General features: G+C 46.8%; 1 protein-coding gene and 1 long non-coding RNA gene across 3 annotated transcripts; one reads left to right on the forward strand and one right to left on the reverse strand.

Annotated features, from left to right (window-relative positions):
• Window positions 1-64,227: 64,227 nt before the first annotated feature.
• Window positions 64,228-68,246, forward strand: LOC142582165 (uncharacterized). Of its 2 annotated transcripts, none has more exons than XR_012828379.1 (2): window positions 64,228-65,014; window positions 65,126-68,246. It is a non-coding gene; the product is annotated as an uncharacterized LOC142582165 (long non-coding RNA). The 2 variants fall into 2 exon arrangements; XR_012828380.1 differs by having other exon boundaries at window positions 64,228-64,900.
• A 40,054-nt stretch (window positions 68,247-108,300) lies between these two features.
• LOC142582166 (TBC1 domain family member 5-like) lies at window positions 108,301-242,534 on the reverse strand. Its single transcript, XM_075691560.1, has 18 exons — window positions 242,063-242,534; window positions 238,395-238,491; window positions 236,725-236,833; window positions 221,315-221,404; window positions 219,767-219,909; window positions 215,755-215,857; window positions 206,401-206,489; window positions 205,586-205,606; window positions 205,443-205,493; window positions 172,419-172,485; window positions 167,379-167,545; window positions 167,155-167,297; window positions 144,723-144,829; window positions 127,386-127,495; window positions 120,687-120,784; window positions 119,358-119,620; window positions 110,845-111,021; window positions 108,301-110,432 (listed from the first exon to the last, which is right to left on the reverse strand). Exons 1-18 carry the CDS (start codon window positions 242,079-242,081, stop codon window positions 110,121-110,123), a joined length of 2,166 nt encoding a protein of 721 aa, XP_075547675.1. The 5' UTR covers window positions 242,082-242,534; the 3' UTR covers window positions 108,301-110,120.
• Window positions 242,535-288,358: the final 45,824 nt, after the last annotated feature.

Here is a 288,358-nt window from a genome sequence, read left to right on the forward strand (position 1 = left end):
AAGAACTTCAAGCCTGTGCCAGTGAAAGCCGCAAGGATAAAGGCGAAGGCCGTTTCTATGTGCAAGGAGATGGAACTGCACAAACTGGCTACTTCAGTCAACAAAAGCAAAGGTGATGGCTTGATCGTGTTTTTTACGGCCAAGACGCACAAAGACGATACCCCTTTCCGGTCTATCGTGAGTGAAAGAGGAACTTGGCAGAACGAAGTAAGCAAGTTTTTGCAGAAATGTTTATCGCACCTGAAAGTGCACGACCCGTTTGAAACAAGGAACTCGGAAGCTGTTACTAGCTTTATAGAGTCGAATGACGATATTGGCCATGCTTTTTCCATTGACATAGAAGATTTGTTTTATTCTATCCCTCACGCTGCATTGTTTCAGGCTGTTCAGAAATGTATTGAAGTTAATGGCGAAGTGTCTTTTCAGAATTCTACCGGGTAGACTGTTAATAGGTTTTTAGCGTTGCTTGAGTTTTACCTCAAATCTACCTTCATCCAGTTTAAAGAAGACTATTACGTGCAGAAACAAGGTATATGTATAGGATCTTGCGTAGCTCCTATCTTGTGCAATATTTACTTATCGGAATTTGACAGAGCGGTAAACGAAGGGATCGATCGTGACCTGGTTGTTACCGTGTTCCGTTATGTTGACGATTTTCTTGTTCTTTTAAAAAAGCAAGCCAGTTACACATATGACGACGCCATCGCAGGTGTACTACACATTTTTCAGCGCCTTGGCAAAGGTCTAACATTCACCCATGAACTAACAAAGGATAATAATATTCAGTTTTTAGACAACGCTATAAGCTTCTGTGACGACCATGTGTGCTGGAAATATAACCCAAGATCCCAAAAGAAACTGGTGCCCTACGATTCGGCTCATTCGAAAACGGTAAAGCGGGCAATAGCCACCCAGTGCATCATATCAGCCATAAGAAAGTCCTGCACGCACAAAATACAGGAAAGCTTTGACAAGCAGATTGTAAGGCTGGAAGAAGCCGGTTTCCCGCAGTCAGTCATTTCAGCAGTAGTGGAGGCAGTGCTTAAGAAGATAAAGACGCAAGGCAATGTTGCTGAAGACGCAAGGGAGCGCAAAAATAAGAAACGGACAGTTGTGCCTTATGTTCACAAAACTTCCCACAACTTAAAGAAGGTTGCGAAACGGTATGGAGTTGAGATAGCGCTCTCGGCTCCCGGCAAGCTCGCTGGGCTATGCTCGCGCATAGGAAGAAGTAAAAATAACTTCCAAGGGTGCGGAACAAAGCACTCCATTTCCCACGTAGATTGCAGTGTTGGAGTAGTATATCAGATACCTCTATCATGCGGCAAAGTTTACATAGGTCAAACAGGAAGGTGCGTGAATGTGCGCTTGCGTGAGCATGAATTGTCTATTAGGAATAAAGCGAATGGGCACCTGCCTGTCCACTGCCTGGCATGCACGTGCAAGCCGATCATGAAGGAAGCAAAGATTTTGTGCCGCTGCCGAGATAGCCGAGCCAGAGAGCTACTCGAGGCGTACCATATTAGAAAGATGGGACAAGAATGTGTCAGTGACACCTCAGTTTATTTACATAACAGTGAGATGAGGTTTATTGACGAGCATAGGTAGGTCGCGTTTCGCTTATACAAGGTTTTACTTTTCTTTTACCTTGCCTTTTTTTGCGCACGCGCAGTGGTGTATGTCAGGTGTGTACTTATATGTGTACGTTGTGGAATAAACTTTAGTTGCAAGTCTGCGCCCGTCCTTGTCCCTCGCTGTCTTTGTGGTTCGTTTGTTCGCGCAGTTAAACAATGCTCGCTAACTCCCCTGAGCTGACCCCCGCCGCGTGGCTGCCGGTTGTCCGCAGTTCCCTGAAGCAAGTTCATGGTTGGTTAGCGCTGTCCTCGCTGGTTGTCTGAAGGGCGCCACCACCCCGGATCGATCGACGCACCTGCAGCGGGCTGAAATAGCTTTGAGAGAAGTACCCCTGCAGGCCAATCCTAACAGCTCCTCCATGGCCCGGAAAATCTCGCCTGGCCAGTGCTGGCAACCGCTGGGCAGGAAGAGAATGGCTGGTGAGCAAGGCGATGGCGTTGCTCTCTGCAACCCCTTCGCACTTGGAATGCCTTCAACCATCTCACAACAACTGGCACAGAAGAGTCGATCCCGGCAACACAATACCATTCAGCGTGGAAACGCCCGGAATCAGCTGTTAACCCACCAGGCTTCACATCAAAATTTCAATGCAAGCCACTCCTCTGGGAGCCCCAAATTTTGCCCAAAATTTTGTGCCACCAAAGCGAGCGTTCACGTTCCCCCTGAGTTCAACCAAACCTGACCGTCGCGCTGCACAAGAGTAAATGTTTACGCAGAACTAAACCGAAGGCTCTCAACCACCAATACCCGGACATAATTTAAGCAGCCTACTTTCGCGAACAGCCTGTTCTTACCCTATAGCAGTGGCGTACATATCTCACATACTGTTGCCACTGAACAGTCTGGCCAGCTCGACAGGCACGTAATCACAATCGCGCTAGCTTTGTGGTCCTTATTCCGAACACGTGCTTGCGTCACACGCAAACGTTCCATTACGCTTACTCACGTTTCTTTCTCTAGTACATACAGGACACGTACCTTAAACGAACTAAACTTGCGTAACTGACGCACACCGCAGAACCCTTAAAAAATGCGTCTGCTAATAACTCGTTCCATGCACGCTTACTAGAGAAGTCAGAATACGGCTGCCCTCAACACAAACGAGCAACCCAGTCATAAATCAGCTTCCTTCCGTCCACACAGGGCACGCGCTAATGGACCTAAGAGCTCTTCTCAGTGCAGATGATGCACTAACTGAAAATCTACGCGCTTAACATTAGAAAATAAAAAAAACACAAAAATGAAGGTTAACTAATCAACACGCGCGTTACCATAGGCCTCTCACCGATAACATTGACACTCAAGTCACTCACACACACACACAAAAAAGAGCCTATCTACTCATTAATGAACGCCTCGCGAAACTACAGGTTTACTTAAAACGCGTCTTTTAAATCTCGGAGCTCCTCAAACAAAACATAAAGAAAGCTCATACCTTACTTACTGAAAGAAACTTTAGTCTTAAATCGCAAAAATTTCCAAGTGGTCAAAAATAAAACAAAAGAACACGCTTTCCTTCTACGGGAGCTCTCTTGGCCTCCCGTTTCAAATGTTTACAACTGACTCATACTTTGAGCCGTACCCGAGATAGTCGCGGTTAGAAAGCTGTTCTGGCTACCCCGAAAGAACAAGAACGTCGACACATTAGCAGCTCCTTCAACACGTTACAGTTTCTGGCAAATTTGCGTCCTGGGGCCACGCTTTCATTACTAACTCTACTGACCGCGTCGCGACTCCCTACCACTTCGTCTCGTCCTGCCACCTTGCGCTCCTTCCCCCTACACGCTGAACTTCGAAAAAAACGACGGACCGACGAGGAACATAACTGCCCCGTGTCCTTTTTCCGCGTCCGTGCAGAACATACTTCTCGGTCTCTTTTTTACCGGTGGCTCGAACGTGTTTGATGCGCCAACGTCGTCAACGACGACCGCACCTTTCTTCTCCTCGCGCCTTGGGTTTTCGCGCCTCTCGCCCCTTTTGGCTGCGCTACCTTATCTACGGCTTCCCGATTTTTACCGCGCTTCTTTCTGCGGCGCTTTCTCTTTGAATTCCCTCACATGTCGCCTTTTCGCGCCTCGTGCTGGCCGGTACACATCTCGTCGACCCGGATCGGTCTCTTACCCGCACAGTCCGAATGATCTTTAACTAAATCATCCTTCTCTTGGCTACCTAGACCGGCGGAGAGCTGCACAGATTCCTGAACAATGCAGTTGTCTTCCCTTGAGCTATGGAGCTCGCAATCCTGAGAACTACCCTCAACTGCATCGTCCAGCTCGCACTTCACTTCGGCACGCAGATCTGACTCGACATGGGTGCTCGCGTCTGTCGGGTCAGCAGTACCCTGTACCTCGCTAACGACATCGCTAACATTACCTGCGACGCACACGCGCGGTGACTGTGCCAATTCATTCACAGCTGGCTTAGCTGTCTCTACAGTGCTCTGTTGGCACAGCACCTCGTCGCTCTCATTACGGCCTTTAACGGCCTCTGTTGCCACTAAGGCATCATTAGCTGCTAGCACTTCAAGTTCACTTATGAACGTGCTGCTAATCTCGCAGGTACTACTACTTCTGTCGGCTTTCGACGAAAATCTGCTATCTATTTGCTCCCACTTTCGCTGCGTCCAGCCTACAGATTTCTCAAGCCGCTGTTGACTTCCTGCGTTTAACTGCTGCAAATCTTGTATCTCTTTGTTCACTGCTGACATTTCTTTTTCAAGCTCTTGCCGTTTTTGCTCACGCTCTTGGCGCTTTCGCTCGCGCTCTTGGCATTCTTGCCTAATTGATTCCTGTTCCTGTGTTTTGTTTAGAATTCGTTTACCAATTTGTTCTATGAATTTCAAATCATTGTTACTTTCGAGAATGGTTTTACGAATCTCTGCTTCCGCCAAGTCCTCCTCTACGTCTAGCTCGACCTCTTCACACAACCACAACAGGTCAGCTCTCGTCAAACACAATAGGACCATGGTCGCTACTTTAAGCTTTGGCTCTGCTGCCACACAATACTTGCTGCGATACCCACGCAAATCAAAATACAAGTAAAAGATCCCCAGCGAGTCAAATCAACAAACACAGAGAAATTGAAGCCTGGTAAATTTTACAGCCAAAACCAAACGCTTATCCACTGAAGCAGCACCATATCACCAGTCCTTCTCCGCCGTACCCAGTCAGTTGCAAGAGGTGGTCAATCCCAAGCCGCCTCCAACTTGATCGGGATACCGGTCGGTCACCAAGTGTCAAAGTCCGTGAGCTGCCGTTGCTGTCTCCGAGGCGTAGGGAGCTCTACGAGCCATAGGCCGATCTAGGAGCCGTAGGCCGATCGAGGAGCCGTAGGCCGATCGAGGATCCGTAGGCCGATCGAAGAGGCGTAGGCCGATCGAGGAGCCGTAGGCCGATCTAGGATCCGTAGGCCGATCTAGAAGCCGTAGGCCGAGCTAGGAGCCGTAGGCCGAGCTAGGAGCCGTAGGCCGAGCTAGGATCCGTAGGCCAATCGACTAAATACACTATACTAATGGGCGACTTTAATGCCAAGGTAGGCAAGAAGCAGGCTGGAGACAAGGCAGTGGGTGAATATGGCATAGGCACTAGGAATAGCAGGGGAGAGTTATTAGTAGAGTTTGCGGAACAGAATAATATGAGGATAATGAATACCTTCTTCCGCAAGCGGGATAGCCGAAAGTGGACGTGGAGTAGCCCGAACGGCGAGACTAGAAATGAAATAGACTTCATACTCTGCGCTAACCCTGGCATCATACAAGATGTGGACGTGCTCGGCAAGGTGCGCTGCAGTGACCACAGGATGGTAAGAACTCGTATTAGCCTAGACCTGAGGAGAGAACGGAAGAAACTGGTACATAAGAAGCCGATCAATGAGTTAGCGGTAAGAAGGAAAATAGAGGAATTCCAGATCAAGCTACAGAACAAGTATTCAGCTTTAACTCAGGAAGAGTACCTTGGTGTTGAAGCAATAAACGACAATCTTGTGGGCATCATTAAGGAGTGTGCAATGGAAGTCGGTGGTAACTCCGTTAGGCAGGATACCAGCAAACTATCGCAGGAGACGAAAGATCTGATCAAGAAACGCCAATGTATGAAAGCATCTAACCCTACAGCTAGAATAGAACTTGCAGAACTTTCGAAGTTAATCAACAAGCGTAAGACAGCTGACATAAGGAAGTATAATATGGATAGAATTGAACATGCTCTCAGGAACGGAGGAAGCCTAAAGACAGTGAAGAAGAAACTAGGAATTGGCAAGAATGAGATGTATGCGCTAAGAGACAAAGCCGGCAATATCATTACTAATATGGATGAGATAGTTCAAGTGGCTGAGGAGTTCTATAGAGATTTATACAGTACCAGTGGCATCCACGACGATAATGGAAGAGAAAATAGTCTAGAGGAATTCGAAATACCGAAGGTAACGCCGGAAGAAGTAAAGAAAGCCTTAGGAGATATGCAAAGGGGGAAGGCAGCTGGGGAGGATCAGGTAACAGCAGATTTGTTGAAGGATGGTGGACAGATTGTTCTAGAGAAACTGGCCACCCTGTATACGCAATGCCTCATGACCTCGAGCGTACCGGAATCTTGGAAGAACGCTAACATAATCCTAATCCATAAGAAAGGGGACGCCAAAGACTTGAAAAATTATAGACCGATCAGCTTACTGTCCGTTGCCTACAAAGTATTTACTAAGGTAATTGCAAATAGAATCAGGAACACCTTAGACTTCTGTCAACCAAAGGACCAGGCAGGATTCCGTAAAGGCTACTCAACAATAGACCATATTCACACTATCAATCAAGTGATAGAGAAATGTGCAGAATATAACCAACCCTTATATATAGCTTTCACTGATTACGAGAAAGCGTTTGATTCAGTCGAAACCTCAGCAGTCATGGAGGCATTACGGAATCAGGGTGTAGATGAGCCATATGTAAAAATACTGGAAGATATCTATAGCGGCTCCACAGCCACCGTAGTCCTCCATAAAGCAAGCAACAAAATCCCAATAAAGAAAGGCGTCAGGCAGGGAGATATGATATCTCCAATGCTATTCACAGCGTGTTTACAGGAGGTATTCAGAGACCTGGATTGGGAAGAATTGGGGATAAAAGTTAATGGAGAATACCTTAGTAACTTGCGATTCGCTGATGATATTGCCTTGCTTAGTAACTCAGGGGACCAATTGCAATGCATGCTCACTGACCTGGAGAGGCAAAGCAGAAGAGTGGGTCTAAAAATTAATATGCAGAAAACTAAAGTAATGCTTAACAGTCTCGGGAGAGAACAGCAATTTACAATAGGCAGCGAGACACTGGAAGTCGTAAGGGAATACATCTACTTAGGGCAGGTAGTGACGGCGGATCCGGATCATGAGACGGAAATAATCAGAAGAATAAGAATGGGCTGGGGTGCGTTTGGCAGGCATTCCGAAATCATGAACAGCAGGTTGCCATTATCCCTCAAGAGAAAAGTATATAATAGCTGTGTCTTACCAGTACTCACCTACGGGGCAGAAACCTGGAGGCTTACTAAAAGGGTTCTACTCAAATTGAGGACGACACAACGAGCTATGGAAAGAAGAATGATAGGTGTAACGTTAAGGGATAAGAAAAGAGCAGATTGGGTGAGGGAACAAACGCGAGTTAATGACATCTTAGTTGAAATCAAGAAAAAGAAATGAACATGGGCAGGACATGTAATGAGGAGGGAAGATTGGTCATTAAGGTTTACGGACTGGATCCCAAGGGAAGGGAAGCGTAGCAGGGGGCGGCAGAAAGTTAGGTGGGCGGATGAGATTAAGAAGTTTGCAGGGACGGCATGGCCACAATTAGTACATGACCGGGGTTGTTGGAGAAGTATGGGAGAGGCCTTTGCCCTGCAGTGGGCGTAACCAGGCTGATGATGATGATGATGATGATGAGGCCGATCTAGGAGCCGTAGGCCGATCGAGGAGCCGTAGCCGATCGAGGAGCCGTAGCCGATCGAGGAGCCGTAGCCGATCGAGGAGCCGTAGGCCGATCTCACCGCTGCCATTCAGTTGTTAGATTCGTCGGACGATCCCTCCGCTGTTACCAGCTATAAGGGTTGTAGGTCGTAGAGAGGAACTTGGGAGGAACTAGGCGAACAGGGTTTATTTACGGTATTTAAATTTGAACATGGGATACTCCCCAAATGGAGCCCGCAAGGCGAAGCATACAGCCAACGAGCACACAGCTCACGAGTACATTGACGAGCACAGAGTACGACGACGAGCACGAGCACTAGCAGCCGACAACAGCCGCTTATAACCACTACGTTCGACGTCATCGTAGAAAGTCCTCGTGGCAGCCTTTGAGAGAAGGGGGTAGGGGGTTTACACACTCACATTCCGCACTCACAGGTTTCAGTTCCCCCTCCGAAGGCAGACGACCTTTGCAGGGCGGCCGTCGTGTTGTCCATTGTCCCGCGTCGCCGTAGCCAGGTGGTCACGCCCGACCCCAGCCGACGCCTCTAAATTCCAGAGCGGACCCCGCACAGTGGCCTCCGCCGCGGTCCATTGTCTGGTCTCTCGCAAAGCGCATCGGGAGGTTCCGCCAATTACCTCCCCTCGAGAACTCCCCTGAGCTGACCCCCCCGCGTGGCTGCCGGTTGTCCGCGGTTCCCTGAATTAAGCTCATAGTTAGTTAGCGCTGTCCTCGCTGGTTCTCTGATGGGCGCCACCACCCCGGATCTATCGACGCACCTGCAGCGGGCTGAAATAGCTTTGAGAGAAGTACCCCTGCAGGCCAATCCTAACAGCGGCCGCGGCGCACATGGACGCAGATGGTAGTGCTGTGTGTGCGCGGCGCTCAAACAGCTGGTAATGCTGTGAGCGCGTTGGATTCCTACCTGCTAGACTGACGGCGTCCTGCTGAGATACATTACCGCAGAGAAGGATACACATGAGTCCTTCAAAGCGGTGATTCCACACACGCTGAGAGGAGCACTCTTACGCTACTTTCACGATACGTGCCTGGCCGGGCATGCGAGCGGCACTAAGACTTATCTGAAGTTGTGCCACTTTGCTACCTGGCCTGGAATGAAGCGGGATGTGATGCGCTACGCCCACTCTTGCAACGTGCGCCAACGCGTGAATCCGCGTGGTGGACGACCACCCGGGCTCATGCAGCCGATCAATAGCCGAACACCATGGCAAATTGCGGCATGTGACATCATGGGACCTTACCCCCGGACACCGAGCGGGAACCGATTCCTTCTCGTAGTCACAGACCATTTCAGCAAGTGGGTGGAACTGTTCCCCCTACGGAAGCTGACGCCACGCGTAATCATGGGAAAGCTAATCGAGGTGATTACACGATTTGGCTATCCTGATAACGGACAATGCGTCATACTTCACTGCCAAACTCTTCGTGGACTCTTGTGCAGCTCTCGGCATTAAGCACAGGAGAACAACCACGTACCATGCCCAGGCGAATCCCACTGAGCGTGTGAACAGCAACATCAAGCACATGCTCGTTGCATTTGCGGAGGCGCACAATGAGTGGGACGCTTGTCTTCCTGAAATTGGATTTGCGATCAGGTCGACAGTGAATCGATCGACTGGGTATACACCCGCCACCCTCAACCTTGGGAGGGAGCTGTTGAATCCGGTAGAACATACTCTACAGGAACGAAGCAGCACGGAACTGGTTGTTTCGTCGGCACGCGCCATTATGCGACTGGGCTGTGCACGAAGGTAACGGAGGCTTTAAGAAAAGCGCGACGGAACCTAAGCACTGTGCGTGCCGAGCAAAAAGCTCAGTACGACCGCTCTCATCGGGAAGTTCACTACAAAGTGGGCAACCTGGTGTTGAGACGGAATCACGTCCTGGGCGACGCCAGTAAGAAATTCTCAGCTTCTCTGGCGCCGAAATGGAGAGGACCGTACCGGGTGCGAGAGACTGTCTCTTCGCTCGTGTACAGGCTGGCGGACTTGAAGTTAAGACCGATCAGCCGACCGATGCATGTCTGATCTCAAACCCTACTACGACAGAGGGAACGAGTGGCCCGAGGAGAACGCTCTCCCGTGTCCTCAGGCAGTGGCATCGGGTGGCACAGCTCGACGTTCGAGCCCAGTGCGATGTTACAACTTGCTATCTCGGCAAAACTAACTCTGTCCAGTTCGCGGAGAGTCAGATTGAGATTAGGGACTTGACCTCACTGTTATTTTGTGGCCCAGTTTAGGCGACTATAGCAAAGCGTAGGACGAGCCCACACCTGCTGTATCTGCCAATAACCGGAAATGAGGCACGCATATGGGTTCCGCGAAGAGGGGACGCGGGCAACACTCACGCGTGAAGAGAAAGTGGATTAGTAGCTGCACCGTAGAAAAGGCACTAGATTAACTGCACCCCTGCTCGGAAAAAAAGGGTGGAAGGCCCGATCTGAAGGGGAGCGTTCGGGGAGACGAGCGTGAAGATGAAAGTAGTGGGGTGCTTGAGGTCACCACCACCACTAATGCCCATGCGCTCCCCAAATGTCCCGTCGACCGTCTCGGTCACGGAAATTGAGCGACGCGACGCTGCCCAGCCGATTTGATGTTTGGCATCCGCGTGCGCCTGCTAAGTATTCCCGTGAAAATGGCAGTAGCTTTACCACTTAGCCGGCTACGGCCGAGGAATGCTTTTGTGTGCGATTGCCATCGGGTCCCAATTATGGTGTTTGTATTTCAGGCGAACCGGCACACAGCTGCACGGGAGACAGATTTCTCAGTACTGGCAGGGTAGCCCGCTGTCCGGCGGATATGCAGTTAATAATCCGCGATTTCACGGAACATTCTCGGCAGCTTGCATGGCGGCCGTTTGCATGTGAAAAGAGGGAAGACATCAGGGGCCGATACTCGCAGCCCAACGTAGGGGAGAGGGAGGTGGCACGTGAGTTTGAGAAATCCTATCCCCTGGCATGTTCTAAAGAGTGCCACTGTTTCCACCAATGCTGTGTGCGGCACGAAGGTGGTTGTGCTATTGGTTACAATGATGTGAACTCGCATATGTGATTGGCTGATTTGCGAATCCTTTGTACAACTGAGGGCTTAAAAAGTCATGTTTGGTTGTGTGGGAGAGAGCGGAGCTTCGGGCTTGGACTCGGACAGACGCCTCGGCGTTTGAATAAAACATCACTTCGTCGGACAACGGCTCTTTCCTTCGCGCTGCCACCGTGCACTCGAATCATCGAGGGGCGCCGACTTCGGACCTTCAACACCTTCCCTCCTTGACTACCGTTGAAGCTACGAGAGGACAAAGGGAAAGGAAATTAACTCGGAGGCTATTTTATTGTACGCGATATCGGACGGAACGCTCCTCCGATGTCTAGCATGCAGGCTTCCAGAGCAAGCACGCGCTTTCTCTTCGGAAGAAGCGAGAAGGGCTAACCGAATTGTCGCAGCAGCAGACTGCTGTTACGGTTGGCATCTAGCACGCCAAGCAAAAAGGATTTTCGCCCACCATGCCTCGTCGAAACGAAGCGTGACTTCCTAATTCGCCATGGTCATCTCGAGTGTCTGCCGGTCTGGCGGAAGCCCGGCAGTGTTTACCGGCCTCTTGTGTGTGTGTGTGTGTGTGCGACTTTAGAGCGACCCTTTCTTCGAACTGTCGAACTCTACAGGAGAACTTCCACGAACCAGCAACGCGCAAAAGAGAAGGACAAGAGTCTACAATTCCCAGAGGCTTCGTATAAGCAGAGGCAGGGCCCTCTTTCCGCGAATCAGACTCTGCCTGTCACGTGACGTCGACGGAAGCAAGATCCCTCCCACGATTGTAGAGATTTAAAGGGCTCCTAAATGTACCTTTTTTGACATTTCATTCTCTTCTCTTCATCTTTCACCAACCTTTGAATAAACCGTGCAAGTTTCGCACTACAAATCGTCTCGTCCTTGCTTGGTCGCCATGGGCTGCCGGATGCCTGCAGCCCGCCGACAACGCCACGCTAACCAATAGTAACGTCGGTCGAGCTTCGATAGGCAGGCGTCGCTACAACTCGGCAGCAGTACGATACGCTACCCTGGAGCGCGCAACGAACTGGCTGGCAGCGGTGGGATACGCAACCCTGGAGACCCCAACTTGGACGACAACTACGAGATCGCAGCTTCTTCGTCCTGGTGACAACGTTCGGAAGGAAGGTGTCTGGATTCATGACTGCATATGGTGAGCGCATGGATTTTCTTCACTAAGATATCACTTGGCTTTACGTATTTTTTGGAAAGTACAGCGCAGTGATTGTTTAATCGTCGACGGAAGTTTTTAGTACGTCAAGGTTGTCATACAGTGAAGAGTTAGCAGCACTAAGGGCAGCCATGAACTTGAAAGCACCAAAGAAGCCGGAACTGTTGAGCTTGGCCAAAGAGTCGGGACTCCAAATTGCCGAATCAAAGAGAAAGCCGGATATCATTGAGGCGATCGAAGCGATCGGGGCAGACGACGATGAACTGAAGGAATGCCTAGATAGCATTGCAGAGAAAGAGGAAGAGCGTAAGCGCCTGAGGAAAAAGCAGAGCGCGAGCGGGCAGCACGTGAGGCCAAAGAAGAGCGCGACCGTGTTGCACGCGACGCACTCGAAATGAAGCCCCTAGAGATTGAGCTTCCGAAAGCCCAAAATAGTGGAATGCCTAGCATAGAGGCACGTGAAAGCGAGCGCAGAATGACATACTTGATGGCACCCTACGCAGTAGGAGTGGACATAGGTGTTTTTTAATGCAAAATTCGCGAGAAACATGTGGCCGCAACGCTTACTTACGTTACCGCCATGTGAGGTAGCTGATATCATTGCCCGCATGGGGAAAGAAGAAGCAGAGGACTTCGATGAAGTCAAAGCAAATCTGCTTGAAAAGTATGTATAGATTATCAGCTGAAGCATTCAGGCGAAAGTTCAGGGAAATCGAGAAGACCAAAAGTGAGTCATATTCAGATTTTGCATACACCTTGGAGGTAAACCTGAAGGAATGGCTCAGAGAAGAGGGTGCATTCGGCGTCGCCGAAAAGACAATGCGGTGCGTTGCTTTAGAGCAGTTCTACCGCATCTAGCACGCCGTGCAAAAAGGATTTTCGCCCACCATGCCTCGTCGCAACGAAGCGTGACTTCCTAATTCGCCATGGTCATCTCGAGTGTCTGCCGGTCTGGCGGAAGCCCCGCAGTGTTTGCAGGCCTCTTTTGTGTGTGTGTGCGACATTAGAGGGACCCTTACCTCGAACTGTCACTCTACAGGAGAACTTCACGAACCAGCAACGCGCAAAAGAGAAGGACAAGCGCCTACAATTCCCAGAAACTTGGTATAACCAGAGGCAGGGGCCTCTTTCCGCGAATCATGATGATGATGATGTATGGGGTTTTATGGCGCAAGGGCCAGGTATGGCCAAAGAGCGCCATGTCTGTGGTAATGGGTTTGCAGTGTACTTATGATTACTATGAAGTTGGTGTGACGTGGCTGTAAAGGGGCCTTAACATATACGCTCTAAAATGCGTAAAATCTGTATAATAAAATTATGGCGATGACGTATGACTTTTACTATGAACATTTAGATGCATTTAAAAGAATGATACGATAGGTAAAATATATCAGATTATAAGAAATGCCAGAGCACTACTGCCTCCTTAGAGCCCTTGAAACACAAGGGCCTGGAGGCATGTGCTATGCAAAACAATTATCGCAGTGGCATCCTCTGGAGAGAGGAGGCGCTACGAATGCATGGGGCTAATAACATGTAAGACTACATCTCTGATGAAACCTAATACTGTGTCTGTATTAAAAAGCGGTTCTGGACCAAGAAGTATTGCAGGATGAAGAGGAATGTGCTGTCGGTATGCTAATGAAAAATGTCTCTTTCTCTCAGATTCGGCTTCCCGACACTCCAGGAGGACGTGGAGTACGATAAGCCTCTCCCCGCATCTACCACAGGTTGGAGGCTCACTTCCGGTGAGTAGAAAATTATGGGTGCCAAGCGTGTGTCCTATTCTGAGACGACAGAATAGGACATCTGTACGGCGTGATTTTTGTATTCGAGGGCCAGAATCCTAACTGTGGTTTTATCAGGTGGAGCTTATTATCCGTTTCCGCGTCCTACATGTGTTGCCAGTGATCTCGCAGCCTCCTTCGCAAGTAAGGCCTCAGAACTGTGACAGGCACCTGAGCGGTAGGGTTAACAGCTTGCGATGCGATTGACGTGGCCATCTCGTCCTCCAGAACGTTACCCTCAATGCTCCTATGGCCAGGCACCCAGCATATAATGATAGGCTGGTTAGATCTGTACGCTATACACAAGACGGAATATAGTTCATTAAGTACAGGATTTTTGTGTGTATAGAGTGACATCAGGGCCTTCACGACACTTAGGGAGTCTGTATATATCGCGGACTTTTGGAGTTTTGATTTTCTTATATGCTTCACAGCAGACAGTAATGCGTAGGCCTCGGCCGTAAATATACTTGTTTCCGGATGTAGTACATCGGATTCTGAGAAGGATGGGCCGACGGCAGCATACGACACCCCGGCATTAGACTTCGAAGCGTCCGTGTAGAACTCTGCGCAGGAGTGCTTGTGCTGGAGTTCTAGGAAATGAGTTCGTATTTCGATCTCTGGTGCGTGTTTTGTTACTTCTAAAAAGGATATATCACATTCTATGACCTGCCACTCCAAAGGCAGTAACAACTTGGTTGGATGCATTAGGCGAAGCTCGAGGAGTGGGACACGCATTTCATCACTAAGCTCCCTCACTCGAAGCGAGAAAGGCTTTCTTACAGAGGGCGATTATGGAAAAGTGTAGTGCAGGTCATATCGTTAACAGTGTTAAAACAAGGATGTTGATGATTCGATTGTATTTTTAGGAAATATGTAAGGCTGATGTAAGTTCTCTGTAGATGGAGGGACCATTCATTTGATTCCGCGTATAAGCTTTCAATTGGGCTTGTTCTGAAAGCACCAGTGGCTAACCGGATACCTAGATGGTGAACGGGATCTAGTATCTTTAGCGCGCTTGGGGCGGCAGAGTTATATACTACAGCACCACAATCCAATCGAGACCGAATTAGGCTCTTGTATAGGTTCATTAAACACTTCCTGTCACTACCCCATGTAGTCTGGGATAGAAATTTCATTAAGTTCATTGTTTTTAGACATTTTTCTTTCAGATATTTAATGTGTGAAATGAAAGTGAGTCTGTAGTCAAGTATAATACCCAGGAATTTGTGCTCTTTGTTGACAGGTATTTGGTGTCCACACAGTTCTAAGGAAGGATCCGGAAACAGGCCTCTCTTTCTTGTAAAAAGAACACAAGAGCTTTTGTGGGGGTTGATTTTAAATCCGTTTTTGTCTGCCCATTTGGAAATCTTGTTCAAGCCCTGCTGCACCTGTCTCTCGCATACTGAGAGGTTACAGGATTTGAAGCCGATTTGAATGTCGTCAACGTAGACAGAATAAAGAATGGCAGGTGGTAGCGAAGCACGAAGCGTGTTCATCTTCACGATGAAGAGCGTACAACTCAGCACGCCTCCCTGTGGTACATCTGTTTCTTGTGTGAAAGGTCGCGACAATACGTTGCCGATTTTCACTCGGAAGATGCGATTCAAAAAATAGCTTTCAATTATTTTCAGCATATTGCCACAGAAACCCATTCCCGACAAGTCTCGCAAGATGCCGTAGCGCCATGTTGTGTCATATGCCTTCTCCATGTCAACGAATATTAACATGAAAAACTGCTTATGTACAAATGCGTCCCGAATATATCCTTCAATGCGTAATAGGTGATCTGTTGTCGACCGGCCTTCTCTGAAGCCACACTGATAGGGATCAAGTATATTGTTGAGCTCAAGGAAATGTATGAGTCTGCGATTAATCATTTTTTCAAAAACCTTACACAGACAGCTTGTAAGAGCTATCGGGCGATAGCTGGCCGCCATGGATGAGTCTTTCCCCTGCTTCAAAACAGGGACCACAATTGCTTCTTTCCATGCAGTTGGAAAGTATCCCGCAGCCCAAATAGTGTTGAAAATTGTGAGTAGTGTAACTTGGGTGTCATTGTGTAGGTTTTTGATCATTTCATACATCATTCTGTCAGAACCCGGTGCGGAGCTCTTGCATGATCTCAAGGCAGCTCTGAACTCGGCAATACTAAAAGGACAGTTGTATGGTTCATTCTTTCGACATTTTCTTATGAGTGGCTTACATTCTTATATTTGTTTGTATTTGAGAAACGATTCTGAATAATTTGTTGGACTTGACACGCTCTCAAAGTGCTCCCCAAGTGAGTCTGCCTGATCTTGCAGTGTATCGCCCTGTGTATTTGCCAGAGGGAGTGAGTACGTTGGTCGACCTCTAATTATATTTACCCTGTTCCAAACATTGGCCTCATCTGTAAACGAGTTAATACTTGATAAAAAGTTCTGCCAACTTTCTCTTCTGGCCTGCCTGCGGGTTCTCCTGCCTTTGGATTTTACTTTAAGAAAGTTGATAAGATTCTCTGCAGTGGGGGAAGCGCGTAGCAACCCCCACGCTTTGTTCTGTTTCTTACGAGCAATCCTACATTCGTCGTTCCACCACGGGACACGTCGTCTGCATGCCAAACCACTTCCTACAGATATGCATTTAGATGCGGCATCTATTATGAACGCTGTAAAATACTCCACAGCGTCATCAATTTCTAGAGAAGACATATCAGCCCATGAGATGCTAGATAGAGTTCGAAATTTCTCCCAGTCGGCTGTATCTATCTTCCACCTAGAAGCTTGTGGGGGAAATTCATTTTCTTTAGATGTTCTTAGCAGTACGGGGAAGTGATCGCTGCCGTAAGGATTGCTCGTAACTTCCCATTTGAGTTCGGGCAGTATAGACGCGGAAACTATACTAAGATCTATTGACGAAAAGGATCTGTTTGCAAGAGAGTAATATGTGGGTTCTTTTTTATTTAGAAGGCAGGCTCCAGAAGAAAAAAAGGAACTGTTCAACGATACGACCTCGCGCATCGATACGAGAGTCTCCCCACAAGGTGCTGTGTGCATTGAAATCTCCAAGAACAACATAGGGTTCTGGTAATTGATCCACATAGGATTGAAATTCATGTTTCGTTAATTTGTAATGTGGGGGTATGTAAAGAGAGCTAACGGTGATGAGTTTGTTTAGGAGAACAGCTCGAACCGCCACTGGTTCGAGAGGCGTTTGTAGCTGTAAAAGTTGACACGCAATGCTCTTATGGATAACAATGGCGACACCGCCCGATGATGCCACAGCATCATCGCGATCTTTGCAATAAGTTATGTAAGGTCGGAGAAAGTTTGTGTGTTTGGATTTTAAGTGTGTTTTCTGTAAACACAGCACTTTTGGATTGTGTTTTTGGATGAGTTCCTGCACATCATCAAGGTTTCTAAGACCTCTGATGTTCCATTGAATTATTTGTGTATCCATATTGGAAGTGAATAGGTGCTGTGTGTACGGAAACGGATGTTATGCCTTAGATTACAGAGCTCTTTCGAGGCCCTGTAATCGGGGTTTTGCCCTTTCTGGAGCGTTCGAGGGAGCCTCGCCGCTCCTTAGGCGCTTGGCTCGCCGTGAGGACAGGTGTAGTGTCCATTGCCTCTTGTGAGGCGCCGGACACATGCTCTTGCGAGCGAGAAGTTTTCTGTGAGGGTCCTGCCTCGGAAGGCAAGACCCCTGCGCCCACCAGCCCGGACGTGGATGGGGCTCCCTGAGGGATTTGGCTGCGCCGGCTGTTGCCAGCGCTGAAAGGGGCAGGGGAGGTTGGGGCAGCCTCGGCTGCGCCCACCTTCGGGGTCGACAGTGGCGTAGCAACCGGGGGGGCCGTGGGCCCCGGGTACAAGGGGCTAGTAGGGGGGGGGGTGTAATATACGTCTGAAGGCACCCCTCTTTCCGCCGGCTACACCCCGGGGGGGGGGGGGGGGTGACAGAAGACCTATGGGCCCCGGGTGCCAGACAACCTAGCTACGCCACTGGGGGTCGATGACCCCGTCTACTGTGTTGGCGTAGCAGCGTTAGCTGCAGCCGCCGAGGGGGCGGATGGCGTCACTGCCGCCTCACTGGGTGTGGGTCGGACAGCCGCCGGAGACCGTTGTGGCGCTGCCCCCTGACGCGCCACATCGGCAAAGGTGTGCTTTGGCAGGAAGCATACCCGCCTGCGTGCTTCTTTGAAACTTATGTTTGTCTTTTACTTTAATCGTAACTATTTCCTTTTCTTTCTGCCAAGATGGTGTTGCGTACTCCAGGGTAGCGTACCGTACTGCTGCCGAGAAGTAGCGGCGCCTGCCTAACGAAGCTCGACCGACATTACTTATTGGGTAGCGTGGCGTTGTCGGCGGGCTGCAGGCATCCGGTAGATCATGGCGACCAAGCAGGGGCGAGACGATTTGCTAGTGCGAAACTTGCACGGTTTATTCAAAGGTAGTTGAAAGAAAATAAGAAAAGCACGAAGTATGAAGTCTCAAGTAAGAAGTATATCAAAGTACATTTCGCAGCCCCCTTAAATAGCTCTCTACAAGTGTGGGCGGGATCTTGCTTCCATCGATGACACGTGACAGGCACGGAGAGAGGGCCCCTCCTCCTGCAATACCAAGCACGGGGAGGAGAGTTCGATCCTCTCATCGACGAATCCGGGGAGAAGGTCGGGTGAATGACCCCCTCCGGTGCACGTGGGCTCCGGTTCAGAGAAGGTCGGGTGAATGACCCCTCCGGTGCACGTGGGCTCCGGTTCAGGCGGGTAGGGTGAATGACCTGTCGCCACGTGGTGTCAGACGCCAACCCCTAACAGCATCTCCGGCGGGGGAGGAAGATCCCGAAGTGTAGGGGCCAGCAGCCGCTGTACGAGGGATCGGCGTTTCGGTATCAGGATTCCCCGTGGAGGTCACGAACCCTTCGTTCGTAGCAGGTAGATTCCGGGGAGTGGTCTTCCGTCCTTGGTGGCGCTCTTGACTTTTCTCCTTGGTCCGGTCCGGTGAAATTGGTCTTTGCCAGCAGGTCTCGCAACTTTTCGTCTCCTGCGAGGGCAAGCAATCACCACAGAACAGTGCCGGACCCACAACCACAAAGCAGCGAGCACACGGCCACTCTCCCCCAAGACACACCCGTCTTTTAACAAAAAAAGAAAACCCGCTACACCTTTCCCATTTCCTACGCGCGTCCTTCCCCCCCTTAACACTAAAAACAGCCATTTCTTGAAAGCGTTAAGACGTGGTTATTAAAATCAGCTAACAATCGGCTTCACTTCGGAAAAACATATGAATACACGAAAAATATGCCACGGAAACCGGGATGAGCATGAGGCTTTCCATACTCTAGGGGCAACGATTTAAACCGACGGCATTGCCGTTAAGCTTACCCTTCTTGTAGCGAGTATCGAAGGTGTACTGTTGAAGAGCCAAGCTCAAGCGCAAAAGACGACCGTTTTTCGTAGACATGGACTGCAGCCATGTGAGGGGACAGTGGTCAGTCTCTATGGTGAATTTTGAGCCAGGGATATAGCAAGCTAGCTTCTGTACCGCCCAAACTACGCAGGCGCATTCCTTTTCTGATGCACTGTATGCTCCCTCACGAATTGAAAGCTTTCTACTGGCGTACAGTACAGGGTGTTCGTTCTCGTCATCTTTCTTTTGACAAAGCACCACCCCCATACCCCTGTCACTGGCATCACACTGAAGAATGAATGGCTTAGAGTAGTCGGGCGCGTTCAACACTGGCTGACTCGTTAGTGCGTTCTTCAGCATACTAAAAGCCTTTTCTTTCGCGTCATCCCACTTTACCGTTTGTGGTTCTGTTTTTCTGAGAGCATCCGTTAAAGGACTCGCAATCTCGGAATACCGCGGAATATATCTTTGGTAATAACCCGCCAAGCCAAGGAATGATCTGATGTCCCGCTTGGTGCGTGGTTGCGGGAAGTAGTCTATCGCGGTCAGTTTAACCTCGGAAGGCCGACGATGGCCTTGCCCTATTACATGACCTAGATAAGCTACCTCCGCGCGCCCTAATTGGCACTTGGGAGCCTTAACAGTTAAGTTGGCCTCTCGTAGACGACACAACACGGTTCGCAGGTGTTGCATATGGTCCGCCCATGATGAAGAAAAGATAGTTATGTCATCGAGATAGGGGAGTGCAAAGTCCTCCATTCCTCGTAGCACCTGGTCCATAAGGCTAGAGAAGCAATATGGCGCATTCTTTAATCCAAAACTCAGGACTTTCGGACGAAAGGTTCCCATCGGGGAAATAAACGCTGCAAGCCTGCTTGCCCTCTCGGTCAACGGAACCTGCCAATACCCTCTGACTAAATCGAGCGTAGAAATGAAATTAGCACTGCTCACTTTCTCAAGCCTTTCCTCGATATGCGGTATTGGATAAGTCTGGTCCTTCGTGATTAAATTGAGCCTGCGGTAGTCGATACATGGCCGCGGCTCTTTCCCTGGGACCTCAACTTAGATAAGAGGCGAGGTATAATCACTCTATCCTGGCTCGATTACACCTAGCTCTAACATCTTGTTTATCTCAGCGGTCATGACTTCGCGTTGACGACGCGAAACGCGATAAGCTTTCGAACGAACAGGGTCCGACGAGGTTAACTCGATATCGTGAACGATCGCAGTCGTCCTGCCCGGTGTGTCTGAAAATACGTCTTTAAATTCAAACGAGTTCCCTCAGTTCGGCCCTCTGATTGGGGTTCAACGCCGCCTGTTCCACTAACTTATCAATGGTCTCGTGAATGTCTTTTGTCTCCGTCACGGCTGCTAACTCTGGAAAGTCGACAGGCATTTCCTCAGATTGGTTATTCCAAGAGGGTTTCACTATCATTCGCTTTTCCCCAACTTCAAAGCGTCGCGTGCGAGCCGTCCTGTCATAGTAATGCTCAGCATTGTTTTGTGCTTTACGCATTTCCTGCTCGGCAATCATTGTGGCAGGGCTTACGTTCAATAACTTGCTGCATTCTGCTTCTCGCGACATTTCAGGCTCCGCTGCTTTCCTGGTTTTTTCATTAGCTGGCGTACTTTCCGCCTCATCCCCTATAGGGCTATCCTGTTCAGTACTAGTTGACCAATCAGCTGTCAAACCGGTTTCTTTCACCACTGGACTTTCATCCACTGCTTTAGCCGCGAGCTCCTTTGCCTTGGAACGAGTTAGGGCTTGCACTGTTCCCTCACTAAACCCGATTCCCTTGCGTCGTAGCAAATCCTCTGATTTGTTAGAAAACAAATACGGGTACTGCGGCGGAAGATGTGCCGAGACGGCGGCTTCAGTGTCCAGTACTCCGAAAGGGCCTTCAATACGAATTTTGGCCACCGGGAGACAAACACTGGAGGCCTCTACGGCTTGCCTTATCGAAGCACATTCCCCCGTGAACTGGCCTGCATCTACGTACGACGGATGCACTACGTCCATTGTGGCTGCCGAGTCGCGAAGCACTCTACATGGTTTGCCGTTTACCACGAGGTCTCGAATGTACGGTTCGAGCAAGTTCAGATTCTCTGCGTTACTACTTAGTGACATCAACACTAGTTTGGGATTTCTGCATCCCACGGAGATATGCCCCGTTTGCCGGCAGTTGTAGCAAACTACTGGTTTCTTGGCCTCGAAAGCCTTTTTCTTTTGCTTTTCTGCCCTCTGTTCGGGTGACTCCTTTTCTCCTTCGCTGTCCTCGTCACTACTTTTCCCTGAATCTGATCTTTCCTTTGTTTTATACCGACTCGACTTTGACCATCGTTTTGGCTTGTCGGGTCTGCATTTATTCACCTCCTCCTTAGGAGCTTCGCTGCCTTCGTCCGCACGGCGAGTTACGTACTCCTCAGCGAGATCGGCCGCTCTCGAAACACTGTCTACGCCTGGCCTATCCTGAATCCGATACTTGATGTTTACTGGCAGCCGGCGGTAGAACTGTTCTAAGGCAACGCACTGCATTGTCTTTTCGGCATCGCCGAGTGCACCCTCTTCTCTGAGCCATTCCTTCAGGTTTACCTCCAAGGTGTATGCAAAATCTGAATATGACTCACTTTTGGTCTTCTCGACTTCCCTGAACTTTCGCCTGAATGCTTCAGCTGATAATCTATACTTTCTAAGTAGGGTCGCTTTGACTTCATGGAAGTCCTCTGGTTCTTCTTTCCCCATGCGGGCGATAATATCAGCTACCTCAGGTGGCAGTAACGTAAGCAAGCGTTGCGGCCACGTGTTTCTCGCGAATTTTGCCTTCTCACACGTGCGCTCAAACTGCAGCAGAAAAAGACCTATGTCCCCTCCTACTGCGTAGGGTGCCATCAAGTCTGTTATTCTGCGCTCGCTTTCACGTGCCTCTGTGCTAGGTCTTTCGCTATTTTGTGCTTTCAGAAGCTCAATCTCTAGGCGCTTCATTTCGAGGTCGCGCTCTTCCTTGGCCTCACGTGCAGCCCGCTCGCGCTCCTCTTTTTCCTCTCTTTCTTTAATGCCCTCTAGGCATTCCGTCAGTTCCCCGTCGTCTGCCCCGGTCGCTTCGATTGCCTCAATGATCTCCGGCTTTCTCTTTGATTCGGCGATTTGGAGGCCCAACTCTTTGGCCAAGCTCAACAATTCCGGCTTCTTTAGTACCTTCAAGTTCATGGCTGCCCTTAGTGCTGCTAAACCTTCACTCAATACAACCTTGACGTACTCAAACTTCCGTCAACGGTTTAAAGAAAATCACTGCTATGTACTTTCCAAAAAATACGTAAAAGCCAAGTGACATCTCAGTGAAGAAAAGCCGTGCACTCATCATATGCTGTCATGATCCAGACACCTTCCTTCCGAACGTTGTTGCCAGGACGAAGAGGCTACGATCTCGTAGTTGTCCAAGTTGGGGTCTCAGGATTCCGTATCCCACCGCTGCTACCAGTTTGTTGCGTACTCCAGGGTAGCGTACCGTACTGCTGCCGAGAAGTAGCGGCGCCTGCCTAACGAAGCTCGACCAACATTACTTATTGGGTAGCGTGGCGTTGTCGGCGGGCTGCAGGCATCCGGTAGATCATGGCGACCAAGCAGGGGCGAGACGATTTGCTAGTGCGAAACTTGCACGGTTTATTCAAAGGTAGTTGAAAGAAAATAAGAAAAGCATGAAGTATGAAGTCTCAAGTAAGAAGTATATCAAAGTACATTTCGGAGCCCCTTAAATAGCTCTCTACAAGTGTGGGCGGGATCTTGCTTCCATCGATGACACATGACAGGCACGGAGAGAGGGCCCCTCCTCCTGCAATACCAAGCACGGGAAGGAGAGGTCGATCCTCTCATCGACGAATCCGGGGAGAAGGTCGGGTGAATGACCCCTCCGGTGCACGTGGGCTCCGGTTCAGGAGGGGTAGGGTGAATGACCTGTCGCCACGTGGTGTCAGACGCCAACCCTAACAATGGGCACGACCGCGAGTATGCAGCGTGCTCGCCTTTCCAGTTTACGCAGTGGAGAGAGTTTTCACAAGATTCAGAAGTGTGCTCACTAGCACTGCATTTAGCGCAGGTTTGGCGGCCTCGGCAGCTCTGTGAGCTGTGACCGAAACGCTGGCATTTGAAGCAACGCAGATGATTAGGGATGTATGGCCGAACACGCAGCTTGATATACCCAGCCTCGATGGACTGGGGCAGGACACTTGTGCCAAAAGTAAGTATCAGATGTTTGGTCTGTATTTCCTTGTTGACACGCCTCATAATTCGCTTAACGTTGATGACGTTCTGCTCACTGAAGCCCTCCAAGAGCTCAGCCTCAGTCAGCTCCAAGAGACCATCATCGGAGACAACGCCACGGGTGGTATTCATAGTACGATGCGGAGTTACTGTCACTTTGGCGTCGCCAAATGGTACTAGGTTGGGTAGGTTTTCATATTGCTTCAGGTTGCGGAGCTCCAAAAAGAGATCACCGCTTGCCATTCTGGATGCTTTGTAACCTGTACCAAGAACTTGGGTCAGAGATTTGGACACGAGAAATGGTGAGATTGTTCGTACGGGTTTGTTTGGTGTTTTGTAGTGGACTACGTGGAAGCGAGGAAAAGTTTCTTTTTGACGAGCGAAAAATTCTAAAACATCATCGGTGCGCCCCCTCTTCAGGGAGCGATCAGGTAGTGGGGGAAAGGAGGTAGCCAAAGGAGATTATAATTTCGGCGGTAACGCCAGCCACCCACCGTGGAGTCCTACAAGGGGACGCTGCAGTTCCTGTGAAACACGGCCTGCAAACGCCAGCTGTACATTACCACTATAACCAAATATGAAATAACCTAGGTTGGTTATTCACACAAGGTTAACCCTTGCTGCCTGGAAAAATTGGAAGTAAAAGGAAACCAGAAGACAGGAAAGGTGGAAAGTAAGGGAAAGACGAAGGTAGTAGGGAGAGAGAGATAGGAAAATGCAACTACCGATTTCCCCCGGGTGGGTCAGTCCGGGGGTGCCGTTTACGTGAAGCAGAGGCAAAAGAGGTGTGATGCCTCCGCCGGGGGGCCTTAAAGGTCCAAACACCCGGCATCGGCTCAACCCCCAGGATCCCCCTTTCCCCGGACACGGCTAAGCCGCTACGGCTTCACGCGGGAGTGTCCAACCCTCGTGTGCTCGGGTACGTGGTGTCGCAACACACCAAACGCCTGCTGACGCAGACGCCCCTGCGGGGACCGCGAATCAGACTGTGCCTGTCACGTGACATCGACGGAAACAAGATCCCTCCCACGATTGTAGAGAGCCTATTTAAAGGGCTCCGAAATGTACCTTTGACACTTCATTCTCTTCATCTTTCACCAACCTTTGAACAAACCGTGCAAGTTTCGCACTAGAAATCGTCTCGTCCTTGCTTGGTCGCCATGGGCTACCGGATGCCTGCAGCCCGCCGACAACGCCACGCTAACCAATAGTAACGTCGGTCGAGCTTCGGTAGGCAGGCGTCGCTACAACTCGGCAGCAGTACGATACGCTACCCTGGAGTACGCAACACCACCCGTCGGCAGCCGTGCAACAACCAAGAAGAAAAGATCGTCTCCGCTGTGGGTACGAACGAGCAGGCCATAAGCAGTCAGCAATGCAGTTCACGCAACAGGCGGCGAGAAAAGAGGACGCTCCAGCAGCCAACAACGAGGTGGGAAGCGCAGCGAGCGACTTCCACTCCGAAATGGTCGCAGCGGCGCAGAATTCGCCGAACCGCGCCGCACAACCCCGCGACCGAGTTGCCAGCCCCGAAACCAAGCACCCAGCCTCAAGGCCGAGCGCGAGACTCAGCCCGCAACAACGGAGTGGACCCCTCCGGCGCACCGAGGTGCAAGCCATCGCCAGGGGTGGGTCGGCGGGCCTTTGCTGATCCTGCGCGCCGAAATCCGCGAGAGCAGCGGAGGCGCAACGACAGAGAGAGCTGTGTCAGGTTGAACAGGAAGAAACGCGTTCGACCATACCAGAGAGCAACGACCTCCGGGAACCAGAGAGCAACGACCTCCGAGCAGCTCCCGCTGCTCTTCGAGCCTGGTCGCGACGCCAAAGCCAAGGCACCCTGTTCCCTACTTTCCCTTTCTAGGAACCGGGAAGACTCCCTCTCCGCCGCTCGGGGACAAGCGCTATTCTCCTGATGCATTTTTGTCTTTCGGCTGAGGTGCTTACGACTGGCTGCATCACAATTCAGCCGCTGAGACCGCCGCATGCCGTCCGCCTGTTGCGCTCGGCCTTCGTGAGCGACTTACCGCCCTAGGGCCCTAGCGCGGATCCACTCTGGGTGAGCTGAACTCTTGTCAGCCGTTTTTGTGGTTTCCAACATTGTGCGGTTTATTTCGCCTCAGACGTGCGGAACGCTCCGCCGCTCTGGTTTTGTTTTGTATTGGTGTTTGCTGTCGTTGTCCAGTTGCTACTTTTATTTTAAGGTGAATAAACACCTTAAGTCGAGACTCACCCTGTCTCCCTGGCCTGAACCCGCCGTGGTCGCAACTCACTGCGAACTGCGAGTTAGGGGTCACAGCTATGAATGTTAAGGTTGCTGCGAAAGTGCTAGAGAGCGACTGCCACTCCGCCGGCGCTGTGCGATCCAGAGAAGGGTCAGGTGCGCACGCGCGAACTTGACTAATACCCCTATAAGCTGCAACAATCTACAAGACGACGTATCAACAAGTTCATGTAGCTACCCTCACCGCACGTGTAGTATTCGAAATTAATGCAAAAGAGAGGTGAGGCGTGCAAACAGGACACAAGAGTAGAGAAGTGGACAACACGAACGCCGACTATGAAGGGAGCACTGAGGCGAAAAAAGGAAAAAAGACACAAAACTCATCTGAGCAAGCTCAGGAATGGTATCACCACGTGTCAGTCGGGTACATGTGCCGGTCTATGTGAGAGATAACTGTTAAGGCACTTAATCTCTTCTTTATGTAAAGTAATCGAAGGCTGACTCACGCATGCACTTCCACCATTATAGATATTTCATGCCTCTACCATAAGACGCGTATCTTTATTCTTAGGTCTGTACAATATCGCGCATTCATCTAGCTCTGGCGTGCAGTTACAATCTTGGCAATGTATGGAAAGATTAGAAGGCGATCCACCGGTTAACGACCTTTCATGCTCCATTAGCCTCTGATTGTTACAACGTCCCATTTGCCCTACGTAGAACTGGCCACAGCTAAGGGGAATATTATAAACCACACCCACACGACAGTCAGTAAAACTGTTCTTATTGTGCTTCACTGGACAAATATCTTCTTTTCTTGCCTTTTACCTGCTCCTTTTTCCTCTGTACGGCAGCGCATATCGCGTGGATCGCCTTCTAATCTTTCCGTACATTGCCAAGATTGTAACTGCATGGCACGCCAGAGCTAGATGAATGCGCGATATTGTCCTGAGATAAGAATGAAGATACGCGTCTTATGGTAGAGGCATGACATATCTATAATGGTGGAAGTGCATGCGTGAGTCAGCCTTCGATTACTTTACATAGGGAAGAGATTAAGTGCCTTAACAGATCTCTCACGTAGACCTGCACATGTACCCGACTGACACGTGGTGATACCATTCCTGAGCTTGCTCAGATGAGTTTTGTGTCTTTTTTCGCCTCAGTGCTCCCTTCAGTTGATAGTCGGCGTTCGTGCTGTCCACTTCTCTACTCTTGTGTCCTGTCTACACGCCTCACCTCTTTTTTGCATTATGAATCCTTACCAACTAGCTCAGCTTTCTGTCGTTCTAAGCTTCATTCGAAATTCGGTTGCCACGAAGTCGTCGTGTCAGCCGAACGAGATCCTCGCGCTACCCGTGCTCGGCGTCAGCTTCTGGAGAAACTATGTGTGTATATTGCTCGTGATTGCGAATATGCGGTGCCTGCTCCTAGCCATATTCGTGCACCAAACGCAACAAGCACCAGCCCGAAAGCCCGCGTCTGCCCCTGAACGAAGCCGCAAATGACCCGTGTGATTACTGAACGTGGAATGGAAATTGTGCTGTGAAATTCAACCTTAGGGCTAGCCTGGTTCGTCCATCGCGGTGCGTGTGCTGTGAATATATATATGGGAGTCATCTAAATATTTCTGAAGGCGCAAAAGCCGACGCCTCAATTTTTTTGAGCAGTCACCGTCACTTTTGTAGAAACCTGTACGTTGTACCACATCATTCTAAAAGACACGCTTCTCGTACACTTTGTTGTCCTGTGTCTCACGTTGGTAGTATACTCTGAACTTTCAACAAGAAGACGATTATATCAATACGCGCTATCCATAATGCAGAAACGTAGGCCCACGGCAGGCGCACTTGCCGTAGGGTTTTGAATCTTTCTGCTCAGCCTCGCACGCTGCTCACGGTTAGCCTGTTTTGTGGAAATAAACATATTATTAATGTTATTATATATGGTAGTTCCTTCACTGTAATTTATAGCAATCGTCCAGATTTCTTAAGCTAGTCATGCATTTAACCTGTATTAGATTGTTACATCTTTGTTACATTGATTGTTACATTGATTGTTACATTGATTGTTACATTGATTGTTACATTGATTGTTATATTGTTAGGTTGTTACAGATGTTACATTGTAACATGCTTATGGGTGCCATTTCAAACTAGATTGCTCAGCCAGAGAAAGTACGAGTGAAAGCCTCAACGTTTATTCCTATCTGGTATTCCTAAACAGATTATATTTGCAGAATTTTATGGCTGATTGCATTGCCTGCAATTCAGTGCTCAAAGCTGGAAAAACTGATTCCTTTTCTTGCCGTCGAAAGGCTGCTTCAGTAACGATAGCAAGCTATAGTTATTCATTTCGAAAGTGTTAAGCAATGACTATACCTCTAAGCTTATCAATGCGATTTTGTTCCATAACCACAATTAAGTTTTCTTTCTCCCTTTCATTAAAACCATGGAATGAAACTGTTCACTTTCAAAAGTATCACGATGCAAACATTCTGGAGCTTTTCCTGGGCATTTGTTTGCATCCTATAGTGTGCATGTTTGTATCAAGTTCTAGTGTTGCAATCGCAGTGATGTACGCATTTTTTAAAATATATTGCAACAAATTAATTTATTGAACTTTGTTTTGAAATCTACAAGATGTGGCCATGCAGTAACGACCACATTAATAAGCAAAAAAAGCTGCAGATTCAGTGCACGTGTTGGAATCCATGCAAAGTGAAGTTTTTGTCAAGAGGTCAATTAAACGCTGTTAAAGTAACTGCAATATATACAATTGATCTTACCTTCAACAATCCAACATGTCATCTTTTGCAAGGTTTGTTTATGCACCGCATAGGTCACAAGCTCAATGTCATGTGATGTTTATGCGTTACACTGTTCACAAACTATACCAAAATGCAAACGGCATTAACGGCAGTTAATGTACATGCACACCGCGAGGCATCAACACAGTGACGTTTGTTGAGGAGGGGATGGTGAGAGGTGTATGCAGACGAACGAATGACATGTACTTATGCACTTATTTATATACCTCGCAGGCTGCACGGTTGGAGTATTAGGTGAGCGGCAATAAAAAAGTAGTTACAAAAGAAAGACCTGAGCACCTACATTCATGCAAAAACTAACAAAGCATTTTTCTGAATAATAAAAAAAAAATGTACAGGATAGGCTATTTATGTGTGTACTAGATGGAATTATGTACCTAATTTTCACGTTTGTTGTACTTAAAACTTGTGCTCTGTTATCCTTAAACTGATGTATAATAAATATATGCACGCCCACCCTTCATGTAATGCCCGTATCGGGCTTTTAAGATAATAAAAGGAAATGAAAGGGCACAACAGTAAGAAAAAAACACCAAAAAAGAAACGCACCAACTAGCCCAACGTGTTTTACTAGCACAACGTAATACAATACTTAACAATAAGAGAAAAAATTACCACCTATGCGCCCTGTACAGATGGTAAACCAGCGGAGCTGAAATGTGCGGCCCCGGTGTTTATCACTGGGTTAATTCCGACGGTTTATTAAAGTATTTCTGAATTATTGGTTATGTCTGTTTCTTAATGAGGTTACGCACACGTTTGGCTTGGGTTTACCACGGTGTTTATTTGAAATGCCACACATCGCGCTTCGCACATCACCATCATGGAGGGCGCAATGAGTGGTTCATTGTGTTAATCCAGCGGGTCCATCCAAGTATTTTTGAATTATGTTATGCATTTGTGTTTCATAATGCGTTAAACATAATATTCACGACTCGATTATGCACTGTAATTACATAGTGACACGCTGGGACTGCAAATTTGATTTAATTAAATGCAGGGACATATTTTTGAACCTATTGCGAAGTCGGTGAGAGACTGCAGCACGCGCGCTCTGCTGCGAGAGAGAAAAGACCTCACTATTGGTGTAGTCAATGGCCCGTCACACCTTTGCTGAAAGATAATTATGTCATCATGATATTGTCTTAACACGGTCCCGCTGAGTGTCCCTTCCCTGCAATAATACGTAGATAAATGTCTACGTTTGAAATGCGTAAGCATTTCTATGCCTACCCAACCAGAAATATGTCCGTCCGTCACGTAAGATAAATGCAATCGCCCAAACCACCCTAAACAATGGCTCATACTCCCGCAGTAGAGTTTCTGTGGTCGGACCACGAGCGTATCGCCTAGGCATATGCAGTTTCGCTGTAAAAAGAATGAACACCCTTCTGCTAGAGACCAAGGCAATCATAAGGCGCACTAACAAATGAAAGTTTATTGAACATGCCGAGTAAATGCTGGTTGACAAGGAATAAATTGAAGTTGCACAAAAAGGAGAAGCAAGAACTGATATGTGTCCATACAGATCCCAACAGAAAGTGTAACAGAAGCCAGGCTGCTCTTTATTTTTTTTAGACTGCAACAAGTCACTTTAATGGCGCTTATGATGCTTCTGTGTACCTTATACAATTTATTATTTGGGCAATGTTGCAAAGCATACAGTGTGAAGCAGTAAGAACAGGGTACACTAACTTCTAATTAAAAGGTTTATTGTGAAAATGCAGTGATTAATAAAGGTTACCATAAAGTAGTACAGCAAGAAAGCCTGATAAACACTAGTACTTGATGAAACCATACATGATCAAAAACAGGAAATAGAGAAAATACGAATAAATATACAAGTCCAGGGAAAAAAACATTGTGATCACCAAGTGCACATACGGCACTTGGTGATGCACTACCACTAGTGCACTGCCTTCCAGAAAACTTGTTTCTTCCAATGGCATGGAACTGGAAGAGTGCTTGCATAAGCAAGCTGTCAGTGTGTTTATCGGAATAAGAAAGTGTTTCTTGAAAGGTGCTGGCATGCACGATTGGAGATTGCAATGACTTTTTTCCTGCACTTGGAATTTTTCTGTATTTTCCTTCTGTAGCCTTTTTATTTGTTTGGTTGCATCAAGCACCAATTCTTATCTAGCCTTCAAAGCTGTCTTTTTTCTGGTGAACTGTATAAATCGCCGCATTTTTACAACGAACCTTAGTTGCAAGTTAGCCATCATCCGTCCCTATCGTCATCCTTTGATACTGCTTCATGCTATGCACCCTTGAAACATATATGTGTGTATGTGTGTGCATGCACGCACGTAGATTTGGATGTGAAATCGGTGCCTTGGGTGGGGTATGATTCTTGTCCTGTGCAGCCTCATGAATTCATTAACTATAGTGCAACAGCAATATAATGGGCAAGAACGAAGTGAGCACACAGAGCGCTTCGTTCTTGTCCGTTGTATATCTGTTGAGTTTTAGTTAACAATGAATACACACTAACTCGTCCAGTTTTCATTTCTTATGTAGGGATCGTAAGCCTGCTTGTGTCCTGGAATGTCTGCATGGCTATGTATCCTGTAATTTAATTTTTGGCCATGTGCTTGCAAGTCGTATGTCAATCTCCTTATTTTCCTGATAATTTGTGTGAAGTGCAGGCCCAGACAATTTCTGGTGAATCTATGCAGGCGTGCAGGATGTTGTAGTCTGCAAATCTGCGCTTCAAGTTCTGCTTTGATTGCTTTCAGTTCAGCTTTTCTAGGTGTAGGATGACCTGGAATGGTAGTCACTTGTATAGGGTTTAATTTTATGTAGTGTCATACTACTGTTACACTGCTATTGCCACATGAGTGGACTATATGTGCCTGGTGTTTGCTTGCACCTTCACGATTAGCAACCTCCTCTGTGTGTTTGGCAGTTGCATATAGCCTCCTGGCCTAATTGTTCGCCCCCATATTACATATGGTATGGGCCTGCTGTGTTTCAAGTTCAGGTGCTCCTAAGGTTGTGTTTCTGAAGGGCGGGGTAGTGATCTTTGCATCTCATCTACCAGCTGGCATAGTATCTTGGGACCAGGTTCTGCGCTCTTGAGGCAAAGAATTTCTGCTGCAAGCTGCAACTCTACTCTGTCTTGTGGGGTTCTCACCCGTGCTCTTGGGACAAAGGAGCGACAACACAGTAGCGCAAACAACCACAAGAGCATTTATTGCACCTTTAATAGATCAACGCCTGCTAGCCGAGTTGCTATCCACTAAACATGCCGATGGGCGAGCGATAAATCTAGGAAGTCCGACTCACCGCGACTGGATAACGAGCGAATATGTTCGCCCCATGCTGGACTCCAACGCCTGGTCGTTCGCGCGTACGGTAACGCGAACGGTGGCACGTTCCAACGAAGCCTCGTGAGACGTTCTCACAAAAGCATGGATCGGCGCACGCGCTGGACCCGAGCCAAAGAGAAGACCTTCTTTCCGCGCCCAAGTAACCCCGCCGTTAGGCGGCGTTAGCAGTGCAAAACTCGCGCCATCTCTCGTACTGCGCTTCAACAAGACCGACCGCCGCGGGCATCAGGCCACGCGGCGAAGTCGCATTAAAGGAGACGGGAGCTATGCGGGAAAACAACATATCAGGGGACGCGTGAGAGTCGCGCATCCCCACATCCCCCCAATTAAATCACTACATATACCGGGGAAACATGTCACAAAGGTCTAACACCAACGCGCGCTTCGCGAACAAGGTAGTACATGCAACAGTGGCCGCGCCGAGGAAATGTCCACACGCTGTCCATAACATATATACGAGCCGACATTGTCCTTGGGGTACACCGCAGGCGTCCACTGGTCACAGCAGCAGCTCTGACTGACTGACTGACTGAAAAACTTTATTGGTCGAAGTATTTACAGGGAGTGGAACAGTCCTCAAGGGGCCGTTCCTTATAAAGACTAGGTGGGCTCCTCATTACAGGAGCCCATTGGCTGTTACACTGATGGATCAACTACATCAACCAGTTCCGGCGGCGCTCTAGTTATACCAGCAATGAGAATAACCAAGCGGTTCAAGACTTCCCATGTCACTACGTCCACAGCTGCAGAGCTCGCGGCTCTCCGCGACGCGCTTCAAGTGATAAACGCTGAAAGTCCTAGAAAATGGGCCGTCTTCTGCGATTCAAGGCCGGCCTTGCAATGTGTGCAGTCGTTTCTCCGACATGGAACTCACGACCAGCTCACGTGCGAAATCGCGGAACTTGTTCATCACTTAATAGCAAAAGGACATGATATCTCTTTTCAGTGGATACCAGGCCATTGCGGTATCCTTGGAAATGATGACGCCGATAAGGCAGCTCGGACGTCAAACCAAGAAGACCGCTGCGTCCCCATTCCTCTCTCAAGGACCGACGCCGCGAGGCAACTTGGCATTCTAGCACGCACGATCTCCTTGGCAGAGTGGAACACCGCACATACAAGGCGCACAAGACTGCACAGACTAAACCCGTCACTTCAACTCAAACCTCCAGCGGGTCTACACCGACGTGAAGCGTCTCTTCTGTGTCGGTTATGGCTTGGAGTTGCCTTCACGAATGCCTACTCAGCACTAATTGGAATGGCTAATACTCCTGCATGTGATGTTTGCGGATGCGAGGAGAACATTGACCACATATTGTGCCATTGTCCTCAATTTCAAGCACAAAGACAGTATTTGTCCGACACATTGAGGAAACTAGACGATCGTCCTCTGAGTGAACAGACAATATTAGAGCACCGTCCCGACCGATCATCGGCTCAGAAGGCAGTGAAGGCACTTTTGTGTTTTCTCAGAACTTCTGGTTTGCTCGAGCGACTCTAACTGAAGTGCTGTCCGTACGCGTATCTACGCCTTCTCTCTCCCTTCTTTCTCTTCCCCTTCTCCCATCCCCCAGTGTAGGGTAGCCAACCAGACTATTGACTGGTTAACATCCCTGCCTTTCCTGAATTCTCCTCTCTCTCTCTCTCCCCATTGGCTGTAGCTGCGGCTCGGGCACGGCCGACCAGGGCCTTCTGGCTTGCCAGGTCGGAGCAGCAGAGCAGGGCCGCCTCCCAGTCCTCCCGGGTAGGGTTGGGTATAGGGGGAAGGTGCGGGGTTGATTGGCATGCCCACACCATGTGGAAAATGTCCGAAGATTTTTTCCTCACAGTGCGGGCACTTCCCTGTGCACGCAGGGTCGAAATGTTTTTGGACTGCCAGGCACAGCAGTGTTTTAGTATAGAGGCGAAGGAGTAAACGCTCCTCCACCTTCGTGAGGCCCTTACAGGGCTTAGGAAAGATTGCATGGCCGTATTGGTAGTATTTCCTTAAAGGTAAATGCCGGATTGGGGTCGGAGCCCGTAGCGAGGGGAGGCGAGTGCAATGCCCGGAGAGTGAGCGCGCGGGCAGCGGCGTCAGCCGCTTCGTTGCCCTCGAGACCCTCGTGCGCGGGAGTCCATACTATCGTGCGGGACGCGGGGACCCCGATATAATTGCTGCCTTGAAGTAAGCGGTACGCCAAATAGGGAATAAAGCCCCTTTCGATGTTTCTGCAGGCCCCTCGCGAGTTGCTAATAATGACCCGCGAGTCCTGATCTGCGGCGGCGATCGCGATGGCCACCTCTTCCGCATGTGTTATGTCTTGTGCTTTGAACGTAAGGCCGTTCACCGCAGTGTTTTGGTGGACGACTGCGGCCCTGTACCAACCCCCATGGTGCGGGCTGGAGGCGTCCACGTAGAATACTCCGTGCTTGTTCCCATAATGACGTGCCAATGCTTCCGCCCGCGCGAGGCGCCGGCCACGATGGTCGTCTCGTGTCATGCTGGCCGGAAGAGGGCGCACGTGCAGGGTGTATCTCCAGATTTCCGGGATGCGCACGCGCTCTTCTCTGCAGACTCGACGGCACGATTCCAGGCCAGGACTCCGGAAACGGCGACGCAGTACTCGGTACGAGCAAGCGTAGCTCGCGCCACGCGCCCTGCTGGCGAGAGCCGGAGAAGCTGCTGGTGACCGCCGGCACTTTTATCCGCCGCCGAAGTCGCTGCGCCGAACTGGCCACAGCATCACCATTGGCCGGGGGAGCTCGATCGTAGTCCGGGGCAGCAGCGCAGACGATGTGCAGGTGACAGCAAACCAGGGGTGATTACAATCCCGCTGCGTGCACTCAACGCACTCGGCAAATACTAAAGTAGTGCAAGGGAGAGGAATTCTGCATGCGCATCACCCACGTGGTACGATGTTCAACTCGGCTAGCAAAAGATTGGGCGGCTATTCAAAGGCTAAGTTCACGTGAACGAACCGCGCTTCTTGAGTCGAACGAGTAATTTCAATTCGTGCGAGGCTAAATAGTATGAGGGAAGCAAAGTGCAACGCTTCAACGCCACAGTCCACCAGGTTGTGTCCCTCCACGTGCGACAGGAAGCTTCATAAAGCCTTAGGCCTAAAGCATCGCTATCCTGACAACAACCGGTATCCAAAAAAAAAAAAACAACACCCAAAATGAGCGCAATACAGGCAGCCGCGAGGAGACGTCAGCTGTGTTAGGTGGTCCTACCCCGCTCGGTGCACACAGCATCCGAGTTGACTGCGCCCACAGTCCCAGACGGTGTGGGAGCGCCCGGTGCCAAGCCGCAATACCAGTCAGCCCGTAGCGGCACCCGTGGCCCGCGGCCACCCGGCTCCCAGAGCCGCGACTTCATCAGAGTCAGAGGCAGAAGCTATTTACATAAGAAATTCGGACCAACCACGAGGCTTCCGTACTCACTCGCTTCAGTCTTGCCAATGCTCCGCAGGCGCTAAGCCTCGATCTCCCAGGATGTAGACCACGTGGCTGTCATACCGACAAATGTCATTAAAAAAACAATTGCGAAAAGGCTTAGCATATGGACAACACACTACAGAAACCGTCGCCTCGCTTAAGAAAGCACGCCACCAACGCTAGCGATCAAACTCCACGCTAGCCCTACGCTTCGGTTCAAACAAAGGTCTCGAACGAAGCAAAACAAAAATATCGTCCAATGCCCCAAGAGGTCAAGACAACAATTTTGTTGTCTACAGATTTGTGTTTCTTTTTCTTGCCTGTTATGTAGGTAAAACTTGGAATAAGTTTCTCATGGCAAGAAAACGCAGTTTGTGGTCCTCCACTGAATAAACCGCATATTGTGTACAGTTGAAATGCAGAACTTTTTTTAAAATCCCAGGGTGATATGTTCTTGCAAGTAGCATGGTATTTCATTACCTTAAAGGTAGTAATCACAGCGGATATCGTAATACGGGTTTACACCTTCATATATGTGGTCACAAACTTATTAGAAGATGTTACTATAAACTTTTAAGGCATAAATGTTTCTACACACGCGATCGCTGTGAACGTGCAAGAACCGTTTGTACTTAAAAGATTCAAAGATTCACAGGAAGGGATGCAACTGGCTGACTTCAGTGCACGGTTTTGATTCACTTTTCTTTAATGTGTCGTCTTCTACTGCTTAATCTCCACAAGAACAGATTGTTTGCCTGCTTTTCGCATTGTTGCGCGAGTTTTGCATGGCGGTGCAGGAAGGTACGTTGTCACTGTGCCACTATAGGAGGCGAATAATTTACATAATTTACTAACTGTATAGTTTACCGTTAAAAGCAAATGTTCATAAAGGTGCAGTAAGGATACAAAGTCTGCAACATATTCAATGTTTATTGGTTTCTGTGCAAGAAAAAAATTATCCAGAGAAGACATGTTATTTAGCGTGCTTGATATATTCGAAAACAAATTAACGACGCTTTTTATTCAAGCCACGGAGTTAATGCTATCGTAGAAAATTCATTACGATTCTTCATGAAGACAACAAAGCTGGCTTTTTTCTTGTTGGCATCAGGAGTGCTCACGTCTGGTCACTTCAGCCTACACGTTTGCTCTGTCAAATTTAATAATTGAGATAAGATAACCTTTCCAGATGCATCGAGAAATTCACGCTTGAAAACTGTCAAGAAAATGCAAATGAATGGTACCGCGTTCAGCACAACGTTGAAACTTCGGGTACTTGGCCGTCTTGTCATTTGACCTTGCCGATGTTCAAATTATAAAAGCTGCTCCGTGCACGCGATTTTTGTACGCTACTCAAAAGAAATTGTGACGACGCCAAAAGGCCATGTCGTCTCGTGGGAATCGAACACCTCGCAGTATTGACAACTCGCAAAGGTGTACGAAAGAAACGTGAAAATGCACTTCATTTGCTGCGTAGCGTGTCAACGAACGCATAGAAATGGAAGAATGGAATCTGCGGTAAAAGTTTTTTATTCTCCCTTTGCGTACGTACCGAATTCGCCAACCCACATCGCGCAATACTCTTGTTGAGCGTGACGCCATTTCTCAAAGCAAACCATCAAAGTAGTTCCCCGCGCAATTTCGACAGAAAATCGCAGCGATCACTGCGACGGTGCGACCAACCGGTTGGTCGCAACCGAAAATCGGGGGTCGGCACTGCGACTGCGATGTTCATCGCAAACGACGGAAATCGCACTTCCGGTGCGACGAAAATCGCATCATATGAAACAGGCTTCAGACATGCGACGCAGCTGGCGAAGCGAGCGGAGGCGAGCGCAACGACGAGGAACGTGGTGTGACGTCATACCAAACGGCGGCGGCGGCGGAACACCTGTGGCTCGGTGCTACTAGTGGCACATGCGCAGTAGTGACTACGGAGCGAGAGAGAGAGAAAAAATTGGCAGCGGCTTAGCTCGGCTATGCCAGGATATACGTAGTGAAAGCGTCCAAATAGCACCTGCATTAAAACAGCCAATGGCAGTCATGCGCGTGCTATTAAATGATGCGTGTGCTATTATATGCTATTATAGTCATGTGCGTGCTATTAAACCACTCGGCTACGGCTTCCGCCGATTCTGCAATGACAGGCTTGGGTTCATCAGGATGCCACGTGAATTTACACGATTGCGTTTCGAAAATCGCTGTTGGGAAGAGTGTTGCGCTATGTATAGAAAGTCGTAACAGATATCAATCGAAAGCTGAGTCTGCGGACTACGTACGCCTGTAGTGGCTATACGACAGAAGCCGTAGTTTCATCACAGCGACCGTTTTGGTCTAGAAAATAAAGTTTTCGTCGTTTCCATAAACTTCCGTTGCTGAATCTTTAACAGCTCTGGGAACAAAATTCTAGCTTTCCACAGCATGCTTAATGTATTTGTCTGATGTGGCTTGACTTCTAGAATCTGTCTGACACATGCCTTTTTCAATAACCGACTTGTACTTCGAATTATTCACGAAAAACCGGCTCGTTCCATTGAAAACGCGCGAGCTTTGCGCCGCGTCCGCTTGGTGGCGCTAGTTGATACGTGTTCAGAAAAGCTGGATATGATTGGTGCAAATATTTGCTTATTTATTTCATATCAATCAATAATTGCGATACGGTTGCTACGATTCCATGGTTAAGGGCAACGCGAACTTAAGACGGACACATTTATTTTTATTTATTTATTCGGTATACCTACATCGGAAGTTAAAGAACGGCAGTTAAAGATATCGGCCTGTAATTGCCTACGTGTGTACGATCACCTTCTTTAAATATCGGAGTCACGTTGGCTGTCTTCCAATCTTCGGGCAGTTTTTGATTATCTAGTGACTTGTTGAATAATATTACTAAGAAAGGTGCTATCTGTCTCGAACTGTCGGTCGGAAATGTCGGAAATGTTGGTCAAGCTACGTGTCAAAACATGAACATGAACAGAACGTGAACGCTCACAGGAAAAAGGGACTGGTTCCAATATGGCCATCCATTGCAAAGAGTGCGGGTGCAAGCCTCGCCTAAGAGAGATTATTCTTCTGGACAGAAATTAAGGCAGCGTTGCCCGTGAGCTGAAGGAAGCCTTCCACATTAAAAGGAAGGGCTTGGAATGCGTCAGCGAACCGTCAAGAATACTGTATGAAAGCAAAATGTCCTTTTTAGAAGCCCTTAGAACTTCGGCATGTTGGTGCGCCGCCTGCGCTTGCCGAAAAATCTTAATCGTTTAGTTTCTAATGGGGTACTCGTCTTACGGCGGTGTTTAGTGTATCGTGTAACCATTATCTTTTATGGTCCTTTGGTCCTATAGACGACGTGTCACTGTCGCGAACGTCATCTTTTATTCGAGTTTCGTGATCTTTTATAATTGTTTTATCGCCTTTTAGCCGGTTACCATGTGATTTTCGACAACGTGTGAGTTGCGCTGCAAGATTTGCGTAATATTGTGTGTTTCTGTCAAAGCATCAGTAAGCGCTCGTCCGCGTCTCTTCTTGTGTCGTCTGTTTGGCGCTTTAGTACTTCAGTATCAAAACGACTTCAGTTTCGAAGCACGAGAAAACATGCCCCTAAGCACTGCCACATGTACACGGAGTGCAAGGCTTGCTTTAGAAGATCCTCATAGCTGTGGCTGCGTTTACCATGACCAGACTGAGCTCTGTGTCAATGTACATCCGAGTTCAAAAATTTAAATGCTGCTAATTTTTGTTTTCTTCGTACACTATGCATAAAAGCTGAAATATAGTAGTACTGCCTACGTGCGCCTGTTTGACCAGCGTCATGCATTAATATGATTTCACGCTGCACGGCTGTGCTAGAATGGTAGTCGTTTTTTTACGATTCCATGGTCTCTGAACTTTGGCACTCGAATCTACGTCTATAAGAACCTTAACTTAAGGAGATCCAATCAATGTCCCTGTCAAGTTCGCGTTGCTGGTAACCATGAGACTTGGTGCGCTTCGAACGCAGAAAAAAAATATTTTCAGCTGGAACCAGCGGTGTATATCGTTGAAGTAAAACTCTTGCTTGGGCTAGTTGGTTCATGCTTGAATAAGTAAAGACCAAGGCGCAATAAACCTGGACTGTCGCTTGTGTTCTCTAGTCCTGGTCTATTGCGCCTTGCTCTTTACTCATTCAAGTATCTCGTTGCTCGTGAACACAGAGTTGGTACTGGAATGGGATCGACCCCACCTCGTCGTTAGCGCGTCAAGAACATCGGTTCGCAAGTTCGTGTACTACGAGGCCAGATCTCCAGGGCACAGTGATAACCCGACTCTATTCAGGGCCGTGGATCCACACACAGTGACGCTGGCCATACGTCGGCTAAGTCAGCCCAGCTTCTCAACATGTAAAGTCACAAAAGCGCGCGGCAAACTTACCGCGGTTTATTTTTCAGGGGCTTTTGATACGATGGAGCCTTCCTTTGGAGCAGATGCGAGGTGTAGCTTCGCTACGGCTGCCACCGTAAACAAGCATTGACAACTTATTTATTTATTCTTTTTAATAAGATTTGTGTCACTGGATGCGCTAGCAACTACTTGGTCGCTGGCTTCCCCACACGAAATAGATCATTCAAATAGAGGTCAATGATTGAACGATAACAGCATGACGTGATATTTTAACATTCCTGCTTTGTTTTCCTGCTAGCGCAACAATGTGTTTATTAGATCGAGCATCTACTGCACGCTAAAGGACCACAGGTGGCCGAGATCAATCCGCAGTCCCGCACGAAGGCGTGCCTCATATTTTCATATGATTTCTGCAAGTAAAACCCCAGAATTTAAATTCAGACGCATGGAAAATGCGAAATACAGAAAACGCAGCATCAAACTGAAACTGTCTGTAGATGATATGATTAGACCCCGAGTACCGGAATCTTGGAAGAACGCCAACAATCTTAATCCATAAGAAAGTGGACGCCAAGGACTTGAAAAATTATAGACCGATCAGGTTACTGTAGGTTTCCTATAAAGTATTTACTAAGGTAATCGCAAATAGAATCAGGAACACCTTAGACTTCTGTCAACCAAAGGACCCGGCAGGATTTCGTAAAGGCTACTCAACAGACCATATTCACACTATCAATCAGGTGATAGAGAAATGTGCGGAATATAGCCAACCCTTATATATAGCTTTCATTGATTACGAGAAAGCGTTTGATTCAGTCGAAACCTCGGCAGTCATGCAGGCGTGACAGAATCAGGGTGTAGACGAGCCGTATGTAAAAATACTGAAACATATCTATAGCGGCTCCACAGCCACCGTAGTCCTCCATAAAAAAAGCAACAAAATCCCAACTGATGGTCATTAAGGGTTACGGACTGGATTCCAAGAGAAGGGAAGCGTAGCAGGGGGCGGCAGAAACTTAGGTGGACGGATGAGATTGAGGAGTTTGCAGGGACAACATGGCCACAATTAGCACATGATCGGGGTACTTGGAGAAGTATGGGAGAGGCCTTTGCCCTGCAGTGGGCGTAGTCAGGCTGATGATGATGATGACTAGGGGACAAACAACAAAAGTTGAATAAAAAAAAGGTAAGTCGAAGTGAGACAAAACAGTCACATCAAGTATACAAGAGCATCGCCAGGTTAAGTCAAGCCGGTTCTTAACATGAAAATACCCACACGTGATTATCAAATTAAAAAATAAATAAAAAGCAAGCAAAGTTTCAATCAACACATAGTACAATATCACTATAATTTAAAAGAGTTGTTAAGTTTTTCAGAGCTTATCGCTGTACTGACGGGTTATTTATTTCACGTACTTTCAAGGCCCGAAGGCGTTACAGAAAGGAGTGGAGTCAAAACAAGTAATGCAGTATAAATACAAACAAAAAGTATTAACAAAAATATTAAAAGGCATTCTGAACAGCAGTCTTGAAGTTGGTAGAGTCGGTGATGAGTGCGATTGATGCGGGAAGGCGATTCCAGTCCGTGCTTGTCCTAGGGACGCACGTACCCAAGGGGAGGCCCGCTCCCTATTACGTCACCACATATTCCTAAAGCGCCGCCAAATCAATGTTGAGACTTGACAGCTATTCGGCGGTCAACATTTTGCTGCCTTTTTCACTCCTTTTGGATGGCGGTAGTTATCGGCATCTCTTGGGGTTTGAAGGCCAGTTTTCTCATAGGTTCGGTGCCCGCGCGATTAACTCTATATGCGCTCAGTTGTCACCGTCCATTCAACGGTCACGCGCATCGTTGTTGCTTCGTTAGTTCAACCTTCTTCGTTTAGACTGGTCCAGGGACAAGGAAAGAGATACAGTTCGTGGTCAGCTGGTCTGTATGCAGGTGGAACGAGCTGCGGCCAGAGAAAATGCCAATCCGCCTCTTTCATGTTCCTGTGCTGCCGTCTGACGCAGGCCGCTGGAAACGTTTTGGAAGGGTGCCGGGGATTTCGCCGATTGCTTTGTGCACCTGCGCCCATGTTGAGTGTGCGTCGGTTGCGCGTTTCATGGGTCCCGATTAATTATTAATGGTTTCCCCGGGGCAGCATGTTGTTCATACATCGACTGTGCTGGGTGAATAGGACCAATTGCGCTGTTGTGGTAACAGCGTGGCCAATAAAGGCACGCTGAGCTCCGTCTGCCGACGCGGCTGCCTTGTTGTCGCTGATGTATCTGCTTGCACATCGCTTTTTGTATTCCTTTTAGACATTCACTGACCATTTTGCATATTCAAGAAGCCTTCGAGCGCAGCCTTCCACGCCGGATTTGCCAAAGCGCTGCATTTGTTTACTACTACATCTGCAGCTTCAGATCGCTGTTAGCTTCGGATATTGTAGAAACGGCCCATCGCCGATGTGAAATGAAAACGTAGTGAAACATACATATCTGCACGTATGAGCCGCGTTGTTCCTCCCTGAGACGACTCAACATGAGCGGCCGAGCCACTTAACTACAACTGTGATGCTGACACATACACATTATAGGCTGTTACTACTGAGTCTAGCTTTTCTTTAACTTCACCATACTTACAGTTTGCTCGTGCCATAAAGTATTATTAGAGTAAACAGTGCGCGGCATAAGCCCCCACTTATAGGCCGTGTAGTTCTCTCGCGAAAACGCGGATGCCATCGCTGACACCGTTGGTTACTGAGCGAGTTTATGCTGCTGTACCGAATGCACTGTCTCTTCTTTCCCGTTTGACGCACAGGTAAACAATGCTTCTGTGCAATTAAGAAATGTGTCAGCATGCCAACACACACAGACCCACCATATACGGGAATGCGACCGGCGGCGTTTGGGAACGGTGACCAAAGTACAAGATGTTGGCACACTGCAGCGCTGTTTCGCCGCTTGCCGCTTATTGTGTACGTGCCGTGCGAAGTGAAGACTAGTTATCAAATCGCTATAGGGCCAGAACTGAACTATAAGACCGGTTTCCTTCGTCCTGACGGCTTAATTTTTAAGTTCAGGTCTATCGGTAGCGGGTGTACGAACTCGACGAGGTCAGGCGTAACCAAACCTTCGCTAAACAGGATCTATATTGCCTCAAACTTCAAGTGCACGGCTTGAGAGGACTGAAGCTTGTGCATTTCAACTTCGAAGGCATGTCGACGCATTCTGAGCGCGAATAATTTATTTACAAGTGAATGAGCTACAGCTATCGCGTTGTCGGTTCGACGGCTGATCGCGTAGGGTTCGGTCGAGCGATTACGGTCGGCACGCCGATTTTGTCTGTGCCGTTGTCGACAAGAAAGCCCGTCGCGCTGTGACAACTCGCACCCCTCGGTTGCGTCATTGTCAGCCTATTATGATAAAATAGTCTCAGTAGCACAGTGCTGAATAGTCGGCCAATCGTCGGCGTCAGCGTCTTGTCGGTCTCGTATCGACTCAGTGTTACCACGCCTTAAATGAGTATGTGAAGTCAGGCACGCGCTGCCACCATCAGCAAGAGTGGGCCGACGCTGCAAGAAGACTGCGTCAGCAACGTGTTTTTTAAGTGTCGTCCAAGTGTAACGTAGGGGTTTGTCGATAAATTTGACAGCCGTCAATGCAAGGCGGCAACTACGTGGTTTACGGCGCAGTCCGGACGAAGCCCTGGCCCTTTTCTGTTTTAAAGTGGAGTTGCATTTGCGAGCTACCAGTAGAGCTTCGACGCGGTACACGGCACAAGTGCTTGCTGCAGTGAGCGACCGTGCGTTTTATTTTTTTTTATTTTTTTTTTTTTACTTGAGGGACTTTCCCCCGATATCTGGCCGCGCGGCCGCGCGCGCGTCCCTTCCAAAACGTTTCGCGACTAATCCGCTAGGGCAGGGCGCATGCGCCGTCGCGCCGTGAAAAAGGCGGATTGCGTTTAACTTTTCTTTTTGTTTCATTATTTCCTCGAGTGACGGCTCGCTGTGACGCTGACAGATCCTCGGAACCACATACCCGTGATATGGGTTAGATAAGGTGGAAAATAAAATGCGAGACAGCGTCCATCATCAAACCCTGCAATAACCGTTAAACTCGTAGACAATATGGCTGTCACCCGTTAACTGGTCTGGTTTTTTCTTAAAAGCGATCCACTAAGGGAGAGAGCTAAGGCAACAGCCAAACAGGAAGGAAAAGCGAAAATTAACAAATTTAACCGTTATTTATGAAAATGTTTATGGATCAACATCTTTTTATTTAAGAAGGAAGTAGAGAAAACGAAGCCGGAAGTGGAGGACAATTCCGTGTGTTCTGAATTACGCTTCTACAGTCATCATTCGAGCCGCCTAACGTAGCCACTTCTCTGCTGTGCTTATATAGGTGTTTTTCTAACCTTTCGCGGTGGGCACAATACGCGACTGGCGGCCACGCATCGTTACGTAACTTTTCAAATAACAATACGAGTCGGTTGTGGCACTTAACTGGTTAGAGCAGTAAACGAGGGATCCAAAAGAACTCGTTCCGCAAATATATATTTCTGTATAATTCTTCCAGAGATAATTAAAAAAACGCTACTATAGTCGGATACAACTTAAGTCTGCAGTGAAGCCCCACCCACGCCCTCATAATTAACCGCCAGCCACTGTTCCTCCGCGAGGCTGCAAATATTTCTTACTTCAAACTTTTTCTGTTACCCAAGTAAGGCGGTAACTGCAAAAATATAATTATTAGGGCGTAATTTTATACCTTTTCCCTCGCCTATTATAGCGGAATGGCGAATGCTTAATTCTTTATTGAACTGAAATAACATGCTTGCTTCGCTACAACTATTTGTTGTGAAATTTCACTTCAGTTGGCAGTGAAGTTTCACGAGTAAAACGGACTCAGCAGTGAAATGAACTGCCCCGCACACTTTTGAAGAGTGAAATGCTCAAACTCCGTACATTTTGCCCATGTCTGTTGCACACCTCATTGCTTCCACCGATGAAAAGACTCTTCGAGAACAGCAGACGCTCCGGAGGTATAAAGTACGACGCCATATTGAAATGGCCGCATGGCGACGATTTTTGTTCGCTTCTGTGATTGGCTGGCGGAGTAACAACTCCGCGCGGTCCGTGTGCCTTTGTTGCCAACTGCTGTTTTTTTTTAATTTCTATTCTACTAAAGTAATCTTTATTTTACACTTCCCTTCTTTACTTGTTCTTGGCAGTGTTCTGCCTGCGAGAGTTCGTTAGACGTGGTTCTTTGTTTGCCAAGTAAAGGAGAGGTGTATCGCACAGGCGTACCTGTAAAATACGCCTTATTTCATTTCTGTTTTGTGGTTTTGCGCGTTATTATGGCGAATGGTGGGCGTTTTTCACATTCGTACTAATAAAGGTACCCCCTCATTTGCATAGAATAGTTGCCCTGGGTTCCTACAGATCCCAATGCCGGCACTTTACCGCTACGCCACGCCAGCAGACGGGAATAGAGGCATAATTTGCCATGTCAAAACCGATAAGCAGTTCTAGTTTCGCAGAGCTACGCCTCACACAGACGTGGTTGATGCGCCATCGCCCAGCAACTAAAACTCACGCCTCTACCAGAAAGAAAAAGTTGCTGTCCGTATTCCGCAGTATGCTTGGAAGTGGCACAACATCGATTTTTACTTGCGATTGCTATTTTAACTTAGAAAAAAGTCCTAAATGAACCGCCGACCCGCGACGGTGTACGGGCTGTTACTGCCGATTTCGACCGTTTCTTGTTCTTCACGCAAAAGATATGCAACGTTTCCTTAGTTCAGTGATGCATTTCAGTCAACACGCCTGTCTAGTCATATATCTTCGTCAGAGAAGCGCAGGCTAGTGCTGGGAGCCTTCTGCGATAGCACATATACCTGTGTTTATGACGCGTCACATCGGCGGTCATCGCTTCTTGTACTGGCACTGTAGATATGAAAAAAATTGTTTATTTAAGAACACCGATGCGAAAGCTGAAATATAGAGTGATTTACCCTTGTTAGATTTCTTGATTCCTGAGCGTAGACGCGCCGATAGCGTGAGGACGGACTCGGCGGATACGCTAGGTCTAAGCTTCGGTGGGGACCGATCTGGGCGCGGGTAGCTGGCGAAAGCTAAGATGTGTGTATTTGAGCCTCAGAACTTTTTTTAGTAGAATAAGGAAAGTGGAAGCGCACGAATCACCTCAGCTTTGTTATCGCTGCGATAATATCAGTCAGCGAAAGGCTTCGAACTAGGGGTCCGTTCGCGCGCGTCTGAACGACGCATATCATGCCCACTCCACAACACTGCGACAACGGCGACAACTCCCAAGTACTATGTTACGTGCGAACTACTAAAAAACGCGGCGTCCTCTGCGTTTATGTAATTTCATTCAATAATTTAGCTATCCGCCCAGTCAAAAGGGAAAATGAAGAAAACGAAAGTGATATTCAGTTTCAAATGTCCATGAATAAACAGGGTAGCTAACGCCCCTTTATTCTAAGCTGCGACACGAAATAGGGTTTTATGACCCCAAGATATAGCGTTGTATAGGACAAGAGACTAGTATCAAGCGATGAAATTGTATAAAGCATTTAATATTCAGCAGCGCTCGTCCTTGCGTACTGGAACCAGCGCGGCACAAACATAACCAGCGCAGTTTCCAGTGCGAACCAGCGAACTGCAGCGAGAACCAGCGCCTGTACAGCAGAAACCAGTGCGCCCCAGCATCATGTCAGTGGAACCAGCGTCTCTTCCAGTGTGACCCAGTTCTTATCCAGCGTTATCGCTGGTGTCCCAGTGAGTGCCAGCGTACGAAGTGCGACCCAGCGCCGAAAAACGCGCTGGTTTCACACTGGAAGACGCTGGTTTCCGCAATAGGGTATCGCAGTGGAGTTCAAAATTAAACAAGTACGTAAGCCTTCAACTTACGTGGTGTGAAGAAAGTAAAACTTGTAAAATGTCCATGTACTACAATATACGCGAGCACATTTCACTAACATATAACAAGAAATGCAGACCCAGAATCTAAGCTATATCTGACCAATATCGCAGCTTTTGCTGAAATAGTCGTCAAGCGCAATGTGCAAAAGACATCAGCAAATTTTGGCAAAATCAAGCGAGTGACAGGCACAGTACGGAAGTTATCGCTGACCAGAGTATAAACGCAAAACGCAGCGCACGGTTGTAGAACGCAAACGACTCACCCTCCCGGTGTTACCTGCACTTCTGACGCATATCAAATAAATAAACGAAATAATTGAATAAATAGTCCTTTTCACAGACATCTATAGCCGTCACTTAAGAAAGAGAAAATAAATAGTTAAAGAAGGCGGGAAGGTTGCAGAAGAGGAACGCTGCTCGAAACAGTTGCTCCGAAATATTCTTTGGCAGCAGATCACAATATGGCACCCTCCCACCCCAAGAAAGAGGAAAAAAATAGCGGCGAGGCGGACGATTCCGGTAGTACTGTCGTCGCTTCCCCTATATCACGCTCGAGCTCGCGAGCGTACTGGGCACGGCGTCGAGCTTTAGTTTATCGAATCAACAAGCCCTCACTATTTGTTTGCCGAGGTCGCGCATAATTACGAAAACCGCTACAATACCCGCTTCTTGTCTACATAAGGCACGAATTGGCGCGAATTCGTAGATGAAAAAAATCGCAATACCTTTTCCTTATTTTTTTTTTGTTTAAGCGCTCATGCGCTTTATATTCAAAGATGCAATGAATAGAGCGATGTGTACCTATTAGTTTCATATGTACTCACATTTAGAAGCCCTGCTGTGCCGTGTCAAGGTTTGTAGAGGCGAACCGTTTTCCTTCTTTCCCCGGGCAGGCGTCTCAACTGTCCGCACGGCGTGCCCTCAACGTTTCGTCGATGAACACCACAAGAAACACAGCATTGGACACATCGATATGTACGCTTCCGAAGAACAGGAAGCAGCTCGTCTTGTCGAAATGTCCAACCGGTCCACTTCCACACAACACGACGCAACATTGCGTTTCCCCCCAAGAGACCACAGTCACACAAGGACGGGGTGAGGGGCACAACCATCAAGCCCACCGTCTACGCCGCTGCTACTGCGAGCACTAGGTGAACGCCAGGTCATCGGCCTGGCTCTTCAGTGCCGCGTGCAGGTGTTGTCTTATTGGTTTCGTTGAGTCACGTGATCTGCCGGTTCGCTAGCCGGACGAAGACATGATAGAGGAAGGCGCTGCTTGCGACAGTTAAGGTACTGCCGGCCAAAAAAGTAAACGGACCACGGCTCAAGTGGCCGGATCGGCTGCGGGGCCACACCGGGGCGCTGCTATCGCGCTCCACGTAAGGTCCCTCTATTATTGAGGGACTTAAGCTCCACGCGCTGACGGCGAGAGTGCCCCGAGTGACGCCAGACTTCGCCCTCACTCTCACGCGGGGTCTCGTCACGCTTGATAAATTTCTAGTGCACCGTTTGGTTGCTGTGCTGCTGACGCTCTCGACGAAGGGGACCGTGCGTCGCCGGTAGTCCAGCACATGGCGCTGTCGTGGAGTAGCGGGCGGCCGCAGCGCATCAAAGCGCGGGACTCAGAAGGAACGAAGACCCGTTCTGATCGTTGTTTTGCTTATGTTGACCTTGTGTTTCATATTAGTGCATGTCGCCGGCATCCACTGCTGCTCCATTTTAGGCTGCATAACACAAGTAGCTGCAACGGCGGTGGCAGTGATGCGAAGAGTGAGGGCGAAGTCTAGCGTCACTCGGGGCACTCTCGTCGTCAGCGCGCGGAGCGCGATAGCAGCGCCCTGGTGTGGGACCGCAGCCGCTCCGGCCACTTGAGCCGTGGTCCGTTTACTTTTTTGGCCGAAAGTACGTCCTCACTTGCGGAAATAAGCGCGCGCAAGGCGGCGTGCTTAAAAAGGCGAGAGTTGTCGCCCTCTCTCGAGATGCCACGGGAGCCCGCGAGAATTCCCCGCGCGTTTCAGTCGTTCCTCGTCTTCGCCCCCCGGCTGCTGGGACAAGGCGCGCGCACCGGTCGGGCTCGCCGGCAAGAGAATCGACCTCACCGCACACGTGATGACTTCGGCGCCTGCGATTGGCTCGCTCGGGTTTGCGCGAACGCGGCGCCGCGAAAAAAATGGGTTCGGGACCCATCCTCGCACTGCTGGCGCCTTTCGCGGCACGCGTTTTTAAACGCGCCGCTTATTTCCACAAGTGAGGACGTACCTTTAAGCGACAATATTACGCATGTTCAGCTGGCGCGTGTCCGCGCCAGCTGTGTCGGTTTTGGCGGAAAAAGGCACACTCCGCGCGTTTTCGATCGTTCAGGCGAGAAAAAAGGTGATTTTGGCGCGAAGAGGCAGAAGTAGTAGATATTTGATGGTGACAGTGGCGCTGTTTGATTGGTGAATATTTCCACTACATCGGTGCTTTCTTTTTTTTTTAGAGCGCAGCTCTTTGGCGTCCGTTCCTGGGTTTCGCGTCGTCGTCGGCCTCGTAACCAGCTCCGCCCCCCTTTCATCCCCCCAGCGCTAGCAGCGACCGACTGATACCGCTGGATGCCGCTGACGCCGCTAGAGAGTCAAGATAACGTGACTGCATAGAACACCGTCGCCGCCATGCAGAAAGAGGAGGAAAGGGTCCCCCCCCCTGTTCTTGTGTGGCGGATAGGGTGCTCTTCAGTTGCCGACGCGCCGGTTATTTCACGTAGGCCCCGGCACGTCGACGAATACGTGACCACCTTCCCACGGCTAGACCTGGTTCTTAGCGCTGCGGAAGCGAGGGTATCATATTGTTTGTGTCGGCATCGGCGGCGTTGTCCCTGAAACCAACTCCGCAGCTGGGGTTGACTCACTATCGGCGTCAGCGGCATCAGTTAGTCGCTGCTATCTCTTCCCTCCTCCCTTTATCGTGTTGTCCGCTTGCTGCGCGCGCTTCTGCCCCCATCGTTTGCCGCTGGGTGTACACGCCGCCCCCCTCCCCCCTCTTCCTGCGAGTCTCCGGTTGTCAAAGCGCCGGCTCGAACTTAATTCCTTTCTTCGCTCCTCCTCCAATGCAACCCCTGTGCGGTGGCAATCAGAGAGCCAGATCGGTGGCGGCGGATCTGTATATGTGCACCGCCCGAGCCGAAATTGCCGCTGCCGTTCGCCCTGTGCGGTGGCAATCAGAGAGCCAGATCGGTGGCGGCTTGACATAAAGACAAACAGCAATTTCCTAACACTTATGCGGGAGAACATCCCGTTCCTCTCGCTCGTAACGCGTCCCACGGCTGTGACAACCTCGCGAGGCACTTGTATAGATCTCGTCTTTGAGAATCAAGCATTGGTGTACCAAGTCGAACATATATCAGTCTATTTCTCCGACCACAAAGCTTCCTTCATGACTGTCAAGAGCTGTTAGTGGAGTCTTTGTTAAAGGAATACGTGTGAAAAATAAAAAAAAAATTCTGTGATAGCGCATACATGTGTTGCTCGATTTCTTTGCCTCAATCTATCGAAAAGGTGAAACAGCTTATTTGCTGCGCTCAAATTTCGCATTAGGAAGTAACTTAATCGTCGGTAATTTTTTTTTTTACAGCTAGGCTGTATACACGGTGTTGCAGCTAACTTTAGCCAGAGCTTAAAGATATGCCGATGAACTCTAAGACGACGCGACCAAATGCACGTTGCCGACTATTGTGTCGAGTAAGTCACACTATTTTTTTTATTCTACATAGTTGCATTATTACTCAAGATTAATTAACCAACTTCGGGAGCAACAAAGTTAAGCAAAAATTTCTAATTATAAAGTTGTAGAGCACTTTGCAAAACGTCTGATTAAACAGTTTCCAACTTCCTATCAGGCACCCGTAACATGTCCGCTTGAGCGCCTAACTTTATGCGCACCTTGATTTAAGCTCTCCAAAACGCTCCGCGTGCAAAAAAGAAAAAACAGCATTTAGCCGAGTTTGCTGCCGCTGCGCCTGCTTATCGCTTTCATGAACCGCCACGTGAGAAGCTCATAGGTGAAGTATATCGCACAGCCAAAGTCTTCGTCGCTGTCCTGTCGTCTTTTAAGCAGCAACACACCCCGCTGGATGCTACGTTCGTTTGTACGAGAAATGTTTGAGAGCGCCGCAATCACGACGCGCATGCGGGCAAGTTACGTGTTTTTTATTATTATTATTTCGCGGCTATCTGAAGTAAGAGCAGAAACACGAATGCCTAATAGATAGAAAGTTACAAACTGCTTAATCGGACGTTTTGCAAAGCGCTCTACAACTTTCCAACTGTAATTGCTTGCCTAATTTCGTTGCTTCAGAAGTTAGGCAATTAATCTCGAGTAATTATGCAATTAAGCAGAATACAAAAAATATTCATCATCATCATCAGCCTGGTTACGCCCTCTGCAGGGCAAAGGCCTCTCCCATAGTTCTCCAACAACCCCGGTCATGTACTGATTGTGGCCATGTCGTCCTTGCAAACTTTTTAATCTCATCCGCCCATCTAACTTTCTGCCGCCCCCTGCTACGCTTCTCTTTCCTTGAAATCCAGTCCGTTACCCTTAATGACCATCGGTTATCTTCCCTGCTCATTGCATGTCCTGCCCATGCCCCATTTCTTTCTCTTGATTTCAACTAAGACGTCATTACATCGCGCTTGTTCCCTCACCCAATCTGCTCTTTTCTTATGCCTTAACGTTACACACATCATTCTTCTTTCCGTAGCTCGTTGCGTCGTCCTCAATTTAAGTTGAACCCTTTTCGTAAGCCTCCAGGTTTCTGCCCCGTAGGTGAGTACTGGTAAGACACAGCTATTATACACTTTTCTCTTGAGGGATAATGGCAACCTGCTGTTCATGATCTGAGAATGCCTGCCAAACGCACCCCAGCCCATTCTTATTCTTCTGATTATTTCCGTCTCATGATCCGGATCAGCCGTCACTACCTGCCCTAAGTAGATGTATTCCCTTACCACTTCCAGTGTCTCGCTACCTATTGTAAATTGCTGTTCTCTTCCGAGACTGTTAACCATTACTTTAGTTTTCTGCAGATTGATTTCTAGACCCACTCTTCTGCTTTGCCTCTCCAGGTCAGTGAGCATTAATTGCAGTTGGTCCCCTGAGTTACTAAGCAAGGCAATATCGTCAGCGAATCGCAAGTTACTGAGGTATTCTCCATTAACTCTTATCCCCAATTCTTCCCAGTCCAGGTCTCTGAATACCTCCTGTAAACACGCTGTGAATAGCATTGGAGAGATCGTATCTCCCTGCCTGACGCCTTTCTTTATTGGGATCTTGTTGCTTACTTTATGGAGGACTGCAGTGGCTGTGGAGCCGCTAAAAATATTAGAGGACGCTTAAGCTACACAGTGAAACGCCATAGCATTCAAAGATCCCTGACTGCTTCTCACGCTTCCCGGCAACTGGAGCGCATGTAACCGTAATGTTTACCGAGAAACGCTGACCGCGAATGCGGGCTGGGCCAGAACCACCTAGACGAGGAGAAGGCCTCCGCACTCGCCCGCACCTATCCTCTCAAGGCACATCACTCTGCCCTAGCCGTTTCACATTGCGCGTGGTGTCGCCCTTGAGCACCAGATGGCGCTAGGTGCTGCGCGGCGCACATAACTTGCGCCGTCGAGACACAGCAGCGGAACGTCGCTGCACGTAGTTCCCCTAACTCAAAGCTTTACTTCTTTTTTCCTTAGCACCCGACTCCGCTTGTTTTCGCAGAGCACATTTTCCCACTGTGTTCCTTGCTCAGGCTCCCCGTCCACCATATATGCGGCTGCTGCAAACTCTTTGGTAAGCCTCCGCTAGGTATTAAGAACGGCCAGCTGAAGTGCAAGTTTTACCAGCCAGTTGCGACAGCAGCGGCAACTTTTCTTGGAACGCCACCATTACGCTCTAGCCTCGTCGCCGTTGTGACTGAATGCGATCGGCGGACCAACTATTGTTACTGAGCCCGCCACCGCCACCCTGGTCTGCCGCGAGCGGGGGAGTGCTCGCGGGAACAAAGTTTGAGGCTCCTTCCCACGCGCCGTTCAAGAGGCAAGACAGTGTGCACCCGACCGCGCTGCGGGGATCAGCTCGGGGAATAAAAGGCACCTTTCCTGACACAAGCCCCGAGTTCTACGAAGTCCGTCTGACGTCGGCTCCGGACCGTGAACCTGTGCGGAAGTGTGTGTGTGTAAGCCGTCCCGCAGAGAGGCGGCTTGTTTACGATGACTGGTTGGTCGTTTCCCTCACCTGGGTATCGGGGGAGGACCGTGTGTTTATAAACCGCTGCTGTGCGGCTGCTCAGTGTACTTTCTCAAGCAGTCATGTTAGACTGATGTACTTTCTCTCGCAGTCATGCTAGACTGATGAACTGCAACATCCTTATGTGGATACTGTAAATAAACCCATATTCCTCGTTCTCGACGAGAAGCAGTCCTTCCCTTCAACAACGTCCTCAGCGTGGATAAGTTGGACGACGGCATGGGCCAGCTACCTTCTGATTCATGCCCGAATCCAATCTTGACAACTGGTTACGAGCGATGGGTTTGAGCCCCCAATCCTAACAACTGGCTGGCAGCGGTGGGATGGACTTTTCGACGTGGTGCTGCGACTGCGGTGAGTGCTTGGTTCTTGCATTGACTCTCTAGGCTTCATTTTGTGGTTGTTCTGTTTAGAACAGTAGGGAAGCTAGATTGTTGAGTGTTAGCGAGGTTGTGTTTTCCTAGCTAGATTTAGAGAGCAGGATCAAGGCAGTAAAGCAGCAATCATGGAGTTAAGGAGACTGCTGAGAGACGAATAGTTGGTTGTTGGTGAGGAACTGGGCCTAGATGTGCGCAAGGAAATGCTAAAATCGGAATTATTGGAGCTAATTTCCGAACAGGCCAGTGAGGAAGAAATTGAAATGGGACTGGAACTTCTAAAGAAGAGAGAGAAACGGGAAAGAGAAAGAACGGGACAGAGAAAAACGAGAGAGAGGAACGCGATAAAGATCAGGAGTTAAGAAAAATGCAACTTGAACTTGAAAGCAAAAGTTTGGAGTTGTCTCAAGGAAGTGAAGGGGCTCTGGGACAATCAAGTGAGGCAGAATCATACCTCATAGACAGGCTGTTAAAGCCATTTGAGGTCGGGACCGACATAGGCTAGCTCCTAAGCAATTTTGAAAGGACTTGCGAGAAGATGAACTTCGGTCAGAGTACATGGCCACAGCGGTTGCTGTCTATGTTGACGTGTAAGGCGGCGGAAGTAATCGCCAGACTGAGTGCACAGGATGCATATGATTATGCAAAAGTTAAGGCTAGTCTCCTGAAGAAATACCGCCTTTCAGCCGAAACTTTTCGGCAAAGGTTTAGGAGCACAGGCATGAAAGATAGCGAGGGGTATCCGGAGTTTGCATACGGCTTAAAGGCCAACCTAGTCGAGTGGCTGAAAAGCGCGGAAGCGTACGACAGCAGAGACATGATCATTGAATGCATGTGTCTAGAGCAGTTTTACAAAAGCATCACCCAAGCTGTGAAACTGTGAGTGCAAGATAGAGGGAATGTAAACACTGTGGAAAGGGCGACTGAATTAGCCCAAGAGTACGGAACGCGTAGATAGTTGAACGCCGAGGACGGAAATTGGGACGGTCAAACTGGACCACGGAAACCATTTCCGTTCAAAAAAGGTTCGCAGACTAGACGACCGGAGCCTGTAGACGTGGAGGAAAAGCCCGCAGAAAAGAGCGAGGAGAAAGCTAACGGTGAAACTGTACTAAAAGAGCAGAAAAGAAAATTCGAATCTTTTAGACCGATCCGCTGCTATAAGTGCCACAAACTGGGACATATCGCTGTGAACTGCGGAAAGCCTAGCGTAGTTTTCTCCTACGTGGATGAAAAAGACGAGAATATGGAACTTTTAAGCCCCTATCTTCACGACCTGAAAGTTAATGGTAAACCATGAAGAATGCTAAGAGACAGTGCCGCCACGATGGACATTGTCCATCCGTCTTACGTGACGGTAGATGACTTCACCGGAGAAGTAGCATGGATCAAACAGGTTGTAGAAGAACACAGCGTGTGTCTGCCCATGGCCATAGTCAAAATCAGTCGACCATTCGGGGAGCTAGTAACGGAGGCTGCAGTTTCCAAATTTTCGTCACTTCACTACCCTTACATTTTTTCGAATCGTTCAAATCGGTTACTGCGTGAAAAAGGGCTTAAACTGGGAGAGGGCATAGAAAAGGCATTGACCCGATGCCAAGCTCGTAAAATCGCGTCGCTTTCGGCTGAAAATGCACAAGCTGCTCCAGCGGAAGCAGAAAAAGGGATAACTTCAATACCCGAATCCGAGCTAGGCCCGAGGGACAAAAAAACAGTTGAGAGCTTGCCAGCTGACCAGCTCAATGAGAGCGTAACACTAGAGTGTCAAAGTTCAAGCCTGCAGGAAGAGCAAGCTGACGCAATCGCAAGCGAGACAGGGTCATTATTATCACCGGCCTCAAAGAACTTTGATGAGCTTTCACGTGTGGACAGAGAGTCACTGATGGCCGAGCAAAAGAATGATGACAGCTTAGCTAAATTACATCACATAGCTAAAGAAGGCATTGCTAGGCGCAACGTGACGATACATGAGAGAGGAGGATTGTTGTATCGGCACTACAGAGATCGAAAGGGTAGGATTCTCGATCAGTTAGTCGTACCTACTAAGTTCAGGGAGGACCTTTTGAGTCTCTGTCATGGAAATGGGTGGTCCGGCCACCTAGACATAAACAAATCAAAGATTGCTTATTGAATACTACTGGCCTGGCTGTCTCAAAGACGTAGAAAACATTGTAAAATCATGTGTACGCCTGCCAGCGCTCGGCTAAACCAGGAGAGACATGGAAAGCTCCACTAAAGGTAGTGCCCTTAACAACAGGACCTTTCAGACGACTTGTGATAGACACGGTAGGGCCTCTACCAAAAACAATATCGGGTTACAGGTACTTGCTTACCATGCTGTGTCCGGCTACAAAGTTTCCAGAAGGAATCCCTCTGAAAGAGCTCAGCTCCACAGAAGTAGTAGACGCGCTTTTGACAGAGTTTCCACGAGTTGGGTTTCCAGCCGAAATTCAGGCGGATGAAGGGTCAGTATTCACCAGCGCACTGACTTCCACATTCTTGCAAAAGTGCAGGGTAAAGTTAATACACAGTTCCGTCTATCACCCTCAGTCAAACAGTATAAAGAGGTGGCATTCAGTGCTTAAGCGAGTTTTGCGTGTGCTCTGTTACGAGCACAAGGAGGACTGGGAGAACAGCCTGCCGGCAACTTTGTTTGCTTTGCGAACGGTTCCACATGAAGCGACAGGGTTCTCACCAACAGAACTAGTGTATGGGAGGACACTCCGTTCTCCACTAAGAATGTTAAGAGAGATGTGGGAGCAAAGAGGAGAGAGTCCAACAGAAGTTGAATACGTGCTAAATCTGCTGGAACGTCTAAGCGCAACCCAAGAACTAGTCGAAAAGAACATGGGATTAGCGGAAAAGAACGCCAAATTCTATTACGACAAGGATGCGAGGCTTCGTACGTTTAACGCCGGAGACCAGGTAATGATCATCAAACCTTCAAGAAAGAACAAGCTTGAAGTTCACTGGGACGGGTCCGTTAAAGTGTTGCACAAACTTTCAAATACTATGTTCTGAAAATGCCCGGTCACAGGAAGGAGGTGAGGATATATCACTGCAATTTGATGAAGCCGTATGTAGAACGGAGCGGAGTCAACTATACCATCAAAGAGCAAGATGGCACTAGTACCAAGTTTAAGGAGTATAGGGCGACCTCCAATTCTGAAATCGGCCTAGAAGAAGTAGTAAAACATTCGGTAAGCTCGCACGCTCTTAGACCCGAGCAGCTAGATGAGCTAAAAGGGGTGTTAGGGGAATATCTCGACAGATTCAGCGATCGGCCAGGTAGAACCGAACTAATAACGCATGAAATAGAGCTGACATCAACCGAACCCGTAACATCTAAGCCTTTCAGGGTGTCTCCAAGACAGAGGGAGATTATGGAGGCAGAGATACAGCGCATGCTAGAGTTGGGAGTTATTGAGCCCACTGAGAGTGACTACACGTCACCGCTAATACTGGTAGAAACCCCTAACAAGGACCCTCGTCCGTGTGTTGACTACAGGAAGTTAAATGCCATCACTAGGGATCAGCTGTACCCGATACCCAACATTGAGGAACGAATTGAAAGAGTTAGCGCTGCTAAATACATTTCAACTATACATCTCGTAAGGGGGTACTGGCAAGTTCCCCCTTCAGAAAGTGCCAGCCGCTATGCCGCATTCATCTCACCTATAGGCACTTTTCGCCCTCTCGCACTCAGCTTCGGGCTGAAGAACGTACGCGCCGTTTAGCTTCTCTAAGTTAATGAATATTGTCCCAAAGGACTTGCAGGAGTTCGCCTTGCCATATCTTGATGATGTAGCATTTTTTTCGGACAGCAGGGAACAACACGTATCGCACCTCAAACAGCTGTTCTCATGGTTGAGGGAAGCCGGCTTAACTGTGAAAGCGGAAAAGTGTAGATTTGGGTGTTCGCAAAGTTACTTATCTGGGCCATGTTGTCGGTCAGGGCACGGGACGGCCGGCCGAGCTGAAAATAGCTACGATTGGACAATTTTCTCAGCCGCGCACGAAAACAGACCTTCGTTCATTTTTGGGACTTGTGGGGTACTATCAACGGTACGTTCCGAATCAACGGTACGTTCCTCCGAAAGGGAGCACCGAGTAGCGTACACTGGGATAAGGACAAAGAGAACGCTTTCCAAAGTTTGAAAACGCCATTGGTTTCTCGTCCTGTGCTTCGCGCGCCAGACTACACAAAGTAATTCATAGTTCAATGCGACGCAAGCGACAGAGGTATGGGCGTGGTACTTAGTCAGGTCGGCGACGATAACGAGAAGCATCTTATCCTCTATGCCAGCCGTAAACTAAATTTGAGAGAGGAAGCCTACAGCGTTTCAGAGAAGGAATGCGATTGTTTAGTTTGGGCCGCCCAGAAGATGTCGTGTTACTTGTACGATGCGAGGCTCATTTTCGAGACCGACCACTGTCCTCTGACGTGGCTCAATCAAATGTCACAAAAAAATTGGCCGCTTGCTCCAAGAGTACAACTTCTCCGTTAGATATAAGGGAAAGTTGCATAGCAATACTGATGGTTTGAGCAGGCTAATTTGAATTCTGCGTTTAAGGGTCCCGCCTAAATTTTAGGGTGATTATTGTTAATTTTGTTAAGCCACGAAGATCCCCTCTCATTTAGCAGGATTCCCTCCATGGTTGCTGAATTTATCAGCACGAAATTGCTTCAAAAATTGGCATAGCGAAATGCAGCATTTTTTGTTTCTGCACTTATGTTTTCTTTGAAGCCTATCGGGTCTAAAGTGAGATCCAAGGTACGTCATCCCGGCGCAGAGCCGTGTTGTGGGGTTCGTTTTGCAGTTGCCTGTCCTTGTTGGACGTTTTGGGGCGGTGACTTCGTTACACAAGTGGTCGCTGCAAGCCAAGGCATCACGCCCTGGCCACCAGCCGTTCTCTCACTGCCCAGTGGTTGTCAGCGCTGGACAGTCGAGATTTTCCGGGCCATGGAGGCGCTGTTAAGAACGCCAGCTGAAGTGCAAGTTTTGCCAGCCAGTTGCGACAGCGGCGGCAACTTTTCTTGGAACGCCACCGTTACGCTCTAGCCTCGTCGCAGTTGTGACTGAATGCGATCGGCGGACCAAAAAATTGGAGGACGCTTAAGCTTCGCCTTCAAGAGTGGAACGCGACAGCGTTCCCGTCGACCCGCCAAGGGGTGTAAGACAATTGGCTACGGCGCAGCGACTACGCGCCCCGCATCGGACGCGGTGAGCGTCGAGCAATGCAGCGTTCGGCGCGACAACGAAATGTGCGCCTGAGCAAGCGACGCACGCCTGAGCCTTAGAAACAGCTCGTTTCTAAGGCAACACCGCGTTCACTAGAGGCGCTTTTGTACCGCTTTGAAGCATCGAACTCGTGGCTCAGTGGTAACGTCTCCGTCTCACACTCCGGAGACCCTGGTTCGATTCCCACCCAGCCCATCTTGGAAGTTGCTTTTTATTTATGAAGTGCCTGCCGTGATTTATCGCTCACGGCCAACGCCGCGGACGCCGACACCGACGCCGACGACACCGGCTTTTCTGCGACACGAGCTCCTTAACGCTATCGCGTTAATATTGTTACTGAGCCCGCCACCGCCGCCCTCGTCTGCCGCGAGCGGGGGAGTGCTCGCGGGAACGTAGTTCGAGGCTCCTTCCCACGCGCCGTTCAAGAGGCAAGACAATGGGCACCCGGCCGCGCTGCTTGGGTGACCTCGGGGAATAAAAGGCACCTTTCCTGACAGAAGCCCCTAGTTCTACGAAGTCCGTCTGACGTCGGCTCCGGACCGTGAACCTGTGCGGAAGTGTGTGTGTGTAAGCCGTCCCGCAGAGAGGCGGCTTATTTACGATGACTGGTCGGCCGTTGCCCTCGCCTGGGTATCGGGGGAGGACCGTGTGTTTATAAACAGCTGTTGTGCGGCTGCTCAGTGTACTTTCTCAAGCAGTCATGTTAGACTAATGTACTTTCTCTCGCAGTCATGCTAGACTGATGAACTGCAACATCCTTATGTAGATACTGTAAATAAACCCATATTCCTCGTTCTCGATGAGAAGCAGTCCTTCCCTTCAACAACGTCCTCAGCGTGGATAAGTTGGACGACGGCATGGGCCAGCTACTTTCTAATTCATGCCCGACTCCAATCTTGACAACTGGTTACGAGCGATGGGATTGAGCCCCCAATCCTAACAACGGTTCGCCCCGACGTCGACGTAGTTTCAACTCCACTCCAAGAATTAGTGGATATCCTCACCCCAGGTTTTTCCCCGCATTGCCAAATGTGTGACCTGTCCATTCACAGACCAAACTGGAAGCTCATCACGGCCAGTTTCCTCGACGCTAGGCGAGCTACGTTCATGTACCGCCTGGCACGAGGGTGCCTGCCGTTGGGCTACAGGCCCTTCACAGTCGTCCCGGCTAGTGGCGTGTGCCCGTTTTGTGGCGCTCGTGAGGACTCAGTTCATACCTTTACGCAATGTTTGCTTCCTGCAGCTCTTCTCCGAAGGATTGCTAGTCTTTTTAATCTCCCAGCCATTCCTCATCAGACAGTTCGATTTTTGCACCCTTTGCCTAATCAGGCGGTCAACCAGTTGGTGCTTCTCCTCGCCGAGTGCTCCTACCAAGTTTGGTTGGCACGCCGCGATGCAGTTTTCGGGGGTCGGGCACCGGGCCTTCACTAAGTGCTTGCGAAAGCGCGGAAGGACGTCTGGTTCCATCTCACCCGGGAGCGGCACCACTTGGGCGAGAAGTTTCTCGAAGTGTGGGCTCGTCCTGCCGTGATTTTTGATGAGTCAGATGGAAAGCTATGCATTAAGTTATGATGCATGCTCCTAAGGTCGCTCGACTCGGCCGTTTGTGCCAGTCGATTTACGGGGTTTTGTTTGGCTCACTGGAACCCAGAGCTGGAAGCGGTGGTGGCGCACACTCTGGTGGTCGCGCTGCTCCGCGGACGGCTTTGGTGCTTTCCATGGTTGTATGCCTTGGCCTCTTTTGCGTCAAGGCAATACGAGGGTCAGACAGGCTTGTGTCCTGTAAGACCGACATGGCTGTTTGTGTGTTGAGTGCAGTAACTCAGTGTTGCTGCACCACAACAATCTCCTTGTCCGGGAAGGACCGTTGGCCCGAACCAAAGCCACCCGCCCAGTCAACCCGGGTTGAGGTGGGGAACTGGGGTCAATGTATCGAATGATGCTGGGTTGATGAGTACACGAAAGCTCATGGACGCGGCGCCTTCAAAGGTGCCAAGTCCTCTTCCCATCTGACAACGGTTCCTCTGTGTACACGTGCGATCTGTTTGATATCATGGGCCTATGTTGTGTGCCAAACTGTAGTGGAAACTACGACAACGAGCCAAAGGTCAGGCTGTTTGGGTTCCCAAGTGATCCCGAACGAAGAAAAAAATGGCAGCGGGCAGTGCGACGGGACACTGTCGACGTTGGAAAACTGCTGAAGTGTTGCCTAGCTTTTCAATTCGTGCAGTGATGTATATAAACAATGTAGAATGAAAGTGTATTAGTGGAAACTACGATATTTACGTTTTCAAGTGACCATTTATTTACACGAGTAAACCACGTGGGCTTGCGTGCGTTTGCGATGGTGTGTGTTATTGGGGTCGTCTGACGATCCCACCGCTGTCAACTAGATGTAGGAGTCATCGGACGATCTCGCCACTGCCACCATTTGAAGGAGTTGACGGTCGTAGATGAACACGGTGAACAGGATTTATTTACATTATTTACATCTTAGACAAGACATACATCGACAGTCTAGCGTGACTCCCATATGGAGCCCGCATCACTAACATACAGCAAACAGCTTACGAGCACACAGCTCACCAGTACATCTCGAGCACGACAACGAGCACTCAGCTCATTACGACGAGCACGACAACGAGCACGCAACGAGCACACCCAGCAGCCGACAATCGCTGCTTATAAGCTCTCTGCTCGACGTCATAGTTCGACGTCATTCAAGATGACCCGCCCTTTTGGAGGATGAGGGCTGTCATTGTGATGACCCACTTATGGGCAAAGGTTCGTGTTCTCAATGGTTCGGTTGGTTCTCTTAGGCGGAGCCTCCGAGAACCCAATTGAGGACAAAGCCGTTGGTTTGGACGCACACACAAAGACTTTTAATCAAACAAAAAAAGCAAAAAGTCAATAGAAAGAAACAGAAAGCATGCATAAAATAAACACTCAGGAAAACATTGCGGTAAGGAACACACTTAGGGCTTTAACGAGGGTGCTAGTCCGGGCGTGCCACGAGGGCGGGGACGCGTCGCAGTCTCGACACGGCAACGCGGCGACAAGCTGGCAGAAGGGGTGGCGCCGGTCTCACCAAAGGTTGCGGCGTAGGCTGACTGACCGGGCGCCGGGAGCGCGCCAGCTCTGGCGAGGCGAGGTAACGCTGACGGCTTTGTGGCAGGAGTGGACGGTGGCGGCGTTCTGGCCGGGCAGAGAGCTCGGGCCCGTAGCCCGACTGCTCCCCTCTCGCCCACGGGCACAGAAGCTCGAACGCCGGCCTCGGGCAGCAGGCGGCACGGCAGACGGGGTGGCGTTCTGGCCGGGCAGCTGGCGTAGAACTCGGGCCCTTAGCCCGACTGTTCTCGTCCTGCCCACTGGCGCAGAAGCTCACCGGCCTTGAGGAGCTGGCGGCACGCTCAGTTAGACGGGCGACGCACAGGAACAGGTTGGCAGGAGGCCCCGGTCGGGTGAAGTCCTGGTGGGCTCGGGTCCGGAACCAGACGGCCCGTCTTCAACGCCCGCTCCGGTGGTTGACCTCCTCCTGCCGTCGTTTGGTCTCCCCGGCGTCTCCCTGCGTGTCCTCTTGCGTGTCGCCCCCGTTCTGCCAGCGCACCACGCTTTTTGTCGTGGTCTGGCCGATTTGGCATTTACTGATTGGCTGCCCGACGCCCCGTGGTCTTTTCTCATTGGTAGCTTTTTTCCTTTTGTTGTCTTTCCTGCGCCGCGCGTTCACGTGCCGGGCGCTCTTCGGCGTCGTCGTTTTTCCTCCTTCCAGCTCGGCGCGCGTGCACTCCGCGTCGTCTGCTCTCGACCGTCCCGAGCCCCGCACCACGTCGCGCACCACACATCACATATAAGCCCCTTTTTTAACAAGTTTTTCTGAAGAAAAACTGCCGCTCAGTGCGCGACATAGTTCACAACAGTACAGTGATTGTCCGTTCACAAGAACGCACTGTAATGTTTCAATGCACAATTTACACAGTTGCACAATTCACCGAGCGTACAGATCAAAGACCTATAATGGAAAAGACACTAACTCACAAACACCACAACAACTCCCAAGTCCGAAGTCAAAAGTCCGTGAAGAGCCATAAGCGAAGCATCGGCTCCTTCAGGTGACCCTTTCCCACATGAGGCGGACTAGACGTATATCTTTTTGGTCAGAGTGCACTGGCCGGTCCGTGACCATATCGCTCCAGGCATTAATGTCTGTGCATGGCTTCGATCGAGTCACTGCCTGTGTTCTAATGTAGTGAACCTTGTAATGCGTGGTTGCCGCATCAATGCCAGAGGTCGAACCACACATGAGTTCATGAAAGCCCAACAAATGTTCTGAATCCTTAAAGCCATACGTTGGTTGGGTACACATGCCTGAGCCCTCCCAAATGCGCATAGGGTCACAAGCAGTTGCCCTTGCGGAATTAAAGGAAAGCAGCAAGAACAACTCCATACTTTTTGTTGAAACCGAACCTGGTTCCTCAGGATCCCTGATATCTTCAGGTCCATCTTGACCCTGGCGCAAACACTCCGACGTACTATATTTATTTAGCCTGTTTGAAGTGTTCAGTTCTAACTTCATTCTCAACCATGCTTATGCATGGTAGCTTTGAACCTTGCACAAACCAGTCATCGCCTACGCCAGGCCCACGCAGCACTGGTTTATATACGGAAGCAATCTGCTTCTTGTCTTGTGACCCAACAGTATCTTTGCCTACAATGGCGTGGTCAGAAGTCGTCTCTCCTTGAGAGACTGTCTCTCCTTGAGACCGTTTTCTCTCGCCAAGGCCTGAGGCCATGTCGGAGGGTACCCTAGGGTCGCTGCTGCACTGCTGTGCTGCATCCTCAACCGCGGATCTTGGCCCCTCGGAGCAAGCATCCGCGAGTGCCTTGATGCGAACGCGTACCCTGCGAAGTTCCTCCTCCAGGCGTGCCCTCTCAGCCGCCTGTTCTGCCACTCGGCTTTCGCACTCCCTCTGAGCTTTCTCGCATATTAACAGCCACCTGTCTTGCACCCACCTGTGCCAGTCTTCCCCCTGCAAACCCAATCGCTGGGCTACGGTGGCTAAGTCAGAAAGACTGATTTCCGGCTGTTTCTTGCCTACATATGAGCCTTCTGCCTCCGCGACTTTAAGCCGTAATTGTAAATTTTTTTCCTCAAGCGCAAGTTCCTGCTGTTTAGCCTCGTGCTCCGCCGCCCGCTCTTCTCGCGCACGCGCTTCCTGCTCATTCAGCCATGCCCTCAACTCCGCACCTTCTAGGCCCATGCGTTCGGCTAACGCTAACAAGTCTCTTGTGTTAGCCATAGTTCCTAACCTCTAGAAGGATCCAAACGAACGGCTTTGTCCTGTCGCGCGGACGCCAATTTGTGATGACCCACTTATGGGCAAAGGTTCGTGTTCTCAATGGTTCGGTTGGTTCTCTTAGGCGGAGCCTCCGAGAACCCAATTGAGGACAAAGCCGTTGGTTTGGACGCACACACAAAGACTTTTAATCAAACAAAAAAAGCAAAAAGTCAATAGAAAGAAACAGAAAGCATGCATAAAATAAACACTCAGGAAAACATTGCGGTAAGGAACACACTTAGGGCTTTAACGAGGGTGCTAGTCCGGGCGTGCCACGAGGGCGGGGACGCGTCGCAGTCTCGACACGGCAACGCGGCGACAAGCTGGCAGAAGGGGTGGCGCCGGTCTCACCAAAGGTTGCGGCGTAGGCTGACTGACCGGGCGCCGGGAGCGCGCCAGCTCTGGCGAGGCGAGGTAACGCTGACGGCTTTGTGGCAGGAGTGGACGGCGGCGGCGTTCTGGCCGGGCAGAGAGCTCGGGCCCGTAGCCCGACTGCTCCCCTCTCGCCCACGGGCACGGAAGCTCGAACGCCGGCCTCGGGCAGCAGGCGGCACGGCAGACGGGGTGGCGTTCTGGCCGGGCAGCTGGCGTAGAACTCGGGCCCGTAGCCCGACTGTTCTCGTCCTGCCCACTGGCGCAGAAGCTCACCGGCCTTGAGCTGGCGGCACGCTCAGTTAGACGGGCGACGCACAGGAACAGGTTGGCAGGAGGCCCCGGTCGGGTGAAGTCCTGGTGGGCTCGGGTCCGGAACCCGACGGCCCGTCTTCAACGCCCGCTCCGGTGGTTGACCTCCTCCTGCCGTAGTTTCCTGGGACTCTCCTGGCGTCTCCCCGGCGTCTCCCTGCGTGTCCTCTTGCGTGTCGCCCCCGTTCTGCCAGCGCACCACGCTTTTTGTCGTGGTCTGGCCGATTTGGCATTTACTGATTGGCTGCCCGACGCCCCGTGGTCTTTTCTCATTGGTTGCTTTTTTCCTTTTGTTGTCTTTCCTGCGCCGCGCGTTCACGTGCCGGGCGCTCTTCGGCGTCGTCGTTTTTCCTCCTTCCAGCTCGGCGCGCGTGCACTCCGCGTCGTCTGCTCTCGACCGTCCCGAGCCCCGCACCACGTCGCGCACCACACATCACAGTCATACACGTGCCGCACACACACACAGGTGTAAAGGTCCGGAGCCGACGTCAGAGGGTGGCGGTTTGAGCACAAAGCCTGCTTCGTCGAAATCCTTCACTCGCAACGGCGACGAGTCTAGAGGTTGGCGGTTTCAGCACAAAGCCTGCTTCGTCGAACGCCTTCACTCGCAACGGCGACGAGGCTAAAGGTTGGCGGCGGCGTTCCAAGATGAGGTTACCACCGCTGGCGTAACTGGCTGGCAAACTTGCACTACAGCTGGCCGTTCTTAACAGTGTATATTCATTTGTTAAATGGCTCATGGGTCAGTAAAATGCGCTTTTCACAGATCTCGCGCTTAGATTTGTAAGCGTATGTCACAGTTTTGCAGGCGTCAAGGTGTGTTCATAATATGATGGCGCTGGTTGTTTCGCAGGTTTGTCAACGGCATTTCAAGCCCGAGCGCCTACGTACAACATCAAAAAACACGGACTGCGACGGATGGACCATCGAGGTTCAAATGAAGCTCACCCGGCTTACGCCTGATGCCAATCCAACGATCTTTCCCGACTGCCCGCAATATATTTCGCATTCTCGCCAGTCGAGAGAAGACCCTGATGCAAAGCGAACACGTGTGGAGAACGAACAGCTTCAAAGGGTCTTAAAGCAGTCAGCTTTAGCGCACGAGAACGAGGAACGAGAAAAACAAGTTAACAGCCTCCAATACATCAGTTCACGCCTGCACAAGCTAGAATAGAAAAGGTTTTGGACAGCGGTACCTTGCGACAGCTGCATTATCTTTGCTCATATCAAAGTGACAACAGATGCTCCTGAGCCTTTGGTGTTAGTGACTGTGTCGTCGGATATGTCTGTGCCTGTGTTTTGGAGAGGTGCTCGTCTTACATCTGACAAGTGTTTTGAGATCCCGGATCATATCCACGATTTCCGTGCGCTTGTTCATCTCTTGGCTAATGTCGAGGACCACTGCACTAAAGGAGAACCACAAGTGGACAAAGGAGAGGCGGAGAACCACAAGTGGACAAAGGAGAGGCTGCACTGAAATTGGTGATCTCACTTCTTGATGACATTTCAAGTGGAGACCTTCTGGAGGACGAAAAGGTGGGCGCTGTGATGTTCCTCAAAGAGCAGTGTTATCTTCTCAAGAAGAGGAATAATGCTGTTCGGTACTCTGCGAAACTTTTGGTGTTGTGTAGCATTTTGTACACTATTTCACCGCATGGCTACAAGTTTTTGAGGAGCAGTGGAAAGCTAGTGTTGCTTCATAATGAAACAATCAAGCGTGTCTGTGGTGCACATGATGTTAGTCTTTTAAAGGAGCAAAATGAAGAGGGCTTCCTAAGATATATGAAAAGGACGGCAAGTCTGCTGAAAGCTCATGAAAGAAATGCAACATTAATGGTAGATGAAATACACTTGCAGCAGTTCTTTGAATGCAAGGGTGGCAGCATAACGGGCTGCTGCTAACTGCTCTGAACCTGCTAAGACAGCGCATATATTTATGGTGCAGTCTCTCTTGTCACTGTTCAAAGGTGTTGTGCACGTCTCTCCAGTGTAAAAAATTACTGTGGAGGAACTGCATGAAACTAAAAAAAGTAGTCTTGAGACTTAAGCGAACATTCATATCGTTGCAGTCATCACAGACAATTCGATTAATCGGAAAGTAATGGCTATGTTCAGTGAGGCCCAGAAGCTCGAAATTGTGTACTCCCATCCAGCTAATCCGCAACAGTCACTCTTTCATATTGTTGACTGCATTTTTTTAATGTATCAGAAACAATTGACTAAACCAAAAAAGAAATCCTGACAAATGTCTATATAACCCACATTTTCCCTGTGGAACCACAGAAAGTAAGAAAATGGAGGGTGTTTCATTCACACCACTCAGAAAGCTTCATGAGGCTGAACAAACGAATACTGTGAAAGTGGCTTTTGGGCTAGTGTATAAAGCATTAAATCCCGCAAATATTGAGAGGCAGAACGAGAAACTTGCTCTGCAAATTTTTAACTCTTTTGTTTCATCTGCTTTGAGGATAAGAGGCGAAACCGTGCATCTGACGCTTGCAGATGGTACTGCAGATTTCATTCACCTAATTGTGCAATGGTGGAGCATCGTCAACGTCAAGACTCCCCATAAGGGACACAGAGTGAGAGATGTGCGGCAAGAGCCAGTACGTGAAATCAATGGTGAGCAGCTGCAGTTCCTCGACGCATTTGTCACCTGGCTCGACGACTGGAAAAGTAGGTGCGTTGACAAAGGAGACCCACTCAGCTGTCCGGCTTTCCGCATACGCCTTGATCGAGGTGTCAATATATTGTTTGGAGGAGCTCAGTTTTACGTATGTTCCCCTTGGAAAACTTCAAACCGATCCCCTCGAAGCTCGGTTTGGAAAGTACCGGAAGCTGTGTGGATCCCATTACAATGTGTCGATCACACAGGTATTTGAAGCTGAGGCAAAGGTCCGCCTCCAGAACACACTGACCTTGCCAGGTATGCCAGCATCCACTGAAACTTGCAAAGAGACGTGTGCTGAAATGCTGATTGACAAATATAACATAAAGCTAAGAAGCTGTGACCTAAAGAAGCCCCGAGAAGATATGCCGGCATTGGTGTACATCGCTGGCTACTGTGCCTATGCTGCTTTGAAGCACCAGCCTTGCAATGACTGCTGTGATTTACTCACAATTACTGACAGAGAGCTTGAACACAGTGAGCATGTGCTAATAATATGAGCAGAGGCGGCTTGAAATTTCTACAGCCATGTGTCGTTCATGTGGTGCTGTGCACCAAGATTGTGCTAGAACATATTACAGGCAAAGAATATGAGAATGTTTCATGCAGAGAGTAATCAGAGAGCTGCACTTCTAAGTGTGATGAAGTATTTGCTCTGTGAAAGTGAAGACTTTGACACTTGTGCAACTGGTCACAGTCGAGAGTCAATGTTAAAGAACATCCTTAATCCAGCAGTAAACACTCTGCTGAAGAATTACGCAGCCTTCAAAAATGACAAGATAAACAAAGAAAAGGATGATGGGGAAAGAGAAAGGTGATTACCTGCAAGTAAAAATTATGTGTACTGTTTTCGTGAATGTGTATGCTACAATACATACAATATATGAACTGCGTGTTATGTTGTCTTGACTTCTCTGGAAATTTTAAATATTATTCAGCATTGTGAAGTTCAGCAGATTTTTCTTATTAAGCTAGTGAGGTTCATGTATGTCATATTTTATTGGTGTGAGTGTTGTGTGTTCGAATGTCATTCTGTGATAGTGGAACTCAATGCCAAATAAAATGTGTGATATGAATTGTACAGCTGCCTGTGAGACTGAACAAAGAAAGATGTTTTCCGTCGCATTGTCTTTCTAGACCCAAATTCTGTAGTGCATTTTGTTTTATGGGGGCCATTGTGAGCTTTGTTCCAAATGGCGAAGTTGACGTGGAAAGGACTTGTCTTAGTTCCTTAAATCACGCCAGTGCTAAATTTATACTGGATGCAAATAAATTCCGGAGGTATACCCTCGAACATGCTGCAGTATTGTGCTTTTTTATTTCTTTCGATGGCACCTCAAGCGGAGGCGGACGGGCTGAGTGTGGCGACGTCACAGGAGGAGTGCCGAGGCCTTCGCCTAGTCTAGGTGGTGTTGGCTGGGCGGGCTTTGTTGTAGAAATGTGGCCTCTTGCGTGGGCCGTGATGCAACGGAGGCAAGCACCAGCTGGAAGTACTACTGCAAGGAACCGTGCACGCCCCTCTGTGGCCCCTAAGACATCCATCACGCTGGCGCGCACAAATGGCGGACGCCGCAATCGGTCTGTGAAAGCCGCGACCGGTCGAGTTTTCGCGTAACATAATTATGTTGTCTCATACAGTCAAATTACAATCCGAGAGCTATCATGTATGTAAGTTGTGTGAAAGTCATAGCTTACGATTTTTTCACGTATTTTAGCTTGAAAAATTCGATTAGTTCAGTAAGTTCCTGGCGTCACATGGCGGACCTGGGTATGAGTGGTTTGAAAATATGTTTACCGAAACGGCACTGGACGATTCTGCGAAATGGGCTGCTTAACGTTATCGCGTTAAAATATAGTGTACTACGAGAATAGTCGGCAAGATGCATTTGGTCGCGTCGTCTTAGAGTGCATCACCATATTTTAAACCTCAGGCTAAAGTTAGGGCTAGAATAGCAGCTTGGGCTTATTGGTTTTCCTTCCTGGTGTTAACAGCGCAAAACGTAGATGAGACGAGAAGACGACACCACAAGCGCTGACTTTCAACAACGTTTATTTGAAGGAAATACGGCTTCTTATACCATTACCCACACATGTCGTCTTCATGTGATTGCACGTCATGTGAAACACGCACTTTTTTTTTGCACTCAAGATAGTGGTCGTGCAAAAAGGTGAGGCGTGCAGAGAGGACACAAGAGAAGAGAAGTGGACAACACGAACGCCGACTATCAACTGAAGGGAGCACTGAGGCGAAAAGAAGAAAGAAGACACAAAACTCATCTGCGCAAGCTCCGGAAAACTAGTGAAGCTAAGCAGTTCTGTAGGTAACTAGCGATACAAGCCTACAGAAAATCAAGATTATGTCTTGACAGGAGGTCAACCGCACGTTGCTTAACTGCCGAGGGCTTGAGTTGTACTGGCTGTAAATTCTTTTCTATGGCTGAAATTGCATTTTCTGAAAACATGTCATCTGGCATAATTACGAAATAACCTTCCTTGTCAGATATTACTGGTCTAAGTTTATGCTCCACGAGGTAATTAACTAACGGTTGGACAGCGTCAGACGTCTTAAAATGAGAATTTGATTGATTAATGCTTGCAATGCAATCTGAAATACAGCCTAAGCATTGTTCTTTCGGGACAAACCTGGTTACGCAGCACGATATACTTAAAATGTCAACGGGTTTTATGTTAGGCTTAAAACAGTGCTTGGGACCTAATGCAAGGGGTTTTCTATGGGTATCACTTACGATGGCGTCTCCAAGATCCAGTATGTTATTTGACGGTTAATTATTAGAATGGTGTTTCCTCTTACTTTGTTGAAGTGTCAGGAAGTTTCATCCTCCACAGGAAGCCCGCGTGTTGCTCGGCTAACCTGTTCCAAAGAAATCGAATTCCAGGGGAATGGACGTGATTACAGAACGCAGTAATAGCAAAAAAAGAGTAGGGGCTATTCTGTACATTCATTCAGTATTGCACAGGCTTAAAAAAGTTGCAAATAGATATGATGTTAGTGTTGCTTTCACTGCTCTCAATAAGCTAGGTAAGATATGCACTGCCGTGCAGAGGAAAAAGGAGCAGGTAAAAGGCAAAAAAAGAACAGATATTTGTCCTGTGAAGCACATTAAGAACAACAGTTTTACTGAGTTGTATGGCTGTGGTTTATAAAGTTCCCTTTAGCTGCGGCCAGTTCTACGTAGGACAAATGGGGCGGTGTATCAATCAGAGGCTAATGAAAGATAAAAGGTTATTAACCAGTGGATTGCCTTCTAGTCTTTCCCTACATTGCCAAGATTGTAACTGCACGCCAGAGTTAGACAAATGCGCGATATTGTACAGGCACAAGAATGAAGATACGCGTCTTATGGTAGAGGCATGGCATATGTATAATGGTGGAAGTGCGTGCATGAGTCAGCCTTCGATTACATAAGGAAGAGATTAAGTGCCTTAACGGCTATCTCTCGCCTAGACCGGCACATGTACCCGACTGACACGTGGTGATACCATTCCAGAGCTTGCGCAGATGAGTTTTGTGTCTTCTTTCTTCTTTTAGCCTCAGTGCTCCCTTCAATTGATAGTCGGCGTTCGTGTCGTCCACTTCTCTTGTGTCCTGTCTGCACGCCTCACCTTTTGGCATAATGAATCCTTAAAACTAGCTCAGCTTTCTGTCGTTATAATAGTGGTTGTACGCGCGAAAGCTCAAGTTCTTTTTTTGTCAGTAACAAGGACGCTGCTGAAAGTCGGCGCTTGTGGTGTCTTGTCGTCTCGTATACGTTTTGCGCTGTTAACACCAGGTAAAGTTAGCAGGGGCAGTCTGTATAACTACATTCAGGCGATGGTCGATGTCCGTCTGTCTACGCGTCCCGTCGACACAAAAAAATGTTTGTCTCCAGTTTCTCGCAAATGCTCTGTAGCTCCTCATTTAATGTAGGTATCTTGGAAAAAAAAATCATAGTGAAATTGGCTGCTAAGACGACTTTATGATTAAGCTGAGTTTCAATTACTTATCATAATTAGTTAGTACACAGTGACGTTGTAAAGGTAACAGATTCCAGTCTGCTGTCAATATATGGTCGTCTACGGACGGAGTATAGTTACAGAATACGACTGTGACTCATTGTTTTCTCAAAACTATCCCGAAACAAATTAGACGACAATTAGCCGCTAAGACGACTCTAACATTACGCAGAGTTTCATCTAATTTGCATAATTACATAGTTCATAGTGAAGTTGTAAATATTGTGGAATTCCCGTCTACCATGCAATGGCACTTGTACACGTCACTGCTTCATAAAAGAATAAATCACTCCACAGTCAAAAGGTGTATTCGTTGATAGTGCCCTTCAATAATAATAATAATAATATGTAATACCTATATAAGAATATCTGGATCCGGACAGGCCACCAATGGAAACTGACCCTGTCAACCTTTAATTGCCGAACTCTATGGCGTGAGGGTAGCGTAGCAGGACTCTTTGAGGAACCATCTGACATTGTTTGGGATATCATAGGGCTTAGTGAGATTAGAACTGGTGAGGCTTATACATTGCTGAATAACGGCCATGTCCTCTGCTATAAGGGGTAGGATTCCGAATCCATAAGGATATAGCGGGCAACATTGACGAATTCTACAGCATTAATGAGAGGGTAGCTGTAGTCGTAATCAAATTTAATATGAGGTATAGATTAAAGGTAGTACAAGCCTATGCTTCAACATCCAGTCACGATGATGAGGAAGTAGATCAGTTTTATGAAGATGTTGAATTAGCAATGAGAAAAATGCAAACTCGGTATAGAGTAGTAATGGGTGACTTCAATGCAAAAGTGGGGAAAAAGTAGGCGGGTGAACAGGCAATTGGCAACTACGGCATCGATTCTAGAAATGCTAGAGGAGAGATGCTGGTAGAATTCGCAGACATGAATAAACTGAGAATAATGAACACTGTTTTCAGGAAATGTAGCAACTTATTAAAGTGGACCTGGAAAAGCCCTAATGGTGAAACAAGAAATGAAATTGATTTCATAATTTCTGCCGATCCCAGCATAGTGCAGGATGTAGAAGTGATAAGTAGGGTGAAGTGCAGTGTTCGTAGGTTAGTGAGGGCTAGGATTCACCTCAATTTGAACAGAGAAAGAGTACAGTTGGTCAAGAAGAAACAAGTCAACTTAGAGGCAGTAAGTGTAAAAACAGACGAATTTAGGCTGGACTTGCAAACAGATATGCAGCCTTAGAACAGAGAGATGAAGATGACATAGTGATAACGAATGAAACCCTACCTACGCTGGCTTTAGAGGCAGCAATTGATGTAGGAGGTGAGGCACCAAGGCAACCAGTAGGCAAGCTCTCCCAAGTAACAAACGACCTAATAAAGAAATGACAAAGAATGAAAGTGTTGAACTAAAGAGATCAGATAGAATTCGCAGAGCGGTCAAAACTAATCAACAAGGCGAAAATAAGTGATATTCGAAACTATGTGAGAAAGACTGAAGAAGTCGTAAAAAATGGACACAGCCTGAAATCAGTGAGAAAGAAACTTGGCATAGGACAAACCAAGATGTATGCACTGAAAGATAAGCATGGTAATATCATCAGCAATCTCGAAGATATAGTAAAAGAAGAGGAAGAATTCTATACTGGCCTGTACGGTACACAGAGGAGCCACGATACCTCCATCCGAAGCAGTAATGAACACGTTGCAGAGACTCCTCCTATAACTAGCAATAGATATAACTAGAACTAACTAACAATATAGATTGATATAACAGATGAGCCTTGCCAGACATGAAATGGGGAAAGTCAGTAGGAGATGAAATAACAGTAGATTTAATCAAAGACAGAGGAGACACAATGCTTGGAAAACTGGCAGCTCTCTATACGAAGTGTCTATCAACTGCAAAGGTCCCAGAAAAGTGGGAGAATGCAAACATTATACTAATCCACAAAAAGGGAGACGTTAAAGAATTGAAAAATTACAGGCATTAGCTTACTCCCAGTATTATAAAAAATATTTACGAATATAATCTACAATAGAATAAGGGCAACACTGGACTTCAGTTGACCAAGGGAATAGGATGGCTTCAGGAAGGGATACTCTACAGTGGATCACATCCATGTCATTAATCAGGTTATCAAGAAATCCGCAGAGTACAATAAGCCTCTCTATATGGCTTTAATAGATTACGAAAAGGCATTTGATACAGTAGAGATACCAGCAGTCATAGTGGCACTACATAATCAAAGAGTGCAGAACGCTTACATAAATACCTTGGAAAATATCTACAGAGGTTCTACAGCTACCTTAATTCTATACAATTCTATAAATTCTATAGTTCTATACAATTCTATAAAGAAAGGGGTCAGACAGGGAGACACAATCTCTCCAATGCTATTCACTACGTGCTTGGAAGAAGTGTTCCAGCTATTAAACCGGAAAGGCTTAGGAGCAAGGATCGACGGCGAATATCTCGACAACCTTCGGTTTGCCAATGACATTGTTCTATTCGGCAACAATACGGATGAATTACAGCAAATGTTTGAGGACCAGAAGGAGTGTAAGAGTCGGGTTGAAGATTAATATGCAGAAGACAAAGATTATGACGAATAGCCAGGCAAGGGAACGAGAGTTCAAGATCGCCAGTCAGCCTCTAGAGTCTGTGGAGGAGTATGTTTACCTAGGTCAATTAATCACAGGCAACCTCAGTTATGATAAGGAAATTCATAGAAGAATAAAAAATGGTTTGGATCACATATGGCAGACATTGTCAGCTCCTGAGTGGAAGCTTACCATTATCATTGAAAAGGAAGGTGTACAATCAGTGCATTTTACCAGTGCTGACATATGGGGCAGAGACTTGGAAAGTGACAAAGAAGCTTGAGAACAAGTTAAGGACCGTGCAAAGAGCGATGAAAGGAAGATTGCTAGGGATAACGTTAAGAGACAGAGAGAGAGTGGTTTGGATCAGAGAGCAAACGGGTATAGACGATATTCTAATTGACATCAAAAGAAAAAAATGGAGCTGGGCAGGTCATGTAATGTGCTGGCTAGATAACTGTTGGACCATTAAGGTTACAGAATGGGTACCAAGAGAAGGGAAACGCAGTTGAGGACAGCAGAAGACTAGGTGGAGCGATGAAATTAGGAAATTCACGGCCGCTAGTCAGAATCGGTTGGCGCAGGACAGGGGTAATTGGCGATCGCAGGGAGAAGTCTTCGTCCTGCAGTGGACATAAAACAAGCTTATGATGATGATGATGAATACCTACCTACATATACATATATATGTATATGCGTCGATTGAAAACACACCACAGCTTCGCCGCTCGTACTTCATGACAGAGTGGAAGGGCTGTATTTCTTTAAATGAAAATAAACGAAACAGATGTAGTCACATTGCAATGATGACACCTACTCGTTTTCATTTCAAAAGGCCCGTTCAATTACCTGCACTGCGTCGGCGTAGACGCTGTGTTCCTTCTAGAAAGCGTGACACTAAGGAAAGCTCCCGTGTTTCACAATCGGGAGAATACGCACTAGGAAACAACTCTTAATTGCTCTATTGTGTGTTGTCATATCTTTGAACTGGCAACGCTCATAGTGTGCGTGATGGAGTGGCCGCTGCCTTTGGTTTTTTCCCATTGTATTACTTTTGTTTGTTTTGTGTATATTTGTGTGCATGCGCGCGTACGTATTCGACAAGCAGTACACTCACGTGAAGTTTTCTACTAATTGCGCAACAACTTTTCGACTGCTGATGATCGACGAGCAACAAGCATAGCCTCTGTTATTGGTAGTTGAAGCAGCAATATTACTTATTCTAGATTTGGAGGTGACAACTAACAATACCTTGATTTGGGTGAGTTGGTTCATCTTGACAGTTTTCATAAAAAAGTGCTGAAGACGAAGTTGAAGGAACACATACGACAGGACTGGCACCAGTCCTGTCGTTTGTGTTCCTTCGGGTTCGTCTTTAGAGCTTTTTTATGAAAACTGACTGAAGTAGTGACGGCCGCTGCTCTTGCGATTTCAGCTTGTGTGCTTCGCGTTGCCCTGATAAGCTTTTTAGCGGCGGTTGTGACCTTGCTTTTGAATTCCTTCTTCATTTCTGTTGTCCCAGGTTGTTTATGCAATATTGTATCTGTACATGTGTGTTTGCACACGAGATTAGGTGCTCTGCAATCTGTTAAACTGATTTTCTACTGCTCTCTTAAATAATTACCCATAATATTTTGAATATATCTGAGTGCTGTATGAACGGTTGACAAGGTTGTTAAGACCTCTGTCAGGCTTTTTCCCTCGGATGCCCAACCTTCTATCAATTTGTCATGGAAATAACAAAATGAAATGAAATTTGCAGCGAGACTTGAGAAAATCTATTGCCCTTAATGGTGTACTGGGCGTCCGTATCCTGTGACACTTGCGATTTAGCATTTAGTTGATTTTCATGGTACAATGTAGGCATTTAACACGTCAGTGGAGAAAGGCTGCGATTATCAGCAATTCCTTTGGTATGCTTGCTGGCTTGAAATAAGAATACAGCCTATGATGTAAGGGAAAGTGATTACACGTAGGACTCGGCATTCTGCTGCAGCTAGCTCGTATGTACGGCAAGTCAGAAAGCGAAATGCAAATCTTAATATTCTATGAGGCTCTCATGAGCTTCATAATGCGACGAAGTTGCACGACGGTTTTAAAGGCAAAGTGCAACGAAATTTTCGACCGCGTAAAAAGCCCAGTTTCAGATAATTTAGACATGCAGTAGGCTCTGCGCATAATTTTACGCTTGAAATACAGATCAGTGCGTCACAAAGAGAGAGCAAAAATCGAAGTTTCTCATAGTGAAACCGGAAAAAAAAAAACACTGGTATTATCGCCCAGCAGAAGTGGCGTACAGTGAAGAATGTGGAGAACGTGCTGTCTGCTTTCCTTGCTTGTATTCTGTTCCGGTGTATCAGCGAACAAGTCCCGCATGCCTGCTAGCCACAGAGAATGTGAAGTATTTTCCGAGTCCAGCCGGTTTTCTCTATCTGGTTGTCGACGTTCAACAGCAGGGCCTCGATGTGTTCTGCTTCCGCTCGAAGAAGAGCGCATTGAGGCGGACGCGATGCACGCTTGGTGCAGTTACACTACATCACCGAAAATTGGGTGCTCTCCAGTCTAAGTGTGGCTGGCGCGGGAATATAACATGTCCTATCGCACGCCGGAGCAGCTGGGAACAGGGTGCACATCGGCTTTCTTGTAACAGCTCAAATAATGAGCGCAGCCGGGAGAACGCACGCTGAGAGAGACGCCCGTCAACTAGCGAATGATGTGCAAGCAATGTGCCTGGCTGCCTAGGCGCAACCAAGAGATCAACAGTCGCATACGTAACAATATTCACTATATCCGCATGGCTACCGCTCTGCCGCCAGGCGCATGTGTCGTCTGCATAGGCGCTATTTGATAGCTGCTAGTAACATAATTAGGCAGTTACCAGCCCTGCGGCTTCGCCAAGATTACTTTGAGAGTACACGCTAGGCATTTACAGTCAATTTAGCCCAAGTGAAATTTCGTTACAGTTGACCTTTAAAGGGCCACTCACCAGGTGTGGCCATTATGAGATGACAAGCACAGAGCACCCACTGCATGATAACAATCGTGTCTGCGAAGTATTACATCGCTAAGCGCCGCGGAAAGATCTGAAATTTCAAACCGAACGCTGTTTTTCTTTCTCCTTGCGGCCGTAGCGCACCAAGCTGGAGGGTGACGTACTCGCATCCCTGCGTCTACCCACTCGAGTCCGCAGTGTGACATTGCTCGTGGTGACACGCGACTTCGAGAATTACTCAAGGTATCATCTGTTATTTGTGTGATTTGTTGCTTGAATTGACAAACTGAAGTTTACAGAAATAATAAAACACACAAACGGAATATCTGCTTGTTTGTTGCTTTACTTTGCACCGAAGCACGAGAGATGTACTTCTGCTTCGTCTGCTTGTTCCCACGGTCGTGCAGTCACGAGCACAGGTACCGAAACTACGCCATTTGCTACTGTGTTGCAGCGCGTGATCATGCTCTGCGTTCTGCCTCAGTATTTGTGTAGCACTGAATTATACCACTAGTCATGTGTCCTTGTACACAGCGCGCACAGCGTGCGCTGTGCGAACGAAACAACAGCTCGCGCGCGACGCTGTCAGCGAAAGTGCGAAGCGCCTAAAAAAAAAGTGAGGATAGAAAATAAATGAAGGCGGGGGCCCGTGATGTATGTGTCACGCGATTCTCGAGGTCCGGTATGGGAGAATGCAGGGAAGGAATTTTGCTTGCGGAGGCTAGACTGGGCGAGTGGAGAGAGTGTCTTGCTTGGCAGTGGAGCTTGCCTTTTGAAATCATGAGTTCGTGGCACTGAAATATTTCTATCTCAGCTATTAATGAGCGGATTTGAAAAATTTTTGTGGCAGAACGCTCTCTAGAGGACATGTAACAACTTGCCGTGTATCACTAAAATTTCCTCTGGGGCTTAGTGAGGGGCCCTTTAAGTGCTTCCAAGATGGCGGCATTTTGTCATGTCCGTCATGATTTCGGAGGCTGTGTTTTTAAATAAACCTACTGTGGTGTCAACGTTTGTCTTCTGGTAAGTGCAATGCAGCTTTAATATCTGAAATCCACCAAGTGGAAAAGTGTGGTTCATTTTGCTTTCTTTTATACTCAGAGCAACATTGGCAGCAGTGATCAAAAAAGTAAACTAAAAAAACATAGCCGCCCCTTCCAGTCTGTAAAGATGGTTAAACAGCGAAGCTGTGTTAGTTAAACCAAGTGTGACACCATGCAAGTCAAACTCTGCAAGCATTTCATATCATAAATCTTTTGTTTCACCGCTTTTTCACCCCATTTTAACTTTTGCATGCTTCGCGTGACGAGCATGCTTTAGGAGTGCTTTTTTTTCATTTCTCCCAGTGTTTTTATTTTTCTTTTTCTTGCGAGTGAGGTTTGTGTCTGTGTTTAGCATCGGTTTTTTTTCGCGTGCTAGTTACTCTGCCCCATGGCTTTGCCATAGTTGTAGCTCGGATGGAATGTGAGGAACCACTAATCCAAACCTCCATAAATTGGGCGCAAAGTCAATCACTGGAAAAGCAGGCGCTGCAACAGTTTTGATGATTGCTTGGATTGGTTTGACTATTGACGTCTTTGTGTTTCTTAATGAGGTTATACATTCGTTTGGCTGCAACGGAGAGAATGATGTCAGCGACTGTATGCCCACAGTCCAACGTTGTCGCCTGCGTTGGATGCCTCGAGTTTGCTCGGGGGCGTGGTTAACAGTATCCGCCCGGCATTGCTGCTTGCGATTCTTCAAAATTAGATCTGTCCTTTACGCAAGCCAGTTAATGGCTCATACCCCCTGTGGTATCCGTAACTTCTGGTTTCAGTTTTGGGTCTTTACATCAGGGTGCCACTCAGCGCCAAACGCTGTAAGTTGCCTCCTCAGAAATAAACATTCTTTCTTTGTCTGGTCCCCGACGGAAGCAGTCCGGCTCTTTCGTGCGGCGCTGCGTGCCCCGGCCGTTTAGGCCTCATGCCGTAACCCTTTCGTCCGGCTGCCCCGTCAAAGCTACAACAAACTGGTGACGAGGTAAACCATTACTCTGCTTCCTACGTGCCCTTGCCGTACTTCTGCTCCTCCTCCTGCTTCCGGCATGCAAGACGCCGCAACTACGTCTCCTCCGCCTTTGTTTTCGGTGCCCAGCATGGCGTTCGTACCCCCCATGCCGCCTTTCCTGGTGCTACCCGGTACTCCTGCAGTACTGTGGCTCACATGGAAACGGTACTTTTGCACGTTTCTCGAGGCAACCGGAGGCGAGGCACCACAAGACGAGAAGAAGAAAGCCATCTTACTGAGCAACTTAGGCTTCGAGGGACAGCATCTCTACTACGACCTCGCGTCGCAGACAGACCAGACGGCTACTACGTTCGAAGACGTTCTCCGCATCTTCGACCAGCACTACGAAGAATGCACCAATCCCCTGGTGCACCGCATTATCTTCCGGGACAGGAAGCAACTACCTGGAGAAACCTTTCAGGACTTCGTCACCGCGCTACAAAGGCTAGCGCCTGCTTGTGCGTTCGGCGTTTGGCATGACGAGTCCCTTCGCGACCAAATCCTCCAAGGCGTCGCATCAACAATACGAGAAAGGTTACTCTACAAAGGAGCGTCCCTCAGGCTCAAGAAGGCCCAGGAAATCGGACGAACCTTACAGCAAGTTCACAAAGAACTTCAAGTCTTTAACAGCTCGTCTGTTCAGCGCGTCTCGACGCAACGCCAAGATGGCGTCGACAGCCATCACCTTCCTCGCCCGGGCGTGCAAGATGGCGGTTCCCGCCACCCTTCTCCCTCGACCCGGCGGCTTCAAAATGGCGCTCGGTGGCATGGCGGAAAGTCGCAACCTGGGGAGGCCGGCCAACATGGCGCGCGGCCCGAACTCCGCGAAGCCAGCCGAGACATTGCAGGCCATTGCTACCGATGTGGTTCACCTCACCACATCGCATCTGATCCAGGCTGTCCAGCCAAGCACGTTTCCTGCCGTGCGTGCGGAAAAGTAGGGCATTTCGCTTCGGTTTGCCGTTCGAGGAACCGAAAGCATCAACAGTCCCCTGCTCGTACGCAGCTTGATTTCGCTACATGCCAACAGGCGTCAGGACTTCCAGCTGACGCAAGCGTTCAGTTTCCGTCTCTCCCGCACAACGCTCCCTCGGAGTTCACCCAGCCGTACTCAGGACAATCGGGACTTGTAAAGGACTTCATCCACGACGTTCATTTTCGAGCTTCAATGCAACCAGTCTCGGCGAAACTGCGTCCTCAACCTCGGGTTCTCCGTGAGCAAGCCTGCACTGCAAACGGTATTTTGCCCCTGGAAAACAAAGTTCAGTCAGTTGTTGAGGCACCGCAGCCAACTGACAAGAAGTCGCTGCATTCATTTCTTGGTGTCACGCGATACTACGCTAAACTGATCCCGCAGTACGCTGAATTGGTAGAGCCGCTTAAGAAACCGTTTGTCTGGGATCCGTTTGTCTTAGGAAAACCGTTTGTCTGGGATCAGGATACCGAGTATAGCTTCCAGACTATTTAGGAGGTAATTGCATACGAATTCGGCTCTTACGCCAAAAGTGTTAAGACGTACGTGGACCGTCGTTGTGCATCAAGATGCCCTCAATTTCGTCCAGGAGATCTTGTCCGAGTAAGCAACTCAAGAAAGTCCGATCCTAAATACTCTGGACCATTTAAGATTTACCGTAGGGTAGGTCGCAATACTTTCACACTTGAAAATGGCAAACGATGGAATGCATCCAAACTTGTGAAATGCCCTGCACTACAGGATTTTCTTGGAAAATTAACTGAAAAGAGTCACTCCAGTGACTACCCTTCCCTTGATGATTGTCTCCCACCTTTTCTTCCAGTTATTACTGGTATAGGGGATACATTACGTTTCTTGTAGCGTAATCGTGCAGTAGGCACATCATTACTACGGTGCTGACCGCCATACGAATTTGTCTTTCATGCCAAAAAAGTTTTTAACATTAAAAGTCCTTAGCATTCTTACGGGGGGACTATGGAGTGTAAAGTGCTTTTACGCACAATGCCCAATCCACGACAGCCACAGAGACTGTCTCGAGTCAGGCTCAGGGCGAATGAGCCGCCCATCAGCGCTGTCCCAGGGGGCACACAGATGTTTGTTACTGTCTACTTTTGTACTTTGTGAATTTTTTTGTGTTATTGTGTGTGTGCAAGGCTGCATCTCATCATCTTCCCAAGACGGGTACTGGAACTGCAGAACTGGAATGCAATAACTCATATTCAGTGTTCATGTGCGTTTTTTTTTTTTTTAATGGGGAAGCCAGAGATATCATATTCTATTGTGTACAGATGTCATCACTAATCATGTGTGTTACAGTGCTAACATGTGTTCTATGACTCGTGACTTTCTTTGCGAGGAGAGCGAGTAGAGCATTTTTCCTTTCAAGGGAGAGGTGATGTGGTATCCGTAACTTCTGGTTTCGGTTTTGGGTCTTTACATCAGGGCGCCACTCAGCGCCAAACGCTGTAAGTTGCCTCCTCAGAAATAAACATTCTTTCTTTGTCTGGTCCCCGACGGAAGCAGTCCGGCCATAGAGAAAGAAAAAAAAGTGTCCGGCTCTTTCTTGCAGCGCTGCGCGCCCCGGCCGTTTAGGCCTCATGCCGTAACCCTTTCGTCCGGCCGCCCCGTCGAAGCTACAACCACCCCATAAGTGCGGCCTCCCCATTACGACGACAGAAAAGTGAAATTCTATGCTGGAATGATGAGCGGCAATGGAGCCAGCTGTGGAAGACAACGAACGTGGGAGCAGGGGCACATGCGTGTATGGGCGGCAGCAAGCCAGCTGTAGAAGACGACGACGACGATCGAGCCATGGCTGAAAATGATAGTCTTAGCGATGATAGGTTTGGAAAGGACGTGTTGCAACTATTACAGATGCCCGACGGCGTCGGAGTAACTGAGCGCCTGTTAGAGATCGGGCAATAGTGTGCACGTGGACGCCACTTCAAAAACTTACTCAAAGTTACCAACATTGCCAGCCTTCATGACCTATTTCTACTGCAAAAATTTACGATAAGATGCTTAAATGCACGTATGAAATAAATATGAACATCAACGCTGCGCATACTGGGGAGGCACTGGTAGGACATGAATGCGACTGTTCCTGCTACTTATCTTTTATGGTACACTATAATCATGAGTAATTGCGCCTCTGAAGTCAAATCAAATCAAATCTGTATTTCCATCATGTACATTACAGATGGAGGACAACGGAAAAAAGCTGCCAGTAGGTGGCTTGACGAATCCGCAGCCCCATGTAATGAGTGGCATTTGGGCATCAGCAATGAAAAACAGTCAATAAACAAGTGTAAAACATAATGATTCGAAAAAGAAAATGAAATAAATAAATAAATGCCACGATAAGTAAATCAGTCTTCTTCTGCAAACATGCATTTAAGTTGAATGAGAATAATATAGTGAAACTCACGTATTAGCCTTGATGGAAAATTTCAGGCTAGTTTCGGCATCAGCCTCACTACGAGTATTAAACCGAAGGAGTATTTCCATCTGTAAGAAACATTAACTAGCTGTATACAAGAAATGCCAGCGTTTAGCAGTGGAAAAAATAAATCAATCAAAATTAGTAGATTGATAATTTCATTTTATTTCCTTAAAGGCCCCATCGAAGGGGTATTACATAAGGGGTGGGTATAGATATGAAAAATTGAAGGCCATATTTTTATTGCAGGGTAAGGGAATTTGTTATGGTGTTTAAAAATGTGCTAGGACAGGTTATGACTGATTTCGTTAGAAAGGCCGTTCCAGTCTGTTGCTGCACGAAAAAAGAATGAAGATTAAAAAGTGACAGTGCGCGTACACGGGCGCGCGACTTGTTGCGGGTGACCGGTGCAACTGGAGATGTGTGCCGGGGGGAGAATGTATGGCGCCTTGCCAAGTGAGCTGTAAAAGAACTTGTGAAAAAGACAAATACTAGCAATGCGGCAACGAGATGCAAGAAACGATGAGCTGGATTCTGTTTTAAATGCCAATATACTGACGTCGTAGGAGTACTTAGAATGACTAAATCTTGCAGCTCAATTTTGAAGCGATTCCAGTTGATTGATCAAATATATTTGATGAGGGTTCCAAATGGAGGATGCATATTCTAATTTTGCCCTGACGAGAGACTGATAGGCTAGTAATTTTACATTTTTTGGGGCGTGGTGCAAATGGCGTTTTAAAAACCCAAGTGTTTTGTTAGCAGATGAAATGATGTTCATAATGTGTGTTTCCCAGGTAAAATCACTACAAAGGGTTACTCCGAGATATTTGTAGGAACTAATTCAAGGTTGACGTCAGCAATTTGGTACGAGAAAACAAGTGGATTTCTGCAGTGGTGGAAGGAGAAAGTCTTACATTTGTTAGGGTTTAGTTCCATTAGCCAAAGGTTACACCATTGCTGTACACTTCGCAGGTCGTTTTGAAGGGAAGTGTTATCAGAAATGCTTTTAGTTTTACGATAAATTACACAATCGTCTGCAAACATACGGATGTTAGAAGATACATGCATTGGTAGGTCATTAATGTAAATTAGAAATAGTAGTGGACCAAGGACAGACCCTAGGGGTACGCCTGAGGTTACAGGGGTACAGTTACATGCTTGATTGTTGACAAAGACTGATTGTGAACGATTACTTAAGAATTCTTTAATCCATGCCAAGATATCGGTATTAAGATGTAACACGGCAAGTTTTAGTAGTAGACGCTCACGAGGAACTTTGTCAAAAGCTTTGGCGAAATCTAGGAAGATGGCGTCATTCTGGACGTTAGAGTCGAGGTTTACATGCAGGTCGTGAACAAACATAGCTAGCTGCATTTTGCAGGAAAAACCTTTCCTGAAGCCATGCTGCACAGGATAAAAAAAGATGGTTGGCATCAAGGAAGTCCATATGTGTGTAGATGATATGTTCAAGGATTTTGCAGGGTACACTGGTTAATGAGATGGGGCGATAATTTAATGGGGAGTGTTTGTTGCCCGATTTGTGAACTGGAACGACCTTTCCGTGTTTCCAATCTGGAGGCAGCATGCTTGTTGAAACTAACTGTGAAAATAGAAGACAGAGATATGCTGCACAAATATGTTTAGTGTTTTTTAGAAGTTTAGACGTAATGTCGTCCACACCAGCTGCCGATGAAAGTTTGATATTGTCTATGAGGGATGAAATGCCGGAAGGAAAATATGTAATTGATGACATGGTACATTGAAAGTTCGCACGGGTAATAGAAAATGACAATTCAGTTTCTTGAGTGAAAACTGATGCAAAGATGGTGTTGAACAGGTCAGCACATTCAGCGTCAGTTAGGGAATCACCTGATTCATTCGATAGGGTAATAGTTTGTGTCCTGTGGGCTTAAGACTTGCCGGAATTTTTTTTGGTCATTCTTAACCATGTTCAGCAAATCAGAATAAAAGAATGAGCGTTTGGCATGATGTATGGCTTCCAGATAGGCAGTTTCAGCAGCTTTGTACTTATTCCATGCATCAGGGGTGTTACGGGACTTAGCTGAGCGGAAGAGACGTTTTTTCTTGTTTTCTAATCGCTTCAGTGCTTTATTGAACCAGGGTTGTGCTGAATTGAAAGGACTGTTAATTTGGGGGATGTATTTGCCAACTAGATTGTTTATTTTCTCTTTGAAAATGAGCCAATTTTCACCCATGGTATGACAAGGAAGGGCACTTGCAAAACTGGAGTAAAATTGCATTAGTTCATGATTAATTGCTTCATAATTGCCCTTTTCATACGAACGAATTGTCTTTTTAACAGTCGGAGACAAAATGGGTTTAATTACGAAGTCGACATGAATTACTTTGTGGTCACTGATTTCGGGAAGATATGCGATGGATGACACGCCCTCGGGATTACTTGTTAAGACAAGGTCTTGGATATTTTGGCAGTTATTGGTGACACGGGTTGGTTCTGTGAGCCCTTGGGATAAGTTAAAGTTGAGGCATACCTCAAGGAACTTGTTCGATTCCCTTGATGTAGCCATTGGTGCAGGCTGGCTTGACCAACCAATATTAGAAAAATTAGTCTCCAAAAAAATTACATGCATGTTGGGGTGTTTGGTCGCTATTTCACTTAAAATGTTATTCAGTTTGAAAGAGAAGTCTTTCTTCACGCAGGAAAATCCTAAGATTGAAATTTCTTTATATATATATATATAGAAGTAAAACTGGTATCGACAAAACACTGTTCATCAAGGAGCCGCATTACGTTTCATCTAGGAGAGACCACGCTAACAAAAATTAGAGCTTATCAGTGCCATACCAATGTGTTTAAGTATTCATTTTTTCCTAACACGATTAACGATTGGAATGAGCTCCCTAATGATGCGATGGCAGCTTCTAGTTTTGAAAATGCTATTGAGAGCCATATTCTTTGATTGTTCTATTATTCATCTCTGCACATAAGCAACTTTTTTTGTTAGTTAGTTACTTTGTTTTGTACCTTGTTAGTTTGTCTTCCGCTTTTGCAAATTTCAGTGCTTAAACGATGTTGTATTTACTGATGTATTCTTTTGATGTTGCTGAATATGTTTCCATTGTGACCACCTGTATTTTAACCCCCCTACGATAATGCCGTACAGGTGATGTAGGTATACCGAATAAATAAATAAATAAGTCTGGAGTACTATGAGGGGGCCTATAGCAAACGCCAAATAATATTGAATGGGGTGCGGCATGGCATTTAAGCCATAGGATTTCAAGATCGGACATAATGTTAACAGATGTACATGATATATTTTGGTTTACGGCGACAAGTACCCCTCCTCCCCTCGTGCCCCCTGATCGTTTCGAAACAGTTGAAAATTTGGTACGTCAGCGAGCACCTCGCTGTCCGTTACGTCTCCTGTAAGCCATGTTTCCGTTAATATTAGAAGGTTACTGCAAGATGATGAGACCAGGTTAGAAATAATGTCACATTTTGGGATAGCGGAAAGGAACAAGTCTGATCGCCGGGCGGGCCGAGAGTGGCAAGGCACATGTTGATGACTGGGCAATTGCTACAATATTTCCTTAACAGATTCTGTGGAATGGTTAAACACATACCGTTTGGTACCAATGTGTAACGTTTTGAACCACAGAGAATAGGACGTGGATTTCGATTTGGCGTAAGTGATAAGGTTTTTGCAACCAATTCTGATGGGCTGAGGGAAAGCTTCTTTGCCGCTGAAATTGCTTCCCTTAAATTTAGAGCCATTAGAAAGTAGAGACTCTTTAGTTTTGAATTGATTAAATTTTACGATAAGTGGCCGAGCACGGCCTTCTGTATGGAATCCAAGGCGATGCGCACGGTCAATATGGTTGGGATCAATGACAAATTTCAAGTGTTCGTTACAGTGGCGGATGACGACTTTTTCAGATTCTGCAAATGTTTCTTTCGGGTTAGGATCATAGATGTTATAAAATATTCTATTATTACGGCGTGACCTGTTCTCGTTATCATCCATCTGTGTAGCAAGGCGTATGACCCGGACTGCCATTTGCGGTGGTATCTATTCTATGGTATCTAGGTCAGTTCGTAGGGTTAAAATCGCTTTGTAATGCCTTTCTAAAACGGTCATGCGTTTACTTAGGTCAGATAGGGTTTTGTTTGTTGCAAGAAGCTTGCTTTTTAGGTCTAGTACTTCGATAATAAGTTTTGACTGTCCAGAAGTTAGCTTTCCTAATTCGGACATTACGTCCTCAATACCGGGAGGGCCAGGGTTAGTTTTTATATCACCCGACAAAAGCAACAAAGACCACATGACATGAACACATTCGATAACAATTGTAGCGGAGCACCATGGGCTCAGTAGCTGTATTAGAAAGTAGTTGCTGGATGTTTTTCCGAAAGAATGATACGTTCTACTGACCTCCATGGCGAAATGCAACGAATTAGTGGTCTGCACTGAAGCACAGCCACCGAGCCCACAGAGCGCGGGGGACGACAGGGACAGCTTTATAGCTGATGCGGGGGACGATGTTGCTCACGATGGCACTTTCCATGGTGAATGAGGATGCAAAGAAGGTAGCGGCGGCACTGTTGGACATAATGAATCAGTCATGGTGGGAGCAGGCAAGGGGCCCGCGCCAGGCGTGCTGGGCTGGATTTCTGGGATGGCTGTGGCTTGGGGAAGGCCAGAATGGTGCACCTGCATGGCAAAATGCAACGGATTAGTTGTTTGCGCTGAACCACAGCCACCGAGCCCACCTGTGGTTTAACACTGATGGCAAAGAATAACATAGGCGTTCCATGCCAGAGGTCAAGCGGGGTTCAACAATGTTCCAATATCCTCCATGTCTGGTAGCATAATAGTGCTCATTTTTTTCTAATTGTGCCAGTGCGTTCTATGCCAGAGGTCAAGCGGGGTTCAACAACGTTCCAATATCCTCCATGCCTGGTAGCATAATAGTGCTCATTTTTTTCTAATTGTGCCAGCTTACCTAGGTTAGGTCTGCTATATCTCACTTCATATTTAAATATAATACTCAAACGATAGTGGTATAATTTATCAGCTGTGATAACATGCGCTTTATGGAAAAAACCTGCAGTTGCTGCATTAAAATCAGCACTGTACACATGGCGTAGGTATCGTTTCTGCATAACGCAAATATTTTGCAGGTTTGAGAATGTAGTTGTACCCCAGACAAGTTGGCAGTACTTAACATGTGAATAGAAAAGAGGAATATAAATAAGTACTTTAAGTTTTGCAGAAAGAATGTATCTGAGACGACCAATTATTCCAGTTATTCGAGTAAGATTTGTTTTAGTAAGTTCACATGGGATTCCCAGAACATGTGTGCAGTAGATGTCACACCGAGGCATTTAAAATGGTCAACAATATTTACAGGGTGAGAGTTTAAAATAATATCGGCATGAGGAAGGAATGGCTTATTTTTGGCCCAAAAGATAACTGCTTTTGTTTTAATTTTCATAAATCTTGATAATAGAGTTATATAAGGACCAACGTTGTAGCTAAACTGTAGTATCATTACAATTAGAGATAAGGTGGTCGATGTCACCACCAGAAAAATATGGTAGTGTCATCTGCATATATAATAAATTTGGCATTCTGATTAATATTAACAATGTCATTTATATATAGGTTAAATAGCAAGGGCCCCAATACGCTGCCTTGTGGGACACGACAAAGCAGTGGAAGAACTTGTGACAGTGAGTTATTGATTTGTACAACTTGTCGCCGATGAGATAAATATGACCGCAATAAATGTAACCCACACCCACGTATACCATAAATATACAACTTATCCAGCAAAACTTCATGATTCATCAAGTCTTGGAGAGGTCAGCAAATAAGCCAATCACTATTTTCTTGCTTTCAAATTGTGTTAAAATATATTCCTTTTGGTGAAGCAAAGCTAATTCTGTTGACATGTTCTTCCAGAACCCAAATTGGTGAGGTGTTAAAACGTTAGAGCTTTCAACGAAGTTCAAATCCCTACAGTGAATTATTTTCTCGAGAGCATTTGAAAAAATTGGCAAGATAGGTACTGGTTGGTAATTACTCAAGCAATTTTGCTTCCCCTTTTTAAAGAGCACTACTACTTTGGCAATTCATTATTTAAAAACTTTTTGTGCGCAAACAGACAGGGACAAAGAAGAGGAGCAACACAAGGACAAGCGCTTTTTAACAACTGGTTTTATTTTCGAAGAACTTCCTGGTTAAATACCCACAGGTCTGCGCGATCTAGTCAAACAGAGCACACCTATAGCGCATGTAACTCCCGAGATAAAATGCCGTGGACCAAAGCCAACCGGTGTTGCACTTGGAGACGATCCCACCACTGTCAACCAGTTGTTGGATCTCTTTGGACGAAGGTTCATCCCACCGCTGCCACCAGTTGTTGCATTTGGAGAAGATCCCACCGCTGCCACCAGTTGTTGGATCTGGAGGACAATCCCAACTGCTGTCCCCCAGATTTTTGGACCTTGCCGTTGGGTGCGGGAGTTGGCCGAGGTTGAGGAGGACTTTGAGATGAAAAACTGGAGGTTTATTTACATTATTTACAGTGAGAGTACAAAGAAATTAACAGTCATAAAGTCATTACGGGCCGGGAGCAACTCGGACACTGCGGCCCGTGGCAAGAAGCTCGAAACAGATGAATGAAGGAATGCTTCTCTTGCTGCTCCCGGTCTCTGGCTTTTAACCCTTTCGGTGTCTCGAAGTCACGTCCCGTTCGGCCAATCAACGAGCCCGCTCAGGTGGCATCATTTTCGGCCAATGGTAGGTGCCCGTGCGATTGTGTCACACCCGGCGCAGAGTGTCGCTCCTTGGGCTCCAATTGTCCGAGGGCTTACTTCTCTGCGGTATTGCCTTCCTGACTTGCAAGCACGGGCGCCGTCACAATAGGCGGATGGGGGCGACGTTTCAGTGCTGCAAAGCAGCTTTGCTCGGTACCCACATTGCCTGGAACCGTGCCAGGCTCCCACTACACTTTCGGGAAGAGTCAAGCAGTGAATAGCTCCAGATGCGGCGCACGAGGTGGGGGACGCCAACTTGTTTGCACGCGCCGCGCCTCAGGAACGTGCTAGATGTGCTTCTGCGCTCCTTAATTAGCTGTGACGCGATTTGATGTGGTCTGGTAAACTCAAAGACGACTCAGGAAAAGGTCCCGTATCTAACACTGGTCAACATAAAAACATCAAGGCGCATGTAACAAGCACTTACAATGAAAATATGTTATAGATGTGATGACAACAGCGAATTTTCTTTATCCAGCAATGAAACAGAAGGATGGCTGATGCATTTTTCCTTTTGTTTTTCAATCCAGTGTGCTTCCACAATTTCTCTTGTGGTTTGATTCCTATGCCTTAACAAAATTACGGTGCTACTAAGACAGGGTGAGCAATCGTGTTCTTGACAATGCATAGCCAAATGCGTACGAAGGCGACCTTTCAGACTATATAAGTGTTCCAGTAGTCTCGTGTTGATGCATCTCAAAGTCTGCCCTACGTATACATGACCACACGTCACAGGAATCTGATAAACGTTTTTCACGCAATCAACAAATTGGTTCTTACACGGATGCCTAACACTACATTCATTCTTTGCATCATCCTTTCTTTCGAACTTATTTTTAACCTTAGAACACACACTACCTATTTTGTTTGTTTTTTTGCCGAAAACACCACTTTTACTTCGTAACTCCCAGCCACCTTTTTAAGTCTATGTGAAAGGCCGTGAACATATGGAATTACTGTAACCTTGGAAGCCAAATCCTTCTGCCTTTGATTCTTTGTGCATTGTTCTTTATCCTGTTTAAGTTTTTTCATTAGTCTATCGCATGACGCCAACATCACAGCAAGCGGGTACCCAGGCTTTCTCAACCTATCAACTTGCTCAAGAAATGCAAAGTTTACAGTGTGGTGGCATGACTTCATCAACGCTGACCGGAAACATGAAATGACTATCCCATTCTTCACAAGCCTGGAATGGTTTGAAGCATAGTTCATTAGCGGTTTTCCAGCTCGGGGCGAGAATGACCAACACACATGTTCCGGTAGAAATTTTAACTTGACATCAAGAAACTGTAGCTTATTATCTACCGGTACTTTTGAAGTAAATGTCAAGCACTTGCCCAGAGAATTAAAGGCTTCTACTACCCTATTCCTGAAAGCACCCTTGTCTACGTGACAGCCTAAAATCAAGTAGTCATCGACATATCTGTATACCTTATATAGACCTTCCAAATCTTTTGCCAGTTCTCTGTCTATGCTTCCCAAAATAATGCTACTAAGGATGGGAGCTACCTTTGACCCGATGCACACACCCCTTGCCTGTAGATACGTTTCACCAGAAAATCCTACATGTGTATTCACTAAGTAAAAATGCAGAATTTCAAGAAAGGATTCAATAGCCATTCCGCACGTGTTGCGGAATGACACCTTGTTATTCTCGTTTGTTATGCAATCTTTTACACTGCAAATTAGGAGCCCATGCGGTAAGGAATAGTAGAGATCTTGAACATCTATGCTGAATCCCCAGCTGCAACTTGTACTATCCTATGCTAGAAAATTCACTAGGCCTTCAGAGTTTTTCAACAAGTACGGATCCTGTACTTCTAAGGAATTCAACATTTTCTGCAGGAACCCCGCGACTAGAACCTGCCAACACTCTCCCTCAGACCCAATTGGCCTAAAAGGAATTCCTTGCTTGTGCGTCTTTGCCGTAAGAAATATCTCCAATTTCATTCCTTTTGAGTTCTTTACATGTGACGCAAGCTTTTCTTGGTCACATTTTTTCAATAGCTCCACCGCCTTCTTTTTTACGCTTTCTACATTTATATCACATTTCCTAAAGCACTTATTCACCACTAGGAAAGCCTTTTCTAAATAACAATCATTCGGTACAACAACCAGAAAGCCTTCCTTGTCTGCTTGAACCACACGAAGATCGTTCTCAACCAAATAGTTAGCAGTCCTATCAACATTAGGCCTGGATCTATCGCTTACCGAAGCTTTGGCCACCACGTCCACACATTCCACCCCACATCATTCTTTTTCTTTCTCTGGTACACTCCTGGCAATGTCCCTTGTAAGTGCTAACCTGTCGACGATGCCGATCCTTGGCTCCATGCAGAATTCTGGCCCCAACTTGAGTACCTCTTGATGCCGTTCTTCCACCATTGCGCCCCCTAGTAATAGACGGCGTCCATCTGGCACTTCTCTTTTCTTCTTCTTCGGCAATTTTCGACGAACATCGTTCCATATTCGCAACTTTCACGTACGGTGGCGCCGTCGTGCGGCGGCGGCGGGAAACACTCGAAAGATTATGCTCGCCGCTGGCTGCCGCCCGTTCGCGTAGCGTATTGGTATTGTCTACGGTTTTCCTTCACTTTTGGTGGATGTTTTAACGCGTTCAAAGCTCCCGTGGGATCCTGAAGGACACTTAACATGCTCAGAATGAGCAAAAATAGAAGTAACCGTATTTGCTGCGTGCCGCAATGGCTGCTGAGCGGTAGTTATGCGGTAGGTGATGTGAGCCTTCACTCATTCCCACCGGCTGCGTCCATATGAAAGAAAGTGATTATTGAGCTGCGGGTCGGCAAAGCTGTCACAGAAGCGATGAAGGTTTGCAGTGCGCACTTCATGCCGGAGGACATTTTTTGGAATACGACAGATGAGTGACGATTCCGAGCTCTTGAAATCGCGAATAGACGCATCTCCGTGAAGACGCAGGCGTAGCACTATCGTGCGGGGAAAGAAATAATGCGCAATCTTAACTTAAATGTGTTGTAGGGTGATCGATGCTTGCGATCTTGCCACTCATGCCTTTGCGGCTACGTTGGAGCGCAAACATTCTCCGTGAAGCCTTGTACCTGCTTCGAAATTTCTTGTTCTCGTTCATCCATTCGTGCTCTCCAACGCGGACTTGACATTCCACCATTTTCGAACAGAGAGATGAGTTTGTCATTTGTGCATCGAAGCAATGTGATGAAGGCGTAGAGGGACCTGGAATTCGTACCTCGTCTGCCACTTCGATGCGCGGCTGCAAGTGTGCACAGGCGCGCATGACTGCACTCGTAAGGTAACAACTCCTAGTGCAACGAACGTTAAACTACGGTGCAGTGTTCGCGTAGCGAACCCTCAGCTGATCTGCGTGTATATTATTTTATAAAGATAACTGGAAGAATGAAGCGAGCATTGCCGCGAACCGGTAAATATCGGCTATGTATCGCTTGATCTGTCTATAGGCAAGACGCGGCAGGACTCACCCAGGCTGTAAAACTACCGCAAGACTGTAGCTGGCACAGCACGCATAAAGCGCAATAACTAAATTACAAGGGTGAACGGTTATATTAGCTCACAAAAACGGTCAGATATGGTTTTCTGTTTACTTCTCGCGTTCAACATCCAGCTTTGTGAACGCAGGCAGGGATAACTAGACAAGAAATTTCCGCACACAAAACGCTGCTTTAGGGCTGCTTTTCACGCCGTCGATGTAAAGCACTTCGGTCGCGCAACACCAGGAAGGTCCTTTTTTCTCGACACGGCGGCTTATTCAAGCGGTCTAAGTAAAAACTTGCAGAGAGCACGGCACCGTATAAAAATTCATGGTACCCGTTCAAAGTGGTCGAATTAATAGAATAGCAAAGAGAAAGCACGGTCACTTCTCTTTATAACACCGTCGCGGTAGAACTGAAACCACAGCTCGTGTGGTTTGCTTCGAAGCCACGAAGTTTGCATGCAAAGGCCTTCGACAGTCAGGGACGTCGACGTGCACACTTTTATGCCGCAGCACACAAGATGACCAGCGTTTAGGACTTCCTCGCCTTCAACAGGCTTCGAATCCTGCGTTCTGCTCGCCCAAAGTGAGCCATTACATAGGATAACAACAGCGGGCGTGTAAATTGAACAGATATTTCAACATGACGACGCGAAACAAGATGTCACTGAGCAAGACGACCGCAGCAGTGCACCGACTGCTCTAGTTTTTAAAGGGACTCTGAAACGCTTTTGACGATTTTCTACAAACGTACTGAGTCGTTAGAGTACGTCCTTCTGATCATTAATTGACACATCTAAGTGCTCTGCGTAAAGCGTGTAATTTATTATAAGGTTTTAAAAATGCACATCGCTGCCGATCGCAGCGCACTGCTCGGCGGAATTTTAAGCCGCCCCTACCCATATGACCAAAATCACCCATATGACGTCAGTGGGGTGAGCTATCCGATTGGCTGACCGGGGCGCGTGATCGATAATTTTTCCAACTTTATGGTAAACAAATGATCTTCGTAATAGTTGGAATGTTAGTTAATTTGTTTTTATGAAAAGAAAGTAACATAAAGAGAATGCACAAGAACAATTTTTCAGTACATTAAGCACTTCCGGCACACAGCAAGTGTCGTCTGCTTGTGTTACGTTACAGTATTCTAGCCACTGTAACAACGTACTCCATTTTGACGAGAGCTCCGCGGTCACAGTTGGTCTCAGTCTTTTCGCGAGCACTATGATTCGACTTTGTTGCCTTGTGGACTGAAAACGTAGCGACTGGCAATATGTCAAGCTGCGACATCGTGTCCCTCTGCAAGGCAGCGTACGAGTATGGTGTTCTAGAAGGGGGTAGTGGGCTCAGGAGCTGGAGCGCCCTATGCATTGCAGCGAGGCGGCGAGTGTGGACGGGACGCGGATTTCGGTGGCGGCGCTGTAGTCGCGTGGGCTGGCTCCCTCCGCTGCTTCGCCATACAATAATGTGCTTCGCGCGCTTCTTCGTGCGGGTTTGATTCGCGACGTTGACTGTTTTTTGGTGTTTCAACCTACCATTCGAGTCCGTTTCGCGCGCAGTCGGCCGAACACGTGAGAAGTAGGAAGGTCGAAACGTCAACGGCAACGACACTGCTTCGCTGCCGGCTGTGAAACAGGATATAAGTGGAAAAAAAGGAAAGCAGCCGTTGTTCACCGCATCGAAAGATGAATAAACACGGCGAATTTGGGAACGCAACTTGCACCGCCAAGACAAAAAAACTCGACGAAACATGTGCGGTTTGTGTGCGAAACACGCTAAAAGAATAGGTGGATTTTTAAGCGATCCAACTGCAGATGGCCTAAGGGTGACGATATCCAGCACATTATCACTGCTGGATTATCGTGTCAGCCAGGGATTTAGGTATGTTATGACATCCAGGTTAAGCCAGGATTCGCTGGAAAACTTTTTCGGTATAGTCAGGCAATCATGGGGGTCTAATGTCCACCCAACGCCAACGCAGTTTCTAATTGTCGTTAATTGCCTATCCTTTTATAACTTTGCGAAAATAGTACGCTCAGGCAATGCTGACCTTAATGGAGCTAGTGGAGAAATGAGTTCTCTCCTGAGTGCGCAAGATGCTCCAGCTCAATAAGCCAGGGCTGCTGCAATCGACCATCTCATTGAGGAAGGAAACCTTCAGCCGAGCGCATGCTTCGTAGTATTCCTGCTGAGCACAGAGAGTTGGTGGAGCAGAAGAGCGACGACCGTCTAATACATTACATGGCAGGGTATGTTGCTCGAAAGTTTCTGAAGTGTTATTACTGCATGTCTTGCAAGGCCTTTCTTTTGGAAACCCCCAATACGGAAAGCAGAAACTCTGAGTTCGCTGTGACATGCGACAAGGGCCGGAGGGTTGTTATTTCCTTCGCTGGAGCTTTTCAGGGCAGTGAAGAAGTTGGAGGACATCTTCACTGTGTTCTTCAGCCGAGAGAAACTCTGCAGTGACAGCAATAGTGGATGTAATGTTGCTAGTGAAGAACTTCGGCTGTGCCTTAGGCTGCAGCCAGCACTAGGATGCGCTCACAACAGAGTTGACCTAGTTATATGTGCTGACCAGGCTGCACTTCTATGTAAAAGGGATCAACCAATCGCGACAGGAACGGCGTAAAAAGAAATTGCAAGCGAAGATAAGCCGTTCCTCATAGTGCCTCTCTCGTAGCAGCCATGCACTTTGAGAAAGGAGTAGCTGCCCATCTTTTGTACCAATAAAGAGTTGTTTGTGGCCACCACGAGTTCTCTTTATTTTGCTGTGTTACGAAATTTCGCTATCCCTGGTAACCACTACGAGTCCGCATAATAGTGGCATCACCATAGGATTAACTCCCTAGCTTTCAGTGGATATATGCTTTCGTAAACAAAATCGCAGTTAAAGGAATAAAACCTCATCATATCTGACCTTTGTTCCGAATGTGTTAGCACACGCGCCGCGATTGCTTGGCTCACTTGAACTTGTGAATGCGATTGGGTCCTGACCTGTATAAAAATTGTTAATGGCAAATGAATTAAGTAATTTACCGATTCACATATTTACCTCTTCTACGGTGTTCGCGAGCTTTTAGTTTAGAAATCAGTCGCATCGTTGTGCGGCCGTTAGTCTGCACTCGTTGGGTCGGCGTTATTTTCACGCAAGCTTGAAAAACGTCCGTCTTTCCACCTTTCTCTGCGCCTTGGCTTAATTTCAGAGGAAGTTTTCAGAAAACATGCTACGGAGCTGCGCGCTTTCTTTTTTCGGCGTGATACCAAGCGCACACGGCTTTCTCTACCTGGAAAATGCTCAGAGCTTCGCGTTCCGTACAGCCCATGCTCTAGTGGCGCCATCCGGCGGCGTCGACGTGAGATGCCACACCCGCGGGCTCTTCCTGACCCCACTACCCCCTTCTAGTTCACTATAGTGACGTCGCATCGTGACGCAGGACCAGTGAAGGCGGACGTAGCCCCGCTCGCTCGGCGAACGAGTTGAGGAGGAAAAGCGTGGATGGGGAGGAGGGTAACTTCTAATCGCTTGTAGCTCCATTAATACGTAACGCTTCACTCAAATTGTGGCGCGAATGTTCTACTTAAGCTGTACCCTACGCGTCTACAAAATTTGTCCGAACCGTTTCATCATCATCATCATCATCATCATCATCAGCCTAGTTACGAACACTGCAGGGCAAAGGCCTCTCCCATACTTCTCCAACTACCCCGGTCATGTACTAATTGTGGCCATGTTGTCCCTGCAAACGTCTTAATGTCATCCGCCCACCTAACTTTCTGCCGCCCCCTGCTACGCATCCCTTCCCTTGGAATCCAGTCCGTAACCCTTAGTGACCATCGGTTATCTTCCCTCCTCATTACATGTCCGGCCCATGCCCATTTCTTTTTCTTGATTTCAACTAAGATGTCGTTTACCCGCGTTTGTTGCCTCACCCAATCTGCTCTTTTCTTATCCCTTAACGTCACACCCATCATTCTTCTTTCCATAGCTCGTTGCGTCGTCCTCAATTTCAGCAGAACCCTTTTCGTAAGCCTCCAGGTTTCTGCCCCATATGTGAGTACTGGCAGAGTCCTTCCATGTTTTTCTGGTCACGAAACTCCGCCGTCACGCTATGGGAGAGGTTCATATGCTGCCCAAAGGTGCCGCGACGCGGCGCCACTGTGCCACAGAGGGCATCGTTCGCGTACCGAAATGCGTGCGCAGTGCGAGGCGAGCTGACTTTTCGGGTACGTTCTGTGCATGTGCTGTGCTATTTTTCGAGTGTTGGGCTGTTTGGTTGAAGTGGTGGGGTGGGACAACGATGCCGAACACGTGTTGCGTGCCTGGGTGCCGTTCCGGCTACAAGGGCACGACCGAAAAGGTGTCGTTGTTCTGTTTACCTAATAACAAGGAGCAGCGCGAGAAATGGAAGCGGGCCATACCGCGGCAGGAAAGTGACGGTTTTAATTTTGAATCGAAGTATACACGTGTGTGCGCGAAACACTTTGACGCCTCGGACATCGTCACTGCGTACAATTTCAACATCAACGGCGACGACGTGTCCCTGGAGCGTGAGAAGCCGACGCTGAACACATTTGCTTTATGCTTTGTTGCAACCTCAATTTGTGTTATACCAGGATAGAGTAGTTCACAGCAATAGCGCCCTTACCCCGACCATCTATGAAAGGTATAGCATTAGAATTCCTTTAAATGCAAGTGTTAAAACAGAATAATATGCATTGTTTTATTTTCCATTGTCCTTGAGTCTTGGCTAATGATGGGCTACAATTCTTCAATTGCACGTACTTTTAAGTCTATAAGCTGCTATGAGTAAGAAGGTTATTAGCACACTGTTAGCTACATTTGTATTGTGATTTGCTGAGCAAGTTTTGTCTGCATGTTTAAGTAACAGCTGAAGAAGTAGAAAGGTGGTATCTCTAACAAGGCATTTAAAAAAAATTGCTGTATTTGTGATGTGGCTACTTGTGTTCGTTTGAGAGTTCTTTAGCCGTGTGTTATGAAATGCTTATGCTTTACACTTTCTTGTTTATAGAAACAATCGACTATGCATTCTGTACTTATTGCCATTCGTTTGCTGGTGTTTGTTTCCTGCCTCCCAATGCATACCTCTCACGTTTGATCTTATTTCTTTATGCGTATTATATCAGTGTCATGCTTTTAACAAACTTCTTGCATTGTGAATGGTGGACCATTTGTGACCGGACGCCTCCGTGCTATCTGTATTTCGCTCCGCTTATTTTACATGATAAATAAATGATCGTGCTTGTATTTTGTTTTTGCACCAACACGTTTTATTTATTTTCTTAATCGAATTATAAAGTTTTTTTTTTTTCATTTTTCGACCATGATAAGAATATCAGGACCGGTGATTGCAACATTTTAACATATTGTAAATAGTTGCGAATTAAGAACCAAAATACCTAGTCTCGTCGTTTCTGCGTCGAAACCACGAGCAGTGAAGTGCTGGGCTTACTGACGCTTCTAAACGACTGCTTGCTAAGGCAATTGCCTAATTACAGCTAGTTTCAACTGTGCAGGTCCTAACACTTCAGGTTCGCCTTAATCCGTTGTTAAAAGCCGCACCGAAGGCATTTAGCAGGATGCGTTGTTGGGCAAGTTGGTTCATTGTAATAGGAAACATTGGTTGCGCTTTCTAGACAATCACATGTAAGAAGACAGGACAGGTCTGTCTGTCTGTCCTGTCTTCTTACATGTGATTGTCTAGGAAGACATTTAGTAGCGAAGTTCGTCTTGCATTAATTCTACCTAAATCTTATTCAGAAATGACATCGCTTTGCAAGAAATCTTAAGCGCATGGAGCAGCTCAGTTCCCTTTTCTTTGTCATTAAGTATTCTACGGTAGCAGCCCTTTGCAATAGCAATTTCATTCTTTTGATCTCGTTATAAGATACTGCCCACAGAGTCCTTCTATGCCACAGTTTAACAGAAACTGAACAGCTGTGCTCGGCGAACAATCTGGCGCTATGCGCAACGGAGAATTGGCGCTTACTCCTCTGGTGATAAATGGGACCGCTGGCATTTTGTTGCGAATGCGCGGTGTTTAATTTAAGGCAAATATTAAAAAGCGGAGCCCACCGAAGCGTTGAGGCGAACGGCGATGACGAAGAAATCCGGACCGGGACCGCCCGGCCGTGTACAGCGGACGCACTTCGACGGGGGCGAAATGCAAAACACCCGCTTATTTAAATTTAGGTGCATTTTAAAGGATCCCAGGTGGTCAAAACTAATCCCGAGTCCCCCACTACGGCGTGCCTCATAATCGTATCGCGGCTCTGGCTCTTAAAATTCCAGATCTTTCTTCTTTTTGGTCTGAGACCGCCGCAAGCTCCATGTTATGAGCGGCTTTTTTTTTCGTCCCGTGCGCTCATGTCATCGCAGAAGACACGCTCAGGCAGTAATTTAATTATATTCAATGTTAAAAATAGTTACGTGAAACTAAAGCGATCGTTGAGGAAGTTGAGAAAGCTAGAATACCGAGGCTGCCCCACACACAACCACAGCGGTAGCGGCGTTCGCATGCCCTCTCATGCACGGTTGCGCCTCTAGCGGCGGGCGGTGGCGCTATATGAAACTGAGGCGGCAGTTTCGTGACCAGAAAAAACATGGAAGGACTCTGGTACTGGTAACACACAGCTATTATACACTTTCCTTTTGAGGGATAGTGGCAACCTGCTGTTCATGATTTGAGAATGCCTGCCAAACGCACCCCAGCCCATTCTTATTCTTCTGGTTATTTCAGTCTCATGATCCGGATCCGTGGTCACTACCTGCCCTAAGTAGATGTATTCCCTTACCCCTTCCAGTGCTTCGCTACCTATCGTAAACTGCTGTTCTCTTCCGAGCCTGTTAAACAATACTTTAGTTTTCTGCAGATTAATTTTCAGACCCACCCTTCTGCTTTGCCTCTCCAGGTCAGTGAGCATGCATTGCAATTGGTCTCCTGAGTTACTAAGCAAGGCAATATCATCAGCGAATCGCAAGTTGCTAAGGTATTCTCCATCAACTTTTATCCCTAATTCTTCCCACTCCAGGCCTCTGAATACCTCCTGTAAACATGCTGTGAATAGCATTGGAGATATTGTATCTCCCTGTCTGACGCCTTTCTTTATAGGGATTTTGTTGCTTTCTTTGTGGAGGACTACGGTGGCTGTGGAGCCGCTATAGATATCTTCCAGTATCTTTACATATGGCTCATCTACACCCTGATTCCGTAATGCCTCCATGACTGCTGAGGTTTCGACTGAATCAAACGCTTTCTCGTAATCAATGAAAGCTATATATAAGGGTTGGTTATATTCTGCACATTTCTCTATCACTTGATTGATAGTGTGAATATGGTCTATTGTTGAGTAGCCTTTACGGAATCCTGCTTGGTCCTTTGGTTGACAGAAGTCTAAGGTGTTCCTGATTCTATTTGCGATTACCTTAGTAAATACTTTGTAGGCAACGGACAGTAAGCTGATCGGTCTATAATTTTTCAAGTCTTTGGCGTCCCCTTTCTTATGGATTAGGATTATGTTAGCGTTCTTCCAAGATTCCGGTACGCTCGAGGTTATAAGGCATTGCGTATACAGGGTGGCCAGTTTCTCTAGAACAATCTGACCACCATCCTTCAACAAATCTGCTGTTACCTGATCCTCCCCAGCTGCCTTCCCCCTTTGCATAGCTCCTAAGGCTTTCTTTACTTCTTCTGGCGTTACCTGTGGGATTTCGAATTCCTCTAGGCTATTCTCTCTTCCACTATCGTCGTGGGTGCCACTGGTACTGTATAAATCTCTATTTACCCGACCCGAACCGTTTCAGGGGTCCTTTAATCTCTCGGACAGCCATGTTGGATTTAAGGTGGCGCCCCCTATAGGCCGTGAAAGTTGCGAATAGCCTCAGTCACATTGTTTGCCTGTCTGCATCAGTCCCGCAAAGCGTTCACATTTGAAAAGACCGTCGGAAGCAGACGAACAGTCCACCTTTAGACATTCTTTGAAATGTCTAACCTGTCTCCGGCTCTCTGATCTCAAGATCTTGATTATTCTTCTCCCGTGTCCTGCAGGCGGGGCAACCATCCGGTCACAAGCAACACCTCATGAGGGCATTCTCCAAATTTCAGGAACCAGCTTAACACCCGTGCTCTGCACTCACAGACCGCAATAATAGGTACCAGAACTGTTGGGTTGTTTAAGCCATAGTTTGGACAAGTAGAAAGAGGGCCGGAAGAACTAGAAATGAACTGAAGCATAACTGCGAGTCGGCCTAGTTGGAACAGATTCATTATTTAAAATTTTTGTGCGCAAACAGACAGGGACAAAGAAGAGGAGCAACACAAGGACGAGCACTTCCAACAATTGGTTTTATTTTCGAAGAACTTCCTGCTTAAATACCCACAGATCTGCGTGAAATTGTGGAAGCGCACTGGATTGAAAAACAAAAGGAAAAATGCATCAGCCATCCTTCTGTTTCATTGCTGGATAAAGAAAATTCGCTGTTGTCATCACATCTATAACGTATTTTCATCGTAAGTGCTTGTTACATGCGCCTTGATGTTTTTATGTTGACCGGGTGGCCTTGGTCCACGGCATTTTATCTCAAGAGTTATATGCACTATAGGCGTGCTCTGTTTGACAAGATAGTGCAGATCTGTGGGTATTTAAGCAGGAAGTTCTTCGAAAATAAAACCAGTTGTTAGAAAGCACTCATCCTTGTATTGCTCCTCTTCTTTGTCCCTGTCTGTTTGTGCACAAAAGTTTTTAAATGATGAATCTGTTCCAACTAGGCCGACTTGTAGTTATACTTTGGCAATTTGCATTTTTATTGAAAATTTTGATGTAGTCAGACAGATATTAAATATATTCGCAAGAACTGGGGCAATTATGTCTGCAACATATTTCACAGGTTTTATTTGAATTTCACCAATATCTCTACTGCTGCTGTTTAAATTTGTGATTATTGAAATCACTTCATGTACTGTGACTGGCTGCAGAAATAGAAGATTTATCATTCCTCATGTTCACATATTGCATCTGGGGAACTATCCGATGTACTCACGTTTGTAAAGAAAGCATTGAAAGCAACAGCCAGATCCGTCCCATGCAAATCATTTACCCTTAATGGTAAGTTTGGATATGCAGCTAAGACGACTACCGCGACGTAGTAGTGCATTTAATTTGTCCCAAAGCGGTTCGCTCGGCGCATTCTTGACATCCATGAAAGAGGAGAAGTACTCTTTACGTGCAATGTGCAGTCCTTGGTTAGCTCGTTTCGATATTGTTTGAAAATGGTCAAGTCATCAGGATTACGAGTGTTGAGAAATTGTTTGTAGAGCCTATCTTTTGTCCTCATTTGTTGATAGAGTTCGCGTGTTACTCATGGTTTCTGAATTTTTCTATTTCTTTGGCATCTTTTAACAGGAAAGTAAACTTGGTAAAAATCTTTAAAGATATCTAAAAATGCATTGTAGGCATTGTCTGCATCGTCTGAATTGAGAACCGTGCACCAGTCTACTTGAAGCAGCTAATTTCTAAACGCGTTAAAAGCTGTGTCAGTTATTGGCTGGTGAAAGCTTTAAGCAGGCGAATGTTTAGAAATGCCGGCAGTTCTGAAAAAAAAAAACAACAAGAAAACGGGAAGATGGTCACTAATAGAGCATGATAAGGTACCATCTTTTATCTCTAACAACAAAAAATTTGTTATAAACATATCTAATACTGACTGGCATTCATTTGTTATTCTTGTTGGTTCATTAATACCATTATCAAACCCATTTGACAGTAGAATGTGTTTAAAATTTGTACTAACAGGAGGATTCTCATATCAATGTTGTAATCACCTGTGGCAACCAACGTGCACCTGCTCTTTACAACAAACGAAAGAAATCTTTCATAAAATTCAAGAAATGTTTGGATATGGCCACTCGGCAGTAGATAACAGACAGAATATAATACTTTATCTACACATAAAGATAACACTTCGTAATTGGGCGTCACAATACTGAAAGCATCTACTAGTTCGCAGTTCATTTGTTCTAAAGTTAGAAGTGCAACACCACCTCCAAGTCCACAAGGTCGATTGAGATAATGTGTATTATAACCACCCATTCTGAAGACGTCACTCTCATTTTTGCTCCATGTTTCACTGAGCATGATAACTGAGAAATTGAAAGAAAATTTAATAAAGCATTCTTTTAGAAGAAATGCTTTATTCCAAACAGATATGGCGTTTAGATGCACAAATTTCAGTGTATGAGATCTAATTTTAGATACTATGCTTTTCAAGTCATCTGGCGAGTAGAGATCGTGGTCATTGATCCCTGCATTTATTTGGTCAAGAATAGTGCTGGCTGGGCATATCATCTGGGCTGAAGGTAGTCAAGGTGGTCACGGCATCGAACGCGAATTGCATTGGCCCCATCAGACATTCGCAATAGAACCTTTCCATGCACATACCAAACATATTTAAACCCAGCTTCTTTGCCCCAGTTTTTTGTTGCTTCTAGCAGGTCTCTGCTGTGGCGGGTCAAGTTTTCCTGAATGAAGATGAGCGGATGGCTATCTTTTAGTTTGCTCCTCTTGTTCAACCACGATTCCCTGATCGCCTGCCTTGTGAAATGCACGATTATTCCAGGTATTTTATCTTTCTGTGCGGGCACAGCCTGTGTACCGAGGCAATGTTGTGCTCAATCAAACGAGGCGTTTCCAGCTGGTCTGCAACTTCATTTAAAACTTTGTGCAAGTTTTCACCTTGCACGAAAACCCCATGAATTTCAAAATTCGGCTGCCTATTTCGAAATTCCAGCTCGTTCACTTCTCGCTGAAGCTGAGCCTGAACTGATCAGTTCCCATCTTCCTTTTTCTCTAGATCCTGCAGCTGCTTTCCAAGTACTTTAATTTCATTTCCTTGCACACGGATTGTATTTCTCAGTTCTTCAAAAATGACAGACATGTGTGTCACAGACTGTTCCATAGCTTCCACTCGAGCTATGAGGGGAGGTAGGCTTTCTAGCTTTAGATTAATAGATTCAAGGATAGCTTTTATTTCCATGTCTGTCTTGTTTGCCCCAGCGCAGCTAACACTTGATACCAAGCTACGGAAATTTTGGCATTGCCATGTTTCCTTTGCAGCGTCGGACATCCCTTTGTATGACCTCTCTGCTATTCCTGCATACTTTCCAAAATGATATTCGTGCACGCACTCGAAACAAGTTACATGCCCTTCATTTTCATGAAATGCCTCATCACAAGTGGAGCAGACATGAGACATTCTTTTCGCCACAGCAAAAAAAAAAAAAAAAAAAAAAAGAACTACCACAAACCCAGCAATAAGGTAAGATATGCAAGTCTTTGGCAGCGACAGCAGCACAAGCACCATTACACTAGAGAATAGAGGAACAAACTAACCTGCACAATTGTAATAGCAAGGTAAGCGATGCTCACTGGATGATGCCGCCGCTGCCAAATGACCGCCTCTCCAGGTACTCTTCGATTTATCTGCAGTCGATTCCTTAGTCAGGTGTGCAGACACAGTCAGTGCTAGGTGATTCCGTGTGCAGCTAGGCAGCAGTTCAACACAGCCCTCGGAAGTCCTGTGCAGCACGACGGTTCCAGCAGTAGGAAAAGCCAGCAGTCCGATGGCTCCTTCACCGTGCAGCGTTTGACGATCTGGGATAGAGTGCAAGTCGCTGTATGTGCACGATTGTAATAGCAACGTAAGCAATGCTTGCTGAATGCTGCCGCTGCTGCCAAATGACCACCCCTCCAGCTGCTCGTGATTTATCCGCAGTCGATTCCTTAGTCAGGTGCGCAGACGCAGTCGGTGCTAGGTGATTCTGTGCGCAGCTGATTGCGGAGGTGATTGCGCACGCAGCCAGGCACCAGTTTGACACAGCCCTCGGAGCGCTGTGCAGCACGACGGTTCCAGCGCTAAGAAAGGCCAGCAACCCGCAACATCCGATGGCTCCTTCACAGGGCAGCGCTTGACGATCCGGGATAGAGTGCAAGTCACTGTACTTATCTGCACAATTGTAATAGCAAGGTAAGCGATGCTTGCTGGATGCTGCCGCTGCTGCCAAATGACCACCCCTCCAGGTGCTCGTGATTTATCCGCAGTCGATTCCTTAGTCAGGTGCGCAGACGCAGCCGATGCTAGGTGATTCTGTGCGCAGCTGATTGCGGAGGTGATTGTGCCCGCAGCTAGGCACCAGTTCGACACAGCCCTCGGAGTGCTGTGCAGCACGATGGTTCCAGCGGTAAGAAAGGCCAGCAACCCGCAACGGCAGATGGCTCCTTTACCGGGCAGCGCTTGACGATCCGGGATAGAGTGCAAGTCGCTTATCTGCACAATTGTAATAGCAAGGTAAGCGATGCTCGCTGGATGCTGCTGCCACTGCCAACATCTCCGCTTGCAAATTCAGATATCTCCTAACAATAACCAGCAACAACAAATTCACCACGTACCGCACAAAAGGTTCACAGAAGGCGGATAATCGTCATGTTATTCCAAGCTCCTTTGTCCGCTTGACGCAATTCACAATATACCGCTCGGCCTCCCGCGCTGCAATCATCTTGTCAATCCTCGAACGGCTGAGGAGCAATGACTACGCCGTGATAAGAAAAAAATATTTTCCAGTGAAAAACATCGTCTTACTAGGGTTTCGAGAAGACGATAGATATAGTATTTTTGAAAACATTTTCTATGCGATTTTAAGAATAAGATATAATTTGACTGGTCCGAGGCGCCTTTGGGATGTCGAAAAAGGTCAGAAATCCATTTTATTCAACGTTGCCCTGCAATCGATGTTTATAGCACTTTGTGTGCTACCTGGGAATGAGTCCCAGAAACCAGAGGCCAAAACAAGCAAGAAAGCCGTGGGTTGATGCAGGACTATTGAAAATGATCGAGATTTGAAAATAAAATGTACCTCACTACTGTTCAATCTAGAAATTTAGAGGCACTTTCTGAATTTAAAAAGCACAGAAGTAAATTGACCACTGAGTTAAGGTACGCGAGGTAAAGGTATTATGAACAACTGCTTGCGAAGATAAAAAATCATTCTGGGAGGGTGTGCAAAGAAGTAAAATACCTAATGTCAGAGAAAAACACAGGCTTCCCCGCTATGCATACAAATTAGTGCAGGCATCTTGTCAGACTGAGAAGCAGCTACTAAGATGAACGAGTATTTTGTGACCACTGCAGAAGAGAAAAATGATAACAATACAATGCCTTGTTCTACAATAAATTAATTGAGACTTACAAACTACGTAGTTTTAACCTGTGACATTGGAGGAAGTCACGTAATTAATCTATCACATCAAGAATAGTGTAGCGGCTGGCTTCGACGAGGTTAACACCTTTAAAATATGTAGGTGATATTATAGGCCCAATCATGGCTTACATAATTAGTGTTTGAAACAGGCGCTTTTCCAGACCGCTTAAAAATATTGAATATATGTCCTGTTCTCAAAGGAGGTGATAAACGTCAACTAACTAACTACAGACCAATTTCCTTTCTTCCAGTTTTATCTAAAGTATTGAGAATGTAATAAATGCTCGGTTGTACAGGCTCTTTGCCAAGTACAATGTGATCAATGAGTACAATGTTTCCAGAAAAATAAATCTTGTGGAGCAGCCCATTTGACTATTATAAATGAATTAAGAACATTGAACATAGGCTCTACACATTCAGTTTGTTTATAGATTTTAGGAAGGCATTTGATTCAGTATGTCATGAAGTCCTCATGCACAAACTTAGCAAGTACAGTGTGCGTGGAGTGGTTCTTAAGATAATGAAAGACTAACAAACTACCATCAATACATTAGCATAAGTAACCGTGCATTAAATTGGCTTATGCAACTATAACCAGAGGAGTAGTGCAGGAGTAAATACTTGGGCCTCTGTTGTTCCTAATTCATATAAACAATCTTTGTGACATCGAACGTTCTCCCAAGCTAATAATGTATGCAGTTGACACTCAAAATTTTTTAGCGGTACATCCATTCAAGAACTTCAGCACCAGGTCAATAATTACCTAAATAGGCTGGCGGGTTGGCATAGTTCAATAAACTGCAACTAAATGTTAGTGAAACGAAATACATAATATTTGCTCCAATCAATAAGCCATGTAAACACAAAAATAATATTTTGTTCAAGGGCACAGAGTTAGAGCAAGCACAGAGTCAGAAGTTTTTAGGAGTTTGGTTTACTGAAGGCTTGACGTGGAATACACACGTAGAAAAGCTAACAGTAGAAGTTAGTAGAATTGTTGGATGCTTATACAAACTCAGCAAAGTCCTACCAAAATGGTAACAAAATGCATTATACATATTATGCGCTGTTCTATTCTGGAGCAGCATACTGTACTCTGGTATGGGGTACGACCACATGACCTAATTATAATAACTACAAAAAAGAGTTCTACGAGCATTCAAACAATATCATGGCCTTATCAGGGACTTAAAAACAGAACTACTTTCCAAAAAATATTCAATGCTAAAAGTAACACAACTACACTGTTTCAAGCTTCTGCAATAGGTTATGCAAGGCAGGCCTGGATGTTTTCAGACTACATCAGCACATACGAAGTACAACATACATCAGCAACACAAGAAAGCACCCAACACTGAGGACAAATTATGGTAAACACATAGAATACCAAGTACCTGCATTGCTAAATTGCTTACACGGTCTCAGATTCTGATCATATACATTCTAGTAGTACGGTCAAGTCCATCCTGACATTTTATTATACTATTGAGTTTGCATAACTTTGCCACACTTTGTCATTTTGCATTGTGTGATACAAATGTATTTGCTTTATTTCACCTTAAGGCAAGTCTGTGTTACCTTAGTTGTGTGAATGTTGACAATGTACATACCATGACTTATGCCACAGTTGTGGTTTTTTTCCTCATTCTTCTTCTGCTGTGAAAGCTTTTTTCTTGTAATGACTAGAGGTGCAATATTATATTGTGTCATATTCATTGGCCTGTGTGCCGAACTGAAATAGGAGCAAGAATTTTTTGTCAGGCTATGTAGCCTCTGCTCCCACTCCTCTAAGCATGCAGGAGAAATAAACTTCAAAGTTCAAAAGATGCCCCTGATGTCTACCATGCCTGGAAATAGCAGGACATAAAACTGTACTTGAACAAAGTTGATTTAATAAAATTATGGGGTTTAATGTGCCAAAACCACTTTCTGATTATGAGGCACGCCGTAGTGGAGGACTCCGGAAATTTCGACCACCTGGGGTTCTTTAACGTGCACCTAAATCTAAGTACACGGGTGTTTTTGCATTTTGCCCCCATCAAAATGCGGCCGCCGTGGCCGGGATTCGATCCCGCGACCTCCTGCTCAGCAACTCAACACCATAGCCACTGAGCAACCACGGCGGGTAAAGTTGATTTATTGTGAGTGATCTTTCATGCACAGTACTTGGGTAGTATCGAAGCTTTGTTACAGTGGTGGTAAATGTTCCATCACCAAGGACAAAGATGGAACATAGGCAAGAGGGCGCTTGCCTTTATCCTTGTAGTACCCTTGGTCACTGGCTGCTGCGGGCCTATTCGACGTGTTTAAGTTAACAGTCCAACATCCATAAGCCATGTAGAAGATAGCACTGGATGGTAGGCTTCTATAGTGCATTTCATGTTCTACAACTCTGGAAAGTACAGAACACAGTTCCTATTGATGTCTAGAGTATTGCAAAAAAGAAAGTTCTGGAGAATTCCCAATAGTTAGCATGATGACTGGTCTGTTAACACATGTGGCTTCATAACTTTTGACAAAGGATGCACTGCCATCAACACATTCTACAGGAGACAGCAGCTGCAAAGCTGTTTTCACACAACCTGGACATTTATTCTGCATTGCGGTGGCCACAAGACGAAGTGCAGAGAATAAATTCTGGTTTCACCTCAAGACGGGGAGAAGATTCAGCACTCTTTTGTGGCGCTTGTTATCACAGGCTTCTGTGGGCCGTGGTGTGGATGCATTAATTCTTGCAGATGTGCACACACTATAAGTAGGTGGCAAGCCCAAAGGGCTGAAGGGACATTTCTTTATTATTTGAAGTTGTATTTTACATCACCCAACATATTCATTAATTAGCACTCAATGCCATAAGTTTGCTGACTCTTTGATAGTAATACATGTGAAGCTAAAGTGCCATTGCAGGAACAGCTAGCGTAAAGCAGACCTTGCGGAAACTGTTTGCTATGTGCAGCTCAAAGCTTGAGTAAGTGGAATAGTTCACAGTATTCTCTTGCATGAACAGAAGGCTAATGCATGTGGATAACTACTCAATAAAACAAACCAGAAGAAATGCAAGTGCTCCTTGCCGTCAACCACATGAGGCAAGTAACAGGAGCACATACAGTTGTCCAAGTTTTCTTAGGACAACTCCACATAACAAAGACCGACTGTGCAACACTAAAGGTAAAGTTATGTCACAGCTGTGCCTCTGGCTATTAAATAAGCTTCTTAAGTTGTCTTTTTAGGTTCAAGCCTACACTATGCTCTTAACTCATTAGCACATGTACCAATATGAAAGGGAACACCAGATTTACATATAATGCCTGTAGTTTTCCTCATTCTTGCACTGAATCAGAAAAATGCCATCAGGTATACTTGTTATCATGAGAACTATATTGTAGGCAGCAGAAGGGCAAACATAGATGACAGCTGAAATTGTTATTAGACGACAAATTGAGTGTTCCCTTTCCCATTTGTCCACAGGGGCAGCTTTCAGCAACTAGCAAGTAGTCAAAAAACAGCTATCCGTGTTGTTTTACAACTATGAAAGTTGGAAGCAATGTACTGAAACAGCTTTTTGTTCTTTTCCTCTTCTTCAGTATGTTTTGTTGCAAGACATTGATTCACAAGTCCAACCTACAGACCTCCCGAAGGACTGAGCCCAGCAAGAGCAGGTTGTCCTCTACCTCTACCTTCTACCCTCTACCTTCACTGAGAATAATTTGCTTGCTACTATGTTCCCAGTCTAGTTATCCACGGTGTAAGCACTAGTGACACAATTCAATTACGACAGCTTTTCTTTACAGCAGCACCACTTGTCTGCTTAGCCACATTCAACAAGTAGAGGTTTTGCACATAACAGGCACAGTAAGGTTGGACAATCCTGAATTGGTGTACATGCCTACTTATGCACTCTACCTACAGTCTCTATACATAAAGCATTAAAAACAATGTCCAGATTGTAACTTCAATGATCACAACCCAAGTGTACAGGGAGAGCAAGGTTGAACAAAAACAAGCACTCCAGAAGGGCCAGTCAGCATTCACACAGAGTGAACCTCTCTTTGTCAAGGCATGCTTTAGATGTTATGTGCTAGTTCAATGGGCCTGATGTGATGACAGCATGTGACATTTGCTTTATGCAACATAAGCCTACAAAGGAAAAGAAAGGACGACAAAAATAATAAGACAAAAATAAAGGAAAAGCAGAGCTGGTGTCACATCTTTATAAGTATTACAGCGTTTTTCTTTCAGATTGCTACCATCCAACCAATGTCCCACTGCTATGACCATATTAGCCCCAAGACACTAATAAGGTAAGGATGAAAAGGCTACCTAGAGAAGGATGCATCCATTTATGAAGATGTCAGCCTACCTTTCTAAGCCACTGTACACTTACAGTTCTCAGCCATACATCTCAAGTCTGAGCACAACAGAAGCGCTGAGAGAAGCAGATCCCCCAACCTATCAAGGCAAAAGCAGCACAGCAAATCATCACAGTTGCATGCTCTATGCTACTTTCTGTCTTCATTCGACGTCATGTACAAGTCCACAATGGTACATTGTCTGGCACAGACCACTCAAAACAAAATCAGCTCAGTGATGAGGCTGCCATCCCATCCCCGAGTGCAGTTGCAGGCTTCTGATTGTGCACAAGGGCCTTGAAGAGCTTCCTTTTGGCCTCCAGGGCATGATGGCTGTCACCTTCCCTTGCTTTCTCCTGGCTGTCCCAAGAGATGAGTGAGTCTCCATCAGTGTCCAGTAGGCTGGGCTGCTGCTGCTGTTCTAGCTGTTCGTCACTTGACAACAAAGTCCAACCTTCAGTCACGTATTCCCCCTGAGCATCATCGTCCTCCTTTCCTACATCGATGCACTCGACTGCACCTTTGAGGGTGTCCCGCACCTGGAAGGAAAGCAACACCCAGCACAGGTCAAAGTCTAGCATGCAGTACCCTTTTTCCCTGTCCATGTGCAGCCACTGCATTCTCATTCGGCAGCTATGGTGTTGGGCTGCTAAGCACAAGGTTGTGGGATCGAATCCCAGCCACGGCGGCCACATTTCGACAGGGGTGAAATGCGAAAACAGTCGTGTACTTAGATTTAAATGCACATTAAAGAATCCCAGGTGGTTGAAATCATTGCAGACCCCCACTATGGCATGCCTCATAACCATATCGCGGTTTTGGCATGTAAAACATCATTTATATTAATTTTTTTTTTAGCTGGTGCATGGGCGTGTCAAATTGCTGAATTGAAGAGTGGCATTTCATGGACAACGCCGTGACAACATGAAGGGTCACAAATGTATTTCCCACCCTTTTTAGACGAGCGATGGCCAGCATGACTTCATCTTCTCTTTGCAGTTGTTGTGACAGCATCGACTCCTGAAGCAGCGCCAGGTGATCACTCATCTGGTGACAGCATGACTCCATCACCTGCTGCATGTCGAAAACCTGCTTGCGCAATTCCTGGATTTCCTCAGTTGGCGTTTTCTGCAAGTTCAGGGAAGAACATAGTAAGGTTGTGTATGTAGTGACAGAGCAATGCAAAAAGCGGCGCAAAGGAAGTCAAGCTTCTTTCTACGGGGAACAAGCATTCGCGCTTTACGGTGATGCTTGCGTGTACTGCAGACGGCAGAAAGCTGCCCCCATACATAATATTCAAGAGGAAGACGCTGCCAAAAGAGGCTTTCCCGCGGGATATTGTCGTTCGCGTGAATGACAAGGGCTATATGGATGAGGCCCTCATGCTCAATTGGATTAAGACCGTCCGGAATCAGCGACCCGGCGCACTTCTGCGGTGTCCGAGCATGCTCGTCTTGGATGCCTTTCGCGGGCAGTTGAGCGCAGGTGGGAAGCAGGCACTCCGCGACGGGAGGACGGAACTCGCCGTCATTCCGGGAGGCATAACGTCAACACTTCAGCCACTGGACGTCGTGCTCAACAAACCCTTTCAAGACCATGTCCGTGAACAATATAATCAGTGGATGGCCGGCGACAACCCAACGACCCCAACTGGCCAGCTGCGCAGGCCACCTCTCGCCACTGTGGCCAAGCCCGTGATATTCCCATAGGGCCAATGAGGCCGATTTTAGCAGGCGACGCTAGCGCCGCCTGGATTCTAACAATAGTTGCACTGATACCAGAAAAATGTTTACTTACTAATAATAGATAATGTTTTGAATATTATTCCCTTACAATCTAAATTTAAAAATGATGGGCAACGTCTGAATAATTTTTAGTTGCTTAGAAAGTTACATGCGTATCGAAAGCGCAATTACGCTTGTAAGGAATACCGCACAGCAGACAACCGACACCAGCGTCGTCTGATTCTGCTATTGCTTTTGTGCTACCCGCTTGCTTTGGCCATGGTATATCCCACTATATATATATATATATATATATATATATTCTTATTTACCTTTGATATATATCCAATTATATATGAAGTTGAAGTTTATTTTCACCACCAACAGTACAGTGTGTTTTTACACAGAACAGTTGTGGCGTGGAAAGTGGGAAAAAAGCTGCGCTAATGCAGCTTGACTAGCCCTACCTCCTATCCTAAATATAGCCCTAAATATATTCTTATTTACCTTTGAAGGTTGGCACGGCTTCATAGGCAGAGAGAAATCACAACGCTAATTAATCACCCTACTTGCTCCCAATAAACAGCTTTATTATAACATCATCGATGCTTACATGAAATAAAAAGCACATGAATGGCGTTTTAAAGATATACTGGTGCGTAACATGCATAGCTGTTTATGTGCAAAAAGATACTACGTACAGTCTCGCCACAGATTTCTGGTGAACGCAAGCTGTCCGCCGCACCGTTTGGTCCGCCGCTGATTGAAGACACACATCCGACCACATAATGCCGCCGCACACTGGTATGTTGCTAAAGTCCCTCCACTTTTGCAGCTGAAGATGTCATGTCACTTCGTTCACGATATTCATAAACTGCAACTTGCCAGTGCTTCCTGTTTGAGCAGAAACACGTAGCTTTCACAAGGGCGAATTCTGTCGCGACTGTTCAACTTCTGGTCCAAAATGCCTGCTCTCACGCAGTTAACCATTCGAGAAGTCACGTTATAAAAATTTTCGGCGTTTAAGCTGAATTTGCTTCAAAAAATTTATAATTTCAGATAGAAATGTTTTCCTGTACGTGCGGGTTTGATGCGTTGCAAATAAAGTTTACATAATAAAGGCTTAGCTGGCGTTTCGATTACCGCTGCCGGCGGTGCGCTGTCGTCGTTTTGATGGTGGCGCCACCCCAAGGCTTGGACGCTGTTAAGAACGGCCCAGCTGAGCTGCAAGTGTTGCCAGCCAGTTGCGACAACAAGCGTCAACGCCTTCTGGAGCGCCACCGCAAACCTCTAGCCACGGCGTCACTAAGTCGTCATTGTGACTGAATGCGTTCGGCGGGCCAACTATTGTTACCGAACCCACCAATGCCGCCCTGTTCTGCTATGAGTGGGGGAGTTGCCGCGGGAACATCGACGAAGGCCCCTCCCCACGCGCCGACCAAGACGCAGGACAATGGCTACCCGGGCGTGCTACCCAGGTCAGCTCCGAGTTCTACGAAGCCCCTGTGACGTCGGCTCCGGACCGTGCACTTGTGTGTGTGTGTGCGTGTGTGTGTAAGCAGTCCCGGGGGGAGGCGGCGTGTTTACAATGACTGGACGAACGTTTCCGTCCCCTTGGAATCAAGGGGGGACCGAGTGCTTATAAGCCGCTGTTGTGCGGATGCTCGACCCACTTTTCTTAAGCAGTCATGTTGGACTGAGACGCTCTCTCAAGCAGTCGTGTTAGACTGACGTTCTTTCCCTCGCAGTCATGCTAGACTGATGAATGCATGTAAATATTAAAAATAAACCCCTATTCCTCATTCTGGACGAGAAGCAGTCCTTCCCTTCATCAACGTCCTCAGCGTGGATAAGTTGGACGATGGCATGGGCCAGCTACCTTCTAATTCATGCCGGACTTCAATCTTGACAATGGATCACGAGCGATGGGATTGAGCCCCCAATCCTGACAACGCAAAACACGCCACATGCCACAGGCTTGCTGTGGCCACATGGGTGTCGCAGGCCTGGCGCTCGCTGCCTGACGATATGGTGGTGCGGGCATTCAAGAAGTGTTGCATTAGCAACTCCTTGGACGGCACCGAGGATGACATGTTGTGGGATGCAGCCAGTGAAAAGCAGTCGTCTTCGGACGAGAGTTCAGACAGCTCAAACGAATGAGCAGGTGACGAGTCTGGCGGCACCGCTAAATAAAACGAAGTTTCGTGCCTTATAATTTTTATGTTGAGTTCTTTGCTTCAATGTAAGGGGGTCGACCTATATTCCACCTCGACCTATATTCCGCATTATACGGTAGTTAAAAAGTATGATAGCTCAGTAAATGATTTCGTATTACAAGAACTAGGAGACCGGCAAAAAGACCCAACAGCGAGGGAATCGCCATTGCTCATTTTAACCCTGCACCATATGGATTCAGAATGATTTAAAGAAGTAGGGAGTTCAGTACTCTGAAGACAGTCACTAATGAGAAGAAAAACGCCACCACCATGAGTGTTTCTGTCACACCGGTAAACATCATAACCACACGGAAATACCTCGTTATTTCCGATGGATTCATGAAGCCAGGATTCAATTCTGATCACTATGTGCGGTTGGACAGTGGAAAGTAAAGCTGCAAACTCATCTACCTTATTTTTCAAGCTTCGGCAGTTAACTAACAAAAGATTAAGTGTAAGGTATGTGGGGTCTCTCGCACCCGTGCTCTTGGGACAAAGGAACGACAACACAGTAGTGCAAACAATCACAAGGGCATTTATTGCACCTTTCATAGATCAGTGCCTGCTAGCCGAGTTGCTATCCACAAAACATGTCGATGGGCGCGCGACAAATCTAGAAGTCTGACTCACCGCGACCGGAAGCGAGCGAATATGTTCGCCCCATGCTGGACCCCAACGCCTGGTCCTTCGCGTGTATGGTCACGCGAATCGTGGCGCGTTCGAAGGCGGCCACGCGAGGCGGTCTCGCAGAAGCATCCGTCGGCGGCGGGCGGGATGTCCACGCCGTTCGCCGACGCGCCGGGGAAGAGGGTCGCTCCACGCGCGGCACGGCACGTCCGTACTGCTTGCTGTCTCGAACCCCCAAGAGCAAGCGCCTTCCCTTCAGCGCCCAGGTAACCTCGCCTGTCGGCGGCGTTAGCAGCGCAACACTCGCGCCATCTCTCGCACTGCGCTTCAATCACATCGGTCGGCGCAGGCGTCACGCAGGCCACGCGGCGAAGCGGGGGTACAGGAGACGCGCTATGCGGGAAAAACATCAGGGGACGCGCGAGAGTCGCGCATCCCCACAGGTAACAAGAAGTGTTATTTTTCGTGCCAGTACGCAAGGTTTTAGGTTCTGCACAATGCTTGACCTTTAGCTATCTTATTATTTCGGTTACCAGCTTTTTTCCGCTATCATAGCCAAAGATTTTGTTGCCCATGTGCAGTTTATCGAAACGTAGCTTAAATGAGAGGTTTGTGGCTAAAGCATATTCAACCAGTTTTGATCATGCATATCTGATAGCAGGACTGAAATCCTCTCGAATTGCGTATTCCTTATCTTTCAGCTTGGATCCGCACAACAAAAGTTGTTCCTTAACTTTAAATCTACAGAAATTGACAATAATTGGCGGATTCGTTCCCTCAAGAGACGTTCCCAGCCTATGAGCATTGTTCAATATCTTCTGTTGTGATAGTCTGTTTGAGCTCCAAAAAAACGCGATGTTCCAAAAAATGCGATGGATTTTTTCTTAGTCTCTCTCCAACTTTCATTTTCGCAATCAGATAGGCCAAAAACTATTAAGTTATTTCTGCGCAACCTGTTGTTTGTATCCTCAAGGGACGTTTTAATTTCGACCATTTTTCGCAGATTTTCTGAGGACTCTTCTTTGGCTGAAAGTAGGTCACATTGAATAACAGCGACTGTGTTCTGTAGATCTTGTAGCAAAAGAGCGAAAACAGACTGTTCTGTCTTGACATCTTCAAGCTCGGAGAAAAAACGAGTCTGCCCTTGCTCAAACCTGCGGACAACAGCATAAATGCCTTCAATACTAGCACTTCCTTCAGTATTACCAGCATCTGGATCAGGGCCAGGGTTTAATTCGACATCCCCGAAGAGAAGTAAACATAATCCAGAGAAAGCACAGTAGGCAAAAGCACGTAAACTGATACATTTTCTCACGTACTCCAATAGATCGACTGTCAGGGCACAACACCGCAATCACACATTGGTCAGAAGACCGGTAACAAGATGCAGGGGTTCGGTAACTAACCTGTGCAAAAAGACTAGGTAAGCTCATGTTGACAGCAATGTAGCGCCCCGGCAGCAGTCCATCGAAGCACAGCTTAAGTAGTGCCTCTGCCCCCCTTGTATCAGGTGACATAGGCGGTTGCCAGGCCAGATGAATGAATATATCTAAAGTAGGCGGCTGTTCGTTGATATCCGGGAAAGGCGATGATTGTGCGGCAAAGCATGCGTCCGTTTGCCGCGTAGAAACTGAAGGCGGTGGCAGATTCCCAGCCAAATCGAAGAAACCGCCGCCGGGCCACGGAATCAGTAGAGCTCCGAAAAGCGCCTGTGCAAAAAGACAAGGTAAGCTCATGTTGACAGTGATGTCACGCCCCAGCAGCAGTCCGTCGAAGCGCAGCTTAAGTAGTGCCTCCACCTCCCTTGTATCAGTTGACATAGACGGTTGCCAGGCCAGATGAATGATTGCACCCAAACTAGGCGGCTGTTCGTTGATATCCGAGAAAGGCGATGATTGTCTGGCGAAGCACGCGTCCGTTTGCCACATAGAAACTGAACGCGGTGGCAGGTTCCCAGCCACATCGAAGAAACTGTCGCCGGGCCATGGAATCAGTAGGGCTTCGAAAAGCACCTGTGCAAAAAGATGAGGTAAGCTCATGTCGGCAGTGATGTCGCGCCCCCCTGAGTTTTCAGCTTTTCAGGTTTTCCCTGAGTGCCTTTGCGAAATTCCTTGAGTGACCCAGAACTTTTTTTTATGTCAAGATGGCCTGACATGTCGCCAGATGCTGTCACTCTCTATCAAGCATGTTACAAAAATAAAAAATGACTTAATCCAGTTTGAATAGTACGGAGTAGCGTTTTATTCGCGAAGACTGTAGAAGCTTGGGCAAGTTGGTGTGACATTCTTTTTCAACAGTGCAAAGGACAAAGATGAGATGAGTGCACATACACAGCACCGACCTACAACTAGTTTTATTGAGGTGATTTTCACTGCTTAAATATGGTGGCAATCAATCTCAAATGAAAAACAAACACAAAATTGGCAAGAATGTCAGTACCTGAGCACAGGGCTACAGTGACACACGAACAGCTCTGCACGTGTTTCCTATTGATCTTTAAGAATGCGCAGTTCTTTTTCTTACAGAGCTATTGAGGCAGGGCTTATGCATTTATCTTTCAATTTGTGGATTTCATGGGCTTCAATAATCTCGCTAGTGATTTTTGTGAGATTATCTGACAACATGCTGCAATGACTGAAAATGGGATAACACGGCACTTTCTTATTCTTTTTTCTTTTTTGTGTGCAGTCTTCGCAATGAATGCTCAGATGACCGGATGCAGTGTTGTTCACATTGTTGTTATGTTCCCGTAGCTGGTCGTTAAGGCATCGACCAGTTTGCCCCGTGTAGTGCTTGCCACAAGATACGGGAAACCTGTACACAACATTGCTGCTACACGGTACAAAACGTTTTTGGTACTTCTTGGCACAACCCTCCTTCCTTGCGTTGCTGGAGTTTACAATGTGGCAGACTTTTGAGAGTTTATCGGGTGCGGGAAAAACAACATTCACACTGGCACGAGAACCCACTTTTTTGAGGTTAGGTGAAATGCGATGCAGGTAAAGGACAACCGCAGCCTTTCTTTTTTTTTTTCCTTGTGCCTTTCAGTGGCTTCGCTGCAGCCTAAATTTATGATATCTCTTAACAGGTTCTCTGATACAGCAATGAGAAGATCGGTTGGGCAGCCTGCTGCCTGGAAGTGCACCACCTGGTTTTGATAACTGTATTACATCAAATGATGGCACGATTTTACTAGGGCATTTTGAAAACATGACTTTGCAATGCCACGCTTGACAAGCATGGAATGTGCAGAAGTGAAAGGCATGGGGGGATTCTGGCATCTTGGCTCGTGTCACCAGCACACACGGCTATTGCTGAGGTGCATGGAAAGGTCTAAATAAACGCAAATTTCCTTCAGAAGGCATATCATGCATCAAGACAAGTGGGTCAAGACAGGTGTAGAAAACTGACAAAACTTTCGAGACCGAGGCCTCTGCGTCTATAACCGCACGTCATAAAAACTAAAAAATCTTGTGTCCCGTGACAATTGACCCTTCCCACACTTGTTATGCTTCACCGCAATACTTTCGCGTATGCTTCACAGCGTGATACTGCTGTATTGAGGCGAAGCTGACTTTCGAAAACCGGCATTATGCAAAGCATTATGCTTTCCGAGCTTCGAAGTCAATCGCAAGGACCACAAAGGTGGAGTCAGTGCTGTTGCTGACAGCGGCGAATTCTTTCAATGAAAAACACGGCACCCAACGGAAAGAAGCTTAATAGCGAACGTCGAAGCAGCTAGGCCTAGCGTTGCCGCAGTGGTGGCTACGGCTGCCAGCGGATCTGCTTTGCGAGAGCGCTGGTTCGAGGCGGCGAGGTAATCAAAACGGCAGCGGTGGTGGCTTTGATTAATGCCGTTTCGGACCCGCGGTCACGGCAAAAAGTCCGGAAAATCGGACGGCGAAGGGTTCTTGCGTCCGAAATTTCAGATACATTTTCGGAGACGTTCTTATACATTGACTCTATGGGGTACGTGGTGGTGCCGCGAAGCCGTTCAAATTATCGGGCGTCCGGAAAGTCAGCCGTTGATAGTACACTGGCAACTCCTCCAGCCAACAATAGAGCGTCAAAGACGATTCATGGCGATTCCTCTCTGTTACTCGAGCCAGCATTACCGTGAGTTTCGTTCCCTTTCACTAAAGTTACAGCTAAATTTCCCTAATAGAAGCACAAATTCCGAGCTTTCTCTGAATATTTCTAGACTACTTAAGATCCCTGAGAATTCCCGGGTTTCCCGGTTGGTAGACACCCTGAAAGTAGAGTCGTCACTAATTCTAAGACCTCTTGTGATGACATGTTATAAGTGTCGCCGTGCAATATGCACTGAAAACCGTCATTCTTTATTAGCATGCCTTGATTCCAGTGCTGTCTTGTCTTGGCTGATGACAATTGCACCCAGTATGCACCACGTAGGTTGCATGTCACCATAAAAATAGCCTGCCCACCACCACCACTGGCCCCAAATGTGTTGTGCGCTACACCTAGCCTCAACTCTACACTGGCCTGTCCACTACCACTGTTGGCTTCAAACGTGTTGTGCCTCTAGGGGGAGTATTTCTTCACACTTCATGGAGCTTAGTAGAGTTCCCTGGGACCAACATGCTTGAGAGCCCCTGCTGTAATCATTATTCATCTACTAGGCAGTTTAATGGATTTGACATCACTGCAAAGATCAAGCACGCAAGACACTGCCTGGTCACCTCTAAAAATTTGTCTTCTGACGCAAGAGAAGTCCGTGAACATGCAAAATTCTATCAAAATTTTAAAGTATATTCAAGAAACAGTTTTTAAAAGCCGACCCTACTGCTAAGCTACAAGAAATGTTGTACAGTTCAAGTACAGCTCTTCTAGGAAATACCACCAATTAATATACAGCAAAACAAAGAATGTGACTCACTTGATTATCTGCTACAGAATTGTGCCTCTGCCACGGTGGCACCTCACTCCCTTCTATGCTGCCATGGCGCATGGCAACAGTGGAATTTAGCTGGACCATCTCCTTTTCATGCTGGTCACCCTCGCTGCCACTGCTGGCTAACAGGCTTAGGCTCTGGGTGATGGGGTTCTTCTTGATGCCCCGGAATGACCACACCTGGTTGTGCTTAGGTTGGGATCGCAGTGGTGCCGCACGCCCCTTGCTTCTTGAAGCCGCACTCTCTTCTGCAATGATTTGCCGACTAAATGGCTTGGCTGCTTATCAATACGCTGCCTGCTGTTTGCCTGTGCAAGCAGGCCAAGTTTGTCTAGGAGCTTAACACCGAGCTGGGCAAATGGGTTTTGCATGCTGTTTTCCTCTAAACAGAGTAATTTGTCTTCTGAGTGGGATACCATGAGCAATAGAGATTCGAGCACACTCTGTCAAATGAACCAATCTAGCAGCACTGTAGAGCAGGGTGTCAGAATGAAATGTTTTTCGTTTTGGTTTTGTCCCACTGAAAAAAGTTCTGTTCCAGAACAAATAAAAAGATGATCCATAATGGTTCACAATGGTTTATGTTTGCATGCAAAAATTTCCAAAGCAAAGTAACGATAAAAACATAGTGTTTATTGTTTTCATTAATTTAACGTCAAGGCAATGAGCATAACCCCAGAAGCAGCACGTCATCAAGTGTACTCATCAATATGCCAGACCTCTGTTCCGATAAAACTAAAACGAACGATAAAACTTTGGTAACAAAGCGTTGTACCCGTGGAAAACGAAACGACAAGCTCTTCAGCATGCAAGTACTGGATTTTGCTACGATGCCGATCTGCTAGTGCACCGAGTGGCAAGCTTAGATTAATGGAGCGCTTGACTGGCTATCACTCGCACTATCCCTACCTGAGATACGCACTAATGCTGACATTGCCTGACGTCGGTTGTTTCGGATTGCCGATTTTTCCATTGAACCAAAAACCGATAAAAAATATTTTGGTTTCACTCCAAAGCAAAATAATAAATAATGTTTTGGTTACCTTGTCGTTCCAGTTAAAGATGTCATTTTGTTTCCGTTCTGACACACTGCTGTAGAGCATGATCTATTGCCAAGTTAACGGCACCATACAGCAACTGCATATTTCATCAGAAACACTGAAGTGCCTGAGCATGATCCTCAAAGTGAACCTAATGGCGTACAGTGCACTGCACATTTCACCTCAGAATTTCGAAACCGCTTGAAATAGCAATGAAAAACAGATTGCCATTGCAGTGATGCAAGTTTCAAGTTCTCTTTCATGTCATTCTCACCATCAGAAACTTCAGAGCCGGACTCCAAGGTCGTTGGTTCACTGCTGGCTCTTGAGCTCGATGCCTGAATCCCCAAGGTATTGGGCCGACCTACAGGCCTGAAAGAAAGACAAGCAGGATGCACACAATGTCAGTATGATCTATTGCCAAGCTAATGGCAACATAAGGCACCATCAGACGCCATCAATGACACCGTAAGAGTGGCAGTTTGGCATGATACGACAGCAACTACTTTCAATTGACAGCATCCTGGAGCATTGGAAATGAGAAACTGTAGAAAAAAATATATATAATTTTATATCTTGAGTAGAATCAAGCCACGATTAAACTGTGCATTTTATTTGGTGTCTTGTTCCATCCAGCGTTTGGCTTGTTTTCTAGTGGAGCGTAATTGACTCAGATATGTAATATGAAAGACATGATACGCCAATGCATCATAACTTGTGAACCCCTACATTACCATTCGCATGATTAATGCCCCCAAAATAAACATGGGCCGTAACAAGCCTACTATAGTACATTCCAGCACGTCCAGCAACCTAGACAAATGGTGTGTGAGGCTCTGGTGGTGTTTACCATACTAGTATGGCCTACTAACTATACACTGCTGCATTAAGTCAGCTCAACAGGCTGCTATTGCTCAAAATCAAGGTGGACAAGGAGGCACTGAACAAGTGTCCTAGCAAATGTTTTCTCTCCGAAATGTGCACATGAGGTCTGACAGATTTCTGGATGCCATTGGAGACCCTACCTTTCAAATTTCATTCTAGTGGGCATGAATGCATTCCTCCACACTGTAGCTCATTACATGATATTGAACTTGCCTGCTAGCAGATGGGTACAAGATGCCACATGAGGTTTAGAGATAGCAGTCCTAAAGGGGGTCTTACATAATGTCACTCATTGTTATCTTTCTACTTGAGAAGAGTGGTGCCGCAAATCGTTTATTTTTTTACTTTTGGAAGCTTACCACCCAGAAATATGGCACAAGAATGTGTTCCACAAATATGCAATGAAACATGACTTGTGAGGCCTAATGCAGCAGCATAACATAGAATTGAGCAAGCTGGAGCAAATGCCAAAATCTTAGAACGCCTGGAAAAGCTTTCATCAGCTTCCTAATGTTATAAGGACCCCATCGACACCACCTCCGAGGAAATCTGACCACCAAGAACCCTGGGAAGATTCTTGAAAGTTTCGTCACCACGGGTGAGCCGCTAACCCTTTCGCATTTCGCAATCGCGCCCCCCATTTCCTTTTTTCATAAAATCTACTACCACAACGCATCTCTTCGCCCTCTTTGGATCCAACCTGCGCCTTATTATTCGGCTCGTCGTGATCCCGTACATAAAGTTAATGTACCCCGTCATAACACCGTCGCGTGCTCACAATCATTCCTTCCTAGGACTGCAGTCGACTGGAATAATCTGCCTACATCATTAGTAAGCATGAGTGACCCCACTCTTTTTAAGAATGCACTAATCAACATAAAATAATGTATGGTGGCAAATGGCATAATTATGTACTTATTCCTGAACATTGTCTGCTTGCTAAAGTGTATTCTTTCTGTATTTTTCATGTTATGTAAGTCTGTTATTTGTTATGAATGCATTACTACTTTTTTCATATTGCTTTTGTTCCCTGGAAATTCCTTGAACTAATCCTGCATTTTTTACTCTTCGAATGTATTCTCGCCCCTCCCCTCTGCAATGTACAATTATGTACCTTGAGGGTATCACAAATAAATAAATAAATAAATAAATAAATAAATAAATAAATAAATAAATAAATAAACAAACAAACCCTACCCAGCAGCAGCAGCCGTTCGCCTCGCCGACGGGGATTCCCGCGATGGCACTTGGCTTAACCAGGGTGAACGAAGCGACTACAATCGTTGACCCCCTCTATACAACTTCCAGAGTATCCGAAGAACGCATGGGGACCGGACTACCGAACCAGTGAGTGAAGAAACTCTGTACCATAACACCGTGAGAGAAGATATTAACTGGCAATCAGTACAGACACAAAAGCAATGCAAGCTAGAAGCCTTGGAGAGGTGACACGATAGTGTAAAGCCCCAAAACCCCGCAACCACCACTAAGACATCATCAACAACGCGGAGAGTAGCTAGACCTCCACTGCTTCCGAAAAATTACTACAAAATAATCATTCGTCCAAATCAAGGACTACCATTAAGAAACGTGCTCACTCATACACTCACACGAGCGATCATCGACGCGTGCCAGAGGGAGTTCACGGATGACCAAATTCCTTCTGAGAATCAACCCGGGATCCAACATAGCCATCCTATCGACCCAGTATGAAGCGGTCGCCAAAAAAGCACGACACATCCACACCTTAACACTTAGCGGCAGAAGTCACGCAGTGCATGCATACACCGCCCAAGGAGAAGGCACCATCAGGGGAGTGGTACATGGAATATGGATTTAGATTTAGATTTGGCAACAACCCTGACAGTACTCTCTGGTGAGAAAATCCCACATCTTATCATCACGATATGCCCTGTCAAGAAGGAGAGATCAAAACAAGTCTTATGCAACATATAAAGTCCCCCCGCGACAGAAAGGCTAATTTCGCGTCATTATTCGGGAATCTACAGGGAATGCTGGAACACTATGATCGCCTAATTATAACTGGGGATTTCAATCGTGGGGCTACTCAAAAGCAGACAAGGGCACCAAGCTCTTAGAAGCCATAGAGCGCCACGAATACATACTAATTACTGTACCAGGTACGCCTACTCAAATGGGAAACAGCGTCAGCAGGGACACAACCCCTTATCTCACCATCACCAACGATACCGTGGGAACAAGCTGGAGGGCTCTAGACGACTAGCTGGGTAGTGCTCACTGCATTATCGAAATCACCAGTGCCTCGGCCAAACTACGCCGACCCCTAGGGAAGGCCAAAATTACAAATTGGCCTAAGTTTAGGGAGAGGCAACAGTCCGACTTTGATACAAGTCCGCCCTTCCCGGAACATCAAGGCCACTTAACCACGATCAAGGAGTGGACCCAACGCATCAAAGAACTATATGACGCCAACACTAAAGTGTACCAAACTGATACCGACACGCCGGCAATCGACAACCATCTAATACACTTATGGGAAGCATGCAGAGGCCTCACAAAAAGATGGCGCAAACAGAAGTTAAATTGCAAACTTAGATTTCGAATTTCAAACGTCACTAAACAGGCCAGCAATTATGCCCTGACGGTACAGAGGGTCAATTGGCGTACATTCTGTGATTTGCTTAAAGGCACGCTAAGCCCCAAAAAGACGTGGAACATACCCCGCAGCATCATCAATCCTTCAAGTACCAAAACAGAAACAAACACAACCCTACAAAAACTCGTAGGTGAATATCTGCGAATCCAGGATGAACTCATACAGGAACAACACGGGAATCCCGACCGGGCATCCAGCACCATACCCTCAATATACGGGACCTCTGAACGAGAGACTTGATACATCCATCACGTACGCGGAGGTGTAAGTGGCAGCACAGCGCTTCAAGAAAAACATGGCACAGGGCCCCGACAAATTCACCAACGCCATCTTGAGAAACCTAAGCGATGAAACCCTCCGAGCCTTTACACAGCAGCTGAATGAAGAAATATGGACACCGGGCGGAACATTACCCGAGGAATGGACTACCGCTCAAAAGAAGTCGTAGCCATAGTCCTTATACCCAAACTGGGAAAACTGCGCAGGCTCGATCAATTACGACCAATCTCGCTCACGTCTTGCCTGGGCAAACTCGCTGCCATAGGATGCGGAGAGCGAGTATATCAGTATACTGTGGCTTTTCTCAGTCACCACAAAGCTCGCATCGGCATAGCAGGCATACAATCAGACATATATAGTTTACCGCAGAAGGGTACTCCGCAAGGATCAATATCTCCTTTCCTCTTCAACATCGGACTTAGAAAACTTGCATTACAACTAGAAAATATCCCAAAACTCGGATCTGCCTTCTATGCTGACGATATCACCCTATGGGTGACCAAGGGTTCATGCGGCGACAGAGAAAACACATTACTCACAGCTATCAGACACATCGAGTAATACCTAACCACAGCAGGAATGAGATGTGCCCCACACAAGTTGAAGTACCTTCAAGTCCGGCCCAAGCAAGCTAAGAAACATCGAGCCCCGCTAATACATCTCGAGATTGCCGAGAAACGTATAAAGCGTGTCCCGATAACACGTTTACTACTTATGCAAGTCCAGGAGAACTACGGCATAAAGGTAGCCTCGGAGAAATGAAATCACATTATAAGAAGCATCGCACCACTCATCACCCCAGTAGCGCGCAGCAAGGATGGTTTCACAGAGGACGAAACCTTAAGACTGGTACAAGCCCTCGTCATCAGCCGTGTCACGTACACACTCCTGTGTCAAGCGCAAAAGCGAGACCGAGCGCATGGACACTCTTATAAGACCGGCGTACAAAATGGCCTTACAGCTACTGTTAAGCACAAGTACAAAGCAATTACTAGCGCTAGGGGTATACAACACCTTTGAGGAGCTAGCAAGTGCCATGCTCATAGCGCAGAGGGAGCGCCTCAACAAGACACAACAGGGAAGGCACCTTCTTCAGCGGCTAGGGTACCCACTGACACCCCAATACTGCAAAGAAGAAACACTACTCCTGCCTAACCACATTAGAGAGAACATTGTAGTAGACCCTATCCCCAAGAACATGCACCCCACCCACAATCAAGAGAGGAGAGCAGCGGGTGCCTGCATGTTGCACAAACGCTGTTTCAGAGACCCAGATACATACTACACGGACGCTAGCCCGTATCCCTCGTCGCCACGTTGTGGGCCTAAATACACAATCACCGTCGTCAATCAGGGGAACCTGGTAGCCTCTGCCTCCATCTGCGCCATACGCAGCGCAGCAGCAAAAGCAGCAGCGATTGCTCTCGCACTTCGCGATGCCGAGAGCAAGCGAAGGTCCGCCCACATCCTTACAGACTCACAAGCGGCATGTAGTTTATGCATGAATGGAACACTCCCTACACAAGCCATTCGAATCCTGGGCCACTCACTAGAACGGACCCACGGTATCGTCTGGCGCCCCGGGCACGAAGGCCTGCGGGGCAACGAAGAGGCGTATTGCGCAGCTCGAGGTCTCACTAGCCAAATGGCAGACCACACCGTTCTTCAGCCCCCGACAGACCGACGAGCAACTCACAAGTTATTAACCACAAGTCAACAAATACTGCAAGACCAACGTCTCGAAAAAAGACAATACACTCCCCCACACAAAGCTCTCAATAAACTCCAGGCAAGGGACTGGCGCTGCCTGCAAACGAACACATACCCACACTTGTCTCGTCTACATGCAATCTCCCCAGACAGATATACGTCCCGGACAGGTCCCTGGTGTAGCAACCACACAGCAACACTCACACACATAACACACGAATGCACCAACCGTCCGGGCGTCCCAATTTCGTCAAGAGTCACAGCACACACATTCATTACGTGGTCTTGGGAGGCAAGACTCTCTGAACTGGACCTGGGAAGCCAACTGGCGACCCTCGACCAGGCTTGACGAGCCGCGATCGCCAGTGGAGTCCTGTCAGAGGGAACCACCCAGGAATAAACCGCACAACGATTTCTGTAATAATAAAGTTCCATCCTCCTCCTCCTCCTCTGCATCATGATGTCATGACACATGCATCTTCTGGGAAAAGAAACTGAAAATGTGTGCAGAAAAGTTGCTCAAGTAAATTATTTAGGCCACTCTGAGGCTTGATAGTACTTTTAAAGCGAAGCTGTATACATCTACCGTCCAAGGAAATTTTCGTGTCGCCGTAAGCAAAAAACTCCCCATACATGGGCCGATCCCGGAGATAGTGCAATGCCGGGTCGACTTGCGGCGGAGGTGAAGCAGGCGTTAAGCCCTCCCCCCCGATCCCGAAGATTGTGCTATACCAGCCGAACCCGCGGCGGAGGTGAAGCAGGCGTTAAGCACTCCCCATACGTGGGCCAATCCTGAAGATGGTGCAATGCCGGGTCGACCCGCGGTGGAGGTGAAGCAGGCGTTAAGCACTCCCCATACGTGGGCCGATCCCGAAGATGTGCAATGCCGGGCCGACCCACGGTGGAAGTGCAGTTTGCCATTAAGGGGCCCAAATACACAGCTTCGTTGGTCATCATTCTTCACAGAGTGGAAGGGCACTAAGATTTTTTTTTTCTAGTCTTCAGAGGTCCAGGATTCCAAGTTAATGTGAAAATGAATACCCTAGTGGAAAATATTATGTCAGTACTCAATCAATTATGTTTTGTGTACCAGCAAGTTTTACAGTGATTTGTCATGCTCTGTATATTACGACTGTGCAGGCCATAGGATTAGTGAAACTTGACATAGATGAATGAAAGACTGAAAATCTCAACTACAATGCATGCAGAGTGGGTGCGATTGCCACTTTTTTGGCAGCATGCAATTGCAATTACTTTCGAATGACAGCATTTCAGCAACCCTCGGCACCAGAATGAAAAACTGTAAACAAAAGAATCCTGTTATACACTAAAGTCTGCAGCAGAATCAAGTTGTGATGAAGTAAATTTGGCAGTTATCAGAACCTTTGTTGAAACGAAGTATATAAGCTCACAATGCTTAAAAGTTCAGATTACACATAAAGTTGCAGCTGCTTATCTCACCTGCCAATAGACCTTGGGGCATCAACTGCCAGCAGGCTTTTCCCAGATATTTTTGTGACCAAGCTGGGACTGTACACCTCAAATTCTTGTTCACCTGGCTTCAAATATTTCTGAAAGGCATGAGATAGGTTTTGAGGCTTGCATGAGACATTCCAACAATGTACTTGGAAGCAGTCATTCAAAGGACAGTGCCATTCCTCCTGCATGTATGAATTCAGCAGCAAGCACACCTTACATGCTCACTCACATTTAGGTCATTCCAAACCAAATGTCCCAGGCATTGGGCTCGACCCTCTCCAATTTGATTGCACCCACCATGGTGGCATAGTGGCCTTGCCATTGTGCTGCTAAGCCCGAAAGCGTGGGATGAACTCCCAGCTGCCGTGGCCGCATTTCAATGGGGGCGAAATGTAAAAACAAAAGTGCATGGGTGCACATTGAAAAACCACAGGTGGTTAAAAATAATCCGTAGTCACCCACTAGTGTATGCCTTATAATCATATGACGAGCAAAACCAGAACAAGGTGAAATTAGGGGCCAACATTTCGAAAAGTGGACTTGTCTTATTCAAGGTCTTGAAGAGGACAAGTCCACTTGTCAAAATGTTGGCTCCTGCTTTCACCTTGTTCTCGTTTTGCTCATCGTCTTGAATGTTTATCTCCCGCCTTCTTCGTGTTTTCCTTGGATTATAATTATATGGTGGTTTCGACAAGTAAAACCAAAGAACTTATTATTCATTATCCAAATTTATTCAAAAAAATTGTGGTCAATCATTTTAGTGCAATATATGACCTCATAGACTATTTTTGCAAAAAAAATTTCTGTCTCTTAGAGCAATCTGAATAATGCCATTAAAAAAATTAAATTATGGGGTTTTACGTGCCAAAACCACTTTCTGATTATGAGGCACGCCGTAGTGGAGGACTCCGGAAATTTTGACCACCTGGGGTTCTTTAACGTGCACCTAAATCTAAGTACACGGGTGTTTTCGCATTTCGCCCCCATCGAAATGCGGCCGCCGTGGCCGGGATTCGATCCTGCGACCTCGTGCTCAGCAGCCTAACACCATAGCCACTGAGCAACCACGGCGGGTGAATAATGCCATGGTGGGCGAAACCTAGGTTGTGAAGAAAGTAACAGTTTCGCCCGAAAGGCGAAGCATCAATTATGGTAGCAAATTAGTGCACAGCTACACAAAGTAAGGGTAGCAGTTTTATCCGCCGTATAAACTTGTAAACATAGGCATACTAACTATATTAACAAGCATCGTGTCGTGCTTGCGCAAGCAAAGATGAACACATCTCACTCCATGGCCGTGGAAACTCGCTATCAAAACACTGGGGCGAGGAAGCGTGGTAGCTGCAGTGAGGGAATTCACCTTCGTGCTGCATCTAACATCAACACGAACTAAGCAGTGGAAACGCAGCGCAAGGCGAACTGCGTTGCCATTGCAGATGGCTTTCAAGATACAGCGGCCCAAGCGGGTGCGCGCGGCCACCCAGGCCGCCCGGAGTAGAATGTGTCCCCCTCCCTACCCTCCCCACAGACCCTCGCGCAACGAAATAATGCGAACTTCCTCCCCAGTTCCCTCCCTTGCGTGCCCGAGATTGAGCCGCGATCACCAACTCACCCATTCTACTCGCCCTTGGACTTCATACGGAACCTCATGGCGACGGCAGAAATGCGCCTGGAGGGTCTCTATATCCCAAGAAAAACACCCGCGGAAATACAATACTACCCAGAGCACCTTAAAGAGCTGCTGGTGGCCAGAATAGGAATTGCACTCTCTTATTCCTTTTCTTCTCTAGGGATATAGAGGTATGCAGCGACTGTGCAGGTTGCAAAATTGTATGCTGCTTTGTGTTTTCACGTTTTGACACGCATTCGCCGATTTTCTGTGGAGCCGCCTGTCCTGCCGTTAGTGCATCAGAGCTGACTGCTTCTTTCTTCGGCAGAGGTGAACTTAGGTAGTGCGCTGAATTCGTGGGTCATCTTTAGGATCTCTTGACAGCATGTAACATAAGCATTGCGAATTGAGAGTACACTGTTGTCTTGTCATATTTTACAGGGAGTGCCTGTCCTCTTACTGACAAGAGGCAAGTGTGTACAACTAAAAGTGGAAGCGATAACTACCTAAAAAGAAGGTGCTGCCTGACGATTACTGAGCTGACTGTGTTGCATGCAATGTGGATGGCGAGAGAGCACATGGGGGTTTACTCTGACTGCATAGGTTTAAAGAAGGTTGTAGTTTGCAACGGAGGCAAGGAGACGACAGTATTGCTTCTTCTAGTGTGGCCGACATGATGGAAGACAGATGTTGTAGTGGACATGCGAATGCTTCTGCATCTGAAGCTTGTACCATGGAAGGTTAGTATAAAGAAGGTTAAAGGACCTACCATATTTACCCGCATAATGATCGCACCCCTGAATTTCGTCGTCAAAATTCGATATTTTTTTATTTCCCGTGTAATGATCGCACCCCGAACTTGCCGCAGCAATATGTCGTGTGCCAAGTCTAGCTAATAATGATCGTGCTTACCATCTGTCGAATGCTACGCGAACGACTCTTTAAGACAAACCAGGCAGTCTGCATGCACCAAACATTCTTAAGCAGATGCCCCATTTCATTCCTTTCGTCACTTTCCACACTTCCATGACAAAAAAAAGCTACAACCAAACTTGCCTTTATTATGTGTAGGCCTTATAATGGTCGTGGTCAACAACAACAAAAGGCGCCTTTCGATTCTTCTCGTCTGCACTCGTGGGCACGAAACAAATCGCGAGTGGAAACGATAGTAGCCATGCTTACACTGATACGTTAGAAGTGTACCCTATTCATACGCCGTTGCTTGTAATGCAGCTAAGATATTCGCCCACCCTTAGCTGAAACATACTGTATTAGGATAGTAGTGAAGACAAATGCCGCAGTTTCCGCAGCATGCCCGCCATGTGTTTCTATGTCACTGGCAGCTAAGCGCGCCCATCTGTTTCCATCCCCTCAAAGTGGACATGGCTACGTTATTGCCGTAAACTTGCCGATATTAACAATATTATTCATTACTGATACGGAAAAAACTGTTTCAATGCACGTAATGTACTCATGAGAAGAAAAAAAATCGCTCGGCGCGTTCAGCTTGCTCCGCCGGCTGCCATCTTTGTTTTGGTGTCCCGCACTACATACAACGGCAGCTGCCTATTTGTTAACCTGTAGTCATCTCGCAGCAAACGCAGAATGAAAAAAAAAAAAAAACCTTTCTTTTTTTTTCGCTGGAAATTTAACCTGCGTAAAGATCACACCCCTGGATTTGCGTCAATTTTTTTTTTTTTACAAAGAAGTGCAATCATTATGCGAGTAAATACGGTATACTTCTTAGTTTACAAATTAACTATTGAGTTATATCATATGCCTTCGTCTTCACGGGATGCACTTGCTTTTTTGACGATTAAGAACTATCAAGCAAAATGAAGTTGTCTTTGATTACGGTTGTCCTCAAGTTTATAATATTGTCACAAAGACAACTAAGACGGGCTCGCCGAAACAGAACAGTCTTTTTTAATGATGGCCGACTATGCCAAAAACATGGCGCACAACTGCGCCCTTTGTCGTCTTCTCTCTGGTGATTGGTGCCTGCAGTGGGCAGCTGACTTCTGGCGATCGGGATTCGTAGTGAGTAGCTTACTTCGCGTCATTACTCCCCACGAGAAAAGAGACCGCCCCATTCGCTGGTTCAAGGGAGTAAAGGGTGACAGAGGGTGTGAGAATTATCAGATGGTCACTTCTTTGCGGGCACAGTATGGTTTGATCCATACTACGTGGACAATCTCGGCTCGTGGCCATCGTTGGCTCAAGCTTATAGTAGTACTCTGAGGGACGACCTCGTAGTTCACATCGCTGAGTCGCCTGACGATCTTGTGCAGGCCAAAGTATCTGCGCAGTAATTTTTCCAACAGTCCCTGACGACGGATGGGTGTATGCACCCAAATGTAGTCGCCGGGTTCGTACTGGATGTTCCTTCGGCCACTGTTGTAATGGCGGGAGTCAGTACTCTGCCGGAGATGGATACCGTTGCGAGCAAGCTGTCGAGCTTCTTCTGCCTGCTGGATGATGTCTTCAGCATTGTTGCTTCTTGTTTCGTTGTCTACCGGGAGCATGGCATCTAAAGGTGTTGTTATGCAGCGCACATAAACCTGTTTAAATGGTGTGAATCGGGTGGTTTCCTGAACAGCCGTATTGCATGCGAATGTCATGTATGGTATGGTAGAATTTGGTCTCATAACTTGTTCTCTATGTCAACGTACATTGAGATCATACTGGCGATAGTTTTAACGAGGGGCTCCATAAGGCTATTTGTGGGTGATAGGCCATAGTTTTCCGATGATTGGTGTGGGTCAGTGTGACGTTCTCCTGGATTAAGTCAGCAGTAAATGCAGTCCCTCGATCGGTTACTGAGACGTAAGGGGCTCCGTGGCAAAATATAATGTCAAGGATAAAGAACATGGTGACTGCTGCGCAGGTTCCGCGGGGTACAGCTTCTGTTTCTGTGTGCCGCATTAGGTAGTCCATTGTGAGAACTATCCATTTGTTGCCTGCCGACGAAGTAGAGAATGGACCGAGAAGATCCATTTTAGCCTGTTGAAACTGTGCTGGAGGAGGGTCCAGGGGTTGCAGAAGACCAGCAGGTTCCAAAGGTGGAACCTTGTGCCGCTGACAATCAGGGCAGCATCTCACGTAGCACTGAACAGACGAGAACAGCGGTGGCCAGCAATACTTCTGGCGTATGTGCACAGGCGTCCTGGCGAAGCCTAAGTGTCCGGCACATGGGTCGTCATGACACACTTGCAACATTTCTTCATGCAGTGAAACTTGGACGACGAGAAGGAACGTTTCTTGGTTGTTTTTGAACTTCTTTTTCTAGAGGATGTTGCTGCGGAGACAGCAAGAAGTCAGTCCTCATGACATCAGTCGTGGGACAACAACGTGGGCTCCCTGGAGGTATGGGATGAGGGGACACAATGTACTGTCTGCATGTTGGAGGCCGGCCATCTCAACAGTGTCTACTACACCAAGAAAAGGGAAGTCTTGCTCTAACTCACATGGCTTCAAAGATATAGGTGCATGTGAGAAGCAGTCGGCGTCGTGGTGCTTCTGTCCGTACTGATAAACCACTGTGACATCTTACTCCTGAAAGCTGAGGCTCCAACGAGTGAGGCTGCCTGAAGGGTCCCTAAGATTTGCAAGCCAGCACAGTGAGTGGTGGTCACTTACTACTCAAAAAGTTCGGCCGTACAGGTAGGGTCGGAACTTGCCGATGGCCCAAGCAACGGCGAGACACCCCTTTTCAGTCGTGGAATAGTTGACCTCCGTCATTGCCATACAGCGGCTTGCGTAGGCTACTACTCGTTCAGCACCATCTTGCACTGGACGAGTACGGCACCAAGCCCCATGTTGCTGGCGTCTGGGTGGATTTCTGTGTCAGCCTTGTCATCGAAATGCGCGAGTATGGGGGCTGTTTGCAGTCGCTTCCGCAATTCTGTAAAAGCTACTTGTTGCCCGTCCGTCCACTCGAAGGGTGCATCTTGGCGTGTTTATTTCATTAACGGTTCAGTGATCCATGAAAATCCTTCGACACAATTACGGTAGTGAGCACAGTGACCTAAGAAGCATTAAACTGCCTTCTTGTCAGTTGGACACAGGAACTTTGACGGCAGCTAGCTTCTTGGGGTCTGGCTGAACACAGCGGGGGCTGAATGAATGAATGTGTGGTTTTTACTACATGTCAGAGAAACTTGAGCGCCTGAAAGCCAAAATGACATCTCCCATGCTTGATAGTCAGTTAGTTAACTGCTCGGCTAGTTGGTGATCTTGCATAATAAAAAGATTTTGCACCAAAAACAGCACACACAAGACGACAACACCACAGGCGCTTGGTGTCGTCGTCTTTCTTGTGTGTGTTGTTTTTGGCGCAAAATCTTTTTAGTTTGATAGTCAGATTTGCTTAGCTGATTGCGATGAGTATGTGCTTGAGTCATTCTATATGTTCATAAACATTCTTGAAAACATCATGTCATCGAAGTAGATTACGCATGTCTGCCATTTTAGTCTAGAGAGAACAGTGTCCATCATCCGCTGAATTGTGGCAGGTGAGGAACACAGGCCGAATGGGAGGACCTTAAATTCAAACAATCCATCAAACATCACGAATGCTGTTTTATTTTTCGATCATTCTCATCTACTTCGATCTGCCAGTACCCTGACGTAAGATCCAAAGAGGTGAAAAATTGGTGTGGCGTAGGCGGTCCAGAGTGTCATTGATCCATGGCAGGGGATAAACATCGCGTTTGGTGACGCGGTTAAGCCGTCGATAGTCTACACAGCAGCGCATTGTCCTTCTTTTGCACTAATACAACGGGGGACGCCTATGGACTTATGGATGGCTGATTCACATCATATTGATCATGTCTTGAACCTAGCGCTTTACCACCTCCCTTTCCGTAAGCGAAACGCAATACGGATGTTGATGAATGAGGGATGCTGACTCGTCCATAGGAATGCGATGTCTTGTAATGGAGGTGCAGTATACTTTAGACTCGGTAGAGAAGCAGGCAGAGAAGTCATTGACAAGGTCAAGTAGTTGCTGTTTCTGTCCTTCCGATAAGCCGGATTTAATCTGAATGCGATCGCTCAGGTTGACCACTTCCGATGAATTAGGCGAAGCAGTTCCGAGCAAGGCAACATACGTGAGGGCAGCAATTTCATGGAGGAAAGCGACAGCTGTGCCTTGCGGTAAGTGCTGACATTCATTGCTGAAGTTGGTCAGCAGGACTGATGAGTGTCCATTCCGAAGCTAGATGAGGCCCCGTGCAATGAAGATGTTCCGTTCAAGCACTAACGAAATGTTTGCCTCAGCATTGCCCTCATAGCCATCGAATGTGTTGCACATTACCAGAGTCAGTAGGCTGCTTCTTGGCGGTAGTTATGCTGTCATCGATGATACGCAAGATGTTTTCAGTGTGATTCTCATTGCCAGCATTGCTTGCTATGGCTTTTCATTTCATTTCATTTATTTTTCCCTTAAAGGCCCAAAGGCATTACATAAGGGGGGAGCAAAATCAAGGTCAAAGAGAAAGAATAAATTGACAAAAGAGAACAATAATAAAAAAAAGAGTATGTAACAGTTAAATGTTCTTGTCACGCGTATACAATGCAAAGTAAAATTCACGAGACTGAAACACGAGAGAAAAAAAAATATAGATATATATATGAAACACTCAATTAATACACGAGAGAAATAGTGAAAAAGGCATCACACGGAAAACAAGCAAAAATAAAAAATAATCAGCTGTTCAGAGTGCCGAATTGAATATGACAGGAACCTTTTGCCCTCATGAAAAATGGTCATTTAGTTTATCCCGGAATGATTTGCGGTTAGTGCATGATGCGATGGTATTTGGCAGGCCATTCCATAGTGCTATCGCTATCGTTTGCCGTAGAGAATGTCATACTCGATTTTTCCAGGTTAATTATGGCTATATTTGCCTGTAGAAAGTCCGTGCCAAGTATCAAGTCCTTCGAGCAACTGGGCAGAATAACGAAAACCTTGACGTGCTTAAATCCACGAATATTTACTTGAGTAGTGCGTCTGCCCATGGAAATTAGTAGATGATCTCCAGAAGCACCAATTTGCAACCCAGTCCACTGTGTAAAAACTTTCTTTAACTTTGACGCAAGCTCTCTGCTCATAACCGAGCTGTCCGCATCAGTGTCAATTAAAGCAGTGAGTTCTTCGTTGTCTATGGTAACCAGTGTGTCCGACGTTACAACTTATTGTTGATCGCCGGAATGCGCCTGAACGTCTGTTCGTTGTCATCTTGATGGAGGATATTCGATGTGCTCGGCATCAGCGGCCTTACCTCTGGAGGTCACTTGACTAAGTTTTCTGTGTTTGTAGGGCTGGGCAAAAGACTCCTACGAGCGTCTCGAGTAAACACGGGGCTGGGAGATCGGTATCGAGCTGGAAATGAAGAACAGGGCTCGTGCCTTTGCTGCTCGAATGAATAATCTTGACATGAGATGAAGCTCTCTATCTCCACAGGGTGCTCACCAGGTCGTGGATGAGGAGCACCTGGAGGGAACCCACGGAGACCCACGAGCTGATAGGGACACATCCTGTAGATGTGGCCAGCCTCTCCACCATGAAAGCATAGGGGCCTGAGGTCAGGTACTTGCCAGATGTCGCTTTTCCGGGGCCTCGACTCCTCGATGGACGGTGTACTGCAATGCCTGCATGCTACTTCTATTTGTTTGGTGGGGCACATGATGTTTGAGGGGCCATACAGCGACGGTCGTCATACCGCATCTGCATAAGTCATTCGCACTGGCTCCCGCCGTTGTGGTACCTCGTACAGTTCAGGAGCTTGGATGACTTGCATAACCTCCTCGTGCACTATCTCTGCCACAGAAATTCATGCTGTCACCGTGTCAGTTACCTGCAATTTTTGAAGCTCTTCTCGTACCACAGCTCTGATCAATTCCCGCAGGTCCTCAAGGTGGTTTCCCGAAGACATGGCAGGATGGCTGTTTGAAAGTTCCATCCCGTTGTGGTCGTATTGTCTGGCACACTGTCGAAGGGCCCTTTCCATTGCTGTTCCTTCAGCAAGGAAGTCCGCAAGTGTAGTGGGCTGATTTCAAATAAGCCCAACAAAGATCTCTTGCTCCACACCTCACATCAGATATCGGACCTTCTTGTCTTCGGCCAGTGAGGCATCCGCACTTCTGAAGAGCTGAGCGATGTCTTCAGCATACGTGGTGACGCTCTCGTTCGGGGCTTGGAATCTTGCCTGTATTGCCAACTCCACTCTCTCCTTCCTGTCCGTGTTGTAGTATGTGGTGTGCTCAGTTGCTGTCGAAATTCTTCCCACGAAGACAATGCCGCTTCGTGTTTATGGAACCATGTCCTCACAGAGTGTTGCAGCGCGAAGTATGTGTTGCACAGCTTGCGCTCTTCATTCCATTCATTGCATTCGGCAACCCACTCGAAATGGTCTAGCCAACCTTCCACGTCTTCAGTAGCATCTTCGTGGAATGCAATCAGCGTCTGTGGGCTCAGGTTCATCGTCCGGATATGCTAGGGCAAGAGAATGTGCTCAGGTTGGAGCCCTTGCAGACGGCTGCTGATATGTACATGTACAGGGGTAATATCTCCCAGACTACTCACAGGAGACGTGTCAGGGGTATGCTGCATCTCTGGCAATGGTAGCATGTACCCCACACCTCCACCTGTAAAATGTCACGAAGATAACTAAGACGGGCTCGCCGAAACAGAACAGCCTTCTTTAATGAAGGTCAACACCCCAAAAACGTGGCGCACAACTGCACTCTTCGTCGTTTTCTCTCTGGCGATCGGCACTCGTAGTGGGCAGCTTACTTCGCATCAGTATATAAGTCATGATAAGATGTAAAAAAAATTATGATTTTTCTTGATTTGTGAATCTGTTCACTACACCTTTTAATGAAAATTCTGTCCACCAAGCCACCTGCGCAAGCAGTATTCACTGAGCTAGCATAACTTTGATGGCGCGGTATATATTTGTTTAAAGGGCCCCTCACCAGGTGTGGCCATTTTGAGCTGATAAGCGCAGTACATACAATGCGCGCTAACGATCGTGTCTGCTAAGTATTTCATTGCTACACGCCGCGGAAAGAGCCGAAATTTCAAAGCAAACGCCGGGTGCCCTTCTCCTTTCGGGTGCCGTGCTCCCAGTCAGGGAGGTGACGTATATGCGCAAGTGTACTTATGTACCAGGGGCGTAGCCAGGGGGGGGGGGGGAGCGCCTATGGGGCTTCAGCCCCCTCCGAAATTTTTTCGTGCTGTCCATGCACCGCCAACCCAAGCAATCCCCGGTGCAGGAAATCATTCTGAATTTTTTCTAGAACGTCTTTTTCACACTCGAAAAGACATTGCAGCACGAACCTTGTGAACTCGGGCTGGATTTCGCGGCAGCACTCATGCACCGGGAGCCACATGACGCAAGGATCCACAACCGAGCACAAAGTTTCAAGGGCGTTTTGATGGCGAACGGGCTCGCCACGGCATCTTGCGGAGGTCGCGGAATCTACGCAGCGCACGGATGTCAATTCCGAAATTTATGGGTATAAAGTTCTCATAAACTTTTGATGTGAAAGGTGCATTGACATTTCCAAAGTTGTGCTTTAGATTTTTAATTGCGGAACTTTGTGGGTTTGATGTTACTATAAATATTCGATGCCAAAGGTGCATTGACTTTAGAATTCTAAAGTCTTACATCGGACCATACAACGAGACAAGCCAAATCAACACACCATCAGACAAGTTGACAAAACTAGCAGCGAGGCCGGATGAGATGAAGCGTTGTGGTGGTTCATTTGTGCCGTCATGACACATAAAAAATATCAACTTTTTTTTTCACCTACGCCAAAGCACCCGTGTCAAGACACTAAAGGCAGCCAAGGTAACTACGTTCTTATTTATTTTTTCTACTTCGACTTTTATTCTCGAGGACACATTGAGCCTCTTCAATTTTTTTGTCCTTGCTACCCTACCCACGGGCTGCCAGATGCAGCCAGAGCGCATGCGTTTTTCTCGTGTTGCTCCGACCATCGCACGGCACACTTCGGTGCGCGTTTGCTTTTCTCTGGCCGAGTGTATTTTTGCCTGGCAGAGTTTTGGGCACTTTCTGGCCAGCAGACGAGAAAAAGAAACTATCGTCGCTCGCCGCCATCACTGTGGGGACTCGACTAACTGCACCGCGTTCGCTTGAGCGCAACCTCTCCGGAACGTCTTGTCTCGCCAGTGTAGGATACCGAGCAGTATGCGTATAGTTCTCGGTGAACCAAGCGTCTCACGTTTTCTTCGATATTCTTTCGGTAACTACATTAGGTGCCCAAAGTAGGCATTCGATTGTGGCCAACATACTTCGCGCTTTTTCATTTCGGTGGCCCGGCCCCCCACACACACAAACACAAAAAAAAAAAAGGATAGACACGTTGTGGCGCAGCGAATTGTCGTGTGGTGAAAGTTCGATTTTGGTACATCTTCTTTTGCGGACAGTAATGGGGCGCGGGACGCTTCAGTTGCCGGATAGTCTTATTATATAGTATTGCGATAGCAATTATATGGACACTCCAGGCGCATTCCTGCCATCACCGTCGCCCTCGTGTTTCGTATAAAGTACAAGTGCGATAACATCGTGACAGCGCCGCATGCTGTATGTGCGAGTGAAAGTGTAGGGAGGGGGATGGGGGGCTGGAATGGGTAAGACGAAGATGGTGGCTTAGCCTTGTGTGTGCAAAAGAGAAAAGTGGGGAGCAAGCGGGCCGCCTGCCGTCGCGCACGATACATTGGGGGGAGTGGATGGAATGGGGGTGGGATCTAGGATTCTGTGAATCTCTGATTGCGCAACATGTTTATTTGCCTTGTTTGACGCATTGTATACCGTGACTTTTTTTAGATACGTAGATTTATTGGAGACGTATACGTATATTTAAATATCTTGTTGTGGGGTTTTGTGTATACGTGCAGTGAACTTTGTTTCCAGTGACACTTTCTTGCCTTTTATCAAGCTGTATCTTCGCATTTGTATATTCCCTTGTATCTTCGCATTTCTAATGTACGAAGGCGAGTAAAATGAAAGTGAGCCAACCCACCCCGCGCAATAATTGTTCGGTCCATTATTTGCGAGGCATGCACGTGACACAGAGGCATCTCTCTATTAAAAAAGTGACACCTAGCTGTGAATATCAAGGTTGTTTAATGCTCTTATACACTGGGTTGAACATGGTTGTGCGACATAATGGACGCTCTAGAAGTTGAGCAGCGTGGTGCCTTGAGGTTTCTGAGAGCTGAAGGTATTTCCCAAAAAGAAATTAGCCGCCGTATAGCTGCCGTGAACGTTGAACATTACATTTCATTGGCCACTGTGAAGCATTCGAGCAAACAGTTCAAAGAAGGACATGAAAATTGCAAAGACGATCCAAGGCCGGGCCAAAGCCATCGTGCAATCACCCCTAACAAAATTGCAAAGGTTGATGGGCTGATGAGACAAGAATGGACGATAAGCATCGATGAACTGGCAGAGCGTGTGAACATCAGTCACGGTTCGGTTCACGCCATAATTCATGAACATCTCGGTTATCCGCTCTTGTGTGCGCAATGGTTGCCCAAGATTTTGAACTACTGCCAGAAGACGGAGAAGTTCAGCGCTGCCTTGACTCATCTGATCCGGTATCACAATAAGGGTGACAACTTCTTGTCTCCAATTGTGATCGGAGACGAACCATGGTTCCACTTCTATGAGCCTGAAACACGACAGCAAAGCTTACAGTGGAAACATTCGAATTCGCCACCCCCAAGAAAGGAAAGGCCTTCATTTCCGCCGGAAAGGAGTAGTTTACTTTCTTTTTCGATCGTCAGGGGCCATTACTGATAGAATTTGCTAAATCTTGGGAGGCTGTCAATTTCTTTCGTTATTGTAAAACGCCTGATGGGCTGGTGTCACAAACAAGCAAGAATGAACTACGCGATAAATTGACGAATGGGGTCATCTTGTTCCACGACAATGCCGTCCCCACGTCGCTTATGCGGTTTATACAAAACTGGCAATGTTCAAGTGGCAAACGCTGCAACATCTGCCATGCAGCCCAGACCTGTCACCTTGCGACTTCCACTTTTTGGAGCATTTGAAAAAACAACTCAAGCGAACCAGATTCATGTCGGACGATGACGTGAAAGAGTCAGTTGCAGACTTTTTGAAGCAGCAACCCAAGGAATTTAATGAGACGGGAATCACGCGACTCGTTAGACAACGGGACAAATGTCTAAACGATTATGGAGACTACTTTTAAATCAAGTACCCCGTTTGTCATATATTCACATTGGCTCACTTTCATTTGACTCGCCCTCGTATATTTTGCAGAACTCCTGCTTTTTATACGTGCTCTCTGTTGCGACTATAATTTCAGTGCAATTACTCACGATACACGACCGGTGACAGCTGCTCCTGCGTAACACATTGGAACAGATGCCAGCGTCATTGATATTTTCCACTGGCCGTTGCATACGTATATGAATGTAAACACGGTTCTTGAATGACAAAGTTTCATTAATACATTTGTCCTCAACTTGATAATTTCATGGCCTTTACACTTTTTCACATGATCGGCATGCACTGCTTTGTGGTTACGAACTGATATAGTTCTAATGTTCATGTGATATTTTATTTACATATTAAATAGAGAAAAAAACATGGAAGCATTGATATTGGTTATTTTGGGCACAATTTTTGCCACATACAAGTATATTCTCTTATGAAAAAATACATATTTTACTTGTTTTGACAGTGCGTAGCGTTTAAGAATCCGTTTGCAGCATCTTTAGCAATAACAATGCAGTTATTATTCATATGTTTGATCCCCAGACAAATTATTTAGGAGGAAGCTGTAGCTCGCGCGCAACTCCGACGCGGCCTATTCAAATACATGTAAAAGGCACAAACGCTTTTCTGGGATAACCCCCGGATCGCTTTTAATTAAATTTGTTGCATTTGAGAGAGAAAGTTAAATTCTAGTGCCTGTTGGAAGCAGAATTTCGATTTAGGGCCTGAACATTGTTTAAATATATTTAAAAACTCGAAAGTTCAAAAAAATAAAAATATAGAAGCACGATGTTTACAAACTAATAGCTCTGCATCAAGCATACATGTCACTGTTCAGTAAACAGCATCTATTATAACAGTCAAAGCGGACAAATTTGGCGTGTCGATTTGTATCTTACGTGAATTGGTTAAGTTGTGTACAAGAATACAGCGAAAGCCGTATTTCCATAATGTTAAATTTCTTGAGATTCACGTGTAACATAGAAATCTTGCCCGCTGTAGATGTACTATTAGGTACAACTGTGATATAATTTTTCATTGCTGAGTTACATAGTTTTAAGCTTGATAGTTTAGATTTCTGAAAATTTGAGATTTTGGTGAATATTTAATAAAGCATTGACAACCTAAATGAAGAATGAAACCAACAGTCACTAGAATTTAAGTTTTTCTTTTAAATGCAGCAAATCTCGTCAAATTTGGTGCATTGGTTGCCGAGAAAAATGAATTCTCCTTCTACATGTATTCAGATACGAGCAGAAGAGCTAAACCTTCCTCTTGAGGAGACCGAGTTGCAATGTGAGCACCCCCCGAATGAAATTTCTGGCCACGCCACTGCTATGTACATGTATATGTTGTGATGTCACTCTAGTGAGACGTGACTTTTAGACTTATTCAAGGCAACATCTGTTATGTGTGTAATCTGCTGCTTCAATAGAAGAATGAAAGTTTAGAAAAATAATAAAACAAACAAACCTAATGTCTGCATGTTCTTGTTTCATACCGTAGTACGAGATATGTACTTCTGTTTCGTATGCTTGTTCCCATAGTGTTCAGTCACGTGCCCAGACAACGAAACTATGTCATTTTCTACGGTGTTCCAGCATGCGATCATGCTCTGTGGTCTGCTTGTGTATGCTTAAGTGTTCGTGCAGCACTGACTTATACCACTAGTCAGGTGTTTCTGTGCACAGTGCGCAAAATTGTGTGCTGCGCTAAACAAGACAAACGCCACAGCTTGCACGCAACACTCTCAGCGGAAGTATGCCATGCAACAAGAAAGGGGGGGAAAAAGAAAGGAAGGCTGGGCCTGTGACGTACACGTCATGCAATCCTCGAGCTCTGGTATGGGAGAACGCAGGGAAGAAATTTCACTTGCGGAGGCTAGATGGAGCAAGTGGACAGAGTGCTATGTTGGCGGTGATGCTCGCCTTCTGAAATAAAGGTTCCTGGCACTGAACTATTTCTTGCAATATGGGGGGGGGGGGGGGGTACTGCGCATAAACACACGAACAGAAGTAGAAGTGGACAAGACATGCACAGGACTGCACGCGTCCAGTCCACTTCTACTTCTGTTGTCCGAGTGCTTATAGGGCAGTGCTGCCTGTATTACAAGATGAACTTCCATCAACTAGCCCAACTTGCTGCTCTGCTGAAATATTTCTATCTCTGCTATTAATGAACCAAATTGAAAAATTATTGTGATAGAATGCTCCCTAAAGGGCACGTAACAGCTTCCAGTGTATAGCCAACATTTTCTACATGGCCTAATGAGGGGCACTTTAAGAACATGGCAGCAGGAAGTTTCTCTGCACATTTATGTCCCACTTCCTGCATTTCAGGAAGTCAACTGCCTGCATGTTCACTTGGCCCTATGGGTTGCCACAAGACAACAAAGTCAAAACAACAGCAGGTATTTAATGTGCAAGATCTCAGTGAAACTGATAGTCATCCCCTGTAACTGCGGTGTAAATGTACCAAAGACATCCCTACTGCATGCTATTATCACTATACCATGTTTGTAAAATGGTACACAATTTAAACGGTGTCGAAGTGGTGCTCTAACCTGTTCCTCGGGCATGTGAAAAATATGCGTTATTACCATGACATTGGCTGACCTTAATCTACGCTGGGACTCATTCCTGGGGAGAGGTTGTGCATGAAGTGCAAGATGTAGCCTCTAAATTACGCCGAAAGCTACAAGCTCTAAGGTGCTCTTCAGGAAAATGACGCTCACTCTGATCTGAGTGACCCGGAAATGGCAGATGAAGACGTAAATGAGACACTGGCTGCCATAGGAATGATTCCAATAAAAAAAAAAAAAGGCTGTACAAACTACAGGTGTTTCAAGTGGCAAAGACTATATGTTGGTAATGGCAGTAAAAAGTGCAACCTCTAGGAAGTGGAAAAACTGGGCACACAACCTAATTTCTACTGCATCTGTTGTACCTGCACAAATCAGGAACATGGCTGTGAAGCAGCAGCTTGTAGTACTAGTCCACAGCCTTCAATGCCCTTCTGAAACCTCGTGCCAACCAACCACACTATTTCCAAGTTGGCAGCAACATGAAAACACAATGCAGCGCACGAGCTTTCCACCCGCACAGCCACTGCATCTTTTGGTTGCCCCATAGAAGTGCACAGCACAGTGAAGAGAACTTACAGGCTGGCACCCACGGATGCGGTGGACGCTCAACATAAACAAATTTTTCTTGCCTAAAACAGGAATTACTTCCAATTAAACTTTCATAAATAAATCTCTTTGGTGCACCCTTTAAAATGAATGCAACCATGAATTTTTACTTGGAGCAAATCACCAATCTATATGTGCCTGAACATGAGGCATTTTGCCCATTTTGCAATGTTTGCACCTGTTCCACTTTGAAACTACTTGCCCATCAACTTCAATACTTTTTTGGCACATTTACTGCTAACTACCCAGCCCCGTAATGCAGTTGTATAGTGTCTGTAAAACTCATACAATTTTGTAAAAATTGTCCAATTGGCACAGAATTTCAGTATTACTACACCACAGAGAATATTCTGAGACAAAGTAAAGCTGCCAATGATTGAAATAGGAAAGCGCAATTCCTTTTTTAGCAAACAGCAGCTTTTTAATGCGCTCTGTGTACTATTGCATTTTTGTGGGTTTTTTTTCGCAACCTAGGTTTCGACCACCACGGCAACATTCAAATAGCTGCAAGAGACTGAAAAAAAAATTTTTTTTCTTGCAGATATTGTTTACGAAGTCAAATAGTGCAACAAAACAATTGACCAGAATATTTTGGCATAGAATCCGAGGGTTGAGTGCAATGTCTGGGATGTTTGGCATAGGGTGACACATTTACAAACACGACTGTTGTCCCCACCAATCTGGCAGCTTAATATGAGTGCAGTGAACGAGAGGGCAATGCCTAATGAGGAGCCCTGACTGCTTGCTAAAGTTTGTTTGAACCAAGTGGCAAGAAACCCTCATGAGGGCAACAGTGCCCACCTGTGCAGACAGGTAACATTGCAAATGTTTAGGATGACAACAGCTTGACGACACCACCACTCTCTCACTGCCATCCCATCACTAAGGCTGCTATAATTACATATGCCAAGGTAAAAAAAAAAAAAAAGACTCACGGCAGAAAAGCAAGTCCTAATGCTGCCAAACAAGCATTAAAAAATATGAACCAAGTAATGTAACTGGGCATCCTAAAGAGTACTTAACAGCTTTCCCTTTGCAATGTTAACAAGACGAATATTGTTATTAAGATACCTTGTTTTCTAAGTCATGATCGGTCCACTTATATAAGGTACAGCCTGAAAAAAATTATTTTTATTCCCTATAGTTCCACCAAAGAGGCTGTGCGCAAGTGCTTACATAACCGCTGGTGTTAGACAAGCAATAATTATGGGATAGAAAATGCTGCACCGTAAACACACCTTGGCGTCCTTTAAGTGCAGGGCCAACTGAAGAATGTAGGTGACATTTCGACCTGCCGGATACTTCATCAAGAAGCTCAGGCACTTCGCATAGTCCGAGTTCAGCACTGGAATGGAACAGACATACTGCCAGTTAGTCGTGAGGCATACGAGTGCTTATGTGCCTGCGCTTCAGGCATACCAGCTGTAAGCATGCATACGCATGACCACTGGATCAAAGCACAAAGGGTGCGTGCAGCCTGTTGCATGGAGCTGGGGGGTCAGGAAGGGATGTTTACAGTTCCAGTGGTAGACTGTGCAGAAGGGATGGGAGGAGATTATCAACAGTCAAGGAAACTGCGAAAGGGTGCATCTTTTTTGCTTGTTCCACTGTGGCAGTCACACCAAATGCTTTAGCGTCTTTCAGCTACGGAGAGAAAAGCAAGCAGACAGCAGATGTTCAGCTGTGGCAGTCACACCAAATCCTTTAGTGTATTTCATCTATGGAAGGAAAAGCAAACAGACAGCAGCGCTGCAGTGGCAATATGCCAAGAAACTGCCGCAGCTTAACCCTTTATTGACAAGTGTTGCCTACAGACAACATAGCAAAAAAAAAAAAAAAATTCTTGCCGAGTTTTAGCATTGAGAACAAAGTTTCTGGCTAAATGTCTTTGGCCAACACTGAATGATAGGCAGCAAGCATCATATGTTGGTTTCGAGCAGAAACACAGGATGAAGAAGTTTGGCATGTTATTGCTTTCTTTTGAAAGCACTGTCAAAGGAGACAGATCAATGCAAGATCTCCGGCTGCAGTGGTGGCACACACATGATGTAAAGCAAATGAAATGAACACCTATGGTTCACATATGACGACAGCTGCCTATAAAAATTCCACATGAAGCCTTAGGTGACTTGGGGTGAAGCCCACTTCCAGTATTCCGCCTGGGGCTTTCCCCCTGTTGCTAAAAAAATTTCTGAAAAAATTTTTTCTTTTGGTTGATTATGCTTATTCTTGGTGTGTTTTGCACATTTAGGTGGAAAAGACACATGTTTTTTATGGGTATCTACATTTGTCGTCCTTAAAGGGTTAATGTGCATGTGAACTAAACAGCCTGTGGGTAGTCCTACCATCTCCAATCCCAATGTCGTTCCATAATTGCCTGTTGTACATATATAAGGTTAATGTGCAACTGACACAAAGAAGCAGCTAATAGTACATCGATAAACTATTCGCTGCTTCTTTATGTCAGTGCAAGCAATCATGTGCTAATGGCCTAAAAAGCATGCAGCTTACTATTATTGTAGTTCTCATGCACTTCACATGCATTACATTATTTCTTTGCAAATGGCGCACACGGTTCTCTTGTTCTCGTACTAAATGAAGGCCCATGAATGCATTTATGAATTTATAGACAAAAATTTATATTGGCCACTTCGATACAGCAGAATAGAGTTAGGAATGGTTTGGCAGCTTATACGCCAGTGGAATGTCTGTTCAATACGTGAATGAGTTCATTTTAAATGGAGAACTTGGTGCTATGTGTGGCATGTCTACACCTGGCGACAACTTTCTGTGGCAGCACAGCCAAGGCTACATGAGCAGAGCCTATGCACATGTGTTACTACACCAAGTCGTCTGACCGTATTGCCCAGGGCATCGGTTTCGATTTCACCAGCGCACTCCATAAAAGCGTGCTGTTTATAACATTGCCATGTGAGCATGCAGTTAATATGCATGATCCATGTGAAATTAGCGTAAAGCTTAATCAAATGAGTATAACAATCATGGGAAGGATACATATATATATATATATATATATATATATATATATATATATATATATATATATAGTCGATCCCGGATATATCGAACTCGAAGGAGATTGCGAAATAGTTCGATATATCGATAATTCGAAATATAAAATATGCATGTCAAAAGCTTCACTAACAACTCCACACATCTCAAGGCAGTTTCCCGATGTCGTGACTAACGGGAACTTACCGATCTGTGCCTCCAAGGCGCATAAAAAAACAATAACACAGCGCGATGACCAGAGCACTTTATTCTGGAAGACAAAAATCTGTCACCTTTGCTTGCTTTTACTTCTGCACCATCAAGTTTGTTAAGCTGTCCTCAAGCTTGTTGACAGTGTCCAAATGAGAAAGGCCAGCTCCTTCCATTGTGCCACAACAGCGGCGAATGACGCTGAAAGCTGATGCAAGTTCAGCTGCAGTGCTTGGTGGTTGGTCCTCTTTGTCGGAACCTTCGCTGCTGCTCGAGTCTGTGTCCTCGTCACCCATGATGTCAGCCACAATCTCCGCATCAGCGCGATCCGCTACAGCTTGCACGCCGTCGTCAGCGCTGATGAAATCGCGGGCTGTAACGCTGCCTGGGATGGTGCCTGGGAATGCCAAGAGCTCGCGAAATTCGCTGTCCAGGCATCCAGCGTCATCGTCTTCACTGTCAAGACATCCGTCACCTGCAGCTCCCACAAAGCCTGCTTTGCAGAAGCAGTTCACAATTGTGCTTTTCTTCACGCCGTTCCAAGCACCAGCCAGCATTTGAATGACTCCGAGGAGGTCCACCTTGAGTTCGATTCCTAATCGAAGGTTGATTAGAAGCCTCTGCACCAGTCGTCGTCTGTACCCAACCTTAAACGCTTTCACAATGCCTTGGTCGAGAGGCTGAAGTTTTGCCGTTGTGTTTGGCGGCAGAAACTTGAGGGTGATCTGCTTTACTGGGCAGACGACATGATGGGCCAAACAATTGTCAAGAAAGAGACAAACTTTGCGGCCAGACTTCTCCAGTTCGGCATCCCACGCCTACAGCCACTCAACAAAAAAATAGCGTGTCATCCAAGCTTTTTTATTGGATGCGTATCGAACCGGGAGGCCTTTCGCGTTCTTAAAGCAGTGTGGCGACCTGCTCTTTCCGATAACAAACGGCCGTAGTTTGCATGACCCATCCATATTTGCAGCAAGCAAAATCGATATGCGCACTTTGCTGTTCTTTCCACCATGGCATGCAGTGCCTTTCAGATGCAGAGTCTAGTTTGGCAGCATTTGCCAAAACAGTGCCGTCTCATCTGCGTTGAATATTTGCGATGGCGAAAAGTGGTAGGAAATATTTGGCCACTTTTCGGACAACCACTTCTCTATGTGACTTGTGCTAGTCGCCTCGCTTTCGCCCGAAAGGGTCTTTCCGACGATGCTGTAGCGACTCTTAAATTGCTGCTGACAACCAGTGCCACCAGTGAAGCTTTCTTCTCCAAAGGCCACAGCGAAACCATTTGACCTTCTCCATGAGCATTGGGCCGTCAACAGGTATGTTCTTGGACTCGTGTCTCCAAAAACGAGGCGTACAATGCCTTCTCGACCTTGTCAAAGGTTTCGGGATGCACACACGACACGCTCCAGGGCGACTGGACTGTACTGCCTTCAGCTTAACATCGGCTTTGTTCTTGAGGATCGTATGGAATTCCGAACGCCGCAGCGACCGACAACTTTTTCTCGCCAGCCTCCACCCGTCGAATGGTGTCTGCCTTTGTTGAAAAATCCAAATTCTTGAGTTCTTTCGTGGCCATGGCTCTGGAACACGTACCAAAAGCAGAAAGGAAAACGCACTGCACCACACGAGTCTCAAAACTTCGCGTTGGCCTCGTGAATAAAAGGAAGAAAGTGAATCGAAAGACGCACCGCTCCGCATCTCCGCGCTACCACAAGCCCGAGCTGCATTGACCTCGTTCGTTTCGCAGCGCCAGTGGTGTCAGCCAACCAAAACACAGGAAACAGGCACCTGCGGTCAGCGTGGTTTCTCCCTCCCACTTCCCTTTCACACCCAATCGCACTCCAAGTGCTCCTCGTCACATGCCTTTTACCCACATGCCCCTTTCTCAGAGTGCAGGGCGGCGCGCATGAGATGGCGGGAACATCGCGAGAGCTTCGTGAGAAGCGCACTTGCAGGGATGGGATGCAATGGGAGAAGTGTACTTGCAGGGGTGGGGTATGATGGGAGAAGCGCACTTGCCGGGGCGCAGCTCAGCATGGAGTTCGATACATCTATATGCCAGTGCACGGGAGTTCTATATACGCGAACAATAGCGCTATACTTCTGCATGGGATTCTGAAGGGGATTTTTCAACTGTTCGATATAGGCAATAATTCGATATATCCGGGATCGACTGTATATATAATTTATAATAGTTGTGCAATTTGTGAGCAATTATAAAATTTAGGGCTTTGGCAACGAAGTACTCAATGTTCAGTTGACTTCGTCTGCAAAAGACAATATGTATGTCATTTTTCGATAACACCTTTGATTATGCGCTTTGCTGGTGTTATATATATTATATGTATGTATGTATATATATATATATATATATATATACTTATATATATGTATGTATATGTATATACAGACTTGCAATGCAGCGCAACAACATGCCACACTATGTTTCACTGCAAAGGACTATCAGTAAGCCCCTCTATGAAAACACTTTTATTTCCAAAGGCTTTCAGCACATTTCGCTGTGGGCAAAATATAAGACCACCAGTACACTTTCATCATCATCATCAGCCTAGTTACGCCCACTGCAGGGCAAAGGCCTCTCCCATACTTCTCCAACTACCCCGGTCATGTACTAATTGTGGACATGCTGTCCCTGCAAACGTCTTAATGTCATCCGCCCACCTAACTTTCTGCCGCCCCCTGCTACGCTTCCCTTCCCTTGGAATCCAGTCCGTAACCCTTAATGACCATCGGTTATCTTCCCTCCTCATTACATGTCCGGCGCATGCTCATTTCTTTTTATTGATTTCAACTAAGATGTCATTTATCCGCGTTTGTTCCCTCACCCAATCTGCTCTTTTCTTATCCCTTAACGTTACACCCATCATTCTTCTTTCCATAGCTCGTTGCGTCGTCCTCAATTTCAGCAGAACCCCTTTCATAAGCCTCCAGGTTTCTGCCCCATATGTGAGTACTGGTAACACACAGCTGTTATACACTTTCCTTTTCAGCGATAGTGGCAACCTGCTGTTCATGATTTGAGAATGCCTGCCAAACCAGCCCATTCTTATTCTTCTGGTTATTTCAGTCTCATGATCCGGATCCGTGGTCACTACCTGCCCTAAGTAGATGTATTCCCTTACCACTTCCAGTGCCTCGCTAGCTATCGTAAACTGCTGTTCTCTTCCGAGACTTAAACATTACTTTAGTTTTCTGCAGATTAATTTTCAGACCCACCCTTCTGCTTTGCCTCTCCAGGTCAGTGAGCATGCATTGCAATTGGTCTCCTGAGTTACTAAGCAAGGCAATATCACCAGCGAATCGCAAGTTGCTAAGGTATTCTCCATCAACTTTTATCCCCAATTCTTCCCACTCCAGGTCTCTGAACACCTCCTGTAAACATGCTGTGAATAGCATTGGAGAGATCGTGTCTCCCTGTCTGACGCCTTTCTTTATTGGGATTTTGTTGCTTTCTTTGTGGAGGACTATGGTGGCTGTGGAGCCGCTATAGATATCTTCCAGTATTTTTACATATGGCTCATCTACACCCTGATTTTGTAATGCCTCCATGACTGCTGAGGTTTCGACTAAATCAAACGCTTTCTCGTAATCAATGAAAGCTATATATAAGGGTTGGTTATATTCTGCACATTTCTCTATCACTTGATTGATAGTGTGAATATGGTCTACTGTTGAGTAGCCTTTACAGAATCCTGCCTGGTCCTTTGGTTGACAGAAGTCTAAGGTGTTCCCAATTCTATTTGCGATTACCTTAGTAAATACTTTGTAGGCAACGGACAGTAAGCTGATCGGTCTATAATTTTTCAAGTCTTTGGTTGGTTGGTTGGTTAGTTGGGGTTTAATGGCACAAAGGCAACTAAGGCCATGCTGCGCCAGTCACAAGACAAAAGGAAACGAAAGGTTAAAGCAGGCAAACCTGCATTGCATTATAGTTCGCGTAAATAACCAGTTGTCTCTAAAAAGTGGAATAGGTTAGTAAATGGCACTAGTGGGTCATCTGCCAGTAATAGGGCAGGGTTTAAAGGCATATTTAAATTATATAGGTTGTGTAAAAGCTTCCGCCGCTGTGTTTCAAACTGTGGACATTTTATAAGGATATGTATTACTGCAAGAGGTTGATTGCATTTTTCGCAAGTCGGCGGGTTTTCTTTACGGAGGAGAAAGTTGTGTGTTAAATGTGTGTGTCCGATCTGAAGTCGACACAGGATAACCTCATAGAACCGTTGCTGGTGAGTGCATGACTTCCACTCACCAATTACGGGTTTAGCAAGATGTAGCTTGTTGCTTAAGCAATGGTCCCATTTCTGTTGCCATTTGGACGTCGAGGCCTTCCTAATAGCCGTGATACTATCCCAATATGGAAGCGCCATGTCTGTTATGTATTTGTGCACTGCCATTGATGCACACCTATCCGCTGCTTCATTTCCTGGTATACCGACATGGCTTGGTACTCAGCAAAACCTAATTGACCGGCCGTATTTGTTTAATGTTATCATGTTTAAAATGTCCCCTATCAGGGGTTCACATTCGGATTTCGCGTGTAGAGCCTTCAGAGTGCTTAATGAATCGGTGTATATTACCGTGTTTTCGTGTTTGTCAGCGATGCTCTTTTAACTACAGTCCATATTGCGTATACTTCGGCTGTGTAGACAGAGGCATGTTGTGGTAATCGAATACTTGTTTCCCAATTTTCCGTTACGGCCCCCACACCCACGTGATCTTTTGTTTTCGAGCCATCAGTGTAATATTGCATGTTATTTTGATATTTGTCCTGAAGTGCACGGAATTCTTGTATAATGTGTTCGTGTGGGATGTCTCTTTTCTTTAGATGTGTTAACGTCCAATCACATAAGTGTGTGAAATCGTACCACGGGGCCAACCGTTGTGGTTTCTTGGCAACCTGGAGGACTTCGTGGGGAATGTCATAGTCCCGACAGTATTACTCATTCCGCAGGACAAGTGGCCTAATCGTGTTCGGTTTATTTGTGTAGTGTAAGCGTGTGTTGCATTGTGTGAGGATGTTGTAGCATATGTGTTGTGGTGAAGACTGAATTCTGAGTACGTAGGAAAAAGTGAGGAATGCTCTGCGCTGCTGTAAGGAGGGTTCATTACACTCGACGTATAAACTTGGAATAGGTGAAGTTCGGTAGGCACCACTTGCCAGTCGCAGTCCAAGGTTATGTACCGGATCAAGTCGTCGGATGTAGGACTGTCTGGCTGAGCCGTAAACCACGGAGCCGTAGTCTAAAAGGCTACGCACAAGAGACCGGTAAACACGTAAAAGGCACGTTCGGTCGGAACCCCAGTGCTTATGAGACAAAGTTTTAAGGATATTTAGAGCTTTATTTGCTTTAATCTTTAGTGCTTTTATGCGAGTTAGGAAGTTAAGTTTGGTGTCAAAGGTTACTCCTAAAAACTTATGGTCTTGTTTCACCGGCAGTATGGTGTCGTTCAGCTTTAGGACTGGATCGTTGTGTAGCCCTCGTTTCTGAGAGAACAAAACAGTAACTGTTTTCTGTGTGGAGAAGCGGAAGCCATTTTTGTTAGCCCATTGCGTAAGTTTATTTATTGTCATTTGAAGCTGTCTCACAGGATGGCAAATTTGAGGCACAGCAAGCCACTTGGAGATCATCTACGTAAACAGAGTGCATAAGAGACGGTGGTATAATCTTATTAACTGAGTTCATTTTCACTATAAACAGTGTCGTGCTGAGAACACAGCCTTGCGGAACGCCATTTTCCTGAGTAAATGTATGAGAATGTACTGTACCCAGATGTACCTGAAATGTTCTGTTAGACATAAAATCAGCTAGGCAATTTAGCATTTTACCACGGATGCCGAGGTCAGCCAGGTCTCTTAAGATTCCACATCTCCATGTGGTATCATAGGCTTTTTCTAAATCGAAGAAAACTGCAAGACAGTGTTGTTTGTGTAAAAATGCATACCGAATTTCATGTTCTAGACGGACAAGATGGTCAGTGGTTGAACAACCCTTTTTATATCCACACTGATGGGAGTCAATAAGGTTTTTTTATTCTAAAATAAATGAAAGTCTTATATTGATTATGCTTTCATATGATTTTGCCAAACAGCTTGTGAGGGCGATAGGTCTGTAGTTGCTTGCTGATGTGGGGGATTTATCGGCTGTTAGAAATGGAACTACTATTGCCTTTTTCCATTCTTCCGGCATTATGCCAGATTCCCAGATTAAGTTAAAAATTTAAGGAGAGCGTTTACAGATGCTTGAGATAGATGAGCCAGCATGGCGTAGTGAATACGGTCGTGACCTGGCGCTGTGTTTTTCCCTGCAGAAAGAACTCTGTTTATTTTTTGTTGTGTGAGGGGGGAATTGTACAGTTCATTTGATGCGCCAGTAGTGGGCAGCTTCTGTTTTTCAGCAGACTGTTTGTATTGTAAAAATTCCTTTGTATAATTCCCTGAACTGGATACATTGCGGAAATGTTCTCCAAGTATATCTGTCTGTTCTTGTATTGTTGTTTGTGTGCCTGGACTTGTAAGTAACGGTATTGTGTAAGATGAGTATTGTCCTCTAAATTTCCTAACCTGGTCCCACATTCGTTTCGACGTTACCGTACTATTAAGTGAAGATATGTATTTTTGCCATGATGATTTTTCAGCATGTCTTCGAATGAAACGTGCTTTGGCTTTGGCTCGTTTGAAGTTTACCATGTTGCTATAGGTGGGGTACCTCCATAGGATTCCCCAGGCATTATTTTGCTCTTTTTTAGCGTCGGTACACTCCTTCGTCCACCAGGGGTTTAGCTTTTTGTGCACTGTACCCGATGACAGGGGTATCGCCTTTTCTGCCGCTGTGATTATGACTTCCGTGATTTTTTTATTAAGTTCATCAATATTAAGCTCTGGCGAAAAGACATTTTCCAGTTTCGCGTTCTCCATAAAAACCTGCCAGTCAGCGAGCTGTAATTTCCATCGGCGTGGTCTAGTTACTAAAGTTTGTGGTGATGGTAGGAGTTTGATGAGTGCGGGTAAGTGGTCGCTACCATATGACGTGTTGAGAGCTTCCCATTTAAAATCAGTAAAAAGAGAGGGCGAACAAAAAGCTAAATCTAAGCAACTAAATGTGCAGGAAGTTGGTGAGAAATAAGTTGGCGCACCTGAGTTTAAAAGACAGATATCATTTGATAGAATAAAATCTTCAACGATTTGTCCTCTTTGGTCAGTCTTGACACTGCCCAAAAGAGTACCATGAGCATTAAAATCTGCTACCAGGATGAATGGCTCCGGCAACTGATCTGTTAGCTTTTCTAAGTCTTTAATAGTAAAATGTATGTGGGGTGGAATATATAGTGAGCAAATGGTGATGGTTTTGTAGGATAGAATGGTGACAGCTACGGCTTCTAAAGATGTATTTAATTGGACATTTCGGGTGGGAATGCCACCCTGTACGACTATAGCCACTCCTCCCGACAAACGGCTGGAACATTCGCGGTCCCTTCGGACAACGGTGAAGCCTCTAAGGAATTGACTGTGTTTAGGGCCTAAGTTTGTTTCTTGTAGGCAAAATGCGATTGGCGAAAAGTTATTAATTATGTCTTTAATGTCACCTAAATTGCGAATCAGTCCTCTACAATTCCAATGCACGATAAAAGCCATAGTGGCAGAATTGAGAATGGTAATTTATATATATGTACTAAGTAACTGTAGGTGACATTTGTTAGTGGGAATGTACTATTGGAAGAACGGTAACCGTTCAAGTTACCGGTCCCTTTGTTCGCGTAGTTATTGTGAGCTTGTCTTTCTTAGTGCGCTCCAGGGAGCGCTGATGTTTTGGCGTCGATGACGCCGGAGTTTTGGTGTCGACATCCATAACCTTCTCCGAGGCGCTGGATGATCGAGAACCAGGCGCTGAGACGCGCGTCTCAGGCCTGGGAGTTCGATTTAGCCTGGGGCCCTGGGGAACCGGGGGTCTGCAGGCCCCGGTTCCCCAGGAGCAGCACTGGCTGCTGCCGCCAAGGGGACGGATGGAGTTACTACTGGGCCACTGACTGCGGTCCCTGTAGACTCCTGAAACCACTGCGGTGCTGTCCCCTGCCGCACCGCACTGGCGTAGGTTGTTTGAGGTAAGTGTGCTAGTTTCTTTCTAGCTTCATAAAAGGAAATCTTCTCTTTCACTGTAAGTGCAATTATCTCTTTCTCTTTCTTCCAGCAGGGGCAAGATCGTGAATATGCTGGATGATCTCCTTTGCAGTTTGTACAGTGTGGAGCAGCATTACAGTTTTCCGACTGATGGTCATTGGCACTACACTTTGCACATGTCGATTTACCTCTGCATGATTGCGATGCATGTCCGAATCTCTGGCACTTAAAACACCGCCTCGGGTTTGGGATATACGGTCTTACGTTGATCTTAAGATAGCCTGCATCAAGTGTAGTAGGTACAATACTGGTACCAAAGGTAAGCATAACGTGTTTGGTCGGGATTTGTTCGTCATTTCTTCGGAGGGTTATTCTTTGAACTTTGATTACATTTTGTTCTTGGAAACCTTCCAGGAGTTCTTCATCGCTTAGGTTTAAGAAATCTTCTGATATTACACCCCTGCTTGTGTATAGAGAACGGTGTGCTGAGATTGTTACTTTGGTGTTACCGACACTGGTGAGATCAGCGAGCTTTGCAACTTGGTCTTTGGTTTTGAGTTCAAGGAGGAGGTCCCCACTTGACATCTTTGAAGCTTAGTATTGCTTTCCGATTTTCTCTACTAGACATTTTGCTATTAGGAATGGCGATAGTTTTCTCATTGGCAGAGATCCTTCACTGTGGATCACATGGTAGTGTGGGAACGTTTCTGCGTTGGTTTTCAAAGTGAAATAGAAAATTGCTTCGGTGCGCCCTCTTTGGTTAGGACGATCTGCAAGGAGGGAGAATGCATTTGCCATGTATTCTTAGTATATTCAGCGGCGATGGTAGCCACCCACCACCGAGCCCAACAAGGGGACGCTACGAGGTTAGGAACATACCTGTATACGTCAGCAATACAACGCCGCTATAACCTAATATATGTACCCAAAGTTGGGTAGATACCTTGCTGCCTGGAAAATGAGAAGTAAACTGAAGTGAATAGAAAACAGGAAAGATTCAAAGTGAGAGAGAAAGACGAAGAGTGGAGGGGGGACAGGAAAAGGCAACTACCGATTTCCCCCGGGTGGGTCAGCCCAGGGGTGCCATCTACGTGAAGCCGAGGCCAAAGAGGTGTGTTGCCGCCGTCGGGGGGTCGTGTAGGTCCAAACACCCGGCATTGACTCAACCCCCAGGATTCTCTCTTCCCCGGACACGGCTAAGCCGCGCACGGCTACGCGCGGGAGGGTCCAACCCTCGTGTGCTCGGGTACGTGGTGTCGCAACACACCAAACGCCTGCTGACGCAGACGCCCCTGCGGGGTCAAGTCTTTGGTGTCCCCTTTCTTATGGATTAGGATTATGTTAGCGTTCTTCCAAGATTCCGGTACGTTCGAGGTCATGAGGCATTGTGTATATAGGGCGGCCAATCCTTCTAGGACAGTGTTCCCACCATCCTTCAACAAATCTGCTGTTACCTGATCCTCCCCAGCTGCCTGCCCCTTTTGCATAGCTCCTAAGGCTTTCTTTACTTCTTCTGGCGTTACCTGTGGGATTTTGAATTCCTCTAGGCTATTCTTTCTTCCACTATCGTCGTGGGTGCCACTGGTACTGTATAAATCTCTATGGAACACCTCAGCCACTTGAACTATCTCATCCATATTAGTAACGATATTGCTGGCTTTGTCTCTTAACGCACACATCTGATTCTTGCCTATTCCTAGTTTCTTCTTCACTGCTTTTAGGCTTCCTTCGTTCCTGAGAGCCTGTTCAATTCTATCCATATTATAGTTCCTTATGTCCGCTGTCTCACGCTTGCTGATTAACTTAGAAAGTTCTGCCAGTTCTATTCTAGCTGTAGGGTTAGAGGCTTTCATACATTGGCGTTTCTTGATCAGATCTTTCGTCTCCTGCGATAGCTTACTGGTTTCCTGTCTAACGGCGTTACCACCGACTTCTATTGCGCACTCCTTAATGATGCCCATAAGATTGTCGTTCATTGCTTCAACACTAAGGTCCTCTTCCTGAGTTAAAGCCGAATACCTGTTCTGTAGCTTGATCCGGAATTCCTCTAGTTTCCCTCTTACCGCTAACTCATTGATTGGCTTCTTGTGTACCAGTTTCTTCCGTTCCCTCCTCAAGTCAAGGCTAATTCGAGTTCTTACCATCCTATGGTCACTGCAGCGTACCTTGCCGAGCACGTCTAGATCTTGTATGATGATGATGATGTGTGGTGTTTTATGGCGCAAGGGCCAGGTTTGACCAAAGAGCGCCATGACAGGTGGTAATGTTGACGATGTATTCTGGATGACATGCACAATGAACTCATCATGGTAGTTGTGATATGGCTGTAAAAGGGCCTAAAAAACTTACGCTGTAAGTGGAGTGGAATATATAGGTGCTAAAATAATGACGGTGACTAGGATGTGATGTGGGCTATGGCAATGGGCTTTCGTTAAAAGATGATGCAATAAAACCATAGCACTGACACCAGAGTTTCAGGACAGCTCTTGAATGCAGGGCTGTTAGTCGTGTGCTTAAAAGTTGCCTGGCCAGATGATTTTCAGGGTGTCCGTTTCCGCTAAAAACTCTAAGACTGTTTGCAGATTAAAAAGCGGTTCATCGCTAAGAAAAAATGCAGGGTGAAGGGGTAAATTCTCGCGATATGCAGCAGGGAAATACTTTTTCCTCTCTGTCTCTATTCCAGGGCACTGAATTAGAGCATGGAGGACAGTGAGATTATTGCCGCACTTAACACAAGTTGGAGGATCGCCCCCAGTCAAGAGATGAGAGTGGGTGCCGTATGTGTGGCCTATCCTTAAACGGCAAAGAAGTACTTCCTTGTACCTTGCTATTTTCCCATTTATCCAGTTCCCCAGTTTTGGTTTTATTATGTGAAGCTTATTCATTGCTTGTTTATCCCATTTGCCTTGCCAATGATTCCGCAATTTACTGCGTAGAAAAGGCTTTAGGTCTGTGGCAGGGATGCGGATATTTGAATCTGCATCACTAAAAGTTACTGACCCAGCGCTTTCGTTAGCAGCTTCGTTGCCTTTTATACCTTTGTGACCAGGTACCCAGCATATCACAATCACTTGATTGCACATATATAGGGAGCACAACAGACTGTACAACTCACTAAATACTGAGTTTTTATATTTTCTTGGTCTAAGTAGGGCTCTGACTACACTTAATGAATCTGTAAATACAATAGCCCTAGCAAGTTTTGTAAGCCTTATGTTTTGAACAGCCGAGAGTATAGCGTAGGCTTCAGCTGTAAATATACTTGTGTGTGGATTTAGTGCTCCGGATACTGAAAATGAAGGTCCCAGAGCTGCGTAGGAAACACCTTTAGAGGACTTGGAAGCGTCTGTATAATATTCTATACAGGAGTACTTCTCCTGAAGTTCACGAAAATGGAATTGTATATGTGCTTCTTGTGCCCTCTTAGATATTTCTACGAAAGAGACGTCGCATTCAATGGTCTGCCATTCCCATGGTGGGAGCAGGCGAGTGGGTGCCATTAGGACATTCTCTGGGACTAAGACACCTGTTTCTTCTGCCAGTGTTGTCAAACGAAGGTTCAACGGAGATCTAATAGCTGGGCGGTTACGAAATAATCTGGCTGTAGACACATCATGAATAGATGAGTGACATGGATGCTGAACATCTGATTTAACCTTGAGGGCATAGGAAAACGTTAAATATGTCCTTTTGAGATGTAATGACCATTCATTACACTCCACATACAAGCTTTCTACGGGACTTGTCCTAAAAGCGCCTGTAGCCAGGCGTATACCCATGTGGTGATTGGGATCTAGCATCTTTAAAGCACTAGGCGCAGCAGAGCTATATACTATTGCTCCATAGTCGAGGCGGGACCGTATAAGGCTTTTGTAGAGGCTCAAAAGGCATCTCCGGTCACTTCCCCAAGATGTGCGGGATAAGAGCTTTAGTAAATTCATTGTCTTCAGACATCTCGCTCTCAGATATTTAAGGTGAGGGACAAATGTTAGTTTAGAGTCTAAGATGATTCCTAAAAATTTGTTCGTGGCTGACAGATAGCCGTTGTCCATTAAGATAGATAGCAGGGTCAGGTAATATACCTCTCTTTTTCGAAAATAGAAGGCATGTGCTTTTGTGGGGGTTTAACTTGAATCCACTCTCGTCAGCCCACTTAGATATTTTGTTTAGGCCAAGCTGTATATGTCGCTCACAGGTAGAAATGTTGCATGATTTAAATCCTATCTGTAGGTCATCCACATACACTGAATAAAACATTGTTCGCGGTATGACGCTACAGAGGGAATTCATTTTTACGATGAAGAGCGTGCAGCTCAGCACACCACCTTGTGGCACACCTGTTTCCTGCGTAAATTGACGAGACAGCACTTGACCAACCCTCACACGGAACGTACGATTAGAGAGGTAGCTTTGAATCAGATTCAAGAGATTGCCTCGGACACCCATACAAGCCAGATCCCTAAGAATTCCAAAACGCCAGGTTGTGTCGTATGCCTTTTCCATATCTAAAAATACGGCTAATAAAAACTGCTTGTGCACGAAGGCATCTCAGATATTCGCTTTCATGCGGACAAGGTGATCTGTCGTACATCTACCCTCCCTAAAACCCCACTGCAAGGAGTCTAGTATTTTCTTGCTCTCAAGATAATGAATTAGGCGTCTGTTTACCATTTTCTCAAAGAGTTTGCATAGGCAGCTTGTCAGGGCTATAGGCCTGTAGCTGCAGACCGAAGTTGGATCCTTGCCCTCTTTGAGAATAGGAATAACGACTGCTTGCTTCCAGGCAGATGGAATGTAACTGGCAGCGAATATGGAATTAAAGAGTGATAGTAGTGTTTTGTGTGTTTCAGCGTGTAGGTGTTCTATAATCTCATAAACTATTCGATCGCCTCCAGGAGCTGATTTATTGCAAGAGTTCAGTGCAACCTGAAATTCCACCATGTTAAATGGCCGGTTGTAAGGTTCATTTTTATTTCCTTTCCGGTTCAGAGGCTGTCGTTCCGCTTGTCGCTGGTATCTTAGAAATGTATCTGAGTAATGGGATGAGCTCGAGATGTACTGGAAATGTGCCCCTAGCGAATCAGCTTGGTCCTCAATAGTGTTTCCTTGTGTATTTACTAAAGGTAGAGGGTGAGTTTGGCGGCCTTTTATTTTGTTGACCCTATTCCAGGCTTTCCGTTCATCTGTATATGAATTGATGCTACTGATGTATTTTTGCCAACTTTCCCGTTTGGCCCGGCGGCGTGTTCTTCTACCTAGTGACTTTATTTTCTTGAATTTGATAAGATTCTCGGCGGTTGGAGATTCGCGAAGGTGACTCCAAGCCTTATTTTGATTTTTACGAGCTTCTTTGCGCTCTGCATTCCACCAGGGAACACGTCGCCTAGTGGGTGATCCATTTGATTCAGGGATACACTGTGACGCCGCATCAACAATAAATGCTGTCAGATATGCCATGGCGTCATCAATAGGAAGTGCAGAGATGTCTTCCCAGGTCATGCGGGTGAGTTCTTTATAACGCTTCCAGTCGGCTGACTCGACTATCCAGCGGGGGACGCATGGGGAACATTGATCATGTTTTGTTGATTTTATGAGAATTGGAAAATGGTCGCTCCCATATGGGTTTTTAAGTACGTTCCACTCTAGATACGGTACGAGTGTACCAGATGCAATGCTCAAATCGATCGATGAAAATGTTTTGTTTGCCACGCTATAGAATGTAGGCTCTTTATTATTTAGTAAGCATGCACCTGTAGTGAAGAGGAGGCTTTCTACTAGGTGTCCTCTGGCATCACAACGACAACCTCCCCAAAGGGTGTTGTGTGCATTGAAATCTCAGACGACAATATAAGGTTCGACCAGTTCATTAATAAAGCTTTGGAATTCTGTTTTTGAAAGATGGCAGTTCGAAGGGATGTATACTGAGGAAATCGTTACTAGTTTATTAAACAGTATCGCACGAACAGCAACTGCCTCTAGGGGTGTTAGGTCTGTGGCAGGGATGCGGATATTTGAATTGCTGGCAAGCAACACCCTTATCTACAATTATTGCCACACCGCCAGACGAGGCAAGAGCGTCGTTGCGGTTTTTTCGGTATATGGCATACTGCCGGAGAAAGTTCGTGTGTGAAGGATTAAGATGTGTTTCTTGGACGCACAGCATCTTTGGATTATACTTATTTAAGAGTTCCTTAATGTCATCTAGGTTGTGGAGTAAACCCCTGACATTCCATTGTATTATCTGCGTATCCATAATGTATGTGGTTTGTGCTGTGTGTCTAAGAAATATAGATTATATAAGCTCACGAGACCTTTTCAGGCCCCTTGATACGTGCTCTTTCTTTCTTCCCGGCGCACTCGAGGGAGCTGTGCCGTTCCTTGGGCGTCTGAGACGCCGGATTTGTGCTTGTATCCATCACCTCGTCTGAGGCGGTGGATACTGCCCGCGGAGCAGGCACTTTCGCGATAGTGGTGGGCCGATCTGTACGAGCAGTGGCCCTGGGTACAACAGGCCCGGAGGTCTGCTGGCCCTCATTTGCGGGCGATGGAACAGCGCTGGCTGTCCCAGTCAGGGGGGCGGTTGGCGTGACCGCCGTCACTCTCCGAGTGACTTGGGCGGGCGCCGAATGATGTGGCGCTGCCCCCCGGCGCGCCACATCGGTGTAGGAAGGACTGTTCTGATTGTTGGAAAAGAAACGCTTGCGTGCCTCTGGGAAAGTCAGATTTAGTTTCACTTTGAGTTCTATTATTTGTTTTTCCTTTTTCCATAAAGGGCAGGATCTTGAGTAAGCAGGGTGGTCTCCTTCACAGTTGGCACAGTGAGTTGCTGAACTGCAAACGTCAGAAGAGTGTTCGGTGGAGCTACACTTGGCACAAGTCGCACGCCCTCTGCAGGTTTGTGACCCGTGCCCAAAATGCTGACACTTAAAACATCGACGCGGGTTTGGAATGTATGGTCTGACACGTAGCTTGCAGTAACCGGTCTCGATTGATTCAGGAAGAATGCTGGTTTCAAAAGTTATGATAATGTGCCTAGTTGGTATTTCTTTGTCATCTCATCTTATTTTAATCCTTTGCACCTTGACAACGTTCTGTTCCTGCCACCCTTCTAGTAATTCACTTTCACTAAGTTCGAGAAGGTCATCTTCCGAGATGACCCCGAGCACTGTATTCATCGTCCTGTGTGGGCCTACTGAGACGGGAATGTCCCCGAACGCTACAAGTTTCGAGAGTCTGTCATACTGTGGCTCGTCGCGAACTTCGAGAAGAAGATCACCGCTTCCCATCTTTGTTACTTTATAACCTGGGCCTATTGCTTCTGTGAGGGATTTGGCTACAAGAAAAGGTGATATCATTCGGACTGTCTTAGTTTCCTGTTGACTGTGGACAACGTGGTACTTCGGAAATGACTGTTTTGGTTGCATAAAGAAGCTGAAATGTTCATCGGTGCGCCCCCTCTTCAGGGAGCGATCAGGTAGGGGGGGAAAAGCGTTTGCCATACAAAGTTTGGAAATTCGGCGGCGATGGTGGCCACCCACCACCGAGCCCAACAAGGGGACGCTACAAGGTCGGGAAAGTACCTGCAGACGCCAGCCATGCATTGCCGCTATAACCTAATATAAAATACCCAAGTTTGGATAATTACACCAGGTTAACCCTTGCCGCCCAGAATACGGAAGTGAGAAGAAGTGATAAGGAGACAGGAAAGAAGAAACAGCGAGAGAGAAAGCAAAAGATTGAAGAGGAGGACAGGAAAAGGCGACTGCCGATTTCCTCCAGGTGGGTCAGTCTGGAGGTGCCGTCTATGTGAAGCCGAGGCCGAAGAGGTGTGTTGCCTCCGCCGGGGGGCCTTAAAGGTCCAAACACCCAGCATCGGCTCAACCCCCAGGATCCCCTTTTCCCCAGACACGAAGCCGCGCACGGCTACACGCGGGAGGGGCCAACCCTCGTGTGCTCGGGTACGTGGTGTCGCAACACACCAAACGCCTGCTGACGCAGACGCCCCTGCGGGGAGATCTTGTATGATACCCAGGGTTCGCACAGAGTATGAAGTCGATTTCATTTCTAGTCTCACCATTTGGGCTCCTCCACGTCCACTTTCGGCTAACCCGCTTGCGGAAAAAGGTATTCATTATCCGCATATTATTCTGTTCTGCAAACTCTACTAATAACTCTCCTCTGCTATTCCTAGAGCCTATGCCATATTCCCCCACTGACTTGTCTCCAGCCTGCTTCTTGCCTACCCTGGCATTGAAGTCGCCCATCAGTATAGTGTATGTTGTTTTGACTTTACCCATCGCCGATCCCCCTCTTCATAAAAGCTTTCGACTTCCTGGTCATCATGACTGCATGTAGGGGCATAGACTTGTACTACCTTCAATTTGTACCTCTTATTAAGTTTCACAACAAGACCTGCCACCCTCTCGTTAATGCTATAGAATTCCTGTATGTTACCAGCTATTTCCTTATTAATCAGGAATCTGACTCCTAGTTCTCGTCTCTCCGCTAAGCCCTGGTAGCACAGTACGTGCCCGCTTTTTAGCACTGTATATGCTTCTTTTGTCCTCCTAACCTGACTGAGCCCTATTATATCCCATTTACTACCCTCTAATTCCTGCAATAACACTGCTAGACTCGCCTCACTAGATAACGTTCTAACGTTAAACGTTGCCAGGTTCAGATTCCAATGGCGGCCTGTCAGTACACTTTAGGTACACGTTAATAACACAAATGGGTGCAAAATGTTGAATTCTAAACTACACTGTGCCTCATCATATTGTGTCGTTAACACATAAAACTTCATAATTAAACGATTATAATGCCGTGGAATTAGTAAAAGAGTGCAACATATGCACAAGTACACAACACAATGTTGCGGTGGCTTCTGCGACTGTGTTCACATTCACGTGAGCTCTTCCAGTCCGCTCACGTCACTGTCACTCGCATCACTCTCGCTGCCTGAATCAAATCCAAGTGAAATTAGAAGCTGGTTGAGGCTTGAGTCAATGAAGCCATCACATTGCCAGAATTCCTCTTCGATTTTCTGAACATGAGCACATGCCTGAAGCCACTTGCGTGCAGTCACAAGATTGGTGCTTTCATGCAGCAATTTTTCAACGCCAGCAATGGTGAATGTGGTATTGTTAGCAGCTATATAACCTTTCACCTCGCTCCATATCAGTTCGATAGGATTGAACTTGCATTGATATGGAGGAAGCCTCACACTGTCGTGACCGGCAGCCTTAGCGACAACATCCACACGATAGGCAGAAAACATGTCTTTGTGTTGGTTCACTAGCTCAAATAACTTTGCCTTTAATTGGTCCTGGGGAAATGCGAGGTTCCCCATAAGCCAAGACACAATGTCACTTTTTCGTGTTGACGACATTGGAACTTTCTCGAGGCAAACACTACGGTAAGGGACATTGTTCATTATTATGACACTGTGTGGCTTCATGTTAGGCAAAACTGTTCAGTGAACCACTTCTCGAAGCGCAGCACATTCATTTCCTTGTGGTAGTCAGCAGTTCTTTTCGCTGCTTGGAAAACGAGGAATGCAGCATTTAAGAAGCCATCCTTGCTACCGGTATAACAGGATCAGCCTGCCACCTTTGCTGCTTGCATGGTGTGCAAAGCCCTGTTGTCAAACCTTGCCGAAAAGCATCTTCCCATGTGGCGACGTTCACGTACTCCCATACTTTCTCCTTTGTGTGGCCGGCATTGACCGAAGTTTCATCAAGGTAGCATATTGGTCTGCAAGAACAAACAAACAATAAAAATTTATTCAAGCATGTCATCAGCCATAAACACTGCATTTTCGCAAGATAGAGGAGCAATGACACAATCAGCACTGTTCAGCTAATATGATCAAATAATGCGCAGATGCCACTTTTTCGTGCTACCCAACAACCAAGGCATATCGTTTAATACATCATAATAACGCTGGCAAGGTGAGTGCCATGAGCGGCATTGCTAACGTCAAAATGCAATGATGCACAACGTGAGGCTGCAAAAAACAGAGGCGTTGGTAACTTCTACTTTATTGCACATTCAGCTGAAATATTGCATGCACAGAACTGGCAAGCAGGAATGTGTTTGTTTTGATCGCAAGCACCGAAGGTTGGATACTACCATGTCCTCACTGAAGAGTATTGGGCTGGATGTGACAGCATGTCCTCTACGATCCCATGTAACTGCAACCAAATGTGCATCGTGTCTGTTGTGTCACGAGAGCAATGTTTTCGTGATATAGGTTGCTGGGTGAATAAAGAAACTTACTTATTCATCTACACGCTACAAAATTAATAAAATGGACTCACTCTTGCACGTACCGTTTTCCAGTGCGAAGTTCTCAGATGGTACGCAGGTACTGCCATCGCTACATGACGACGTCATTTCTGTCGAGCGTAAAATTTCTGTTCTGTTTGCGAAAGGAAAAGCCAATATCATTAAGCAGCCTTTGCAGCATTCACACGCTCATTTTTTGTTCATGTCACTGTCACTGGCCACATCTTGAGCGAGTTTTGCAGCTGTCGGAATTTCATTTCGCAGGAAGTACTGATGCCCTTTTCTTTGTAGAGCTCCGAGAGAGAAGCTGTCACGAAGTTGCAGTCTTGCCATTCCGGTTTGCACAAGGGTATTTACCGCTATGAGGCGCAGGCGCTTGCGCTTCAGTGACTTCAAGGTGTCGCTGTTTACATCGAGCTTAATCTGGGAGACACTGCGTTTGCTAACACTGGTGAGCTCGCTGGCCTTTCGACATGTGGCACAACATAAAAGTTGTGCACCAGTTTCTTGGCCTGTACGAACAGCTTTTGGATTGAGAACTCGTGGTACGGCTGCAAAGCTGATGGACTCGTGAGGTACGGTGAACTTTCCTCCATAGCAACATCAACGAGCTGCAACCGGGCGACGTCATCTTCGTCTGAAGGTGACGGGAGCTACGGATGCCAGAAAACCATAAAACCTGAAAGAGCGTTAAACTAAATTCCTTCTACTCTGCAACATTTTTATTGATTAATTGATAAATAAATTGCACAAAAACACAGAGTCACTGGCAAATTTTCATTTAGCCTCAACAGTCTACAGATGTTTTCTGAGGGGGAAAAGATGTTGGGGCGCAGTAAAACACGTGCGTTTCGGCTATGTTGAATTGGCCGTGCTGCCACAGTAAGTTGTCGCCAGGTGTGGTCGACGTGTGCTGCAGGCAGCTGTTGTTGCACCACATCAACTCATCTATACTTTTTTATTGTTCCCACATGACTCTTGTGTTTGCTGTTGTGTCAAAAGAAAATCAATCATAGTTCAGGCAAAGTGGTTACGATGCATGTGGCTAATATGTGCTGAAAGGAATGGGGGTGGTTATAAATTGGGCCTGTTGGTATGGCCATTTCTAAAATGGTGATTGTAGTGCCGGTACATGGGGAAGAAGAAAGAATAGCTCAGAAAGAATAGCGCTGAGATTTCGATTAACATTCAGTTTTGACTAATATTTCTTCATCCCCATGTACGCGTGCTGCAATAAGCCTCTCAAAGAGGGTGTGATAAATTTTGTTCCAAGCGCTCCTCCACTCTGCTCTGCTTCAACATATTCTAAGGTATCCCATGCTAAAGCCTGGCACAAACAATATTTAGAACACAAATGACCTCTCAGATGTTCTAATCATTGCTGGCATTCTTGGCAGGAATTGTGTGTGAAACAGTGCAACTTGTGGCACGGCTAGCACAAAGCCCTTTTGCAGAAAAGTCCTTTGAGGTGTGAGGGTATAGCTAGATGCCCATGAATTTATAACTGAAGCAAAGATGTTTATCTGTGCTAAATACACATGCCAGCATCAGAGAGCATACAACTTCGCTTGACAAGTTGCAGCATTTGTTGTACAATATAAAACATTTTCTTCATTGCGGTATGTTGGCTTGCACGAATGAGATGCAAACAATTATTAGAGGTCAAGTATGCCAGAATACAAGCATTTGGCATTTACCGAACAGCAGTTGCTGTTGGTGGGAGGAGTGTAGAGGCAGAGATTTCAAATCGAAATTTCTGCTGTGAATGAATGTCGAGAGCGTAACTTTTTTTTTAAAGCATGTATAAGCATATTGGCACCGCTACTCTCAGTTACAATGATAAACTGAGAATGTGATGTCTTGGCCATGTCATGGCCTGTTTAAGGAACTTGGCAATGTTCAAAGAGTTCTTTCATTTACAGTATGATAAAACAAATTCCCTCAACTGTTCTAGAATTCAATTTTTATAAATTCTTATGTTCTGGGTGAGATTCAACAAGGATGCTGAGCAAACTCACATGGCTTTCTAATACAAATGAGCATGGCCACAAATATGTAATCAACCAGGTTGAAGGCCAAGCTGTCAGCAAAGATGGCATCCCATAGTATGAGCAATTCAGGTAGGATGAATTCACGTCCGAAAAGCAGACGAAGCCAACGTCTGCGATGCAAAAAAAAAAGTCAGAGTGAATTACACCAGAATTTAGCCAGCATAAATTCTAAATGTTAGAAATTAACGCACATTCCAAACACATGGAGTGGGATCTCCATGTTCTCCAGGTGTGTGTAGATGGCAAAGTCATGTGCCTTCAGCATGGACTGGTTGATCCTGCAGAGCTTCACTCCCAGGCCATTGTGCAAACCAAGTGTGCTGGTCTTGGCGAACGGCATGAAGCTGAACTGGTCAATCTGGTAGAAAGAAAAGAGTCAAATGCTGATTCTGGGTTTATAAGGAAAGCAGCAGAGAAGGTGCACATCTGAGAAACATGGTCAAGGCTTGAAGCATAGAGGAAAAGACAATGAAGTAGAAGAATCGCACAAGCGGGAATGACTGTAGCTGGAAGGAAGTGAAGTTGGCCCCAAAGGTTGCATGGCAGCACTGAATGTTCTATGAAAGCTTTTCTTGAGACTCACGAACACCGATTGCTTATTGTTGGCAATGGGACAAAGGATTACTGCAAGTTTCTGACTTGTATGGTTTCTTCTGATAGGTACACGACCATGGAGTTCCCTTGTGTGTGCTCACATACCACAGTTCCCAGGCACGTACCCAAGGGGGGCCTAGGAGGGTCCGCCCCCCCCCCCTCGGAAATTAAGCGGCAGAACCCCCATCCCCCCTCCCTCGCCACCACTCCTCACACACATTCCTAAAGCGCCGCCAAAGCAATCTTGAGAGTTGACAGCTAATCGCCTGTCAACATTTTGCACCCTTTTTCACTCCTTCTGGATGGCAATAGTTATCAGCATCTCCTGGGGTGTGAAGGCCAGTTTTCTCATCGATTTGGTGCCCGTACGATCAACTTGAGTTGCGTTAAGTTGTCACCATCTATTCAACGGTTACGCGCATCGCTGTTGCTTTGTTAGTTCAACCTTCTTTGTTTAGACTGATCCAGGAACCAGGAAAGGCATTCGATTCATAGTCAGCTGGTCTGCTCGTGAAACGAGCTCCAGCTGGAGAAAACGCCAGTTCCGTTTAACTTTTCCTTTTGCCTCATTATTTCCTTGAGTGATGGCTTGCCGCGACACTGGCAGATCCTCGGAACCATATATCCACGATATGGGTTAGATAAGGTGGAAAATAAAATAATGCAAAACAGTGTCCATCATCAGCCCAGGGTGTCTACCAAGTTGACACTTCCAAATTCCCTGAGTTTTCCAGGTTTTCCCTGAGTGCCTTTGTGAAATTCCCTGAGTGATGCAGAACTATGTTTTATGTCAAGATGGACTGAAACCACATCGCCCGATGCTGTCACTCTCTAGTAAGCATACGAAAAAAAAAGAAACGACTTAGTTCAATTTGAATACTAAGGAGAAGTGTATATGTTATTCAAAAAGAGAATAGAAGGGAGGGGTTAGTAAAATGCAGAGCATAAAGTGGAGATGCATACAGAAGCGAATATTTTTGAATAGGAGCTATTTCTATCAACTGATAGCAAGCTGAGTGGTATGAGGCCCGAACGTTGTCACAATTGAGATTCTCAACAACTCGTAAGTCAACCTCAACTGTCCTGACATACTCTCAGCCCGGGCACGACGCCTCAGTGTTGTGTTTCACTGCTTTAAAGAGTTTATTTTGGTTTGGATGAGGGACACCTGCATCTCGGCATCAGCCAACACTTTGTTTTTTGAGCTCAGCAGACCTACGAAGCGGCGAAGAGGCAAGACCTCGATGTTTCATCGCGGGAGGCCTAGGCCCAGCCTACATAACTGCTGGTTCTTATTAAAGTTCACTCTCTCTCTATCTCTCAACTCCTTCAAAACGGCGGCAGCACGCTTCCTTTCCCGTTCATTCCTCAATGCGTAGGTCCTTTTTGTTCTTGTCCTCCTACCGCTACTCGATCGCCCCACAGACCACTTGAAGCCCCTTCTTGGTCAGTTGCACAGTCCACGTCCGATTTTTCGAACTCCCTAGGGGCCGCAAAAACGTCAGAAAAATCGGCCAGATGGAAAAAATAGATGCATGTCATTTACTGCCCTTAAGGGCTCAAACCGCCACAGGCACATTCGAAAACGCTGTGAAGGCCTGCCGGTACACGTATTAGGCATATTGGTGCTCGTACTGTGACAGGAAATACCGGGTGCATGCGTGTATAATTAAGCAATACATACTGTGTCCAATGGCAATAGCCCCTTCCCGCGCTTGTTGTGCTTCACTGCAGTACTTTTGCATAAGCTTCACCAAGGAACATTTGTGTACGGAGGCAAAGCTAACTTTCGGTAACCGGTATTATGCAACGCACCATGCTTTCCAAGCTTCTAAGCCAATCGCGAGGGCCACAAAGGCGGAGTCCGTGCCATTGCTAACAGCAGTGACTTCTTTCAATAAAAAACACGGCATCCAACGGCAAGAAGCTTCATAGCGAACGTCGAAGCATCTAGGCCTAGCCTTGCCGCCGTGGTGGCTACGGCTGCCAGCGGATCTGCGTGCGAGAGCGCCGGTTCGAGGCGGCAAGGTAATCAAAATGGCAGAGGTGGCGGCTTTGATTAATGCCGTTTCGGACCTGCGGTCACGGCAAAACCTCTGGGAAATCGGACGGCGAAGAGTTCTTAAGTTTGAAATTTCAGGCGTTCTGGTACATTGACTCTACGGGGTACGTGGTGGTGCCGCGAAGCCGTCCAAATTATCGAGAATCCGGAAAGTCGGTCGTTGACTGTACATTGGCAACTCCTCCAGCCGACGACAGGGCGTCAAAGACGATTCATTACGATTCCTGTCTGTTACTCGAGCCAGCATTACCTTGACTTTCGACCCTTTCAATAAAATTACAGCTAATTTTCCCTGATATAAGCACAAATTCCCTGAGTTTTCCCTGAGTTTTTCCAGACTACTCAAAATCCCTGAGAATTCCCGGTTTTCCCGGTTGGTAGACACCCTGCAAACCCTGCAATAACTGTTAAACCCATAAGCAATATGACTGTCACCAGTTACATCGTCTGGCTTTTCCCTAATTTTGCACTTTTCGTGCAAATTGGCAACTAGAAACAAGAGTCTCAAGGAGTCCAGAAATTAAGCAATCTACTAAGGGAGAGAGCCACAGAAATGCCCAAAGAGGTAGGATAAGTGAAAATTAACAAATTTAACCATTGTTTTTGAAAATATTTATGGATCAACATCTTTTTATTTAAAAGAAAAAATAGAGAAGACGCCGCCGGAAGTGGAGAATGATTCTGTGTGTTTTGAATGCCGCTTCTGCAATTATCAGTTGAGCTGCCCGACATAGCCACTTCACTGCTGTGCTAATGTGGTTGTTTTTCTAACCTTCTGCTGTGGGCGCAGTAATATCTAGAACCGTAGCGTCCAGTGCTCTATGCGGTTGTACAGGACCGGCGGCCACACATCGTTATGCAACTTCCCAAATAACAATATGAGTTGGTTTTGGCACTTGGCAGAGCAGTAAACGAGGGATTGAAAAGAACTGTGATTGTTCTGCAAATGTATATTTCTCTATAATTTTTCTAGATCTAATTTAAGTAGTGCTACTAGAAATCTATTTTACACTCTCGCCTGTTTACTTGTTATTGGTTGTGTTCTTCATGTGCTTCATTTCTGCGCGAGCCCATTTTATGTGTTTCCTTGTTTGCAAAGTAAAGGACTCAAAGTAAAGTATCTCACAGGCGTACCTGTGAGATACACCCTTTAACGTGACAGCGTTAAGGGCCCTGCACCGCAGAAAATCTGACCTCAGTGTTGGCGTCGAGCGTCGTATGTTGCTTTGGCAAAAGAACGTAGAACCAAGTTTCAAACCACGCATGCCCAACCACTCATCTACCGCCAAAGTTGTTCATACCTTGCCTTTCATTCTTTACAAGGTTATTCCTCAGAATTTACTAGTAGAGGTATTAGTAAAGGTACCTCCCCCCCCCCCCTCATATGCATAGACAAGTTACCTTTAGTTTGCAAAGGAAATTGACCCGCAGAGGGTTAAAGAAAATGGAATTTTAACACCCTGAAGTAACACACAAGCTAGGAGAGATGCCTGTAATGAGTGAGTCGAGGGTGTTATGGTGGGAGGGTGGGTTTAAGTTGGGACTGTTGTAAAATGCGGTGACGAAACACTGCAGAAGAGCAGCAGCTCTGAACACCCTCAAGTGGCCAACAAAGAAGACGATGTTGGTGGGCTACCACAAGAGTTGTCAGACTAGGACGAAAGAATGTCACCCAATCAGGGGTTGGCACGAAACCAGGGGTACATGGGACCAGCAGAGCGAAGAGGACAGAGTCGAACGCAGAGAGAAGACATCGCTCAGAGACTGAGGGCTCGAAGATCACTGGTGTAGAGGTGCAGGTCTCAGGCCTGGGGGTGACCAAAGGCCTTGAGCAACACTGGTGAGAGGCGTTTCGGCAGAACTGCGAGCCAAGGGATCAGCATGGGTACCACTGAGCTGTAGTGATCGCACTTGGATGGCCTTGGAATCTGACGGCCTTCAACCCCGAGAGTCTTGCACTTAGACTTCGGCCTTGGACTCGAACATCTAGGGTTGGCTCCACCGTGCATCCGCATCCCTCATCTACCACTGCCTGCCACGCGGCTACTGCCATCAATGCAGGTGCCATTGCTGTCAACATACCGGCACCTGAGCAACTAAGACTTCTGATAACACTTTTTTTTCCTCTAGTTCTAGATTGAGAGGGATATGAACTTCTCGTGTGAACTAATGGGGCTAGCTGTACTTGTTTTCTGTGCTTTGTGTGTGCTGTTTGGCATACTTTTGCTTTCTTTGTTGTTGTTTGTTGTAATGAACATTCAGTTTGTTTTGGGAAAAATCCTTCTTGATTTAAGGCTCTGCCTCAGTTTAACAACTCACAATCGAGAAACTTGTCATGACAAGGCCATAGCCAGGAAGCTCCCAGTGCACCACCTGAGGTTCTTTAATCCACAACACAATGTCTCTCTGCATCCCACCACAATTAAAATGTGGCCAGTAGTATATGGCCTGTAGTCAAACCCACAAACTTGTGCTTAGCAGCCAAATGCCACCGCCACTTTAGCAGGCTACGATTAAACCATGCATTTCTGCCGAGAAACTTTGTAAGCCTTTGAGGTAGCCCCTTGGCTCTTACCTTTACATAATTCTCATTCCACGAGTACCAAGATTCGACTGCATCCATCACTTGGTTAAACAAAAAGCTGAAAAGAAATGCAGTCACACAGTAGATGTCACTTGGATTCACTAAATCAAATAACAGTATCAATGCTACTAAATTCACTCAATATTTAACCACACAACTTTGTGACATTTTTTATCCACTGACACTAAATCTTTGACATAACAGTTCTGCGGAAACCCACAAGATGGAGAGAAGTAATTAATAAAGGTAAAATGAGACATCCGCCCAATAGTGGCAATTGCCACAGAGGAAAACCATATGGGTTCCTCGAAAGAAAAGCCTCACAGTTGAAGAAAAATTCGTCCTGGTCCGGGACTCGAACCCGGGACCACCGCCTCTCTGAGGCAGCCGCTCTACCATCTGAGCTAACCAGGCGGCTAGCAGATGGCAGGGCGAAGTCGTATTTATCGACAACTTGAAGCAAAGGCAAGAGTTTCATGTAATAGTTCTGCGCAAACCCGCAAAGTGGAGGGAAGTAATTAATAAAGAGAAAATGAGATGTCGGCCCAATTGTAGCAATTGCTGCAAAGGAAACCCATACGGGCTCCTCAAAAGAAAAGCCTCACAGTTGAAGAAAAATCTTCTCTTCACCTACCAACAGAGGAGTTGGTAGGTGAAGAGTGCAGACACTCAATGACTACTCGATGCAATAGGCACCAAGACTGCTCATTGGTGATGTTAGTGAAGGCAGACACAGGGAAAATACAGTTGGCGGTGCTACAGTCAGCATCACCAGCGTCATCGACTGGGTAGCAAGACAGGCAATCAGCATTATTGTGGAGATGGCCAGATTTGTAGATGACAGAATACGAATATTCTTGTAGGCATAACGCCAAGGAACCAAGTCATCTGGTAGGATCTTTCCACGCACAACCAGCAGAGCGCGTGATGGTCTGTGATGACTGAAAAAGGTTGGCCACAGAAGTACGAGTGTAACTTCACAACCGCCCAAACTAGGGCCAGACACTCACGCTCAGTGATGGAATAGTTGTGCTCGGAGGTTGAGAGGAGGCTGCTGGCGTAAGCGATAACACGGTCGTTGCTACACTAGCATTGCACTAGTACTGCGCCGATTTCGTGGCTGCTGACATTGGTCTGGTCTTCAGTAGGTGCAGAAGAATCAAAAAGGGCCACAACGGGCGGTGTTGTGAGAAAGTCAATTAGATGCGAGAACGCAGAGGCCTCGTTATCGCCTCAATTGGAAGGGGCATCTTTCTTCAAAAGCTCGATTAGTGGTCGTGCTATGGCCGCGAAATATTTTATGAAGCAGCGGAAATACGAGCAAAGGCCGATGAAACTGCACAAATCCTTCACACACTTCAGAACAGGAAAGTGCTTAACAGCATGGATTTTGCTTGGGTTCTGTTGCACTCGGCATCAACGAGATGTCCAAGCAAGGTAATATGGTGACAGCAAATCGGCATTTTGGTGTGTTGGGTTGCAGACCGGCTCAACGAAAAACGTCCAGGACTGCTAAGAGATGCTCAAGGTGTGTCGCGAATGTTGGGGAGAATACTGCAGCATTGTCCAAGTAGCAGAGGCATGTGGACCATGTAGACCAAAGAAAGCAGTCCATCATGCACTGAAAAATGGCCACAGCCTTACACAGACTGAGTGGCATCACTTTGAATTGATGAATACCATCAGGTGTTACAAAGGCGGTCTTATCGTGGTCTTAAATTTTCCACAGCAACCTGCCAGTAGCCAGAGCGAAAGTCAATAGGAAAGAAATAGAGAGCACTGTGGAGGAAGTCAAGGATGTCATCAATGCGAGGTAGGGGATACACATCCTTCCTTTTTTAACTCTGGTAACTCTTTCGTTACCGCGAAAAAATGACCCATTTTTATAGGTCTCGAAAATAGATTATTTACCACTGCAAATAACATTCCAGCACACACTGCAGCATAGCATATTGTGTATAATGAAATGCACTTTCCAGAAACATATGTTTCCAAACAAAACAAATTAGGTAAAGCATAAAAATTCAAGAAAACACAATTTTTACTGCCAGTTGATAAAAACAACAATAAAAACCATGATATCTACAAAAACATTATTATCAAAGGAAATTCAGAATATGCATTTCAAAGATAAATAACTCAGGAATAGTGTATGAAAAAATAAATGCTCAGTACACCGCCATCCTTCGGATACAAAAAAGAAACCAAGACTAGTTGATTGCTCATGCCATGCGGTGAAGCAGTTCCTGGATATTGTGGAGCATAGGCGCACTCCGCACCTTTCCCATGAAACGTCTGGTTTCTGTTGAACTTTGTGGTCCTTGCAACACATTTTGCAGTTCCGCCTCTTCGGCATCTTCTGAGGATGCTCCGATGAGAAGTCCAAGGAATACTCCACTAGTTGGTCTAGATTCATGCATCTCTTCCAGGACCGATCGCTCTCAGCGTAGCAGGGCAACTACAAAATTATGCATCCAAGCATATCTGTTTGCATTTTTGCATATTGTCCTGACCACCTCTGCCCAGAAAAAGAGTAGAAAGAAATCCCACACCATTGTAAACTGTCTTGCACTGATCCGTAGTGTTAGACCAAGATGTGCTACGGGCGGCCTTCTTGAGGTGAATGGAAGTTCTTTTGCTGCCGATGGCAGCACATCATAACCAAGCGAAGTATGCACCCTGAGGATAATCAGTAGAGCTCTCAGATCGTGCAAAAAGATCGGCAGATAGGCATCCACAGGGAAGGAGACCGCTCAAGCTTGTAAACTTGCCAGTGAAGAGCTGTGGATGTCCCATGCTGACTCAAAACATTGTGCCGTTAGAGCTTGAATCTGCTTTGTTGTCATCTTCGGAATCATAACTCGAGTCCTTATCACTAGATTGAAGTGCGGGTGTAGCATAGTTTTGAGCAGGACGCTTTTCTCGCGACGCAGCTGTGCGGGACGACGCCATGGGAGCGACTTTCAATAACTGCACAGTGACACCGGCAGCACCCTTTGCCTGGAGAGAAGCGAAACTGAAACTCTTGTAAACTGATTGAAAATGCCAGGTCCACATGTTGAACATGCAGCAGACCTAGAACGACTCGGACTCCAAGCCAAAGCTCGCTAGTGAACAGCTGGCGTGATTTTCGGTTAATTATTACCGCTCAGCACTGTCGGACGGCAAAGCCAGCAATATAATTTAATTCTTGACTTGCTAGGAATCATTTGATTACAAAATTTTAATGCTAGTGCAGTGTAATCGTGAGCGACATGCTTTCTTCTCGAGCATGGCAGAAGGTGACAGCCAGGCCGCTTTTCGCTACAACATGCGCATATTACTTTGCAAAAAGGTCCGTCAAACATTAGAACATCGCCGCAGCGCGAGAATTTAAACTGATTCTGAAAGTTCAGTGCCTGTACTAGCTACAGGATGGATAAGAAACGGCTTCAACATGTCGAAATCGGCGATCTAAAGCATCGTTCACTGGTGATCGACTTGAATAGGCATGGTAACGAAAGTTAAGGTGCCGATAATTCACGCAAAATGGCCAGGAGCCATCTTTTGTTTAAGACAACAGATGACACTCATGGACTACACAAGAGTTCAATAATGTTCTTGGCAAGCATGTTGCGAACTTCTGCGTGAATACAGTAGGCTCGCCATGATCGGCTCTTAAAGGGATCCGGGAAATAAAATGTATCATGTGAAAATCTTACAATACAAAGCAAGCTCTAACAAATATGAGAATAGGCATGCCTACTCTGTGACAAACTCAATATCAAAGATTCGTGTGCTGCCGAGTGATGCTGCTCCGCATAACACGTCATGAGCAGCAGCATTACTAGACGCCACACGAACCGCAGCTAACGCACTTTACTCAGCAAAGTTTAAACGGCTCCTCAGTGTGCACTAACTTTCTTCTTTTCAATGTCTGTAAAAAGGTTCTGGAACTTAAAAAGTCACAGCGTCGCCCAAAAGGCGAAACATCAATTGCGATGGCAAATTAATAAAAAGATAAGTTATGGGGTTTTACGTGCCAAAACCACAATGTGATTATGAGGCATGCCGTAGTGCGAGACTCCAGAAATTTGGACCACCTGAGATTCTTTAATGTGCACCTAATTCTAAGTACATGGGTGTTTTCACATTTCGCCCCCATCGAAATGCGGCCACTGTGGCCAGGATTTGATTTCGTGACTTCATGTTTAGCCACCCAACACCACAGCAACTAAGCAACCACGGCATGCACTTATCCTCCAATGTAGCTGGGGCTTAACACGTTCGTGTGTCATCGGAATGTGGTTTAAGCTAGTACACTGGAACGTAAAGCTACAAGTTTTAGAAATACCAGTACAAGCCCACTTCCACAATCATATTATCGAATTTCAGATGAAAATGTGATCAGAATAACCGCATGAAAATACATTGCTCCTGTGGGAAGTTTGACTGGAAATGAAAAAGAAACATATTATCCTGAAAAACATATGCAGAATCATATTAATGATATTTCACTGTAACTTGAAGCTCAGGCGGTTACACTCGATGTGGGTGGCGATGAATAGGAGGGGCATCACTGGTACTTATGTGATGTCTAACAGCTGTAGTTTGGGCCAAAGGATGACCGTTTAAGAGAAAAATATCGCTGTATGAGAACAGAATGCGATAGAGCTCATGAGCATGCTTGGACAGCAAGTTGTGCGCAATCATTTTCTGTAAGTCGGCAATGGCACAAGTTGCAGACTGCAATGGTAGAGTAGGGTCAGCTGAACTGTCGTCTATTGCAATAGATGCTATTGAATGATCCTCGAATGAGCAAAGCTGGGCCAGAGACATCATGCGTGGCAGCACTTGAGTCGTCAAGCCAAAATTGACCACTGGCACGCAGACGCAATTCACCATAACAGATAAAACTGTATGAGGTACTGTGATACCATGTGTAAAAAGAACATATTGCATGGTAGCTGGGATGTAGTGACCGTTGGGCAAGCACCTGGTGGAGATGACACAAAGTAAATGTAAGTCAGTGCCGAAGGTGGCAAGTGAACAAAGTCCATGGAACTGAGGCAACTGGGGGGGGGGGGGGGAGTTCAGTGGGATCCAGAACAGGCAGGTCAATGCTGTGTCTCATTAATGAACAGTCTATGAGAGCAGAATGTGCGGAGAGGAAGTCCAGGCTGAGAATGATGTCGTGGGGACAGTGAGCGATGACGATGAAGAGAACGATAGTGTAGCGATCGGTGAAAGAGATTCGGGTGGTACGCATACCAATTACAGATGCTGCTCTGCCATCGGCGACACGGACAACAGGCGTCATGGCATGTGTTATTATTTTCTTCAGGCAGTTATGAAGGTCAGCACTCATGACAGATAAATGCGCCCCAGTTTCTGTAAAAGCAGATACAGGAACGCCATCAATTTGCAGTTCAAGAAGGTTCATTTGAGTGGGAAAGGTCAGTAGAGGATTTGGCGGTGTAGGGAGCAATGCAGCATCACCTCGAGGTGCTGCATCATCTAGCTTTCCTGCTGGGAGCGTCTTTAAGGAGTCGGGAAATATGAGCGATGGGGCTAGGGCAAGTGAGATTGTCGGTGTTGGGGCGAAGGCAACCGTGAATAGGGGCAGTTTGGCGCAGTAAATTCAGTGGTAACATTATTAGACCAAGCGGTACGGGACAAGAGGGGCTGCTTGGGAGAGAGTAGCCAGTATAGGTGATCTGGGGTGGGGAACTCCAGCGAGTGAGACAGTGGTGGTGTTGGAATGGGGAAAGGTGCCCGATTCGGCGGCAGTGACAAAAAAAAAAATGGCCTTGTCCTCAGAAGTGCGCCATTCAGACGTGTTGCGGAAACATGGTGAGACAGGGTGGGTTTGAAAAATCCAGGGGGTCGTTTGTGACACAACATTTGCTCAGTCTATTGATCCCAACATCACTCTGAGTCAGCACGCGGATCGTCAACCTCCTTAAGCAATTTCATACTTCTTTTGATCAACACAACAACAATGTTTAGGATGTACCACCACAGTCATTCATCACATTGACACGAACAGCCATTCACCAGTACACCAGCATCCATACCATGTGTCCACGACGGAGCGCCGTGTCAAGACAAACATAAAGGAGACATGCTCCAATGCGGTGTGATACAGCTTTTGCATAGTCCCTGGGCCTCTCCAGTAGTGCTGGTCAAAAAGAAAGATGGTACAATTAGTTTTTGTGTGGACTATCAATGACTTAACGAGATAACCTGGAAGGACGGTTATCCTCTCCTTTGTATCGACGACGCACTAGACTGCCTCCTAGGCACTGAATTCATTGGCATTCATCGTGCCCAACGACTTATATGAATTTAAAGTGATGCCCTTTGGACTGTGTAATACGCCTGCCACATTTGAAAGAACGATGGATAACATCCTCTGGTGCCTCAAATGGCAGACGTGCCTTTGTTATCTCGATGACACTGTCATCTTTTCCCCTGACTTTTCTTCTCACCTGCTGGGACTCGAATGTGTCCTCGAACGCAAGCAGACTGCGTGAAGGCCCATGCTGGCGAACTCTTGACGGACAACTGCCTGAATCAGGGAAACCATGACTGCAGCCTGTGTGTTGGAGGAGCTGGATTCGAAGGCAGCTGGATAGGTGGCCTCACTCTCTTGCCGGACGATGCGGGTAACATCACCAGTGGTGTTGGAATGGGGAATGTCAGCCCAGGAAGATGCCGCAGCGGTGTTTGGTAGACGGGCAACCTGTTGGTCGATATATCGGCTTTTTGAGAGTTCCAGGCAGGGCGGCTTTTTGATAACTGTGTTCACCGTAGCTACGTTGAGGAAGACGAGCAAGTTGAAGGCGTCATCGGCAGCGACATTGAGAATGTGGGAAACCTTGTCTGACTCAGTCATGTGTGCGTCAAATTTGCGGTAGAGAGCCAAGACGTCTTGAATTTACGTGTCACAAGGCTCTGTTGATGTCTGCACGTGGCTGGATAATGCCTTCTTTGAGGGAAGCTGGTGACCGTAAGGGTTGCCAAACAAGTCTCGCAGCTTTTGTTTAAGTTTATCCAAACTGGTGAGCTCATCTTCCCATGTCCAAAACCATCCTCGATGTGTGCCATCAAGATAAAATACTATGTTGGCGAGCATGACAGTAAGGTCCCACTGGTTATTGGTGCTGAGGCGTCTGCACAGGCCGATTCAGTCCTCAACGTCTTGCCCATCTTTTTCCCGAGAATACGCAAGGATCACGGGGAGCGGAGAATGTGATGTAAGTCATCAGGGTAGCAGCAGGTGTCGGAGCTGCTTAAATTGAGCTGTCATCTCCGGGAGCTATGATGGAAGGTTCAACGTACTGTCCACTGTGAAGCCCCATGACGAGGACAGGGAATGTTTACCTCCACCAAATATGTTACGTGGAAAGATGCAGACGATAAGCTATATACAAGTATATTTACAAAATGAATATGCTGCATCTGGACAAAAGGGCAACAACCCATGCTATCCTCTAAATGCCGTCATCAACTTCGCACCACTGGCCTCTTCGTCAGCATAAATAATGGTCCATAGCAATATAAACGAACGGCAATGCACTGCTTGCATCTAAGCTGCTTCATCAGGAGGGACTGTTTTCATAGATAAAGTTGAAGCAAGAATATTTACTTCTCATTGACTCTTTGCAAGAAAGGATGTGGATATACAGTAGAACCTCGCTGCTACGCTTTGGAAGAAGACGCGAGAAAAACATAGTGACGGGTAAAGCATACGACCCAAAGTCACAAATATTTGGCATACTCTACTGTAGCTGACTTCTGTGCAATGTGAAGCATTGTGTGAATCATTGCAGTCCGAGACGCCAGCATGCGCTCAGCTGCTAAGGCTCGAGTGGACCGAGACTGGTCCTGGGATGTGAACAAATGAGTGAGCTAGCGACATTCTTCGGCACATGCAGCCGCTCTATAGACAGTCGTCGACTCCAAAGCATTTGGCCAGTAAGGTAGAATCGTGTCTATAGTGCATGAAGGTTCGTGTCCATAAAGGAAAAAAAAGGGGGAGAACCCAGTGGTGCTTTGCATGGCAGTATTGTAAGTGTAGGTGACGAAATTTCAAGTGGTCAGATGAAACATACATAGCCAACATGTCGCCAAGGGTGCGGTTAAAACACTCTGTCATCCCATTAGTTTGAGGATAATATGCTGTGGTAGTACGTTGAATGATGCAACATTCCTTTAGCAATACTGAAATGACGTCGGAGAGGAAAATGCGACCGCGTTCGCTCAGTAATCCTCGAGGTGCTCCAAGGCGTAAAACCCCCTTTCCTCCTCATTAGCTCTAGTATACCCGCTGTCCAAAGATGTAGAAAGGGCTGAAGACAGCACTGGGAGCTGTCAAGGTCACCTGCTTTGTGCAAGGCCCAGAGCGGTATCGAGACAGCGGCGCGACTGACCATTCTGAATAGCTACCCAGGAGCGCTAGTTTTTGGGCGCCAAGGGACAAGCAGATGCGACAAGCGGATGATAGGCGACTCGAGGCTTCTCGGTAAGTGCTGAAAACTTTCCCCTTTTTATTTTTACTACACACAAATGTTAAGTGCTGTTCAAATTCAGCGAAAACATATTGTGTACCTAGGCCCATTCAAGACCACGTGCATGTGTGAGATTCGGGAAACAAGAGCTTAGGGTCACCGAGAATTGACACTATATCATGCAACCTATGACGATCAGCGAAACCCGCAAAGGACGGACAAATCAGCGGATCTCTTAGGCATGTAGGGCCCTCTGAGCCCTACTTTTCGGCGCCAACATAGCCTAGCTGCCTGCGGGATTATCTTACTGAGCCACGTCGAACGCTCGGTTGCGGTAGTCAGAGTTCGAACCCCCCCCCCCCCTTTTTTTTTTACATTCTTCATTGCACTAAATCTGCAGGCTTGGAGTGACACCTGACACCGACGAAAGATGCTGAGATCGAGCGGGGCTATACTAATCCAGGTACAACCAAATTACGAAGGCCCACTAAGCTGAACAAAGACACTCCCTCACCAGAACAGGAATTGGCCTCCCTGGTGCAGTATTTGGCCACAACCTCCCTAATGATATCTTCAATTAACTAATGGCCGTCAGTCCCCAGCAGCTGCGGAGCACCTGACCAAGGCTGCGGTCAGACCTGTAACGCAGCAGAGGCTACTAAGAATCTCTGGATCCGGACAGGCGGCCAATGGAAACTGACCCTTGCAATGTTTAACACCCGAACCCTTGCGAGTGAGGCTAGCTTAGCAGGACTCTTCGAGGAACTATCAGACATTGTTTGGGATATTATTGGCCTTTTTGAGATTAGAAGGACTGGTGAGGCTTACACATTGCTGAATAACAGCCATGTCCTCTGCTATAGAGGTCTCCCTGATAAGAAGCATACGGGGTAGGATTCCTAATCCATAAGGACATAGCGGGCAACATTGACAAATTCTACAGCATTAACGAGAGGGTAGCAGTAGTCGTAATCAAATTTAATAAGAGGTATAGATTAAAGGTAGTACAAGCCTAGGCTCCAACATCCAGTCACGACGATACAGAAGTAGATCAGTTTTATGAAGATGTCGAATTAGCAATGAGAAAAGTGCCAACTCGGCATACAGTAGTAATGGGTGACTACAATGCAAAAGTGGGGAAAAAGCAGGCGGGTGAACAGGCAATTGGCAACTACGGCATCGATTCTAGAAATGCTAGAGAAGAGATGCTAGTAGAATTCGCAGAAAGCAATAAGCTGAGAATAATGAACACTTTTCTCAGGAAATGTAGCAACTTATTAAAGTGGACCTGGAAAAGCCCTAATGGTGAAACAAGAAATGAAATTGATTTCATAATTTCTGCCGATCCCAGCATAGTGCAGGATGTAGAAGTGATAAGTAGGGTGAAGTGCAGTGATCGTAGGTTAGTGAAGCTAGGATTCACCTCAATTTGAACAGAGAAAGAGTAAAATTGGTCAAGAAAAAACAGGTCAGCTTGCAGACAGTAAGCGTAAAAGCAGACAAATTTAGGCTCGTACTTGCAAATAAATATGCAGCCTTAGAACAGCGAGACGATGATGATGACATAGAGGTAATGAATGAAACCATAACGAGGCTGGCTTCAGAGGCAGGAATTGAAGTGGGAGGCAAGGCACCAAGGCAACCAGCAGGCAAGCTCTCCCAAGTAACAAAGGACCTAATAAAGAAACGACAAAGAATGAATGTGTCCAACTCAAGAGATAAGATAGGATTCGTGGAACTGTCAAAACTGATCAACAAAGCGAAAATAAGTGATATTCGAAATTATAACGCGAGAAAGACTGAAGACGCCATAACAAATGGACACAGCCTCAAATCAGTGAGAAGTAAACTTGGCATAGGACAAAGCAAGATGTGTGCACTAAAAGATAAGCAGGGTAATATCATCAGCAATCTCGAAGGTATAATAAAAGCAGAGGAAGAATTCTATACTGACCTGTACAGTACCCAGAGGACTCAGGAGTATTCTATTCGAAACAATAATGAACAGTATACAGAAACGCCTTCTATAACTAGAGATGAGGTCAGACGGGCCTTGCAAGGCATGAGACGGGAAAAAGCGGCAGGAGAGGATGGAATAACAGTCGAATTAATCAAAGATGGTGGAGAAATAATGTTAGGAAAACTGGCGGCTCTCTATACGAAGTGTCTATCGACTGCAATGCAAACATTATACTAATCCACAAAAAGGGAGACGTTAAAGAACTGAAAAATTATAGGCCCATTAGCTTACTCCCAGTATTATATAAAATATTTACCAAAATAATCTCCAATAGAATAAGGGCAACACTGGACTTTAGTCAACCAAGGGAACAGGCTGGCTTCAGGAAGGGATACTCTACAATGGATCACATCCATGTCATTAATCAGGTTATCGAGAAATATGCAGAGTACAATAAGCCTCTCTGTATGGCGTTCATAGATTACGAAAAAGCATTTGATTCAGTAGAGATACCAGCAGTCATAGAGGCATTGCGTAATCAAGGAGTACAGACCACTTACGTAAATACACTGGAGAATATCTACACAGATTCCACATCATCCTTAATTCTACACAAGAAAACTATGAAGGTACCTATAAAGAAAGGGGTCAGATAAGGAGACACAATCTCTCCAACGCTATTCACTGCGTGCTTGGAAGAAGTATTCAAGCTATTAAACTGGAAAGGTTTAGGAGTAAGGATTGACGGCGAATACCTCGGCAACCTTCGGTTTGCCGATGACATTGTACTGTGTCCATTAGCCACTGAAATGTTGCAGGCGCAGAGCACAAAAGGGAAGTACCTTAAATTCATAGAGACCATCAGGTGTCACGAATGCAGTTTTTTCTCAGTCTCTCTCATCAACTTCAATTTACCAGTAGCCGCTCCTTAAATCCATCGACGAGAAATAACGGGCATGTCGCAGTCTATCGATACAATTGTCTATACTAGGTAGCAGGTAAACGTCTTTCTTTGTGATCTGTTTGAGCTTGTGGTAATCAACGCAGAAACGTAAGCTGCCATCCTTTTTTTTAATAACACCATTGGCAACACCCAAAGACTTTTTGACAGCTGAATAACATCATCTTCCAGCATTCTTTTGACCTGACTTTCTATGGCTTCGCGTTCCTGTGGGGCCAACCGATACGGGTTCTGCCGTACGGGCCTGGCTGTATCATCAATGATAATTCGATGCTTGGTCAACAGCGCTTGACCAACCCTCGACGTTGACGAGAAGCAGTCCTGAAACTGATGTACCAGCTCCAGGAGGCTTTGTTTCTGTGCAGGGAGTAAGCTTGGGCCAACATTGTTGGGTAGATCTCGAGGCACAGGAGGCAGGCTGGTGGAAACCCCTTGCTCTACAGTGAAACAGTCGTTGACCTGAGTGAACTCTTCGACGTACGCGACTGCCATACCTCTTGGAAGATGCCGGCGCTCATGGCTAAAGTTTGTTACAAGAATTTCTGTGTGTCCATAGTTAAGGTGGGGGTACTGCGGCAGCCATCTTGGGAGTAGTTCATATTCCCCCACCAGGCGACGCCACTGAGTCATGACTGAACGGATGGATGCTCTTTGCTGATGCAGCACAGCGTTGTCGCTCGAAGCAGGACATGCCTGCATGTATCGGAAGTTTCTCAAACGTTGTCGATGCTTCCATCTGTTGTCTGCTGTCACTGACGCTTATGAAATCTGATTGTATGAGCGACGCGAATTGTCTAGTACTTACTGAAAGACACGCGGGAAGCAGGGATTACTCTGGAACCTTCGATGACTCATGTATAAAAGGAGACGCTTTTCGCCACTGATCAGATTTCGACGATCGCCGACTGTGTTCGCCGCTATCGTTGTGCTTCGAATGCAACTTGCTTTTGTGAGCACAGGTTCGCCCAATAAAGTCCGTTTCGTCATTCACAGTTTTGCGACTGTTTTCTTCACCGTCACTACTACGTGACAATAGGAATACAACTGAACAATAGTAGGAAAAAATCCTTCACACCATGAAGCTCACTGTAGGTTGCCTTTGCAGCGCCACTTGATTAGTGTCTATTTAGGAATCTCAGTAGCATGAAAGAACACGACACAAAGGAAAAGCAGGGTAGTCTGTCGACCTCAGTGTCTCCGCGACAATGAGACATTACTGGAAAGACGAATGCGTCCGTGTCCTGGCTTCTTTTTCTCCTTACCCTGTATTTGCGACAGTCTGCCTGGCGTCCCGATGCACTTACCACGTGCACATGACAAGGCGTGGAATTTATTCGTGTTTGTGAGAATAAAAGGCTGAGGGAAGTTTTGCTGGCCTGACAATCCGGATGGCTGACAGCTGAACATCGGCCAGCAGGAGCATAGGGTAACTATTAGAGAGGAGGAAAAGTGATAACTCAGTGCACTCTCGCATTGCGTGGCCAGCGCTGTCTTGTTCTGCGCGATATGCAGGCCATGGACAAAAGTGCACACATGTGCTTTCGTCTGCCGAGAGGATGCTGTTCTCGTACACGTCAAAAATTTGAAGGTATTTCGTCAAAAAGGCGCATTCTTGTAGAGCAAATTTCGCTATTACTGCTTTCTTCCTTTTTCTTTATTTGAAGGCTTTGATAAAGCAGGCGTTTGTCTTCTTTATTGATATGTAATGTATGTAATGTTTTCACTCTATTGCATTCCTAGCTTACTTCAAGGTCGTAAAAACTCGCTACAATAGATTGACGTACAGATGAGCGAAGACAATGGAAGCACGTAACGATGTTCTTTGTCACACTTTCTCGGCCCGTATGGTATTGTGCAAAACAACACATGAACGAGACACTATAGCTAATAAGGCTGTATTTCAAATCGCGTCATTATTTACATGTTTCGGGAGGAGGGCGGTATGAGCTAGCATGAAAAAACACAAACAGACGGGGCATTCGCAATAAAGCTGGCCACGAGGCTCCCTTTTTATCTTTCTCCTCCGTCGATTTTGGGACCCTCATCTGCATACTGTATGTACTAAATTGACATTTTATTATGTATTCACCATTATCAACATATACGCTGCTCCTTTTTATGCGCTTCGTCACATGTTCTCTCCTTGGCGTTACTTATTATGACAATGCAATATGCAAAACCTTTTGTGATAAGTTCACGCTCGACTTTTAGAGAAGTGTTAAAATAGTATATTGAAAGGTGAAATTGCACATCAGGTTTGAATAGCGTGCCCAAAAGATGTCGTAATCGATAAATACAATCTCCGCGGCGTTCGTTTTTCGGAATGGTCAACTGCTGGTGAGTTTTCTTTAGAAGGTAGGGCATTTTAGGACCGCCAACTTCCATATAGTTGCCAATCGTCTGTTAGGTTCGTTTATAGTCACAAATCAAATCGTAGGGCGTGTGCGATCCTCACTTCAGCAGTGCATACTCAGGTCGATTTTACACCGAAACACTGCCAGGGTGCACGTCCGCAAACGACAAAAAGAACGTATTGATTAGAAACGTGCGGCAAAATAGGCAGGACCCCATTATCTAAAACACGACACCTATAAGACAGAGTGGAACCTTTGACAGCATTTTTAAAATTTTCTTTCTTTCTCTTCGGGAACTAGACCTTGAGGTCAGCTATTACAGTTTATGTATCCAAACGAAGGACAAAGGAAAGAGCGTACGTACGACAAAAAACCCATAGTACACAGCACACTTTCATCACAGTAATGCACACACACACACACACACATATATTGTCACGTGGTGGTGACGTTGAAGAACACAGTAGCAATACTGTGAAGGACAAAACTAACTTTTATTGGGCGAACCTGTGCCCACAAAAACAGGCTACACTTATAGCACAACGATAGCGGCGAACACGGTCGGCGATCGTCGGAAATCTGATCAGCGGGTCAAGCGCGTCGGCTTTTATAGAACAGTCGTCGAATGTTCCACACTAATCATTCGGACCCGCGTGCCTTCCACAACGTTCTACACCATTCGCGTTACGCAATGGAATCAGATAACACAAGGTTCGGCGACAACAGACAGCCGGGTAGAAGCATCGATAACTTTTCCAGAAACGTTGGATACATGCAGGCGCATCCCTCGCTGTGCGATTACATTTGTTAAGCGGCGAAACATGGTCGCCCGATAAAGATAAGTACACGTGTCAATACCCCCCTCTTAAAAAGCATTGACCCGATGCTGCAAACAAACGAAGGTAATAAACAAAAGCACTCGTAGCAAAGAAAAGAACAAAAATGGCGAAGTTTGTCAGCGTCCGTAAAGGGTTTAAGGCGCACCACGTGGACCACTTCAGATCGTGCGCGGCGCTGCTGTGAATGCGAAATGCCGTCTGGCATGACCTCATAGTCCAGTGCGCCAATACGTCGCATGACCTTGTAGGGTCCGAAATAGCATCGCAATAGTTTCTCACTCAGTCCTCGTCAGCGTATCGGGGTCCATACCCAAACACGGTCGCCGGGCGGGTACTCGACGAAGCGTCGTCAGAGGTTGTAGTGTCGGCTGTCGGTACACTGCTGGGTCTTGATCCGTAGGCGGGCGACCTGTCGGGCTTCTTCGGCGCGCTGGAGATAGGTAGCTACGTCAAGATTCTCCTCGTCAGTGACGTGCGGCCGCATGGCGTCGAGCGTCGGGTTCCTGCCATAAACCAGCTTAAACGGCGTGATCTGAGTTGTTTTTTGCACCACCGTGTTGTAAGCGAACGTTACGTACGGCAGGACGGCATCCCAGGTCTTGTGTTCGACATCGACGTACATTGCTAGCATGTCGGTGAGGGTCTTATTGAGGCGCTCCGTGAGACCATTCGTCTGCGGGTGGTAGGCAGTTGTCCTCCCGTGGCTTGTCTGGCTGTATTGCAGAATGGCTTGGGTGAGCTCTGCTGTAAAAGCCGTTCCTCTGTGGGTGATGAGGACTTCTGAGGCACCATGTCGCAGCAGGATGTGCTCGACAAAAAATTTCCCCACTTCGGCTGCGCTGCCTTTTGGTAGAGCTTTAGTTTCAGCGAAGCGGGTGAGGTAGTCCGTCGCCACGACGATCCACTTATTCCCGGATGTTGACGTCGGAAATGGCCCCAACAAATCCATCACAATCTGTTGCAATGGTGGACGAGGAGGTTCGATCGGCTGTAGTAATCCTGCTGGCCCTGTCGGTGGTGTCTTGCGTCGGTGACAGTCTCGGCATGTCTTGACGTAATGTACGACGTCGGCGGTCAGACGCGGCCAGTCATACCTTTCCTCTAACCTCGACAGCGTCCAGGAGAATCCGAGGTGCCCAGCGGTTGGATCGTTGTGTAGGGCGTGCAGTATTTCTGGACGCAGCGCTGACGGTACAACAAGAAGGTAGCTGGCGCGGACTGGTGAGAAGTTCTTCTTCACGAGCACGTTGTTTTGTAGCATGAACGAAGACAACCCGCGCTTAAATGCCCTAGGGACAACGTCGGTGTTCCCTTCCAAGTACTCGACGAGGCCTTTTAGCTCCGGGTCTGCTCACCGCTGTTTAATGAAGTCTTCCATGCTTATGATTCCAAGGAAGGCGTTGTCGTCCCCGTCGTCTTGCGGCGGGGGATCGATGGGGGCGCGTGATAAGCAGTCGGCGTCAGAGTGTTTTCTTCCGGACTTGTATATTACGAAGACGTCATATTCTTGCAGTCTGAGGCTCCACCGCGCCAGCCGTCCTCAAGTGTCCTTTAAGTTAGCTAGCCAACACAACGCGTGGTGGTCGCTGACGACTTTGAATGGCCTGCCATAGAGGTAAGGCCGGAATTTTGTTGTAGCCCAAATGATGGCGAGGCATTCCTTTTCAGTCGTAGAATAATTGCCTTCCGCTTTTGACAGCAACCAGCTAGCATAAGATATCACCCGTTCAAGTCCGTCTTTTCTCTGGACTAGGACGGCACCGAGGCCTAGGCTACTGGCGTCAGTGTGGATTTTGGTATCGGCGCCCTCGTCGAAGTGTGCAAGTACCGGCGGCGACTGCATGCATCGTTTCAGTTCTTGAAATGCGTCGGCCTGCGGCGTTTCCCACTTGAACTCGACATCACATTTCGTTAGATGTGTTAGCGGCTCCGCGATGCATGCAAAATCCTTGACAAAGCGCCTATAGTAGGCACACATGCCAAGGAATCTGCGCACTGCCTTCTTGTCGATTGGCTGCGGGAACTTTGCGATGGCAGCTGTCTTCTGCGGGTCGGGGCGTACTCCAGATTTGCTGATGACGTGGCCTAGGAATAGAAGCTCATCGTAAGCGAAGCGACACTTTTCCGGCTTCAGAGTGGGCCCTGATGACTTGATGGCCTCTAATACTGTCGCAAGCCGCTTAAGGTGATCGTCGAAATTTCCGGCGAAGACGACGTCATCCAAGTAAACAAGACAGATCTGCCACTTCAATCCTGCTAAAACCGTGTCCATCACGCGCTGGAACGTTGCAGGCGCCGAGCACAGTCCAAATGGCATAACCTTGAACTCATAGAGGCCGTCTGGCGTGATGAAGGCGGTCTTTTCGCGATCCCTTTCGTCGACTCCTATTTGCCAGTAGCCAGACTTGAGGTCCATCGATGAGAAGTATTTAGCATTGCAGAGCTGATCCAATGCATCGTCTATCCGTGGAAGGGGGTATACGTCTTTCTTCGTGATTTTGTTCAGTCGATAATTGATGCAGAAATGTAGGGTTTTGTCCTTTTTCTTCACTAAAACAACTGGAGACGCCCACCGACTTTTCGACGGCTGGCTGATGTCGTCGCGCAGCATTTCATCGACTTGTTGTCTTATAGCTCCGCGTTCTCGCGTCGAAACTCGTTAAGGGCTCTTGCGGAGTGGTCGTGCGCATTCTTCGGTTATTATGCGATGCTTTGCAACTGGTGTTTGTCGAATCCTCGACGACGTCGAAAAGCAGTCTTTGTATCGTCGAAGCAGGCTTCTGAGCTGTTGCTGCTTAATCACGGGGAGACTTGGATTTATGTCGAAGTCTGGCTCGGGAACTATGGTGTTCGGAGTAGATGCGACAGAATCCGAGAGGATAAACGCATCGCTAGTTTCCTGAATTTCCTCTATGTATGCGATCGTCGTGCCCTTGTTGATGTGCTTGAACTCCTGGCTGAAGTTTGTCAGCAACACTTTCGTGTTTCCTCCGTACAGTCGAGCGATCCCTCTTGAGACGCAAATTTCACAGTCGAGCAGTAGACATTGGTCGCCTTCGATGATGCCTTCTACATCAGCGGGAGTTTCGGTGCCGACCGAAATAACAATGCTGGAGCGAGGCGGGATGCTCACTTGATCTTCGAGCACACACAAGGTGTGGTGACTACGACGGCTCTCAGGCGGTATCGTTTGATCTTCCGACAGCGTTATTGACTTCGACTTCAGGTAGATGATTGCGCCGTGTTGGTTCAGGAAGTCCATGCCGAGAATGACGTCATGTGAACATTGTTGCAGGATAACGAAGGTGGCAGGGTAAGTCCGGTCATGAATGGTAGTTCTTGCCGTGGAGATTTCACTCGGCGTGATGAGGTGTCCTCCAGCGGTCTGAATTAACGGGCCTTCCCATGCAGTCTTAACTTTCTTCAATTGGGCTGCGATGGGTCCACTCATGACAGAGTAATCGGCTTTGTGTCTACTAAGGCGGTGACTGCATGACCGTCGAGAAGCACGTGGAGGTCGGTGGTTCTTTGTCTTGCGTTATAGTTAGGCCTTGGCGTCGGATCACGGCTGCGTCGCGTTGACCTGTGGTTGGTACGTGGCGTCGTCAGGTGGTCTTTCGTCAGCGTGTTCTTTCCTGCCAGACTTCGTGGGGCGGAGGTGTGTCGTTGTTGTTATGTCGTCGAAATAGTCTTTTCGGCGTCTTCGTCAGTTCGACGATCAGCAACCGCACCTCCATCGGTTGCTGCTTTTAGTTTTCCGGATATGGGCTGACGGACCGGCCCCGGGCTGGGCCAGTGTATGGTCGGCGCTGCGGCGACAGGTAGCGGCCTGGTGACGGCGAACGGGACGGTTGTCGAGGGCTCCAACTGAGTAGCGGCGAGGTAGTCGGCGATGTCACGAGGGCGTTCACCTTCCCTCGGGCACTGTGCTTTGACGGCAAAGCCTCGCAATCCTAGGTCGCGGATGGGCATTGGCGGTACAGATGGCCGGCTTCGCCGCAGTGGTAGCAGAGCGGGCGGTGGTCGGGTGCGCGCCAAATGTCCGTCTTCCTCGCGTAGGTGCGCTGGGTGACGGGTGGTCGTGCTGGTGGCGGCGGACGATGGAATTGCGGCGTTACAGGGCCCTGGTGTGGTCGCGGAGGGGGACCTTGACAGCGTGCGACGGCGGCGTAAGTCATCGCTTCTGGCTGGGGCTGCGGTAATTGTGGTTGCACCTCAGAAATTCCAAGCGATCGGTGCACCTCTTCTTTGACGATGTCGGCGATCGAGGCCACTTGAGGCTGCGACGATGGCAAGACCTTGCGCAGTTCTTCATGCACAATGGCCCTGATGGTCTCGCACAGATCGTCCGTGGCCAGTGATTGAATTCCGGCGTGGCTTGTTGGCTTGGTGCGTCGGTCGAATTGCCGGTTCTGCAATTCCAGTGTCTTCTCGATGCTCGTCGCCTCACGAAGGAACTCGACGACGGTCTTCGGTGGGCTTCTTACCATTCCGGCGAAAAGTTTTTTCTTTACACCACGCATCAGTAGGCGGACTTTTTTCTCCTCGGACATTTCTGGGTCGGCGTGGCGGAAAAGACGGCGCATTTCCTCAGTGAAAGTAGCGATCGTCTCATTTGGCAGCTGCGCTCTGGTTTCTAGTAGAGCTTGGGCTCGCTCTTTTCGCACCGCGCTTGTAAATGTTTGAAGGAAGCCGCTTCGGAAGAGGTCCCACGTCGTCAAGGTGGCTTCTCGATTCTCGAACCATGTCCTGGCGGCGTCCTCCAATGCGAAATAGACATGTCGTAGCTAGTCGTCACTTGCCCAGCTGTTAAACGTAGCGACCCTCTCATACGTTTCCAGCCAGCTTTCCGGATCCTCAAATGTGGAACCACGAAACGTCGGTGGTTCCCTGGGCTGGGGGGGGGGGGGGCTGCAGCACGATGGGGGACGCTGGGGCTGCAATCGGGGTTGCCTTGGTCACAATCTTCTTGGTCTTCTCCGGCAGAAATCCGTGCTCCGGGGGCAGCTGTTGAAGACGGCGGCTTGCTCGATGGTCCGTGACTACATTGATGTTCTCTTTGTGGTCCGGGCTTGGATCATGGCTTGTCGGGGGCATCTGGTACATGAACAAAAAGCACCTCCACCAGATGTCACGTGGTGGTGACGTTGAAGAACACAGTAGCAATACTGTGAAGGACAAAACTAACTTTTATTGGGCGAACCTGTGCACACAAAAACAGGCTACACTTGTAGCACAACGATAGCGGCGAACACGGTCGGCGATCGTCGAAAATCTGATCAGCGGGTTCAGCGCGTCGGCTTTTATACAGTAGTCATCGAACGTTCCAGACTAATCGTTGGGACCCGTGTGCCTTCCACAAAGTTCTACACTATTCGCATCACGCGATGAAATCAGATAACACAAGGTTCGGCGACAACAGACAGCGGATAGAAGCATCGATAATGTTCGAGAAACTTCCGATACATGTAGGCGCGTCCTGCGCGCCGTGAAAAGCGGTCACAGGTGAAAGATAAACAAGTACACGTGTCAATACAACTCCCTTCCACTGCGTTGTGTCAGCCAAAGAAAAAAGAGAAGGGGAAGATTCCTCTATTGTGCTACTGTAATCGCGCCATCTACAAGGTGGACGACTGAACAGAAGTTTCACGGAGTCATTTTAGCGGACCATGGGCGAGGCCTCCTCCCTTCTTCGGCCACGCAGGCGGCTCTCATGCTTGGCTGGCACATGTTTTCGCCGTGGCTGCTATGCACGTACTAGCCCAACAAAAGCAGGAAACAACAGCGTGTCTCGCGGCCATGGCTACGCCTCTGCGAGTGGTTCCTCTAACTATTCAGGATGATTGACAGGCATTGTGGGGGAGTCCAGGGGCGAAATCTTACAACGGTTCCAAATGCAAACCGGGGCCGCTATTATGGACATTCCGCCATTTTCTTCGAGGCATGACGTTGATACGCGTTCAAAATGGCGCTGATAGCCCCGTTTTGCTTTCGCAACGTGACGTAAACTTGACATTTTGCCTAAGAAACTGAAATGAAGGCATCTAACTTAACATTCTTGATAAAGCAAAGCAGTTTTATCTTCCCAGTAAAAATAAAGCAGCTAGCTCAAAGCGTATGATTATTCCGTCGAAAATGCTTCTCGCTTCCGTCGTCTGCTGTGTACAAGCCGTCGTCTGCTTCATTAGCTAGGATGCGCGTACCCGGTAAACGGAAGGAGTCATTGTGCGTTGGTGCCAAAGTGCTTGTTTTCTACCTCGAGGAAGCGTACGCGACCGACCAGTGGTGATGAGCACACATTCTAAGCCTTGTTATCACTATCTCGCGAAACGCAAGTGACTCAGCCCAACTCGGCTGGCTGAGAAACGGCCGCATATCACCGATAGCGTTGCGCGTGCCAAAGATATCCGCTAGCGCAACGCAAACGCCGGCGCTACCATCTCTTGTTCAGTTTGCTGGTCACTCGCACCGCGAGAGGAAACTCCAAAAGTACTAAAAATGGCGGGCTCGTGCGGCCGGAGTGGGACTGCCACCTTAATGTTGACGACACCTCTTGCAATGGATATGCCATGGCTGAATAGCAGTGCCGGAATTTTTTTGGCGACAGTGTCGGAGTTGCCCTGCATGTCACATGCCACCAACAGAAGGGAGCATGAGTGCGGTGGGATAGTCATCATCAGCGACGCGTAAAGGTCTACATCATCACTCTGTACAGAGTACAACTGAACCTGGACCCATGCTAAACGTGACCAACCTCTCCGGAATGTTCATAACGGCGCCATATTCATGCAGAAAATCTGTACCCAAGATCCGGTCTTTGCAGCACTTTGGCAAAACGAAAGAAGTAGCATCGAAGGCCGACGCACCAATATTAATTCTAGCCATAACTTTGCCTGTGCGCATCATCAACTGGAGTCCTGCAGTTCTTATGTGGGGACCCGTCCATGAAGTCTTGACTTTCTTGAGGCAATCGGCGAGTTTTTTGCTTATTATAGAGAAGTCTGCGCCAGTATCTACGAGCGCTGTCACTGGGCGTCCATCTATGTAAATGGCGATGTCGCATCGTCTGGTTGTACTGACGACGTTGGGGGTGTTGGAGCATCTCGATGGGCAGCAACCTTCCCCCTAGAAGTCGCTGCTTTTAGTATCCCGACGAGGACTAGGGGACCTGCCCCGAACTACATCGGCGTAACTGCGACCGTGCGATGAAGTGCTCGGTGCAGGTGACGGAGAGCAGGGTCGATGATACGGTGGAGCAAATGGCTGTGCTGGCGTGGATACGCTGGTGTCGCGTCGGTTATCCCAACGAGCACGAGGGAAGGTAGTTGGAAAGGTCTAGTATCCCGGGTCACGATACGGGCAAGAACGGTAAATATGGCCGGCTTCCCCGCAATGGAAGCAAAGTGGACGTCAGTCGACAAAGCACCACAACTCCGTCTTGTGAACATCGATTGATAGGCGGCCTTTGCGACCAAGTAGGGGTAGTCGGAGTAGGGTAGTAGGATGGCGTTTCCATGGGCACATTAAGCTGCGGGGTCGGCGACGGTGGCATGGGGTATGAAAGTGTTAACGACTCGTTGTAAGGAAGAGGCAGGGACGACGACCTGTGCGATGCGGGGGTCGGATGACTGTGATGTGTGGTGCATGACATGGTGCACGCCGAGGCCAATTCCGTGCTGGAAGGGGAAAACGACAACACCGAAGAGCGTCCGGCACGTGAACGCGCGGCGCAAGTAAAGGAACTAAAAGAAGAAAAGCCAACCAATTAGGAAAGAACACGGGGCGTCAGGCCGCCAATCGGAAAATGACTAATCGGCCAGAGCAGAAGAAAAAGCATGGCGCACAGGCAGAAGGGGGAGATGCCAGGAGAGTTCCAGGAAGCGACGCCAGGAGAAGGTCGGCCACCGGACCGGGAGTTGAAGACGGGCCGTCGGGTTCCGGACCCTAGCCACCAGGACTTCACCCGACCGGGGCCTCCTGCCAACCCGTTCCTGCGCTTTGCCAGTCTACCCGAGCATGCCGCCAGCTGCTCAAGGCCAGCAAGCTTCTGTGCCCGGGGCAGCACGAGAACAGTCGGGCTACGGGCCCGAGTTCTACGCCCAGCTGCCCAGCCAGAACGACGCCCCCGTCTTTCATGTCGCCTGCTACCTGAGGCCGGCGTTCGAGCTTCTGTGCCCGTGGGCAGGATGAGAGCAGTCGGGCTACGGGCCCGAGCTCTACGCCCAGCTGCCCGGCCAGAACGCCGCCGCCGCCATCTGCTCGTGCCGTCAAGCTGCCTATCTTACCTCTCCAAGCCAGAACTGGCGCGCTCCGGTCGCCCGGTCAACCATCCCACACCCCGACCTTTGGTGAGACCGGCGCAACTCCTTTCGTCAACTTGTCGCCGCATCTCCGCATCGAGACTGTTATGCGTCCCTGCTGTCGTGGCAAGCTGGGACTGGCGCACTAGTTAACTTCATACTAGCCCTAAGTGCGTTTCTTACTGCCGTGATGTCTATTTGAGTGTTTCTTTTATGTTTTCTATTTTCTTCTATTTATTTTAAGCCTCTATTTAGTTCCATTAAAAGTTTGTGTGTGTTTTCGAAACCAACGGCTTTGTCCTCAATTGGGTTCTCAGAGGCTCCGCCTAAGAGAACCGTCAGAACCTTGGAGTACACGAACCTTTGTCCCCAATTGGGCATCGCAATGATGGACGGCTGAGTCATAGTTTATAGACCACTGGTCTGGTAGCTATTTGGGCAAAGAAAACACTTGCTTGATTTCCTGCCGTACAACCTCTGCGACAGAAGCTACCACAGATTCTTGTGAAGTCACCACAAAGTTGCGAAGCTCCTCTCGAACGACCTCGTGGATGAGCTCACGCAGGGAACACTCACTGCCGGCAGTCAGTGCAGAGGCGCTGATCGAGGCGTTGCATGGTCGATCGTATTGGCAGCACCGTTGTTGAAGTGCACGCTTGATCATAGTAGCCTCCTTGATGAACTCCACAACAGTTGTCAGTGGGTTGCGAAGAAGACCGGCAAACAGTTGCTCCTTCATGCCTTGCACCAAATGTCGGATTTTCTTAATTTCAGGCATTGTGGGGTCAGCTCGGTGAAAGAGGCAGGTCATGTCCTCCGCAAACATGGCGACGCTCTCATTCGGCTTTTGTATACGCGATTTGATGAATTGCTGAGCCGAATCGCGACGATCGTTGTTGACGAAGGTATCCAAAAGTTGCTGCCGAAATTCATTCCAGGAAGACAGTGTGCCTTCCCGGTTCCCGTACCATGTACGAGCGCTGTTAGCCAGGGTGAAGTACATGCGCGAGAGTTTCTGTTCCGAGGTCCAACGATTCGCCTTGGTGACTCTATCATATTGTTCGAGCCAATATTCGACGTCGTTAAAATCATCACCGTGGAAGTTCTCGGGAATTCGAGGGTGCTCAACAGTCACCTGTGAAGCTCTTATCGTTGCCATTCCTTCAGACAAAGGACTCCTTGGCTGGGGGACTTCCAAGGGAATTACCTCAGGGCTAAGACCTTGCTGTCGGCGACTGTAGCGGTGGACAGGAGTATCCACGGCTGGAACTGGTTGTGGGTTCAGACTGGAAGTGCTGTTCCACAGAGGAGTCCCGACGTCAAAAACACAGGACGCAGGACGAGGATGCAAGAAACAAAACCAGCTCTACATTTAAAAATCACCAGAGCTAAAGCGCCAACTTTGTCTTATTTCCAAAAAAGAGCGTGGTTGCTGCTCGTGTCCCTCAATTCGTTTTCTTCTTTCTTTGCTGTCCTTTAGTCATGACAGCATTGTTACAGTGCGTCAAAGGTAGTGGAGCAACAGCATCAGCAGCAACAATAACATTAAGAGGGCAGCGAGGAAGAGAAGGACGACGTGCAGTACCGGTACCCACTTGCCCTACGGCTCCCTGAAATAAACGCCTTCGACACACCCCGCAACAGAGTGGTGGAGGCGCTAGGTATCTAAGCATCCGACAACGGAATCGCTACCACCTGAACCTCGTCACAGTCGTCGACTGGCGGGACTTCCACCATCCTCAACAGCAAGCATGTCCCGAGAAACTGAAGCTCCGAGGCCAACGGGCTCTTCGCAACTGTAAAAGGTGCCACCAAGCTTTGCCGGGACTGGCAGTGAGGATGTGGACGAGTGGTTGAAGCAGTACTGACGGGTGAGCAAACATAACGGCTGAGATTCCGCCGCTCACCTATCGAATGTTGTGTTCTCGCTCACGAATTCTGCTCTCAGGTGGTACGACAACCACGAGAACATGCTTACAACCGGGGTACGTTTGTCCAAGAACTGAAGAAGTGCTTTGGTGACTTCGTAAGGAGGAAAAAGAGAGGTGAACAGACCCTGTCCCAAAGGGCCCAACTCTCTAGCGAGACTTGTGCTATGTACATAGAAGAGGTCCTCAAGCTATGTAGACTCGTGGATTCTAGTATGTCCAATGAAGACAAGGTGGGTTATCTTCTTAAGGGCATAGCTGAAGATGTATACCAGTTCTTGATAGCCAAAGAAAACCTGACATCTGTGGCCGATGTAATCGAACCTTGCCATACGTTTGAAGCCCTGAAGATACATTGCGTGGCACCAAAATTTGGCCGTTTGGCTAATGTGCCGACATTGGCCTGCGTTGACGTAAGCACACCATCCGATCTGTTGTCGGCGATAGAACAGATAGTCTGGGAAGAGCTCCTCTGGTGCCACGAAATCGGCCGTTGTGGTAGCGGCAACTCTTGAGGCAACGAGCCCGGACTATCACCTGTGTCATGGAAACCCTCTATTAATGCAGCGAACATGGACGATTATAGAGCTGTGCTTCCATCTGAACCCACAAACCGGCCTCGCTTCAACGAGCGGCAGCACCGCACTCCTTATTTGGCGGAGCGGTACCGTACCACTTATTCAGGGCACAGAGAATATGACGATCATGACAGATACCCCATGCTCGCTGGCGGAAATGAAGGCTTTGAGCGGCACTGCTCAAAGGGCTCTGCTCCTATTTTAGGCAGTTCATTCCTCAATTTGCTGATGTCGCATATCCCTTTGACAAGCCTTCTGCACAAGGACGCTGCTTTTGAGTGGACGCCTGATTGTTCTGCTTCCTTTTGACAGCTAAAGTTTCTGCTGACGACGTGACCGATCCTCCAACGCTTCAATCCTTTCACACCAACAGAAGTCCACACAGATGAGAGTGGTGTAGGTCTTGGTGCTGTTCTGGTTCAACGCTTGGATGACAAAGAACACGTCATCGCCTACGCAAGTCGGTTTAAGCGAACCCAAGCGTAACTACACGGAGACTTAGCAGGGATGTCTTGCCGTTATTTTTGAGGTGTAGCGATTTTGGTCATACCTGTATGGTCGTCACATTATGATCATCACCCATCATCATTCTTTGTGCTGGCTCATGAATCTTCGCGATCCATCTGGATGCCTTGCACAATGGGCCCTGCATCTGCAAGAGTACAGCTTCACTGTATCCTGGCCGACGACATACTGATGCCGATTGCCTTTCCCGGATGCCTCTTAGTACAACAGAATGCAACGCCGACAGTTTTGATCACGAAGAGAGCAACGTGATGATCTGAGTTTAGAGCCAGTTTTCTCTGCTGCCAAAGAGTCGACATCATGTAGTTTAATGGACTGCTGTACAAGGAGAATTTCTCTGCGACAGGTGCACGGTTTCTTATGGTGGTGCCAGAAGCCCTCCGCTCTTCTGTTTTGTGCGTCGTGCACGATGATACAACTTCAGGTGATTTAGGGTCCAAGCGGACACTCCATTGTGCCAAAGAAAGATTTTACTGGTCTCAAATGCACAAGGCAACGGAGACATACGTAGCCACTTGCACCAAGTGTCAAAGTTACAAGAGACCTACTACAGCTCCAGCCGGTTCCTTACAGCCCGCGGTGCCACCCAGTTCCCCCTTTGAGCAAATAGGCATTGACCTCATAGGCCGATTCCCACATTCTTCCAAGGGCAACCGCTGGATCATTGTATGTGCAGGCTGGGCTGTTATCGCCTGCCTGGGTGCAGTGTGTGATGTCACGACAGATAGCTGGGCGACCATTGCGAGTGCCAAGCTACTTGTAACACGTGACCTCCCCCTTCCCCCCCCGAGTGTATATTATCAGCCAGCTGAATAAAGACGGGAGCTTTTTCTTTCGTCATCTGGAGTGCGGCTTGTCAACTGTTCCTTCCGACATGCATACGCGTCACGCTCGTATGCCGTGTCACCACATGGTGTCAGGAGTGGGGTGTGGTCAACTATTTCGCTGAGGCCGTGGGCTGCAGCATTTCCAGAAAATGGCAAACAAGCCCGCAACGGTAATTCCAGGGCTCCAGCAGCCACCACCGCTGGACTTTGACAAAACTTCAGAGTGGCCAGCGTGGATCGACCACACTTCGATGAATACTGCTTCGCCACAGCTCTCAACGAGCTTTCGGGAGAGGCCCAGGTACGCACGCTACTTTACACAATGGGACGCCAGGCCCGCGAAGTCCTTGCTACATTTGAGCTGACCGACGATGAAGCAAAAAGTTACGATGTTGTCAAGCAGAAGTTCGACAGTCATTTCATCAAAGAGCGGAACATTGTTTATGAAAGTGCCTGCTTTCACAGACGCCAGCAACGGCCAGAAGAGTCAGTGGATCAGTTCGCAACCGCTCTTCACGTGCTGGCAGACCGCTGCGACTTTGGGAATATGAAGAAGAGACTCATCCGGGACAGGTTTGTCGTCGGGCTCCGGAACGTGCAACTATCCGAGGCCTTGCAGATGGATCCGCAGCTGACATTGGCTATGGCGCTGGCCAAGGCTTGCCTCAAGGAAACCATGCGTCAGCAGCAGCAGAGCCTTCGACCGGAGGGTGTCTACATCGGGAGCCCGGCAGAACTTCAGGCGCCATAGTGGACGCCGTAGGCCACTAGAAACGCCCGCAGCACAAAGAGGGACGGTGCCCCTACTGCGTCGGCGACGCGCAGCCGAGGTCGACGTGCCCAGCCAAAGCTTTCAAGTGCCACTACTGTGGTAACAAAGGACATTTTGCGAAAGCCTGCCTCAAGAAAGTTGGGTCAGCGCAAAGAAAGGTACGCATCTCGGCTGTCGAACATGGTACCGGAGAAACTCTTTCATAGGTGCGATTGACGCGGCCGGGAAAGCGCGCTATGTGCAGGTTCTGATAAACTCTGTGCCTATCCTTGCTAAAGTTGATTCGGGTGCAGAAGTGCCGGTTCTACCTTCTACATTTCCAGGATTGCCCACCTACCTGGATAACGCAGACGAGGTACTACAGGGGGCTGGCGGGAACAAGCTCAATGTTCTAGGCAAACTTGTCACTGAGATTGCGTGGAAACAGAGGACTGCCCAACAAACGTGCTATGTCGTTAGCCCTCTTCGCGACGTACTCCTCGGGCTGCCAGCCTTAGAGGCTTTAGGTATCGTTAAATTTGCCGACTCGCTTACTGCAGACAAGCAACGGTATGAGACACTTTTTCCGTGCATGGGTCGTAGCCTAGGCACTATCCCAGGAGAATACACTATCAGGCTACAACCAGGCGCAATTCCACATGCCATAACCGTTCCGCGGTGAGTGCCGATTCCGCTCATGGAAAGGCTAAAGCATGAAATCGAGAGACTCGTGCACATGGGAATAACTATAAAGGTAGACGGCCCCACGAATTGGTGCGCAGGAATGGTCCTGGTAACGAAACAGTTGGGGGAACTGAGAGTATGCGTCGACCTCACAAAATTGAATAAGTGTGTTGTTCGTGAGCGCTTCACGCTACCTACGGTCGATCAAGCATTAGGCTCTCTGGCGGGTGCGAAATGGTTTTCGAAGCTTGACGCCTTCTTGGGGTTCCATCAAGTCCGACTAAGTAGGGACTCTGAAGAATTAACTACGTTCTTGACTCCATTCAGGAGGTACTATTTTACCAGACTACCGTTCGGAATTACGTACGCTCCGGAGTATTTCCAGAAAAGGATGTCCGAAATCCTATGTGGCCTGCCAGGTGTTGTCAACGTCATGGATGACATTTTAGTGTTTGGTAATACGAAAGCCCAGCATGACGAACGTTTAGCTGATGTTATGCAACGCCTAGCTAGCGCAAACGTGACTCTGAACAAAGAAAAGTGCCTGTTTGGCATTAATAAACTGAGATTTTTGGGCCATATTCTGAATGAGAATGGAATTGAGCCTGATCCAGCGAAGGTCAGCGCTATTAAGAATCTAAACGCACCGAAAAGTGTCACCGAACTGAGAAGCTTGCTCGGCATGGCCAATCACCTAGGTCGCTTTTTGCCTCACCTGGCGCAAACTACCGCTCCAATGCGTGCACTTTTGCACAAAGATAGCGAATGGGTCTGGGGGTGTGACCAAGCAAAAGCGCTGAACGAGTTGAAAGGGCTAATTTGTTCTGCGCAGTGTACGGCCATGTACGGTGCAACGCTTCCTACAATCATTTCAGCGGACGCATCCTTTTTCGGACTCGCTGTCCTTTTTCAGACGCAGAAAGACGGTCACCGTAGACCAATAGCTTTCTCGTCTCGTTCTCTCACGAACACAGAACGGCGATACTCCCAGATAGAAAAAGAAGCACTAGCGCTGACGTAGGCAGCCTAAATATTTGACGAGTACATCCGTGGCCTGAACGTTAGCTTTGAAACTGATCACAAGCCTTTAGTGTCTTTACTGGGCCAGATGGCCATTGATGATATGCCCCCTCGAATTCAACGCTTCCGGCTACGCCTAATGCGCTATCTTTTCACGGTCCAGTACATTCCCAGCAAATCGCTAGTCACAGCCGACACCCTTTTGCGATCCCCTGTAGCAGGCAGCGATTCTGAAAAAGGCTTGAGTGTGTCAGATATCACAGCGTACTCTAAAGCGTGTTTGCTTGGCTTGGAAATGGGGGACAATTTTTTATCAAGAGTGAAAGAATGTCAAATTAATGATCCCGTTAGCAAACAGCTGCGCAGACTGTGCAAAACCAATTGGCCAAGGAAACCAAATGTTCCTTCTTTCCTCATGCCTTACTGGCAAGATAGAGCATGTCTTAGCATAACTGATGGTCTCTTGTTGAAAGGAACAAGGCTTGTAATCCCACAGTCTCTAAGAACAGAAGTGCTGTGCAGACTGCATGATGGGCACCAGGGTATCGTGCATTGTCGCAATGTTGCTAAAGGTTTTGTCTAGTGGCCAGGGTTGAGCACCGAACTGGCACAGTTCGTGAATCAGTGCACTGTTTGCGCACAACATGCCCAGCAACTAGCCGAGCCCATGATAGCAACAGCAACACCATCGTTTCCTTGGGAGAGAGTGGGAGTAGATATGTGCGTAATCAACGGCCAGGCATATCTTGTCGCCGTGGATTATCTTTCATGTTACCCTGAGGTAGCCATTCTTCCTTCCACAAAGTCGGGAACGGTCATTGATAGACTGAAAAGTATTTTTTTCTAGGCATGGAATCCCTGAGTGCGTGGTGACCGACAACGGTCCTCAGTTCGTGCAACCGAGTTTGAACAGTTCGCTATGTCCTATGGGTTTTGCCATGTCACCGTGAGTCCGAGGCACCCGCAGGGCAACGGGGAAGTAGAGCGAATGGTTCAGACGGTTAAGCACCTCCTTCTAAAGTCTAAAGACCCTTATCTGGCATTGTTGGCTTACAGGGCGACGCCCGGCATTCTTGGGGTCAGTCCTGCGGAAATACTTATGGGTGGGCGACTGAGGACAAGAATGCCAATGCTACCACGTCATCGAAATCTGGGAAAACGCAGCCCAAAAGTCGTGGCCAGCGACCAGACGGTGAGGCGGTGGCAATGCTGCTACTACAACCAACGCCATTGTGCCAGACGGCTTCCCGAGCTAGAAGCAGGTGACCTGGTCTGGGTGACAGACATGCAATCCAAGGCCACAGTCCTCGCACGAGCACCGAAACCGCGGTCATATGTAGTACGAAGAGACGACGGCATTGACCTCTGCCATAACAGGAGAATGCTTAACCGTCTCCCAAAATAAGGGCGCACATGGAAACTTACGAATTTCCAGAAAACGCAGAGCAGCCGAGCGCGGCACAATTGGGTCATAGCCCAGATGGCGCGACTGCAACAGATTCAGCGGTGCCTCCAACTTGTGCTGTGGCCAATAGTGACCCCACTCCCACTGTAACGCGGTTTGGTAGAGTGGTGAAGAAACCCATCTGTTTGGGCATTGATGAGTAGTGCTTTGGTGTTTAGTGTTTTTCTAGTACAAAATATGTTCTCTACCTTGAATTTGCGAATGTTCCTGTGTGGTGAAGAAATCCATACGACTGGACTTTGAGTGGTTTGCTGTTTTGTTTTTTCTAGCATAACATATTCTCTACCATGTATGTGCCAATGTTCCTGTGCTTGAAAAAGAGGGATGTGCTGTTATCGCCCGCCTGTGTGCGGCGTGTGACGTCACGACAGATAGCTGGGCGACCACTGCGAATGCCAAGCTACTTGTAACACGTGACCCACCTCTGCCCCCCCCCCCCCAAAGTGTATGTTATCGGCCAGCTGAATAAAGACGGGGGCTTTTTCTTTCGTCACCTGGAGCGCAGCTTGTCGACTGTTCCTTCCGACACGCATACGCGTTGCGCTTGTATGCCGTGTCACCACACAGACTACCTAACTCGGTTCTGTGAGATGGCAGCACTACCCTCTGGAACTGCAGGCGAGGTTTCAAAGTTTATGCTGCATTGCATTATACTTCGTCATGGTACCCCTCGAGACATCATTAGCGACCGTGGCCGTCAGTTCACAGCTGATGTTGTTGAAAAACTTCCTACGTTCATGCGCCTGCAACCTGCGACACTCAACGCCTTATCACCTGCAGATCAATGGTCTGACAGAACGCACAAACAGAACACTTGTGAACATGATTTCAATGTACGTAAGCTCGGTGCACAAGAACTGGGATGAAGTATTGCCATTCGTCACTTACGCATACAACACCACGCAACATGAGACCACTGGATGCAGTCCGTTTTTCCTTCTTTATGTTTGTCCGCCGAGGTACACATTGAACACTATCTTTCCTTTTAGTAATCCCGAGGACACTTGTATCACGGAAACCCTCTGCCGAGTGGAGGAGACTCGGCGCCTCGCTCGATTACGTATTCTAGCTTCACAAAAGCAGTACAAATCCCAATACGATAGTCGATACCGGCAAGTCACTTATGATCCGGGTGACCTAGTGTGGCTATGGACTCCCGTGCGTAAACGTGGTCTATGTCAAAAAACAGCTCGCCAACTATGTTGGACCATTCATTGTGCTTGAGCGTCTCAGTGAGGTGAATTATAGAATTGTGGGCCTCACTTCCAGTGAAAGACAGTCATCCAAGACCAACATCATGCATGTAGCTCGCCTGAAGCCGTTTACTCAACGAAAGCTCCACTGACTTCTTGCCCGGAGGGCTTCGTCTGCGAAAGGAGCCATGTTATAGTGCATCAAAGGTAGTGGAGCAACAGCATCAGCAGTAACAGCAACATTAAGAGGGCAGCGAGGAAGAGAATGACGACATGCAGTACTGGTACCCACTTGCCCTATGGCTCCTTGAAATAAACACCTTCTGCACACCCCATAACAATATTTACAAGATATATACAACGGGCAGAAGACAAGCATACAGGATGGAGCCCGTCCAAGTGACTATCAGCAATCGTCATCTTCGTCAGTCCTCTCATCATCGCTCACTACTGCAGCGCCTCGTAGCAATATGTATCGGTGCTTGTTATATCAACACTCAACTGTAGTAACCATCTCTTCCGAGTTTATAAGGTTAACTGACCCAGTTTCCTGTCCTGCTGCAGTGTTACAGTTACAGGTAACCAGCCTCAAGTATATGTTGACTATTCTGATCATCTGAAGTTAACAGAAACTCTTGGGACAGACAGAGCTGTACCTATGGCAACCCTGGATGTTGATGACAATTACTCATGGATGATTTTTACAATTTTGCTGACAATGCAATGTGGTAAGCGTCAACCAATAGAAATATGAATTATGATTATGAATTGTACTGATTGTGAATTATTGAGTAGAAGTGAAGTTGCAGACAAGAATTCATGCCATACTTTGAAGCAAACAACTGTTTCCTGCCCCTCTTAATGTATGTTTTTGCTAGTCATTTTTACCAGTGCTGAAGCTAGCAGATTTATTCACCAAATGTCATGCTCTAGCATAATACCTTATTTTTTTTAATCTGAACAAAAACAAATAGCTGGTCACAGTTGCTGGGTAGCTGATGCTGAGTAAAACTATGTTCAAATAGTAACGATTTTACTTTTTGAACACAGCAGGACTCAGCATCAGCTACCCAGAAATTATGACCAGCTATTCATCTTGCGCTGCCTATAACAAGACAAATGCAGGAGCAATTCTTACAAGGCATCATGCTCAGTGTAGTCCGGATTGAGAAGCTCTCTGATGTCATCCCTGCAGAAATAAAAATAAAGTCCACTGACTTTGACAGGATGGTGTAAGCGACAAGAAAACATTTCATGCAAAAGGCCTAACAAAGAACTCACCTCAGTGCATCTTGGAACTCCCTGAAAACAAACAGGGAAAAAAAAATTATTCACATCAACAATTACACATATGCCAGAGTCATAAAAGTGGTTTGTTCGAATGTTAGTTCAAATATTATTTCTACAAAAATTCAGTCTTCCCGTCCCATCATAATTCAGACTTGCTGTCTCATTCTGGCAAACACATGCAGCATTCTACAGCACCAAAAACTGCTTGCTGATTCAGATGTGTTTGGCTGCACGGCTGCTCATTCAGACAATATTGAAAGAGTGGCAACTGTCGAATCGCATGAGGTATGTTAACGTTCAAACAAAATTCGTTCAAACAAACAAACGTTCAAACACACACACGCACACAGAAAACACTTTCTAGGAACTCTCTGGCAATACCTTCTATTCAGGCTTTCAAATATTTTTTAAAAAATTATGAAAATGGGAGAAACAAAAGAACCTAAATTTGTTTACAGCTCTAATTTCACAACAGAAGCAAGTATGTATTGCAATTTTGTAAACTGAAGCTAGCAGAGTATTTGAAGTGTGCAAAAGTAACATGCTGATTTGTAGTTTATACACGAAATTGCTGTCTCAGTTATATGAGTGTCAGAAAAGTGATAATGTGCTGTAAGTTACCACCCTAGCCCACACTACAGAAGCTCCCACAGCTGCAATTTAATTAAATGTTTATAGTATATGTGCTTTAGTCACATGGCTGCGTATCTTTCGATAGCAATTTTAAGAAACTCATGTCTAAAATTTCAACAAATTAACAGTCAACTGCACAGCATGGTCAGCTCCTAGGCGAGACATTAACTCACCTGATATAGTCCAGCTCCAGGGCATGCAGAAATGCCTGCTGATCATTGTGCAGTACAAAGATGATTGGAGCAAGAAGCTCATGCATACCCTTAGATGAACAAAAATGAAATGTTACATGCATAGAGAGACAATGCAATTTGACTTTACTGCACACAATATTTCACTGGTAAAGAAAGCTACAGAAAAAAAAAAAAGTGAAGTGAATGTGATGGTCATCTAAATGTTACTACCTATGGCAGAGTGCCCACAGTGATCAGCACATTAAATTAAGTGGTCATCAAGGCAGTTAGATTCATTATGACTCGCACTATTACAACCGAACCTCATTATATTGAACGTGTATATGTATGTGTGTATGCTTTATTTCCACAAAAACTAAATACAGCCTTGCAGGGGTAAAGTAGGGAAAAAAAGCTGCTCGTAGCAGCTTGACCAGCCCCAAATACCCTTAAAACAAAAGAAAAGGGAGCAGCAGAGCGGAAATACAGTTTTCCGAAGCACTTACAAATTCAAGCACTACAACATATCATGCATACGCATCGCAAATCAAGCAAGGAAGAAAAAGAAAGAAAAAACAACAAAAGCAAGATGTGAGCACGCAAGCAAAAAATGCACAAAATCTCACTGCACTTGATAAGCATATAGGCATTGTACAACTCACATATGAGAGAAAAAATCAAGAATATCAGGAGGAGAACAAGTCGTAATACCAATTTTATCAACTATAATATCATTTAATAACCGAGGTAGCCTGGAGCACAGCATTTGTGATCCATAGTTTGCGCGCAATTTTGGTACAAGCCAGTACTCTGGCTTTCTTGTACTGTATAGAGTTTTGTGTAGCTTCAAGTTAGCCATAGATGTAATGTAGTTCTTGCTTTTTTTTTCTGTTCATTCTTATACGCAAGCCCTAAGCGATACTTTAAAAGGGCCTGTACTTTCGGTGTCTTAAGTTTATGAAATAAATATGCTGAAGGGAAATTGTATGGTTTATTACAAATAGCGCGAACAGCCTTCTTTTGCAGTATGTACGGCCTGTTGATATTTGTTTCAGAAGTGGCAGCCCAGACAAGAAACAATAATTTAAACGGCTGAGAAAAAGTGAATTATATATCAAGCATTTAATAGAGCAAGGAAGACAGCTCAAAGAATAAAAAATTCCAGTGATTTGTGAAAGCTTACTAGCAAGAAAATCTATATGGCTATGCCAGGTTATAGTATGATCAAAAAATATACCTAGCGATTTTACTGAATTTACAAGTTCAATTTTAGAATTGTTCATTAGCAAATCTCCCTCTAGAGTAATTTGCGTGTTCTTAGTGCGAAATAACACCGCCTTAGTTTTTTGCAAATAATAGTCAAACCGTTGTCAAGTGACCATGTGTATAGTTTATTCAAAACTGCATTAGCTCTTGTAATCAATTCGGCAGAGCGGTTAGATAAAAAGAATAACCTAGTGTCATCAGCATAGATTATGTAACGCGTATCAACATCAATGTTTACTAAATCGTTAATAAAGATATTAAAGAGGAGGGGCCCTAAAATACTGCTCTGAGGTACACCTACCTTGACCGACCGAACTTCAGATTTAAAGCTATTTACTCGTACAAACTGCTGTCTATGACCAAGATACGGCCTAATCAAGACAAGTGCAATGCCGCGTATACCACAGTGGTTTAACTTAGTACTAAGCAAGAGATCATGATTTATAGAATCGAAGGCTTTTGAAAAGTCGACAAATACTCCCAATGTTAGCAAACGTTCCTCAATATTATTTAGAATTAGTTCTTTCTGTTCAAGCTAAGCTAGCTGTGTTGACATATTTTTCCGGAAAACGTACTGATGCTTAGTTACCAAGTTGTGCTTGTCCAGAAATATAGCGAAATATATGGTAAAATGACATAAAAGCAAAGTTTGGCTGGTCCATGCTTTGTTTCAATGGGAGTTTTACTTGTATAACAAATAAAAAAATTCGAAATTTGACACTGCATTGGTTATACCAATGTAGTTCTATTGCAATAGCAACTATATGGACATTCCAAGTGAATTTTCATCGTCGTTGGTGTTGCCATGAGGCTCCACATATATTTAGGTATATATGAGGGTTGATGCAGAAATAAGGTTCCCACAAATTTTAGAAATAGACAGCATTGTTTATTCTCATAGAAATTTACATCGCTGGAAAGATGAAACTTTACTCTATTTTTTTTACATAATTGGCATATTTTTCTATGCATTTTTTGTGCATCCAATTTCTGTATCCCAATGTCATAGAACTCCGCCACCAGCCTGTTGAGGAAGCGTTTCCCCTCTTCTTTGACTTCATCATCGCTCTGGAAGTGTTGGCCACTCAAATGTTCCTTTAACTTGGGGAACATGTGATAATCACTAGGTGCGAGGTTTGGACTGTATGTTGGGTGGGGCATGACAGTCCACCCAAAGTTTGTCAAAAGTTCCTGGGTTTGACGAGAGACGTGAGGTCGGGCGTTGTCGTGAAGCAGCGTTACACCGGCTGCCAGTCGTCCTCGCCGGCGGTTCTGGATAGCTCGCTTGAGTTTTCTTAGTGTTGCACAATAACTGTCTGAGTTGGTTGTTGTCCCACATTCCATGAAATCAATCAGCAGTATCCCCTTACGAACCCAAAAAACACTGGCCATGACTTTGCCAGCAGAAGGAGTTTCTTTGAACTTCTTTGTAACTGGTGAATCTGGGTGACGCCACTGTTTGGATATTTGTTTCATTTCAGGAGTGAAATGAAACACCCACATTTCGTGCCCCGTAACAATGGAGCCCAACAATCCTTCCTTATCTTCTTGACACTTTTGAAGGAACTGGCGAGCACAGCCAAGATGTTTCTCCTTGTGGTCTGATGTCAATAGCCCCGGTACCCATCAAGCACAACACTTAAGATACCCCAATTTTTCAGTCAAAGCTCTCAACTGTATCATAAGAACTCTCAGGAATCTGAGCAACAAGTTCACGGATGGTGATACTCCTGTTTTGAAGCACTTCGGGTTGGACAATCTCGATAACCGCCTCCAAATCTGACAGTCTTCCACTGCGTTCTTCATTGTGGACTTTGATAATGATGTATGGGGTTTTATGGCGCAAGGGCCAGGTATGGCCAAAGAGCGCCATGTCTGTGGTAATGGGTTTGCAGTGTACTTATGATTACTATGAAGTTGGTGTGACGTGGCTGTAAAGGGGCCTTAACATATACGCTCTAAAATGCGTAAAATCTGTATAATAAAATTATGGCGATGACGTATGACTTGTACTATGAACATTTAGATGCATTTAAAAGAATGATACGATAGGTAAAATATATCAGATTATAAGAAATGCCAGAGCACTACTGCCTCCTTAGAGCCCTTGAAACACAAGGGCCTGGAGGCATGTGCTATGCAAAGCAATTATCGCAGTGGCATCCTCTGGAGAGAGGAGGCGCTACGAATGCATGGGACTAATAACATGTAAGACAACATCTCTGAGGAAACCTAGGACTGTGTCTATATTAAAAAGCGGTTCTGGACCAAGAAGTATTGCAGGATGAAGGGGAATGTGCTGTCGGTATGCTAATGAAAAATGTCTCTTTCTCTCAGATTCGGCTTCCCGACACTCCAGGAGGACGTGGAGTTTAAATCCACGGATTTTAAATCCGTTTTTGTATTCCCATTTGGAAATCTTGTTCAAGCCCTGCTGCACCTGTCTCTCGCATACTGAGAGGTTACAGGATTTGAAGCCAATTTGAATGTCGTCAACATAGACAGAATAAAGAATGGCAGGTGGTAGCGAAGCACGAAGCGTGTTCATCTTCACGATGAAGAGCGTACAGCTCAGCACGCCTCCCTGTGGTAATCCTGTTTCTTGTGTGAAAGGCCGCGACAATACGTTGCCGATTTTCACTCAGAAGATGCGATTCAACAAATAGCTTTCAATTATTTTCAGCATATTGCAACAGATGCCCATTTCCGACAAGTCTCGCAAGATGCCGTAGCGCCATGTTGTGTCATATGCCTTCTCCATGTCAAGGAATATTGACATGAAAAACTGCTTATGTACAAATGCGTCCCGTATATATCCTTCAATGCGTACAAGGTGATCTGTTGTCGACCGGCCTTCTCTGAAGCCACACTGATAGGGATCAAGTATATTGTTGAGTTCAAGGAAATGTATGAGTCTGCGATTAATCATTTTTTCAAAAACCTTACACAGGCAGCTTGTAAGAGCTACCGGGCGATAGCTTGCCGCCATGGATGGGTCTTTCCCCTGCTTCAAAACAGGGACCACAATTGCTTCTTTCCATGCAGTTGGAAAGTATCCCGCAGCCCAAATAGTGTTAAAAATTGTGAGTAGTGTAACTTGGGTGTCATTGTGTAGGTTTTTGATCATTTCATACATGATTCTGTCAGATCCGGATGCAGAGCTCTTGCATGATCTCAAGGAAGCTCTGAATTCGGCAATACTAAAAGGACAGTTGTATGGTTCATTCTTTCGACATTTTCTTATGAGTGGCTTACATTCGTCTATTTGTTTGTATTTGAGAAACGATTCTGAATAATTTGTTGGACTTGACACGCTCTCAAAGTGCTCCCCAAGTGAGTCTGCCTGATCTTGCAGTGTATCGCCCTGTGTATTTACCAGAGGGAGTGAGTACGTTGGTCGACCTCTAATTCTATTTGCCCTGTTCCAGACGTTGGCCTCATCTGTAAACGAGTTAATACTTGATAAAAAGTTCTGACAGCTTTCTCTTCTGGCCTGCCTGCGGGTTCTCCTGCCTTGAGATTTTACTTTCTTAAAGTTGATAAGATTCTCTGCAGTGGAAGAAGCGCGTAGCAACCCCCACGCTTTGTTCTGTTTCTTACGAGCAATCCTACATTCGTCGTTCCACCACGGGACACGCCATCTGCATACCAAACCACTTCCTTCAGATATGCATTTAGATGCAGCATCTATTATGAATGCTGTAAAATACTCCACAGCGGCATCAATTTCTAGAGAAGACATATCAGCCCATGAGATGCTAGATAGAGTTCGAAATTGCTCCCAGTCGGCTGTATCTATCTTCCACCTAGGAGCTTGTGGGGGAAATTCATTTTCTTTAGATGTTCTTAGCAGTACGGGGAAGTGATCGCTCCCGTAAGGATTGCTCGTAACTTCCCATTTGAGTTCGGGCAGTATAGACGCGGAAACTATACTAAGATCTATTGACGAAAAGGATCTGTTTGCACGAGAGTAATATGTGGGTTCTTTTTTATTTAGAAGGCAGGCTCCAGAAGAAAAAAGGAACTGTTCAACGAGACGACCTCGCGCACCGATACGAGAGTCTCCCCACAAGGTGCTGTGTGCATTGAAATTGCCAAGAACAACATAAGGTTCTGGCAATTGATCTACATAGGATTGAAATTCATGTTTCGTTAATTTGTAATGTGGGGGTATGTAAAGAGAGCTAATGGTGATGAGTTTGTTTAGGAGAACAGCTCGAACCGCCACTGCTTCGAGAGGCGTTTGTAGCTGTAAAAGTTGACACGCAATGCTCTTATGGATAACAATGGCGACACCGCCCGATGATGCGACAGCATCATCGCGATCTTTGCGTTAAGTTATGTACTGTCGGAGAAAGATTGTGTGTTTGGATTTTAAGTGTGTTTCCTGTGAACACAGCACTTTTGGATTGTGTTTTTGGATGAGTTCCTGCACATCATCAAGGTTTCTAAGAAGACCTCTGATGTTCCATTGAATTATTTGTGTATCCATATTGGAAGTGAATAGGTGCTGTGTGTACAGAAATGGATGTTATGCCTTAGATTACAGAGCTCTTTCGAGGCCCTGTAATCGAGGTTTTGCCCTTTCTGGAGTGTTCGAGGGAGCCTCGCCGCTTCTTAGGCGCTTGGCTCGCCGTGAGGACAGGTGTAGTGTCCATTGCCTCTTGTGAGGCGCCGGACACATGCTCTTGCGAGCGAGAAGTTTTCTGTGAGGGTCCTGCCTCGGAAGGCAAGACCCCTGCGCCCACCAGCCCGGAGGTCGATGGGGCTCCCTGAGGGATTTGGCTGCGCCGGCTGTTGCCAGCGCTGGAAGGGGCCGGGGAGGTTGGGGCAGCCTCGGCTGCGCCCACTTTCGGGGTCGATGGCCCCGTCTGCTGTGTTGGCGTAGCAGTGTTAGCTGCAGCTGCCGAGGGGGCGGATGGCGTCACTGCCGCCTCACTGGGTGTGGGTCGGACAGCCGCCGGAGACCGTTGTGGCGCTGCCCCCTGACGCGCCACATCGGCAAAGGTGTGCTTTGGCAGGAAGGATACCCGCCTGCGTGCTTCTTTGAAACTCATGTTTTCTTTTTCTTTAATCGTAACTATTTCCTTTTCTTTCTTCCAAGATGGGCACGACCGCGAGCTCACCTTCACAGTTTACGCAGTGGAGAGAGTTTTCACAAGATTCAGAAGTGTGCTCATTAGCACTGCATTTAGCGCAGGTTTGGCGGCCTCGGCAGCTCTGTGAGCTGTGATCGAAACGCTGGCATTTGAAGCAACGCAGGGGATTAGGGATGTATGGCCGAACACGGAGCTTGATATACCCGGCCTCGATGGACTCGGGCAGGACACTTGTGGCAAAAGTTAGTATCAGATGTTTGGTCTGTATTTCCTTGTTGTCACGCCTCATCTTAATTCGCTTAACGTTGATGACGTTCTGCTCACTGAAGCCCTCCAAGAGCTCAGCCTCAGTCAGCTCCCAAGAGATCATCATCGGAGACTACGCCACGGGTTGTATTCATAGTACGATGCGGAGTTACTGTCACTTTGGTGTCGCCAAATGATACTAGGTTGGGTAGGTTTTCATATTGCTTCAGGTTGCAGAGCTCCAAGAGGAGATCACCGCTTGCCATTCTGGATGCTTCGTAACCTGTACCAAGAACTTGGGTCAGAGACTTGGACACAAGAAATGGTGAGATTGTTCGTACGGGTTTGTTTGGTGTTTCAGAGTGGACTACGTGGAAGTGAGGAAAAATTTCTTTTTGACGGGCGAAAAATTCTAAAACATCATCGGTGCGCCCCCTCTTCAGGGAGCGATCAGGTAGTGGGGGAAAGGAGGTAGCCATAGGAGATTGTAATTTTGGCAGTAACGCCAGCCACCCACCGTGGAGTCCTACAAGGGGACGCTGCAGGACCCGTGAAACACGGCTTGCAAACGCCAGCTGTACGTTACCACTATAACCCAATATGACATAACCAAGGTTGGTTACTCACACAAGGTTAACCCTTGCTGCCAGGAAGGTCGGAAGTAATAAAGAAATGAGAAGGAGACAGGAAAGGTGGAAAGTAAGGAAAAGACGAAGGTTGTAGGGAGAGAGAGACAGGAAAAGGCAACTACCGATTTCCCCCGGGTGGGTCAGTCCGGGGTTGCCGTCTATGTGAAGCAGAGGCCAAAGAGGCGTGTTGCCTCCGCCAGGGGGCCTTAAAGGTCCAAACACCCGGCATCGGCTCAACCTCCAGGATCCCCCTTTCCCCAGACACGGCTAAGCCGCGAACGGCTACACGCGGGAGGGTCCAACCCTCGTGTGCTCGGGTACGTGGTGTCACAACACACCAAACGTCTGCTGACGCAGACGCCCCTGCGGGGATTGTGGACTTTCTTCCGACCGGCACTAAACTCCCTGCACTACTTTCTGACGTGTTGAATGGACATACACTTGTCGCTATACACCTCTGTCAACTGACGATGAATGTCCATGGGCGGAGTCCCTTTGGCGTGCCAAAAATTAAATTACAGAATGAATCTCGCACTTGGCGGGATCAACAATGGGAACCTCCCTATCGGACTTCTGCTGAATCAAGAATGAGTGACACAGCAAAGCGCGGCCAGGGGGAGGTGAGAGTGGTGGAACAGCCGCGCACAGCTGTGTTACCAGATTTCGCCTCAGACCTTCCCGTGTAGCTGGACCTCTTTAGCAACCTTATTTCTGGATCAACCCTCGTATGCATGCTGTATGCCATGCCATGCTACATGTCATGCTGCATTTGCAGATTATATTGCTACTCTATTCTATCCCTAACGTTAAACATACCAGGTCTTAATCTTAAATTCTTTACCAAATTATTTCTCGAAATTTTTAGAATAGCAGCCCGAAAAATGTCATGAAACATAACACTTACCGCGCATGTCTTTTATCTTAATTGTTCTCAGACTATTAAAAGTGCAAAAGAATATCAGAGCTCAAACCTGAAAGTGTTGTAATTGTACGGGCACGGCTTTGAACTATCTTCAGGATCAGCCCACGAAAGAGGTTTGAAAAATACCCGCCACAGAAAAGCGGTGATAAAGTCAGTAAGAAAGACTGCCTTTAATAAATAAACATAAATGAAACTTAAACGGCAGGATTTCAACCGAGCACCTCTAGCATAACAGCTAAATCCTCTAATTAATGCCTCGGTAAATGGAATAGAACATTCTTAAGAATTTTCTGTGTGCAAGCCAGCACAATGAGACGCTTCGCACATTTCATGAACACTCCACGTGATCTTTCACCCTCATCAATAATTACATATAGAAATACTGATTTCTTTAGTTGTAATATGTTTTCTGGAGAACATTACAATAACTGTATGATTTTCTTTTGAGTCAGAATTTTGGCGCCAGGTTGCGAAAGATGTCTAGGCGTGTTCATGTTCCAATCGCAGAGGCTGGTGCACTGGTGCAGCTCTAAACCTGCAGCTGCGACTAATGTTGAATTCCAATGGCGGAGTTGGAGCAGCCGACGGACTCCGCGAGCGAACACACTTGACACTGGCGTAGAGCAACGCCTCCAAATCCGCGAGTGGAACACAACCTGCGCCGCCGGAGCAAGGCGAAAGCGGAACTTCTATCTACGAGTTACCCAGGATGCCTCGCGTGTTGTCATTTCCTTCCGCTGTTTGCTCCCAGCACCACCGCACCAGTCACTTGTCTCTTCAGCGCCGTTCACCTGTTGTTGTTTCAAAAGTGCGGAATGGATATCTCGGCAAGCGTGCAGCAGCTTTTGCTTCCTCGCGAGTCGTGACCGGTGGCGCCTCCCAGCAGACAAATGTGGTAAAGGAAATACGTCACGCAGAGTTCCGGTCCACTCCGCCGATTTTGGCGGAGCATCTTTTTCTGCTCCACGGAGTGACTCCCGCTCTGAATCCACTCCGACTCTCTCATTGGAACACCTTACTCCCGCCCTCACTCTGTCATTGGAACAAACTTGCTCCGAAACGAGCAGAAAAGCTTGCTCCGACTCCGCCATTGGAATTCAACATAACTGAGGAAAGTAGCAGAAAATTAGTGAGGAAATTGCCAAGAAAATCATGGTGAACCACTAAAGATGATTGTGAGAACAGCACAAACCTGGCGGTATGAAATCTGTGGATGCTGCCTTGCATAGTGGAAGAGAACGTTCACCATCATTGCCTGGACATCTGATGTCTGGAAAAATTCTATTTCTGGAAATCTGTAGAAACAAAGGAAGTTCTCCTCAGAAAGAATTACATGCACTGCATCCACGAATGCTTGACAAACCAGACAGCTTTTTTTAGGGCGAATGTTTGTCCCAGAAGTGAGAAAACAATGTCAGATTGACCAATGTTTTTTATATTTGGCCTTTACCATATCAAGTGACACCATACTTTTAAAGGTAAACTGGCTGTAATCTTGACAATTCAAAAGACTACTACAGGCAGAGAGCAGTTTTATGTAATAGGTCTGGCTTGCCAGAAGTAGCTATAATATCACCAACAAAAGAATAGTGTAATAGCACTGTGAGCTTGAGAAGTGGAAGTGTAACAATGATAGCACAGGACAAGCACAAGAGCAATGCAAAACAAAGCACACAAGAAAATATTATAGAATTTGTTTTGCATCATTCAGATTGTTACAATATTACCCAGAAGAAAATTTTGTGCTGCTGTCCACAAGAGTTTAATAAAGGATCAGTGGCAGTCCAGGACATTGCTACTGTACGGAGCAAAAGCAAACAAGGTGTGTGTGCATGTTTATGTGTGTGTGAAAGAGAGAGAGAGCAAAATCTATGAAGGCGTGCAATTTTCTCGGCCGTTCTCAAAAAGCCTTTGCACTCGTGCTTAGTTCCTGCGGATGAGGGGGAGAAATGCAGCCTGTGGATGAGGCTGAAAAACAGCGTTGCAAAGCTGTCAAGCTTGGAAACTCCACATTCTGTTATAAATAACAGCCTATGGCAACAGACCCCTGGCAACAGGAGCACAGGAGACTGGTCGCAGCCGTCTGGTGTTGAGGGAGTAGGCAGTGGCGAGATGCTCCTTAGCAAGTTTATTTACATGATGAATGTCAGACACAAGAGTGAGTAATAAATGGTAGCAAGGGTGCTTTATATATTTCAAGGCCTCCAGAATGTTTCTAAGTGCCCTATACAGGCAAGTTACAATATTTTCAGAATCCTTTCTTCCACAGCGAGGTCAATGATTAGGTCAAGTGTTAAAAGTGCAAAACTTCTTGCGCCACAAATAGCAACAACGGCTTGATGAGGAGTAGCAAAGCCTCCAATTATTCACTTAACAGAGTTCTGCCAACAGGCAACTCGTGACTGACACAATGCAGCTGGTTAAACACAATCCAGAATGCAAGACAGAGGTGCCTTAGGTGGGACCACAACATTCTGCTGCTAGAGGCAGGGCACCTCCTTTGCTTCTTGAAGCGCTCAGACAACGAAAGGACTTAGCATATTGACACACGTACTTTGTTTTCCTTTTCCCAGTGACCGCTTTTTACAAGCTAACAAATGTTAAGTATTATCGCTCAGTGTAAGATGCCACCTGCATGTATCAGAACATTATAATTAATTGCAGTTGATTCTATCTGTTGCATGTGTTGTTGCCAAACCTTGTAATCAGAGTGTACGTGCAACGCAAATAGTGTTGTACTTTCTAGAAAGTATGCGAGCACAAGTGATTATGCTGGGACCTTTGACAATTCATGCATACTAAAAGCCGACGTGCTTGACCCGCTGATCAGATTTCGACGATTGATGAGTGTGCTCGCCACTATCCTTATGCCGAGTTTTACTTGTTTTGCTCTGTGGTTGCTCACTGCCACTACAACATGACAATATTGTTGATCAATAGCCTCCCATAGCACCATTCGTCACCAACGCATCGTCCTTGGGCGAATCGTAATACTCACTAAATAGAATATCATTTGTGTTGCCAAACACAAACATTGCTCAGGCAGGTGTGACCTGGTGGGAGCCTTTGCAAGGCACCAACTCTACCTGCTGGTCTCTGTCACCGACTTCATGAATGGTTCTTTCTGCCCAAGCTGTGGCCATCCACACTCCACGGACCTTTCCCCTGCTTTTGTTGTGTGCCGAGGAACATTTGTATACATGCTCTTTTCCAAGAGCAGCAGGCTATTTTCACCCATCTGCACTAAAATTTATCTGCAGAAAACTAAAGTAATGTTTAACAGTCTCAGAAGAGAACAGCAGTTTATGATAGGTAGCGAGGCACCGGAAGTGGTAAGGGAACGCATCTACTTAGGGCAGGTAGTGACCACGGATCCCGATCATGAGACTGAAATAATCAGAGGAATAAGAATGGGCTGGGGTGCGTTTGGCAGGCATTCTCAGATCATGAACAGCAGGTTGCCATTATTCCTCAAGAGAAAAGTGTATAACAGCTCTGTCTTACCAGTACTCACCTACGGGGCAGAAATCTGGAGGCTTACGAAAAGGGTTCTACTTATATTCAGGACAAGAAGAATGACGGGTGCAACATTAAGGGATAAGAAGAGAGCAGCTTCGGTGAGGGAACAAACGTGTTATTGACATCTTAGATGAAATAAAGAAAAAGAAATGGGCATGGGCAGGGCATCTCATGAGGAGGGAAGATAACCGATGGTCATTAAGGGTTACGGACTGGATTCCAAGAGAAGGGTAGCATAACAGGGGGCAGCAGAAAGTTAGGTGGGCAAATGAGACTAAGAAGTTTGCAGGGAAAACATGGCCACAATTAGCACATGACCAGGGTAGTTGGAGAAATATGGGAGAGGCCTTTTCCCTCAACTGGGTGTAGCCAGGCTGATGATGATTATGATGATGCCCCCCCCCCTCCCTTTTTTTTTGGGACCACCACTATAGAGGCTGCCATCATGCTATTAGGGGCATGAAAGACTTGGCTCGTCTTCAACACAGCTTGTCCTATAACACAGTCTTGGTTGTGCAAATGGACCTTTCTTGGAATTAGGGATTCAAAACAATGCTTGACTTTGCCATAATACCTCGTGCATTTATTTTTTAATCACATACAGAAAGTAAATGAAAATGCTGTATGAGTGATACCAGCACATCATATGGCTATTTTTATGTCCACTGCAGGACAAAGGCATTTCTCAGCGATCTCCAATTACCCGTCTTGCGCTAGCTGATGCTAACTGCAGCACGTGGTACAGTACACCAAGCACTACATGGGTATGAACCATGTGTGCAGAGTGTGCCACTGAATGCTTGCAGCAGTGCACCTCAGTGCTATCATGGAGGCCATGGTGGAGCTCATAAAGCTACTAAATGCCTGCTACAAGTGGTACATCAGCTGCGTTAGCCAGCAGAGCATGGGACATGGCTGATCTTCATGACATAATGTGGCCGCAGGAAAAAGAAAAGTTTCCGCTATTAAAAAAGTTATCTTGACCTGTGGTGCAGACTAAATTTTTGTAACAGATGGAACACTGATAGCCAGATGCTTTATTTTCAAGGTGGTTCTCCAAAGAAGATCCCAAACCAAAGATGCTGATTAATCCCACGCTTGCAACAGCAGTGCAGTCCAATAAGCACTATGATTTACATTTTAAGTACTTTTGTACAATGCCAAGTAGGTACTTAAAACAAGCATATAATAACACATGTGAAATAATATTACAGGGAGAAAAAAGCATGTGAATGGAATTTCTGCTCACTGCCAAATGCTGGCAGCAAGCTGAAATTCATAGTATGGTTACAGCAAAGGGTTTCAATCATCAGCATTCCAATTTAAGGAAGTGAATTCTGTGACGAAATGCTTCTTTTTCTTTTTTTTTTCCCCATTAAGTAAAGGTCCTGGACCTCAAAATGCTAGAAGAAATACTGGCAGGCCTGAGAAGACCCTGAATAACTTAGTATAATTACTTTTCTATAAACCAGGTTTGGTTTGTTTTGCAGGACCTGTATGTCTCCTGACATCGTGAGAGAGAAGGTGGTTGTGTGGGAGCAGAACATCATGTCGTTTTGGCACTCTCTTCAGCTTGTTTGGGTGTTTGCTATGCTCGTTGGGCCACGCTACGAGTAGGAGCATAGCAGATGATGCGTACATTAATGTAAGGGCGGGAAAAAAAAGCAGAGAACAGCAGCACTTACGTTCTTATCACATCCTGCTTGATCATTATTCGCAATTCGCTGTCCTCAAAGTATTGGTTCCATGGGCTTTTCTCATCTTGTGATAGGGGATTGTTGTAAGCCAAGTCAAGGTCTTCCAGTTCCATTCTTGGATTATGACATGTCTGGGCAAAATGAAACAAGCCCCCTACTGCTGAGCCACATTCTAAATGTACTGATTACAAGGCAAGAGCCTTTTCCACTAAGTTTAAGCGCTGCTCATCTGCATCATAATGCACAGTGGAGCATGCCAACAGTGTGTTGGCTGATTCTTACAGCTGCTTTCTTTGTCTCTGGTACCCTTATCCTAGGAAAAGCAAATCCCACCACATGGCTGCAGGATAACTACAAAATACCGCATTTACTCACATAATGATCACACTTTTCTGACAAAAAAATAACTGATGCAAATTCAGGGGTGCGATCATTCTGCGGGTTAAATTTTCCACAAAAAGAAAAAAATTTTGTTCATCCAGCATTTGCTGCAGGATGACCACAGGTCAACAAACAGGTGGCTGCCGCTGTAACATTGCGGGACACCAAAACAAAAATGGCGGCTGGCGGAGCAAGCCGAACGAGGCGAATGCAATTTTTTTTTTCTTCTCATGAGTACACTACGCGCATTGAAACAGTTTCTTCCATATCAGTAATAAATGATGTCATTAATATCGGCAAGTTTGTGGCAATAACATAGCCATGTCCACTTTGAGGGGACAGAAACTGAGGTGGGCGCGCTTAGCTGCCAGTGACATAGAAACACATGGCGGGCATGCTGCAGAAACTGCAGCATTAACCTTCACTACTATCATAATATGGCACGTTTCCGCTAAGGGTGGGCGAGTATCTTAGCTGAGTGACACAGCATCGGCGTATGAATAGGGTACACTTCTAACTTATCGGTGTAAACGTGGCTGCTATTGTTACTGCTCGCGATTTGTTGCGCGCCTACGAGTGCAGACGAAAAGAATCGAAAGGCGCCTCTTTTGTTGTTGTTGACCACAGCCATTATAAAGCCTACAAATAATAAAGCCAAGGCAAGTTTGGTTGTAGCTTTTTTATAGATGGAAGTACAGAAAGTGATGGAAGGAATGAAATGGGGCATCTGCTTAAGAATGTTGGGTGTGTGCAGATCGCATGGTATGTCTTGAGTCATTTGCGTAGCATTCGACAGATGCTAAGTGCGATCATTATTAGCTAGACTTGGCTCACGACATATCGCTGCAGCAAGTTCGGGATGCGATCATTACACAGGAAAGCAAACAAATTGAACTTTGACGACAAAATTCAGGGGTGCGATCATTACGCAAGGTACTACGTGGCCTTGAAGAACAAAAAATTGCAACAAGGATGCTACCATGATAGCACAAGATGTCAGATTCAAGTCCACCAGTACAATAAGTTGCCATACTATTCTCACCCATGGCAGTGCTATTTGTCCACAGTAAGTGAACAAGCTATCAAGATGGTAACAAGGCAGCTATAGTAAACTGAAAGTGAACTGTAAGAGGCATAAACAATAAGTCCACTTACCTTAGCCAACAGTGATTCATACTTGTGTCTCATTGCTCTGGTTGCAATGATCCAATCATTTCTGGAGTCTGGCAGGCATTCCAAGAATATCTGAATAGCAAAAGTTTGGAGAGAGGAATATGTGTGTCTTAAGAATATGCAATTAATTTCCCCCACTGAACAAAATGTGATGATGCTTTAAGGCGTCGAATTGTGGTGAGCAGATCCCCACATGACCTGCATAGCCATCTTGAGTATTTACCCCTTTAGACGCCTAGAGGGAAATGTAAAAATCAGCTTAAGCTGTTAGAACACGTTTTCAAAGCTTTATTTGCAGCTACAGTCGACTTCTGTTTAAATCTGACAAAACTGAAGAAATTGATCAAATTATCTGGTGGGTCAAATTAAACAAGATTTGGCAGTAGTTGCCCGATTCGAACATAGCCATGAATCAAATGTGCATCCGTTTCTATGTGTTCAAAGTAGAAAAATATTGTACAGACATCATTAAAGCTTGTAAACAAAGCAGAAATCTAATCTGCACACAATTTTTTAATATGTGTTGCACAGTCACAGCCAGTTTCCTAAAGTCACGATTCGAGATACGGTTCTTAAAATCAGCTTCTCCGCAATACAGCCATGCTATGCAGCAAAGCATAAAAACACACTTATTCCTTTCTAAAGAAAGAAAAAGAAAGTTGCACGTTAGGATTAAATAAATACTGTGATCAGACATAGTGAGCTACCATTATTGCTTGAAAAGCTTCCCATTGGAGGCAAAAAATTTGCGTTTTCGACGGAGGATGATGTGCGTTCAACGCATTCGCCGTCTTCTAAGCTTTCCCAAGACAGATGCTGCCACTCTAAAGGGCTTACTATTGGGGACACCATGGGGGTCAGGCACCAGTGCGCTGACTGGTCATGTTCGAATTATCCAGTCAGAACCAACTTAAGGATCGAAATAACGAAAGCTTGGCCCATAGAAGTGCATGGGTGCCGGCCAGGACCTCCAGTCAAGATCAAACTAACCGAAACATCTAAATAACGGGAGTTAAATTAACAGAAGTCTACTGTATATTGATTAACAATGGCAGAGAAAACAAAGGTCCAACTTTCATTCTTGAATTTCACACCCAAACCATTGTACCTAAGACATTACAAATCACATTTCTATGACGTGGACTGTCTTTGGTCGGAGAAAGTTGCAAAAACGTATCATGTTTGATCTCTGCTTACATTTAAATGCAATATATTCCTTTTTTATTGATAATCCTGAGCTATCTACCTGCATGCTTTCAAACTTCGTGGAGAGTTGACTCAAAGTGCCACTCACAGCAGGACTCTCCTATTTCAAAATGTGCAAGTACTAGACTGTACTAGAATAAAGTGGAGTGGGACGAGCAGCAGGGGCGGCACATCCTTTGCAGTGAGGTGCTCGATGTTGAAAAATACTGTGCCGGTGTTGCGATCGAAGTGGATTAAGCCACGTCAAGGCCACGCCATTGGAAACTGTTGGTGACAATGCTCGGCAAGATCATTTGTACTATTTCCCGTGCTGGTATTTGTGAGTGGACCAGACAAGTGGCTTATTTAATTACATATCTTGTAGTGAGAAATACAGGTGCCAGCAGAAGACGAAGAGGAGGAGGGCGGTTGTTGTTGTTGCTTGCGCTCGCCCCACTCGACTGTCGTCTCGTTCTGTGCATTCACTATAAAATGCCAAGCGCATGTAGCCTTAAACACATACTATCAAATGGTGGTGCATGCTGGTTCCCTTTTTCAATCTGGAACTCCATACCTGGACTCTACCCCCCGTCTTGGCCATGCCTGCCGACGTGCCTCAGCTAGGTGCTACCGCGTCACCGGTGGTCACCTGCTCCAGAGTACGAAGACAGCGAGACCCTGTCATTTTCGACGACACCGACAAGCACGACGTTGAGGACTGGCTCACTCCGTATGAGTGGGTGAGCACCCACAATAAAGGGGATGATGGCAACAAACTTAACAATGTCAACTTTTACCTGGCGGGCTTGGCACAGCTATGGTTCCACAACCACGAAGCTGATATTGCAAACTAGTTTTCCTTTAAAACGAGCTTTGCGGAAGTCTTCGGCTGACCCGCTGTTCGCAAGCTCCGCACAGAAAAGCGCTGACGCGGTCGCGCCCAGCAATCCAGCAAGAACTTTACATCCTACATTTAGGACATTGTCGACCTCTGCTGTCGCATCAACCCTGCTATGTCCGAACCTGATAAAATACGACACATCAAGAAGGGGATCAAGGATGATGCCTTGCAAATGCTCATTGCCTAAAACCCTCAAAGTGTCAGACATTGTTCAGTACTGCCCAAGCTACGATGAGTTGCGGAAACAGCGATCTCTACACGCCTCCCGAGCTCTGACATGGCCAACATGTCAGCATGAACTGTCAGCACTGCTGCTATTGACACCTCAATGTTAATGCAGCAAATTCAGCAGTTTGTCCGAGAAGAAGTGGCACGTCAATTGTCCCTTGTTCCCCACGTCCCAGACTCCGTGCAGGCACTTGCTCCCACGATATGGCAAGCCATAGAGGAGAAAATTTCTGAGGCACTACCAACTTCCTACCAGCATCCGCCTGTTTGTGCTCCTCTGACCTATGCTGAAGTCGCACGCATGCAGTCACCAGCAATGCTGCTCGGTACGGATCCTGGTCGACCTGCAATCGACTTCTACGCTGCGCGTGCGCCTGTCCACCTGAACCTGCCATTATTTCGCAATCCCGCACTGCCATCCACTAATCCTTGGGGCACCCCAGACAACAGGACTATTGCTACTTCTGTTGCCTACCTGGCCATGTCGCTCGTTTCTGTCGTCGTCGTGGCTTCCGTACTAGTCTGCGTGAAGAACATCAAGGCTACTTACGTCCTGAGCCACCCCACCCGATCTCCTCCCACACAACGATGGACACCTGCTCACTGAATTGACTTGGCTACGGCACACATCGGTCGCCCTCCCCATGTCGCCATTCACTGTCCCCTATGCTTCATCACCTCCCACCCGTTCAAGCGGCAAACTAGCCATCGCAGTTCCGGAGGCAAGAACTGCACTCGCGTCGACAATTTCAAAGCCTCAATTTTTACCTGCGAACGAAACAACTATGATTATCGAAGGTGTTTCCGTGCAAGCACTCATTGATACTGGAGCCGCTGTGTCTGTTCTTAGTGGAGAACTGTGCTGCAAGTTAAAAAAGATCACAATTCCGCTTTCCGATGTCTCCTTGCGTACCACAACTGCAAACCACATTCAACCTTCAGTGGCATGCACAGCTCGCCTTGTCATTCAAAACATATTGTGCATAGCCAAATTGGTCGTTTTTTCCCCCATGTTCGCATGATGTTACTTTGGGTTGGGACTTTCTTGCTATTAACCATGTCGTTGTTGACTGTGCGCATGCCGAATGTGAGTTGTCGCCGATGTGTGACGCCTCATCTGACAAGCCATCTTCTTCTTGAGTGGTCATCGCCATGGATACTGACATACCTCTTTTGTCTTCTGTTCTTGTACCACTTTCTTGCAGCTATGCTCCCTCTTCCACCGTCCTGTTTGCGCCCTTCAAAGTCTTCACGTCTCGCAAAAACTTCCTCCTCCCTTTTGCAGTTCTCGCAGTCGAAAACCCTTGCAGTGCCATTTATGTCCCGAATCGATTTTCTCCCACAGCCACATTATTCCATGGCGAATGTAAAGGTCGGCTTGACGGTATCGATTTCGTCTACTCTACTCAACTGCCTGATGATATGTTAAGTCTTCTCGTCGACAGCCTTACTTCTGTGACCAGCGCCGATTCGTCTTCCTTAGAGGCCTTCCTTCCGGCAACTGGCTCCAAACTCCCACCTGCCCAGCGTGCCCAACTCTTGGAGCTGCTCGACTACTTTCGGATGTCATTCGATCATAAGCAATTTTCCTTAGGCCACACATCCACCATCGTTCTTGAAATTGACACCGGCACTCATGCACCCCTGCGCCAGCATCCATACCGAGTTTCTCATGCTGAACACCGCGTCATTGATTGATGACATGCTTCATCGTGGTGTTATTCAGCCCTCACACAGCCGTTGGACCTCCCCAGTTGAAGAAAAAGGACGGTAGCATCAAATTTTGCGTTGATTATAGGCACCTTAACAAGATCTCGCGAAAAAGATGTCTATCCGCTGCCCAGAATTGACGTCGCTCTTGACTGCTCACAAGGAGCAAAGTTCTTTTCCTCTTTGGACCTTCAATCTGGATACTGGCAGGTCCCTATGAATGAAGCTGACCATCTGAAGACTGCGTTTGTAACCCCAGACGGTCCATATGAGTTTAATGTGATGCCGTTTGGCCTTTGTAATGCGCCTGCCACCTTCAAACATCTCATGGACAATATTCTAAGAGGCCTCAAATGGCACACGTGTCTTTGCTACATGGACGATGTTGTTGTCTTTTTGAAGGACTTTGGCTCCCATCTGACCCGCCTCGCAAGCATCGACTTGCCTTTCACACGCTGGACTGCACCTTAACTTGAAGAAGTGCCACTTTGTCGCCCGTCAGCTTACCATCTTAGGCCATGTTGTCAGCAAGGATGGTGTCCTTCCCAACCCTGCAAAACTTCGCATCGTTGCCGACTTCCCCAGACCATCTATACTGAAAGAACCCTGTAGCATTCTAGGCCTGTGTTCATACTTTTGTTGATTCGTGCGTAACTTCGCATCCATAATCGCCCCATTAACGCAGCTGCTTGCCAACAGCCCCGACATTTCAGCATGGTCTACTGCTTTTGAAGACGTGTTCACCATATTATGCCATCTTTTGATATCCCCACCTATCCTACGCCACTTTGACCTGGACGCTCCTACTGAAATCCACAGGGATGCTAGTGGAGTAGGCCTCGGCGCTATTCTTGCCCAGCATAAGTCTGGCTTCGAAAAGTACGTCGTCTCTTATGCCTGCCGCACTCTCACCAAAGCGGAAACTAACTATTCAGTCATCGAAAAAAGAATGTCTTGCAATCGTTTGGGCAATCACCAAATTTCGCCCTTATGTATATGGCCATCCATCTGACGTTGTAACCGATCACCACGCCCTGTGCTGGTTGTCATCATTAAAAGACCCATTTGGCAGCCTAGCTCGTTGGGCGCTTCATCTACAGGAGTATGACATCCATGGTGTCTACCAGTCAGGCTGTAAGCATTCGGATGCCGACACTCTTTCACGCTCACTACTGCCCGATGAGCATGGCACTCTGTCTGTCTCCAGCTACGATTCTTCGTCTCTTACATTCGCTGACATGCCAGCAGGGCATGGCAGGGATCCTTGGATAGGCTCTCTTTTAGAGTATTTATATCAACCGTCACCACGCACCACCGACCACTCACTTCGTCACACTGTTCGCCACTTTGCCACCCGCAAAGATCTCCTGTACCACCGCAATTGTCTACCTCATGGCTGTAAATGGTTGCTAGTGATTCCTCGCCATTTACGTTCCGACGTATGTGCCTCTTCTCATGCAGATACGCAGTGCGCCCATGCCGGTGTGCTAAATACGTATGCACGCTTACAGCTTCGATACTGCTGGCGAGGAATGTACCTCTCCATTCAGCAGTACGTCTACTCGTGCTCTAAGTGCCAAAAGAGCCCACCTCACAAGACAACAGGGCCGTTTCAACCATTGCCTTGTCCCTCCCAGCCTTTGGACCATATCGGCATTGATTTGTACGGCCCTCTACCGTACACCCCAGATGGCAACCGCCGTGGGCCACCTCCCGCCCTACGCTGAAACTTGAGCACTCCTGGCGGCCACAGCACATGAAGTCGGCTTGTTCATCCACTGCAACCTTGTTTTTAGACACGGTGCGCCTCGCGAGCTACTGAGTGACCGTGATCGTTCATTTCCATCCGAAGCTGTAAAAGCCCTCCTTCGCGAATGCAACAATGTCCATAGAACTACAAGTGCCTATCATCCGCAAACCAATAGGGTATGACTGAACGCTTTAATCATACTCTCGGGGACATGTTTGCCATGTATGTCTCCGCTGACCACACTAACTAGGACCGTATCCTCCCCTTTGTCACATACGTTTACAATAGTGCCACTCAGTCTACCACGGGATTCTCTCCCTTCTTCCTTCTTTATGGTCACGAACCTTCCTAGTTTTATGGTCACAATTCTTTTGTGTCACTCCGACACTTCCAAATCTACGACCCTATCTGAAGCCAGCCCTTATGCCTAAGAATGTCGTCAGATCGCTCGCTCACTTACCGCTGTTGTGACTTCGGGCTGGAGGACGAAAGACAGACTCTTTCCGCAGACGAAGAAGAAACGAAAAACATTATACAATATTTACAGATAGTGGATGATAGACTACATGTAGCTGCAAGAGCGCATCAGACTGACTGGGCGGCTGGAAGCGACTCTGTCTTCTCACAATGGGCTGGCTCTCCCTTAAATCCCTTTGGTAACTTCTCGTCGGCAGGAACCAGTTTGGTGACTTCTCGTCGGCAGGAACCAGGCGAGGCAGGGTGATGCCGTTGCCCCCAATGAATTCTTGATTCGTCACGGAGAAGGCTGGGCGCTTCTTGAAGTCGCCTCCCGTGTTGAATTGTTGACTCGTCGCGGAGAAGTGAGAGCTCCCGTCGCCTCGCTGATATGCACGTGATGCACATAGTATGGCAGCTTCCATCGCCTCATGTTAGCCACGTAGTGTACATAGTATGGCAGCTCCTGTCGGCTCGATGATGGGCACGTGGTATGGCACAATACCGCGCAAGACCAGGCCAGCCAGAAACATGGCCGTGACGCAAGCTTGACTTTTCCATCACATTCACCTGGCACGCTGGTATGGATCCGCATTCCTTCCTCTACTCCTGGCCTTTCTACTAAGTTCAGCTAAAAGTATGACAGCCCTTACTGCGTTCTACAACAGATGTCCCCAGTCAACTACGTCATTGAACCTATTCCGCCATCTATGGACCAACGGCGCCGCAAACATGCAACTGTTCATGTCAACCAACCAAAGCCGCACAACGACCCACCAGTGCTGCCTGTTCCATAAGTCGCCAGGATGGCTCCTTTTTCGCCGGGGAGTGATTGTAGCGAAAAATACGGGTGCCAGCAGAAGACAAAGAGGAGGAGAACAGTTGTTGTTGTTGCTCGAGCTCGTCCCGCTCGGCCATTGTCTCTTTCTGTGCATTCATATAAAACGCCAAGCACATCTAGCCTTAAACCTTTGAGGGTCAATGACGTAAATATACGGCGCCGGGAACAAGTCCAAAAATGGTCGATGCCGTATATTTACGCCGCTGTCTGTACGTTTAAAAAGCGTGCCAAATTCCTAACTTTTTCTATTCTGTCATGTGCTGCCACTATGTGGGAATACCGGGAATTTTTTTCGAACGCCTCCCTCTCTCAGTTTTTGTTGAATGGTTTGTTTTAGAACTAGTTTGCTCCTGCACGTCTATGTACTACTGCTCGCGCATTGGTGCACGCGCGAGCAGCGGAGGTTCGGGGTTTGTCCTGCGGGCAGTTTCGGCTTCTTGCGCTTGCAAAACTGATGGCTATCTCGTTACTAATCGCTCAAAGAGCTACCCCCTCTTTCTCACTTGTTTAGTGCTCACGAGGGTGTGCATAGGAAGGATGCCGCCGTGCATGCGTTTCCGTTGCTTCTTGTTTTTTTTTTTTACACTCGTGAAAACTAATTGCCCCTGGTTGGCGATAAGGTGAATATTAGCGGAAGTTTGTCACATGTTGTGCTTTTTGATGGGCACACAACCACACAGTTTTCTTGAGTGCGCGCACCTATGCAGTTCGATTACGCTATGGATGTACATATTAGATATCAGTGTAAGAGCAGGAACATTTGAGTCTTGCAAAATACTCTCGTGTGCGCATTTTCAAGGCCGTGAACTATGTGTATAAAAATGCATAAAATTTTTTGTTCTCTTAAGATTCATCATCATCATCATCATCAGCCTGGTTACGCCCAGTGGAGGGCAAAGGCCTCTCCCATACTTCTCCAACAACCCCAGTCATGTACTAATTGTGGCCATGCCGTGCCTGCAAACTTCTTAATCTCATCCGCCCACCTAACTTCCTGCCGCCCCCTGCTACACTTCCCTTCCCTTGGGATCCAGTCCGTAACCCTTAATGACCATCGGTTATCTTCCCTCCTCATTACATGTCCTGCCCATGCCCATTTCTTTTTCTTGATTTCAACTAAGATGTCATTAACTCGCGTTTGTTCCCTCACCCAATCTGCTCTTTTCTTGTGCCTTAACGTTACACCTATCATTCTTCTTTCCATAGCTCGTTGCGTCGTCCTCAATTTGAGTAGAACCCTTTTCGTAAGCCCCCTGGTTTCTGCCCCGTAGGTGAGTACTGGTAAGACACAGCTGTTATAAACTTTTCTCTTGAGGGATAACGGCAACCTGCTGTTCATTATCTGAGAATGCCTGCCAAACGCACCCCAGCCCATTCTTATTCTTCTGATTATTTCGGTCTCATGATCCGGATCCGCCGTCACTACATGCCCTAAGTAGATGTATTCCCTTACGACTTCCAGTGCCTCGCTGCCTATTGTAAATTGCTGTTCTCTTCCGAGACTGTTAAGCATTACTTTAGTTTTCTGCAGATTAATTTTTAGACCCACTCTTCTGCTTTGCCTCTCCAGGTCAGTGAGCGTGCATTGCAATTGGTCCCCTGAGTTACTAAGCAAGGCAATATCATCAGCGAATCGCAAGTTACTAAGGTATTCTCCATTAACTTTTATCCCCAATTCTTCCCTATCCAGGTCTCTGAATACCTCCTGTAAACACGCTGTGAATAGCATTGGAGATATTGTATCTCCCTGCCTGACGCCTTTCTTTATTGGGATTTTGTTGCTTGCTTTATGGAGGACTACGGTGGCTGTGGAGCCGCTATATATATCTTTCAGTATTTTTACATACGGCTCGTCTACACCCTGATTCCGTAATGCCTCCATGACTGCTGAGGTTTCGACAGAATCAAACGCTTTCTCGTAATCAATGAAAGCTATATATAAGGGTTGGTTATATTCCGCACATTTCTCTATCACCTGATTGATAGTGTGAATATGATCTATTGTTGAGTAGCCTTTACGGAATCCTGATTGGTCCTTTACTTGACAGAAGTCTAGGGTGTTCCTGATTCTATTTGCGATTACCTTAGTAAATACTTTGTAGGCAACGGACAGTAAGCTGATCGGTCTATAATTTTTCAAGTCTTTGGCGTCCCCTTTCTTATGGATTAGGATTATGTTAGCGTTCTTCCAAGATTCCGGTACACCCGAGGTCATGAGGCATTGCGTATACAGGGTGGCCAGTTTCTCTAGAACAATCTGTTTACCATCCTTCAACAAATCTGCTGTTACCTGATCCTCCCCAGCTGCCTTCCCCCTTTGCATAGCTCCCAAGGCTTTCTTTACTTCTTCCGGCGTTACCTGTGGGATTTCGAATTGCTCTAGACTATTTTCTCTTCCATTATCGTCGTGGGTGCCACTGGTACTGTATAAATCTCTATAGAACTCCTCAGCCACTTGAACTATCTCATCCATATTAGTAATGATATTGCCGGCTTTGTCTCTTAACACATACATCTGATTCTTGCCAATTCCTAGTTTCTTCTTCACTGTTTTTAGGCTTCCTCCGTTCCTGAGAGCATGTTCAATTCTATCCATATTATACTTCCTTATGTCAGCTGTCTTATGCTTGTTGATTAACTTCGAAAGTTCTGCCAGTTCTATTCTAGCTGCAGGGTTAGATGATTTCATACATTGTCGTTTCTTGATCAGATCTTTAGTCTCCTGCGATAGTTTGCTGGTATCCTGCCTGACGGAGTTACCACAGACTTCCATTGCACACTCCTTAATGATGCCCACAAGATTGTCGTTCATTGCTTCAACACTAAGGTCCTCTTCCCAAGTTCCTCTTCCTTTTAAGATTACTTCCTTTTCTTATTGTTGTTATTCATGAATGAAGAGTACATATATACCAACGCAAAATATATTTTTTTCACTTTATGGTCACCATAAAAAAAATTACGGCATATTTTTTTTCGAAATAAGCCCCTAAGAATTGAAGTCTGCAATAAAAAAAATCAACCCTAGGCAGTCGCATATGGTGAAAAAAATCGACCCTCAAAGGGTTAAACGCATAGTATCAATCTTACGTATTTATGTCTTAAAAATAAATGTCTTTCTTTATTTTCCTTTTTTTTTATGCCGCACGGTGATCTTACACGCATTGCGTCCGCAGTGTCAGCTTTCATTCTGCTATGTTATTGTCGTTCCTTTGAGGAACAGATATGTTCCTTGTTCTTCAAGCAACATGTGTCTCTTGTGTACTTTTGTGCATACAGTTTTCTATCACGTCTTGCGAAACGCAGACAGAAAAACATATGTAAACTTGCTGCTTGCAGTTTTAAACAAATAAAACATATCTGCCCCAACCGGCTTCCAGACAGTTTTACCTGAAGTAATCTGACAGAAAAAATATGTGTGTTTTCCTCGTGCAATACAATGCCGAATAATTGGTATGAGGGTTACGGAGTCTTTTATTGGGGTCGGACTTCGGGCACCTAAAATAGTTTTTATTTGGCCTTTCCAAATATTAACCCTTGGCCTGTAAGCCATGTTTTTTTTCTCCAGTCCAGGCTTAAAAGAAAAAAAAAAGAAAAAAAAGACGGCACAGTAGCTTAATTAGTAGCTATATAGTGGCCACGATATTGCGCTGCCAAACTCAAGCTAGCAGATTCAATTCAGGCCACAGAATTCAATGGGGTGAAAATGGAAAAACACCTGTGTACTTATATTTAGGTGAATATTAAAGAACCTCAAGTGGTGAAAACTAAACCGGGTGCCTCATAAGCAAATTGTGGTATTGCCACAAATAACGCCAGAACTTGTTTAATCTAAAAAACAAGGTAGAGGTGTCCTCCTACTTTTGCCAGGGATGTAAACAAAATGAAATTGTCCTGCAGTCTGATTTCCCAAGGAAACAGGTTACACTTATTTTATATTTCATACCTGCATGTAACGCTGTTCCCAACTGCACGCCAGTTCAACTGAGCAGCTTGTAAATTGTAAACGGCTGCTTTCAGTTATCAAGCACACGATCATAATGACAGTAATGAAGTAATTAAAGGAATGGCATGCTTCACATACACATAGAGATATATGTAGATTTGTTGTGTTTGTTCAATGAGACAAGTGTGATACCACCATGCACCACACAGTTTTAATGGGATGCAAATATGATAAGACTGTCCAAAAAAATTAATTTCCTTGCCTGAATCGAGTTGGCAGATTTACAGGCTGCCCAAAAACTGGGACTTTATATTGAATGACAACTAGGAACTTGTTAAGCAGAAGTTATTAACCTCCATGCATTAATTTGCTATAGGAACAACACGTCCCTCCCCAAAAGTCGCGACTCTCCAGTTGCGGAATCATTTGGAACGGTCCTCACTTGGATTGATCGCTCATCCTCGAGGCTTCAAAATGCTGTTATGCAACATAATCAAACAGAAATTATTATTGAAGTGCTGTTGTTCATATTAGCGTCCAATCATTCCATTGATTCCTTCTCTCGGAAAGCTCACTGGTCCACCTGGGGCTGGTTCCATCTAGAGTGTACTGGAATTGTATCACACTCTAGTTCCATCCGTGCTGAGGCATAAAGCCACAGGCTGTCCCTCAAAGCTGCCATCAACAACTTGAGGCACTGGGACACTGAATATGGCAAATCAGTTCTGCGGAAGCCCACAATGTGGAGGAAAGTACATGAAAGAGAAAAATTGGCGTTCACCCAAATTGCAGGATGAAGCTACAAAGGAAACCCATATGGGCTTCTCTGAAAGAAAGACTTGCAGTTGAAAAATTTATCCTGGTCTGGGACTCGAACCCGGGACCATTGCCTTTCTGTAGCGGTCGCTCTATTATCAGAGCTAACCAGGAGACTAGCCGATCGCAGAGCGAGGGCAAATTATTCAGTGTCCGAGTGCCTCAAGTTGTTGATTAATTTGCTCTCGCTCCGCGATCAGCTAACCTCCTCGTTAGCTCAGATTGTAGAGCGACCACTGCAGAAAAGTGTTGTGACATCACCAGTAATTTTCATGGCATATTTGTATGCTCACAAGCTACTGCTGGCTGCGCATGTGCCAAGAAATAGTATGCTTATATATGCACCCAAGCATTGTTATGTTATCTCTTCTTGTTGAGTTGAGGCTGCCAGGATGCACCTTGATAATAAAGTATCTTCTAACCAGTGCTTGGTGTCAAGCTACAACAAGTGGCGACGAGAATGGGATTTGCGCCAGGTTTCTAGGATGCCCACCACAAGCAGGCTGAACAGAGGCATAGCTACCCTGTTGGGAAGCTACCGGAGTTCCAACCAGATGATGGCAAATTTGAAGTGTGCCTGGAGCAGTTCAAAGTATTTGCCATGGCCAACGACATAGCCATGGACAAGAAGCTCTTGGTCTTCTTAACGACTATAGGTGAGAAGGCGTACGTCATGCTGCAGAGTTTGCTGTTGCCTAAAAGACAAGCTAAGCTGTCATTCACGGAAGTTGTAGGTGTTCTGAAGAAGCATTACACTCCTAAGCACTTCTTAGTCATGGAACGATATCGCTTTCCCCAGCAAAAGCAAGAGCCACATGAGACAGTCGAACATTTCACAGTCAAATTGAAGAAACTCGCTGCAACATGTAAATTTCGCACTTTTTTGACCGAAGCTCTGCGGGACCGGCTCGTTTCTGGGCTACGTACCAAGGGGAGTATGGTGCAGACTGTTGGCAATGCCAAACGACGAAGTTACATCGTAACGGGTGTGCAGCATAGAAATAGCCATGGAAGCGGCAACGCAAGACACGACAGAAATGCTGCAACCCAACGACAAAGGAGCGCCTGCAGAAACAGAAGACATCCACTGGAAATAGAAAGTCGCGCAAAAGAGCAAAGCACCAATGAGAGAAATGCTGACCAAGTCCAGCCTCGCAAAAGCAAAGGGGTCAGTGAAAGAAACGAAACTAATGTGTCATCGATGCAGAGGACAGCATTCACCTTCGAGTTGCCAATTTCTGAACAGTACCTGCTATAAGTGTACGAAAAAGAGCCATATTGCCAAAATGTGCAAATTCAAGCTTGTCTACAATGTAGAGAGTGAAGAGTGCAACAATAATCTATTCACGTTGTGTCACTTGAACCAGAAGGAAGGCACGCCTACCATTTTACTTGATAAAGTGGCACCCACTGAACTTGACACGGGCGCAGCAGTGTCAAGAATGTCAGAGGTAGAGTTTGCTAAACACTTTCCAAATGCCTCTTGCAGATAAGCAAATTTCAATTTAGCCACGTACGATGGCACGGCAGTCCCTGCAGCAGGTGAGGTGTCATGGATGTAAAGGTGTAATACCAAGACCAATGCTTCGAACTGCCACTGGTCATAGCGAAAGAAGCGCAGGGGGCAAGAATGCCCACATTGTTTGGCCGAGATTGGCTTTCCAAAATCAAAATAAGTTGGCCTAAAGTCTTGTCTGTAAAGGCGTTTGATAAGGAGGCATCGCTTGCTGAGAAATTTCCCAAAGTGTTGAACTTGGGTTTTGGTACCATTAAACGATTCAAATGCAGCATTGAATTGAAGGATGATTCGTGCCCTGTATTCATGAACGTGCGACTAGTGCCATACGCTTTGCACGAGCGAGTCAAGCAAGAATTGGTCAAGCTAGAAACAGCTGGTGTCATGTACAGGATCCGACACAGCACATGGGCAATGCAGCTTGTTACTGTCCCAAAACAGAGCATGCAGGAATTGTGATTATGTGGCGGCTATCGCAGCATGGCAAATCCAGCAATCAAGGTTGGTCAATATCTCTTGCCGCTGCCTGAAGATTGATTGATTGATTGATTGATTGATTTGTTTATGTATTTAATATACGCTCAGGGCCAAAGGCATTACAGAGGGTAGTGGGTAATATAGGTTACAAAGACAATCAATACAATACAGTAAATTATGTTAGAACATTATTTCAACATTCTCCAAAATAAACAAAGGTTGTCAGTGCATCACAATATCGTTGGTTATCCTCAATGGTTGCAATGTAGGGAGGGAGGCGGTTCCATTCAACAGATGTCTGGGGAAGGTATGACTGAGGTATGGCCTCTTTTTGCACAATGAATCCTTACCAACTAGCTCAGCTTTCTGTCATTCTGAAAAAAAAGCTTTAGTATTGCTAGGGTTGAGGATTGGGCGAGTTGGTATTGCATTCTAGAATTGGTACAGCGCAACATACAAAGGAAGAAACAAGCCGAGCCTCTGTTCCTTTATCTGGCTGGCTCGGCTTGTTTCTTCCTTTGTATGCTGCGCTTTACCAGTTTTAGTATTGCATTTTTTGATGCCAACCTTGTGCCAATGATCAATGCGATGGGAGATGTATTTCTTTGGTGAAATAAAATCGTCGTGGAGCATGACGTGATGATATATCTTGTGGAATAGAGTGAGGCAACTGGTTTTCCGGCAAGGTTTTAAAGGTGGAAGAGAAAGGTTAGTTTTCATGACTGTGATACTTACGGTATGGTTGTCATTTGAACAGATGAAGCGAATGGAGTTATTTTGGGCAAGTTTGAGAGAAGATACAAGATTTTCATGCCCAGGGTCCCATATACATGACGTGTATTCAAGTTTAGGTCGTATTAGTGATTTATAAAGTAGGAGTTTTAAGGACGATGGGAGCAGCAGAGAAGTTGCGACGTAAATATCTTAACATGCGATTAGCGTTATTAGTAACGTATTCAGTATGGGCATTCCATGTTAAGTTTGGTGATATATGTATGCCTAGATATTTATATGTTGCTATGGAATCAAGCGGAACGCCATTAAGACAATAAGAAGGGGAAGTGTTAGAGAAGCAACAAACGTGCATGAACTTACAATTGTTAATATTTAATTGCATTTTCCACGTTTTGCACCAGTTAGAGACCAAATTAAAATCGGTCTGGAGAGTACTAATGTCGTTGACGTTACGAATTTCCCGGAAGATTACACAGTCGTCAGCAAAAAGGTGGATGGCAGAAGATAGGGTGGAGGGAAGGTCATTAATATAAACTAAAAATAGAAGTGGTCCATGGACAGATCCTTGTGGTACGCCAGTTAGGCTGTTAGTAAGTGGCGAGGTTGTGCCGTTAGTGAAAACAAACTGTCAGCCGTTAAGAAGGAAAGATTGAATCCATCTAAAGACATGTGGATCAAGATTAAGATTAATTTGTAAAGCAACAATTGATGGCACACTTTATCAAAAGCTCTCGAGAAGTCTAAAAAGATGCAAATCCTTTGAAGTAAACTGTTTTGCACCATGCAAGAAGAGCATGCAGCATGTGCCACCGAAAAGATGCAGTCATCACTTGCCTTCCAACATATGCTTCTGAACCTACAATCTGCAAGCTCCAGACGTAGTGCTTTTTCCTTCAGCCTTCTTGCGATATCTCCTTGTTCAAAGAGTGAGAACCACTCTTCACTGAAGCATTAGGAAAAGAAAATTAGCACCAAAATCGAAACTGTTATAACAGGAAAAGCAAGGACCATCATCCATCATTGATACCAAAACAAGATGTACACATGGTGCTTACCTGTTATGACCAACTACAAAGATTTGCTATTTTTGTCCCAACATGCACCTTTATTAACGTCACCAGCTGCCTTCATTGTGATTGTTTCTTAATTGAAATAGATCAACTTTTCTACACTCATGCAAGTAAAAGGGATGGGTAATATTATAGGCTACACAGAACAGCAACAAATAACAACTGAGTTGCAATAATTCAATTTTCTGGTTAATGCAAACAAATATTATAATTTGGTTTAACTATTATGCAGACCTGCCAACCTTAAGATGAAAAAAAGTGCTACTGTCAAAGCAAAGAAAAAGAACTAAGACTTGGAGAGAAATACTAACAACTGTCTTCTACACAAGATGTACACTGTTCATAAAGATTCGCTTTGTGCTGCAGAAACACCATGTAAGGGTATGCTGCTCTATATCTGCAGCAAGAAAGATGTGTCACAGAAAAACAGAAAAGGTTGTGATATTTATTCATGAAATATTGATGCAACGGCAGCCAAAATTTCCCCTGACAGTGGCATTGCTGCCAGTAGGTCTGAATAATAGAGCAGATCCAAAACATCAAGCTTTGAAAAATTGATTGATGACTACATTTTCATTTTGCCAAGATCAGTTTCACCCTAGCCAGGGCGCGAACGAAAAATTGCATTGGTGTCAATACAGAAATCATAAGCAATCTCTAGAAAACTGGCATCTTAGGATAAAATCGTAAATGTTTGCAAGTAGATCTAGTTTTTACACATACGGAAACCACTTCATTCAAAGGTGTTAATCAAAGAACTTTTATTTCTGAGGGTAGAATGTCAAAAGCAATAAATGGCCGATGTGAAGACATTGATTAAATGTTAACAGCCAAAAAGGACCCTTGACTAGTGCCCAAACTACTCTCTGTGCTAGTGGGCACTAGTAAAAAATTATGCCACTGCCCTGGTTGCATGTTTATTATTAAGATATCCTCTGGTGTGCAGAGAAAATCTTTTTCTTCACCATGGAACTTGGAAATGGGCAAACACTCATTCTTGTATTTTGTATGAAACTGTTTAGTGTGTATATCTTTGTATAGTAGCCAATAATTTTGATCTGGACCATCTCATTCAATTTCAAGTAATTCATAAATCTCATAGTTCAAACAAATATGTGGTCCAAAGGAATTTAAATCAATGCAAGTCCAGCTGTACATGCACTAATTCTTGATGAGCTTTCAGCTACATGCCTTTGATATAAGCACATGCTTTACACATCGATACAGTTAATGTAATGCTCTGACAAGCGGTTTCCCACCTTTATGAAACAGTCACTTCTGGCCCTTTCCCCACAAAGCTTTGATGACTAGTTGGTTACTTAGTCATACCCTATGAGCCTGTACCTTTTAATGCACTTATTTTAGTAACTACATGTTTAATTTATTACAAGTTTACTTCATTATCTACAAGTTGCGGCTTAATGCATTGTATACCTGTATTTTTTTGAGCAAGTCTGAGAGGCCTCTGAAGCTGCTCCTCTGAAGCCATTGCTGGTGTAGTGGCTGGAAAATGTGTCTAAGGAATCGAAACCTGAAAGATACATTTGCAATGTGTCATTATGGCATGTACAGACAAAAAGTTACATTCTAGAAAGCAAGCTTCAACCGATTTGCAGTTTCTGGACAGGAAAAAATGAAGTTCAACATTAATTTACACAATAATGGCTGACTGATAGACACTGTAATGGAAGTTTCCAGATCAATCTTGAACAGTTGTAATTCTTTGATGTGCACATAAATTTAGGTAAAAATTCTGGGGTTTTACAGGTGAAAACCACAATTTGATTATAAGGCCTGCCGTAGTGGGAGACTCCAGATTCATTTTGACCACTTAGGGTTCTTTAACATGCACCCAATGCACATGGTGCAAGGCCCTATCAAATGAGAGCAGCATTCCGCGCAAGTTGGTAATCCATTGCTTAAATGATATTGCGCGACAAAAAAAAATGACACGGATGTGAGAGAAGACGACACACCAAGCGCAAACTTTCAACTAAGTTTATTGTGCCACTGTGTCGATTTTATACATGGCAGGCAGCGTAGACCGCGCATGCGCTTACAAGAAAGTGAAGTGCGAATTCATGAAACATAGTTACGAGTCATGTGATGCCACATCCAAGAAACTTAATTCTTTTTCTGTGAGAGCCAGAGACGGGAAGCTAACACACGTATCACCCAATTTCACGATCATCTGCGCTTCAGATATTTCATGGATGAGCTGCGTGCTGCCACGGGAAACAATCGTGCATTGATCCTCAAGAGGTTTGCATCCATGATCGCGACAGTGATCACCAAGAAACCACCAGAGCTGTTTTTTACATTGTTGCTGTGTTCGCGGAGCCGATCATTGAGGCAACGCCCAGTTTGTCCGATATATTTCTTCCCACATGAAAGCGGGAGGTTGTACACCACCCGGCGGACACACTCGACAAACTTTTTGCGGTGATGCTTTCTGCACTTATCGGAAGGGACGGCATTTGGATCCATCAGACTGTAAAGCCTGCCGAGCTTGTTGGGAGCAGAAAAAACAACTCTTACATTTGCCCTTTGGGCCATCTTTTTCAAGTTGTGGGATATCCCGTGCATGTAAGGTATGACACTTACTTTAGGGCGTATGCCAGGAGGGGCATCGGCAACTGACTTCTGCGCGCTGGATCGTGCTTCTCTTAAAATGCATTCCACGACAGACACTAGCACCACCCTAGGATATCCAGCCAAGGACAAACGTAGAGTTTGCGTTTCAAAGCTTACGTCCACAACATGACAGCAAGACTTGCTAAGGGCATTCTTGAAGCACAAACTGATAATGGCCCGCTTCAAGAATGCCCTTAGCAAGTCTTGCTGTCATGTTGTGGACGTAAGCTTTGAAACGCAAACTCTACGTTTGTCCTTGGCTGGATATCCTACGGTGGTGCTAGTGTCTGTCGTGGAACGCATTTTAAGAGAAGCACCATCCAGCACGCAGAAGTCAGTCGCCGATGCCCCTCCCGGCATACGCCCTAAAGTAAGTGTCAGCAGGCTGACGGATCCAAATGCCGTCCCTTCCGATAAGTGCAGAAAGCATCACCGCAACAAGTTTGTCGAGTGTGTCCACCGGGTGGTGTACAACCTCCCGCTTTCATGTGGGAAGAAATATATCGGACAAACTGTGCTTTGCCTCAATGATCGGCTCCGCGAACACAGCAACAATGTAAAAAACGGCTCTGGTGGTTTCTTGGCGATCCACTGTCGCGATCATGGATGCAAACCTCTTGAGGATCAATGCACGATTGTTTTCCGTGGCAGCACGCAGCTCATCCGTGAAATATCTGAAGCGCAGATGATCACGAAATTAGGTGCTACGTGTATTAGCTTCCCATCTCTGGCTCTCACAGAAAAAGAATTAAGTTTCTTGGATGCGGCATCACATGACTCATAACTATGTTACATGAATTTGCACTTCACTTTCTTGACGTAATAGTTCTGCGGAAACCCGCAAGGTGGAGAGAAGTAATGAATAAAGGGAAAATCAGACATCAACCCGTTTGTAGCAATTGCTACAAAGGAAACCCATACGGGTTCCTTGAAAGAAAAGCCTCATAGTTGAAGAAAAATTCGTCCTGGTCTGGGACTCGAACCCGGGACCACCGCCTTTCCGGGGCAGCCGCTCTACCATCTGAGCTAACCAGGCGGCTAGCAGATGGCAGGGCGAAGTCGAATTTGTCGACAACACGAAGCAAAGGCTTTCACTTTCTTATAAGCGCATGCGCGGCCTACGCTGCCTGCCATGTATAAAATCGACGCAGTGGCACAATAAACTTAGTTGAAAGTTTGCGCTTGGTGTGTCGTCTTCTCTCACGTCCATGTCATTTTTTTGTCGCGTAATATCATTTAAGCCCCTATCAAAGTGTGGATGTAGCAGCCGGAATTTTATCCCATATCCTTGTGCTGTGCAGGGCAATGCCTTTGCCACCCCGGCGGGTATAGATTTCATATGCTTCAGGCATTTGTGAATCCCACTTGAAGACACAGCCACAGTGGCCTTGAACAGAAACCAATACCTCGTGTTTGGCAGCAAAACACCAGACTTCCAGAGCCCCTATGCGAGGTACTGTGTTGTGAAGTATACATGCTGCTTCGAAGGAATATTTTATGTTCTTGTAGCTCCATGTGACAACAGCCGTGCGCATGAAGCTGTTCCAATTTCTGAGTTTTACTGCATATGGCGCAACACTGAACCTATGACTTTGGCGAGACTGTGCAACACCTTGCAGACATCTAAAATTATTACAGATGTCCCTACCAAAGAGTGAGCCTGTAAAACAGGACCATGTAAGGGTCATCCCTGAGCTTGTACTATTGCATGAATACTGAGAGGCAGAGCTAGTTTGCATTGTTATTGATATGCCATAGCAATGCAACACACTGAAAGCATTAAAGTTAGCTGCGAATGTTTGCCTATTCTTTTTCGTTTGCTGTTAATAACTAATAAGAAAAGTCTTTCAGATGTGATACGCCGCAATTTTACTGAATACCATAATTCGGTCATACGTTGCCCTTTTCTTACCCCCCCCCCCCCCCCTCTCCTAAGCGCGTTGTAAACGCGGTTGACACAGTACCATGGTCGTTACATGGCTAGACCTCCATATCGGTTTATAGAACCACGAACACACACACATATAAGAAGAAGCTCCGTTTCGTGACGAAGTTTACTGCCATAGTTGCTACATTTAGATTCAATATAGTTCTTTTTATGACATTTATGCAGCACCTGCTGTTCAACAGGCACACCAGTGAGGCGGGAAAAAAAGAGCGTTTCAGTGTTGTTACACATACTACGTATTCCCCAGGAAAGGAAACGTTACTGTAGACTGTACGTGCAACACTGACAGCACAAAAAAGCACTCACGACAGTATGCAATGGTAGAAGCATGCGGATCCAATAAAACTATAAGCATAGCGACACAATTTGGCCTCCCTTTCGGTAATGGCATTAATCTGCTACACCATGTTAACAGTGCAGGGAGCAAGCAGTGATCGTCAGCAAAGTGCACGCAGCACTTCTCTGATGCGGAAGCTACAGGAAGCATCACAAGTAGTACAAGTAGTCCCCACCGACTTACCTAGTAAGCTGGTATCCATCACAGTATCTGCAACTCACAGCTGCTTACTCATGACAACACGCTGCAAATGCAAACACGCACAGTGCAAGTTAACTTCAAGCTACAACGCAGAAGCCCTACGTTGTATAGCAGGTCATTGGCTGTCGACTCCAGCCATGGGGTATGCCTCACGCTGGATGGTTTGTACACAAAAACCGTCCGGAAAGCAGTTGGTCAGTCATGTGATTTACAACTACTTGCACCACAACCCGTTGGCACGCCAAGTAACTTGTTTTCATGAACACGTCAACAAGAAGGACAGCGCAAGTTATCCGATAATGCTTCAAGAATTATATCTCATTCTCCTGACACAATCACAGCCGCGTACTTCCGCCAGAGAAGAGGCCCTTTACTATAGATTGGGAGAGTGGGTCCAACCAGTGGGCACTGGTCCAACCAGAGAGTTTCATACAATAATTACTAGAGGGAACTCTGGCGCTAGTGTCTCCGGGAGCTGCAATGAGAGCGGGTGAACGAAAGTTACTATTATTTTCAGTAGTCAAACTCCGGCCGCGGCACCTGGCCCCTTTTTGTCGCGCCCACGGGGCGGCGCGCGCGACACTGTCGGTGCCCTCCATGGTGCGGGCGGACAGAGACACCGATGCGTGCAGCAGCGTGCCACGTTTTGCTCGTGTTTTTTATTTGTGTGCCAGGAAAATGCTGCTCGCCTTGTGGGCCAACATGTCTGCAATAAAGCAATGAAACAGCAGTGAAACAAGAAAAACCACGAGAAAGAGACAAAGTGATAGCTAGGGAGGGTGCAGCGCCCTTCCTATCACTTTGTTTTTACTCCTGCTTTTTTGTTTGTGTTAGTAATACCTTGCGAGCATTCTACGACGAAATAGTGTACCAGACCACCGTCTTTGAACTTCGTGCGCATTTCCTAAGGGCTATAAACTTGTTACACTGTAATCATTCCAGGTCATCAAATATTTTTTGGAACTGCTAAACTCGACAGAACAGAATGCAATTCAAAAGAACCTGAAGTTTTTTGCATCACACCAAACGACAGAGTCGCCGCGAGTAACTCTGATGTCGACTTTAGATATTATCGATAATCTGCTGCGTCTAGGTGCGGCCCATGTTTTGACAGCCAAGTTAAATCAAGATCCATTGGAGGTAACGTACACTGTTCACATTTGTTGTGACTGCATTCACATTGCACTGTTTGCTAGGAAATTCATTCTCATGTTTTTTCAGCGACACTTTGGACTAGTGCGTTTCTTCGGTGGAGATCAACTTCACGCAGATATCCCGCCTTCTAAGCCTGTATACACCTGTTAAAACGGCGCTACGTGGGAGTGTGGAAGGTGTGCCAGGCCCTGTGCTCGTCGGCGTCAACGACACATTCAAGCAGACCAGAGAAGCGTGCAAGTCAAAACATAGTCTTCGCAATGCCAGTGAGGCGATGTTGATAAGTTGCGTGGAGCCAAGCAGCTCACCAGAATGTGCTCGCAATGAGCACACTTATATGCTCGAGGGGACAATGTTGGCTATTATCTGTGTGGATATGTCATCCATGAAGTCAGAAATGGTGCACAATGTGATCTATGCATAGCGGACAAAAGCTCTGAAATCCCAGCAGTTGGCTGCGACAGTTACTTGACTACAAAAGACTCAAGCAAGGTTCCTGAAAGCACCCGACGCCGAAGATGCTGGGCTTTATGAACGCTGCTAACAAAAGTGTGTCAGCTTCCCTGGATGAGGCAGACCTTTACGGAGAGATATTTTGGAAGGTTTTAGCTAGATGATCTCCCTCTTCTTGGTTGTCCAGAGCATATGTTCGCGTTCACGTGCGAAGTACTGAATTTCTTCATTGTTATACGAATGCCTTTTTACTCCAGGGATACAAACTGTCAACTAGAAAGCAGTCACAAGATAGCTGTAGCAACCAAGAAAGCGCGTCTTTTGTGACTATCAATGCAGCATGCTTATAGATTCATCAATCTGGCGTTGTGGGAAACTCTATGGCTCAACCCTTTGAATCGGGCGGCGGCGGCGCGCGCCACCTAGCGTTGAATGGTACTATATGCATTCATACCTATGTATTTACTCCTTTACTTTGCGTTGATATTATCCACCAATCAGATAGCCTCCGTTTAGTTATTTCTACCTGTTCAAAGTATATTTTACTTTCACTGTCTTTAAAACCCAAAGCTTTGAATAGTTCCCCGTTACATTCAACTGCAGGGTGAAGTTGCTTACAAGCAAGCATGAGGTGTTATTCAGCCGTTTCCTCCTCCTCTCCACACGCCCCGCAGAACAAATCTATCTCCTGGTATCTGGCTCGGTACGTTTTAGTCCGCAGTACACCTGTCCTGGCCTCAAACAACAATGAGCTTCCCTTAGAGTTATCGTAAATATTTTCTTTGGCTATTTCTTGGTTAAACGTCCTGTATGTCTCTAATGCTGATTTGGTTTGCATCTCTGTTTTCCACATGTCCCTCTCTGTCTCCTTAACCTTTTTCTCGACGGATGATTCCTTACCTGTCCCCCCACTGCTGGCCAAGTATTTGCTTGACAATTTTCTAGTTCGCTTCCTCCACCTTGTGTCAACATTCCTCGTGTATAACTGAAAACCTTCCAATCTCACCGCATTTCCCCCATTTTTCTCAATCGCTCCTCAAATGGTACCTTGCTACTAGCCTCTCTGCCCTCGAAAGAAGACCATCCCAGATCCCCCTGCACCCCATGATTTGGTGTCTTGCCATGTGCTCCCAGAGCGAGCCTACCCACACCACGTTGCCTAGTTTCCAACTGTGCCCGGGTCTCTGCTCTCATACATAGAACTGCATTGCAAAAGTCAGGCCCGGAACCATTACTACCCCCATCCATATTCCTCGTACTACCTCATATATATTAACGCGATAGCGTTAAGGAGCTCGTGTCGCAGAAAAGCCGGTGTCGTCGGCGTCGGTGTCGGCGTCCGCGGCGTTGGCCGTGAGCGATAAATCACGGCAGGCACTTCATAAATAAAAAGCAACTTCCAAAATGGGCTGGGTGGGAATCGAACCAGGGTCTCCGGAGTGTGAGACGGAGACGTTACCACTGAGCCACGAGTTTTTTTTTTTCTTTATTTCCTCGTTACAGAAATGCCATGCGAATACATTGTGAAAAGAGAATCAGCTTAGCTTATGCTGACTCTCTAAAATTAAAATCGCTTGAATTTAGCCAACTCATCGAACAGCGGCAACCAATCGGGCGGTTCTTTCTGGGCTTTGTACACTTCACGCATGTAGACGACACTTTCAATAAAGTTTTCTCGCACAGAATGGGCATTCACATCAGCATGACATACCGACATTCTTGTGGACCATATACTATGGAGGCTCAGCAGTTCGATGCTTCGAAGCGGTACAAAAGCGCCTCTAGTGAACGCGGTGTTACCTTAGAAACGAGCTGTTTCTAAGGCTCAGGCGTGCGTCGCTTGCTGAGGCGCACATTTCGTTGTCGCGCCGAACGCTGCGTTGCTCGACGTTCACCGCGTCCGATGCGGGGCGCGTAGTCGCTGCGCCGTAGCCCAATACCCCTTGGCGGGTCGACGGGAACGCTGTCGCGTTCCACTCTTGAAGGCGAAGCTTAAGCGTCCTCCAATTTTTGTAGTTCCACAGTGCCCTACTCTTCATAATCGCTGCACTTCTGTTACCTTTAGTCGTTACATATTTTTCGTACTCTGCCAGATACTCAATGCCATTATTTATCCACACCCCAAGATACTTGTATTTATCGACTATCTCCAGCGTGGCCTCCTGTATCTTATGCTCACCGCAAATGTTATCACTAAAAATCATGACTGCTGATTTTTTTTTTGCTAAACTTCAAGCCTTATCTGGTCTCCTTCTGTACCACATATGTTCATAAATCCCTACAGATCTTCTGTATTCTGCTTCACGTAGACGGCACCCCCGGACTGACCCAGCCGGGGGAAATCGGTAGTTGCCTTTTCCTGTCTCTCTCTCTCCCTACAACCTTCGTCTTTTCCTTACTTTCCACCTTTCCTGTCTCCTTCTCATTTCTTTATTACTTCCGACCTTCCTGGCAGCAAGGGTTAACCTTGTGTGAGTAGCCAACCTGGGTTATGTCATATTGGGTTATAGTGGCAACGTACAGCTGGCGTTTGCAGGCCCTGTTTTTCAGGCCCAGCAGCGTCCCCTTGTTGGACTCCATGGTGGGTGGCTGGCGTTGCTGCCGAAAACTACACGTCCACACATGGCTACTTCCTTCCCTCCACTACCTGATCGCCCTCAGAAAAGAGGGCGCACCGATGAAGTCTTCCAATTTTTTGGCCGCCAAAAAGAATCCTTCCCGCGTTTCCATGTCATCCATTCTGCAAAACCAGATAAACCAGTAAGAACTATCTCACCCTTCCTTGTTTCGAAGTCAGTGACTGAAGCCTTTGGTCCTGGATATAAGGCGTCGAGGATGTCAAGCGGTTATCTCCTCTTGGAGCTCCGCGATCAAAAACAATATGAAAAATTGTCAACAATAGTGTCATTTGGGGAAACCCAAATAATTATAACCCCGCACCGCACGATGAACACCCCCCGTGGTGATGTCTATGACGATGACTTGATGGAGCTATCTGAGGCTGAACTCTTGGAGGGCTTCAGTGACCAGAATGTTATCAATGTTAAACGAATTAGGATGAGGAGAGATGGAAAAGAGATCAAGACGAAGCACCTGATACTCACTTTCGGCTCAAGTGTCCTTCCCGAGTCCATCGAGGCCGGTTATATCAAGCTTCGTGTTCGGCCATACGTGCCCAACCCTCTCAGATGCTTTAAGTGCCAACGTTTCGGCCACAGTTCACAGAACTGTCGAGGCCGGCTGACTTGTGCCAAGTGCAGTGACAATGAACATTCCTCCGAAACGTGCCAGAACACTCCACATTGTGCCAACTGTGATGGCGAGCACGCCGCATACTCGCGCGCCTGCCCGTCCTGGAAAAGAGAAAAAGATATTGTGACAATCAAAGTCAAAGAAAACATATCTTTCAAGGAGGCACGTAGGCGGGTGTCATACCTGTCTAAGAGCAGCTTTGCCGATGTGGCGCGTAAGGGGGCAGCGTTACAACGGCCTCCGGCGGCTGTCCGACCCACAGGCAATGAGTCGGCAGTTACGCCATCTGCCCCCGCGGCGGTTGCAGCTAGCGCTGCTCCGTCAACACAGCAAGGGGGACCATCGATCCCGAAGGTGAGCGCAGCCGAGGCTGCCCCAACCTCCCCGGCCCCTTCCAGTGCTGGCAACAGCCGGCGCAGCCAAATCCCGCAGGGTGCCCCATCGACCTCCGGGCTGGTGGGCGCAGGGGTCTTGCCCTCCAAGGCAGGACTCTCCCTTGTAACTTCTCACTCGCAAGAGCACGTGTCCGGCGCCTCACAAGAGGCAATGGACACTACACCTGTCCTCAAGACGCACCAAACGCCTAAAGGCCAGAATACATGGATCGAACTTTCACAACGAATTTCGGACGGCAGAAAATCTGCCGCGGCGCGACGCCGTATGTTCGTCGGGCTGCGCTACATGGAGCGAAGGCACGGCGGCCACCGCCGGCGAGTCCCTGCGTTGTTATCGGTGTGGCTAGACGAGGCAAATGCGCTGTAGTGAAACACATGACATAAAAAAAAAACTTTAACGACAACTATTATCGCTTTTGAATTGCGGAACACTCTAAAAACGCATAGAACTTTGTTTAGGAATGATTTCTAGTGTTTTCTATGTGTTTGAGACATTCATGTGCCGATGTAGTTTAAAGAAAGCGGCGATGCTATGCGTTGTGGCAACACTGGGCGGGTAAGCAACTTTCGGCTCCTTCAACTCCGCGGCTCTGTTCTGTGGCTCGACGCGCGCGCGGCACGCTTCTGAACAGCCGAAATTGTCGTTAAATTCCAGCCGCGCCGCTTTAGATGCCATGCATACGAAAAGCGGGAGACCGGCGTGAACGATAGAGCGGGATCGGGATACACGGACAAGCGGGGAAGCCTAGTCGGAAGTCGAGGCGGACCTGATTGGATCGCTTTGTGGCGCCGCTCGTTTGCCGCTTCCGGTATCGTCGACGCCCGACGAACTTTTCTGCGCCAGCTAGATCGGCGGCGAACGACGTTTTCTCCGCCGCCGCGCGTCGCCTGTACGTCGCCGGGCGTCGAACGCCGACTATTCGTTGCATATTCGCTCCATGTATTCTGGCCTTTAGGAGCGGCGAGGCTCCCTCGAACGCTCCAGAAAGGGCAAAACCCCCGTTACAGGGCCTCAAAAGAGCTCTGTAACCTAAGGCATCACCTCCGTTTCCATACACACAGCACTTATTTACTTCCAATGTGGCTACACAAATAATTCAATGGAATGTCAGAGGTCTTCTTAGGAACCTTGATGACGTACAAGAAATTTATCCAAAAACACAATCCAAAAGTGCTGTGTCTACAGGAAACACACTTAAAACCACAACACACAAACTTTCTCCGACCGTATGTCAAGTTCCGCAAAGATCGCGATGATGCTGTCGTATCATCAGGCGGTGTTGCCATTTTAATTCATAAAAGTATCTCCTGTCAGCGTTTACAGCTACAAACGCCCCTTGAAGCAGTGGCGGTTCGAGCTGTTCTTCTAAATAAACTCGTCACCATTTGCTCCCTTTACGTACCCCCACACTACAAATTAACGAAACATGAATTCCAATTGTTTATAGATCAATTGCCAGAACCTTATGTTGTTCTTGGCGATTTCAATGCTCACAGCTCCCTGTGGGGCGACTCTCGTATAGATGCGCGAGGTCGTCTTGTTGAACAGTTCCTTTTAACGCGACAGCGTTAAGGAGCTCGTGTCGCAGAAAAGTCGGTGTCGTCGGCGTCGGTGTCGGCGTCCGCGGCGTTGGCCGTGAGCGATAAATCACGGCAGGCACTTCATAAATAAAAAGCAACTTCCAAGATGGGCTGGGTGGGAATCGAACCAGGGTCTCCGGAGTGTGAGACGGAGACGTTACCACTGAGCCACGAGTTTTTTTTTTCTTTATTGCCCGATTTTCAGTACACAACTATTTACAAGAGGAAACAATCACCGAAACAAAAAACAAGATACAACATACGTTTGCTGTTGGGCACGTATTCAACCAGTATCGTACTGGCTGAGTCTAATCAAAATTCGCGCAAATTAACCAACGGCTCTACTCTTGGGAGCCACTCAGGTGGTTCCTCTGTCGCCTTATGGAGAGCGACAAACCAGTGCACCTGTTCCCTGAAATACATTCGTGCAGGCCGCGCATCTTTATCAACATGGTATCCCGCCATTCTCGCGCGCCAAATACAGTGGAGGCCCAAGAGCATAATTAGGTCAAAAGGCACCCCGTCCTCGTTATCTACGCTTAAGTAACGAATGCCATACGCGTCTAGTGGAAATTCTTTCTTTAGTGTCCTCTGCAATACATCCCAGAAGAACACGCCTCCCCAACAGTTTAAAAAAACATGATCTATTGTCTCTGGCTGCTTGCAAATTAAACAGTGTGTTCCCCACGGTAAATACACTCCCTTTGCCTCCAAAAACTTCTTAACTGGTAATGTTCCCGTGTGTAATTTAAAGAAGAAGGTCTTTGTTCCTGGCGGGACCTGCATTTCCTTTACTCTTTTTAAAACATCGCTGCTTGGGCCTCCACCGTACAAGGACCTGTACAGTGGCACTGGGAAAAGGACGTCGCACAAAGCACAATACAGTTTCTTTTTGTTCACAACGGAAAGGAAATCATTCGAGAAGCGCACTGAAAGAAATCGAACACTCGATACAACTTCTTTGTAAAAACCTCGAATCCCTCCCGAAAACTCCACGAGTTCGATGCTTCAAAGCGGTACAAAAGCGCCTCTAGTGAACGCGGTGTTGCCTTAGAAACGAGCTGTTTCTAAGGCTCAGGCGTGCGTCGCTTGCTCAGGCGCACATTTCGTTGTCGCGCCGAACGCTGCGTTGCTCGACGCTCACCGCGTCCGATGCGGGGCGCGTAGTCGCTGCGCCGTAGCCCATTGTCTTACACCCCTTGGCGGGTCGACGGGAACGCTGTCGCGTTCCACTCTTGAAGGCGAAGCTTAAGCGTCCTCCAATTTTTTTCTACTGGTGCGTGCCTTCTGAATAAGAAGAAACCCACATATTACTGTCTTGCAAACAATACCTTTTCTTCAATTGATCTGAGCATAGTTTCCCCGTTCATACTGCCTGAACTCGAATGGGAAGTTACGAACAATCCTTACGGAAGCGACCATTTCCCCATACTATTAAGAACACTTAAAGAAGACGAATATCCACCACAGGCTCCTAGGTGGAAGATTGAGACAGCAGACTGGGAGAAATTCCGAAACTTAACTAGTATATCATGGGATGACATGTCCTCGTAAGGAATTGATGCTGCTGTGGAATATTTTACAGCCTTCATAATAGATGTCGCAACTAAATGTATATCACAAGTAAATGGATTGGCATGCAAACGGCGTGTCCCGTGGTGGAACGACGATTGTAGGATCGCTCGTAAGAAACAAAACAAAGCATGGGGGTTGCTACGCGCCTCCCCCACTGCGGAGAATCTTATAAATTTTAAAAAAGTAAAATCCCAACGAAGGCGAACCCGCCGACAGGCCAGAAGAGAGAGTTGGCAGAAGTTTTTATCTGGTATCAACTCCTATACACATGAGGCCAAAGTGTGGAACAAGGTTAATAGGATAAAAGGGCGACAAACATATTCACTTCCTTTGGTGAACACACAAGGTGAAGCACTGAAAGATCAGGCAGACTCACTTGGAGAACACTTTGAGAGCATGTCGAGTTCAAACCATTATTCGCAATCCTTTTTGTAATACAAACAAATAGAAGAATGTAAGCCAATAATACAAAAACCCAGACAGAATGAACCTTATAACCGGCCGTTCAGTATTGCTGAGTTGAGAGCTGCCTTGACTACATGCAAAAGCTCTGCACCGGGACCTGATAGAGCCATGTACGAAATGATCAGAAACTTACACACTGACACCGAACTTACACTACTCACGCTTTTCAACGCTATTTGGGCTACGGGATACCTCCCATCCACATGGAAAGAAGCGATTGTGGTTCCTGTTCTTAAGCAGGGTAAAGACCCTTCCTTGGCGGCAAGTTACCGTCCGATAGCTCTTACAAATTGTCTTTGTAAGCTTTTTGAAAAAAAAAACAATGGTTAACCGCAGACTTGTACATTTCCTTGAACTCAACAATATCCTCGATGCCTTTCAGTGTGGCTTCAGAGAAGGGCGGTCCACAACCGATCACCTTGTGCGCATTGAGGGAAACATTCGCGACGCTTTCTACATAAACAATATTTACTATCCGTATTCCTCGATATGGAGAAGGCGTACGACACTACGTGGCGCTATGGTATCTTGAGAGACTTGTCGGGTATTGGCATCCGTGGCAATATGCTCGTCCTAATAGAAAGCTATTTGTCCAACCGTACATTCCGCGTGAAAGTCGGCAATGTATTGTCGCGACCTTTTATACAGGAAACTGGTGTACCTCAAGGAGGTGTACTTAGCTGCATGCTCTTCATCGTGAAAATGAACACCCTTCGTGCTTCATTACCGCCAGCCATTTTTTATTCTGTTTACGTAGACGACATACAGATAAGTTTCAAATCCTGCAACCTTACAGTATGTGAGAGGCAAATTCAACAGGGCTTGAACAAAGTCTCCAAATGGGCAGAAGAAAACGGATTTAAAGTTAACCCCAACAAAAGTTCTTGCGTGCTTTTCACAAGAAAGAGAGGCCTCATTGCAGAACCAAGTATCAAAATGTATGGTCAGCGGATTCCTGTGAACAAAGAACACAAGTTCTTAGGCATCATACTTGATTCGAAATTAACTTTTATTCCACACATAAGGTACCTCAAGTTCATATGCTTAAAAACAACGAACTTACTTAAAGTGTTATCCCACACAACATGGGGCAGCGACAGGAAATGTTTAATGAATCTTTACAAGAGCCTCATCCGATCACGGTTGGACTACAGTGCCGTGATCTATCATTCTGCAGCCCCGAGCGCGCTAAAGATGCTAGATCCGGTCCACCATCTAGGAATCCGACTGGCCACTGGAGCTTTCAGAACAAGTCCTATTGAAAGCTTATATGCAGAATCAAATGAGTGGTCACTTCATCTGCAGAGAACATACATCAGCCAAACATATTTTTTGAAAGTCCACTCTAATCCTCAACATCCGTGCTTTAATACCATTAACGATACGACATATGCTACACTCTTTCATAATCGTCCCTCCGTAAGACAGCCTTTATCGCTGCGTCTGAGGGAGCTTAGTGATGAAATGCGTGTCTCAATCCTCGAGCTTCGCCCAATGCATCCAGCCAAGCTGCTACCTCCTTGGGAGTGGCAGCTGATACAATGCGATATATCCTTCATGCAAGTTACAAAACACGCTCCAGAGATTGCAATCCAAATGCATTTCCGGGAACTCCAGCACAAATACCCCTGCACGGAGTTCTACACAGACGCATCGAAGTCACACGACGGGCTGTCCTATGCAGCCGTCGGTCCATCCTTCTCGGAAACCGATGTACTGCATCCGGAAACTAGTATCTTTACGGCTGAGGCTTACGCACTGCTGTCGGTCGTAAAGCATATAAGTAAATCAAAACTCCAGAAATCAGTTATATATACGGACTCCCTTAGTGTTGTGAAGGCCTTGATGTCTTTCTGTAGCCACAAAAATCCGGTAATTAATGAACTCTACTCCGTACTGTGTAAAGCATATATATCTAACCAACATGTGATTATATGCTGGGTGCCTGGCCATAGGGGCATCCAGGGTAACGTTCTAGCGGACCAGATGGCCACATCAATTGCATCACACACGGTTAATTATACCGCTGCAGTCCCTGTCGCAGACCTGAAGCCTTTCTTAAGAAGGAAACTGCGAAACTACTGGCAACGCTTGAGGGACCTGGAAACAAATAATAAGCTGCATGTAATAAAGCCACAATTAGGTTTCTGGCCTCCTGTAACAAAATCACGCCGGACAGATGTCCTATTCTGTCGTCTAAGAATAGGACACACTTTTGGCACGCATAACTTTTTACTCACTGGAAATGAGCCTCCAACCTGTGGTAGATGCGGGGAGAGGCTGACCGTCCTCCACGTCCTCCTGGAGTGTCGGGAAGCCGAATATGACAGAAAGAAACATTTTTCCTTAGCATACCGGCAGCACATCCCCCTTCATCCTGTTATGTTACTCGGTTCAGAACCGCTCTTTGATACCAGCGCAGTCCTAGGTTTCCTGAAAGATGTTGTATTACATGTAATTAGCCCATACGTTCGTAGCGCCTCCTCTCTATAGAGGATAGCGCTGTGATAGTTGTTTCGTATAGCACATGCCTCTCGTCCCTTGGGTTCAAGGGCTCTGGCGAGGCAGTAGTGCTCTTAGAAAATTTTAGCATCTCACATATTTTGCACATTGTATAATTTTTCCCAATGCATTCTAGTGTTCATAGTATTCGTCATTAGTCATCGCCATAATCTTATAGCACGTAGATTTTACGCACTTTACAGCCACTATTTTTAGGCCCCTTTACAGCCAAGTCACATCTTCACAGAACTCATTATCATCACCGCGAAATCACTAACACTGTCTTGGCGCTCTTTGGCCATATCTGGCCCTTGCGCCACTAAACCATGGACACACATTCATTCATTCAGATCTTCTGTATTGTCAGCCATTAATACAATATCATCTGCATACATCACTCCTGGTAATGACTGTTCAATCAGTTTTCCTTGTTTGAAAAATGATAGGTTGAAGCCGAGTGCGCTTTGCTGTATTTTGGCCTCTAAACCTGTAGGTAGAGCATAAACATCAGAGGTGACAATGGACACCCCTGCCTAAGCCCCCGCCGAATCATTACACGCTCCGAAACCTGCTTTTCCCATTGTATAATCACCCGATTACATTTATAGATTTCTTTTAAGAAATTGGTTACTCCATCTTGCATTCCTAAAGTTTCCAGAATGCCCCACAAGCGCTCTTGAAGTACACTGTCATAGGCTCCGTTGATATCCAAAAAAGCCAGCCATAGGAGTCTGTGTTCCTTTTCAGCTATTTCAATGCACTGTGTTAGTGAGAACAGATTGTCTTCTAGCCTCCTATGCTTCCGCAACCCATTTTGTAGCTCTCCAAGCACCCCCTCGTTCTCTACCCATGCCTGCAGTCTGTCCTTTATAATCTGCGTAACCACCCTGTAAACCACTGATGTCACTGTTATAGGCCGGTAGTTATTTATGTCAGCTTTGTCCTCCTTTCCCTTATATATCATTCTCATCCTACTTACCCTCCATTCGTCAGGTACTTTACCATCCATTAGCATTTTGCTCACCACCTCCCTTAATGCTTTCTTAGATTTCGGGCCCAATTTCTTTATTAACATAATTGGAATACCATCGGGGCCTGCCGATGTGCTACTTGGTACCCTCTTCTCGGCCCTTTCCCACTCTCTTTGTCGAAGCGAAAGCAGTGGATTGATCGGGCTATCCCTCTCCGACATACTGCATGTTCTGTAAATTTTTCCCTCATCATGGTTCCTATATGCTCCATTGCCTCCTCTCCTTCTAACCGAGTACCTTAAGCTGTTACTATATACCTCTGGTCTAGGCTTGTCCTATTACCCAAGGAGTTCAGATGTTGCCAGAATTTCCTAGCTGCCTGTTTATCTTTTTATTGCTTATTTCTAACAGCCATTGGGACCCTTTTGTCTTGATTTTCTCGTTGATCAAATAGGATGTTTCCCTTCTGCAAACTATCGCTCCATCGCTATTCACAGCGTGTTTACAGGAGGTATTCAGAGACCTGGATTGGGAACAATTGGGGATAAGAGTTAATGGAGAATACCTTAGTAACTTGTGATTTGCTGGTGATATTGCCTTGCTTAGTAACTCAGGGGACCAACTGCAATGTATGCTCACTGACCTGGAGAGGCAAAGTAGAAGGGTGGGTCCAAAAATTAATCTGACGAAAAGGGTTCTACTTAAATTGAGGACAACGCAAAGAGCTATGGAAAGAAGAATGATAGGTGTAACGTTAAGGGATAAGAAAAGAGCAGATTGGGTGAGGGAACAGACGCGAGTTAATGACATCTTAGTTGAAATCAAGAAAAAGAAATGGGGGGGGGGGGCATGGGCAGGACATGTAATGCGGAGGGAAGATAACCGATGGTCATTAAGGGTTACGGACTGGATTCCAAGGGAATGGAAGCGTAGCAGGGGGCGGCAGAAAGTTAGGTGGGCGGATGAGATTAAGAAGTTTGCAGGGACAACATGGCCACATTTAGTACATGACCGGGGTAGTTGGAGAAATATGGGAGAGGCCTTTTCCCTCAACTGGGTGTAGCCAGGCTGATGATGATGATAATGATGATGATGGTCTAGGGGCTTTTGCTCCTTGAATATATGACTCTGCCTAGGCACTTAAAGAGGAGGTTTCTTAGCGCGTGCTGTACGCGTTTGTCCCCTAGACATGCTGCCATTGCGAAGTGCGGCCGAGTTTGTTACGCTCCACCGCTGGCTGCCCGCGCGGTGAGGCAGCGCATGGACGCCCCATATAGTGATCGCTGGGTCTGAAGGGGCAATGTTCTGACTGGTGCTGTATAAATCGCGGGTCGCCTTTTTCATCGCGGCGATAGATTGGACTTTTACGAGCACTGCTCCAGGAATGCACATGTAACTGGCAAACTGAGGCCTCATGAGAGCACGATAGTTTTCATGTGACGTCATGGACGCAGCTCTCACTGCGCTAGTACCCAAACATGGCGGTCACGATGACGCGCGTGAGTGCATTGTAATATCACGCGCACATTGTTTTGCTTATTGATGGCGAATGTTTTTCACCGGTGTATCACTGTTATCGATTTGTCGTTCGACACAATATGGACCCGTCGTCCTGTTATGCTGTCACGTTTCTTGATTGCACTCCTTATCGACGTCCTAGTGCCTAAAGATGGCGGCCGCGATGACATCTGTGCAAACTGTGCGCAGGATCTCCAGGGCATAGAGTTAGTAGAACAACTCTAGAGGAAAAGCTGACGAAAAACTGGGCCGGAAAAGTGGGAACCTCTAGGGCGCCGCCCTGTTGCTACTGGTCAATGTGGCCAGCGCAATTACTACTGAAAGAGCTGAAAATAAGTACAGGTCACCTTATGCTTTGTCATCTAAAAACGCATACCTGATGGCTTTATAAAGGTGGTGCGTTATTATTAAGTTTACAGAAAGCGATCGTTAAGTCCTTGACTTATGTAAATCACGATGTCCGCATTCATGCAATAAAGGATGACCCGAATTTTGGTTTCGAATCTGTTTTTTTTTTTGAATGCGTAGTAGTTTCGTACAGTTTAGGTTTGACATGCGATCGCGCGTCGACATCGGACGCTATGGCACACTCGTGCCTTATGTGCCACCGAAGCCACGAAGTGCTCTGGCATATACCTTCACATGTAAGTAAACGAATGTATCTCCTTGTTGAGAATATCACGCGAGTAGGCAGGTCTTGCGTAACAGCGTCACAGTAGAGCATTTTTCTACATGCGGAGCGGTGTTGTTATTTGCAGGTTTCCCTTCAGTAGGAAATTGCTGGACAGGCGGACCAGCGCACCGGAATTGTACTGGCGAAGCCACAAGCAAATCAAAGAATCTGTTTAATTGTTCCACTTTGAACAATCACGCTTCTACAAAGGCCACAACAGAAAAACAGCCTGATGCCGAGTATTTCTGTGCCACGAAGTAATCAAGAGGCGAGTGCCTAATGCGGACGAAATCGAGTGCATCGAGACTTAGAACGACAGAAAGCTGAGCTAGTTGGTAAGGATTCATTTTGCAAAACAGAGGTGAGGCGTGCAGACAGGACACTAGAGTAGAGAAGTGGGCGGCGCTCGTGTTGTTTGCTTGTAAATACTCTACTCTTGTGTCCTGTCTGCACGCCTCACCTCCGTTTTGCATAACGAGTGCATCAACCAACATATTAATAGCGTACACGTTTTATTAACTGTGTAATATTTTCAACACTTCCTTGCATGCCATTTCATGTGGCATATTTGTTCTGGTCACAAATTTGTGCAGCGAATCTATTTGCATGATCGACTTCGGGCCGGCGGGACCGTTCAATTGCACTTCGTGCTGAGTCTTTTACATGTATCCATAAACTGCATCCATAAATTATTTTAGACAATAGGCACATATGCAATACTGACACAATACCACTAAGCAGCTTGGACACATTTTTGTTGACCATACTCGCAGGTAAAATAAGTAGATCATGTGGGCAGCTCCAGCTCATTTTCCTTCAATCAGTGTGGACAAGGGGTATGCAAAAATAATTTTTTTCTCGCGCACCGATTATATTGCTGTATAAGCAAGAGAAACCACCACGTTAGTGTAACGTATCTTGTACATCACACTAATATGTGCTTTAATTTACCAAGTGAGATGAGTTACTTTTATGGCTCATTCATTCATATCACACTGCAAGCTGCATTCATCAATCTTCAATTGGATTTTGCAAATGTTTAATGAAACATGTTTCCTTTTTATGCAGATATGCAATGGCAAGCCCTTCCGTGTGTTCCAAAGGTAAAATTGAAGCTCTAAATTAAAGAAGACATTTCTAGTCAGAAACAAGCAAAAATGGTGAATGCAGAGTATCAGAAGCCCAAGGTACAGAAATTATGAGAAGTGTCGAATGATTTTAAGGAAAGAGTCGTATTTGAAAATGCAAGACTCTTTAGTGGAGGTCAAGCAAGTCAATATAGGTAGAATACTCTGCAAGATTATGCGAGTGAGGGGATGTTAAAAATGGGTCAGGAAATGCGTTGTTTTTCTGCAAAACAAAAGCTGATTGTCATTACATAAGTCACTTTAGCATCATGAGACTGCTGCTTGATAAATTCAGAAATAAACCAAAAAAGAAGACACGCAAAAATAAAAAAAACAATTTAATGATTCTCTCTCCACACTGGGATAAATAAAAACAAACACATCACACCTAATGTGGACATATCAGGCACCTTGTGAAACACTAATGGAAAAATTCAGTTTCTAGCTATGGCACTTGCCGCATAGATGTGGGGGGCCTTGCACTAATAGTGATAGTTACCACTGCATTTAGAAATTGAAAGCATTCATGTAAACAAGGATGATGCTTTATATTTTCGGCTACCACTTCAAATGCCTCCCCCCGCAGGGGCGTCTGCGCAAGCAGGCGTTTGGTGTGTTGCGACACCACGTACCCGAGCACACGAGGGTTGGACCCTCCCGCGTGTAGCCGTGCGCGGCTTAGCCGTGTCCGGGGAAAGGGGGATCCTGGAGGTTGAGCCGATGCCGGGTGTTCGGACCGTTAAGGCCCCCCGGCGTAGGCAACACACCTCTTTGGCCTCTGCTTCACGTAGACGGCACCCCCGGACTGACCCACCTGGGGGAAATCGGTAGTCGCCTTTTCCTGTCCTCCTCTCCAATCTTCGTCTTTCTCTCTCGCCTTTTTATCTTTCCTGTCTTCTCTTCACTTCTTATTACTTCCGTATTTCCTTGGCGGCAAGGGTTAACCTTGTGCATTATGCCCAACCTCGGGTATAGGTATTTGGTTATAGTGGGGATGTACCGCTGGCGTGCGCAGAACTGTATACTTCCCGTCCTGTGTCGTCCCCTGGTTGGGCTACATGGTGGGTGGCGGCCATCCCTGCCGAATACTAATATTACTTATGGAATCAAATTTCCCTCCACTCCCTGATCGCTCCTTCAAGAGGGGGCGCACCGAAGGTTCCTTCAACTTCTTCATGAGTCACAAAGAAACATTCCCAAAATACCATGTCATTCACAGTCAACATGAAAGCAAGACAGTCCGAACAATATCTCCTTTTGTTGTGGCAAAATCATTGGCAAACTCCATCGGCCCAGGTTACAAAGTAACTAAAATGGGTAGCGGCGATCTTCTTCTTGAACTTCGTGACAAGACGCAGTACAGTAAATTGTCAAAACTAATTGCTTTTGGGGACATTCCAGTTTCAGTAGGCCCACACAGATCTTTGAACACTGTCCGCGGTGTCGTCTCTGAAGATGACCTGCTTGATCTTAGTGAAAGTGAGCTACTTGAGGGATGGCAAGATCAAAATGTAGTAAAGGTCCAGAGAATAACGATTAGGCGCGACGGCAAGGAAATCCCCACAAAACACATAATCTTAACTTTTGGAACTAGCACTTTACCAGACTCAATAGAAACAGGATACTGCAAACTCCGTGTAAGACCATACATACCTAACCCACGCCGATGCTTCAAGTGTCAGCGATTCGGGCACGGTTCACAAAGCTGCCGAGGGCGCACTACTTGTGCAAAGTGTGCATCAAACGAGCACTCATCCGACACTTGCACTTCCACCACCCATTGTGCTAACTGTGACGGGGATCACCCAGCGTACTCTCGTTCTTGCCCATCCTGGAAAAAAGAAAAACAAATCATCGAAATCAAAATCAAACTGAACCTTTCCTTCCAAGAGGCGCGCAAGCGCTTCTCGATGAACCAGTCTAGTCCGTCTTACACCGATGTGGCGCGCCGGGGGGCAGCGCTACATCCTTCGGCGGCCGCCCAAGTCACACGGAGTGTGACGGCGGTCACGCCATCAGCCCCCCCGGCTGGAACAGCCAGCGCTGTACCGGCCCCCACAAAGGAGGACCAGCAGACCCTCGGGCCTGTTGGACCCAAGGCCACTGCGCGTGCAGATAGGCCTACCACCCCCGCGAACGTGCCCGCTGCGCAGGCGCTATCCACCGCCTCAGACGAGGTGATGGATACAAATACCAATCCGGCGTCTCAGACGCCGAAGGAACCGCGCAGCTCCCTCGAGCGCGCCCGAAAGTTAGAGAGATCGCGTTTCACGGGGCCTGGAAAGGTCTCGTGAGATAATCTAATCCATATTTCTTAGACACACAGCACAAAACACATACATTATGGATACACAGATTATACAATGGAATGTCCGGGGTTTACTCCACAACCTAGACGACATTAAAGAACTTTTGCATAAGTACAGTCCAAAGATGCTGTGTGTCCAAGAAACACATCTTAAACCTTCGCAAACAAACTTCCTTCGAATGTATGCCATTTTCCGAAAAGACCGCAACGAGGCCCTTGTCTCGTCGGGCGGTGTGGCAATAATAGTAGATAAGTATGTTGCTTGCCTGCAGTTACCCCTTAAAACGCCCCTAGAGGCAGTGGCAGTCAGAGCAGTGCTTTTTAGTAAGCTGCTGACAATTGCATCTTTATACATTCCTCCCAACTGTCAACTCTCCAAAACTGAATTTGATAGCTTTATTGCGCAACTCCCGGAACCCTACATTGTCGTTGGAGACTTAAATGCCCATCATACCTTGTGGGGCGACTCTAGGTGTGATGCCAGAGGGCGTCTGATTGAAAATTTCCTATTCAGTACGGGTGCATGCTTGCTAAATAAGAAGGAGCCAACTTTTTACAGCGTTGCACACAAGACATTTTCATCTATAGATCTATCCATTGTTTCAAGTACAGTCGTGCCGTACTTGGAGTGGCATGTACATAAGGACCCATACGGGAGTGATCATTTCCCGATTGTTTTAAAATTAAGGAAACGGGACGAACGTTCTCCACATGTACCCCAGTGGAAAGTTGACTCAGCCAACTGGCAGCGATACAGAGAACTAACATATATGACCTGGGATGATATTCGTGCACTCAGTATTGACGATGCAGTCTCATATTTAACCGCATTTATTCTCGACGTAGCGTCAATATGTATCCCACAAACAAATGCATCGCCTAATAAACGACGTGTTCCCTGGTGGAACGATGAATGTAAGCAAGCACGAAAGAAACAGAATAAGGCCTGGAATCAGCTCCGTGACTCTCCGACAATCGAGAACCTTATCAGCTTTAAGAAAATAAAGTCAGAAGGAAGAAGAACGCGCCGCCGTGCCAAAAGGGATAGCTGGCAAAAATATATTTCCGGCATTAATTCGTATACAGACGAAAGAAAAGCCTGGAACAGGGTAAACAAACTAAAAGGCCGTGAAACTCATCCACTACCATTAGTGAACACACAAGCAGACACTCTTGAGGAACAAGCTGATTGTCTAGGAGCACATTTCGAGCACATTTCCAGTACATCTCATTATACAGATACATTCCTAAAATACCAGCGACTAGCAGAACAGCTGCATTTGAGTCGGAAGGGCACATCCAATGAAGCATACAATCGTCCATTTGGAATGGCTGAGTTCCAGGCTTCACTGAACTGTTGCAACAAGTCCGCTCCAGGAAGTGACAGAATATTGTATGAGATGATCAGACACTTACACCCTGAAACCCAAAAAACACTACTGTCACTCTTCAATTCCATGTTCTCTGCTGGCTACATTCCTTCTGCCTGGAAAGAAGGAATTGTAATCCCTATTTTAAAAGAGGGCAAGGACCCTTCCTCACCCAACAGTTATGGGCCTATAGCTCTGACAAGTTGTCTATGTAAATTATTTGAGAAAATGATTAACCGCCGCCTCATCCATTTTCTTGAAAGCAACAAGATACTCGATCCCTTTCAATGCGGTTTTAGGGAGGGTAGATCCACAACAGATCACCTTGTCCGCATAGAGACAAATATCCGAGATGCCTTTTTCCACAAACAATTTTTTCTATCGGTATTTTTAGATATGGAAAAGGCATACGACACAACCTGGCGCTATGGAATCCTCCGTGACCTGTCTGAAATGGGAGTTCGAGGCAACTTGCTGAACGTGATTCAGAGTTACCTCTCCAATCGCGCGTTCCGTGTTAGAGTTGGTAACGCTCTGTCTCGTCCATTTACGCAAGAGGCTGGTGTTCCACAGGGTGGTGTGCTGAGCTGCACTCTTTTCATTGTCAAAATGAACTCGATCCAGACTGCCATACCACGTAGCATGTTTTATTCTGTATATGTGGATGACATTCAGATAGGTTTCAAATCATGTAACCTAAGTACGTGCGAGCGGCAAGTACAGCTTTGCATAAATAAATTATGTATGTGGGCGGACAAAAACGGTTTCAAGCTAAACCCACAAAAAAGTACATGCGTCCTGTTTTCTAACAAGAGAGGTATACTTGCGGACCCCGCAATAGATCTAAATGGAGAGCGGCTATCTGTAAGCCATGAACACAAATTTCTAGGAATCATTTTAGACAGTAAGCTTAATTTTGTACCCCACCTGAAGTATCTGAAATCAAAGTGCCTCAAGACTATGAATCTTCTGAAACTCTTATCACGTACATCTTGGGGAAGCGACAGACGGTGCCTTCTAAAACTTTACAAAAGTCTAATATTAACACGGCTTGACTACGGATCAATAGTCTATAATTCTGCTGCACCAAGCGCCTTGGAAATGCTAGATCCCATCCACCACCTGGGTATCCGCCTTGCTACAGGCGCCTTTAGAACTAGCCCTGTGCAAAGCCTCTACGTCGAGTCAAACGAATGGTCATTACACTACCAAAGGACATATTTAACTTTCTCCTACGCCTTGAAAGCTAGATCAGATGTTAAACATCCTTGTCATTGCACTATATGCGACTTGTCGACTGCAAGGCTGTTTCGTAACCGCCCGGCCACTAGGCCTCCTCTGTCCCTCCGGTTGGAAGCACTCTCAGAAAATACAGGGATCCCTCTTTTACACAATGTCCTAATGGCTCCTACGCGGCTTCCACCGCCTTGGGAGTGGCAGACTATAAGATGTGACATCTCTTTCTTAGAAATATCCAAACAAGCACCTGAGGCTCACATACAATCTCATTTTCTTGAACTTAAAGAGAAGTATTCCTGTGACGAATATTACACAGATGCTTCGAAGTCTCCAGCTGGTGTTGCTTACGCAGCTCTCGGACCCTCATTTTCAACATCAGGGCCACTAAACCCACACACCAGTATCTTTACGGCAGAAGCATACGGTATACTTTCGGCTGTTAAACACATAAGGCGCAGAAATGTCGCTAAGGCTGTTGTCTTTACAGACTCATTAAGTGTCGTGAGAGCCCTCATTAGCTTACGAAAGCATAAGAATCCCGTTTTGAATGAGCTGTATAGCTTGTTGTGCTCCGCATATATCTGCAACCAACCGATTATCCTATGCTGGGTACCTGGCCATAAAGGTATAAAAGGTAACGTAGCTGCTGATGAAAACGCTACGTCAGTGAGTTTTAGCGACACAGATAGAAATATCCCTATTCCTGCCGCAGACCTAAAGCCCTTTTTGCGCCGTAAATTGAGGAAACATTGGCAAGCAGAGTGGGATACACAAACACTGAATAAGTTACACATTATAAAACCAACATTGCGGAATTGGATAAGTGACAAAACAGCACGGTACAGGGAAGTACTTCTTTGCCGTTTAAGAATAGGACACACTTACAGTACTCACTCCTACCTATTGACTGGCGGCGATCCTCCTACTTGTAGTAGGTGCGGCGATAGCCTGACTGTCCTCCATGTTCTTATCCAGTGCCCTGCAATAGAAACAGAGAGGAAAAAGTATTTCCCTTCTGCATATCGGGAAAATATACCACTTCACCTTGCATTTTTTCTTAGTGATGAACCGCTTTTTAAACTGCAAATAGTTTTGGATTTCTTAGCTGAAACCGACATTCTGAAAATAATTTGGCCAGGAAATTTTAACACGTGATTACCAGCCCTTGCATTCGAGGGCCGTCTTGATGATTGAGTGTAACTGTTGTCTGGTCTTATGTTTTTATCAAAACACAACTGCCATCGTCCACGTCCATAATTAATCAGTGTCATTATTTTACTAGCTATATATTTACGTCATTTAGAGCGACAGCTTTAGGCCCTTATACAGCCATGTCACACCTACCATAATAAATTCACTGTCCACGCCATTCAGAATGAATTCTTTAAATTACCATTTGTCATGGCGCTCTTTGGCCATAACTGGCCCTTGCGCCATTAAAAACCACATATCATCATCATCATTCAAATGCCTCCACCAAGTGTTACAACGCTGCACGCAGCCATACTAAGGATCTCGCAGCAACACCTGCAGGTAAAAAGCAGAAGCAGCCAAAGTGCTGGTGTGTACTGGACACTATGTTTGAAAACTTTTAGGCAAGAAGAGTGCAAGAAGCAGACATAACTGCATTTATTTCCATAATTCCCCGTTTGGGGGGGGGGGGGAGGAATGGCCTTTTCTTTTTGCTTAGACAATGCCTACGCCTAGCCACAGCAGCTCCCTCATACAGACTCCGCAAGCCAAGGAGCAATAGCACTGGTATCGACATTAATCTAATTTCTTTCTTTTTCTTTCGTTTAGGCAGCCAGAACACTTCGAACAGCCACCTTGACTGCGGGTGTGTCACCCCAGTCGCCGAGGAAACATTTGAGGAAAAGCGACAGGCAATGTGAACAGCCACTTCTGCATGTAAGCGATACTCTTTCTCTCGACTGACTCCTACGCCTCGCCACGCCAGCACACTTGTGCACAAGGATGCCGCGGAGGCACGTACAGGTCAGAGGCAAGAAGCAGTGGCACTGGTGTCGACATTCACCTAATTACTTACTTTTTCTTACAATGAGGCAGCCAGCACCACCTCGAACAGCCACCTTTACTGCGGCTGCGTCAGTAGATTCCTATTGTACATATGCTCATAATAAACTTCAGTAAACTTGAACTTGATAATAAACTTGAAGGCAAATGGGACCTTGATGCATTGTATTTTTGAACATTTATTGTACACATACAATATATGTTATACTTTGCAGTACTATAGAGCGTATTTTGAAGCTTCCCCCTATATTTTGCACCTTTAATTACGTATGTGTTGTGCAGCCCTCAATGCAGTTGATGTTGTAGCAGCTGCTTTGTCTGTGTATCGCACATTGGCTTAAGCTCGTGATATCCACATACTTCTCTCACATATACAAAATAAAGTTCTATGTAGTCCTCAGTGTTACAACAAAAAATGAAAGTAAATAATCCGATCGTGGAATTGTGCTTATTACAGTGATTCCTATGACAGTTACTGACAAGTTGACAACTTGAACTGGTCACTCCGTCCATAGCATCCTCTATTTTTCAAAAATAAAGGGGGCTATGATCCGTCATGGCAAGGAATTGTATGTATACATAAATAAAAGGGGGTATGTGTGTGTGTTTGTAGTGGGGGGTATGGGATTAGTGGAATGCATCATGTAACCGCACAAAAACAAGGGACAAAGAAGGAACACACAGGACAGGCGCGTCTCCAGGATGTGTCTCCAGGATGTGTCTCCAGGAAAGGTTTCCTATATTGGACACTGCGATGTGCCAAAAAGTGTTGATTCGGTCTTATCTAAAGGACCTAAGTTCTGTATTCAACCCCAAGAGTCCCCGGTCGAGCTCCTATCTATTGTCAAGAACATTGCAAGACGCGCGCCCGATGATGAAAAAGGCCTATGTATTTCTGAAGGGGTAAACTCACTAGCAGTGAAGCGGTCCAAGCAGGACCAGCAGCGAGATGTTAAGCGAACTGTCGAGTACCTCAAGCAGAATGATCTGGCTTTAATGATTTCTGATAAAGAAGGTAGTTTCATGGTTTTACCAAATTCTTTATTTCGTCAGAAAGCGAGGGAGGCTGTTGCAAAAAATTTTTCCATCAAGACGTGCACTGCCGCTAAGCTAAAAAAGGCTAGCGTTGGGTCTGTGTGATAGGCGTAACCTGAAATAATGTTGGTTTGGGTATCAAGGGTGCGAAGAGCGGAGCGCTTAGCATTTTCTTCTCCGCGAAAACGCATAAAGAAGGCATTCCTTTCCGAGCCATCGTATCGGAACGTGACACGTGGCAGGGGACGGTCTCTAGGTTTCTGCAGAAACACTTGCGCTTGCTCAGATTTGAGGACCCGTTCATGATAAGGAATTCTGAGGAGCTTATCGCATTTCTTCGTGATCATGAAGGCTCGAGGGAACCGTTGTTTTCGTTTTCCATTGATGTGATTGACCTGTTTTATTCCATTCCACAAGACATATTGCTATGCGCCATTAGAGATTCCATTGATGACTACAGCCCTGTGGCCTTTCAGAACGCATGTGGTGTAAGTGTGGACGACTTTTCAGAAATTCTTCATTTTTATCTGGCATCGACCATCGTTAATTTCGAAGGAAAGAACTTCGTCCAAAAGCGCGGAGTGTGCATTGGTTCATGTATTGCCCCATTATTAAGTGACATATTTTTATCGTATTGTGACAAGCGAATTGCTGAACGCATTGACACAGCCTACTCGGCTAAGATTTTTAGATATGTTGACGATTATGCCATTTTTTTGAAAGGGGTTGGGGAGAGAGGCGGCTCATCTGCAGTAGAGCGTGTTCTTGAAATTTTCCGAGAAAGCGCGTTTGGGTTGAATTTCACCTTTGAGTTGCCTACACATGGAAGCCTGTAGTTCCTGGACATTTTCATTATTATTGCTGGAACCCATGCGTGCTGGAGGTATCAGCCTCGATCAAAAAAAAGTATTTTAAACTACCAGTCAGCTCATTCGAAGCTCGTAAAAAGGGGAATTGCAAAAAACTGCCTGCGTGCTGCTCTTGATTAGTCCTGCCAGCATGAAATGCGACATAGCGTGTTCTTACAGTTGCAAAGACTGCACAGCGCAGGATTTCAGCATGATATGGTCACCTCGGCGCTAGAAACCCTTGCCAAGGAAGCGCGGGGCCCATCAGAACTCCGCCCAAGCGTAGAGCCGCAACGTCGTAGACCTGTTGCCATCCCGTACTACCACCAAATCTCCCACCGCCTCAAAAAGGTGGCCGAAAAATGCGAAGTACCGGTGGTTTTCACGGCGCCCAAAAAACTGGCCGGCATGTGCAGCATGGTGCAGGGTAAGAACAAAAGAAATGAATGTCATATCAAGCACGTCGACAGGTTCGTCCCATGCAGAATAGGGGTAGTGCACCAGATACCCCTCTCTTGTGGCAATAGCTACATAGGGCAGACGGGACGGTGCCTAAACGTCAGACTGCAGGAGCACCGCGCAGGAGTAGAAGGATTGGCGGGGGGTGGCAAACTGGCTGACCATTGTCGCCCCTGTCGTAATTGCACGCCCAGGTTCCGCGACACCAAAGTCTTGAAGATGTTTACGTCACAAATGAGCCGAGAAATCTTTGAAGCTTACTGTATAAAAATGCAATCCGGCAGCTGCGTAAGCAGCTCTTCAGTGTCTTTGAGCGATAAAGAGTTCGAATATTTACGAGCAAATTTGCGGCACTCACGCCCGCATGCCAACGTCACGTGATGGCTGTTTGATGATTAGCAAGTGTGATTACGATACTTGTATAAATGTGAGATTTCCCGGAGTAAACCTTAGTTGAAGTTCCGCGCCTGTCCTGTGTGTTCCTTCTTTGTCCCTTGTTTTTGTGCGGTTACATGATGCATTCCAATAACGACCACCAACTAACCCGCTTATCCCTGTTAAATATGTTAAGTATGGGATTAGGGCGGTACGAAAAAAATGTACCAACACCGTCTTCTAGACCCATTCCGTTAAGGTACCGTAACAAAGCGTATTATGCATAAAGTTCATACAACCAACTCTGATATTACTACACACGCCAGGCGACGCGAGCTACATTTGCCATGGCGCATTCACGACTGAACCGGATGCCCTCCATATAATTCTCGCTAATCGTGCTCACTGCACCGAGGCAAAAGAAAGATCATGGGCGCAGGTGCCTTTAATGTATCTCGACCTTGCGAGGCAGTGCTGCGCGTGCCAGGGGACCTGTCCGTGCGAACACTGCCTGGCACACACCTGCCTCGGCGGCGCCAACCTACGTAGCGTTCTGCTTCTAGCTTTGATCCCCCCACTGTCCCTTGGGTGCCCTGGAGCTCCTGCGCCGCCTGTTTTATTATAATCTCAGGTGCTCTCCTGAGACTTCCGTTTGTCGGTTACATGTGCCCTACCAGCTGGATCAGTACTTATAATAATAAAAAAAACCTGATCTATCGTCGCGATGATAGATCGCGAAAGCGGCTTTTGCAACATACCACGCCCGTGCGAAGAGAATTACGGAACGCCAACGAGGAATCTGACCACAGCTTCGAGCTCGTAACCTCGTCGAGTGACACTCCTGCAACAGGCGTGACCGCTGAAAACCGCATACCACTGGACACTTCAACAGGATCATCCCTCGGTTGCATAACTGCCACCTGTACGGCCAACATGGACCACACCCACACCGTCCCGCAACATAGAATAAAGAACCAACTTATAAAGCCCAAACACACGGCTGCACGCACACATCACGACACTACAAGCGAGCCGCCATGCTGCTACGCTGCTACCGGATTAAAACTGACTACTGTCACCAAGTCTAGCAAGCGTCTCAGGAGCTGGCAACCTCGGCGCGTAGCAACATGGCGGCGCTCTTGCGGTTCCCGATTTCAATGCATGGGCTTTATGGGTAGCTTGTCCTCTAGAGTCAGTATAGTAACTCTATGCTCCAGGCTCCAGGGCACCCAAGTGGTAGCGGAGAGATCAAAGCGGGAAGCATGGCAACCGATGGATTGAGGCCGCGGAGGTGGTGGTGGTGGTGGTGGTGGTGGTAGTGAAAAGGCTAAACCCCATGAGCGGCGATTTTGTGCGCGACAGCGACGAGCGACGGCTTCGAGCGACGGATCGGGCCGTCGCTTGAACAGATCGCGCGGTCTTGTCGCGCGATCGCTCGGGTCTGCAAATCTAGAATCTGTCGCTCGTCGCCCGGAAGTGCTATGAGCGACTAGCCAATAGCACGAAGCTGGAAATGGATGTACATAACCCAAGTACTTCCTATTGTCGCACGGAACGAGAAAACGATTGAATTTTCATACGTGCAAGGATAATAACCTACTGGAAGACCTTCAGCAATATTTTATGCTGCTTTTTACAGTAAAACACATCAACTTAAGTTAATAAAACACGCGTCACGCTAGTTTCGGTGATTGATTGATTGATTGATTGATTGATTGAAACTTTTATTAGAAGGGATGGCCTGTGGCCTAAGATAGGGGTGGGGGTCAGGTGAAAGGAAGGATACCTGCTTCCTTCGCAAAGGAGAGCAAAGCGTTGATTCTTCTGGTGGCATCTGCTTGAGGTGCGACCAAGTCTTCGTACGATGCCACCTTTAGAGGTCGGGTGTGCTTGTCCCTGAGGGTGGCTGTGGCAGGACAGGACCAGATCATATGTTTAAGACCGACGTTGATCGCAAGGCAGTTGGGGCATTTCACTTGTGTTCTCCACTTGCTCAGGACATCCGGTGTAATAGATGCCTTAGCTCTTGCTTTGTGGATGAGAACCTGGGCTGTTCTGGGAAGGCGAGTGGGAATAGGAGGAAGGATGCTAGGAATGGGGGGCCTTCCTCTCGTGTTTCAACCGGGCAATCTGTTGATCTGGTACAACGACGGATGACGGGGAGCTATAGGTATGGTCCAGCAGGGACGGGCTCACTTCACGGCAGCGATGGCGGTCTTCTCTAATTTTCTCGCCTGCAGCTTCATGGGCCGCCCTGTTCCCTGCTCCCCTCATGTTGTGACCATGTGTCCAGTGTACGAAAATGCGTGCATGTCTATTGTCCCGCAGGTGGCGGCAGGCTTGTTTTATGCGGTGCGCTATGGTAGTCGTGTAGGATCAGGAGTTCAGTTGCTTGACGGCCTCTTGACTGTCGGTGTAGATGTGAACCGTGTCTTCAGTGCGCGCCTTACAGAGTTGAATGGCTTCTAGTTCAAGATCGGTGGCTGTCCAGGAAGCATAGCCGCTGTGGCTCACGGCGTGTGCTTGCCCGTTTTCTCCGTAAAAAGCGGTAGCAGCATACATTTTTCCTGAATGTTCATCGTATTGTAACGCAGCATCAGTATATATTTTTGTTCCTTCATGCTTTTGTTGCGCGTCTAGTACACTTTGTTGTCGGTGTGCACTGCCTTCACCTTTGGTGTTCGTAGGTAGTGGTCTGGGTTCCGTAACCCTTATTTCATCCCACGGTGGGAGGAGGTGATCCAGCTCTGGCAGGTGCACGTTGGCGCCATGCATTGCAGATAGCAGTCGCTAACCATTCCACGTGTTCTTCAGCCTCGTTTCATGGTTATCCTTGTGAGGTTTAACCAATGCTTCCACCGTCGGGAGGCCGGAGTATCTGTGCAGGTCTTCTATTTTTGCGTGTATTGGTAGGCCGGTGATTGCCCTCATAGCCAAGTTGTGTAGCTTGTCAAGTTGCTTGTAGTTTGCGGCCGTCAGGTCGTAATGTGGGGCTCCGTACCTTATCTTGGCGATGAGAACAGCTACCGTAAGCCGCCGTGCAACCTCTGTTCCTGCCCCTCCGCTGTGGTGGGTTAGCCTCCTGATAAGGTACACCATCGGTTTCCATTGCTGCTTCAAATGTTGCAGCCATGTGCTTGCCGTGCCGTCCTTGTTGATTGGGATGCCCAATATTCTGAGGTATCCCTCTTCCGGTTGGCGAATTTGGTGGCCATCAAAGTGAAGGGTTACGTCGGACCTTCCATGTTTGTCATGTATCGTGATGTAGAGCGTCTTCTCCGGCGAGGGCCTCATGCCTGTTGGTTTCAGCTCCTGATCAATTATGTCCAGTGCATTTGTAGCGTTGTTACTTCTTCAGCTGAACTGAGCCTATAGGTCGTCCACAGGGTTATATCATCAGCGTACATTGTAAACCAAAGGCTTTCAACCGCGTTTAACTTCCACGCGATCTGGGCCATGACGACATTAAAGAGAGTAGGGGAGATGACTGACCCCTGTGGGCAGTGGCGTGGCAACAGGGGGGGCCGGGCGGCCGTAGGCCCCGGGTGCAAGGGGCCAGAGGGGGGGGGGAGTCATATACGCCTGAAGACACCCTTTCCGCCGGCTACACCCGAGGGGGGGTGACAGAAGACCTATGGGCCCCGGGTGCCAGACGACCTAGCTACGCCACTACCTGTGGGACTCCTACAGAGTTGGTGAAGTGCCTGGCGGGAGATAGCTGAAATTCATATGTCCTGTCTTTTAAGAATGCTTTCACGAAGTTTACAATTCTGGTGCCTGCTCGAGTGCTTTCGACTGCTTTTATAATAGCAGGGTGGCCAATGGTATCAAAAGCCTTCTTCAAGTCAACTGCTACTAGAATGTCTCGTCGTCCTCTGCAAAATTTCCTCTCGCGGTTGATGGTGGTATGCAGAAGATAGAGGCTATCCTGTGTGGCCAACTGCGGCCGGAATCCGGTCTGGAAGGGGTGGAAGTACCCACACTCTTCGAGGTGGTGGGAGAAGCGTGTAGTAACTATCCATTAACTTAAAAATGGTCGGAGTAAGTGAGACTGGTCGCATATTGTCGAGTTGCGTCGGTTGCTTCCCAGGTTTCGGTATAGGTATGACAACCGAATGCTCCCAGTGCTTAGGAAGGGAGCCGTCTTGCCAATGCTTGTTTATCAACTCTAGGAGCTTGTGCTTAGTATTTGTGTCTGCGTTGCGGAGCATGCTCCAGGAGATCCCGTCTTTTCCTGGGGCACTGTTCTGCTTCACTTGCGAAAGGGCTAGCTCCAACTCAAACGGGCTGAATGGAGCATTGATGCCGTCGGAGTTCTCAGACGGCAAGAGGGGTGTAGATATTGTATGGTGGCAAATGAACGGGCTGCGGGAAAAAGGTGTATGCTGCCTCATGCTCTAGTTCATCGACGGTCTGACCGGTGCGGATCAGGATGTTCTCTATGTTATTCCTAGTCTTCTTTTGACCATTCATAGCTCGGAAGGTGCGCCACAAGCGCCCTGTACCGGAACGGTGTCACAGAGTGCTACAGAAGTCTAGCCACCTCTCCCGGGTGAGCTGCTTAGCGTATCGTCTCGCCTCTGCTGTTTTTTTGCGCAAAGTCAGCAATTTTTTATAATCCTTTCTTGATAATAGGTATTCTTGCTCTGCCTGCTTCCTGCTCTCCCAGAGATTGAGGAGGTGGTTATCTAGTGTGAAGACATCTGTTGTCAACGTGTGGTAGAACACTGGTGACAAAGAACAAGCCACCAGGCTTGTTCTTTGGCCCTGCGCAGGAGGTCAACAGGAAGTTCCTCTAGATGTTCATCGAGTGCCTCTCTGAACTTTTGCCAATTGACTGTTTGAGTAGTGCGTCTTCGTTTTCTGAGAGTCGAGTTCAGCTCAATCGAAATTGGGTAATGATTACTACCCATTGTCTCATGGCCGCACCGCCAATCCTTAATGATGTTTCCAGAGTGCCAGGTCAGGTCTGGAATCGTGTCACGTTGCCCATGTTGCATACCGCGTCGCGTGGGATAGTCTATATCATTGGCCAACAAAAGCCCTGCCTCTTCCGTGGCTGCATTAAGTCTTGTTCCTTTTGAGCTTGAGTTTCGGTAGCCCCATGTTTCATGCAGCGCATTGAAGTCCCCACCTACCAGAATGGCATCCCTTGGGTAGGCGTGTTTCAGCTGCCATAACCAATCATAATTTGTATCCTGCGATTTTGCCGATAGTCTGTAGTATGCGCTAGCGATGACTATACGCTTGTTGTTGTAGCGTATTCTCGCTGCCTCAATTTCTTGATGTGGTGTGCAGAAGGTGACGGTGTCCAGCTGCGCATGCGGTGTGTCTTTATGTACAAAAATGGCGGCTTGTGCTTGTATTTTCTCCTGTCCACAATGAGCATGCGTGATGCTGGGAGAAAACAGAGCTTTGTAGTGATGAAGACACGGAGATGTTCCCTTGGTCTCCTGCAGCAGAAGAATGCTGGGATAACCTATACGCTCGAATAGAAGATTCAATTCTGATGCACAGGCTTGAAGACCTCGACAATTCCACTGTAGCATGTCCGGTGTTAGGGGGAAACAGGCGCCATATTTATGCTGTTAGTAGGGGGCCAACCTTTGCTTTCCGGCGGAGATGTGCTTGGTTGGGGGTGGCTGCTTGTTTTCTAGGGCGTCCAGTCGCTGTAAAATGTAATCTTGCTCAAGGCGGAGCCTCTGCTGTTCTACGTGAACTTGGCTAAGTTGGTTGCTAATCGTGTCTAGTGCACACAGTTTCGTCATGATTGTGGCCAGTTGGGTAGTTACGTTGGTATGTTCGGCTTGCTTCTCCTCTTGGGCGTCAAGTCTTTTCCCGGTATCCGCCAATGCTGCCGTAATCCTTTCGTTCGCAAGCATATCGGGCTTTTCGTATGCCGACTGCGATGTGGGCGGCGGGCATACCTTTTGTGGGGATGAGTTTGGAGGAGCAGAGGTCTTATCCGGCATTGGAGGAGTAGAAGGGCTGGTCAGGGGGTGTTCGGCCCAGAATCTAGCTGATGCCTTCTGAAACTTCTCTGCGCTTTCGACTTTTTTTCTTTTCTTCTAGTAACTCGTTGAAAGCACGTTGTGTCGTAATCATCAAGGACCGTGCCTTCTCTAGGTCGGCTTGCGCTTTGGCTATAGCTTGGCCAAGCTTAGATAGTGACTGGCGAGGTTGCTTCGGTTGACTTGACGGACTGCGTTGCCTACTCGATGTTTTGTGTGGATGGTGCTTGGATTGACCGCTTGCTTCCTGTTGTGGTGCTGATGACTTCGATTCCTGTCTGTGCATTGCTGGGGTGACTGACCTTTTGTTATTACGTCTAGTGGCCTCATATCGTCGCGTTGGGCTTCTTGACCGTACTGATCGATGCGAAGGCGCCTGGGATGCTCTGTACGGACACGTGGGGCTTGTTGCCATATGGCCTTCTTCTTGGCATCTGACACAAAAAGGCACTCCGCACTGGGTGTCTTGGTCATGGTCGACTCCACACTGGGAACACACCGGTTGGTTTGGACAAAATGTTTGCATGTGGCCACTTTTGTGACAAGAAAGGCATAATACTGGCCTGTTCTTGAATGGGTGGGTCTTGAGCAGGCAGTTATAATAATAGACCCTTTGCGAAATGCTAGGTGCCTCTAACATGACGAGGGCTGTGCTGGTTTTGCCTAACATCCTCGCTGCAAGAACTGTGCCATGCGGGGAGAAAATGTTTTCCATGAGATCCCGGTTGGTGCTACCAGGCTCAACCTGGTGTATAACAAACCGCACGGTGTTCTTTGGAGGTGCCATGTAGCTAGTGACATTGACAGTACCCGACTTCGGATGGGATAGCGTCTTGACTTGCCTCGAAATGTTCACAGCATGCTGCTGTTCTTTCACAATAGCCGTGATCGTGTTGCTTCTGCTGTCAGGTTTGTAGACCGCTAGCCTAGCTAAATGTGCGTCAACCGCAAGTTTGTTAAGTGCAGTGGCTAGTGTGGCGCGGGGAAATGACGAAATGTTGCGCCTCTCCGTGGGCCTAATGACTACTACATGGTATGGTAATTCTTTAAGGTACTTGAAGTTTTCTGCCTTCCGCTCCTTAATAGCCTGCCGTTTGCCTGGTACAGCTTGCCATTGGGTCGCATTGACTGCCTGCGTCTCGGCTGCGTCTGGGGTCTCGCTGTCATTTGCTACTTGCGTCTCGGGTGTCTCCGTGGTGTCTCTGGCCAACGCTGCTCCGGCGCTGGCTGCCTGCGTCTCGGCTGCGTCCGCGCCTGGGACGAGTTTCGCTTGCTTAGCTTGCGGCTGGTCAACACAAGAGACGCTGGGGTCATCTTCTCTTTGCGCAGCCTTGCTTGATGTTGCAGCTCGGCCTCCTGCTTAAGAGGAAGCTTTAGCTCGGGTGCTCCTATCTAAATACATGTAGAAGAAGAATTCTTTTTTCTCGGCAACCACTGCACTAAATTTGACTAGGTTTGTTGCATTTAAAAGAAAAACTTAAATGATGGCGACTGTTGGTTTCGAATTTTTCATTTAGGTTGTCAATTTTTCATTAAAATTGACCAAAATCACAAATTTTCAGAAAACGATACTATCACGTTTAAAACTCTCTAAGTCGACAATGAAAGACTGATATCATAATTCTGTAAATTGCATCTAATAGTACATCTACAGCGGACAAAATTGTTATGTTACACATGAATCTGAACAGACAGACAAAGAACTTTAATAACAAGGTCCTGAGAAGCTTTGCCCTAGAGCAGAGCTGCGGGCCGCTCCCACGTGGGGACTGGTAGGCCGAGCCTAACCGCCGCATCGTGGGCTCTCTGGACAGCCCATGTTTGACGTGCATATTCTGAGCTCCGTATGGCAGAGCTCCATTCTTGTTCTGTGATGCGATTGGGTCCCTGTCATCATCATCATCATCATCAGCCTGGTTATGCCCACTGCAGGGCAAAGGCCTCTCCCATACTTCTCCAACTACCCCGGTCATGTGCTAATTGTGGCCATGTTGTCCCTGCAAACTTCTTAATCTCATCTACATCTACTTTAGACAGGTAGTGACTGCGGATCCGGATCATGAGACTGAAATAATCAGAAGAATAAGAATGGGCTGGGGTGCGTTTGGCAGGCATTCTCAGACCATGAACAGCAGGTTGCCATTATCCCTCAAGAGAAAAGTTTATAACAGCTGTGTCTTACCAGTACTCACGTACGGAGCAGAAACCTGGAGGCTTACGAAAAGGGTTCTACTTAAATTGAGGACGACGCAACGAGCTTTGGAAAGAAGAATGATAGGTGTAACGTTAAGGGATAAGAAAAGAGCAGATTGGGTGAGGGAACAAACGCGAGTTAATGATATCTTAGTTGAAATCAAGAAAAAGAAATGGACATGGGCAGGACACGTAATGAGGAGGGAAGATAACCGATGGTCATTAAGAGTTACGGAATGGATTCCAAGGGAAGGAAAGCGTACTAGAGGGCGGCAGAAAGTTAGGTGGTCCCTGTAACGAGGGGCATCGCCAGAGCATGTGTGCGAGATTGCTAACAGCCCCACAGTCGGGGCAAGTAGAGATGAAAGCCTCTGGAGTGATCGTGTGGAAAAGGGCCAGGTTTGGATAGCACTTCGTCTGAAGCATGCGTAAAGTGGACGCCTGAGGTCTAGCCAGTTTGCTGTGAGGGGGAGGATAAGTCCTCCTACCCACGTGATAGTGCGTAGTAATTTCGCTGAAAGTAGTGAGAGTGTCCCGAAATTCGAGAACCCAGGAGTCTGAGCTCGATCCTGCTCCCGCGCGGTGGGTGAGTGCGTGCGCTTGGGAGGGGGCGATGTCATTGAGATTGGGAAACGAGTCAAGCTGGGGGTCGAGGTGAGCCGGAAACCACGTGATGGTGTGCGGAGAGATTATCTTGTTCTTGAGAATGTTGTGAGCCTCCTCAGCGATGGATCCTGAAGCGAAAGCCCTGACCGCCGATCTCGAATCAGTGAAGATTTGTGATCTGCTGTAGTTTAGGAGTGCTATAGCAACTGCGACCTGCTCCGTTCTGGTTGGTGTTGATCACTTCAGGGAAGCCGCATTCACTGTCTGTCCGTTGTGATCAACGAGGGCAATGGCGAAGTTAGACGACTGTCCATATTGGGCTGCGTCGACAAAACATGCCGAGTAGGGATCGTCTTTGGTACGCTTGAGGAGGGCGATGGCTCTTGCCCTGCGTCTGCCTACGTTGTGTTGAGGATGAACATTACGGGGAAACGGTGCAACTCGTATGCTGTTCCTTTGATTTTCTGAAATTTCATATTTCTGCTCTTCCATGAGGATAGGGTTGATCCCAAGAACTGCCAGGATCTTCTTTCCAGCCGGGGTACAGGATAGACGGGCCAGTTGGGCTGACTCCTGGGCCTCAATTATCTCGTCCAATGTGTTGTGCACTCCTAGTTGCATAAGGAGGTCCGTGCTCGCCCGTAACGGAATGCCTAGTACTTTTTTTTACTTTTTCTGATGAGCGTGTTTAATCGTTTCTTCTCGGAGTTATACCAGTTTTGCATGGCTGCCACATAAACTATATGACTCATAAGGAAGGCGTGGAACAACCGGAGGAGGTTGTCTTCCTTTAAGCCTCCACGCCTATTCGAGACTCTGTTGATGAGTCTCATCATGTTCTCAGTCTTGGCTGTGAGCTTGTTGAGCGTCGTATTATTACTGCCATGGGATCGATGAACATGCCAAGGACCCGAATGGTGTCTACTCTGGGGATGGTACAGCCGCTTTTAGTGTGGAGTTTGATGTTTATTTCAGACAACGGTTTCCAGCCTCTAGGTTTGGGACCTCTCCTGACTGGCCTGTAGAGGAGGAGCTCAGACTTGCTCGGGGAGCATCTAAGCCCCGTATTTTCCAGGTACATCTCTGTTTGATCTACGGCCTCCTGTAAGCCTAATTCAACAGCTCCTTCGCTTCCTCCGGTGCACCAGATTGTGATGTCATCAGCGTAGAGCGTATGATTGATCTCTTCTATGTTGGAGATCCTTTGCGATAATTTCTTCATGGCGATGTTAAAAAGCAGTGGTGAGACTACCGCTCCTTGTGGCGTGCCTCTGGGGCCCAAACTGAAATTGTCGGACTTCAGGTCACCGATGTTGAGCGTGGCCTTGCGATCCCGTAGGAACGAGCTTATGTATCTGTGGAAGGCGTCTCCCAAATTGAGCTCTGAGATGGAGTTCAGAATGTGAGCATGGGATACATTGTCAAAGGCTTTCTCCAGGTCTAAGCCTAGGATACCTCTTATATCTTTTGTGGTGTTGTCAATGACTTGACATTTGATGAGTTTCATGACGTCTTGCGTTGACAGGGCCGGATGAAAGCCGATCATGTTGTACGTTGTGTACAAGGGTTCTTCAAAACTGTATTTCCATAATAATAATATTTTTTTAGATTCATGTGCAATCAAATTTCTAAGCACATGAATCTAAAAAAATTATTATTATGGAAATACAGCTTTGAAGAACCCTTGTACACAACGTAATCAATTCACGTAATATACAAATTTACAAACGAAATCTGTCCGCTTTGACTGTTATAATAGATGCCGTTTACAGAACCGCGATATATGTTCTTGATGCAGAGCTATTAGTTTGTAAACGTCGTGCTTCTATTTTTCTTTTCGAACTTTCAAAATTTTCAAGATATTCTAAACAAAGTTCATGCCCTAAATCGAAATTGCGCTTCCAACAGACACTATAAGTTAACTTTGGCTCTCAAATGCAACAAATTTCATTAAAAGTGATCCAGGGGTTATCCCAGAAAAGCATTTCTGCGTTTTACAAGTATATGAATAGGCCGCGTCGGAGTTGGGCCCGAGCTAAAGCTTCCTCTTAAACAATTTGTCTAGGGATCAAAAACATTAATAATAACTGCATTGCCATTACCAAAGATGCTGCAAACGAATTCTTGAACGCTGCGCACTGTCATAACAAGTAAAATATCTATTTTTTCATAAGAGGATATACTTGTATGTGCCGAAAATTGTGCCCAAAATAACTGTTATCAATCCTTCCATATATTTTGTCAATTTATAAGTAAACAAAATATCACACGAACTCTAGAACTATATCAGTTCGAAACCAGCAAAGCAGTGCATGCCGCTGATATGAAAAATATCAAGGCCATGAAAGGAACAAGTTGAGGATAAATATGTTAACTAAACTTTGTCATTCAAGATCCTTGTTGACATTCTTTTACATATGCGACGGCCAGTGAAAAATCTCAATGGCGCTTTAATTTGTTCCGAAGTATTACGCAGGAGCAGCTGTCACCGGTCGTGTATTGTGAGTAATTGCACCGAAATTATAGTCGCAACAGAGAGCACGTATAAAAAGCACGAGTTCTGGAAAAATTTACGAGGGCGAGTCAAATTAAAGTGAGCCAATTCGAATACATGACAAACGGGGTACTTTATTTAAGAGTAGTCTCCATGATCATTTAGACATTTGTCCCATTGACTAACAAGTCGAGTGATTCCCGTCTCATTAAACTCCTTGGGTTCCTGCTTCAAAAAGTCTGCAACTAACTCTTTCACGTCATCGTCCGACACTAATCTGGTTCCCTTGAGCTGTTTTTTCCGTTGGCCCAAAATGTGGATGTCACAAGGCGACAGGTCTGAGCTGTATGGCGGATGTTGCAGCGTTTCCCACTTGAACATTGCCAATTTTGTATTAACCACATCAGCGACGTAGGGACGGGCATTGTCGTGGAACAAGATGACCCATTTGTCAATTTTCCACGTAGTTTGTTCTTGATTGCGACACGCAGCCGATGTGGCCTGTCACAATATCGGAAACAACTGATAGTCTCTCAAGATTTAGCAAATTCTATCAGTAATGGCCCCTGATGATCGAAAAAAAAAGCCAGAACCATCTTTCCGGCGGAAATGAAGGCCTTTCCTTTCTTTGGGGGTGGTCAATGGGAATGTTTCCACTGTAAGCTTTGCCGTCATGTTTCAGGCTCGTAGTAGTGGCACCGTGGTTCGTCTCCGATCAAAATGGCAGACAAGAAGTCGTCGCCCTCATTGTTATACCGGATCAGATGAGTTATGGCAGCGCTGAACTTCTCCGTCTTCTGGCGGTGGTTCAAAATCTTCGGCATCCATCGCGCACACAAGAGCCGATAACCAAGATGCTCATGAATTATGGCGTGAACCGAACCGTAATTGATGTTCACACGCTCTGCCAGTTCATCGATGCTTATCCTTCGTTCCTGTCTCGTCAGCTCATCAACCTTTTCAATTTTGTTAGAGGTGATTGCGCGATGAATTTGGCCCGGGTTTGGATCGTCCTTGCAACTTTCACGTCCTTCTTTAAACCGTTCGCTCGAACGCTTAACATTGGCCAATGAAATGCAATGTTCAACGTACACGGTAGCTATGGCGACTAATTTATTTTTGGGAACAACCTTCAGATGTTAAAAACCTCACGGCACCATGCTGCTGAACTTCTGGAGCGTCCATAACGTCACACAACTACGTTCAACCCAGTGTATGAAAGCATCGAAAAACACTTATCCTCACACCTGCGTGTTACTTTTGTAAATGAGAGATGCCTCGGTGCTACGCGCATGACTCGCAGATAATGAACCGAACCATTGTTGCACTGGGTGGGTTGGCTCACATTCAATTGAAACGCCCTCGTATATTAATTAGAAATGCGAAGATACAATGAAATATACAAATGCGAAGATACAGCTTCAAAAAGGGCAGAAAAGTGTCACTGGAAACAAAGTTCACGGCACGTATACACAATACCTCGAAAACAAGATGTTTAAATATACGTATACTTCTTTAATAAATCTACGTATCTAAAGAAAGTAACTGTATATAATACATCAAACAAGGCAAACAAACATGTTGCGCAATCACAGATTCACAGAATCTAGATCCCGCCCCCATTCTATTCACTGCCCCACATATCGCGCGCGACAGAAGGCGGCGCGCTTGCTCCCCGCTTTTCTCCTTTGCGCACAAAAGACTGAGCCACCATCGTCGGCTTACCCATTCCAGCCTCCCCCCCCCTCCTCCTCCCTACGCTTTCATTCGCACATACAGCATGCGGCGCGCGGTCTCGATGTTATCGCCCGTGGACTTTATACGAAACATGAAGGCGACCGCGACGGTAGGAGTGCGGCTGGAGTGTCCATATAGTTGCTATCGCAATAATAGAATAAGAGTATCCGGCGCCTGATGCGTCCCGTGGCCCATTACTTTCCGCAAAAGAAGTAACAAAATCAAACTTTACCATGCGACAATTCGTTGCGCCGCAACAATGTCTGTTTTTTGTGTGTGTGTGTGTGTGTGTGTGTGGCCGGGGCACCGAAATAAAAAAAGCGCAAAGGAAAGTAGGTTGGCCACAATCGAATGCTTACTTTAGGCACCTGATGTGGCTACTGACGGAATATGGGAGAAAATGTGAGACACTTGGTCCAACGAGAACCATAGGCATACTACTCGGTATTCTATACTTGCGAGACAAGGGTTTCCGGAGAGGTTGCGCTCAAGCGAACGCGGTGCAATCCGTCGAGTCCCCGCAGTGATGACGGCGAGTGACCATTGTTTCTTTTTCTCGTCTGCTAGCCAGAAAGCGTCCAAAACTCTGCCAGGCGAAAATCCACTCGGCCAGAGAAAACCGAACGTGCACCGAAGTGCGCCGCGTGGTGGTCTGGGCAACAAGAGAAAAACGCATGCGCTCTGGCTGGCTCTGGCAGCCCGCGGGTAGGGTAGCGCGAACAACAACAACAACAACAAAAAATCCAAGAGGCTCAATTTGTCCTCGCGAATGAAAGTCAAAGTAGAAAAAATAAATGAGAACGTAGTTACCTTGTCTGGCTTTAGCGTCTTGACATGGAAGCTTTGGTGTAGGTGAAAAAAAAATGTTGATATTTTTTTATGTGACATGACGGCCCAACTTCGTCTCATCGGACCTCGCTGCGTGCTTTGTCAATTTGTCTGATAGAGTGTTAATTTGGCTTGTCTCGTTGTATGTTCCGATGTAAGACTTTAGAAAAGTCGATGCACCTTTGGCGTCAAATATTTATGGGAACATTAAACCCACAAATTTCCGCAGTTGAAAATCTAAAGCACAAATTTGGAAATTTCAATGCACCTTTTACATGAAAAGTTTATGCGAACTTTATACCCATAAAGTTTTGGAATGGAAATTCATGCGCTCCGTAGATACCGCGGCCTCCGCAAGACGCTGCGGCGAGCCCGTTCGCCATCAAAACGCCCTTGAAACTTTGTGATCGGAGGGGGCTGCTTGGCGTTATGTGACTCCCGGTGCACGGGCGTTGCCGCGAAATCCAGCCCGAGCTTGCAATGTTCGCGGTGAAATGTGATTCCGAGCATGAAAAAGATATTATAGACAAAATTCAGAATGATTTCCGGCGCCAGGGGTTGCTGTGGTCGGCGGTGCATGGACAGCACAAAAAAATTTCGGGGGTGGGGGGGGGGCTGAAGCCCCATAAGCACCCCCCCCCCCTGGCTACGCCCCTGCTCCCAAGTGATGCCTGGTGCCCGGTAAGTGAGTGCGCGGGCTGCCTCATGGGGGGCTTCGTTACCTGGCATGGCTTGGCGGCGGGGGCTCATATGATAGAGCGATGAGTTGGATCGCAGTCGCGAATACTTCGGCGAAGAATTTTGTCAGCGAGAGGAGTGATCCATCCGAATTAAAAGTTACGACAGGCTCCACGGGAGTCTGTGAGGATGAATTTAGAGTAGGGATGGGAGGCTGCGAGGGCGATCGCCACCTCCTCCGCATGCGTTGAGCTGGGTGCTTTGAATGAGAGGCCGTCCACTTGTCTTTCCTCGTGTATGATTGCAGCCGTGTACCATCCCCCACCCTGGCAAGCACGTACCCAAGGGGGAGCCCGGCCCCCCCCCCCCGAAATTAAGACGCATACACCCCCCCCTCCGCGCCCACACCGCCATTTCTCACACACATTATACGCCGCCAAATCAATGTTGAGACTTGACAGCTCTTCGGCGGTCAACATTTTGCTGCCTTTTTCACTCCTTTTGGATGGCGGTAGTTATCGGCGTCTCCTGGGATGTGATGGCCACTTTCCTCATCAATTCGGTGCCCGCGCGATTAACTCGAGATGCATTCAGTTGTTGCCGTCTACTCAACGGTCACACCCATCGTTGTTGCTTCGTAAGTTCAACCTTCTTCGTTTAGACTGATCCAGGGACCAGCAAAGGGATTCAGTTCGTGTTCAGCTGGTCTATATGCACTTGGAACGAGTTGCGGCCAGAGAAAATGCCAATTGCGTTTAACTTTTCTTTTTGTTTCGTTATTTCTTCGAGTGATGGCTCGCCGCGACGCTGCCAGATCCTCCGAACCATATACCCGTGATATGGGTTAGATAAGGTGGAAAATAATATAATGCGAGATAGCATCCATAATCAATCCCTGCAATGACCTTGAAACTCATAGGCAATATGACTGTCACCTGTTAACTCGTCTGGCTTTTCCTTAATTGTACTGCTCTTTTCGTGCGATATTGCCAACTGGAAACAAGAGTGGCAAGGATTTCAGAAATTAAGCGATCTACTAAGGGAGAGAGCCAAGGCAACAGCCAAACAGGAAGGAAAAGCGAAAATTAACTAATGTAACCGTTGTTTATGAAAATATTCCTGGATCAACATCCTTTTATTTAAAAAGGAAGTAGAGAACACGCCGCCGGAAGTGGAGGACGATTCCGTGTGTTCTGAATGACGCTTCTACAGTTATCATTCGAGCCGCTCAAAGGGACCCTGAAACGATTTTGACAATTTTCTACGAACGTACTGAGTCGTTAGAGTAGGTCCTTCTGATCATTAATTGACATATCTAAGTGCTCCGCGTAAAGCGTGTAATTTATTATAAGGTTTTAAAAATGCACATCGCTGCCGATCGCGGCACACTGCTCGGCGGAATTTTAAGCCGCCCCTACCCATGACGGAAATCACCCATATGACGTCAGGGGGGCGAGCTATCCGATTGGCTGACCAGGGCACGTGATCGATAATTTTTCCAACTTTGTGGTAAACAAATTATGTGAGTAATAGTTGGAATCTTAGTTCATTTGATTTTATAAAAAGCAAGTAACAAAGAGAATGCACAAGAACAATTTTTCAGTACACTTAAAGGGACACTAAAGGTTACCAGAAACTCAAGTTAAAGTGGTAGAGCAATGTTCTAGAACGTCTAAGGCGTCAATATAATCGCGAACAGAGCTTTAGTAACCGAGAAATTGAGGTAAATGCATGACACGATTTGAGACCCCCCAGCGACATTCCGGTACTAGCCCGATGACGAAAGGTCTCCTCATAATTTGTGTTACTAATACTCAACTACTCGTATTAAAAATATCATTTCATTCGATTATAAGCCGGAAAAAATGCTACTTGTCTACGTCTATTCGATTCTAGGACAAAATAACATTTTGACGTTACCCTTCAGTAATATGGGTGTTCGAAAGGTTTCGTTTTCGCTCGACTCTGCGCCGCGCACGCTTTGGAGTTTCAGTAGTTTCGTTATCGCGTCGTGCTGTGAGGGTTCTGCTCGCGAAACTTTCATTTGGAAGAAGCAGCGAGAATGCCACGTCCATGTGATGTCGTGGGAAGCCCTCGTTGCTTTCCCGCTCCGGAAAGCCGGTGTCGAGGCCGCCGTCGTAGTACGCAACGACGCCAGCAGTGCGAGCCCTCAGAAGCAGGTCGCGCTCGTCGGTGCTCAAATCGCTGAAGTTGAGCCCACCATCGCGAGCCAATCTGTCGGTGTTAGGGTCCATTGCGACGAGCGTCGAAGTTAGCGTCATAGAATTAAGTACCAGCTTATGGGCGTCTTGCGCTGGAGTGTGAGGTATAGTAGCGGCGCCTGGTGGCGGTGCGGGAAACGACATCTGGGTCGTGCCAGCTTGGGTCGTATTGAGCCCTGGCTGTGGCGAAGCACGTTTCTAGGCCGAGTTTTGCGTCGATTCGCACATTTTTATGCCCTGTTGCGAGTGCGAAAAGGCTCGTCGCTTCTCATAGACCACGCCGACCACGCTACGAGCTCGCTGCAGCCTATAGTTTAACGAAAACGGACTCTCCGTGTGCCGTGGGACGTAACGTGGGACGTAATTCGTTTCTCCTTCCGCTAGCCACCATACTCCCGCTTTCGCTCTGCTGTCGGCTCTGTCTTGGCTCTGTTTCTGGCCGCGCGTTCGCGTTTTGCGCAGAAAAGCCGTAGCGCCGTCTGCGGACGCCGTTCTACTCACCGATGGCGCAACGTCACTATGAGACCATGATGTCAGTTCTCCTCGATCGGAGGGCGGGCGATTTGAACTGCGCTAGAGGTACGCGGACGCTTCAGAACGCATTTTCTCTTAAAATAAGTCTCTCCTTGGCACGAAACAAGCGTTTCGAGGTTTCTGGGATGGTATTTCAACAGTCCACGTTGACTTAATAGTAACCTTTAGTGTCCCTTTAAGCACTTCCGGCGCACAGCAAGTGTCGTCTGCTTGTGTTACAACGTACTCCATTTTGACGAGAGCTCTGCGGTCAGAGTCGGTCTCAGTCTTTTCGCGAGCACTATGATTCGACTTTGTTGCCTTGTGGACCAAAGGTAGCGACTGGTAATATGTCAAGCTGCGACATCGTGTCCCTCTACAAGGCAGCATACAAGCGAACTGGCTGCTGCGCATCGGACTGCCGCTATCCGATCGGCGCCAGGATTTGCGCGTTTGTGTCCGTAACTTTACACCGGAAGATTACTAACGCAATAGCTTTTCGCGAGTCTGGTATTAGAGAGGTTTAGCCCAGCGGGTTTACGGCCAGCGGAGCGGAGCGGGCGAGCGGAGACACGACTGCGCATGCGCACTGCTTTACTGCTGGTGTGTATTTTTTGCAGGTGTGTAATCATCAACACGTTGTTTTTATAAATGTTTAAAATGTTTTACACTTCGTTAGAGCAATATTAGCGCTTTGTGTGACTGGTTAAGTGCTGCGCCAACAAGTGGCTGGACCGTGCAGACCGATCAGGCCACTCACATACGTTTACGCTAAAGTTCCTTCATCAGCTTGAGTTTATGCCTCCAGCCATTTGCCGAAATGACCAGCTTGCCTGTGGTTACCGGAATACCAGACACATTCGGCGCTACGACAGAATGCTCGCAACGAACGCTGCTTCGATAGCTCTCGCTTGAGGTCGACGGCCAAGCGGCTAGCGGAGACGTTTCGCGCGGGCGGGGTCGGGCTCCAAAACAACCGGAAGTGGACGATGTGTCGTCGCAACGTGACGCAGAACCACTGAAGGCGGAGCTTAGCCCCGACCGCTCGGCGAACGAGTTGAGGAGGAAAAGCATGGCTAGGGAGGAGGGTAACTTCTAATCGCTTGTAGCTCCATCAATACGTAACGCTTCACTTAAATTGGGGTGCGAATGTTCTACTTAAGCTGTACCCTACGCGTCTACAGAATTTGCCCCAACAGTTTCAGGGGCCCTTTAACGTCGCCACTTCTCTGCTGTGCTTATGTAGATGTTTTTCTATCCTTTCGCGACGGGCGCAGTACGTGTAGAGTCGCAGCTTCCTGTGCCATACGCGGTTGTACGCGACTGGCGGCCACGCATCGTTACGTAAGTTCCCAAATAACAATAAGAGTCGGTTGTGGCACTTAACTTGTTAGAGCAGTAAACGAGGGATCCAAAGGAACTGTGATTGTTCTACAAATATATATTTGTGTATATTTCTTCCAGAGATAATTCAAAAAACGCTACTGTAGTCGGATACAATTTATGAGGAAGCTTTAGCTCGGGCCCTACTCCGATGCGACCTATTCAAATACACGTAAAACGCAAAAACGTTTTTCTGAGATAACCCCTGAACCGATTTTTAATTTGTTGCATTTGAGAGAAACAGTTAAATTCCAGTGACTGTTTGAAGCGGAATTTCGATTTAATACCTGAATTTTGTTAACACGATTTTCATATATTCGACAGTTTGAAAAAAAAAAAACATAGAAGCGCGAAGTTTACAAATCCACAGCTCTGCATCAAGAACAGATGTCGCGGTTCCGTAAACGGCACCCATTAGACCATTCAAAGCGGACAAATTCGATATGTCATTTTACATCTTATGTGAATTCGTTACGTTGTTTACAAGGGTTCTGCAAAAGGTGTATTTCCATATTACTAATTTTTTTTGGGATTCATATGTAACATATCACTTTTGCCCGCTTTAAATGTACTATTAGATGCAATTCAAAGAATTGTGATATCATTTTTTTGTTGTCGAAAGACAGAGTTGTAAACTTGATAGTCTCGTTTTCTGAAGATTTTCGATTTTTGATAATTTTTAATAAAGAATTGACGATATAAAGCGAAAATTCGAAACTAACAGTCACTAGAGTTTAAGTTTTTTTTTTTAAATGCGACGAACCTCGTCAAATTTGGTGCAGTTGTTGCTGAGAAAAACGAATTCTCCTTTTACATGTATTTAGATAGGAGAATCCGAGCTAAAGCTTTCTCTTAAGTCTGCAATGAAGCCCCGCCCACGCTCTCATAACCGCTAGCCACTGTTCTTCCGCGAGAGCTGCAAATAATTCGTACTTCAAACCTCTTCTGTTACCAAAATAAGGCAGCAACTACAAAAATAAAATTGTTAGCGCGTAATTTTGTACCTTTCCCCTCGCCTATTATAGTGGAATGGCGAATGCCTAATTCATTATTGAACTGAAATAACATGCTTTCTTCGCTACAACTATTTGTTGTGAAGTTTCACTTCAGTTGGCAGTGAAGTTTCATGAGTAAAACGGTTTCAGCAGTGAAATGAACCGCACAGCAGACTTTTGAAGAGTGAAATGCTCAGACTCGATACATTTTGTCCATGTCTGTTGCACACCTCATTGTTTGCGCCGATGAAAAGACTGGAAGAACAGCAGACGCACCGGAGGTATCAAGCACGACGCCATTTTGAAAAGGCCGCATGACGACGATTTTGTTTGCTTCTGTCATTGGTTGACGGAGTAAAACAACTCCGCGCGGTCCGTGTGCCTTTGTTGCCAACTACTGTTTTTAAAGTTCTATTCTACTAAAGTAACCTTTATTTTACACTTTCGCTTCTTTACTTGTTCTTGGCAGTGTCCTTCCTGCGCTTCTTTCCTGCGTGAGTCCATTTGGCGTGGTTCTTTGTTTGCCAAGTAAAGGAGAGGTGTATCGCACAGGCGTACTTGTAAAATACACCTTATTACATTTCTCTTTTGTGGGTTTACGCATTTTTGTGGCGAATGGTGGGCGTTATTCACATTTGTATTAGTAAAGTTAGTAAAGGTACCCGCCCCCCCTTATTTGCATAGAAAGGTTACCTTGGGTTAAAATTAAATTATGGGGTTTTACGTGCCAAAACCACTTTCTGATTATGAGGCACGCCATAGTGGAGGACTCCGGAAATTTCGACCACCTGGGGTTCTTTAACGTGCTCCTAAATCTAAGTACACGGGTGTTTTCGCATTTCGCCCCCATCGATATGCGGCCGCCGTGGCCGGGATTCGATCCCGCGATCTCGTGCTCAGCAGCCAAGTTACCTTGGGTTGCCCCCCCCCCCCCCTCGAATAAAAAATCCTGGGTACGTGACTGCCCCCTGGAGTGGTTGGGGCCTGCAATATCGACGTAGAAGACGTGTTTCTTAGAGCCATAGTGGTGGTGCAGGGCATCCGCCCGCGCCTGGCGCCGGCCATCATGGTCCTCCTTGTTCATCTTAGTTGCAAAGGGCCGAACGTAGAGGGCGCGTCTGCACAGTTCGGGCACTCAAAACCTTTCCATCGTATGGTGGTCATGTTTAATATGTAACCGGTCTAAGAGGCGGCGACCGGACACGGTCTGGCCGAGACGCGTGTATTGGTTAACGAGATGCGCCTCGCGAATTTCCCAATAGTTGTTCACCGCCCCCAACGCG

This window comes from Dermacentor variabilis, chromosome 5 (assembly GCF_050947875.1).
Source record: "Dermacentor variabilis isolate Ectoservices chromosome 5, ASM5094787v1, whole genome shotgun sequence".
Taxonomy (NCBI): domain Eukaryota; kingdom Metazoa; phylum Arthropoda; class Arachnida; order Ixodida; family Ixodidae; genus Dermacentor; species Dermacentor variabilis.

What these genes read in the sequence shown, in the direction of transcription:
- LOC142582166 (XM_075691560.1), bottom strand. An exon ending in TCAGAAGCATATGTTGGAAG is followed by an intron (nt 221,405 to 236,724) that starts GCAAGTGATGAC and finishes TTTGCTATTCAG; the next exon opens with ATATTCTTGGAATGCCTGCC. An exon ending in GGAATGAGAATTATGTAAAG is followed by an intron (nt 167,546 to 172,418) that starts GTAAGAGCCAAG and finishes TCTTTCTACCAG; the next exon opens with ATTGACCAGTTCAGCTTCAT.